Source organism: Aricia agestis, chromosome 21 (genome assembly GCF_905147365.1).
Source record: "Aricia agestis chromosome 21, ilAriAges1.1, whole genome shotgun sequence".
Classification (NCBI taxonomy): domain Eukaryota; kingdom Metazoa; phylum Arthropoda; class Insecta; order Lepidoptera; family Lycaenidae; genus Aricia; species Aricia agestis.
Genome location: NC_056426.1, coordinates 8031099 through 8319456, shown reverse-complemented (window position 1 = coordinate 8319456; position 288358 = coordinate 8031099). Strand labels below are relative to the sequence as shown.

The window sequence follows — 288358 nt, the reverse complement described above, 5'->3', positions numbered from 1 at the left end:
ATGCCCAAAACTGCAGTGACAGTGAAAAAACTAGTGTTAATAAGTGCTAACATAAGTGCTTAAATGTATACTAACAGTTATAAAAAGGTGATAATTTTTGTTTATTAGTTATTACTCATATTCAATTGATCGTGATTTTGAAATGTTAATTCAAATCACAAATTCTAACGTGTTCACACCATATGAGTATTCAAAATGTTTACTAAATGAGTATAATGCACAGACATAGATCATGATAGATACCGCATGTGTATGTACTTCGTGTGCCATATCGCGCTCCCAAACGACGAGCAATGCTCGTCTTTCGAAAGTCTGTTCTTTAGTCTGCTATCGGAATCGGTCGTTGAATCGGAATTTTAAAATGCCTAAATGCCTAAAAGTGCCGTATTGAGCTGTAAAAATTCAAATAGAAACGTTGGCCAAGATGATGGACACGTTTCTTATCATCGGTACGTCACAGTAGGTAGGAAACAAGTGACACGATCGTTTTTGTACAAATGGTCTCTCCATGCGGTATCTATCTTGATCTTTATCTGTGGTATAATGTTTCCGTCTGGTGCGTTAAAAATGGCTTCAAAAACAAAAAATTAATTGTCAAAAAAGAGTAGACACTTACCATGATTTAAATTATATAAAAGGTTTTTAATCTTATCTAATCAAGTAAAAAATGTATCAGGGTGATAATGTAAAGTGCACAAATGTTTATTTGTGAAAATACGAAGTGAAAAAACCATTCAATCGTGATTTTATTAAAAAAAAATTGTTCAGCGTCTACTCTTTCTTGACAGACAGTATAGCATATTTGTCATGTAACTCTTTTATTAGTAAAATGGGTGAAAGGATGAGTATAGTCTGTCAAAAAAGTAAAGAAATTAAAAAGTGGCAACATCGTAGTATCCCTTTCAAATCAATCTACAAACACACTTTTTAATTTCTTTATTTATTTGACAGACTATGATGGCTGCCATACACGCTACGGAGTATTGGAGAGGTCCACCTGTACAGGTATGCCTGCGCAGGTGTCAGTTGAATGAATTGATTTTCGATTTTACGCCGGTCGCCTGCGCAGGTCCAAAAAACTGCACTATCTATTCCCACACACATTCCGGTCTATCTGCTCAGGCGTACCTGCACAGGTGGACCTCTCCGGTAGACCGTAGCGTGTATGGCTTACAAAAATGATCATCCCAAGTCAAATTCATTTTTGCTCAAATCTGTTAAAGGACTATTTATTTAATTTACAAAAAGCGGAATGCCAAAATTTTTATACAAATAATCAGGCAAAATGGACACTCCATTCCAATTTCTGAAGAAATAAAAGACACTGAGATTACAATTTAAATTAATTTATTAAAACTTCCAAAAGATAATAATTAATATTCAATTAATTATTATTATTGACAAAGCTTTATAATACATATTACATTATATTCAGAATTATAAAATTAACAAAAAGATGCTGCTTATTTTTAGTTTTTTTATTCATAATAATAAAATAAACTTATTTGCATAAAATATTGTAAAAGAACTTCTCTAGTGACTTACCAAAATGCTAGTGATGTCATAATAATCAATATTATGTAAAAATGTGTAAATATGTTGTGATAATATCTATGGACGCTTTACACCACGTCAGTCTGGCTCTGTAGATCTACCATGAGTTTAAAACTATAGTATTTGTCGATACCGACTGCGTAAATATTTAGTATGGTGATTTTAGTTCCGCAAGTAACCGCTAGAGGCGCTGTAAGCCATACTAAAAATTTACGTAGTCGGTATCGAGTATCGACAAATACTATAGCTTTAAATTCATGGTAGAGCTACTGTGCTACCTATCTGAAGAAGTATTGAAAAAGTCAGTTTTATACAAAATCATGCATTATTATGCAATTATTTTTACTTTCTGGTGCCTAAAATAGTTTACTTGTATGTATGCTAAATACAGGGTGTAACAAAACTAAGTGATAATACTTTAGGGTGTGTATGTGTCCCTTATACATATAGAGTTCACTGTAACGCCTCCGTGGTCTAGTGGTTAAGAGGAGTCCACACCGCCGTTTTTCCATACAAACGCTGTCCCCTGTTTCCTCCCTGGATAATGCCGGTAGAGTTATGATTTTTTTCCTGAATATCTATGGCCGCTATTAGCATGTCCCTATGTTTTCTTTTTTTTTTCATATTTTTATTATTAAAAAAAATAAGAAGGTCCAAAAACCCAAAAAAATGCCAAGATTTTCCTCTGTGTTCAAACACCCAGAAAACAAAACTGGCTAAAATATACAAAAAAAAAAAACATAGGAACACAGCTCAAGCCTTGCTTTAATTCTTAATGAAAAAAGTACTTAAATCGGTTGAGTTTTGGAGAAGGAATCAGCGGACAACGAATCGAAGATTTTCTGTTCTTTTATTAGAACTTTTGTCGTATTGTTTCTATCGCGCTCTGCGGTGGGAGACTTGAGATTGGTGAGACAGCAATACATTTTCAAATACCTATTTTCAATTTCTCTCGCCCCTGGTGTATCCTCTTATGAGCGTGGCTCTCGACTCGGAGGTCGTGGGTTCGAATCCCCGCGTTGGAAACATGTTATTTCCAAGTTTGGTTAGGACAGTGCAGGCTGATCACCTGATTGTCTGACAAGTAAGATGATCCATGCGTCGGATGGGCATGTAAAAAGTCGGTCCTGCGCCTGATCTTTCGCCGGTCGTGTCGGTCTTCCGTCCAACTGGGTTATGAGAGTGAAGGAATAGAGAGTGCTCTTGTGTACTGCGCACACACTTGGGCACTATAAAATTACTCCTGCGTATCTGGCCTGGTTTCAATAAAACTGGCCACCGTCACCGAAATCGGTGTGGGGAGTATTATTATTAGAGTTCACTGTGAAAGTAGCAGCACCGTATGAGCAAGTTTTTTGTGATTTGTATGGGCAAGCGCCCGAGCTTCATGAATTTGCCCATACAAACCACAAAAAATACTCTTTTAGCGCTGCTACTTTCACAGTGAACTACTAAGGAACACATACACCATAAAGAAATACATCTTTGTTTTATTACACCCTGTATGTATTGCTTTTTCCATATCTTAATAGTGTTAATAATAAGTTGCTATGTTAAATACTCAACCAGTCATAATATAACAAATAATACTTTGCATTTATTGTAATTGTCTCTCTCTTTTTTACGTGCTTAGAAGAGAGAATGAAACAATTTTCTGCATAATATTGTCATCTCTTTTATGCGTATGTAGAAAAAAGGAGACATAGTCTAAATTCTCAAATGCTTTTTAATGTTTAGGCTGGCCACCCACGTTTTCCGTATTCGATTTCCTAATGTGGATAAGTGCCGGATAGCCTAAACACACTAGGCCGAAAATACGCGGCCGAAGTTCGGCATGATTACGCCTGCAAAGTATTTTAAATTACCGATGACACACCATGCCGAAATTACGTCGCGTTGTATTGTATGCGAAGCGTATTGCACTCTAAACACACTAAGCCGTAAGCTTAGTGTGTTTAGAGTTTATAATTATGTATGCGAAATGTTAAGGGGCTCTCAACTTGAGAAGCGATTGAGAATTTAGTTAATCTTTGAACAGTCAAGCTTATATTTAGTAGCTTTGTAGCACAATTAGTTTAGAAGTTATCTCAAATAGCTTAAAAGTGCATTTATTCAATTACTTATTGTAAATAATTTTGAAAATGTCGAATCTCTTTTCTGCTACTATTATGTAAGTTTCTTCCAACTTTGTTATAAATAGGTAAAATAGGCAATACTCAATCGGTCTTATTAAATGAAGATGAAACAAATGTAATGTATCCCTGTTGTTGTATCTGTCTTATATGTTGGTAAAGCCATTTGACAGAAAGAGACAGCCACAAGTTTCTAGTTAAATCTTCGTTTATTTATAAGAGTCAGTCGCAGTCTAAAAATTTAAATTGTTACTTTGATTTACTTAATGAAGTTTCTGTTATACATTTCCTCACTCAATCTGTTTATTAAATCAATGTTAAGTAGTCATTAAACGTTTCTTAGGCCAGTATAAATAGTCAGTACTCAAGATGCTTCTCGGTCTCAAGACACGGTTCAGGCTCTGTGATTGGTTTGCTGTCAAAATTTGGACCAATCATAGAGCCATCTTGAGACCGCGATGCATCTTGAGTACCGACTATTTATACCGGCCCTAGTACGGCCGTGAAAGTGTTAACAAAAATGTTATTTATTCCACTACGAGTATAGTTCTTCCGTTTTTAACCCAAAAATCAATTTGACAAAAAATATGGGTACAAAACGTGTTTTACGTTTATACAGGGTGCAATTAAACCTACCTTCCAAATTCTTTCCAGGGCTTAGGTGTCATTAAGAGAGTCCATTTAAAAAAAAAGATTGGGTGTTTTTTTTTTTAGATGGCATTTTTATCCCATTTAAAATCGTTGCAGAACGGTCACTTAGCGGCGGTGGGTATAAGCGGGGGTGACGGGCACGTCACGCGCGGACGACGTGTCGTGTCCATTCATGAATGAATGAATGAATGAAAACATTTATTTCAGACAATATGCCCATAGTGTTGTTAGTGTGTTAGTTACAAAATGATAATGACAATAATAAAATATAATAAATATGTTAGTGATGTTAGTAAAAAATTTACCCATAAAACTTAAATTACTCCTTTGACTATCCTTATCCAATGTTCTTGGATAGGGCAGTCAAATCTATCCGCAATGACTCTCAGAATGCTGTTGTTGGATTTTCGTAGACGCTGGAAAAGTGAGGCTGTTTTTTTGCGTATTACCGCTTTAAAACCGTCGGTTAATTATGTCGTTAACTGTGGTGTTTTTTAGGATGACTTTCGGAAGCTATTTCTCAACTTTTTAGTACTGAGTGATTATAAAAAAAATACGTGTATTTTATTTTTAACAAGGATCAATATATCAAAATTTGGTCGGAAGGTTTAATTGCACTCTGTATAAAAAATATTATGATCATTTAAAAGTCTGAAGCTTATATTATTTTGATTTCAATAATAGAAATACGAATTATTCTCAATTCAAGCAAAAATAATATGTTCATATTTGTGCGAGTTTACTGGGCCCAATTCTTATAACTGAAATTCTCATTTGCATTCTCGCACTCTTTTTAACGCTAACTTACTGACGAGTGAGAGAGAACATTCGAAGTATAAGAATTAGGCCTCTAAAGCCATACTAAAGATGTAACAGTTTTTGCATTTTCCCTGAGAATGAAATTTAAAAATGGCTGTGTCCTAAAGTTTCAACTTTTGTTAGTATAAAGTTGCAATATTCCATTCCATATTGTTGATTGCAACATAGTGCCTAAACCACTGATTTGACTCGAGTATATTCGTGATGTCATAGCTATTTTCTTGATTGTTTAAATTTTGATTTTAATATGCTCAATATGTTTTTTATTGATGCTCAAAAGTCAAGTCGAATTGTGCAATATAATGTCAGCCATTTTGTTTAGACAATTTTAGCAATTTGTAAATATTGACAAAACTGGAATTTTTTTCTTCTGTGTTTTTCACAGAGGTCAGTGGTGTTTTTAAGGTATGGATTGAGTTGACAAAATCCTTTATACAGTGAATATACTTTTATTGGCTGCCTTATTACCTGGCTAAAACAATGTGTTATTATTTTTATCTCTATCAACTTAACGTAGTGCTCGAATGAGCGTCTCGAAAATGTATATAGCCCGGCCACAGAATACGTAGAAATTCGGCCATTGGCTTGCTACTTGTCTCTTTTACTTGCTTGAATGTTTTGTATTCTCATTTGAAAGATAGCGTGTAAATGAGAGAAGAAAGCGATAGGTGAATGACCGAATTCCTACATTTTCTGTGACCGGACTATATACGTTATGTATATTGTATGTAAATATTTCTACTTAACCACAATATAGTTATGCCATTTTATTATAAGTTCAAATAGAATAAATGTGTAAAGGAGATGTCTTTTTGTTTTCCTTTGTGTGTGCCTTTGTGGCACTGTAGTTGTTATAGTTAGAACTTGGTTTTCGACTCGGAGGTCGTGGGTTCGATTCCTACATCGGAATGACTATAACACTGTTTACAAGTTTGGTTAGGACAATGCAGGCTGATCACCTGATTGTCTGACAAGTAAGATGATCCATGCGTCGGATGGGCATGTAAAAAGTCGGTCCTGCGCCTGATCTCTCGCCAGTCTAGTCATGTCGGTCATCGCGGTCCCACTGGGATACGAGTAAGGTTCTTTCTCGGGACTCAAAGTATCTCCAAAATTTTAAATAACTTCAGCAGTTTAGGCGTGAAAAGTAACATACAGACATACACATTTTCACTTTATTAGGATAAATTGTAGTATTATTCTGGATCAAGGTCACCTTAGATATTATTTCTTTACATTTTGATTACATTGTATTTAAACAGATTAAAAACAACACTAGATGGCGCTGCACACGTGAAAATTAAAATATTAATATTACATATTTACTTTTGTTTTATATCAACGGGTGAATTCATTATATTGTAGGATTTTTTATATCACGTCTAAAAACCGAGAAATGAGAATCGGATTTTTTTACGAAAAATTGTCGAAAAATACGTCGTGTGGAAAGGCCTTAAAATTGAAGAAAAATCTTTTTATCTGCATAGACAATGTTACCTAGCATATTTTGTCCGTGATGTGAAAACCTAAGATAAGACATGACCTAAAGTGTCCTTTGTTATACGAATTTGAACTGTTGGTACAGTGGAAGACTTGAAAATACCATATTGTGCTATGCCGAAGTATGGACTGTATGTATGGTATGGACTGAATGAACTGAACCGACATCATACTGATTACTGTGGTCTGTGGAGTGTGGAGTGAATCAAGTATGTCCGCGCCAGCTAGCGGGCGACTAGCAAGGTAAGCACAATTTTTAAATGACTGACACGGGTCTCAGCTGGCCGATTCTGTATCGTACATTTCTGAGTTAATCACTGAGTTAGTAACGAAACGGAGGAGTGAGCAACGGAAAGTCTCACTTTTGTATGCAAGTGAATACAAAAAGTGGCACTTTCCGTTACTCACTCCTCCGTTTCGTTACTAACTCAGTTATTAACTCACAAATGTACGATACAGAATCGGCCAGCTGTTTGTCGAATGTGAAAAAAGGGTGTAAGTATGTTTGGGTTCGTCAAAAACCAATCATGGGCGTACCGAGGGAGGGGGGGGGCATCTGCTCCCCCTGGATCATGTTGACGTCCCTACTAAGTATATTATCTAGTACTTTTATCTATAATAATCAAAAATTAAGAAAACGAATTTTTGCCGTTTGTTTGCAATACAATATTTTTACAACTAAAAATTATAAACTTTCTTTTTCTAATATTTTTACAACTAAAAAAATCTGATTTGCCCCCCACTGGCCAGTGGGGGGGGAACCTGGGTTATTTGCATACATTTTAGTAAAGTGAAAATTGTTATAATCATCTTTCAGATTAAAAAAGAAAACACCAATATAAATATTTAACCTTTTATTGATCAAAATTAAATAAAAATCACAAACTTGCAACTTGAATATAGAACAAAATAAACGTTATTGTAAAAAGCGCCATCTATCGCCACATTCACGAATTAGGAGTTATCAGTTTTTGCCGATAGGTGGCGCGAAGAGTCGTTATTTACCGCCGCGTTTAGCGGGAGTATGTGAGACCGTCGCAGCCACTCAGCTCGATCTCTACTTTCTTGGTCCGCTAGAGAGCGCTCCTCGCGTTCTTGAAGCTGAAATAGTAGTTGTTAATTACAGCGCCTTAAGAACTAGATCAAATTTCATCAAAATAAGCTCAGCTCTGCATGTGAGATCAACAAAATCCTCGCCAACGTCCACATTCAAAACATGGGATGGTGGGATTAATAAACTGTAACTGGAGAAAACCCAAATTTTCTAGCAGCACACACACACACACATAGAGAAAGAGAGAGAGACGTCAAACTTATAAGTTATAACAGCTTATAACAGTCCTCTTTTCGTTTAGTAGTGTGATACAAATTATTGCTTTAACTAGATAAAATTATAATTTATGACTTTATCTATACCAATATTAAAAAGTGAGTCTTCACACCCAAACCGCTGAAGCGATTTTGCTGAAAGGTATATAGATACTTTGAGTCCCGGGAAAGGACTTATAATACTTTTTATCCCGGAAAAATGTACGGTTACCGCCCGATAAACATATTTTGACGCAACGGACTTGCTGGCGTCATCTACGAACTTTATAACTTACTTCCAATAACTTCCCATAGTCATCCTCTCTTCTCTCTTTCTTTGTCAACGAGGTCTTCGTGCCCTCTTTGTCCAACACTATTTTCTTGGTCTGCTGCATCATCAGCGTCTTGGGAACCCTCATCTGGTATGGTGAGTCCACCTGGATGTAGTCTGGAGGGAAGGTGAAAACCATACGTAGAAGGTTGTACTGGTAATCAGTGCTGAATCTGAAATGATAATGTCCCTTTTTTTTAGGTATTTACAAATAAAATAATGGAGCTAAAGATACTGAACGGTTTGGTACAGAATATAATAAGGTACAAGCTACTTATAAAATAAATAATGAAAAATTTTAGGGTAAAAATCATGGAGAAGGTGAAAATGATAAAAATAAAGTGGGGATATTATGCGTGGTGGCCACAAAGGAAGATCTTCCGACCGATCGAGGTGTTATAATCGGTCAGGCCGGAGCCCACGTGATACATTTCAGCTGTCGTACCTATATTATATATTATGCCAACGCGCTCAGGAAACTTCGATAGCGCGATCCAGGAATGTTAGGTGAATTGTGGGTACCGCCACAAATTATTATCAGCATTCTATTGATACTACGAAGCTACAACTACATAATGTGGAGTACAACTACGGAGTACAACAAATACGATTAAAATAGTAGTAATAGAAAGGGTATAAAAATAAATATTGTAATTGTAAATTGGCAATATTATGTACACACTAATATAAATAATAGTATACGCCACAGATTATAAAAATGTTTTGTATGATAGATAGTTTACATTGTTATATTGATCTAGAAGTTGGATTGTGATCATAAATAAATCTGCATAATATTATGTCAATCCAACTTACAGATCATAAATGTAATGCGCTATATTCGTCAAATTAACCAAAGCGCATTCGAAATTCTCTGGTTCATCTTTAACTGTCTTCTCTTTTTCATTCTTATCTTCAACACCTTTACTACCATCACCTTGTCTACTTGGACTCCCATCTTTCTCATCTGGACTTTTACGTGGACTCTTATCTTTCTTAGGACTCTTACTATCTTTACTCGAGCTTCTATCTTTCTTACTCTTTTGAATTGGACTTTTATCTCGCTTCTCACTCTCTTCTTTGCCTTTTTTACTTTGATTCTTATCATTTTTACCCTTCTTACCCTTATCACTCTTCTTGGCTTGGAGTTTTCCAGTCTTTTTGACTACATCAGTGGTTTTAGCTTCATTATCTTCTTTATTACTCTGTTCTTGATTATATCTAGCCTTATATGTTATTCCTACCTCTTCTGGAGTAGGCAGATGATTGTTATGAGCTATAAACTTTGCAGCTACTGTTATGTTGTCCTAAAAACACGGACACAATAAGTTTTGCCAAATAGACCTATAATTTGTATTATTTATAGCTTTTATTCAAAGATTCAAAGACTTTATTAGCATCCATGTATAGTATACAATATACAAACTAGACTTTATTAGAGTTTCATATTATTTGTGCTGTCTTATTGGATAACTTTTAATTTAAGTATTATACCTATGTGCATTATTCGATAGCAACTTTCAAGCATTTATAACTATTTTTAGATAGTAATAGTACTTACCTAGTATCATCTAGTATTTATTTATGTAACCAATTCAATATTTATAAAACTTATTTTCTATCACCAATCTCAATTCCTTTTAACATTAACCGCTTACTTAACAAACGAATATTTCTAACCTTTCATCCACAGTTGAAAAGAAATATTCGTTTGTCACTTTATACCTGGAACCTGGTAATCATCCGGTGCCGGTCTGCGGCATCAAAGTGCTGGACTTCCTTCATCCACTCACAGAACCAAGACATTAGAACCGCCTGGGAACCTGCCTCAGGGCATACAAAAGAGAGCTTTTTAAAGATATGTGAAAGGCCTTTGGATAAGCTTTTAAAATTTCTTGAAAGCAAACGTTAAAATAAATAGATCAGATATTATGGACACAAATCACAACTAATATTATAAATGCGAAATTGTGTCTGTCGGTCTGTCTGTTAAATCTTCACTCTTTAACGGCTGAACCTGATTTGAATGAAATGTTATATGGATACATATTTTGGACCTTGGAAAAGGATGTTTTTACAGTTTTTAGGGTTCCGTACCCAAAGGGTAAAAACGGGACCCTATTACTAAGACTTCGTTGTCTGTCCGTCTGTCTGTCTGTCTGTCTGTCTGTCTGTCTGTCTCCAGGCTGTAACTCAAGAATCGCTATAGCTAGACTTCTGAAATTTTCACAGATTATGTTTATCTGTTGCCGCTATAACAACAAATACTAAAAATAAAATAAAATAAATATTTAAAGGGGGCTCCCATACATGAATCGTGTTTTTTTTTGGCCTTTTTACCTCGTAGGTAATCAATAATGGTAACAGCTAGGCACTTGAAATTTTAACAAAAAACTTAACTATATTGTTACTTTAATAATTAATAATAAAATTAAATAAAAGTAAATATTTAATTGGGCTCTCATACAAAAAACACAATTTTTTGTCTACTTTAGCTCTATACCGGTACGGAACCCTTAGTGCGCGAGTCCGACTCGCACTTGGCCGATTATTTTACAGTAACAAAGTTGCGACTGCGGGCAATATCATCAAACTTTTCTCTTTTCTTTGTCATCTTTAAATGTTTAGAAGAAAAATCTTACCTCTATCCATCTGATCCTTCTGTGCTCTTCTCAGAAGATTTGCTAGAGTATCCAGAAACCAGTATTCTGCTAAATTACTCTTGTATCTTCTACATCCTGTCAAGCTACCCAGAATATCTATAACTTCAACCAGTGGGGTTTGGACTACAATAGGTATAGATTCTGGATCAAAATTCGTCGGGAATTCTTCTGGTAAAACCTCTATCCTGTTCATCTCTTCTATACTTCTCTGCTGTTCTGGTATGAGTCTTCTGAGAGAAGCCGTCGGAAAGTCTGCTTCCATTTCTGGAATTTCTTCTGGAGTTGTTAAGCTTTCTGCTACGGATTCGTCTTTTTCTTTCTCTATTTCTTCCTTCTCTATGTTTGCTTCTGAGTGTTCTGAGTGTACTTCTATGATTTCTTCTGCTGTATTGTTAGATAACAATTAATTAAGGGTTAATTTTTAACATACTTAATATTATATACCAAACTGTACAACTCTGGAACGAATGGTCACCAGCAGTATTTATAGACCTATACGACCTGCAAACCTTCAAGAAGAGAGCGTATTCCCTCTTAAAAGGCCGGCAATGCACCTGCAGCTCTTCTGATGTTGCCAGTGTCCATGGGCGATGGAAGTTGCTTTCCATCAGGATTCAGGTGACCCGTTTGCTCGTTTACATCCTATGATATTTTATTCTATAAAACATCATTGTTTACACTCTTATTTTATTAAAAAATAATAATAATTTTGATCGGTTTAGTCGCACTTCTGACTTCACGCTTTAGCGTGAGAAGGTAACTATAATAGTATTAAGGTTAGAATAGGTAAGTATGTGTAGGAAAAATTCTACCACCGGTTTCAACATAACTTAAGACTTTAGAGAACCCCACTTACCAGCCCCCTCCTCCTCGCTGGTGACGGTAGAGGGGGGCGGAGGCCTGGTGCACTCCAGCCCCGCCGTCTCCAGCAGCCCTCGGAGCTGCCTCTCGTGCTCTACCTCCGACTTACGGGAGGACATCTTGAGGAAATGACCAGAAACTCGAAATTGTGCAAAAAATAGATAAGCACAGAAAACACAAAACTAGAATCTCGTTGCGATTCTCTGTTAACAATTATAACTTTTTTTGTTTGTCAGGAAGCATTTGAAAGATGATGATAAGTTTTATGTCAAATTAAGTATATTTTTTTATATTCGTAACTTTAAAGCAAGGATATTTTGATACTTGCCTAAAAAGCAACGGATTATTTTTCTTGCTCTCAAATTTATAACCATTAAATATCAATATTCAGTTTATCTAATAATCTTTATACGTGGGAGAGCCATGTTTCGGCACGAATAGGCCGGCTCGACCGGAGAAATGCCACGTTCTCACAGAAAACCGGCGTGAAACAGCGCTTGCGCTGTGTTTCGCCGAGTGAGTGAGTTTACCGGAGGCCCAATCCCCTACCCTATTCAATTCCCTACCCTCCCCTATTCCCTTCCCTTCCCATCCCTACCCTCCCGAATTACTCTATTCCCTCTTAAAAGGCCGGCAACGCGCCTGCAGCTCTTCTGATGCTGCGAGTGTCCATGGGCGACGAAAGTTGATTTCCATCAGGTGACCCGTTTGCTCGTTTGCCCCCTTATTTCATTAAAAAAAAAACGCCTTGACAAAAACCCTTAGCAACGACAAGTGACAACAACGCATGTATCTCCACAAATTTCGCATAACGAACACTCCGGCATGCATTATTCAGCCAAAACAAAACTATTAATTAAGAAAAAACAGCTTTGGGCCCACCGGAAGCAATTAAGGCCCCAAACTAGAAGGCTTTAGCCCCTCCGAAACTATCAGACACCCCAAATAGACAGCCCCAAACTAGACACCCTAGACTCCCTAAAGGGCCCCAAATTTCACCCCTAAGGTATGCATGTTGAATTCTGAAGATGTCTAGAAAGACTTTTAATTAAAAGGATCAATGCTAGTTTGAGACGCGTTTTGGGAGATTTCAGAACGCATTTATAGATGCTCGCAACTCCGTTATCGCGCGGGAACCATACATTTTTCCGGAATAAAAAGTATCTTATGTCCTGTCCCGGGACTCAAAGTATCCCCACACCAAATTTCAGCAAAATCGGTTCAGCGGTTTGGGCGTGAACTGGTAACAGACAGACATACACACTTTCGCATTTTTAATAGAAATTGAATTAAATTAAACTGTCATATCTATTACCTACATTTTGACATATTAAACTCTATACGTTTTTTTAAACTTTTCAATCAATTAATGTTGCGTAATTGTTAAATGTCCCTAAATGCAGCAATAAGTTAGGTAATTTGATTGTAAAGAAGATGCTATGTTTTCGTTGGAAAAAGCAGCTTTACATTGCAGAAAATACAATACTTTAGACTACTAAATACTTACTACTATAACTGTCGAAAATACTTATATTTTCTCCATAATAAGATAAAGTCAATTAATATTACTAGCTAATTAATTTTAAGAATTATCGTGTGTTGTATGTACTTTCTTTTTTACAAGCGGATTCACGCATAGGTAATCTATCTACAATATAGACTACAATATCTATGCCTTTCATCAAATTCGTTCTAGTAGTTCCGGTGTCTTTAATATTATGATGAAAAGAATTATACATATTTTCTCTTTATAGTAAACTAGATGACGCCCGCAACTCCGTTGCGCCAAAATTCGTTTATCGCGCGGGAACCGTACTTTTTTCCGGGACAAAAAGTATACTATGTCCTTTCCCAGGACTCAAAGTATGTCCATGCCAAATTTTAGCAAAATCGGTTCAGCGGTTTGGCCGTGAAGAGATAACAGACAGACAGACACACTTTCGCATTTATAATATTAGTATGGATTAGAATTTCTGTGCAAGCTTATCTTGGTTGTTAAATACTATATCTATTTAAATTATGATATTTTTAAACGTATTGTTATTATTGGTTGCAAATACGAAACTTGGCAGCGAAATGGTGAATCGAAAAGGTAAGATTTTATGACATTATAATTTATTACGTATGTAATATTATATTAAAGTTAAGATACTCTCAATTTCTTAAGCAGCCTTATTAAATTGATTCAAGTGTTATCTGGCTAGAAGGACCAAAAATGCCCACGTCGATTGTAGATAAATTGATGCCTAGAGAAAAAAAAAAATTCGAAAAATTGATGCCTAGACAGATGGGGGACCTAGTACGCGTCTCGTCTTGCAACTGCCTAGGAATAAATTTCCTCGATAATATATTAATTCCTCGAAATATATTAAATTACTATGACGACTGTATTTGGACTTTTTAAGAGCGTATCTTAATTAAAACACTCAACATGCTAGTGACTAAATTTAAGGCGATCCGGCTCGAAAGACCAAAAATGTATAGCAAAAGCTCTTTATAAAAATATGACGAAAACGAAAAACGAAAACAAAAAAACGAAAACGCCACCAATTTTAAGCGTGTGTTGAAGTTAAGACGCTCTCAACATGCTAAAAGTTTAATTTAAGTCGATCCGGCTAGAAGGACCGAAAAATGTCGAAATATTAGTATCTAGTTCATAAGACACCGCAGGGTGAGCCCGCCCCAGCTTTTTATAAGCAGAACATCGTTTACGCATATTTTGTGTGTGTGTTTGTGTGTGTGCGTTCACGGGCGCTAAGTGCGTGCGTGGCAAAAATGCGCCTCCGCGACTTGGTTAAATATCGGCCGCTTTTGACAACTGTGGAGTCGCGTTGCTCTATTTTTTTTGGTAGAATAAAAAATCGGTGTGCTTGGTAAAATTGTACGGTATCTACCATACAGCATAATAATTATTCATTATAATTATTATTATGCTGTATGGTATGAAATTAATATGCCATTGAATGTTATATTCAATGGTACCTACTCTGAATTGCACGAATCTTTTTCGTTGGGTCATGAATCATGATAAATCATAAAGTTAATATACTAGGTATATTAACTTTATATGATAAATATAACCACGATTGGCACGATTGTAGAATCCGGGAGTTGACAGTATGTTTTAAATTTTAAAATAATTATTAAATTTAATAGATTTATTGGTAAAAACTCTAAAACAATACAAATAGCGAAAAAATAATTATTGATTTATTTTATTTTACATTGAAAAAAATTGGATTTATTAACTGTAAGTCACATGATTAGAAACGCCAATCTGAAGCAGTGACGTCGTTCAGTGTCAAACAAAATAGACAGTTGTTAGGTTAAACACAATACTCACTTTTGCTCTGTCTACGCTTATTTTGTTTCATGAACGATGACGTCACACGTGATCACGTGACCATAATTTCGCGTTTTTGTGACATATTTTGAATTCAGTATTTAAAATAATTTTTACCTCATTCTAGGGCATAATAATGAATAAAATATTAATTTACAGGTATTATTGTAAACAACTGAAACGCTTAAAAAGTTTGTTTTTAAAAAGTTGTCAAAAGTTTTCACTTTTCGATAAAATATCATATTTAGCCACCAGAATGACGGTAGGGTGTTTTGTGTCGAATGTCGTGTCAAACAGACATATGACAGCTATATCGTGACATGTTGAAGCTATTACGTGGCATAATGACAGCTGTTTGACACGACAGCAGACCCTATTAGTTGGGGAGGGGAAGAGGGGATTTCGGGATAAGCTCGAGCGTGTCAGATTATGCTTGTATAGGCTTCCGACATGTGTCTAGTTATCATGGTATAGAAATCAGATTTCTCACTTGGTGGGTTAATTTTTTATATTTTTTTATATTGAAATGTCATCGGATCTGTCAGATTAAGATAGGGGATGTTAAGTATACCCCAAAGAAACTTTCATATACTGACGATTCAAAGGTTAGGTAAGCATGTAGGGACATCTACACTACTATTATAAAGAGGAAAGATTTGATTTTTTGTTTGTTTGTTTGTTTGTTTGAGTCGAATAGGCTCCGAAACTACTGGACCGATTTGAAAAATTCTTTTACCATTGGAATCCTGCATTATTTCTGCTGAACATAGGCTAATTTTTATTTTGGAAAAATATAAGGTTCCGTAAGATATTTGGGATTTTCGGACGCAAGGTTTAAAAAATCAACCAGAAAAGTTACTTATTTTGCGTACGCTGCCTAAACTATAAAAGATAGAGGCATAAAATGTTCTAAGTAATTATAGATCTTTTAAATATCTACAAAAAAGTCCGCGACACACTATACCTATCTATGTTGAGTGAGGCACAATAACCATTTTTTATTAAAAAATCTAGAATTTTTTTTGGACTATATTTAAATGCGTTTATTTAAATCATGCTATTGACCCTTATCAAAATAAATTATTTCATCACTAAGTACAGTTAATGTAGATAATATTTGGTCTTTGAATGATTAAAATTGGACGTTTGGTTTTAATGTTATGGCGAAATTAAAATATTACGATTTCTGCTGCACGTTGCGAATTGGGCGTCAAGACGCGATGCGCGGGTGTGCGTGCGGTAGGGGAGAGATTTAATTATCAGTGCCACAGACTCGCCCGGAGAGTCCACGTAAATATTACCTCGATCGTGGGAATGGCAGACACAATAGATTTTCAATAGTTATGCGACAGCCGGGTGCTGCTTTATTGATTTGATGTAGACTATCGTGCTTCATTATTATAATCCTAATTTCAAAAAAGCTTTAAAAGTTATGACTACGAAAGTAATATTTTTAGAACTTTTTAAAATAAGTTTTGAATGACTATTATTTTTGATTGCTATTATAATTAATTAATTTCTTTAACTATAAATCTCCAATAGCGGCAGCCGGCTGCCAGCATAACAATTGAAGATCTATTGTGTCTGCGATACCCACGATGCCGATGCACGATGGAAGTATTAATGCATATTTTTTAATCCACACTATTTCTGCTGAATATAGGCTATATTTAATGAGAGAAAAAAGGGAACCGTATTAAGTGTTAATAATTGTGTGAAAAATCTACCAAAATATTCCTTCTTGCTTATGCTTTATAAATTATAGACTATACTTACTTATCGCAAAGTGATGTACTATAGTCTTATAGTTCTGCAGGTAAGGATAAAATAATCAAACATAACACTTAAAATATAAAAATATAAAAAAAAATACAATAAAAATGTGTTATATGTACATAATAATTATAATATAGTAGTTGCAGGCTAAATAATGTAAACTATTTTTATGTTCTGCTTAACTTAAAGATTGACTACCTTTATTTAAAAAAAATAATTTAAAAACCAATGTCCACCCGTGCGAAGCCGGGCCGGGCCGCTAGTATTAAAATATAAAAGAATAAAGCTTCATATTTTCCTAACTAAGCTTCGCAGATATTTTATTTTGCACTAAACTAAATGATTTGTTGTCTAAAATATATTTATAATTAACCTAAATAAACAATTTTCTGGATATATTTTCTTTTTCAAAACTTTAAAATGGCTGCAGTTTCTGAACTCACCGCTAAAATAAAAACCTGCTAGATCTCCATGACGCTCGAGTGACTACAAAATCAAAACCTTCCCCTCCCCTACTATATAGCTACATAGCTACGTAGCTCTAACTGTTGGCGAATGAAAATGAAACCCTCATGGACGTAGAATTAACGTCGACCTTTTTTTTTTTTTTTTAAGGACGGGAAATGCTCCTACGCATTCCGCGGGGACGGGGAAATCCTGCCGCGGATATGTGGGGCTCAGAATTAACGTCGACCTAGCTATCATGATTTATGTAGCTCTCTACGAATTGTTGAGCAATCAGTAAGTCAATAATTTTTTTTTTAATCTTTTTATTTTACAGAGGCTTTTAACACTCAGTGTTAATAATAAAATTTTTAAAATGGTTTGTTCACGATCGCAATTGAATGTATTGGTTCATAATAATAATTAATATTTATATAAACTCTTTTAAATGAAATTTTATAACATTAATTCGTGGTTGGCACCATGAATGTTTTTAAAATCATTAAGGGTTAAATTAGATTATACTTTTTTACTGAATTTACACATAAAGTGATAATAATAATAATTTTATGATCGACATAAAGTTTATTTTATTAGATCTCTTGTTACTTGTACTTTTCTAGTAAATTCAATTTAGAGACTCTAATTTTGAGTTCGCTATCAACCGTCAACAACAGTCTTAGGTTGGGTTGCACTAACTAACTTTAACTGTAACTTTAACTTTAACTACAATGCAAAATGTCAAATCTTTGGTAAAAATTAAAAATGGACGCCATCAAGACGCCATATTTAACCATAACCATAGAGCTCGAAAAGGTTTTAAATGCAAGTGGCGAAATTAACGCTGTCATCATACAAAAACGTCATTTTTGACAGTTCTCCTTTACCAGCAGCGCCCCCGCCCACGTTCATTATTAACCTTGTTGGACCAGCTGTCATCTGTCAATTTCTCCGGTCAAAGTTAAGGTTAAAGTTAAAATTAAATTTAGCTTAACTATAACCATAACTTTAACTTTAACCACGCCTCTGGTGAAACCCAACCTTAGGCACCAAAAAAAAAATAGCAAAAAAAAATGTCGACTCCACGCCCCCCCTACTCCCAACTTCCCCAACTGACGAGGTGAATGAACTCACGAAATGCACACACACGGACAACACGTCGTACGTTGTGGTAGGTTAGTACTGTACAGTTAGTTACGAAATTCGGTAAGGGGATTTAAGAGTAGGGTTATAGATGTATATTTGTTATTTATTTTATTATTTAATATTTATATAAAAATATGTATTGGCAAACCCTCGTCGATCTATCTATCTCTACTGAGATCTCTGCCTACGAATAATAAAAACCAAGGAAACGTAACTCCCATACTATTACCGTTTTAAATTTGGTTCCTTTCGAACTGTCATGTGACGTCAGCCTAGTACCGCTCAAGGCCACCTAAGGCGCAGCGCAGACGACAGACTATCCGTGACGCACTTTTTAGTCCGTGGAATTAGAACCTATGCAATAATATTATGCAGTAAGTCAGTAACGCACACGACGCGCAGCGCAGACGTGTGCGTTACTGCATATAATTGCATAGGTTCTATTTCCACGGACTAATAAGTGCGTCACGGATAGTCTGTCGTCTGCGCTGCGCCTAAAGCCCTAAATATTGCAAATATATTGAAAATGTGTACCTAGGTTTTGACAAGTATTGTAGAACATATTTTTTTGACGGAGTTACTTTTCCTTAGTTTTAATTATTCGTAGATCTCTACATAATAATAACTCCCACACCGGTTTCGGTGACGGTGGCCGGTTTCATTGAAACCAGGCAAGTTCCGCAGGAGTAATTTTATAGTGCCCAAGTGTGTGCGCAGTACAGAAGATAATTCTTAATTCCTTTAGTTTCATAACCCAGTGGGACGGACGGCCGACACTACTGGCGAGAGATCAGGCGCAGGACTTTTTAGATGTCCATCGGAAGCATATGGATCATCTTACTTGTCAGACAATCAGGTGATCTAACCAAGATGCAGGCTGCATTGTCCTTACCAAACTTGGCAATAACATATTTCGACGAATCGAACCCACGACCTCCGAGTCTAGAGCCACGCTTTAAACCACGGATCTCTACATCTACAAGGCAAATCTATAGGTACTATTATTATAAAGCTGAAGGATTTTTGAACGCGTTCATCTCAAAAATCATGAACTACTTGATCAATTTTTAGTTTTTACGTTATTTGGTTAAAAGCGTTGGTCAAGCTGAAGCGAATTCGCGCGCTCTCCCGCGAATGCGTGCGCTTTTTTAAATTCTCAGAAGTTATGTGCGTTAATGCTTTAGAGTTAAGGCTGAATTTGTTATGTTCAGTTTGAATAATTCCTTTCGATATGCTTCGACTCTGCGCTAGTATAAATTGACCCATAGTGTAGACAATGTACGGTTCTCGTGGAATTCCTTATATAAGAGCTCATAAAGCTAACAAGTTCAACCCTTTTCTATTTAACTACGTAAAAGGTAAACAGATTTATATAAAAGTCTGATAGATCAACATTCAACGCATAGGCCAAATTCCTAGAGCTAGAAGTGCCTACATAATTTTATGGCAGTTATAAGCATCCACTAATATTATAAGAAAGGATTTTCCAAAATATTACAGCCTGCAAAGAGGCTCTGCTGGCTGTAATATTTTGTGGAATTAAAGTCCGTTCTTGATATTTTAATTTTATTTGTAACTAAACGTTCCGCGCGGCATATTTCACAGACAAATTAGTCCACAAAAAATAGCCTATGATCCTCAACGTGGTCTACTTCTTATGTGTGCCAAATAACATAAAAATTTGCTCCAGCAGTTCGTGAGATAAGCTCTTTCAAATAATTTCCCCCGTTTATTCTACATTTTCCTCTATTTCTTCGCTCCTAGTCCTAGCGTGATAAAATATAGCCTTGATTGCAACAAAAACAAAACCAAAAAATTATTTTTTGTATTAAAATTATCGATCACTATCCATACTTACTGATATGTATTATAAATGCGAGAGTGTGTTTATTACTTCTTCACGCCCAAACCGATGAACAGATTTTGCAGGCATGGACATACTTTAAGTTCCCGGGAAAGGACATTGGATACTTTTTATTCCGGAAAAATGTACGGTTCCCGCGCGATAAACGAATTTTGGCGCAACGGATTTGCTTGCATCATCTACTTAATTATTGTAACTTGGTTTCGTATAAAATAGTTATATCATTCGTGTATTATTCCAACTGTACACTATGCGTACTTAACCTTTTTGAAACACCCCCGAATTCGTCTTGTAGGGTCTGTTCAGCCCCAAATATAGGGTTACTTAAGGGTTTCAACTTCTAGTCTAGGTATGTTAAACCTTAATCTCTACCTAGAAATTTTTTTTGTAAGATTTTGAATCAAAATGTTGCCATGCAAACTACCATAAGTCATAAAATTGAATTTTATTAGTCTATTTTTTATCTTTTTTGCGTAAAATGATTAAAATACAATGCAATTAAAAATGAGTTAATATTAACTATCCAATTTATTATGTAAAAATAATAAATAAGGATATTCTCATATGCAAAGTTCGAAATACAAATTTTTATTCCTAAAATGGAGCCTAATTAAAAAAGCAACAACTTTTTAAAAAATCGATAGAGTCAAAGACATTTCGCTGCTAGAGCGGCGTGCATACAAAAACCTGTATATCCGTTGATTGTAATTTTTCTATGTATTGGATGAAGTTGAACGACCTGCACGGACAATTCATCATCGCAATAATGTGGGTAAGCGGGATAGGCCCCGGATGAGGGGAGCCCCAGCCCTTCGAGCCGACAGCGCTGCTGATCTAAGCCTTCAAATTGAGAAATTAAAAAAAAAAGAAATTTGAAATTGAAAAAATTAAAATTCGAAAGCCAAAAAAGAGTTTTTTTTGAAGTTATTTAGTTTATAAGTTCGTTTCATTGCAATATCAAAACATAAGGTATTTGTTATCGTCTGTCGCATGTCAAATGTGCCAAAGCCCAAAAGCACATTTGAAAAGAGATAGCATTAGTGTAGTTTTGGGAAAAAATACGGCAACGGCACAAAAAAAATGTGGTCCATTATGTAATTAGTTTAATATAAAAATGTTTCGCTTGCGATCTGTATATCCTGGGTATGCGTTTTAATCAAAATAAAAATTAATAAGTGTCTTATTGAATAAATTATAAAATCTTAAACATCATTCCTACTTAATTGAAAAATGAATTTCAAATAGCTTTTTATTAATTAATAAACTTTTCGTCTGTTAATGCTACGATAAAATTATCAAACGAGTTTTGTTTTAATTAGTTTCCAATCCGGTTCTTATCTGTATAAATTATTAATACTGAAAAAATATTTTCTTTAAATGTAACTTAGTTTTAGTTGAACAAGATTAAGTAGATGACGTATTTTCATAAAAATTTGGTTTGACATTATTAACTTATGACAATTCTTTTGATAAAAAATATTATAGCCTGTTACACCTTTTTTATAGATTTAGCTAGTATCCAAGTGTTGGATTCCAAATTAAAAAAAACCTTTTTTTAAGATACTTAAATGAAAAAATACGCATTTTCAGCCAGCGCTGCCTTGTCTATGAAGCGCTTTTCGCTGGTTTGTCAGAACTTACCCCTATATGGCCAAGCTATGAACCCTTTATACTAACAGTAACTATAGAAAACAATGCTGTATTTTTACCGCTAATCTAGGGGATAGTAGTTCAGGTCATCGACCTGAGACCTAGCCTAGGATACTTAGACATAATTAAAGCGGGCCCTAGGTTATATTAGTTGGGCAATTTTTATTGTTTCAAGACCATCCGGGCGGTCTTTTTTCTTTTTTCTTTTCAATAGACACAAAGGCTTTATGTGCATTATATTTACCATCTATACCCACTAATAGGACCTCATAACTGCTGAAATAGACAATTTAGAATTATCGAGGTTTAATTATTTTGTTATTAATTTAAATAAAAGAAAATTTCACATAATAATATTTTTTTTTCTAATAGCCAGTCAGTAGAAAGGAAAAAATAAATTAACTTAAAAACAAATAACCAAAACCTGCTTCAAAATGTCGTAAGTCAAAAATTTCAATTATTGGCCGCGAAAAAAAATATAATTAAAAATGTCGCCGAGTCAACGACCCGATTCGCCAATAAAAAGAGCGCACATCCCGTCGCCACCACCTGCCCCACAAAAACCTAGCCAGGCTAGAAGCTAGCTCTAGCCTGCTGTACCGGTTCGGTGATTTTATCGTGATCATTTTTAGATTTTATTATGATCTACGCTATGTCTATTCATTTCTTAGAGATTGGAATAGTTTTAGAACGGCGTTAGAAGTTATTTCTGAGTTAGAATATAAAATTTTGTGAGAGTGAGTAAATAATATTACCACAATAAAATACGTAGACTGTACTGCTTTAATGTATGCAAACTTTTTAAATATTTAACTAAAATTTTTGGTACGCTTCACTTAAATTTAATACCACTTTTATGTATATATTTGGATAATTCTTTGTATACATTATTTCTACCACATTTACTTTAAGTAAACTAAATTGTACCTATGTCCTTTAATACTTACGTAATATTATGACCTTAACAACCTCTAAAATACAATAATATTGTTTTATAATCAACCGAATACAAAAATCATTTTATATTCACGCTGATATATTTATTTTTCACATGCCATTATTATCAAAATATATATATTTTTAAATAAAATATGCATATTTATGTTATTAACATAATGAATTTTCAGTCAAAAAATTAAATCCTATTTAGCGTTTCATAATCATCTCAGTTAAGATTTTTAGCTCCTATTCTCCTTAGAATATAGACCTTTTCGTCCTTTGAGTGTAGAATTTTGTAACAAGTGTTACTATTGAAGTTATCCTATCTGTCTGTATGTACCTTATTTGCTATAATTTAATTCGTAACTCATTAGTGGACACTTGAAGCCTTCTTAGCATAAGATCATTAGTTTATAATTAATAATAATTATGTAGACTTAACAACTTTTTTACCGAAGAGCTAATCTGTAAGTCATAATAATAAAATGTTAAGTTTTTTTATAACAACGCTAAATTTCGAGCACCCATCCAATCCTTAATAAACGCTTCATCTTCACCCCATAATAGGCGTCTATTTCGGATTTGCATTTAGGGATCATAAACAGAATATTTTTGTCACCCACACAAAAACATTACGCGCACGCCAAAATTCATTGTGAAAATAATCGGTATTCATCACGCAAAATAAATAGCTAAAGTTAGAGAGGGACGAAGGTATTTTACGCTGTTTCGTTCGCCAAAATGCGGCCAATATAAGAATGACGCTTCTGAGGACATTGACCTTCAGGGTTCGCGCGGTTTCGTTTTTAACTTTTGAAATTCGAATTGTTTATGGCCTGTGGTCTCAGCTCTCAACTGCCATCCGAGCTCTTTCTTGCGAATATTCGTTTTAAACTTAAAAAGAAAAGTTTTGTGTTGTGCCTACTTATATTTTATTCATATTATCATTGTAAAATAAAAAATATAGTTATTAAAATATGCGAGTTAAAAACAAAAGTCCATAAAATGAAATAACATCTTTGGGAGCGTTTTCTACTACTATCTAAGTACTTCATTAAAACTTTTTAAATACTATATTTGATCCAAATTTTTTTATGTTAGATATTTCATATTGCATACATACTAGGTATTGTTTTGACATTTTTCGAGAACACACGCAAACTTCAACATTCACATGTCTATATGACAATAATTAGCATACTGACAATTCAGATTAAAATAGGTTCCTTAAAAATATATGATAAATATTTTTGATCCTTAACTTAAATTGCACTAAAAAAATCAAACGAAAATCTCAAAATAATTCTCGAAACCTACACGAAATCGGCCATCTTGTATTGCATTAAATGCAGATCTTCGGAATTAAAACTCATGTCGTCGACCGACGTCAAGGCCGAGTCGAATTTGCGCCCGCGCCGCTGCGCCGGGACGGTTGCACAGAAAAAGGGCTGAACTAAAAAATATACAAAAATATTTTTTTTTATACCAAAAAAAATATTGTCGGTTAAAATATGTGGCCCGTGCGAGTTACTTACGCAGGTAGCAGGTTGCTCTCGGCTCGTTCCGAAATTTAATATTAGATGTTCAGAACATGTTTTAAATTAATTCTGTAAAAAAACAAGATTTGATTATACAACTATTTTAAAATTCTAGAATCATTCTAGAATAGGGCAACAAATGACAATATCTATAATATAAAAATGAGTCGCTGAATGTGTTGCTAAGCGCAAAACTCGAGAACGGCTGAACGGATTGGATTAATTTTAGTCTTAAAATATTCGTAGAAGTCCAGGGAAGGTTTTTAGTGACACGAAGTTCACCAGGACAGCTAGTTAAAAATAATTTTGTACTAAATTATATATTTTTTTATTTACTTAGCTAAAATAAACAAACAAAATGCAAAAAGTAAATCGATGACGCTTTTAACGTAGTTACAATAAAACTTAAATAAAATTACAAAAAATATTTAGCACAACAGTTCTAATCTTTTTTTTTTTCTGGTTTACCTCACTTTTGCGGGCCGCAGCTGCGCGGGCGCATTCAAATGAATTTAAAGTGTGCATTCTGTGACGTGACGTAGACGTTAACTGACTGCGACTAAAGAGGGTTATGCTTTTATTTTGAAGTTAGGTTGAATAGGTAGCCTATCTAACAGATAGGTATTTATTTTATTCTGTGCTTGAAACGAAGTTTAGAGAGATTTAATGATTAATAACATTAATGAAGATTTTGACACAAGTACGTTTTCTGTCAAAATCTTAATTAAATTAAGTGCTTACTTGAAAGTTTAAACAAAAATTATTATTCTTTATGTTTTCCCATTGCGTCAAAATAAGGTTTAAGTAAGTATATTTTTCGAGTTATCTGTAGAATATGCTAAACTATTTTTGCTTTGAGTATGTTTTAGTAAGATTCATAACTCATACTCATACATACATAAAACACAGGTGCCATTTTTTATTAAAAAATAGGTTGAATTTTTATTCTCTAGTAGGTACTAATAATATTTTTATTTCTGATATCAATTTTAAAAGGTCACACAAAATGAACTGAAGTTTTTAACGGGACTGGCGATGTGCAAGTTTTAAGCCACGATTATGCTTAGCCGATACTTAGGACCATTTGATAAATCGATTTAGCTAGGAATCATTTTCAGAAAATGTCTTTTTATTCGTGTTTTATCGATAATCTATAAACTGAAAAATATGACTCTTCCTGACATCTATTGGCGAATAATAATACTATTTTGTTAGCAACTAATTGTTTTATAACACGAAGTAAATGAGTGTTTGCTATACCGAGCAAAGCTCGGTCATCCAGGTACTATAGTATAAAAGGTTATAAAAAATATAAAAACACATGAAAGGTTTTCGCAAGAAAATGATTCACTAGATATTTAGGCCTTGTGCTTCTAAACTTGCCATATTATATTCATTAAAGGGAATAAGCAGGTTACTAATATTGAATGTATATCCACGATTTTATGGTTTCTTACAATATATTATGATAAATAATACTATGTAAATACGTCTTAACTACTTATCTAGTCGTAGTTAAGATCTACATAGCGAGAAGTTTTTGCGCCAAGATATTTTGTTGTGTAATAATGTGTATATTGAACAATAAATAAAAAAATAGAAAATCGAATGAGTATAATCGAGCCTTACAAAAAACAAATGAGAGTGAAATTATAAGTGAATTTACCGGTCGGCCTTGTGAGTGCATTTCGGCGATGACACACAAACACACAAACACATACAGGAACACTTGTGCTGTGTAATCAAGAGTCTTTGTTGTGACTCAAAAACCTGAATTACACAGAATATAATTTATACGTATAAAAAAAAAACCACGTGGGAGAGCCATGCTTCGGCACGAATGGGCCGGCTCGACCGGAGAAATACTTACCACGTTCTTACAGAAAACCGGCGTGAAACAGCGCTTGCGCTGTGTTTCGCCGAGTCCTATTCCCTTCCCTACCCTCCCCTATAAACCTATTCCCTCTTAAAGGGCCGGTAACGCCCTTGCAGCTCCTCTGATGCTGCGAGTGTCCATGGGCGACGGAAGTTGCTTTCCAATTTCCATCAGGTGACCCGTTTGCTCGTTTGCCCCCTTATTTCATTAAAAAAATATATATATCCTTACTTCCATACTAATATTATAAATGGGAATGTCTGTCTGTCTGTTACCTCTTCACGCCCAAACCGCTGAACCGATTTTGCTGAAATTTGGCATGGAGATACTTTTAGTCCCGGGAAAGGACATAGGATACTTTTATACCGGAAAAATGTACGGTTCCCATGCGATAAACCAGTTTTGGCGTCATTTGTGTTGTGTGATTAAGACTCTTTGTTGTGTACGCAGGATCTTTGTTATCAGGGCGACCGAGGCGTACTCGTATATCCCATCAGCCCCCATAGACAAGTGGCAAAACGCTAACGCTAACGTTAACGCTAACGCTACAAAATGTATGGATTTGACATTAGTATTCGCTAGCGAAGCGATGACTTATGTCAAATCGCATACATTTTGTAGCGCTAGCGTTAGCGTTAGCGTTAGCGCTTTGCCACTTGTCTACAGGCCCTGAGCACTTTTGTGGTCACTTTACGGAAAAACTATCACGCCTATTGATTTGTGCTTTAACATAGTAAATAATTTTTATCTATATTATGTAGATATGTTATTATCGGTCAGTCAAGGTTTGGTTACTATTAAAATATTATTAAATAAACTGCCTTAGGTTGGGTTGCACCAGAGGCGTGGTTAAAGTTATGGTCAAAGTTATGGTTATAGTTAAAGCTAATTTAATTCCAACCTTAACTTTGCCCACAAAATTTGACAAAAGACGTTGCTAGTCCGACAAGGCTTTATAAGAACGTGGGCGGGGGCGCTGCTGGTAAAGGAGAACTGTCAAAAATGGCGTTTTTGTATGATGACAGCGTTAGTTCCCTTTTTTCGCCACGTGCATTTATAGCCTTATCGAGCTCTATGGTTATGGTTAAATATGGCGTCTTGATGGCGTCCATTTTTAACTTTAACCAAAGATCTGACATTTTGCATTGTAGTTAAAGTTAAATTTATAGTTAAAGTAACTTGGTGCAACCCACACTCGAAGATTGTTACCACGTAGAAAAACGACGCGAGCCCTCACAAAGCTCGGCTTTTAGCTAGTTTATATAATTATACGTGGGCGAGCCATGCTTCGGCACGAATGGGCCGGCTCGACCGGATAAATACCACGTTCTCACAGAAAACCGGCGTGAAACAGCGCTTGCACTGTGTTTCGCCGAGTCAGTGAGTTTACCGGAGGCCCAACCTCTACCCTATTCCCTTTCCTACCCTCCCCTATCGATTCCCTTCCCTACCCTCCCCTATTACCCTATTCCCTCTTAAAAGGCCGGCAACGCACATGCAGCTCTTCTGATGCTGCGAGTGTCCATGGGCGACGGAAGTTGCTTTCCATCAGGTGATCCGTTTGCTCGTTTGCCCCCTTATTTCATAAAAAAAAAATATTTTTTAGCAACAGATACTATACAACTATTGACAACACTCAAACGCTCACATCACTTTATGTCATCCAGCTTACACTGACCGCTGCAAAAAATAGTGTCAATGTACTGACAACACACGCACACACGCACACACACACACACACACGCACACACACACACACACACACAAACACACAAACACATACACACATACACACGCAAACGGGATCCGCGGAGCATCTTGAAGATAAGTTTTTTGCGAATGATTTTAAATGTAAAATTTTATTGCAACCCTTTCGGTGGGCGAGGAAGGTTAACGCACTTGTGGATTTTGTTGGGATCAAAAGTACCCATTAGTGTATATCACGTAATGACGTTGATATTTTGGTTTCTAAAATTCTGTGGCTCAGTGGTGAGCGCGTTGGTAGCTCAAGCCGGGGGTCGCGGGTTCGAATCCCGCCGACGGAACAAAAAGTTTTCAATGAGTTTGGATGTGTATTAAATATGTGTATGATATAATAAAAATCTTAAATATATGTATAGTATAAAAGTATTAAATATATTTCCGTTGTCTGGTACCTGTAACACAAGTCCTTTAAGTACTTAGCACGGGGCCAGACTGACGTGGTGTGAAGCGTCCATAGATATTATTAAAACTATCGAATTTACTGTATTAAATATTAAAAAAAATTAATACAACATTAAGTTCTCTTTATTGTTGTATTTTACAAGAATACCATATTTTTGTGTACCGAATTAAATTTAGGTTAGGTAGATGATAACATGATTAAATTTTTTTTTTATGAAATAAGGGGGCAAACGAGCAAACGGGTCACCTGATGGAAAGCAACTTCCGTCGCCCATGGACACTCGCAGCATCAGAAGAGCTGCAAGTGCGTTGCCGGCCTTTTAAGAGGGAATAGGGTAATAGGGGAGGGTAGGGAAGGGAAGGGAATAGTTGAGGGTAGGGTTTCACGCCGATTTTCTGTGAGAACGTGGTATTTATCCGGTCGAGCCAGCCCATTCGCGCCGAAGCATGGCTCTCCCACGTATAAAATAAAATAAGATTTTTTAATATTTATACACATTTTATTTTGTTTATCGTAAAAAAAAAACCTATAAGTAAGTTACTTAATAATGATATACCTACAGATTTTGAACCAATAATAATCATACTCCTAAAATTAAAAAAAAAGGTTAGTTTGTGTTTTAGTGATAAAAAAATATTTAGATTTAACCTCCACACTTTTGTGTTCTTTCATACAAAATTCAAGATCTTCAAGACATTTTTACTCTAATGGAATGTAAAAAAGTTAACCACGTGTAACTTGCCTTAGGTTAAAGTAATTTAAACTAATAACGCTGGGGTATTCTAGGCCCAGCGACGCTTGAGGGTTAATGAAGTTTTCTACCGGTCAGTTTATTTGAATATTGTTTTATTTAACAACATTATCGAATGCACCGTACCGTGGGTACTTAGTGCAATGCATTCGCCAGTTAGCAAAGTTGTATAATATCAAAAAGTATGGGATTTGACATAACGCATGGCTAAGTCCCATGGTGTTATGTCAAACTCATGGCTAATGGAACTGGCGAATGCATTTTTGACTTTGACTTGGGAGAGCCATGCTTCGGCACGAATGGGCCGGCTCGACCGGAGAAATACCACGTTCTCACAGAAAACGGCGTGAAACAGCGCTTGCGCTGTGTTTACCGTAGGCCCAATCTACACATTTCCCTTCCCTACCCTCCCCTATTCCCTCTTAAAAGGCCGGCAACGCACCTGCAGCTCTTCTGATTCAGCGTCCATGGGCGACAGAAGTTGCTTTCCATCAGGTGACCCGTTTGCTCGTTTGCCCCCTTATTTCATTAAAAAAATGCATTTTGACTAAGCTCAGTTTTGATAATATGATTTCGATGCGGTCTCGGTAAAACTATGAAATCTCATATTACGTTGGTTCATGACTACGAACTTACGTTTTTATAAGAATGCTTAGGAAACCAGTAATTATAATAACTAGCTAAACTTTCGATATGGTTTCTATATAATCTCGGTATACCAACAAAATATCATGAAATTTTGAAGCATCAAACGTTCTAATTGGTGGGAACTTCCTTCCTTTGACGCAGATAATAATATTTTGCTGTTTAATTATATATCCGAATTGGATCGACGTCATATTAATTACTGATCTGGATGAATCAGAGTACCAAAATCGGGTATTTTATTCCAAAAACTAGCTGTTCCGTGAACTTTGTATCACATTATTTCCTAAACTAATATAAACCTGCCCTGCCCCCTTAGACAAAGTGTCTTTCGTTAAAAACGATGACGTAGTTCGTTATCAAAATGCATGCGGTTTAACATAAGTCATCGCTAAATGACATTTCGCTTTCGAACACGAATGTCAAATGCCATACATTTTGATAACGAAATTCGTGATCGTTTTTAACGAAAGGGACTTTGGCTACAGCCCCTGCCCCCGAAGACAAGTGACAAAACGCTAACGCTAACGCTACAAAATGTATGGGATTTGAATTAGTATTCGCTAGCGAAGCGATGACTTATGTCAAATTGCATACATTTTGTAGCGTTAGCGTTAGCGCTTTGCCACTTGTCTACAGGCCCTGGACCTCAACGAATATTTCATGACTAAAATTAGGCAAATCGGTTTAGCCGTTCTCGAGTTTTTGCGAGACTTAAAGAAAAAAACATTTTTATTTTCATAGATTTTGTAAACAAATATACATAACATTTAGATGCATAGCAGATAACTATTTTAATTTAATTTTAACTGACAAAAATAACCAGGTTTTTGGACGATTTTTGACAACTTTTACAGTCTACATTTTTGCCTCTCCCAGGTAGGCATTTAGCCTATTCCTAGGTCTAAACAGGTGACTTAGACACCTGCTGCACCTGGTCGCCGTATATGGCGAACCGGTTGGTTCTGACTAATAGCAGTTTCCTCTATGTGATTTAGATGGGCTTTTAATTATGGCATTGAGGGGTTAAGTAAAAAGTCGCTTAGGCTTACACCAATTAACTGTTACGTTAAACCTTAAAATATTATCATGCCGTAAGCGCAGGGCACCCGTAAGAGCTACTGACGCCTGTGTGCAAAAAAAGGATTTTGGCGCCCCTTTAGGCAAATTTCTGGGTCGTTGGTTTGGGCGCCCCTAAAGATGGCGATTTGGCGCCCCTAGAGGATGGCACCCGTGTGCATTGCACACATTGCACATATGGCAGGGGCCCTGCGTATGCGTTAACTTACTAAATAATATATTATTATGACAATCGTGATAAAAACACGATATATACAGAGTGTAACAAAACTAAATGATAACTGATAACACTTTATGGTGTGTATCAGTCCCGTGTAAATGAGTTCTCTGTAAAAGTAGCAGCTAAAAACTAGTGACTCTGGGGCGCTTCTCCATACTAATCACATAAAAAAATTCAAGCAATTTCATTAAAATCGGTTATGACTTAAGCGGCTGAGTTTAAAAGCTAACATTTTTTTTTATGAAATAAAGGGGCAAACGAGCAAACGGGTCACCTGATGGGAAGCAACTTCCGTCGCCCATGGACACTCGCAGCATCAGAAGAGCTGCAGGTGCGTTGCCGGCCTTTTAAGAGGGAATAGGGTAATAGTCAAGGGTAGGGGATTGGGCCTCCGGTAAACTCACTCACTCGGCGAAACACAGCGCAAGCGCTGTTTCACGCCGGTTTTCTGTGAGAACGTGGTATTTCTCCGGTCGAGCCGGCCCATTCGTGCCGAAGCATGGCTCTCCCACGTATAAAATTGACATACATACTGATAGGAAGAAACAAGGACAGTCATACATTGCATTCGGAATGTTAATATTAATGGTAAGGAAGGATGAGAATGCATTTTACTATCACTAAAGAAATCCAAGCTCAGGCATAGTTAATTGTAAGATTACTCTAGCACTATAAAGAGGACTTAGGTCTTACTTAAGACCTAGACTTAGTATTTAAAGGCACTAAAGTGTTTAGACATTTGTTTACATTTAGAGAGATTTAGGTTTTATGTATCTAGACGTCTAGGAATTAAGAGAGATTATGAACAAAATTAAAGTATTTTCATCAAAATTCGTTCGGGAACTGTATGTTTTACGATGAAAAGTATCCTATGTTACTTGGTTTAGCGGTTTGGGTGTGAAGAGGTAACAGACCGACAGACAGACACCTTCGCATTTATAATATCAGTATGGATCACACCAAAATTCATCAAACATAGCGAGCGGATTAGCCGTGCCCGATTTGGCACGCACGGGCGCGGCGGCGCGGTGCGCTCGCTCGGAAAGCTGATCACAGAGATGAGCACTTTTGTCGCAGGCCTATCGAAACGCACACACGGCGGCACCACCGGGTGTTATGTCGTGTTAGTCTTCCTCAAAAAACAAATATTGTAGACTAAATGACGCCCGCAACTCCGTCGCGCTAAAACTCGTTTATCCTGAAAGAACCGTACATGTGTGTGTTTCCGGGACAAAAAGTATCCTATGTCCTTTCCCGGGGCTCAAAGTGCTCAAAGTATTTCCATGCCAAATTTAATCAAAATCGAGGTAAGTAACACAGACAGACAGACGTGGAAGAGCCATGCTTCGGCACGAATGGGCCGGCTCTACCGGAGAAATACCACGGGCTCACGGAAAACCGGCGCGCTTGCGCTGTGTTTCGCAGAGTGAGTGAGTTTACCGGGGACCCAATCTTTTCCCTTCCCTACCCTCCCCTATTACTCTATTTCCTCTTAAAAGGCCGGCAACGCACCTGCAGCTCTTCTGATGCTGCGAGTGTCCATGGGCGACGGAAGTTGCTTTCCACCAGGTGACCCATCTGCTCGTTTGCCCCCTTATTTCATAAAAAAGACACGACAAATTTGGTACGGAAATACTTTAAGTCCCGGCAAAGGACAGGGGATACTTTTTGTCCCGGTAGAATGTACGGTTCCCGCGCGATAAACTGGCGCAAAAGATTTGCGTCTTGAGTTATGATGATTGTTTTGAATTTAGATGATGGTGATGGAATAACAATTAAAAAAAAACTAGAAAAACAGGCTTTTTTACAAATTATTGCATTGTCCATAGAATGCTTTTCAAATTAATTAGACTACTGGCGAAAGCTGTTAAAAATCGTGGTTAAAGATTCCCTATACAGCCCAAGCTTATGAAAGCGTGTTTTAAACGCCGTATCTACTGTCTCAGAGATGATGACTCCGATGACTGATGATGTTGAACGTTGGTGATGAAAATGATAAGAATCTATTGAATATTCGGAACGGAAGGCGCTATCACTCAGATAATTCTGTATCTAGCCTGCAGGACTGGTTTTCATTTCTATAATCTATTACAAGTTTACAAAAATAAAACATGCCAGAAATATCTAAAATGCGAAAGATTAAATACACAGATTTTGCTCGAAGCTGCATCAATACGATTTAAATGCAATTTCGATATGGAGGGTAGATGGAGGAGAACTATCTTATATGGGAGATATTTGAAAAAGTGTCCAGCTGTACGCAGTAAACATAAATAACAGTTGAAAAATCCTCCAAGAGTGGCGCTAGCTGCAGCAAAGGGTATGGAATGAATGTAGCTGTTGGTGACAAAATATAAATTGAAGTTAGCGAAATAGCCGAGTCACACAATTACTGGGTTAATACCAATATATTTTGAAAAATATAACCTAAAAATAGCTAAAATAAAAGCTGCTAAATTATTTAAAATTTATCCTGTTGCTACTGTGTAGGGATTGCAATCCGGAAAACCGGATCCGGAAATTCGCCGGATCCGGTATCATTTTACGGTTACCGGATCCGGTCCCAATATACCGGATCCGGAGACCGGATCCGGTGCTAGTAATTGGTAGCAAACTGATATGGTCGTTGCATGAAAAAGGTGCTTCAAATACGTTACGCGTGGTGTTAAAGCTTTATCTTGTTTTTTATGATAATATTTTGCTGATAATAAAGCGAATTAGTACACTAGTGTCTTAATAGAAGCTGTAAGGGCTTTTCAGCCATAAGCAGCTTTATTAGAAGTAGTTTACCAGGTGACGCTTTGGTGGTCACACTTTGGTTGGTTCCTTATCTTCGCGTCGTGTCCCTCATTGCTGAGGGTCGTGATTCCCCTTTATGAGTTTAGAGGTGACCACATTACGCCATCTGTGACGATCCTTGGCAGAATGGAGGGCGTCATGAAGGCCGGTATCTAGCGTAGTGCGCAATTGGTCAGACCATCGTGATAGCGCTTCGGCCTCTTGAACGGCGACCGTCAACTTTGCCTGTAACCACAAGCTGTTCAAGGTTATGGCCATCCTTTCTTGCGATGTGACTAAAGAAATCAAAAACTCTTCGTAGGCATATCGACGACAGTCTTGTTTTTATCTTTAAATCACTAAGGATGGATGGAGATGTTGGTACGAAAGGTCCATGGTATTTGGGGCATTTTCCGCCAGCACCACATCTTGAAGGCGTCAATTTGATCGCGATCCGCTTTCTTAAGTTTAATTTTTGTCTTCCGTGAGATTTTACGATCTTTCAATATTCTTTGGAGTTGCGACATTGCATTCTTGGCCATACTTATACGTCTTCTGATCTCCTTTTCGCATTGGTTGGTTAGTTACTTTTAAATTGTAAGTAACAAATCGTTAATATAAATATCAACTCACTATTAACTACAGCTAAGTCTTAATTATTTTCTTGATGTCTATGATTCTTTGCATTGATTTGGGTCAGAACTAAATTTTGTATATATTTTATGATTTATTTTTATGAACAACCCACATATAAGTTAAATAATGACGCTTGAATAACTCAATTATTTTTAACTAATAGAGCGTTTTTGGCCTAGTGGGTAGACGTATGATTCGCACTCGAGAGGGTGCTGATTCGATCCCGGGTGGAGGCGTGAACTAATGAGACATTTTCATATCTCAAGTGCATAATACGGAGGCTCGTACGGAAACATCGTGAGGAAGCTCTCACATGGTTTAGTCCCAGACGTACTGATCTGCTCATTCCTCTGGACTAGGCCGACTATGTTGCGAGAAAGCCGTATATATGTTTGGGCAACTATACGTTTATTTGAAATCATGTTCGAATCACTACGGTACGAGTATATAAAAAGTGGTTACTTCACTTTGAAAAAAAAAACATGTCATCTACAACAGATGCAAATGCCTTGTTTTTGAACTAAAGTGTTAAAAAGTAGGATGATTTTTACTTTTTAGTTCAGTTTCACCAATCCGGTCGGATCCGGCCGGACCCGGCCGGATTGATGGGAATCCGGTCAAATCCGGTCCGGATTGAAAATGACGCCGGATTGCAATCCCTACTACTATGGCGCCACCCTAATTTAACGCATTTCAGCGGACACTTTTTACATACAGAGATGAACTATCTCTGTATGTAAATATGTAAATAAGATATTTTATAATTATTATAGTGGCTTGGCAATGAGCACTAGAGAAATAATCAGCGACTGATTGGATTTATTGGGTACCATCGGCCACATGCGTCGTTACATACTAAAAATTAAAAAACACTTTACGCTTGCCGTTTGTGAACATTATTACAAAATAAAGAAATCTATTGATAAATTCACTTAATGTTGATTTAAATTACAAAATAAGTTGAAGGCTTGGCTTGAATGTGATCTGAAAACTTTTTACGATAGATATTAGATATATTGCATGACTATGCAATATTTTGCTTGGCTCCTTTTTACATTTAATGTTTTGGTGGGATTTTTTTGTCGCAAATTGTCAAATAGCTGTTTATTTCTCCTTCACGCCTGAACCCCTGAACCGATTTTAATCTTATTAAGTATGAAGATGTAAGTAATTTTAAAATGATTTCAGTGCAATGAAGTGGCGGATGTCATATAGTTTGAATGTTGAAATCTAGCATGAGAGTAAGTGTCAAAAACCCGCACTCAACTAGGCCTTGAAGATAGGTATTGATGGTCATTAAGGGGGGTGCTAGTCAGGGGGGTGTCCCCCCCGGGCGCGACCGTTTACGACCACTATAAATACAGAGTGCCCGTAACGGACGCACCATTAGTGGAGCGCTACTAGTGGTTGTCGAACTAGAAAGGTGACATATTAAGTCCGTAATATTGGATGGCTTTGATTTTTTTAATGAAATAAGGGGGCAAACGAGCAAACGGGTCACCTATATATATAGATAGAAAGCAACTTCCGTTGCCACTCAACATCATAAGAGCTGTTGCCGGCCTTTAAAGAGGGAATAGGGGAGAGTAAGATAGGAGCGCAAGCATTGTTCCACGCCGGTTTTCTGTGAGCCCGTGGTATTTCTCCGGTCGAGCCGGCCCATTCGTGCCGAAGCATGGCTCTCCCACGTAATTTTTTTTATGATTAAGTACTTTTTTAATTAAGTTAATTAACATAATACTTAATATACGTTTTGTTTTTTATATTGAGAAGCGCATAAGCGTTCAAATAGGTCTGTGCTCAAAGGTTAGCTATGTCTGGAAAAAGTTTTATGGCTTTATGGTATAAGTTCACTTTTTAAAGAATTGGTTTAGGCACGTTTGCCAGTCAGCAAACTAATGAAAAATAGCGCTAACAATTGTTTGAAAAGCATTATCTGAGTAAAATAATTATAGTTTAAGTCACCATTGCTTTACCTAATCCATTGACAATGTTTAAAATTGTACATATTTTAATAAACAGAAAATTTACTAAAACACGAAAAACAACCCTTTTTCTGATGCACTCCTCCAGGAACAGTCGAAGAGAGCATTTTGGAGTTTAATTCGAGAACACATAGTAACGATCAGGTGGAGTAAAACTTGATGTAACTTCCACAAACCGAAATCGCATTACGTACAATTTGATAATGTATAATGTCGTGAAACATGACCTTAGGCAAAAATGAGCGCTGGTTCGCTGATGACCTTGGACCCAGTTTTATAAAAGATGTTAGTGTAAACACTATTATCTTTGAAACCATAAATGAGCCCGTCAAAATGAACAACTTTTTCTATGAGAACAATGCTGGGAACTCAAAAAAATCCGTCTTCATACCCATACAAATTGCCGACCCGGGCATCCGCATCCGCGGATGTGAGCCCCTTAAAATCCGCATCCGCATTCACATCCGCGGATGTGAATGCGGATGCGGATTTTAAGGGGCTCACATCCGCGGATGCGGATGCGGATGCGGATGTTTCGGATCCTATATAAAATATAAATATACTATACTAGCGGGCCCAACGGACGACGTCCCGTCATAAGATCATAACTCATATCTATGAAGTTTGAATTGTCAATAGCGTAATGACCAATAATTCTATACGGTGGTAAGGAATTCTTAATTTTCCTAACTATCCACGGTTTTTTTAAACCGCATTATGAATCTAAAACATTCCCAAACCTATTAAATCAAACACAAAAAAAAATCATCTGAATCGGCCTAGCCGTTTAGGAAGAGTTCAATTACAAAAGCGGATACTGAAGATTTTATACCTACATATAGATAAATGAAGAATTTATATATATATATATATATATATATATATATATATATATATATATATATATATATATATATATATATATATATATATATATTTAAATCGCCGAAGACTTGTTGCGTCTTTTCAAAGTCGAACCCTATGGCGTCTACCATTTCCAATGACTTTTTAATTGTTATTCGTGCGAATATAGTTACATTGCTGTCATGTGAATTCTATTGTCGACGAGAAATTTTGTTTACGTACGAAAATTAGATATTCAATTTGAAATAATTCTCGCTGGTTTTTTGCGTCCGTTCGCGATGGAAATCATGTGACACATTGTATATTTTTGTATTCGTTCCATGCATTTAATCGTTTTTCCTACATCCATTTAAATGTATGGATATATTGATACCGTATATTGTACTATATTAATTCCATGCATTCTACTAATTAAATGACTCCTTACTATATTTGAGATTATATCGGTACCGTATATTATTTTTGTATGTACGCCATAAACTGTTGAGTTTGTTGCTTCCTCCTAACCTTATATGTTATATCGATACATACATAGGTACCTATATAATAGATCCCAATAAATTCATTGCGTGATGTGGTCTCTGTCTACCCCAATGAGGGACAGGAGTGACGATATGTATGTATGAATAGAGAATCATCCCTCTTTATGAAGTCGATTAAAATGAAATACTTATTTCTATAACTTGGAGTACATAACAGACATTAAAAACAAGTTATATTACATAGATTAATTAAATTTTAAATTATAATTAGGTAAGTCCGCTAGGCTAACTAAAAAATGTTAAGGATAATTATGATAGATATGATGTGGGAGCATTTTATTTATGTGAGCGTGTTTCTTCTGAACTTAAGTATGAACACAAAACAAAACAATTGTTTCGGTAGTAGGTATTTTTAAGTTTTATTGTTTAAAATCAAGTAGGTACAATAATAAACCCATAGTCATAATAATCAAAGTGTCGGACAAATCAAATACACCGAAATAGGAACATAAAAGTAATTTAAGAAATTAACAATTTTAAGAACGACCAGTTGAGAGGCTAATTTACTGTGACATTGACTATAGTTAACTTGTGTATGTAAGCAATACTAGTTTTCAATCGTGGCTCTGCCCACGTGACAAGTTGATAAAATTTAACAAATTGAAATTCGTTATTAGCCGTTTAGGCGTTAAAAAAATAAAACAAAAATGCTTAGAAAAATATTAACCTGAAGAATCACATATCAGACATACCTATCAGTACAAAGTCTCAAAAAAAGGCCCTTTAGGCGTCGAAAAGAAAAATAAAAACGTTTAAAAAATTATTAACGTACCTATCAAAAATAAGATAAAACAGTCCAAAATCTCAAAAAATTACACAACTACACAAAAATTACACGACAATATATATACTTTGTTTGTAAATTTAAATTATGGTTATTATCTATAATAGTACCTATTATTTCTGTTTATTTGTTTTGTACAAAAAGAGGACGGTATTTGATTATAATACAAGTTCACAATAATAATAAATTTTTTCGTAAGTAGTTGGTTAAATCGCGCGCGTAAGCAAACACGACGCGACGTTGCGTTCTGTGCTGTGATAGTCATAGTCAATCATGGTTGTCGTGATTGATGTAGATCGTTTCGATCGTTTTTTGTATTGTTTATTGTATCTTCTTCTTCCTAGTCGTATCCTCATGGCTGAGGGACGTGACCACCAAAATTTGCTTTTTGGGATAGGGCTCTCCACTTGTCTCTATTTTTGGCCTGATGAAATGCCTCCTGGAACGTGCAGTCAGCAGCCTTGACAATCGCGTCTGTCCATCGTGTAGCCACTCTGCCTCTGCCTCTTTTCCCCTCTAATTGCCCAGCTAGTATGAGACTCTCAAGATTATTAGGCTCCCGGCGGGCCATGTGGCCAAAAAAGGCAAGTGATCGTTGTAAGACAAAGCGTGGACAGGCGGGTGGTAATTTTGAGTTGCTGAAGTATAGACGTGTTGGTTCGGTGTGCGGTCCAAGGGATGCCGAGCATTTTATGCCAGCACCACATTTCAAAAGCGTCAATCTTAGCTCGAGTACGTGCTTTTAGTGTCCATGTCTCGGAGGCATATAAAAATATTGAAAAGATTAGGGAACGCATTAGTGTTATTTTTGTGCTACGATAGATGTTCTTATTCTTCCATATCTTTTCTAAGCGCCCAACCGCAGATTTAGCCATCTGAGCCCGTCGGACAACCTCCCTATCGCAGTTACCATTGTTGCTAATCAACGATCCCAGGTAGACAAACTCCTCTACGGGTTGGAGATCTTGTAGTAAGGATGTCTTTTGTATTTGGTTCAGCTTATCGACGTACATCAGTTTGGTTTTATTGCGATTGATTTGGAGGCCATAGTCTCGACTAATCTTTTCGAGCCGCGCTAGAAGTTCAGCAAGTTTCACTTCGCAAGTACTTATAAGCGTGGTGTCGTCAGCGAACCTTAGGTTGTTGAGAAGGTATCCGTTAATTTTAATACCATCCTCCTAATCTTCCAACACTCGACGCATTATATATTCGCCTACGAGGTTGAACAGCTGTGGAGAGAGGATGCAACCCTGTCTGACACCACGCTCTGTAGCAAACGGCTCTGACAGATCATTGTCTAATCGCACCCTTGATCGACCTTCCAGATAGAGGTTTTGTACCAAAAATATGAGATGATCGGGGACGCCCAACTCTCTTATCACCTCCAGCATTTTGGACCAGACGATGCAGTCAAAGGCCTTAGCGTAATTCACAAAACAGAGTACTATTGGGACATTGAATTCCCCACTCTTTTCTATCAGCTGACGGATGTTTAGGATTTGTTCTCGGGTACCCCTGCCCTTTACGAATCCCGCCTGCTCTTTGGATATCTGTCTAGTTATATAGTGTGCCAATCTGTTGTTTATAACATGGAGAAGAATCTTACTGGCGTGTGAAATTAGTGAGATGGTCCGATAATTTCCACACTTTTTAGTCGACCCTTTCTTATGTAGTGGTATCACGAGAGATTCTGTCCAATCGTCTGGCCACTGTCCTGTTCTCCATACTTTAAGACATATTGAATGCATTACTCTGATTCCACACTTACCCAAGCTCTTAAGCACTTGTGCCTGTATACCATCTCCACCGCAAGCTTTTGTTTTTAGCTTATTTATAGCTGCTTCTACTTCATGGAGAACGATGTCGGGTTCTTTATCTGTAAAATCTAATCTAGTGTCAGGTTCATCAGCGTCATATTTGTACAGGTCTTGGCAGTAGTTCCTCCATCTTGTCATCACTTGGTTCTTGTCTAAAATCAGGTTACCCTTTTCATCTTCTATGTTCCAAGATTTTGATTTTCGTTCCCGTGTGAGAATTTTTACCTTTTGGAACATGTCTCTTGGATGTAGGGTATCAGAGTGTGTTTGTATATCTCTACATATAGAATTGATATATGCATTCTTGTCATGTCTACAGAGACGCTGTACTAGTGAGTCAAGTTCAGAGTATCGCTGTTGTTCTTCCTTTGAACGAATTCCTCCAGTCTTTAGAGCCTTTCTTTGTGCGATTGCCTCCCAAGTGGTCATCCACTCAGATCTAGGGTGTTTTACTTTCCGTCCATTTGTGATTGTTCTAGTTGTCTCTTCTAATGCGGCCTTAAGCTGATTCCATGATGTATTGGCTGAGTCAAATGGGCAATACGTTTCACTGTCCAGTCGAGTTTGTAGTGTGTCCTCAAAAGCTTTCGCTTCTTGTGTTAGAAGAATATTTTTGGATGGTGGAGGCTTTGAAACTACTTTGAGGCGGACTCTGTATTGAGCTATTAACAGCTGATGGTCGCTGCCACAATCTGCACCCGGAAAAGTCTTTGAGAGAGTTATGCACGACTTCCATCTGCTGCTGATTAATATGAAGTCAATCTGATTTTTATGACCTGTTGGCGATCGCCATGTCCATAAGCGTCTTGGATGTTGTTTATATGCCGTGTTAGTTACGAATAGTCCTTTTTCAATGCAAAACTCTAACAACATCTCACCTCGACTGTTGCGGGCTCCTAAGCCGTATTCCCCAATAACATTCCTTAGGTGTTGATCATTATCAGTGTGCCCTATCTTAGCATTAAAGTCTCCCAGGATGATAGTACATTCCTTCTTTGGTAACGCTTTGCAGATTAATTCTAGCTCGTGGTAAAATTCCTCCATCTCTTCTTCGGTGGCTGCAGTGGTCGGCGCATAGACCTGTACAAAGTTAATTGGGTGTGGATGGGCTGAAATTTTTAAGGATATAATTCTATTGTTGATGGTATTATACCCCAATACCTTGTCTCGTAGCCAGCTAGCAACTATGAAGCCCACACCACTAAAACTATTGTCTTGCCTGTCAGAGTAGATTACCATATTTCCTTCAGGTGTGATGTGGTATCCGTTATCTTTGACATGGGTCTCACTCAATCCTAGTATAGCCAGATTATAGCGCTCCATCTCCGCTTCAACAACTTCGATTTTTCCTGGCCTTAAAAGTCCACGGACATTCCAGGTTCCTATTGTTATTGCCCTTCCCTTGGGTGTTAGTTTGCTAGAGTAAGATGTTATGTTTCCAACTGCAGCCGGTAGCCAATTTCACACCAGTCGGCCCGGAACCAAGCTGGCGCCGAGCGTTAGTCGGGTCGCATGACATCATATTATCTCTGGTGGCGTTCTTAATCATGGTGGTTTTCTTGGGATTATAGTCGCGGTAGTTTCCCGTTGCTTTCCGCGCTAGACTTTTTGAGGGTATTTAGTCCTCAAGGCCACTACTGCCTAGGAGTCAGGTTATCATATCCGCCGCCTGAGACTCGGCGTTGTTACTCGTTTAGCACCACCGGGGGGACACGTGTAGGGTAGTAAAAGGTAATTCCTACGGACGCGAGTAACCACCGCCCCCGTTTATTGTATCAAGTTTGATTAATTTTAAACATTGATTTGATTTGTAATCTAATTTTAATTGCCTGAAATGTAAAATCAGCGATATGCGATCAGTAGTTGGGAAAGGGTCCGGTGGCTTTAACACAGGCTGTAACCTAGCTAAGCTGCCGGTTGCGATCTTAACATTCTAATATAAAAAACCATTGAAAATAAAATAATTTGCATGTTGTAATTGTCTAGATTAAGGTTTTTATGTTATCGAGCTGAATAAAAGTACATTATTATTATTATAAGTATGCCATCACAGTTACTATAAATCTTGTCAAGGGTGTCGATTTATGAATGAACAAAGTCAAGATTAAAAAAAAATCTCAGAACACTGTACAGTGTACAGCCTAGCCCATGACCCGGTAACCACTTGACGTTGAGTTCCGATGCACTTTGGGCTATTTTCTCATTACCGTGGCTTTCTAATAGCGAAAGAATTATTTAAATTGGTTCAGTAGTCTCGTAACTCGTAAGTTAAATAGTAATAAGCAAACGATTAAATATTTCGTCTCTACAATATTAGTAAGTATAGATATTTAAAAATACATTAGTCCCAACCCAATTCGCAGTCTAAACTCACTCACTGATGGGCTTTTGTTTAAAATATACAATAGGTAAGTACTTATCAAAGAAAATCATATACGTAGGTATGTAGGTAGGGACATAGTAGTTAATACAATCGATCCAAAATACTTTTAGACAGGTAAGTATATAAACAGTTCAACAACAAACAGGACACTGGACGTCAGGATAATGATCGTAAAAGCATATTTATTTGTAAATAAATATGCTGCACCAGAAAAATGAAGATTTATAAAGCGATTTTATGTTCTTTCGTTTCATAGGTAGAACAAAATTATTTGTAATAATATTGATATTATTCTTGGTCGTTGCACCACAATTAAAACATTTTTTTTGTATTACAAAATGGGTCGACGGCCAAGGCCATTTTATTTTGTCTTTAAAATAGTTTTTAAAATCACTTCTTTTAAAAAAAACGATCTACATCAATCACGACAACCATTGACACGACAATCTAACACTGAAAGAATTTTTCAAATCGGACCAGTAGTTCCTGAGATAAGCGCGTTCAAATAAGCCCTTTCAAATAATTTCCCTCCGTTTTTTCCACATTTTCCTCTATTTCTTCGCTTCTATTATTCTTAGCGTGATAAAATATTGCTTATAGCCTTCCTCGATAAATGGGCTATCTAACACTGAAAGAATTTTTCAAATCGGACTAGTAGTTCCTGAGATTAACGCGTTCAAACAAACAAACAACCTCTCCTGCTTTATAATATTGAAGTGTAGATAACATTTTTACTACTTTTCTTACTATTCTACTACTATTTTTCGAAAATGTGTCAAATAACTACCTAATTGTAATATCGACATTGCATCGATTCGATATATTTGTTCCTGTTTTCCTGAAATACAGTTACAGATTTAATCATTATTCTGAATGATCGTCATTATGTTTTTAGGGCTATTCAGGAAAAAGACGTTCAGGAAAATGAGGAATTCACTAAATTCGTTTATAATTAAGTATTGATATAAAGAAAATTATTAAGAACTTAGAAATGTTGCGGGCCTTTATAACTTGGTATAAAAAAAGTAGTGAAAAACAGACAAATGTTGGCACAGTCGAGAAATGTAAATGACGTCTTATTTGGAAATTTTTGTAGAACGTATTTCAAAGAGAGAGAGAGAGAGCATAAAACGAAGACCTCTATCCACACCAAAGCACTGCGATCAAATAAAGTGAGCCAGCAGATTTTATCGCAAAATAGGTTTCAACCCGTCACGTTGAGTATATCGGCAAGGCATTCAAAACAAACAATGCGCAGGACAATGACGCGAATTTTATGAACATTTTAAAAATATAATTTTTAGTTATTTAATGTAAGTTGATGTGTTATTTGTTGGTATCGGATTCTTCTCTTCTTTATCTTCAAATTAACATTAAATTTTTAATCCTTTCTAGCTCATTTTTTTTATAAATAATAAATTGTAAGCGGCAGTATCGAAACGACACGTAAAAATTTCATAATTTGGTACTTTTTTTTATAATAACTTTTGAAATATTAACTCTACTTTCAAATAGTTTTAGCAGCATTTTTGTAAGTTAATTAGACATTGAAATGTGTAATGTTACATTAAAGGCGTTGTGAACCCAACTTTGAAGACATGAATTTAGTCTCTCTCAAATATTCGCCCCACTACACAATATTTATACCACAAGCGTCATTACGTCCGCGCTGGCCAGCAAAAAATATAAACAAAAACATGCCCTTGCATGTCGCGTGCGAACTCCGCCCCCTCGCCTCTGTCACCCCCGCGTCTCCTCTGGGACGATGTCGTTTTGTGGGACGTAATTAAATCACACATTAGAATTGATAAAAACTTTATTATATACAGGAATCCACATTATCGGCGTGTTATACGTAAACAAAGTATCGAATATACGCCACCGATATACGGCGCACAGTAGCGACCTCCAAAATTCGCGCGCCAAATAGCGGAACTAAGAAATACGCCGAAAAGCACTCCGGTGACAAAACAACGTCCATGCCAATATTTCACCCAGCCATTGTACTAACCTTAACACTACTTCTGGCTGAATTTGAGAGATGGTCAATCTTGCGTCCGTATACAGGATGCAACAAGTCAGTCGGACGCAATATCATCGGTAAAAACCGCCATGTAGGACGCAATATCAACTCCGGGGTGGAAATATATATATATATATATATATATATATATATATATATATATATAGTGTACATGTTCCTTGTAGAGAGTTCACTGTGAAAGTAGCAGCGCTGAAAGACCAAATTTTTTTTACTTTTGTATGGGGAAACTCGTGACGCTCGGGCCCTTGCCCATACAAAAGTGAAAAAAAAGGTCTTTCAGCGCTGCTCCTTTTACAGTGAACTCTCTACAAGGAACACATACACACCCTAAAGTATTATCACTTATTTTTGTTACACACTGTATGTGATATTAATTTGTTTTATCACACTTTTGTGATAAGTATAGAAATAATTATTTGTAAATGAAATTAATTCCCCTATTTTTAACTTCACGATTTTTTTAAATTAATACTCGAAGTTAAAAAAGGAGCATTATCTATACTAATTATTATAAAGCGGAAGAGTTTGTTTGTTTGAACGCGCTAATCTCAGGAACTACTGGTCCGATTAAAAAAAAAACAGTGTTAGATAGCCCATTTATCAAGGAAGGCTATAGGCTATATTTTATCACGCTATTAATAGGAGCGAAGAAATATAGGAAAATGTGGAAATTACTTGAAAGAGCTTATTTTTACGCGCGTCACGGCGGTTACGACTTACGTAGAGGTTCGCAAATCAAATCCACCCCTTTTCTTTCTTGTCGCAACTTGTATGACATCCGCATCCGCATGAAAATCCGCATTGATTTAATGCGGATGCGGATGCAGATGCAGATGTCCAAATTTGCGCGGATGCTCCGCATTTGCAGATGCGGATGCGAATATTCGCAACATCCCTGGTATGAAGTGTTCTCATAGAAAAAGATGTTTATTTTGACGGGCTCATTAATTAATGGTTTCAAGGATAACGGTGTTTACACTAACACACTGTATGTTACCATTACATATATCCCGAGTTCCGACACTTAAACGACAATCGAATCATCTCGATCTTTGTAGAATTTGGTAGTCAACTATACTCTTAGAGCACGATCATGCGGTGATACAACTTTAACTAATCAGAGTGCTTAGTCAAGTTGAATTCGCTAGTTTCGATAATGAAGTTAGATTTATACGTGGGAGAGCCATGCTTCGGCACGAATGGGCCGGCTCGACCTTAGAAATACCACGTTCTCACAGAAAACCGGCGTGAAACAGCCCTTGCGCTGTGTTTCGCCGAGTGAGTGAGTTTACCGGAGGCCCAATCCCCTCCCCTATTCCCTTCCCTTCCCATCCCTACCCTTCCCAATTATCCTATTCTTTTTTTTTTTTTATGAAATAAGGGGGCAAACGAGCAAACGGGTCACCTGATGGTAAGCAACTTCCGTCGCCCATGGACACTCACAGCATCAGAAGAGCTGCAGGTGCATTGCCGGCCTTTTAAGAGGGAATAGGGTTATAGGGGAGGGTATTATATTCCCTCTTAAAAGGCCGGCAATGCACCTGCAGCTCTTCTGATGCTGTGAGTGTCCATGGGCGACGGAAGTTGCTTACCATCAGGTGACCCGTTTGCTCGTTTGCCCCCTTATTTCATAAAAAAAAAGATGTCAAAAATGTATGGGATTTGACATTAGTATTCGCTAGTGAAGCGATGACTTATGTCGAATAGCATACATTTTGTTAGCGTTTACAATAATCGCTTGACACTTGTCTACTAGGGCAGTACTTGGCTATAATTAGAAAGGGCTTAAAGTCAAGTTGCAAAAATGAGGGTAGAATATCAGCATATTCAAACAAAAGTTAGCCATCGATAGCCACAAATGTCAAAATAATCCCCCCCTCCACTGACGGAAACGCACGAAGTTGTCCGACGTCGGCCGACGTCCTTGATGGCCGGCGAAACCGTAGTTTATGAGTTAGATTGCTGGATGTGACTTAACCGACAAACCGAGAGGGTTATGCACAGAAATAAATCAAGATAGAACGGCGAAGCGCGTGCGTTGCTAAGGAATCGATCGTGTAAATTTTTGCTTTGCATTTAGTTAGAACAAATAACTTACCCGTGGAAAGAAATACCTCTTTTTGACCGATCCACTTTCGTACTTCTGTTTTTACAATTAGACACTGCACAATGAGGCGTTTTTGCACAACTGCTCCGGTGTTATCAAGTCGAGACGTGCGCGCTGACTCAATGAACGTTCAACAAATCTTGCTCACTTGTGCAAGATTGAAACACGCGTACTCCACCCGCTTAGCCGTTCTATCTTGATTTATTTCTGTGGGGTTGTGTGTTCAGGCTGTTACAAAACTTACTGCCGCACTCGGTGACGTAAATTAAGAGGATACACCAGGGGCTAGAGAAATGAAAAAAAAAAGTACGTGTAATATCTATAGCTGTCTCCCTTACCCCAAGCCTATACCGCAGAACGCGATAGAGACACCTGCAGAAAATCCAGAAAATCAACGATTCGTTGTCCCCTGATTCCTTCTCCAAAACTTAACCGATTTAAGTACTTTTTTCATTAAAGATTAAAAAAAGGCTTGAACTGTGTTCCTATGTTTTGCTTTTTTTTGTATAATCTAGCCAAATCTGTTTTCTGGACGTTTGAACACAGCGGAAAATCTGGCCATTTTTTTGGGTTTTTGAACGTTCATATGTTATTTAATAATTAAATTATGAAAAAAAAGAAAACATAGGGACATCGTATTAGTGGCCGTAGATATTCAGGAAAAAAATTATAACTCTACTAGCATTATCCAAGGAGGAAACAGGGGACAACGTTTGTATGGAAAAAGGGGCGGTGTGGACTCCTCTTAAATACTTAACTGTAATTAGAAGACCGACATGGCTTTAAATGAACGTGGCGAAAAAGGAACTAACGCCGCCATCATACATTTATGTACGATGGCGATTGGCGGCGTTATAAACCCCATTTTTGACATGTTTATGACAGTTCTCCTTTACCGGCAGCGCCCCCACCTACGTTCATTTCAAGCCTTGTCCTTTGAACCGATTGTGCTGAAAATCAGCATGGAGATACTTTGAATCCCGGGAAAGGACATAGGATACTTTTTATCCCGGAAAAACGTACGGTTCCCGCGCGATAAACAAATGGCGCAACAGAGATGCGGGCATCATCTAGTTACAATTAAGTCTATTCGCCTCTTGAGTGCGGTAGAACCGTGGTAATTCTTTAAGATGTGTTAAATGTGTCTCTTATGTAGATATAAGAGACACATTTAACACATCTTAAACTTCACGCTTGAAGAATTACTTTTTTTATGAAATAAGGGGGCAAACGAGCAAACGGGTCACCTGATGGAAAGCAACTTCCGTCGCCTATGGACACTCGTAGCATCAGAAGAGCTGCAGGTGCGTTGTCGGCCTTTTAAGAGGGAATAGGGTAATAGGGGAGGATAGGGATGGGAAGGGAAGGGAATTGGGGAGGGTAGGGAAGGGAATAGGGTAGGCCCAATGCCTCACTCTTCTCTCTCACTCGGTTTTCTGTGAGAACGTGGTATTTATCCGGTCGAGCCGGACCATTCGTGCCGAAGCATGGCTCTCCCACGTCTACTACGTTTTTGTTGGGGCATTTCTCAAAGAAAGTCAAAAGAAACTCATTCAGCGCTGCTACTTTCACAGTAAACTGTACACAGGGGACACACTTGCAAACCCTCAAGTAATACTTTATTTTACTACTACTTGTTTTCTCACAATATCCGTCATATATTTTTCTTGTGTGCCTCATTTTCTGGTTTAGGCTATACACATTAACGGAAGTTTTAACATTTTCCTTCACGACAACTTCCCGGTACATTTTGTGTTTCGCTTTTGTTAAATGTTCGTATGATTTCATTCCTTTTTTGAATTTGACATTTTGTAATGTCAATTCAAATAAATATCAGAATTTGTAACATTCGATTTTTAAACATTTATAAAAAAGTCTAAAACTAACTTAAAAAATTAGTAGGAAAACGAAATTTGTATGATCGACCCAAGTATGAAAAACAACTGAAAATACAAAAATTCTACAAAATACACTTATATGGTTTTCATTTCGTTGAACTTTATACGTGGGAGAACCATGCTTCGGCACGAATGGGCCGGCTCGACCGGAGAAATACCACGTTCTCGCAGAAAACCCGCGTGAAACAGCGCTTGCGCTGTGTTTCGCCGAGTGAGTGAGTTTACCGGAGGCCCAATTCCCTTCCCTACCCTCCCCTATTTCCTTCCCTTCCCTACCCTCCCCTATTACCCTATTCCCTCTTAAAAGGCCGGCAACGCACCTGCAGCTCTTTTGATGCTGCGTGTGTCCATGGGCGACGGAAGTTGCTTTCCATCATGTGACCCGTTTGCTCGTTTGCCCCCTTATTTCATAAAAAAAAACATAATATTGTCCTCAGTTTTTTTTTTTTCAGAATATGCATAGGTAGTAGTTATTTTAAATGTATTTTGTAGATGTAAAAACACACTTAAACAACTCGTTCTCTTAAGTATTTTGACTTTATTTACTTAACCTAATAAGGAAGTAAGATTTAATCGAAACCAGTCCAGCCAAGGATACATTTTGGTGTTGTTTTGGTTCACCTTTATCGAGTTCTCACGAAAAATATACTTGAACTTTAAAAGAGTTGTCTTTTTACGCATAGGTACTTGAAAATTGAATTTTCGAACCAATATTATAAATACGAATGTTTATCTGTATGTCTTCCGCTTTAAGCTGCAGAACCAATGAAAAGTATGGGGAGAAATGTATAGTAATTAAGAAATTTAAAAAAACCCCCGCCAAACAACTTTAAAAAGTAATGAAATAATATATTTTACTGACTTTAAGTTTAAATAATTCCTAAGTGTAAAGTGATATTTTAGTCCATAATTGTTGTCACGGTGTGTCGGGGGACCGCCAACAGTTTTGCATTTTTTATTATTTTGCATTTTGTATCGCCATGTCACTGATTGTCTCGATTCGATTCGCTGTGAACTGACCCTTAAACTATAATGTTATGTGAAATCAAACATCTACATTAGCGGTCCCCCGACACACCTTGACAACAATATATGGACTAAAATATCACTTTACACTTAGGAATTATTTAAACTTAAAGTCAGTAAAATATATTATTTCATTACTTTTTAAAGTTGTTTGGCGGGGTTTTTTTTTAAATTTCTTAATTTAATTTTATTTCATGCTTTTTAAACTTGTGTTGGTTATAGTGCAGACTGCAGAATAATTCCTATCAACAGGATCATATTATATCCCAATGAATACCATCTACGAATGTCCTTTTGGATGAGGCCGTCAATATGAGTCCAAACATGAAACCTCCACTTTGGGTTCATATGGAGCTCGGCTCCTATAGAATCCAGGTGATGCTGCAGCAGCAGCATGCAAAAATTTATTGGTTATCTACGTCTTACTAGTTGTCGCAATTCAAATGAGCCCAAACACGAAACCGTTGCTCTAAGTTGGAGAGGAGTTGGATATCCTATTGATTACCAGGTGATGCTGCAGCACCAGGTCAACTTACCATTAATATATAAATATTCATAAATGTCACAAACTAGACTGCAATAAAGCCCACCAAACGACTGCAAGTTGCTAATCGGCCCTTCACGAACCAGATGAACCGCTATTTTTCGGCACGGAGCAGGCTGATGATGATGAACTATAGCTAAGAACACTCTCAATGAAGTCAGCTTTCAAACAAAAAAAACTAGATCGAAATCGGTCCACCCGTTTGGATGCTACGATGCCACAGACAGACAGACAGACAGACAGACAGACCGACAGACAGACACGTCAAACTTATAACACCCCTCTTTTTTGTCGGGGTTAAAAATGAAGTTTTTACTAATTATTGCCTAAATTTCAAAAGTGTATAAAGATGGTTAGTTAGTGGGTTAGTATAGCAGGTTTCCAATATAAAGAAAAAGTTTCGTTTCTTTATTATTTTTATTAAAAAAACATTATGTCTCATCCAGTTCTCTATGCCCATGGTCTTCCTATGGATGTAAGCATATCAGCCGATAGTCTCATTTCCTACGTGTGTTTAAAATGGCGGTGAATATGAATAAACTTTATTTAAATGGCTTTTATAGAACAACATGTGACAAGCATCATAGGTATTGTTGATTGTATATTCATTAAAACGAAATAATGTCATCAAAATGAAATAAAACTTCTTTCGTTTGTAAAGGAAAGATCTAACATTTTGCGCGGGACTAGTTTTTCATACCAAATTGCATCAAAATTGGTGCAAGCAGCTCGGCCCTTTATCTACGGAGATTCCGTAATTTACCATATTTGGAGCCTTATAATCTCATAATTTGGAAGCTACAGAGTTAAAATAAAAATACACCAATAATCTTCAGTACATCAACATTACTTTCCCCGTTTTAAATTTTCTATTTTTGTTTAATATACCCATGATATTAGCTTCCAAAGTAATACCAATTTATTTAAATTGAAGCATACTTCCAGCAACTCCCTAGTATTTACAAATTACGTTTATTTGAAACACACGACAATAGATAGATAATTTCATTAACTACATATTCCCCGTTTTAATTTTTTCTTAGTTCAATTTTGAACTATAGTCCGTCAAGAAAGTGAAGAAATTAAAAAGTGGCAACATCGATGTTGCCACTTTTTAATTTCTGTAAGATAAGTAAAAAAATAGGATTTTTGTGCGATCTCGGTAACGCGTCAAATGTATGGTCAAGGTCGTTTGCTCGGGGGATGGCCTTAAGCTAAGGCAGACAGAAAGAAAGACTTTACCGTTTTCAATTTAGTATCAAAAATCAGGTATAAAATAAAGGTTTTGTTCTTGAGATAGAATGGTAGAGTTCCAACTTCCAAGCGCTATATCTAAAGTGTTATTTTTCTAGCAATTTATTAGTTGGATAAAAAAGTAAGAACTGTTCCTTTAAAAAAAGACTGGATAATTGTAACGTTTGAAAATTAAAAAAAGTATTTTCTTTAAAAAAACAAAATACTGGCTTAATATCACTTCTTAATGGTTTTGTGTTTAAAAAAAAATAAAATTCTATTTTTAAATTCTTGACATTAGAATGAACAACATGGTGGGAACTAATTACATTTCAAAGCTTGGGTTAAAAGCTCGAAATAAATTGACTTAGCGCGCTGGAAGCCCTAGAAGCACTAATTCTAGGCTAGAATCGAGATTAAGTACTAATGCTTTGAGTTTGAAAAATTATTGTTTATTTAAATTGCATTGCACAAAATTACATTTTTAAAGTTTATGTACAATAATAAGGGCCTGTTTCACTACTTCCAGTTAACTTGACAGATCAAGTTCAAGACAGATCAACTTTGTCAGTTTCTCCATACTTTATCTGTTAAGTTAAGTGGTGGATAGCCTATCCGGCACTTATCAGGAACTGGTGAAACAGGCCCTTGTATACATAATTAATAATTGACTAGATGACGCCTGCAACTCCGTTGCGCCAAAATTCATACATTTTTCGAGGATAAAAAGTATCCTATGTCCTTCCTGAGACTCGATGTATCTCCATACTTTTCAGCAAAATCGGTTTAGCAGTTTGGGCGTGAATATGTAACAAACAGACCGACACACTTTCGCATTTGTAATAATACGAGCTTTTGCCCGCGGCTTCGCTCGCGTTAAGAAGTGTTATTATATACAAACTTTCATCCCCTATTTCAACATCTTGGGGTTGGAATTTATCAAAATCCTTTCTTAGCGGATGCCTACGTCATAACATCTACCTGCATGCCAAATTTCAGCCCGATCCGTCCAGTGGTTTGGGCTGTGCTTTGATAGATCACTATGTCAATCAGTCAGTCACCTTTGAGTTTTTTTGTCTACTTTTGCTAAGTAAAAAAAAATATAAACAACGAATATTGTTAAGAGGATACAACAGGGGCTAGAGAAATGAAAAAAAAGTACGTGTAATATCTATAGCTGTCTCCCTTACCTCAAGCCTATACCGCAGAACGCGATAGAGACAACTGCAGAAAATCCAGAAAATCAACGATTTGTTGTCCCCTGATTCCTTCTCCAAAACTTAACTGATTTAAGTACTTTTTTCATTAAAGATTAAAAAAAGGCTTGAGCTGTGTTCCTATGTTTTGCTTTTTTTGTATAATCTAGCCAAATCTGTTTTCTGGACGTTTGAACACAGTGGAAAATCTGGCCATTTTTTTGGGTTTTTGAACGTTCATATCTTATTTAATAATTAAATTATGAAAAAAAAGAAAACATAGGGACATTGTATTAGTGGCCGTAGATATTCAGGAAAAAAATTATAACTCTACTAGCATTATCCAGGGAGGAAACAGGGGACAACGTTTGTATGGAAAAAAGGGCGGTGTGGAATCCTCTTAATAGAGATTTCAAAAAATTTTTTTGAAATCTCTATTAACAATATTATTAACTATTGTATATAGAATTAAAAAAAATAAATTACTTTTACATTATTATTTCTTTTAATATATTTTTCATCGGTCGAAAGTACCCAAATTTGAGGTTTTTCGAACCTTTAAAAATTCATATCTTTAAAAATATTAACTTTATCGTAAAAAGTCTTAGAACCTTTTTTATTGGTATTTCAATAAAGAATATAAAAAAAATTGTTCGGTTGAAAAATAACAATTCCTTGCAATTGTTTAAACAATGTTTGTTTAAACAATATGGCACCGGGTTGCACCCTTGCAACATGCATTTATATCATCAGGAGGGCAATTTGAAGAGGATCGCATAAAAAAATTGAGGTGGAATAGTTTTCGGTACTCAAGCGCCGACTCGTGCTAGTCTATGAAAGAGTCACTTTGGACTTCAATGTTTCTATGAGAAACGCCCCAACGTCATGAATTTGCTAATTAATTAAAAATAGTAACTCTATCAGCGCTGCTACTTTCACAGTGAACTCTTTACACACATACACCCTAAAATGACTTAAATGTAATTAAGTAATTCAAAATTTTGACATAAGCCCCATACATTATCTGTCAAAATCTAATCATAATTAAATGCATACTCAGAGAGATACTGGCGGTAAGTGGGACTTAGGATTTCGGTAGTTTTAGGTTCTAAATACAGGTCAATGATGAGTCTAGGTCATCTAGAACAAGTGGGCGACGCATTCCTGTGAGATTGGTCTGATCACTAGATGTGTCCATCTTAGTCTGAGTCTAGATTTAGCCTCCCACTACATCCTTTTTTCCTAATGTTTATAATTGGAAAATTTTAGGATCTAGGTAACCTGGTGCCTTACTCCAGAAACTGATATCGATTTCGATTTACGATTTCAACGGTTTTTTGACACTTTAGACATCTAAAATATGTCTAAAAAACCGGCCAAGTGCGAGTCGGACTCGCGCACCGAGGGTTCCGACAGCTTAAAGGTATTATAGACCTGAGTATTTGGTATGAATTTCAATTTAATACCTCTACGCGTTTATGAGGAAATGGGTAGTAAGTTTAAAATTATTAAAAAAAAATATATTATGTGATGTAACTAAATTTATGGTTTTCGTAATTTTCCTTTATCTATGCTATAAGACGTTGCTTCGTACCAAATTTCAAGATTCTGAGTTCACGGGAAGCACCCTGTAGGTTTTGATTCCCTTGCAAGTGTCGAAAATTTGCGGCATAAACGGCTGTATCTTTTGATTGCGTTGGCTTAGAAGTTTGATTTTTTCACAGCTTCAAGGGACAGTAGACCTGAGTAATTGATATAAATTTCAGCTTCATACCTCCACGCGTTCCAGAGAAAAAGGGTCTTGACAGACGGACCGGTTCCGTTTTTTCCTTTTGAGGTACGGAACCCTAAAAATGTCAAAAAACCGTTGAAATCGACAATCGAAATCGATATCAGTTTCGGGAGTAAGGCACCTGTAATGTAGTGTAGGCACAGCTATCTAGCTACCTACTAGATGACGAAAATTGCGCCAAAATGCGTTTATCGCGCGGGAACCGTACATTTTTCCGGGATAAAGTATCCTATGTCCTTCCCCCGGGAGCTCAAAGTATATCCGTACCAAATTTCAGCAAAATCGGTTCAGCGGTTTGGGCGTGAAGAGGTTAACGACAGACAGGCAGACAGTTACACGTTCGCATTTATAATATTAGTACCTAAGTAAAGTACTTAAGGTAAGGTAAGGTATAACGCCTCCGTGGTCCAGTGGTTCAGAGCATGGCTCTTGACTGGCGGGATGGTTAGGACGATGCAGGCTGATCACCTGATTGTCTGATAAGTAAGATGATCCATGCGTCGGATGGGCATGTAAAAAGTCGGTCCTGCGCTTGATCTCTCGCCAGTCGTGTCGGTCTTCAGACTCACTGGGTTATGAGAGTAAAGGAATAGAGGGGGCTCTTGTGTACTGCGCACACACTTGGGCAATATAACATTACTGCTGCGTAGCTGGCGTGGTTTCAATGAAACCACGCCAGCTGTAATAACTCCCACACCGGTTTCGGTGACGGTGAACGTCACCGAAACCGGTGTGGGAGTTATTACTTATTACTAGAGATCGCCCAATGGTCGAAATTCGACCTTAGTTTCAACGTCATTAGGACTACTACCTATATTTTGTAAAAATATTGATTTTATGATTTTTTTTTCTACTCTTGTCTCTAGGACTTATCTGATCTGAGACTGGCCGTTTAAGTATTGTCTAACGGCCATTCCCAATATTTGATCTATCTCTGGTTTTGCCCTACTAGAGATAGGAATAGCTCAGATTAGACATTAGAGACATATTTTATGTCAATTGTGAGCTATTCCTATCTCTAGTAGGGCAAAACCAGAGATAGATCAAATATTGGGAACGGCCGTTATAGTATCTTAGATTTAATAAAAACAAAAAACTATAATTCATTTTCAATTTGTCAACTTGTTGTCAACAGACTTCAACCATAAATAAAAGTATAATTCGTACGACAGTATATATTAAGTCTATGTTCGTATGTATAGGCTTGTCACTCAAAAATCTGTCATTTCTCATGTGTATGTGTTGTAGTGTGTGTAATGTTTTATTTGTTAAAAAAAATGTATGATAAAAGCATAATTTCAAAATAATATTAGCTCGATGCACTCCTTCACCATATAAACTATAACTGTGCAAAATTTCATTCACCTACGTTTCCCCATTTTTAGTAAAAAGGGTTACAAAGTTTTTCGTTCGCGTATTAATATTATGATGATGATTATTAAGTAGGTATGGATTTAGGTCTCTCAGAAAACTAGGGTAGGAATCATGCGTTGCTCACAATATTACCCCTATGTCATGTTATATACTAAGTATGTAGACATGTACTGCAGCCTAAACTACTGATGCGATTTCAATAAATTGTCCATATATTTCTATAACGGCCCGAGTGATGTAGAACATAATTTCTTTAGTCCGGTAATACTTTAAGGTGTGTAATCCTCTGTATAGAATTCTCTGAAAGTAGCAGCGTTGAAAAAGTTACTTTTTAGGGTTCCGTACCCAAAGGGTAAAAACGGGACCCTATTACTAAGACTTCGTTGTCTGTCCGTCTGTCCGTATGTCTGTCTGTCTGTCTCCAGGCTGTAAATCAAGAACGGTAATAGCTAGAGAGTTGAAATTTTCACAGATTGTGTATATCTGTTGCTGCTATAACAACAAATACTAAAAACAAAATAAAATTAATATATTTTAAGGGGGCTCCCATACAACGTGATTTTTTTTGGCCTTTTTGGCTCCATATCAAAAATGGCACTTGCATTTTTCCCAAAGTCCTTAGTTATATGTGTAATTTAATATTTAATTTTAATTCTAAAATAAAATAAAAAAATTAAGGAGGGCTCCCATACATAAAACACAATTGTTGGCCTAATTTTGATCTATAATGATACGGAGTGTGTGAGTCTGATTCGCACTTGGCCGATTATTTACTTTTGTATGAGCAAAATGATGCTAGGGCCCTTGTCCATACAAATCACAAAAAAAATGCTCTTTCAGCGCTACTACTTTCAGACATTTTTTTGTGCTGAAGGCAGGTTGCTGTAGCCCTGACGTCACTGCGACCCATGAGGATATATTGTGACTCCTTCGCACTAGAGTATCATCCCCAACCCAATACTGCTCATAAATTGAACGATATGGTTGGGGTTGGTGCCACGAATTACCTCTGTGAGTATTGGTGGCGACCAAAGTGCCTGTTTCTGCTCTGTAGTAGAGCAGGGGGCCTATTATGAGCTCTTAAATCCATTCACTTTACGTCCTTATACAGTCAGTATAAGGACGTAAAGAGAATGGATTTAAGAGCTCATGATAGAGGCCCAGGACGGTCAAGGAGAAGGTGACAGGTGTATAGTGTATCTCGTCCTCCTCCTCGCAGAATCCGCAAGTCATCGTTGAGACATACTACAGCTATCCTAAAGCATTATCACTGTTTTGTTACATCCTGTATATTACAATAATAGTTTATGAAACGTTTAAAACAATTTTTTTTATGAAATAAGGGGGCAAACGAGCAAACGGGTCACCTGATGGAAAGCAACTTCCGTCGCCCATGGACACTCGCAGCATCAGAAGAGCTGCTGGTGCGTTGCCGGCCTTTTAAGAGGGAATAGGGTAATAGGGGAGGGAAGGGAAGGGAATGGGGGAGGGTAGGGAAGGGAATAGGGTAGGGGATTGGGCCTCCGGTAAACTCACTCACTCGGCGAAACACAGCGCAAGCGCTGTTTCACGCCGGTTTTCTGTGAGAACGTGGTATTTCTCCGGTCGAGCCGGCCCATTCGTACCAAAGCATGGCTCTCTCACGTATAAATATTTATAGGTCTGCCAGAATCTGATGGCAAAAAGTGAGAAAATAAATTGACTCTAACAATACCGGGGTAATTGGAATTAAACATTTTGATCCTTTTTATCATATAGCGGCTGATTCTGATTATAAAAATTTATCCAATGATCAAGGATATTTTTTGAAAATCTGCTGTCAAAAATTGCCATCAGATTCTGGTAGACCTATAATTATTAAAAGAGTACGCAGTAAGCACTTTCGTATTAATTTTGCCACCTAGCTAGGACGCATCTGGCGATAATATAAAAAAAAACTAAAATTCACTCTGAAATTAGCGTCATTTTTTGCCTTTGGGATTGGAATTGCTTTTAACAGATTAAAAATAACCCCAAAAGGCAATTCTTCTCAGGCATTGGAGTGGTTAGACCACGTTTTAGATAGTAATAGCGGAATTAACACCGAAAAACCATGCGAAATGCCATGGGAATCAGTTAATAAGCTTAAAAGGGAGATGGTTTAAACTTTAAGCGATAGGAGAAAGAGGAAACTAGTCTTAATTCTTTATCATTTTGTGTATTGACTTGGATGTGCACAAGTCCGGTCAGGTCGGCCTGCGATCAGTCCGTTCTGATCGATCGGCCTCCCCGTATACGGGGGCATTAAAGGCCGTTTCGCGTTGGCCTGTTGATCGTTATCGATGTCAAACATGGAGATTGGTCATTGATACATGAATCGCATGACCATCGTATAGGGCTGTAGGGCAACATTCAGATGTGTTAAGTAAGTTTCAAATTGGTATTTAAGTTCAAGAAGTTTTAAAACAATTTCTGAAACTTATAATATATTATAGCCCGGCAAGGACGAAAATGCCTCCATTTAAAAACAAAGAACGTATTATATTATTTTAACAACTACGTACAACATGATATTTTATACATACTATTAAGAACAATCAGATGTGGGGCAATAACAGTATGCATTGCGTTGGACCATCTGCAAACTCAGTCCTCCCTCAAAAAATCGTTTACTTCGCCCGCTCTTAAAACCGCTACCTCTCATCGCTCGGGCCGGCCGAATTTATTACCTCTGGTTCGGCGGGAGCGAGGTGACAACATTTACCATTTACCGCTATCGGCACATACATACCCTTAATTGCCTTTTTAATTATTGTTTAATTATAATGATGCTTGCAACTTTGCACTGAAGTTGGTATATCGCGAGATTTTGTGGGTAAAAAACTACCCTGCGTTTTTCCCAGGGACTGGATTGTCACATCTAGAGGCTCTAGTGCCCTCTTCATATCGAAGTTCGGCGGTCAGCTGATTGAATTTCTTCCAGGGCTAATTTCTTTAAGGTTACGCCGCCACAATAGACATAAGGACCAGTAGTTCGACTGCAAAGAGACGGACAGGTTTCAATATCTGTCAAATTCGTCGGGTTTCACTAGGATTATAAGCGGAATGTGCCTCGCGCTGGCTGATATAATTTTTTTTTAAATATTTAAAATAAAGATTTCAAAATTGGATTCTGACAATTTTAATCGCATGTGCCAAAACACAAACAACAATACGACCAAAGAGGAACACGTTCAGTGAATATGTCATAGTTTTAAATTCGTAGGTAACAAGTTAACAACCCTAGCGACGATTTTCGTCATAATACGTCAAAATTAAAAATTTCAACATCAGTTCTAAGTCGACATACTCTATCATTCTGTCTACTCTGACGCCGCGTTAAAGTAAAAAACCGTGTTGGATATGTTTTAGATTGCTTGTTTTGCCGGCCCGGCCTCTCATAGAAATCAAGCAATGGAACAGCAAAAAAATGGAAAGGGCGTAGCGACAAAATGGTCGTTTTCGCGTAATTTAAAAACCATAAATACATTTCATATAAGCTATGGGCAAATTAAAGTGTATGCTTGAACCAATTTATGTACAATTTGTGGAAGCTTAAATCACTCTCCTCTGTTGGCAAAATAGGAATCCCTTTTTTTACAAATCTTTTTGATTGATTATTCTGTGTTATACAAGTTGACCAATCGTGTTATGCTAAGGTTAATTCAAAGACAAAGATATGATGAATACTGACAATGAACTTTAATTTCTTAGCTTTAATTATTATTGCTGAGAAATATCGGTATCGCTACAACCAAATTATCAAGGCGTCGCCTGGTCCATTATTTTATATCATCTGTAGCATCTATCCATGGTGTGAAGCGTCCATAGATATTATTATTATTATTATTATCTATCCATTTTCTTCTTGGTCTACCAGGTGGTAGCTATTTCCCGAAAATCTATCCTCTATGATCAACCGTACAAATAGGCTAAGTGCAGACCTATAATCAATATCATTGAACAAATGCATATTTCTAGTAGAACTGGGCCTAGGAAACCATATTTCACCCTTTATGATTTTATACTTTTTAATTTGTACTGACGAAAACGCTTTTGCTGTTAGTACTTTCGATTTAGATGTGACGTCATCACACTAGTAATTTAATTTTCAACAAGTTTCGTTGTGACCACATTAAATATGATATTACTTAGTATGGATTGTCTCTTTTTCTGGAGTTCCTTTTAGAATGTTTTCTAACATAAAGTCATTCGAATTTAATTTTGGCTCACTGTTAATGTAATTGGTCAGATGGCACTCAGACAGAGACGAACAACCCCGATTAGTTGTAAAAATTGTCCGACATGTACACTGTACACCAGCGAACACAAGAACCGCAGCATTTGTTACCGAAATTGTGAGACAACAAATTTAATGCTTGTGTCCGTGGAATCCTCTAGGATTTTTTTATGTAATAAGGGGGCAAACGAGCAAACGGGTCACCTGATGGAAGGCAACTTCCGTCGCCCATGGACACTCGCAGCATCTGAAGGAAGGAAGGGTAGGGAATAGAGTAATAGGGGAGGACAGGGAAGGGAAGGGAAGGGAATAGGGGAGGTAGAAAAGAGAATATGGTAGGGGATTGGGCCTCCGGTAAACTCACTCACTCGGCGAAACACAGCGCAAGCGCTGTTTCACGCCGGTTTTCTGTGAGAACGTGATATTTCTCCGGTCGAGCCGGCCCGTTTGTGCCGAAGCATGGCTCTCCCACGTATAAACGATACTAGCAGGTTAACAGAGAATAATAATACTATGTATGTATGTTCAATTAGTTTGAAAGATATTTAAATTAGAAAAAGGTTTTTTCAAGTGAAAATTCTTTATTTCATTTGGTTTAAAATATCTTAAAATAAATCTATAGGTAAGTACCACGATTACATATTATACTTCTTTCTGAAATATTTTTACATAGGTAATAATGAATTTAGATTTTAGACATACCTACCTACTGTATATACAGTTACAGACGTTATAATTATATATAATGTTTTATCTTTGTCAAGCGTTGGTAAGTTGTAACGAATTAGGCGAGGACAAGACATCGTCAACCTAAAAAAATATCTATAACCACACATAATAAGTATCTATACTAACATTTTTCAGCCTAAATGGTCAAAAAATTCTTATTTCACAAAGCGCGCTAGAATTTGATGTAACATAATATTTGAGGTCGTGTTTTCTTAGTTCTCACAGAGTCCCGTTATCTACGCGAGTATTATTTTTAGCCTCCAGTTAATTTCATCCGGTCGCGGGTTCAAATTCCGTGGGACCCGTTTCAGATTACAAAACGACAGTATTTTTATTCGTAGAAAAACTTATCGACTTCTATGTAGACACAATTTTAGTATTGCTCGGCAAAACTATAGGAGGCTGATGGAAAACAACTACCGTCGCACGTTGACACTTGCAACAAACAGAAGAGCTGCAGGTACGTTGGCGGCCTTACTCTTTCTTCTTGAAGGTTTACAGGTCTGTAAATAGGTACTGCTGGCGACAGTTCCAGAGTTTTACTGTGCGTGGGCCGTGGCAGAATAAAAAGATTGTGTGACGTAGGTAGGTAATATTAAGTAATAAATGTGGACTGCCGACAGTCCCATAATATAATCTGTGCGTTCTTTTTTTGTCTGCAAGTGTATCACTAATGTTATTACTTCCACTAAACAGCTGCTGAGATGATTAACGAATCCTTTTATTTCACCAACCTAAATACTGCTAAGTTTCATTTTGTTTGATAAAAATTAAAAACAAACATGTGCCATTGCTTTTCTTAGGCGGTTAATATGTGACATGTAAATTGGTAGCGTTATAGTTTTAGATGCCGACTTAAAATATATTTACATACTTATTTAATAATTGAAACTATGTTTCATACCAAGAATTGTAAAAATTTTGTAGAGTTCGAATTTCAAACTGCACATGACATTGTTTTTACAATAATGGGCATTGTCCAAAAAAAATCACATGTACTTTTTATATTTTTTTTCGTTAAAATAGAGTATTTTAAGAATATAAATTAAATAATTTTGAAATTCATTGGCTAGTTTTTTCTCAATAAATTTTTAAAGTTTCGCTCTGACGTCATCATCGGCCTCCAATCGACCTCTGCATATGTTTAAAATTTCCTTTCAATCTTATTTATAATGGCTGGTTCGTCAAATGCAAGTTCTCATTATGTGAAAGCTGATACGAGAAGCTTACCAAAAGTTGGAAACGTAACGTTGGTCGAATTTATTGCTAATTTAACGCCATTGAAGGTCAAACAAAGGTTAAACGTATTTGTTCAAAAATATAAGTAACTAATGGGTATTTTTTTCGTTTATGTACAGAAAAACGATCCCTGACCTTATTCCTCGAAATGTTTTTGTAATAAGCAAAACTAAAAAAAAATGGACAATCCCCATTACACGTGTATTTTACGTTAGCGGGCCCCTAGACGATGAATTTTATTGTGCAATATTATTGACTGTCTAGGGTTCATATTGAACATCACGCGCCTTCAAAGTTCAATCTAATTGTCAAATAAACTGTTCAATAAAATTAAAGCGTTAATTGCACAATACAATAATAAAATTATTAAATATTATTGATCGTCTAACGGCCCGCAGCGCTTAGTAGTAATAAACACTTTTGAATAACTTTCAATAAAAATGCGTACATGCTGATTCGAATTCACATGTTCTAATTTATTGCTAGTAAAATCTTATTTATACATAGAGGCAATAAAACTTCCACAAAGGAAATTCAAAAATCGAATCACATAGCCTATCCCTAACAAGAAAGACAATAAAAAAAACAAGAAGCCTTGGTTTCATGCTTATACGCCTTTGCATAAAAACTACTCACGTCCCCCAAACGCCGAATTCTAAATAAATTATTCAAGGCGAGTTCTTGACGCCTATTCAAATGCTAATACACACACACATGAACACATACGTATACACGATTGTGTGTGTCTAAGTCTTTTCGGCCACTCGCACGCATTCTAAATTTTCGTGATGTCCTATTGGTCGGTTTAGAAAAAAACTAGTTGTCATTCAACGCGATTAGATGTTTTAAAATGGTGGCGTTCCAAATTTAAAGTTTGTGGTTTGTTGTTACTTGTTGGTGTAGATTTGAATGTTTTAGATGATTATGATGAAATTTTGTAAATAATGACAATACTTTTATTGTAAACTAGCTGTCCCGGTGAACTTCGTGTCACTTAAAAACCTTCCCTGGACTTCTACGAATATTTTAAGACTAAAATTAGTTCAGCCGTTCTCGAGTTTTGCGCTTAGCAACACATTCAGCGACTCATTTTTATATTATAGATAAAACAAGAAGTTAAAGAGGTAATATTTTTGGAATGGGATTTGATGTTTTATAAAATAATAATTCTTTCTTTGTTTCATAAAGTTGAGTAAAAATAAATACAACTCAACGATGATGCTACAGGAAAAATCACAAAATCGCATTTTCGAGGACAACGCGTCCAATAAGCCAAAATTACTGAGCGAAACCGGTTTGAGACGGAGCTATATTTGCGTCTTGCTCACACAAATCTAAAATTATAAAAACAACCTTGTAAATTAAACACAAAAACGGAAAACGTATCTGATTATTTAAACCAGTCGTTTTGAATTTGTATTAACAATTGACATAGTTAATAAGTATTATTGGTATTATACACAATCTAACACACACACACACAATAGTCAATATTACACATGTGAGCGTCTAACGTCCCCTCTATTCCAAATTTGACGTTAGACGATTGGCCAATAGCACATAAGCGTTTTTGGAGGTTATTTAATAGTTCTAATGTCAATAGATGGACCAATAGGAGCACGGATTCAAAATACATGGGTCGTTTTGGTTTTTAACCGACTTCCAAAAAACGAGGAGGTTATATATAGGCTGTGGATTTTTTTTATTGTTTTTTTTTGTATGTTCGACCACTACTCCGCCGTTTGTGAACCGATTTTCAAAATTTTTGTTTTTTCTTCTTATTTTTGACCAATAAATAATAATCGATTAGCTTCAATGATGATCAATGTACTATTAAGTGTGTTTGCTATCTATTTAAATCTTTAATTGCGGCATGGTGATAATTACACCACAAGGTTATTTTTTCTATGTTTAATTGGTTTTACTAAGATTTAACGACAATAACTATATACCTACCATGAACAAGTAGTTTTTTTTTTCAACTTTTTATAAATCATCAATTTACTGCTTTTAAAAATATTTTGTGCTATCTAAAAAATTCATTGCGATGATAATAACAGCTCTACACGATTATTTTGGTACTATGAAAACAGATTTAACGGTAAATGTTTTTGCAAATTACCGATTATAAAAAAAAATCATTGTCAAACCTCCTTTGTGCCGAAAAAGTTATCGGAGGGGTTGGCACACGCACACATACGCGCGAAATTCGAATTCCGAACGCGTAGAAGAGTTCCGCGTGCGGGCGTTGACCCCACGTTTTGGCGGGCGCTGACGTCACGGCCTGCCTCAACATAACCTTGAAATTTGTCGGCCGCGTTTTAAAATTATCAAGCGAACGAAAATGATAAAGATAAAAGAATTGTTCCTTTTTCACGTAAAATGATTCAGTGTACATTCAACGTTAAGTAAGTACCTATATATATCTAATAAAAACAGTTTTAATATGGTTTTAATGTACTTACCTATTAAGAACTGTTCTTAATAAATATTGTATATCTATGTATTATAATATTATGTTTATTACTAAATCATAATAAGGCGCTCTCGCGGGAAGAGGGGTAAAAAATTTATAAAGTTGTTTTTTTTTGGTAGGAGACTGGACAGAGAATTGTCAAAAAAAAAGGTGTGTAGAATATTAAAAAAGTTTTCTTTGTTGCTTTTGCTATATTACGCACTTAGTTTAGATTCAGCTCAGTAAACTGTCGTCCTAAGAAATGACATTTTTGCGTCGCAAAATGTGCGGTTTACGCGATTAACGATTTCTTTCGAATAACGGGGATAATATGTCTGTCTGTAACTTCTTCACGCGTAATGTGCTGAACCGATTTTGATTAGGACAAACAACAGAGTTACTTTAAGTCCCAGGAAAGGACATTTTCATCTCATTTTTACATTTTCCACTTTCAATCTCATTGTTGTCCATTTTCCACATTTTAATCTTACCTCGCCTAAGCAGCTTCTAAATCTCTTAAGAACAACGCCTTTCATCAAAATTAGGTTAAGAAAGTACCAAAAAAACACAACACAAGGGCCCAATCGAATGTTCTCGAAAACTGTCACAGGCAAATAGGTAAAAAAGGGTTTCGTCAGTCCTTAGCCCTTTGTTACTCGATTTTGAGGCTTAACCTCTTGTGTTAGAGTCTAAAATGGAGTGTAGCACGGTACCCTACTTATATATATATGGACGAAATGTTGGAACTTGGGTCATTGACCGTCTGTCATATGAACAAATAAAAAGCTGCTTACTCATCGGCTATACCGGAGGAATTACAGGAGTGCCCGATGTATTAGTGTTGCATTGATTCTATATTGTTATCGGTTTTGATCTGAAGGTAACTCATTCAGCGCTGCTACTTTCACAGACCACAGTCAACGTGTATACAGGATGTAACAAAACATAGTGATAATACTTTAGGGTGTGTATGTGTCTCTTATATAGAGTTTACTGTAAAAGCAGCAGCGCCGAAAGAGCAAAATATATATTTTTTTAATTTTGTATGGGTCAGCGCCCCAGCGTCAGGATTTTTTCATACAAATGTTACAAAATTTTTTGTTCTCTCAGTGCTGCTTCCTTCACAGTAAACTCTATATAAGACACCCATACACACCCTAAAGAATTATCACTTAGTTTTTTTACACCCTGTATAAGGGACACGTCATAATTACTTACACACCCTAAATTATTATCACTTTGTATACTTACTTACACTCTTTGAGTAGGCGAGGCTATAGGCCACTTTTACCGCAAAATGTACAAATCCCATGGGATTTTTTGTACTTACCCAAAAATACAATATTATGTAAAAAATAGTTCTAAAATATTATGTATTTTTAAACAGAAACTTTAATTATTTTAAACAGCTCATCGCCAATTTAGCTCTACAAATAACTATAGCTGATAGCTTATCGTGAAGGAAAACTAAACAAAATCGTAAGCGTAGACTCACACCAGGTGCAAAAACGCAGCGTAGCATTGCTAAAACGACACCAGAGTTAGAAAATGAATATTACTAAATATAATATTACATTACACTCTTCAATTTACATCCATACTTATATAATAATGGGCATTGTCCAAAAAAAATCACATGTACTTTTTATATTTTTTTTCGTTAAAATAGGGTATTTTAAGAATATAAATTAAATAATTTTGAAATTCATTGGCTAGTTTTTTCTCAGTAAATTTTTAAAGTTTCGCTCTGACGTCATCATCGGCGGCCAATAATTGACCTCTGCAGTATGTTTTTTCCTTTCAATCTTATTTATAATGGCTGGTTCGTCAAATGCAAGTTCTCATTATGTGTAAGCTGATACGAGAAGCTTACCAAAAGTTCGAAACGTAATGTTGGTCGAATTTATTGCTAATTTAACGCCATTGAAGGTCGAACAAAGGTTAAACATATTTGTTTAAAAATATAAGTAACTAATGGGTATTTTTTTCGTTTATATACAGAAAAACGATCACTGACCTTATTCCTCGAAATGTTTTTGTAATGAGCAAAATTAAAAAAAAATGGACAATCCCCATTGCGCAATTGTGTATCTATAACCTATTTTACTACATAGGTTACATAATAATATAAGACTCACGCCTAAGCTGTTGAGCTGATTTTGATAAAATTTGGTATGTAGATACTTATATCCCGACGACATTTTCGATTGTGCAACGCAAAATAATATTATGATTGTTATGTAAAGAAGGTTCCATATATAATGCGCGCAGCGTCCAGTGTGCCTCCATCCTATGGTCCTGTGTCAATGGCCTAGTTGAGGAATATATTTTAGAATTAACTCAAAGCCTCGTCTGTCCCGCTGTTATTGGCTAGGTCAGTGCTACCAACGATAAGAAACCGCTACGGTTGGTTCTCGATTGCAAAAAACTCGAATTCAATTTCGAACTTACATCTGTGTGAGAATTTTATTAACTTATTGTTCAAGTAAGTATATAAGGACACGCTTCGGTCACTGATGGATGCATTTTGATCTATCTCTGTAATATTTAAAAAAATATTCACACAACACTTTAAGATTCAAAGATTCAAAGATTCAAAGTCTTTATTAGCATCCAAGTATAGTATACAATATACAAACTCAGCACCTTGTACAGGCGGTTGCTTATAAAATAGTACTTAACAAAATATATTTTGGATTGTAATTTGTTAACTACTTTTGTTTGATACGATGAAAAAGTCACAAAATAGTGAAATACTTAAGAGGTGAAATACATTCGATAAACAAAAGGTTAACTGGAAGAGATTGTTTATTAGCAATAAGTTCGCCTTTTGTGCATCATTATAAATTGTTGTTTTATGTATAAATGTTTTTACTTTGTATTTTTTTGGTGTGCAATAAAGTGTTTTTGTATTGTATTTGTATTGTATTGTTTGCTCTAAAATCATGGATGAATGAACCATATTATATGGTTAAAAACTGCGTTGATCTCATAAAAATAAACCACAATTCATTTCTTATTTACAACCGTACATTTGCCATGATAAAAATAATCGTATATCCTTGTGCGATACAAATAATAGGTACTAAATATAAGATTTTATGAAATTCAGTGGTTCAACAGGGAAAATCTAAAGTAGGTACAGATTTTCACTGTTATAATAAACTTTATGTTCATGACAGAATAATTTATTTAAAAAAGTTATATTTATCTCTTTACTAAACTCTAACAACACGAATACCTTGACTCGAAATCTCGATTCTAATAATTTCGACTTAGTCTAGCACCAGTAGTAAGGGCTATTGATAAAGTATACGTATTTTGTGGTTTGGCTTATCAAAATATTTGTTATTTTATTGTAAATAAACTTACCTAGTTCATAATCATCACCCCCCCCAACATCCCTTAAATTTCATGCCGTGTAGAATGTCAATGACCTCTGCAGTCTGCTGTTTCATTAAATTTGTTTTTTTTTTCGATTTTGCCTTTATTTTAACCCCGATCCATACAGACTAGTAACAGAACAAAGTTATGATACCTTAGGGTATGTATGTGTAGAGTGTAAGAACTAAGTACTGTAAAAGTAGCAGCACTGAAAGAGCATTTTTTTATGATTTGTATAGACGAGCGTGCGAGTGTTGTGATTTGTGAATTTCCCAAAAAAAAAGTTTTGAAAAGTTACTCTTTCAACGCTGCTACTTTCACAGTGAACTCTACAGGGGACTCATACACACCCTAAAGTATTACCACTTAGTTTGTTACATCGTAAAGAGTTCGCTGTAAAAGTAGCAGCGCTGAAACATTTACATTTGACTTCTATGCTTCCATGAGACATACCCCAATAAACTCAATACAATGATGAAAGAAAATCTTTGGACGCTTTTTTATTTATTTTGTACTAGTTGACGCCCGTTGCAAAAATTCGTAAATCGCGCGGGAACCATAAAGTTAATATACCTAGCGGAATAGAGAAACAAAGGCCTGAGCAAGAGAGATGTCACTATCAGTAACACTGCGTAAAAAGAGACGTGTGATACATGACAGCAGCACTCTTTTTTTGACGTCCAGTCGGCACGTGCCGCACATTAACAATTTAATCTCATAGAATTCATGTTCAATCATGCTTGTGTAAGTATATACGTACACATATTTTTACACACAGATGAAACCTTTTTTACGTGGGAGAGCCATGCTTCGGCACGAATGGGCCGGCTCGGCCGGAGAAATACCACGTTTACACAGAAAACCGGCGTGAAACAGCGCTTGCGCTGTGTTTCGCCGAGTGAGTGAGTTTACCGGAGGCCCAATCCCCTACCCTATTCCCTTCCCTACCCTCCCCTATTCCCTTCCCATCCCTACCCTCCCCTATTACCCTATTCCCTCTTAAAAGGTCGGCAACGCACCTGCAGCTCTTCTGATGCTGCGAGAGTCCATGGGCGACGGAAGTTGCTTTCCATCAGGTGACCCGTTTGCTCGTTTGCCCCCTAATTTCATAAAAAAAAAAAACAATTTCGGTTTCGTTTGTCAGCTCGAGATTGTTGCTCTATTCCGCCAGGTATATTAACTTTATGGCGGGGTACTACATGCGTGAAAGTTGGCCGTGAAGAGTAGCAGAAGAATAGTAGACAGACAGACACACGTTCATCATCTTCATCATAATATCAGCCTATACTCGTCCACTGCTGGACATAGGCCTCTCTCTATGAATCCGCATCCAACATGGACCCGCAACTAAACGGAGATTGTCATCCCACCTTTTTTTATGAAATAAGGGGGCAAACGAGCAAACGGGTGATGATGGAAAGCAACTTCCGTCGCCCATGGACACTCGCAGCATCAGAGGAGCTGCAGGTGTGTTGCCGGTCTTTTAAGAGGGAATAGGGTAGGGTAGGGAAGGGAAGGGAATAGGGTAGGGTAAAGAAGGGAAGGGAATAGGGGAGGGTAGGGAAGGGATTGGGCCTCCGGTCAACTCACTCACTCGGCGAAACACAGCGCAAGCGCTGTTTCACGCTGGTTTTCGGTTAGAACGTGGTATTTCTTCAGTCGAGCCGGCCCATTCGTGCCGATGGAGGTTTACCTACACTTTCGCATTTATAATATTAAGTATGTAATGTATTTCAAGGGTACAGTACATACATACACTCATAATATATGTACAAACACTAACCAAATAACGCGACAGACCAACAGACACATTTTGACATTGAGACGGGGTGAATGGCCGATAGCGAGATATGTTATCACTCTGCGAAATTGGTGAGTATATGGTTGGGCAATTGCTGCAAAATACCGGTTTACACATGGTGTAACAAAACTGACAATATTTTAGGGTGTGTACAGCGTATGTGATGTCTATATTATAGAGTTCACTGTGAAAGTAGCAGCCCTGAAAGACCATTTTTTTGTCATTATGGGTATTAGAGCCCGTGTCATGAATTTTTCCATACAAAGGTAAAAAAAGTTACTATTTCAGCGCCGCGCTAGTCCCCACTTTCACAGTGAACTCAATACACACCCTAAAGTATTATCACCTTGTTTTGTTACAACTTGTATAGTCAATACTTTCTCTGAATTTTCGTTGGCTTTCCTAGGTAACAGACATTATATTAACATAGTTTGCGGCTGGGGCGATTGCGGTACATCTATACATCTTTACATCTTTACTCTTTACATATAAATAAAATTGGAGTGTCTGTTTGTAATATTAAAATATACGTGGGAGAGCCATGCTTCGGCACGAATGGGTCGGCTCGACCGGAGAAATACCACGTTCTCACAGAAAACCGGCGTGAAACAGCGCTAGCGCTGTTTCACGCCGAGTGAGTGAGTTTACCGGAGGCCCAATCCCCTACCCTATTCCCTTCCCTACCCTCCCCAATTCCCTTCCCATCCCTACCCTCCCCTATTACCCTATTCCCACTTAAAAGGCCGGCAACGCACCTGCAGCTCTTCTGATGCTGCGAGTGTCCATGGGCGACGGAAGTTGCTTTCCATCAGGTGACCCGTTTGCTCGTTTGCCCCCTTATTTCATTAAAAAAAAACCTTTTGTTACTACATGCATATGAATATTTAGTCGGTACTTACAACAAAATAACAATTTTTAGAATTTTTGTCTGTCTGTTTGTTCCGGCTAATCTCCAAAATGGCTGGACCGATTTTGACGGGACTTTTGTTGGCAGATAGCTGATGTAATAAGGAGTAACTTATGCTACTTTTTAACCGACTTCCAAAAAGGAGGAGGACATATTTTTACTTTTTTATTTTTTACCTATGTATTTTACATTTTGTTGACGCGGACGAAGTCGCGGGTAACAACTAGTAAAATTCCAATTTTTTTTTTCCAATTTTGAAATCTTTATTTTAAATATTTAAAAATAAATTATATCAGCCAGCGCGAGGCACATTCCGTTCATAATCCTAGTGAAACCCGACGAATTTGACAGATATTGAAACCTGTCCGTCTCTTTGCAGTCGACCTACTGGTCGTTATGTCTATTGTGCCTATTCTCTTACCTATCTCATACTAAATATGTCATAAATCATAATACTACATACCAATAAATTATAAATTAAATCATGTCAAGATTACATAATATGTCAGATATCTAATAATAATTCACATAAAACAATTTTATTATAATACAAAGTCGCTTTTTTCCCTCATGTCCCTTTGTTCCCTTTAATCTTTAACGGCCGTTCCCAATATTTGATCTATCTCTGGTTTTGCCCTACTAGAGATAAGAATAGCTCACATTAGACATTAGAGACATATATTTTATGTCAATTGTGAGCTATTCCTATCTCTAGTAGGGCAAAACCAGAGATAGATCAAATATTGGGAACGGCCGTAAAACTACGCAACGGATTTTGATGATTCTTTCAGTGTTAGATAGCCCATTTATGTTATAGGCTATATTTTATCACGCTAAGACTAATAGGAGCGAAGAAATAGAGGAAAACGTGGAAGAAACGGGGAAAATTATTTGAAAGGGCTAACATGAACGCGCTAATCTCAGGAACTACTGGTAAGATTTAAAAAAATCTTTCAGTGTTAGATAGCCCATTTATTGAGGAAGGCTATAGGCTGTATTTAATTACGCTAAGACTAATAGGAGAATGTGGAAAAAACGAGCGAAACTATTTGAAAGGGCTTATCTCGCGAACTACTGGAGCAATTTTTATGTTATTTGGCACATTATAAGAAGTAGATCACGTGAAGGATCATAGGCTATCGATTGTAATAATTTTTTCAGTGGCTATATATTTTATACCCGTGCGACGCCGGGGCGGGTCGCTAGTAACATATAAATAATTATGGTTTCCAAATACATACTACTTGGTTTTCCTCGTGATTTAATTGAATAGCTTTTGGAAATAGTCATACTCAGAAATGATTAAACGTTCATAGTTATTTTACCTCAAGATTGATCTTTATTGTCAAAGTTATAAGGGTGGTGATACGTAAATATACTTACAAACCGCAAAGTCATGGTTAAAATTAGTTTAGTAGTGCCGTTTGGTTTTCGGCTTCGGCTGTTATCCTGTTCGACTTTTCAAGCCGAAGTTTCGCCGAAAGTTTTATTTTACTTAACCTAATAAGGAAGTAAGATTTAATCGAAATCAGTTCAGCCAAGTATACATTCGCGGGAACTATACCTATAGCAAACAATAATGATGGAATCGGTTTTTGGTTCACCAAATGAAGTTAAAATATACGTTTTCAAGTAAAGTCAGGCCATGATCCATAATATAGTCAATATAATCGTTCAATATTCCATTTACTTTATTTAAGTATTCTTTATTATGCACAAAGTTACAAAGACACATTTTAATTTTATAATATTGCATCGGCGTGAAATTTAGCTAAAAACGACATTCAATTAATCCGTTAATAATTTTCAATAAGAGATGTACGAAATGTCTTTGTTTTCAACAGCAATGTTGATTTAATTTTTCGTCCTTTAGCCCGGGCGCGCACTAGCGGCGGCCATCGAGATATATACCTTAGTAATTAGTATGAAACCGCCATAGACCACGCGCACCTGGCCGCAACACGACCAGCGGCCACGCCATACTTTCGTTGGCCACCGCGACCTGGGCGCTACGGCCTGGTCGCTAGTGCGCGCTCGGGCTTAATGTCAGTCAAAAGCTCTCATGAATAGATAAACTTAAGTCAAGAAACCTCTAACACCGAACATTATAATTTCAAGTAAGGGCTTCGGCATCGGCCAAATAACAGCCTTCGGTACAACACTAGTAATGAGTTAAGCACGTTGAATCACTGTTCATACCCGAATTTTTGATAGACACAGTCAAAACAGGAAAATCCTCACAAAATATTATACCTCTAATACCCCTGAAAATACCCGACAGTCATCATCATCATATCAGCCTATATTCGTCCACTGCTGGACATAGGCCTCTCTCAATGAACGCCAAGATGACCGATCTCCTGCTACTCGCATCCAACATGGACCCGCAACTAAACGGAGATCGTCGTCGCACCTATTCCCGACAGCATAGACAGTCATACTAATAGACATTTAGAATGATCACTATAGAAATTGCTTATTCGTGAAGTACCTAGAATTCTAGACTTTTTTTTTTAATGAAATAAGGGGGCAAACGAGCAAACGGGTCACCTGATGGAAAGCAACTTCCGTCGTCCATGGACACTCGCAGCATCAGAAGAGCTGCAGGTGCGTTGCCGGCCTTTTAAGAGGGAATAGGGTAATAGGGGAGGGTAGGGAAAGGAAGGGAAGGAAATATCGGAGGGTAGGGAAGGGAGGGGAATAGGGGAGGGTAGGGAAGGGAATAGGGTAGGGGATTGGGCCTCCGGTAAACTCACTCAAGCCGGTTTTCTGTGAGAACGTGGTATTTATCCGGCCGAGCCGGCCCATTCGTGCCGAAGCATGGCTCTCCCACGTATAAATAATTACGAGTATTATAAAAAACAAATCGGTCAAGTGCGAATTTTTGGGCTCGCGCAGGAAGGGTGCCGTATTGTTATCCAAGAGCAAAAATAGAGAAAAAATTGTGTTTTTTGTATGACCACGAGGTTTCCTTTACGGATTAACGAGGTTTTATACCCGATTTTTTTTACAAATAAAAAAAAATAGAAGCAAAAGTTTGAGCAAAACAGCTCCTTTTTGCGAATTTTTTTTTATTTCCGTTGTCTGGTACCCGTAACACGTCCTTCAGGAACTTACCTCGGGGCCAGACTGACGTAGTGTGAAGCGGCCATAGATATTATTATTATTATAAAAAAGTATGACTGTACTTTTTTTCGCAATAAAGGAGCTGATGTTCTTCCCCGTTGTCGAGTATCGACTCTATCTAGTTTATTATATTCTCTTTGGACTCTATATATACGAAAAACTACATAAAAATAGGTCTAATAGTTCGTAAGATTAACGCCATTAAACAATAATTAATATTATTAGTATCACCTAGCGATATTTTTTTAATTAGAGGGCAAACGAGCAAACGATCGGAAGTCATCAAATATTTTACCAGTAACTTTGTAAGTAATATAATATAGAATAATGTATAATAGCTCCCACACCGGTTTCGGTGACGGTGGCCGTTTTCATGGAAACCAGGCCAGCTACGCAGGAGTAATTTTTATAGTGCCCAAGCGTGTGCGCAGTACACAAGAGCACTCTCTATTCCTTTACTCTCATAACCCAGTGGGACGGCAGACCGACACGACTAGCGAGAGATCAGGCGCAGGACCGACTTTTTACATGCCCATCCGACGCATGGATCATCTTACTTGTCAGACAATCAGGTGATCAGCCTGCATTGTCCTAACCAAACTTGGAAATAACATGTTTCCAACGCGGGAATCGAACCCACGACCTCCGAGTCAAGAGCCGAGCTCTGAACCACTGGACCACGGAGGCGTCACTTATTTTATAATGTAATTGTACTTTGACAATAATAATAATTTGCATGCCTGAGATAGGCTAGAATAAGTTGCACCTCCTGTATTATTACATTTTTACGTGGGAGAGCCATGCTTCGGCACGAATGGGCCGGCTCGAACGGAGAAATACCACGTTCTCACAGGAAACCGGCGTGAAACAGCGCTTGCGCTGTGTTTCGCCGAGTGAGTGAGTTTACCGGAGGCCCAATCCCCTACCTATTCCCTTTCCTACCCTCCCCTATTCCCTTCCCTTCCCATCCCTACCCTCCCCTATTACCCTATTCCCTCTTAAAAGGCCGGCAACGCACTTGCAGCTCTTTTGATGCTGCGAGTGTCCATGGGCGACGTGAGTTGCTTTCCATCACGTGACACGTTTGCTCGTTTGCCCCCTTATTTCATTAAAAAAAATATATGATTTGTAACATCTTTTTACCTACTTGTTCTGCAAATAAATGATTTGGTTTGATTTGAAGTCACTACAGTCGCCCTTGAACACACAACATTAGAAGAGTTGCAAGAGCGTTGCAGGCCAGCTTTTAGGCTCTAACTGCTTAAAGGTAAAAGGTTTGCAGATAACCTAACCTAACCTAGCCTTCACCCTTTTTAGGGTTCTGCGCCCAAAGGGTAAAAACTGGACCCTATTAATAAGACTTCGATTTCTGTCCGTCTGTCTGTATGTCTCCAGGCTGTAACTCCAGAACGGTAACAGCTAGAGAGTTGAAATTTTCACAGATTATGTATATCTGTAATTGCCGCTATAACAAGATACTAAAACAAAATAAATTAAATATTTAATTTATTTTGTTTTCTATTATATTCTTCTGTCTCATACAACAAACGTGATTTTTCAATCATTTTTTGCTCGGTATCAATGATGACAACAGATTGATGGTACCTGAAATGTTCACAAAATACTTAGCTGTATTTATGCTTTAATAATAATTAATAATAACATTTAAATAAAATGAATAATTGAGCGTGGCTGCCATACAAAAATCACAATTTTTTACTATTTTTGCTCTACAGGGTGTAACAAAAATAAGTGATAATACTTTAGGGTGTGTACGTGTTCCTTGTAGAGAGTTCACTGTGAAAGTAGCAGCGCTGAAAGACCAAAAATTATTTTCACTTTTGTATGGGGAAACTCGTGACGCGCTGGCCCTTGCCCATACAAAAGTGAAAAAAAAATTCGTCTTTCAGAGCTGCTTGCACAGTGAACTCTCTACAAGGAACACGTACACACCCTAAAATATTATCACTTATTTTTGTTATATACTGTATAATGCTGTGGAACCCTTCGTGCGCGAATTCAACTACATAGCACTTGGTCGATTTTATTAACATCTGAAAATCGTTCAACTATGTTGGATCTTTAACCATGTCATTGGAAACATCAAAACAACTTATCATTTTCCTCGTTTACCAAAATTTTACTTCCAGGGACTTTACTTTGACAAATAAACAATTAGTATAACTATTCATGTATACTCTAATTAAAAAGTCTGTTTGTTTATATCGAAAATTCTCCGAAACTACTAGACAGATTTCGATGAAAATTCGCACAGATATAGAGTAGAATACTAGCAAGGATATAGGCTACCTTTTATTGAGGAAACATGTACGGTCCCCGTAGATTTCCCTACGCGCGCACGATGTCGCCGGAACTATTAGTAAACAATAATGATGGAATCGGTTAAGGAAATAATAGTTTAACACGTGTAAACAGTAAAATACTACGTACCTACTAAATATTATGTTGTTGTAGATTAACCGAAAATTCCTCATAAATAAGGACATTCAGATAAGAAAAGTATTAACGCTTAGGCATCCATTACACGATAGGTTTTGCTGTCAGTTTTACCACAGTCATGGCTGTAACTGATGGATAACCTACCGTGTAAGAGCGTGACAGACGGTTGCATGAAGTTGATTGGCGAAAATCTGGATATCTTGATTTTTGCTTCATGCAACCATCAGTCACGAATTTTGTGTGAGTGTTGTCACATCTGACAAAATAGGAAAAAAATTAGAAACGTATACCTTTGAAAGTATTGGCTGGCTTTGACTGACATAAAACTAAAGAGAATTGAGTGAACGTCTAATACTATTCGTCAGTCTATCAGTCATAATCAGTCAAACATAATTCATGATTGACGGAATTGACTGTCACTTGCATGAGCGTGTAATGGATACCCTAAGGTGGCTTTCTGATCAGTTTCAGCAAAATCGGTTCAGTGGTTTGGGCGTGTAGTGGTCACAGTCAGACACACTTTCGCATTTATAATATTAGTATGGAATGAGTTAACAATACTTGTAAAGCCAGACATATCTTATTGTTATCAAGGAGTAGCCAAATAAAAGGGGCAGCCTTCGGATTTTTCGGGGCCATTTTGACTGTCAAACCTTTTTTTCAAAGATTTCTGTCTGGAAAACGTGAGTTCTGAGTTCTGGTCTTTTGAGGAGGAACTCAACAGACAAAAATTGACATATTATCTACCATCCCCATTTTTATACCGCTAATAAAACCTTTACAGTTTACACCAAGTTCTACATCATACTAATTAACATCCATACTAATATTATAAATGCGAAAGTGAATCAGCTGTCTGTCTGTATGTCTGTCTGTCTGTCTGTTACCTCTTCACGCCCAAACCGCTGGACCGATTTTGCTGAAATTTGGTATGGAGATACTTAGTTTCCCGCAAAAGAACATAGGATACTTTTCATCTCGCAAAAATGCACGGTTCCCGCGCTATAAACGAACTTTGGCGCTACGTAGTTGCCGACGTCACCTAGTACGATATAAAGACTATAAGTGTCTAAACACACTATGCCGAATTTCCGCGGCGGAAGTTCGGCTTGATTCATAAAGTTAATATACCTAGCGGAATAGAGAGACAAACCTGAGCAAGAGAGATGTCACTATCAGTAACACTGCGTGGTAAAAAGAGACGTGTGATACATGACAGCAGCACTCTTTTTTTGACGTTCAGTCGGCACGTGCCGCACGTTGACAATTTAATCTCATAGAAATCATGTTCAATCATGCTTGTGTAAGTGTACACGTACATATATTTTTACACACAGATGAAACCAATTTCGGTTTCGTTTGACAGCTCGAGATTGTTGCTCTATTCTGCTAGGTATATTAACTTTATGGCTTGATTACGCCTCAGGCAATGTATTTTAAATTACCGATGACACATCATCCCGAAATTCCTGACGTAATCATGCCGAATTTCCGCCGCGGAAATTCGGCATAGTGTGTTTGGACACTAATATTATACAGATGCATGTACTTTAGTCAGTACGAAGAATTCGTATTAATAACTACAAAAACTTGACCTAGCCACCTGCGACAACAGTGTGCGAGCGAGACGGCACGCTGATAACGTGGGAGTGAGCGAGAGGGCTGGAACCATGACCTTAGTCAAATTTGCACAATTGGTCGGTCAGTGACTCGAGATAAGATTAAATTCGGCTGTATAATACTTTCGTTGTATGACGTTATACAGTAACTCTCTTACAAATAAATGTATCATGTTCTTCAGGTTATCCATACTTCCATACTAATATTATAAATGCGAAAGTCTGTCTGTCTGTAATCTCTTCACGTCCAAACATAGAGTTTAAGTCCCGGGAAAGGACGTAGGATACTTTTTATCCTGGACGGAGATGCGGGTGTCATAATGAATAATTATAGTTAAGTACAATAAATGCGAACCAAAGTTCAAAAATGACACTATGAAATGAAATACTCTCTAATACTCTTTTTAATCGCCGACAAAAAAGACCGGTGTTATATATGGTTACATATTGTATAGTAATCTAAAACGTCATTATAAATTCTACAAAAAGTTCATCCAAACTTCAAAAACCTACGTCCATGTCCATGTAAAGCATAGACTTAATATATACTGTCGTAGCATTATAGGGTAATGATGTAAAGTATACAATTGTATACAAGCTACACAGAGAATAGAGATATTTTGATTTGACAGTCAGTTTACAATACACAAAAAGTTGATGCAGAGTTCAAAAACCTCCGTATAAAAGACATACCAAAAATGACACAGCGAAAGTAAAACGCACAATACACTGACCTTACCCAACATAATGGACGTCGCCCAACGGGGTCGATGACATTGCATCGAGGCCAATGCATTTGGCAGGATTCGTAAAAAAAATATACTTTCACTGCGCGCGAATCGCGGTTCCAATTTTAAATGTGGAGCGAAATTGACGTTTTCAAAATGGTGTTCTTTTTTTATTCATTATTTTAGACTTTGATTTTAGATTTCATCGCACGTGTTTTGTCCTAAAACACACGTGTTTTTTAAACGGGTATATGTTTTGGTTCGAGTGAATTTTTGCAGACTTGTGTGATAATATGGCTAAATAAATAGAACTTACATTTACCATTCCATATTTTTATCCTTCTGATATTTTGGAAGTGATGATAATACATAGGTATTATATTTTTTTAGTGATTGTCACAAACATTGCGCGTATTTTTATCGTGGAGATAAAAAGGTTATTGGCATTTGTGTCGAACAGCTGATTTTAATTAATAACAAATGTAAGTAGCACAATGCAGTGCTTATGCATTATATTGTGAGTTAAAATAAACAGTCAATATAATATTACGCCTTCTTGTAAGAGTTGTAAGTGCTTATTTGTAGAGTTCGATACTCTACCTCAAAACAAATAAGTATGTACTTAATCTAAATAAAAATAAGTATTTTAATCAATTTTATGTATTATCTATTTATTTTTTTTAATTAATTTTTCTTTTCGAAATCCGTTTATTGCCTTAATGTACATTTTGCTGCAAAGAAAACAACTCTAAGTATGTCCTTTTCCGCGACTCAAAGTATCTCCCCTCAAAATCGGCGTTGCGGTTTACGTAAACCAGACAGATAGTCTGTTACATTATTAGTATAGATTTTACCGAATTTCGTAACCCATCTGAATACAAAGACAATTTATTCACAATATTCGGTTAAAGACAAAGTTGAAAGTTCAACGACTTGGACGAGTTTCAGTTGAAGACGATTTCTTTGACTGAATTATTTTAAAAATCCCAAAATTGCAGTTATTTTTAATCCGTTTATGAAAAAGCCAATTAAAGTGTTTTTTGCAGAATATTTATGTACTTTACAGTTTTTATAACACTGTAAAGCCTATACTGGGGATTAGATTGTAACGATTACATATTAGATTGATTATGACCCTAGGATATGTAATTCACATAGTCAGATTAAAGCTTTCAACTTTTAAGTTGTTCTAGAGTCTAGACTCTAGACGAAAATATCTATCTATATATTATATCTATATATATCTATATATATATATATATATATATATATATATATATATATATATATATATATATATATATATATATATATATATATACTTTTAAGTTATTCTAGAGTCTAGACTCTAGACGAAAATATCTATCTATATATTATATCTATATATACGTGTATATATATATATATATATATATATATATATATATATATATATATATATATATATATATATATATATATATATATATATATATATATATATATATATATATAGATAGATATTTTCGTCTAGAGTCTAGACTCTAGAACAACTTAAAAGTTGAAAGCTTTAATCTGACTATGTGAATTACATATCCTAGGGTCATAATCAATCTAATATGTAATCGTTAAAATCTAATCCCCAGTATAGGCTTTACAGTGTTATAAAAACTGTAAAGCACATAAATATTCTGCAAAAAACACATTTGAAAATCCATTTATATATATATATATATATAAATGGATTTTCAAATGTGTTAGTCGCGCTAATACTCGAAAACGGCTGGACGGATTGGGCTGATTTTGGTCTTAAAATATTCGTAGAAGTCCAGGGAAGGTTTTAAAGTGACACGAAGTTCACCGGGACAGCTAGTAGTAGCTAGATAGCGTAGATAGTTATATCATCATGCTTGAAAAATAAGCTGTGGTCCATTAAGCCGCATGAGCTATTTCCAAAATTAAGGGCCTGTTTCACCACTTCCTGATAAGGCTATCCACCACTTAACTTGACAGATGAAATATGGAGAATCTGTCAAAAAAGCTGTGAATAGCCTATTCGGCACTTTATCAGACAGTGGTGATACAGGCCCTTAATATGATTTCAAAATATATTTATTTAGTTGTATGTTTCGTCTCGTGGTTTTAACTTAAAACCTTTAAGTTTTAACTATCGCTGTACCCTAAATTTATCGGCTTTTGTCTTTTAAGCAGGCACGATCCGAAGGGGGGGGGGGGGGGGGCACAGGGGACAGGGGAAAATCTCAGGTCATTTAATATAGCCTCATCCAAATTGTGCAATATAAAATTAAGTTAATATACACAACAATTTAATAGTTTTCAGATAAGAATCGATTTTTATGTTAATGTATTGTTAATTATTGTTAGGTAGTAAATTCACTTGGCCTCATTATAATTTGCAGAATGGACAGAATTGTTAAGACCTAGATTTTAAGAATTGTCGACTATTATTATTACTATTTACTTAATAGTTTAAATATTAAGTAGTTAAAGTTAAATGAGAGCTAGGTCATTTTGTATTTGATACCTAAGTGCTAACCTATATTTTAGTGAGTACTAAAAGTAGATTATTTTTAGGTATTTAGGTTATCTACTAGTTAGATAGGCCACGTGGTCTTATGTAGTTTTCTTGTTTTTCGTGTTTGTAATGTTATTTTTTTAAACTTCAATAATATCCACAGTAAAAGTCTACGACATGATTCGGTTATAATTCTATGTGCTAAATGTATTATGTAGTAAGCTAAAATTGCCGTAGTAGTCTGATAGTATCGTAATACGTCAGCTGAACTTGTACACTGAGCTGTGAATGTCATCTAGTAGTAGTCATTCAGTGTAGGTGCAGTTCTGCGGCGGTGTGCACGATAACGCATTGCAACTCGTGTCCGCAATAAAAAAAAACAAAAAGTCAAATTTGGAAAAATTCCCGCGCGGCGCGAAAGAGACAGCCTACCCCCTCGGCCCTCGCGGCCGGTGCATAGTTCCGATGAAAAGTGGCATTCAGTGAATTAGTCGTGTTTACGCGTGCAGCTAGATTGTTTTGGTATTTTTTGTGGCGCCCTCTGTCCTATATACCGCTGTCAAAACAACGATGGAAGTGCGAGAAGAAAATTAAACTAGCGGTGTTTTTCCCAAGTTAACCTACGAGCTCAGTTGCGCGCGGACGGTCGCACGCGCCTCGCGCAGAACTTACACGAAACTCCGAATGGAACACCCACCGAATTCGAATTTTCAAAATCCGAACATGATTTGCTCAAGATTGTGATGTTAGTGCCTTACGTACAAACTGTGATGACATAGTGCAAATATTATAGTAGTGTCTGTGAACTATTGGAGAATACGGCTAGAACATTAGCGTGCTTATGGAAATTCCCTTCACAAGGTAAGTTTTTTAATTAAACAAAACATTACAAACGTTTAATTCGATGCCAATCTTAATCTATGAACTTGATGTTGCGCTGTGAAGTGTGAAGCACGTCGACGCATTCCTAGATGCGCTTGCAAATTCGCTTGCATTGACTAACTTCACTCGTCTCGCGTGTGAGCGAATATGAGTCTTATTGGATTTGTTTTTATTGTTTGTTAAATGAAATTGCTTTGGTGCTAGTTTTTTCGGTTGATGAACTATTATTTTCGTACCGAGCATAGCTGGTGTTGTTTGGTTAGTATCAATAACCTAAGCTTATCAATGCAGTATCTTATGTACTTTATAACCTAGACACGTACAAGTTGATACCTAATCTACCAATATTTCCTAGATCCGGTAGTACTTTGGTAAATAGAGATAAGGTCTATATTGCGTGGGACTTTTTTAATGATTTATTACTTTTTAGGAAAGCAAGAATTAGTCATATATAACACCCCTCTTTTTTGTCAGGGGTTAAAAATGCTGCAAGTTTTGCCACCGTTCCAATTCCACCTATTCAGATTCCAGTATCCACATTACCCTGATGAGAAGCGGAACCAGCTGACTTCCTCCTAGGAACCTACCTAACCTCCAAACCTGTTATGCCTGGTTTCTATGATATTTAAGCAAAAGTTGAACTTTTTACTAAAGGTACCTATCTCCTATACCTAGTGTCGAGAAGTTGTTGTATGTTGAAGTATACGTGGGAGAGCCATGCTTCGGCACCAATGGGCCGGCTTGACCGGAGAAATACCACGTTCTCACAGAAAACCGGCGTGAAACAGCGCTTACGCTGTGTTTCGCCGAGTGAGTGAGTCATGAAGCTCTATATTAGCTTCATGGAGTGAGTTTACCGGAGGCCCAATCCCCTACCCTATTCCCTGGGCAATTAGGTTTTTCATAAGCTAGGTGCTTATAAAGAATAAAAAATTCATAATTGTTAGTTGTAAAAATATTGTATTGCAAAGAAATGGCAAAAAATCGTTTTCTTAATTTTTATAGATAAAAGTACTTAGTAGGGACGTACACATGATCCAGAGGGGCGGCGCCCCCCCCCCCCCCCCCCCCCATTTTATATATAATATAATTTTTTGTTTCGTATGAATCATTCATTGTTACAGTTTAGTTATGACGTCTTAATTTATTATCACGTGAAAACAATACTTTTTTGTTCGACACAAGAGTTGTGATTACGAATGAAAATTGAACACCACTTCTTTAACCTGAAAACTGTCATAACTCATAAATTTGATGTAGACCTAAATTATTATAAATCATAGACTTATTTATATACTGTTATGTTATAAATAATATTAATAGATTCTATTTAAAAACAGAACAAATTTGAAAATTGAACACCACCTATAATAGCTGGTTTTCTCTTTACCTAAAAACTACACTTCTACGACGACGACGACGACGACGACGTCTACGTCACTTCACTGTCTAAAATATTCTTAGGAAAAAAAAATGTTGAAAATGTAACACCGTCAAATGACTCGCATTATTCTTAACTTAGGGCCTCTGTAATTGGATCTGTCTCCTGAGTCCTGATTTAAGTGTCGGATAGGCTACCTGTCAGTTAAGTTGTGGATAGCCTATCCGACACTCAGGAAGTGATGAATCCGGCCCTAAGTTAAGAATAATGCGAGCCATTTGCCCGGTGTTCCATTTTCAACATTTTGTTTTTTTTAGTTTTATCAACATTTTGTTTTTTTTAGTTTTATCAACATTTTGTTTTTTTCAGTTTTATCAACATTTTGTTTTTTTTTTCAGTTTTATCAGGAGACAGGAACTAGGAAATGGTGAAACAGGCCCTAAATATTGTAATTTATTTGCCTAACATCTATTTCTAAAAAAAAAAACAAAATGTCTAAATTGGAACGCTGTCAATGGCCAGTATCGATTGCTGTCCGAAATGCACCTAATCTAATATTAATGTACAGTTTGGTCGATCGATAATAATCACTTTGCACGGAACTTTTAGGCGATTGCATGACATAATTAATGTAAAAAACATTTCTGGCGGCCATCTTGGTTTTGACAAATCCGCGTTTTTGACTGGATGTATGTGCCATCTGGTTGAATCTGCTATTTGGTTGAATAACTAGCGAATTCGTTGAATAAAACTTTAATAATAACTGTAAAGTTTAAAGTCTAAAGTAAATACCAAATCGTTTCGTCTTTAACTATAAATGAATTGGTTTAATTCAATGAATTCGCTATTCCTTCAATCAAACAGCAGATAAAACCAGATGACTGTGTAAAAATATTTAATACTAGATGTCCCGCGCGGCTTCGCCCGCGTAAATTAGGAATTTTACGGAAACCGTACATTTTCCCATAAAAATAGCTCTTATGTCCCTACTCCCTTCACTTGGTCTACTCTATATATGTGCCAAATATTGCCATAAAAATTGCTCCAGTAGTTCGTAATTTCTAATATTTCCCCCGTTTTTCCCACATTTTCCTGAGTTTCTTCGGTCGTATTAGTCTTAGCCTATAGTCTTAGTTCTTACTCGATAAATGAGCTATCTAACACTGAAATAAGTTTTTAAATCGGATCTGTAGTTCCTCCGATTCCGTTCAAGCAAACATACTCTTCAGGTTTATAATATTAGGTAGGTATAGATTTTTTTAAATTATCGCTTGACAAACTCGAGTCTCGATCTAAAAGACTATGAAAAGTATTTACCAATAACATGGTATAATATGGTAGTGATGATGATGACGATGTTGATGATGAATGTAATTTGCATAGAAGCATATGCTTTCCGTTCTTAAAACAACGCCGAAACTCCCAAACTTGTATCTATAAAGAATCAGGAGTTCTCTCAGCACCTTCCGAACCACGGTATACCACGGTATAAGATTTTGAACCGAGGTATACTCGGTTCAAAATCTTACTTGTTGGTAGCATATGCTTAGAATACTTCTCACGAAACCGAAGTCACCACATATTTCCCTATAATTTTTGAGGAGTTCCCTCGTTTACTTATGGATCCTTCATCAGATCACCACTTTTGTGAATATAATACCGAATTGGGATGATACCCTATATTTATGATGATACCCAAAAGAAAAATTTTGAAAATCGGTTAACAAACGACGGAGTAATCGTTGAACATAAGAAAACGAACATAACACCTCCCCCATTTTGAAAGTCGGTTAAAATTGTAGCCTATGTGTTATTATGATGTTTAAGCTATATTATTGTAAAGTTTCATTAAAATCCGTTCAGTAGTTTTTGCGTGAAAGAGTAACAAACATCCATACATCTACATATACATCCATGCATCTATACATCTGTGGGATAATGCGTGGCGACGCTAAAGGAAGATCTTCCGACCGAGCGAGGTGTTATGCTCGGTCAGGCCGAAGCCCACGTGATACATTTCACCTGTCGTATATATACCGACGCGCTCAGAAAACTTCGATAGCGCGATGCAGGAATATTAGGCGATTTGTGGGTACCGCCACACATCCAAAATTTTTCTCACCTTTTAAACCTTCCCTAGACCTCCACGAATAATTCAAGACCAAGATAAGATAAATCCGTTCAGCCGTTCTCGAGTTTTAGCGAGACTAACGAACAGCAATTGATTTTTATATATATAGATAATATTATGTACAGTATACTGTATGATCAACATAGACAATGTTTCTTACGGCTGCACCCAGAGACTTTTAATATGTAATTAAAAAAAAACAATTATTTAATGAAGAGTTTGACAGATAACGTATACTTACGTCAAAATCTTATGTACTTTTAATTAATATTCATCTCTGAGTGCAGCAGTCAAAAGTACAGAAGAATTGAGAAAACACGTGACGTCTGCAAGTTTAATTAAAATCGGTTAAGTAGTGTTTGGGAAAGGCAATTTTTACGTCGTTGCTTTTATAAGTATATTAATGACTTATTCTTTCTATTAAAACTCCGAGCAAGGCCGCGCTAATGCCGCCATGTTATATCCCAAGATGGCGTCAATTTTTTGTCTATGCTGACGGCCAAGATGTTTTAGAACCAGTTCGTACTTAACCTTGTCATTAGGCGCGACTAGTCCGTCATTTTTGAATTTCGAACACTCCAACGTATGTCAGAATATCCACTTTGAATTCTCAACTCTATGAAACAGTAATAGAGTTGATTTTCCTTTAGGAGACATTCGTCTTTTAGGTGTATCAAGAAATTTCGTAGCCACATTCCTCTACAGTAGAAAATGATGATTCGATGAAAGTATATTATTTCGTTCGTGTAACACTTGAGAAAATATACTAAACCGGTTTTGTTAATAGCCTAAACAGTGAGACGAGACACTAAATTTAATATTATTACTAGAATACGTCCTAAAGGATTGTGACAAAATTCATTATCGTGCAGAGCCGTACATTTTTCCGCTAAAAACTATCCTATGGGCTATGTCCTCGTCCGTCTCTTACAGTATCTTCGGAGTCTTCACCAATTTCATCTAAATCGGCTTAATCGATTTCAAATTAAGTTTTGTGCCTCGATTCATTTGGGCTTTATCTAGGTATCGTAACAATTTTAATTACGCCATTGTCAAACATTTCGTGTGTTAACGCGACCTAAATCAGACATGCCGTGACAAACACCAATAGAATAAAAAAAAAAACACAAAATATGGCAACCCCGAAACAGAGTCCAAATTGTTTTTCCGTGAATACTTGTAATTCAGGCGGTTCTATTTTTAAAAAGCTTTTAGCGCTGAAACGCGAAGCATTTAAGTTAAAAAAATCGCTAATGAAGTATTAAATACGGCCGAAAATCGTCAGAAATAGTGACGCTCTCATAAGCCTTGAAATCTTTAAAAAGTCTGTCAAATTAATAATAATTGTTGGTTGTTGAGCATTATAATAATTATTACTGCATTCATAGCTTAATACGTAATTTTTTGTGGGTTGGTATACACATTTTTAACAGCGTCCAATGAAATGCAAAGCTATATGTGATTAAACTTCAGTTTATGCCTATATTATGTCAAAATCTTCAGTTTTATTCATCTCTGAGTGTCGCAGTTAGTATTTAAAATTGGATCCGAATCATAGACAAAAAATATCGGCCATCTTGTATTGATTCGAATACGGAACTAGTACGATCCCACAATTATTAATTATTATTGTCTTTTATTTTTAATTGCGAGGGAAAAACTAGTTTTAAAGTGCCCATACACGGGACAATTTGTCGTTTCGATCGATCGGCAGAAAATCGTCCAATCGATCTTTTGAACGTAAAATCGTTTGCGATATTGTTACACACGTACAATTTGTCGTGCGATTTTAACATCGAGGAGATAAATCGTCACGATAATAATTGTCCCGTGTATGGCCACCTTTACAGCTGTCATGCTTCTAGTGTTAGCTAGGTTTGACTTGAGCCGAAGTTTCGGCTTCGGCTTCGGCTTTCTGGAAGAAAAGTTGAAACGACCGAAACGATACCAAAAAAGTTTGCTCTTTCCAAATTTTATTGCCACACACAAATATATTTTTAGAAGTTGCTATTAGTAAAAAAAAAACGGTTTCTTAAGTATAGGTCTACCAGAATCTGATGGCAAAAAGTGAGAAAGTAAATCGACTATAGCAATACCGGGGTAATTGGAATAAAACATTTTGATCCTTTTTTTTTCCATAAAGCGGCTGATTCTGTGTGTGAAACATGCAATTAAATCAATTTATCCAATGATCAAGGATATTTTTTGAAAATCTGCCGTCAAAATTTGCCATCAGATTCTGGTAGACCTATAAGGTCCCATTGATTGAACCAGAAAACCCTGCGTTCTAAATTATACAACTGGCAGCCATTGCCTAAAAAACCGAATAAATTAGAATTAGTTTAAGTAAATAATAATATACAAAAGTGTTTCGTTTGTCCATCGATTAATCTGATTAGAAATGTAGAAATATTTCCCCATAGTGCGAAAAGAAAATCTGATTTTGTGCGTAGTTTTTTTTTTACTCTTATTTTCTTAAATTATTAAATTTAAGATGTTCGTAAATAATAAATCATTATAAACTGTTACAACCAATAAACATAGCAGACATTATGTAACGCTGTTGCAATATGACCCTTAGGCACAAGGACATTAAGTTCAATTCACAATAACAGTAACAAAATACTTGATATAAAATAAGTACCTAGATGTTGAACCAAGTTCCTCAAAATATTATTTTAAAATTGTTGTTTTTTCAATTTATTGTTTTTCAAGTTTAATTGGAAAAATATTATATTATTTAAATACTAAAAAACCTGAGTATATCATCTTTCTATTAGGAAATTATTTATTGTTATTTGTCATCAAAAATTGTCAATAAGAAAAAAATATATGAGTCAAATATGGAAATAACTTTAATTCTTCAAGCCCCATAAGAGCACCGGTGATCGCGACAACAATAGAATACAATAGCATTTCCTGGAAACTGTGATCGAAGTATGTAGTATATTATGACCATGATTGTTGGAGCCATCGTTTAAAATATATATTTTTCCCGAATTAATTATTACAAAGTAACACGTCTTTTGACAGTTTATAATATATAAAATCTAATCAATGCTTTTAGTTATAGCAGTAATAAACATTATCTTTTTTTGATATGACGTCGCATGTAACCCGTAGACATTTCGTAGGCCGTAGCAATGACGTAGCAGTGACGTAGCAATGACGTAGCAATGACGTAGCAGTGACGTAGCAATGACGTAGCAATGACGTAGCAGTGACGTAGCAGTTTCGTAGCAGTGACGTAGCAATGACGTAGCACACAAAAACATTAGAAGTTTTCTGAATGTAGCTTCTAATTTCAATGAAAATTGTGACATAATTATTTAAGCATAAGGTTTAAAAGAATTGTAAGAACAGCGATTATGTCAATTAAAAAAAAAATGCGCAAGAAATACACGCTGCGTTGCAGCGGCGCAGCCCCGCGCTATGCTGTCCCGGTACAGCTCGAAATTAGAACTCTTACAATGAAACGTATAATATATTCTATTATGTAGTGTATAAAGTTTAATTTTCTGTAAACTCAAACGAACTCAGGAAAAGGTTTTCAATGAAAAAAATAAAATAAAAATGTGTTTAGTTTTATGATTTTTGTATGCACGTGCCCACCTTCTTAATAAAAATATGACCACAGCAAATAGCTGTGCCCTTTTCCAACGTGCCAGATAGAGACAAGCATGCCAATTACTGGCCCCAGTTATTGGCGAGCTTGTCTTTTGTCAACCTTAGAATTAGCAAGGGGAAGGCTTATTAAAACTTTCACAGACATAAATAAGTTGTATCTATCTTTCAACATCGAGGCTCCTATATTTGTCACCGATCCACGAACTTGCGCGAAAATAGCCGAACGGTTCCATCATGGCGGCGCACGCGTCACGGTTTTGAGGTTAAGGTTTGGCCTCGCAAATGTCAGTTTGCGCGCCAACCGGCCCTATCGCGATGACATAACGGCGGTTTTCCCGCGCATTCTCTATGGCCGGCTCAAAATGGCGCGTTTGTCATTTTCTTGGGCTAAGGTGCTTGATCTTTACATTGAATTCTAGATATGCGATCGTGTTTTGTGTAGCTAGTACGAAAATGATCCTTAGGGCCTCGCCATAAATGTGTTGTTAAAGGCAAAGTAACTCGGAATGGTCCGTTCTCACGGATTCGTTTTCTATTAATGCACTTTTTTAAGTCATCAAGGTTTGAGTTTTAGAATGCGTTTTATATTTCTGTTATCGTTAGCGCTATCGGCGTAGGAATACTTCTTGCATTTACATTTACTTTTCACGTTGTTTTTGGACTCCAAAACTGAGACAATCTTAGAAAAGTCGTAGAGCTCTTCGTAGAGATATTTCTTTTTCACTCTTTGATGTGGAACAAAACTTTGCTAACGGTTTTACTATTACTACCATGTTTTTGTTGTGTTTTTGCAACTGTCTATATCGTGGTTGCGAACTTTGGGATGGGAATGGGGAAAAAAGAATGTTTAACTGACATCAGGACATGTGACCTTTTTTTTTTATTAAATAAGGGGGCAAACGAGCAAACGGGTCACCTGATGGAAAGCAACTTCCGTCGCCCATGGACACTCGCAGCATCAGAAGAGCTGCAGGTGCGTTGCCGTCCTTTTAAGAGGGAATAGGGTAATAGGGGAGGGTAGGGATTGGAAGGGAAGGGAATAGGGGAGGGTAGGGAAGGGAATAGGGTAGGGGATTGGGCCTCCGGTAAACTCACTCACTCGGCGAAACACAGCGCAGTCGCTGTTTCACGCCGGTTTTCTGTGAGAACGTGGTATTTCTCCGGTCGAGCCGGCCCATTCGTGCCGAAGCATGGCTCTCCCACGTATGACCTGACCAAAATTTCCTAAGACGGGGGGAGAGTAGTATGCGAACGCGGCGTAGGCGAGGAAAGTATCACCCTCTTTTTCTGCCCTTCGGCTGTTCGGCGAAAACATAATATGCCTTATCTGTCGTTTCGCCTTCACCTATGCCGTTACTCCCGGAGTGCAACGTCTCTCTTTTATCTTCCGTGGTTTATTATTTTTTACAATCGTCGACACAATATTCATTTCTGTACTTATAAAATATGTTTTCGTGTCGATCAACATCGAATCGTATTTTAAAACAATACTCACTTATCACTCGCGATTATAGCGATACTGGGGCGCTAAGATGGCGCTTTCAGCTTAAACGTGGAAGATTTTTTGAATATGGTGTCTTATTTTTTTTATTGACAAAAAATATTAGGCTCGGGCCTACTTATTATTCGTAGGCTCGGGCCCACGAATATTAAAAAATAAGGAAACGTACCACCCTTCAACCGTTTCGAATTAGGATCCTTTACGCACACTAAAATATGGCAATAGCAACGAAATCATATATTTACGAAATAAAGCCGTTGACATTAATTGTCACTTTTTTTTTTATGAAATAAGGGGGCAAACGAGCAAACGGGTCACCTGATGGAAAGCAACTTCCGTCGCCCATGGACACTCGCAGCATCAGAAGAGCTGCAGGTGCGTTGCCGGCCTTTGAAGAGGGAATAGGGTAATAGGGGAGGGTAGGGATGGGAAGGGAAGGGAATAGGGGAGGGTAGGAAAGGGAATATGGTAGGGGATTGGGCCTCCGGTAAACTCACTCACTCGGCGTGAAACAGCGCAAGCGCTGTTTCACGCCGGTTTTCTGTGAGAACGTGGTATTTCTCCGGTCGAGCCGGCCCATTCGTGCCGAAGCATGGCTCTCCCACGTATATTTACACAAAATTGTGTATTATTACATGCATAAAGTATGCATGTATTCGGGTCACATTTTGTAGACTCGTGGACAATTTTTTGACAATTACTCTTTCTTAGTTTTGACTTTTTTTTATTCGTAGGCTATGACGATTAGCTGCAATTTGTGTGTATAAAGAAATACATAAATAAATAAAAACATAACATAATACATAGCATAACTGAGAAATAAAAAGATTGTTCGATGAAAATATCATAATATTTTCGAATATCTATATCCATTCCAATTTTGAATCTGAAATTATTAAGGATTGCAACTTCAATTTCATGTTAACAATAACATGTTGGCAAGCTACATCTGAAGATATGCGTTGCGAATAATTTAAACTTCGTCCATCCTCATATTACCTCTTAAATTACCTTTATTTCAACGACATAAGGACTATGGATCGTATGTTAAACTTTAACATTGAGACACAAGGCTACAAGGATTTCCGCCTTCCGTCATCAAAATACGATGATTATTGATCAATTATATGATTCATTGTACTTCCAAAAATATGGCACAAAATGGCATGGTAAAAATGCTACACGGAAATATGCGCAAGATTGTTGCGTAAGTACTTAAAGTTAACATGTAGGAGGGGGCTCCTAGTGACACCCATGTTAACTTTAAAGGAGTGAGCACACTGAGACGGGCCGTGCCAGGGCTCAGCGTGCCAGGGCGCATCGCAAAAATCCGCCTCCATACAATTTGTATGGAAGCGATGCGCGTATCGCACACTGTGTCGGGGCGCAGCGGATTGTCGCTTCCGTACAAATTGTATGGAGGCGGATTTTTGCGATGAGCCCCGGCACGCTGAGCCCCGGCACGGCCCGTCTCAGTGTGCTCACTCCTTTAAAGTTAACATGGGTGTCGCTAGGAGGGGGCTCCTAGCGAAACCCATGTTAACTTAAAGTACTTCCGCAACAATCTTGCGCATATTTCCATGTAGCATTTTTACCATGCCATTTTGTGCCATATTTTTGGAAGTACAATGAATCATATAATTGATCAATAATCATCGTATTTTGATGACGGAAGGCGGAAATCCTTGTAGCTCTATACCACTAGACCACGCCTCCGTGGTCTAGTGGTATAGAGCGAGGCTCTTGACTCGGAGGTCGTGGGTTCGATTCCCGCGTTGGAAACATGTTATTTCCAAGTTTGGTTAGGACAATGCAGGCTGATCACCTGATTGTCTGACAAGTAAGATGATCCATGCGTCGGATGGGCATGTAAAAAGTCGGTCCTGCGCCTGATCTCTCGCCGGTCGTGTCGGTCTTCCGTCCCACTGGGTTATGAGAGTAAAGGAATAGAGAGTGCTCTTGTGTACTGCGCACACACTTGGGCACTATAAAATTACTCCTGCGTAGCTGGCCTGGTTGCAATGAAACCGGCCACCGTCACCGAAACCGGTGTGGGGGCTATTATTAGATTTATTAGTTAAGGGTTTTTTTAACGCACTTTTATTAGCTTGGACTGTATTCTATGAAATCTTTGAACAGTGCTGCCAGATTGGGGGAATCCCCCCAAATTTGGGGTTTTTTTAGGTGATGGGGGGAAATTGGGGGAACAATTTTTTGGGGGGGATTATTGGAGGAAAAAATATGGGAACAGACAGTGAAATCTAAGTAATAGGGTCCCGTTTTTACCCTTTGGTTACGACTCACGACTTAAAAATGATCAAGAAGCTCGCGAAGGTGCTGATTCTGTAAATATTGGACGCTATTGCAGAAATAGTATACATTCATCGTATCCATTTGTTAATTTCCCATTCATAATGATCAAAAAATTTTTTTCATAATTTGTGGAGGGATTTTTTTTGAAAACCCGAGTTTTGGGGGGATTTTGGGGAACACGTCTTGGAGAGAATAGAAACCGAGTTGGCCGTCTGGCAACACTGTCTTTGCACGTGATTTTTACCTATCTCCAGTAGTCTAATTAATTCGAAACTTTGCATACGTACTCAGAGCCAATGACAATGCAATAATTTGTTAAAATGTTTGAAAAAAAAATAATTAAAAAAGTGTTTTTTTTTTTAGTTTTTTTAACTACATAATATTACTTTAATAGATTTCATGTCTATATGATATTTTAAGCATTTGAGAGAGAATCTGCATATTTCCAGACTCCCTGCGCTTTTTCTGAAGCAAGAATAACTTTTAAATTAATATGAGTCTAAAAGATATTCAAACTGTTTTTAGGATAGGTTATACCGGAAAGACTGCAACATTTTTGGAAAGACTGCAACATTTTTGGAGAGACTGCAAAATACTTAGATAATTCTAGTTATACTACTGACCAAAAATTGGTTAATAATTGACATAGTTCTGAAACTGTGCTACGTAGCTATTTCCCAAAATCGACTTGCACGTTTGAACAAATTGTGTTTGCTCTGCTTAGTCATCACTCATCAATAAATATTGATATTATTAGCAACAATCTTCATACTAGACCGGTTACGTTCCATTAGAAAATAATATTACTTAAATTTGGTCGGAACTCGGGATAAGTCGAATCCATAGTTATATTATTACCCTTCTGTCTGTCTGTCTGTCTGTCTCTTTGTTACTTCTTCGTGTTCGAACCGCTGAGATCGAAAGAGACCTGAAAATGCTTTCTCTTCCACTTTTTTTGAGCACAATATATTCCATTTTTTTTTAATTTACTCATTCAAGTTAACAAACGGATTATTGGAACGAAGTTTCTTATCGCGCGTTCGGCGTAAAGAAGGCTGGACAGAACGATATTTCACCTCGTCACTTTTTATTAGTACCTGCGTCCTGCATGGTATTTCTGGGCGACAACTAGATGGCGTTTTTTTTGAGAATAAACAGTGACGCGTTGTTAGTATTCCTGGGCGTCAATAGATGGCGATTTTTAAATATTTTTTAAATGTTTAATATGTATACAGGTTTTTTGAACATAAGAAATAATTTCGTTCCATTCGGGTGTCCCTTGACACCTCTCAAGTTTTTTTTTTACATTCTGATTCTGATTATTTCCCTATACTAAAAACATATTATTAGCCTTTCTGCGCAATCGGTTTTAAAGTTATATTTTAAATGCAAAGTAAATTAATTCTTATCTGAAGGTCTCATCCGTCAGCCCTAAACAAACACTTTGTGGGCATGTTTCAAGTTATACAACTATTACTATTATTTAAATTAAGTCACGCTTAAGGACGATTAAGTCTAATGAAATAACTGTTCTCCATGCCCTAGATTTTCTGGATTTAGACAATACTTTAAAGGCTACGTGTATTATTTTGTTTGCATTCCGTTCGAATTGTATAAATATTTTTTTTTCTGATTCGCTTAGGTCTAGTTACACAGACATAGATCAATCTTGATCTATGTCTGTAGTTTAGGCACATTTACTCTGTCAAAAAAGTGAAGAAATTAAAAAGTGGCAACATCGTAGTGTCATCCCTTTTTTCTTAGATTGATTTGAAAGGGATGACACTACGATGTTGCCACTTTTTAACCGACTTCCAAAAAGGAGGAGGTTATATGTTCGGCTGTGGATATTTTTTTTATTTTTATTTCTGTATGTTCAACGATTACTCCGCCGTTTGTGATCCGATTTTCGAAATTTTTGTTTTTAATTTCTTCACTTTTTTGACAGACTATAAAAAGCATTAGATAGGTAGGCATTTTATTGGTTAATAAAGGCGGTGTCGGGAACAAGAGACTTGTAAAATTTTGGGACCTAAAATTGTTACTCGAAAGAATGTAATGGCTTAAAATTAATATTTATTACGCTTCTTTGATCTGATGACCTTTTGCTTTGATCTTCCGAAATTATACTTACTCATTATTTACTTATTTAATTTACAGGCCGACAATGCGACTTTTCTGGTTGTCCATGGACGATTCCTTTATATTTATAAAATTATAGGGATTATAAGATCTGAAAAAAATCTGACGGCTGCACTCAGAGATATTTAATGAAAGTTGAAACTTCAAATTAATGAAGAGTTTGACAGATAATATCACTCACTCAGGCTCACGGCCAAATCTTCATAAATTACAGTCAAGCAATTAATTTTCGTCACTGAGTGCGGCAGTCAGATAGCAATGATAATAATTGAACCAAAGTAATGATCATAAGCTTTGTCCACGGGTGCCTTTTTCTGTTCGTCAAGCCGTCTGTGCCTCTGACCGTATCCAAAAAACAAAAATGACAATGTTGGCGTTGCGTTTGTTGACGCATTCAATTATTGAATGCGCCTAAACGAAAGTTGAATGAAAGAATATGACGAAAATTGAAGACGAAAGCGCATAGTGTGGACATAGCTATAAGTCATCACAATTTAAACCGTTCTAATTGCCAAAGTATGTATGCTGACCGTTTGACACTTAGTTAATAGTAGCATAGCGCTTACTCGACTAACTAGCACGCACGCTTCTGAAGTAGCCGTACAAGATGCTAGGGCTGCCACTTAAAACTCTTTAAACTAAGATGAATTTAACTAGCTAAAAGCCGAGCTTTGTGAGGGCTCGCGTCGTCACACCTTGACTGACTGATGATAACACATCTACATATAATTAATAATAATTATTATGTTAAAGCACAAATCAACATGCGTGATATTTTTCCTTAAAGTGTATCTCTATACCCAGCAAAATCGGTTCAGCGGTTTGAGCGTGACTCTTCACGCTAACAGACAGACACACTTTTCCGCGTTTATAATATTAGTAAGTATGGATTTAAAGCTAAGATGATCTAACCTACGTGAAACTCAGACAAAATCTTTTAGTGTTAAAAAAAGTATAATGTTATAGTGTAAGTTACAGTGTTTCTGTCCAATTTAATCACAACACCACAGAAATACAAAATGACAGTATAAATTTAATTGTACAGAAGGTTTCAATTCATTTGGATAAATGTCAAACAAAGCTTCGTAAAATCGACCTTACCTGTAGGCCTACTACGAAACTGTTTTGAGACTCAAACTGTCGGACGAGAATGCCGCGTCCTGCTCTAACAACGTCATTTCACGTTTGTTAGAATAGGACGCAGCATTTTCGTCCAATTATTTGAGTCTCAAAACAGTTTCATGGTACAAGGCCAGATTGCAACACTGATTTTCAGATTTTTGCGACAATAATATGCTGGCTGGGCACGAATTCCTTAAAATGTATTGTTGTTTTGCTGGTAAAAATATGCTTGTTTTGTAATTTTTACAAAAAAGTTCATTTTTAACCCATTCTCAAGAAGGGGCAGGTTCTATGTTTAGCTGTGAAGATTTTTTATTTTATTTCTTAGTATTGTAAATTTCAGTGCCATTATCGTTTACGAAATTTTCTTCATAAATATAAATTGAGAAGACTGCTAAGTGATTAAGTTTTGTACAGATTTTTACTGTTTCTTACACATGTAATTAGAGCACCCGACGAAAGGACGTTAAACTATATAGTCTGTCAAGAAAGTGAAGAAATTAAAAAGTGGCAACATCGTACTGCAAGTGTCATCCCTTTTTTCTTAGATTGATTTGAAAGGGATGACACTAGGATGTTGCCACTTTTTAATTTCTTCACTTTCTTGATAGACTATACGTAGAATAAAAACTCTGCGTCGACAGCCCTACTTGCACTTACCTCGCGCGTTGAGATATTAATTTTACTATTGTTTACAAATTATAGCACGACCAAATATGTCATTTAGCTATTAACACGCTGAGTGCACAATAATTTGAAACTAATTTGTGACTATGATGATTTTAAATATGCATGTCCAAAAATCGTGGTCGAATTGTACTTCCTTGGGTAAAATTTTGAAATGTCTTAGTGAAGATTTTTGACAAATATAAATCCTTTGAATAAAGTCAATTATTCTGCCAATGTGTTCATTAAATAATTGACTGAATAAATAGAGACGAATAATTACATAACTGCAATCAAATGAAGATTTTGACATAAGCCCAATAACCTGCAGGCAAAATCTTCATATTTTGAGTAAGTACAGTTAAGTAATTTACATTCGCCTCTGAGTGTGGCAGTTAATGAAGATTTTTGACATAAATATTATAAATCCTTTGACATAAAACTCTGTCAATGTTTTTGTCAAATAATTAATTGACCGGGTATGGTCATTAAATTTATAACCTATATTTCGCTCTCCTTTTAAATACGGATTTTGCATTTAAAACTTTGTCTTCCAAAAAGTAGGGGGGCCTATTAATATTGCTTATACAATATACATATATACATAATTAAATATTTATACTATGTGACTTGACTTTGTCAAAGCCTGTAATGATATTATGTTAAAATGCTAGGGCATATTTTATCGACAAATTGGGTTTCATTTTTTCTTTAGCTTCAGGCGTTAGAAATGTCAGCCATTATGTATATTTTTATTTTTTTAAGGTTAAAGACATTTTATACTGCGTCACAGCCTGTTTGAATTTAAAAAAGTAAATCGTTTAGTCCGTCGAAAGAAGCCCCGTGCAACATGTACGTCTTCAGATTATAGAGTTAACAGTATTGACATATTTGCAGTTTACACGAGTACGGAGTACGCAAATTAGCAGTACCCTGTGCCTTAGCTACACTGAAAAAAAATGTTCTTTATTTAAAATGACATTTCTTTTTATTTATCACGATTAAGGTTTGGCAAAGGCTGTTAAGGTAATAACTGTAGTTGAAATTTCCGGTTTTTGAGGTTTTTTGACTGTTTCCTCTTTCTCTCTTAGAAGCAGAGCAAGCATACATTTTCACCGCGTGACAGAAAGAGCAATATTACTCTCTTCGTCATACGAAGTTTCAATAAGGCCACGTGTTGACATTTTTACCCATCCCAAAGAAGTGCACAACACTAAAGAAGTTTTCACGTCAACAATCAACCAAAGCGTCATTTTAGCGGCGCCATATTTGTGTTCTCAATTTAAAATCCGTTCGGGGAATACGAAAAGATAACAAAAATTTCCGCGCCAATTCCGCAGAAGGACACTCGAGCTATTGTTCGAAATTCGAATTGAGAACGCTTTCGGCATTCAATCAAATGTGTTCCAAAATTAAGTGTACTCCAAATTTAAAATGAAATAAAGCGGGAATATTTTTATTAATGACACGATAATTGAAAAGGCATTATTGATTAATGATGATTGTTGAATTTAAAATATATTATACAGCAGGCTGTAAGTTGTAACAAAAGTAACGTATTGTTAGCGGGCCTCTAGACGAGCAATTTTATTGCGTAATATCAAGTATTGTCCAATATTATTGACCGTCTAGGGTTGATATTAAACTCCTTACAATCTTATTGTCAAATAAATCGTTGAATAATATTGTTCAATGATATTGCACAATAAAATTGATCGTCTAACTTAGTACAATACTTGTAGGTCTGTCTGTCAAAACACTGTCAAAATCTTATTTCAGCCATTGTTAATAAGAAGCCTATAGTCTGGCATGAAATAATACCTGCCAGTCAACTCGCGGACAATACAACTCGACTAGCGGAAATTACTAGCCTATTTAAATCTGGACTAGATTTTAAATAGGTTTTAGGCTAGGTTATAAAATATTGTTTTACTCGACCACGGTGACGCTAAAAGAGAAATGATTATGACAGTCTATGTAAGTTGATTCATAGGTAGACGGCGGCGGACCTACGTAAATTGGTCGCGTTGTGTTAAACCCATCCGACAGATCACAGCTTAAAGGGGCTTTCCACACGACGTATTTTTTGCGCACTGAAACGCGCGTTTCTGATGCGCTCGTCTTCTGTGCGTTTTCATCTCGTTTTGGCAGATGTAAAGTTTAACGTGTCGGCTTCCTTCCGTTTGCTGAGCGTTCAACTTGCGTTTGTATCGATACAAACGCGCGTAAAAAACGTTGTGTGAAAGGGCCCTAACATTGAATTAATATAATCCGACCAAATGACGTTGGTCCGTCAACTGCCTAGTAATAAATTTCTTCGAAGAGTATAGGTACCTATGTACATTATGTGCCTTCGTAGCGACTTAAGTACTGGTTCGATTTTAAGCAATGACATTCTTAAGCTATTGCATAGCTTTTATCGCGGGTTTTGAGCGCGGCGACGGAATCAAGAAATTCCGTAAAGAAAAATACCTAACAGACGTCAGCATTAAAACGAAATTTGACTACCCCCGCGTTCCATTTAATGTTAAAAACGATCAAAACGCATTTTGAGTGTTTTGATCGTTTTAAAATCAAATGGAACGCGGGGTACATGTGAAATGCTCGAATGACATTGATGTGGGTGACGTGAAACAGCTGTCATTGAAGTGACATTTACTAAAATGGCGCTAATTCCGGTCCTGGCTTATCGCCAAAAAAGCCTAAAGCCCAATTAGCCAAAGATTTGGCGCGTTTACTGTCAAATTTGACACGCAAAATGGCGCTAAAATATAACTCGCTAAGGAATAAATCCCGGTTTGATCGCTCGGTGTAAACTTGAAAAGATATCCGCACAGTATAATATTACAATACAGTAGTGTGACCACGGAGCAAACAAGTGTGACTCAGTCCTTGAAAAATCAAAAACACGTACAGGTTTCACATAATGATGATACTGTTTGTTTTACTAAAGGCCCGTTTCACCACTTCCAGATCCTATCCACAACTTATCTGACAGGAAGTGCCGAAACAGGCCTGAGTACTCCTAATTATCTGAAATTTGCTGACCCGCTTTGCCCGCGTCAATTTTTACAGGATCTGTACCGACTATACCTATTCAAGAGTAACTAAGAAAAAATGATTTCGCTAAGATGTTATATAGGTATACCGAGGCTTACATTTTGTAGAACTGTTCTTGTCAAACTCGGGTCGGTCATACAATTTACGTTGTCCTAGACCCTAGTCACATATTAATGTGATATTAATGTGTTATGAGCGGTCATAAAATGGATAAGAGTTACTTTTCTATACTGAATTCTATTTAGTGGTCTGCTTTTTCTCTAAGTTTGCCAATCCCATCTGTATTAAGTCTACTGTATTATATTATACTGTGACATCCGGCTGAAGCGGAACACGGAGATACCAGCCAACCGAAACGATAGTGACGTATCTTTGACACTCCTTCTTCTTTTGAAATAGGCAGCTGAGGATTTTGCCATGGAATTTCGGAATGTTTCAGAAATGCTGTTTTATTCGTGTGCAAAGTGTTACATTGCGATAAATCTATCTATACGCATATAACGCATTCAGCATCCACCATCACCCAATGGTGATCCGGTGTATTTCGTATCAGTTCCCTCCTAATATAAACCTTCCTAGTGCGTCTAGCATGCGTTCAACGAGATATCTTACTCTCGAGTGTAGATGAAAACTACTCTTCTTACGGCCGTTCCCAATATTTGATCTATCTCTGGTTTTGACCTACTAGTGATAGGAATAGCTCACATTAGACATTAGAGATATATATTTTATGTCAATTGTGAGCTATTCTTATCTGTAGTAGGGTAAAACCAGAGATAGATCAAATATTGGGAACGGCCGTTATAACGCCAATATCTCGAAAATACTCGATAAAAATGTGTTGTCATGTTAGGGTTCGCTAATTTTGACGACAGATCTACACGAGAAAAAATGTATGTCATGTTATAGAGATCAATAGAGATGAAGAGACAAATCATCAAACATCGAGAAAACATGTAGACAAAATTTTCTCGTTGGCGCATACTAGGCGCACTGGACTTCCACGAATGTTTCAACACTCAAATTTTCCAAATCGGTTCAGCCGTTCTCGAGTTATAACGAAACTAACAAAATTTATAATTCATTTTTATTTATATACAGGCTGTAAAAAGAATAAGTGATAATACTTTAGGGTGTGTACGTGTTCCGTGTAGAGAGTTCACTGTGAAAGTAGCAGCGCTGAAAGACCAAAATTTTTTTTCACTTTTGTATGGGGAACCTCGTGACGCTCGGACCCCTGCCCATACAAAAGTGAAAAAAATTTTTCGTCTTTCAGAGCTGCTACTTTCACAGTGAACTTTCTACAAGGGACTCGTACACACCCTAAAGTATTATCACTTATTTTTGTTACACACTGTTGATAACAGGGCCTGTAGACAAGTGGCAAAGCGCTAACGCTAACGCTAACGCTAGCGCTACAAAATGTATGCGATTTGACATAAGTCATCGCTTCGCTAGCGAATACTAATGTCAAATCCATACATTTTGTAGCGCTAGCGCTAGCGTTAGCGTTAGCGTTTTGCCACTTGTCTACGGGGGCAGATATTTTAGTAATGGGCGCTAAAATTCGTGTTTTTTACACGTCACTACCACATAAGCACATTTTTAGCCAGCGGCTCGAAGGGCTAAATAGTTTCTCCCTTCGCAAAACTTGTGCAGCTAAAAATAGCCCTCCATTTCATGTAATTTGGGAGCACTATCCGTAATTACGACGTACTTCGAGTGTAATAATGATCACAGCATTTTGACAGACTTTTTCATGTGGAAAGTTTGTAAAAATTGGCCTTTTTTTGGGAAGAGTTTTGTGATGCTCATCTCTAAAATGCCAGTCTGAATTTTTTTTTTTTATCTATGGACGCTTCACAACATGTTAGTCTGGCCCCGTGCTAAGTACCTGAAGGACTTGTGTTACGGGTACCAGACAACGAAAATATATTTAATACTATACATAATACATATATTTAAGATTTTTATTATATTATATACATATTAATACACATCCATGACCCAGGAACTTTTGAAAAACTCTTTGTTCCGTCGGCGGGATTCGAACCCGCGACCCCCGGCTTGAGCTGCCACACACTCAAGTAATTGAGCCACAGTAACCTGTAAGTCCTTAAGGTACTTAGCACAGGGCCAGACTGACGTGGTGTGAAGCGTCCATAGATATTATTATTATAAAAAAATGTATTTTGTCCAACGCGAACTAATCAAACCTACAACCAAGTCGAGCTAAAACACTATAAAACCTTCAAACGCCCTAAAAAACTAATGGTATTCCAAAACCATTACACAAACATATCAACACAATAGCCTGGGTAGAATGGAAACATTTTTCGTGGAAAATTTTGATGGCATATGACGTCAGTGGACAATGAGTGTCGAACACTAGTTAGCCGAAATGGATAGGCTAGGAGCGGCGTGGAGTCGAATAGTGGTTGACTTTTTTTTCGATGTTCGATTGTGATGTAACTTATAATTATAATGAGGAACATTTTGTGTGCATTGAAAAGGCTCCGAAACTGGTGGTATTGTGATGAAATTGTTACAAGATATAGAGTAAACCAGGGGATAACTTTGTTCGCGGAAAAATCTATGATTACCACGGTTTTTAAGTGGGAGATACACAACTTCCAGTTTATTTACTGCGAAAATAATTTTGGAATCAAAAATACAAATTATTCATAAACGCGTAAATTATTGCGAAACATGCTTTAATAACAAAATAAAAACCGGCCAAGTGCGAGTCGGACTCGCGCACCGAGGGTTCCGACAGCTTAAAGGTATTATAGACCTGAGTATTTGGTATGAATTTCAATTTAATACCTCTACGCGTTTATGAGGAAATGGGTAGTAAGTTTAAAATTATTAAAAAAATATATATTATGTGATGTAACTAAAAATTTATGGTTTTCGTAATTTTTCCTTTATCTATGCTATAAGACGTTGCTTCGTACCAAATTTCAAGATTCTGAGTTCACGGGAAGCACCCTGTAGGTTTTGATTCCCTTGCAAGTGTCGAAAATTTGCGGCATAAACGGCTGTATCTTTTGATTGCGTTGGCTTAGAAGTTTGATTTTTTCACAGCTTCAAGGGACAGTAGACCTGAGTAATTGATATAAATTTCAGCTTCATACCTCCACGCGTTCCTGAGAAAAAGGGTCTTGACAGACGGACGGACGGACAGACGGACAACAAAGTGATCCTATAAGGGTTCCGTTTTTTCCTTTTGAGGTACGGAACCCTAAAAAGGAATAAGTTATAATTAATGTCAATTAGAGCAATGTGAAATGTTGCTACACCGTGACGTGCATTTTCACGTTACGTTGACGTAAATTTTTACGTCACGGCAACGTACCACGTTACCGCAACGTTCCACGTTGAGTCGTGACGTGGAGATGTGGACAGGCCGTTATTCAATAACATACCTACTTAATATTTTTTATGAAGACTAATATTTTTTGCTGTCGGTGTGTTCTGCATATTAAATAATGTCGAATCCAAACTAATATTAAATATTAATTATTATATTTTGAAAGTGTCACTCTGTTATCTCTTCTCGCTCAAACTGTTGAACTAATGGAGTTCAGCTATAAAGATCCTTTCAGGTTCGAAAAAGGACAGATTTTTTAAATACAAATGTGGAGGCTAACTAATCACTTTTTTTTTAAATAAACGCATAAAAATAAAATAAAATATTTTATACAACTCGTCGACTCAACGCCACTTCCTGGTCTGTACACTTTTAAGTAAATCACATTGGAGCTGAAAAGCGGGGAATTTAGGGGAACCACCGAGTTTGCGACAGCTCATCATCGTCAGCCCGCTCGTCGTATGACGTCAGAAGCACTGGCTAGTGGCTAGTATACCGGGTTATGTTTCGGAGCACACCCTACATAATACAGCGTGTGACAAATACCCTTGTAGAGAGTTCCTTATTAATGTAACATTGAAAGAAGTAAGCACTTTTGATTTTGATATTTCTGTGAGAAATGTCCAGTCGTCATGAATTTGTCTATACAAAAAATTAAAAAGTAAATCTACAATGTGAGTATGGGTCCCCTATATCTGTATAGAGTTCTATGTGATAGTAGCAAAAGGGGCAAACGAGCTAACGGGTCACCTGATGGAAAGCAACTTCCGTCGCCCATGGACACTCGCAGCATCAGAAGAGCTGCAGGTGCGTTGCCGGCCTTTTAAGGGGTAATAGGGTAGGGTAGGGAAGGGAATAGGGGAGGGTACGGAAGGGAATCGGAAGGAAATAGGGGAGGGTAGGGAAGGGAAAAGGGTAGGTAGGGCCTCCGGTAAACTCACTCACTCGGCGAAACACAGCGGAAGCGCTGTTTCACGCCGGTTTACTGTGAGGACGTGGTATTTCTCCGGTCGAGCCGGCTCATTCGTGCCGAAGCATGGCTCTCCCACGTCTAAAGAGTATTTTTTTCACCTTTGTATCGAAAACTTTATGACGCAGGGGGCCAGGGGCGCTTGCCCATACAAATCACCAAAAAAAAAAAACTCTTTCAGTGCTGCTACTTTTAAGTGAAACCTTTTTTAGGGACAAAATAAATACACACCCAAAAATATGATCACAAGTTGTTTTGTTACATCTCTGCATATATCCTCAATTAGTTTATTATCACTTTTTAATTTAATCAATCCACAGATTATAAAGTTGTAATTGAAAATATCCAGTCCATTCTAACATATAACCATAAAAATGAATTAAACAGGCACCAACAAGGTCGACGCAGCCTCGCTCTGGTTAGGCGGTGCATTTTGATTCTGCTTTACATATTGTCTATGCGCAGTTTATCCTTACTAATAAATGCAAAAGTTTCTATCTGTCTGTGTTTATTGACTCTAGAAATCCTTACTAATAATATTTTAATAGGACTATTTCCAATCAACAACCGGACCAATATGACCTGCAAACCTTCAAGAAGAGAGCGCGTTCCCTCCTAAAAGGCCGACAACAGCAGCTCTTCTGATGTTGCGAGTGTCCATGGGCGACGGTAGTTACTTTCCATCAGGTGACCCGTTTGCTCGTTTGCCCCTTATCTTATAAAAAAACCTTATGTAGGTAAACAAAGAGATGATGATGGTTAATGCTATTCAAATGAAAAGCGACCGTAACACGGTGCATTAGAATTTGAGATGCCAAACTGGTGCATCGAAAGGGGATCAAGGTTTATCAAAGGTCTAGAATAGTCCTTCGGATACGACCTACAGTGTTAAATAATAAGTTGATAGTTGATATAGCTTTTATCTACATAATATTATGAATACAAAAGTATGTCTATCTGTTACCTTACCTACGATGTACCTATTAAATAATGTTGATACTTTTATATAAAATACTAGCTGTCCCGGCAAATGTTGTTTTGCCATATGAAGTTTTCGCCCATAATATTAATTTATTGAAGTGACTAAATCAGGCATGGCATGGCAACCGTACGTCCATCGCTATCCCGTCGCACAAACAATGGTCGCCGTCAGTCTCGAGTTGTAATAATTTACTATTATTTATTCAACTAATGCACTTATCAATATAAAAAGTAGCCAGTAGCCGATTCTCAGACCCACTGAATATGCATATAAAATTTGGTTAAAATCAGTAAAGCCGTTTCGGAGGAGTACGGTCACTAACATTGTGACACGAGAATTTTTATATAAGAAGATAAGAAGAAGATTAAATCTTTTGTCTACTATACAAGGTGCTAAACAAGTGCTAATACTTTTTAGGCTATGTATCGGTCCGCTGTAAAGAATTCGCTGTGAAAGAAGCAGCGCTGAAAGTGTAACTTTCTATACTTTTGTGTGGATTAGAGAAGATAGAGATTGGATTTCTCCCACTCCTACCTTTCTTCTGATTAATGTCGTTGCGGGTCCCAAGACAGATTTAGCTTGTCCCTCGGGCATCCCTGAGATCATATCAAAGGGTTTTCGTGGTTGGTTGCCACTGATGATCCTGGCGACACAGGAGTTGCAGTGGTGGAAATGTGTGGTGGGCCATTTGTTCGATAAAAAAAAGATAGAGATTGATAGAGCGCTTGCCCCTACAAATCGCAAAAAAAAATCTCTTTCAGCGCTTATTTCACAGTGAACTCCATATAAGGAACACATACACACCCTAAAGTATTATTACAATATAGCTTTGTTACACCCTGTATTAATAAATAAGAATTTTAAATTCTATTAGTCTCGCTACAACTCAAGAACGGCTGAACCAATTGGGAGCATATATGCTACGTTTTGATAAAAAAGGTGTTGAAAAGAGATATGAAATTTTGTTTGAAATTATTTTAAAGATAGCTCAGTCAACCTGAAAGTGTCTAAACACAGTAGGCCGAAAATACGCGGCCAATATTACGTAATTTCGGCACGGTGTGTCATAAATTACATTTTGAAATACGTTGCAGGCGTAATCATGCCGAACTTCGGCCGCTTTTTTCCGGCCCAGTCTACGAATAATAAAAACTAAGGAATCGTAACTCCCATACTATTACCGTTTTAAATTTGGTTTCTTTTGATCTGTCATGTAACGTCAGCCTAGTACCGCTCAAGATCACTTAAATATTGCAAATGTATTGAAATGTGTACCTAAGGTACACTTTTTTGACAAGTATTGTAGAGCATGTTTTTTGTCGGAGTTACTTTTCCTTAGTTTTTATTATTCGTAGGGCCCAGTGTAGAAATTTTGTTTGAAAGTATTTTTAAAGATAGTCAACCTGAAAGTGTCTAAACACACTAGGCCGAAAATACGCGGCCAATGTCCGACATCATTACGCAAGCAATGCGCTACGCATACAATATAACGCGACGTAATTTCGGCATGGTGTTTGGTACTACTAATATATATTCTGTGATGGTGTGTCATCGGTAATTTAAAATACATTTCAGGCCGAACTTCGGCGGCGTTTTTCCGGCCTAGTGTGTTTGGACACAAAGACTCTTTAAAACTATTTTTAGCCCGGCCACACATTATCCGAAATGTCTGTTCAGAAAAATTCGGACGCTCGCCGGAACGCACCCTGTTCATATGTTTTGTTGTAGACCCCGCACACTATCAGAATTTCTTACGTGTGAGCGGGGCATGGCGTCCGAACTTTTCTGATCAGAAATTCGGATAATGTGCGGCCGGGCTTAAAGGTGTCAGGTGTATCATACATATTTCATACACCGTGTATGAAATACTGGACCTATTGTTCCTAGGCGAAATATGTGTCAAAACAACGTTCGCCGAGTCAGCTAGTAGATCAATTCTCATAATACAAAGCGTCGTATTAAGATAGATCATCATTTTCGTCCATTCTCACGGAGTTCCCATTATACGAAATATTTGAAACATTCCTTAGCTCATATAGCGCTGACAGCATACAATATTGTGTTACATCAGTGGTTCCCCAACTATTTTGACTTAAAGACCACTATTTATTGGCTAGATCCGGTGGACCCCCAAGCTACATTACTACCAATAACCAAATCTCCTAAAAAGTAAAGATAAGATCTTTTTTTGATAGTTAGTAAGAGTTAATATAATAGGCATGATGACTAATTTTTTTCTTATTGGTAATTGAAAGACCCTTAAAAATAGAAACATCGCTGAAAGAATTACTCTGATAGCTTAAAAATTCACCAAGATATGACAATTCAAACATCTCATAAAATAGACCTGCCCGAAACGCTCCATACAAAGAGCTACGAAAGACTGACGTCACTCTTTCGTAGTTTGTATGCATCGGGAGAAAACTTTGCTCGATAGGTATATTAAATATTGCGTTTATGAAAGTGGTTTCTTAACAAAAGTAGCTTTCAATTGCATAAGTTATCGAATGGTACACAAATATTAAGAAATTTAATTGAAAAAAAAATCGACTTGATTATCCAACTTTGAAGGCGCATAACAAAAAAATACAAATGCTATCGAACTGAAATTTTGGGAGCACTTATTTTTTACCGTGATTTCTTTATTTTATTAACAAAATTCGCTAATCTTTGATCGTGTCATCATCCCTATTATGCGTTTTTTTTAAGTGTCTAACGGTTGCAGAGACATTTAATGATGATTAAACTTCAATTTAATGAAGAGTTTGACAGTCATGTATGGGACTTATGTCAAAATCTTCATTTAATTCCAGTTATGTAATTAATATTCGTCTTTGAGGGCAGCAGTAAGCTTCATAACATTATAATAATATTAAGTTAAGATTAAGCTTAGATATCAGTAAGTATAGGTCTGTAGACAGTATTAATACTTATTGGGGTATCTGGTCGAGTCAAGCTAAAATTTTAGTCTCACTATAGAATTAAAATTAAATAAAATAGATTGTTGACCCCCTGAAGTCCCGTGTCCCGTGAACCCTTGGGGGTCCACCTGGACCACTTTGAGAATAACTGCGTTATATTCAAGTTAGATGTCATACAAAATATTCGAAACATAGAACAAAAGAACAGTGTGAAATAGTACTCTGGTATCCGAACTTTATGCTTCTACAACGGTTTCGGTGACGGTTTTTCAAATTCAAATTCAAATATCTTTATTTCAGACTACAGTGTTGTCCATTGTCTAATTTCTTATTTAATTATTTAATAATATTTGGGCACTTTTGGACTCGTACCTACATTTAGCACATAAAAAAATGTTCAATAAAAAGAGTTTAAAATACAAAACGTATGACGTCACATTATGGCGGACAGTGTTTTCGGCGCCTTAAATAAGGTATATTTTTCAATCAACATTTTTATGGGTTTCTACTGTGTAAAATATTAAAATATTAGTTTTTTTGTGGAAATGAATGATTAAGAAGCGATTAGCATGAAGAAAAAAATTAGGTCAAGTAGCCTATTATTTAAATTATAACCTATCAATACACAAAAAAATCTGCTGGTTAGGGTTCCGTAGTCAACGAGGCATTGTTGACTACTTGGCTTGAAATTTTTTTTCTGTCTAATTGGTAATCATTGATTTTTTTCACCTCCTACCAAATTTTAGTACAATCGGTTCAGCGGTTTGGGCGTGTAAGGGCAACAAATAGACAGACACTTTCGTATTTATAACGAGCTTTTGCCCGCGGCTTCGCTCGCGTTAAGAAGTATTATTATATACAAACTTTCATCCCCTATTTGAACCCCTTTGGGGTTGGAATTTATCAAAATCCTTTCTTAGCGGATGCCTACGTCATAACATCTACCTGCAGGCCAAATTTCAGCAAAATCCGTCCAGTGGTTTGGGCTGTGCGTTGATAGATCACTATGTCAATCAGTCAGTCTACTTTGAGTTTTATATATAATATAGATATTAGTATGGATTATGACTATCGTCGCGTTTCGTTTTTGTGTGATCTGACCATTTTATCAAGGTCTTATCAATGCACCCCAGATTTAAGAATGTGCATAAGGTGACTTGTCGGTCAAACAGTTTGTGACACACCGACCTACTTGTGTAATAGGGTTGTCAAAAATTCGTAAAAAATATTAGAAAAAAAAACATTTTTTTAACTTAGGGCAGCGCTACACCGGAATGGCAGCGGCGAGGCGAGCACTTTCAGTGTCACATGATTTTAAACTTTATCTTCATTATTGTAATACATAGTATCGCTTGAGAAGTCTACGGCCGCCCGTGGCCGCTCGTGGCCGGCGGCCGCGATTTATCAAGCGATACTATGTATTACAATAATGAAGGTCAAAATTTACACGTGGGTGAGCCATGCTTCGGCACGAATGGGACGGCTCGACCGGAGAAATACCACGTTCTCACAGAAAACCGGCGTGAGACACTCGCAGCATCAGGAAAGCTGCAGGTGCGTTGCCGGCCTTTTAAGAGGGAATAGGGTAATAGGAGAAGGTAGGGAAGGGAAGGGAATAAGGGAGGATAGCGAAGGGAATAGGGTAGGGGATTGGGCCTCCAGTCAACTCACTCACTCGGCAACACACAGCGCAAGCGCTGTTTCACGCCGGTTTTCTGTGAGTACGTGGTATTTCTCCGGTCGAGCCGGCCCGTTCGTGCCGAAGCATGGCTCTCCCACGTCTGAGACTTTTACAGTCTCAGCCTCTTTTACAGTGTAAGTCTATATTATAAGGGGCACATACACATTACACCACCTATGGTACTGTTTCACCACTTCCTGATAAGTGCTGGATAGGCTTTCCACCACTTAACTTGACTGAGTATGGAGAATCTGTCATATAAGTTGTGGATAGCCTATCCGGCACATTATCAGGAAGTGGTGAAAGCCCTAAGCATTATTTTGTTTTATAGATTCTGTGAGGAGGAGGATGAAACACCTATTCACCTTCTCCTCGACTGCCCTGCTCTACTACAGAGCAGGAACAGGCACCTTGGTCGCCACGAATACTCGTCCACAGAGGAAATTCGTGGCACCAACCCCAACCATATCGTTCAATTTATGAGCAGTATTGGGTCGCAGTGACGTCAGGGCTACAGCGACCTGCATTTAAAAAAAAAATGTTTTGTTCCTGTAAAAAAATCTGTTTTAATATTTTCTCGCCGTAGCCAGCCCTGGTTCAGGAAATTTAGCAACGCTGAATATATTCGGCATTATTATGCGTCTGGCACCTGTTTTGACACTCTCAATGTCACTGGGTCATATCTGGATCAATGATCAACCATAGATCTTACATGAAAGCTCAAGGATTTTTGTTATCAGTAATTTTTTACTAGTATATGCAACCTGAAGACTTTTTTTTTATGAAATAAGGGGGCAAATAGGTTACCTGATGGAAAGTAACTTCCGTCGCCCATGGACACTTGCAGCATCAAAAGAGCTGCAGGTGCGTTGCCGGCCTTTTAAGAGGGAATAGGGTAATAGGGGAGGGTAGGGAGGGAATAGGGTAGGGGATTGGGCCTCCGGTAAACTCACTCATTAGGCGAAATACAGCGCAAGCGCTGTTTCACGCCGGTTTTCTGTGACATCAAAAGAGCTGCAGATGCGTTTCTAGCCTTTTAAGAGGGAATACGCTCTATTCTTCAAGGTTTGTAGGTCTTATTGGTGCCTCAAATCGACAACGTGTAACTAAGACGTGTGTATGAGTCCCCCTGTTTGGAATTCACTGTGAAAGTAGCAGCGCTGAAAGGCAACTTTTTTAACTTTAGTATAGGCAAAGTCCCGACGCTAGGTCGCTTGCCAATACAAATCACAAAAAATGCTTTTTTAGCGCTGCCACTTTTACAGTGAACTCTTTACAAGGAACACATACACATTACACAGTACACACCCTAATGTATTATCATTTAGTTTTGATACACCCTGTAATTTCATTTAAATGCTAAAGTGGGTCTGCCTATTTATTTTGTTGTTAAAGCGATTGTGATGATATTTGGTATGGAGATACATTTTTCTGCCGGAAAACTTAGTACGCGATAAACGAATTGACGTACATACATAAACTGGTAAAGTCATTACCCCTTTATCCTCGCAGTCGGTTAAACGAGCTTACACACTCCTGATGTGTGATGGTGACGTGTTAGTAAGTTTGCAATGTGTAGAAGACATCACATAAGCCGAGACGCAACAGGTTACCAGTATCTATAGTCAGGACTTACGGCCGCACTCAAATTACAATGGACTAATTTGGGCTATCGGCGGCCACTGATGAAATAGTGTCAAATGAACGTGTATATTTAGGAACAACTTTTCTTTGGACGTGTTATTCCATTTAGTTTAGAAAATAATTAAATGCGAAATAATGTGATGGCATAGAACAAAATTGCTTAATAATTATTTATTATTTATGTTTACCTAAATGCTAATGCATCATTCTAAACTTCCAAATCAATCAATATAATAAAACCAGTTTGTGCTGCTGCGCACACGTTATGTAGTCTGGTATCTCGGTTGAGTTTGGTTAGGTTTGGGTTAGCGAATGCTCGCGGTGAAGGTGCATTCGCTTGTAGTGTAACGTTACACCTTTACAGCCAGTCCACACAGCGCGTTGCGTCGACGCAGCGCTGCCGTTTGACTTATTGCCTCACGGGCGCTGTGTCTTCGCAGCGTTATTACGAAGCATTCTTAACGTCAACACCCCCTCCCGCTTCGTCTCGGGGGCTGCTGTCCGTCATGTGTGCGTTGCGACGACGCAGCGTGCCGTGTGAACACCTTGGTTATTTATATGTAAAGCAACGCAACGGTTGCATCGACGCAACGCTGACGAATCTGCTAAATCGCCGATCAAAAAGTATGGAATTGACATAAGCGTTCGTTAATACGAGTATTATGACGTTCGACTCGTCTTATGTCAATTTCATACATTTTGATCGGCGATTCTATAAATAAGCGATAAAGAAAAGATCTTGGCTCACCCCACCCATAATAAAGCTGGGCCGCCATGAACAAAACTTATCAGTCTGACGGGCTGAATCCTGATGATGATAGTCCCGCACTACACATAGACGCATGCGATATTGGATTTGGTGCGGAGATGGAAACTTCCAGAGCGCGGGAAATGTGCCACCAAATACTGCACCGAATTGATGATAAAGTTTCATATTATTATGTATAGGTCTACCAGAATCTGCGGGGCTAAAATGGTCGCATTGAAGAATCATGATATGAATCATAATATGATTCATTTTTCTAAAATCGCAAAATGCAACTCTAATTGCAATTCATTTCTGTATTTTTGTACTGATTTGACATTTGTCAGTTTGACAGTTTTGACAATTAATTTGCTGAATTTATTGAGAGGAATTGCTAAATGTGACCATTTGAGCCCCGCAGATGGCAATTTTTGACAGTGCGATTTTCAAAAAATATCCTTGATCATTGGATTTTTTTTTATATTTGCATGTTTCACACACACAGAATAAGCCGCTAAACGAATAAAAAAGGATGAAAATGTTTTATTTCTATTACCCCAGCATTGCTAGAGTCAATTTATTTTCTCACTTTTTGCCATCAGATTCTGGTAGACCTATAGTATCCATACTAATATTATAAATGTGAAAGTGTCTATCTGTTACTTTTTCACGTCAAACCGCTGAAACGATTTTGCTGAAATTTGGTATTGAGATACTTTAAGTTCCGGGGAAAGACATAGAATATTTTTTATCCCGGAAATATGTTCGGTTCCCTAGCGATAAAGGAATTTTGGAGCTGCGGGCGACATCTAGTAACTGATAAAAAGTAGGTTTTGTGGTCTTTTGACTGAATGCACTGTAAATATAGCAGGCTGAAAATGGTTCAACTTCAACAGTACCCAAACTAAATATATGTTTAAGAGCCATGCTTCGGCACGAATGGGCCGGCTCGACCGGAAATACCACGTTCTCACAGAAAACCGGCGTGAAACAGCGCTTGCGCTGTGTTTCTCCGAGTGAGTGAGTTTACCGGAGGCCCAATCCCCTACCCTATTCCCTTCCCTACCCTCCCCTATTCCCTTCCTTTCCCTACCCTTCCCTATTCCCTTCCCTTCCCATCCCTACCCTCCCCTATTACCCTATTCCCTCTTAAAAGGCCGGCAACGCACCTGCAGCTCTCCTGATGCTGCGAGTGTCCATGAGCGATGCTTTCCATCAGGTGACCCGTTTGCTCGTTTGCGCCCTTATTTCATAAAAAATCTGTTGGTTGGGTAAATACGAACAGGCCAAACAACAGAGTCAATTACGTCATACATGAAAATAAGGATTTTATTTTCCTGAAAAAAAAAAATGTAACCTAAAGATAAAAAACGTTCAATCTATTTCATTGTGCGTAGCATATAAATGAAACTGATCTAAACGGAAAAAATGACAGCGAATGACAGCTGTGAAATTCAAAATTGGAACGCGATAGCCCAGCCAGTGTGTGCTCGCCATTAAAAAAAATAATGTCAACGGTTTAAAAAGCAAGTGACAGTTGCAAGGGGCCGATGTCCACTTAAGCCGCGTTCGACGATCTGTTTCACCCCCCTTTTCACCCCCTTTCGCCCCCTATCGATTGCGCGCCCACTGGGATGGGGTGCCTTAAAAATGACCGGCGAGACAAAGGTTTGACGAAATTTTTCATTATTGTTTATGTCTAGACATTTCGGGGTATACGTAACCTCGAAACTTTTCTGGGTTTTATTGAGTAAGGGTCGGTTCAGATTGCAACGTGACGAGGAAATGTGATGCATCTTTAAACTCGAGTATAATATATTAAGACACCATGGCAACGACCATCGCTATCCCGTCGAACAAACAATGGTCGCCGTCAGTCTCGAGTTGTAATAATTTACTATTCAACAAATGCACTTATCAATATAAAAACTACCCAGTAGCCGATTATCAGACCTACTGAATATGCATATAAAATTTGGTAAAAATTCAGTAAAGCCGTTTCGGAGGAGTACGGTGACTAACATTGTAACACGAGAATTTTATATAATATAAGAATATAGCTCTTTTTTTCAAGTCAGTTCCCATTATCCATTCACGTCAACGTCCCCGTTCTTTCTAAATTTTGAGAAATGTCGCTCAAATCTCTAACTATAATTATTATTATGCACAGTTTAGACACTATTTCACCACTTCCTGATAAGGATATCCACCAACTAACTTGACAGATCAAGTATGGAGAATCTGTCAAAAAAGTTGTGAATAGCCTATAAGGCACTTTATCAGAAAGTGGTGAAACAGGCCCTAAGTGTTTCGTCTGAATAAAGGCGTTTGCTACTGGTTTTATGCAAAGATATCAAAATATTTTAGCGTTATGTGTTCCTCATATAGAGTTTACTGTAAAAGTATCAGCGTTGACAGCACAATTTTTTGGTGTTTTGTATGTGCAAGATCCCCAGGCGTCATAGTGCATACAAAAGTTAAAAAAGTTACTCTTTCAGTGGTGCTACTTTTACAGCGAACCTATATGGGACACATACCCACCCTAACGTTACCACTATGTTTTGTTACCTTTATAGTTACCAACTTCATTACACTGCCAGTCGTTAGGGGTTGGCCATAAGTTGCGGTAGGTTTTATCGTACCCGCTCTGCCTTAAGCGAGGAATGGAGCATCATGGGGTTTTAGTGGGGTTAGGAGTCTCACATACCCCGGCCGATGTCCCTAATCCGCCGGGTATGCGTAAAAACTATTTTTTTTTTCTGGGGAAAAACTTGGGTTTGTGTTATACATAAATTGCGTAAATCGGATACTTTCTACTCATCCTTCTTCTGATTAATTGCTTTGCGGAGACCAAGACCACTTCAGCATGTCCCACAGGCTCCCTGAGATCATAGCAAAGGGTTTTCGTGGTTGGATACCGCTGTCGATCCTGGCGAAACAGCCCCCGCAGACAGGTGGCAAAACGCTAACGCTAACGATTTGACATTAGTATTAAGCGATGACTTATGTCAAATCGCATACATTTTGTAGCGCTAGCGTTAGCGTTAGCACAATAGATATAACTACCAGTAGTTCGACTGCAAAGAAACGGACAGGTTTCAATATCTGTCAAATTCGTCGGGTTTCACTAGGATTATGAACGGAATGTGCCTCGCGCTAACTGATATAATTTATTTTTAAATATTTAAAATAAATATTTCAAAATTGGATTCTGACAATTTTAATCACATGTGCCAAAACACAAACAACAATACGACCAAAGAGGAACACGTCCAGCGAATATGTCATAGTTTTAAATTCGTAGGTAACAAGTTAACAACCCTAGCGACGATTTTCGTCATAATACGTTAAATTTACAAATTTCAACATCAGTTCTAAGTCGGCATACTCTATCATTCTGTCTACTCTGGCGTTAGCGTTAGCGCTTTGCCACTTGTCTACAGGCCCAGGAGATACAGCGGTGAGAATGTCTGGCGGGTTTAAAAAAATGCGTAAGACATTTTTGACGATTTGCCCGTGTCCCCCTATGCCGTTGCTTATTTTGACACCAATTTTAGGCACTTAATGTAAGTAATAGGTATACCTTGAGACCTAATTCCATTGTAAGTCTGTCGCCGGTCGCAGTCGGAGCGGGATCGAACAAAATCAATACAACACAAGTGTTTTTAGCGGCGGCTGCGAGGCGCAACAGTTATACACGCCGACAGGAGGATGTGGATTCAGATTAGAAAGATACGATAATCCATACTTATGTTATAAATGCGAAAGTGTGTCTGTCTCAGTGGCGAAGAGTCCATATAACCCGATTCCCGTCGGCTTCCCTTTTGGAAAATCGAATCTATGGGCCAAATACATTTTTATCTAATAAATATTTTACATACTTAAAAATTTTTGAATTCACTAAACGCCTACAACATTTTATATGCAATAAATTTTTCTCTCACTTGAATATCTTGAAATTGTTTGAATTAATAATTAATCGCCTACAAATTTATATAGGTACTGCAACGTGCAGGCCATCTCCGATAGAAGCCGATAAATTAGCGGGTTATTTCTTCATACAACGATATTTCATAGTAAGCATATGTCCTTTTCATTCCTGTGAACTAATCGTCATGTTCTGTCTCGTTCTACCACGCGCCAATATACTCGAAAATAAGCCGATACTCGGCGAGTTATTACGGAGAAAGGTTAATTAGCAACGCACAAGTGCGAGCGAGAAAGATGAACTTCATGAAGTAAAATTGTTATGAGTCAAATGGCGGATGAGTGTTTGTAAACAACTTGTTTGTTTTGTGTTTAAATGTCGAATGTTATTTGTTTTAGCGTTAAGAAGAGTGCAGTGTCGCGAAATTAAAATTAATTTGTATTGTGATTTGTTAATTTTGACTCGTACAGCTGAGACTGTTGTCTGACAGATTACTTGCTGTCGAAGGAAACTTCGTTTTCCAAACTTAGTTTTGAATGATCGTATGTGCCGACTGCCGTCACGCATACAACTTATAATAACTCGCATTTTTCAAAGGCATCATTTTTTTTTTACAATTTATTGTGCACAAGAAACAATTACAATAAGACAATATACACAGTAAAATTACACAAAGGATCTGCTTATTTCTAATAGAAATCTCTTCCAGCAGCCCTACGGAGAGAGATAGGATTAAGACAGCAGATAGAACGTGCACTATGGATCATTATCAAACTTGAAACTCGAACATTGTTGAACATCAGTGCTGAGCGTAAATATTCACCCTTCGCCACTGGACTCTGTCTGTTACCTCTCTAAGTATATAATAGGCCAAACCGCTGAACGGATTTTGCTGAAACGTGGATGCAGATTAAAACGATGTCTGGAACAATATTTACTATCGTTCTAACCGCCATACTCAGAGACATTTAACTACAATTAACCTTCAATTTAATGAAGAGTTTGACAGAATATACTGTATGAGGCAAATTCATCATGAATTCATAACATTTAAGCTACGAATAATAAAAACTAAGGAAACGTAACTCCCATACTTCTTATTAAATTTGGTTCTCAAGGTTCTTTTCGCACACTAAAATAAAATGGCAAAGAAAAACTACATTAAAATTGACAAAATAAAGCCGTTGACAATGATTGTCACTTCTATAATCACCACAAAATTCTTGCATGTATTTGGGTATCTTTTTGCATAAAAAATGCATATTGTATTCGGGTCACATTTTGTAGAATCGGAACAAATTTTTTGACACAATTACTCTTCCTTAGTTTTTATTGTTCGTAGCATTTAGTAATAATTAAGGTTTGAGTGCTAAGTAAGCATAGTAAATTATAATTAAGACCTCTAAATAAAGAGTAAATAAATGATTTTTCGAATAAGTATTTGATTTTACATCTCACTCGATGTTACAGCGTGTACAAGGTGTACCTTGCCTTTGTCGGGCATATTGGAAACGTCACAATCGAAAGTGATCTTAACCTCATACGCCGAAGATCTAATAACATCATGTTACGCCGGTTCTTCTCGGCGGGGTAGTTCCCGAACCGGTGGTAGGCCTCATGTGGACACGACGTTCTAAAAGTGTTAACTTTTGTTAACCTATTTAGAAATAAATATTTTGATTTTGATTTTTAACCGCAATAATTCATCATCATCATCATTTCGCTGTCTGATAGAAAATTCAGGGGTTTTTCTAAATTTATACATCTTTAGCAGATACAAGGTCCTAAAAGACCAATAATAATAGATACTTAGCGTAAAGGGACGGTTGGCTAAAATTGGTGCATTTATGCTTTTGCTCAAGACATTCTTAATGCTGATTAGTTATAAAATTATTTAACATTCATTTAATATTATATTATTTTTTTGCCTTAACCGTCACTTGAGAATAATTTAAATAAATAACCTCCACACTCAGGATGTGAATAATTAAATGCATAGCAAAGACTAATTATTACATATTTGGTTAACTAACATACTACATTCCTTATGTAGCATTAGACTGGTAAATGGAGCACCTATTAAGTCTAAAAATTATTGTATAATATAAGCTACGAAGAAATATTCAAATCAAATCAAATCATTTAATTCAGGCATCAGAGACCCATATAACAAATACCTTAAATCTAACATACATATAATTATATAATAAATACCTTAAAACTAACATACATATTTTATATATACTTAAAAACTAACACTGTCACATTTTGCCGGCGACGTGACTCGCTTCGTTCCGGAGTCTCCCCCGGAACCTCCGATAGACTACATCCATCGGCCAGAACTCCGGCGCCTCGAAAGTCGACAGAAGATTCGTCGGTACTCTCACCACAAAGGAGCTAAAGTTAACCTTGTGGCGAGACTGCAGACGCTCGGCCCTCAGGCGCAGTGTCGTCTTCTATATAAAGAGTTATCTGACAAACTATATGACGTCCGCAAGTCCGTAACGTCAAAATCATCATCATCATAATATTAATACGCGAGCGAAAAACTTTGTAACCCATTTTACGAAACATGGGGAAACGTAGGTGCATGAAATTTCCGCACAGTTATAGTTTATATGGTGAAAGAGTGCGTCGAGCTAATATTATTTTGAAATTATGCTTTTATCATACATTTTTTAACAAATAAAACATTACACACACTACAACACACACTAGGGACAAGCCTATACATACGAATTGTACTCTTATGTTTATTGTTGAAGTCTGTTTTTTTTTTATTGAATCGTAAATAGTGATTAAACAATTATTACACGGCCAGTCTGTCATCATTTGACTTTATTAATCTGAGACTGTCGCAGGAGTTATGTCTAAAAAATAATAAAGTCAATTTTTTGACAATAGAATATCAATAGAAAAGCGTTGGAAACTTATATTTTTTTATCTGAGTTCGAATTCGACCATTGGGCAATCTCTAGTTTGTTTAGTTATGCACGATAGATTTTACCGAGAAAAATCCGTCAGATGGTTTTTCCACAAAAGTGAGTGATGTCGTTACTAGGCACACAAAAATTTTAGGGCTAGGCTATGAATCATATTATCTCATATCATATTATCTTATAGTATAATCAGCTATACTAACATATATACTAACATCATAAAATATGCAAAAGTGTGTCTTTGCGTCTGTTACCTCTTCACGCTTAAACCGCTGAACCGATTTTGCTGGGTACGGAGATTTTTTAAGTCCCTTTTTGCCTTTACGTAATTAGACCCTTGTTGAACCGCCAGCCTGGTACAAATGACCAAGAATTTTGTATCACCATCTCCCGGTCTAATACTTTTTATCCCGCAAAAACGTACGGTTCCCGTGTGATAAACGAATTTTAGAGACGGATAGGTGCCGGATAGGCTATCCACCACTTAACTTGGTTTAGTGGTTGGGGCGTAGAGGTAACGGAGTTGCAGACGTCATCTAGATATAATTTCGCATTAGTACTTCTCTGACACGGTGTTGATGTCAGCAGTCAGCTGTCACTTTAATAATGAGGTACAGACATTCAAGATCGATGGAACATATATTGGGTGGGAAGACACACCTGGACGCCAGCTGTTCTGAACGTCCTAATTCATACAATAATCGATAGGTTACTTTAGGATATCCTTTAGCGTCTAGAAAAATTGTCTTAAGAGGAACCTTTTAGATGCTGAAATAGACTGTAATAGACGATCAGTACGGTCGATTTTATATATGAAGACGTCAGTGGAAGAACCAGATAAGTAACAGTTTAAATTTTTTTCGTTTTTATGGTTTATGGCATAAATGTAGGGCCGGAAAAATGATCTGAAATAAAAAAAGTGGATTTTGTGGTTCTTTCCAAAGACTTCTATTTAAACTTTCACATACGTGTGTGTATCTTTCATGCTCAAACCACGGATTTAATTATGGCTAAAAGAGATTATTCACAAATTCACAAAGCAAAAATCACAGCCACCTCTGCGAAGTTAAAATCGAATATTTTCTCAACTAATTTATATTTTAGATATATTATTAGTCCTTCGTAGCAAATTTTAATGTAATAAAAATCAAAATGCAAAAATTTGGATCTGAATTCACCAAGAATTAGAAATGTAGAATTGGGCAGTCACTCGCTGCTTATTTTAAATTTTTCTATTTGTTTTGCTCGATAGTTTTACTCCGAATCGAAGGAAATGACATATTTGACATATTTAATTCCATCGAGCCGGCTCGAAGTGAGTCTTCGAGCTGTCAGTTTTGCGGTCCACGCGCTGGTTATAGCTCGATTTCGAGTAAAACTATCGAGCAAAACTGTATGTGAGTACTTAGCATATGATGCCACTGCAAACTTTAGACTTTTTAAAACCTTACCATAAAAATATTTTACAATACATTTCTTCGAGAAATAAAAACTGCATTTCTTTTAAATTAAGGGTTTAAATTCGCTTTTAAATTGAGCTTCGTTGCTTTAAAATTAATAAACAACTGTTACTTTCCCATCGAAATAAATTCGAAAGTTTTCAATAAGCTTCATAAATTCTTCAATAACCTTCTATATAAAGGTGTGGTTTAAAATAGTTTTAACTGACTTAAATTAGAAATAGTTAACTATTTCAATATTTAGGTTTCGTTTTTAACCGACTTCAAAAAATGGAGGTTATCAATTCGACCCGTATAGGTATATATAAGTAATATTTCCCGAACTTCCCAGATTTCGTATATTCCGTGTATTATTAACCGACTTCCAAAAAACGAGGAGGTTATGTATATGTATATATATATATATATATATATATATATATATATATATATATATATATATATATATATATATATATATATATATATATATACACAAGGTGTAACAAAAATAAGTGATAATACTTTAGAGTGAGTATGTGTTCCTTATAGAGAGTTTAGAGAGTTCACTGTGAAAGTAGCAGCGCTGAAAGACCAAATTTTTTTTTTCATTTTTGTATGGGGAAACTCGTGACGTTCGGGCGCTTGCCCATACAAAAGTGAAAAAAAAATTTGGTCTTTCAGCGCTGCTACTTTCACAGTGAACTCTCTATAAGGAACCAATACACACCCTAAAGTATTATCACTTATTTTTGTTACACTCTATATAAGTATATATATTTTTTTTTGTTATATCAGCGTCTGAACAAATGTGCCAAATTTCAAAAGTGTACATGCATTATGTATGTAGGTTCTCATGTTTGTGTTCGCATATCTACGGAACTACAAGTCTGATTTAAGTAATTCCTTTTTTCGTTGTACCTACTACAATGTAGATACTGTTTTACTTAGGAAATACTGCAAGTTTTATCAAAATCGGTTCAGTGGTTTTTGAGATAGGGCATTTTACTTCTAAGTAACTTACAATTTTGAAGTCGGTTTTATATTTTTAAAATAAAACTAGCTGTCCCGGCAAACGTTTCTTTGCCATATAAAGTATTTCGCCCGTATTATTTTATTGAAGTGACTAAACAAGTATGTCACCATGGCAACGTCCATCGCTATCCCGTCGCACATACAATGGTCGCCGTCAGTCTCGAGTTGTAATGATTTACTATTATTTATTCAACAAATGCGCTTATCAATATAAAAAGTACCCAGTAGCCGATTCTCAGACCCTCTGAATATGCATATAAAATTTGGTAAAAATCAGTAAAGCCGTTTCAGAGGAGTACGGTAACTAACATTGTGACACGAGAATTTTATATATTAGATTATTTACCAAATTAATGTCAAAAGTCTGTCATAACTCATACATGATACAGTACTGCCTACTGTAATTCTTGCATCAAATTATTCTATCGTCCTGAAGGTTGCAACGCAAATTGCTGCTTGTTAATAAACAAATATGGATTTAGGCCAATGAAAGGATAAGAGGCCGATCGGGATAAAGAGATCTATAGATCTAGATCTAAATATTATATTTCAGCAAAGTTCCATCGTTTTAAGACAATTCATATGTTTAGCCAAAAGACATGACCGAAATACAGTGGTTTCGACACTTTAGAGAACATCAAATAAATATTTCGTTTCAAACCACATACTTTTTACCGTATTTTTTTTTATGAAATAAGGGGGCAAACGAGCAAAAGGGTCACCTGATGGAAATCAACTTCCGTCGCCCATGGACACTCGCAGCATCAGAAGAGCTGCAAGTGCGTTGCCGGCCTTTTAAGAGGGAATAGGGTAATAGGGGAGGGTAGGGGAGAGAAGGGAAGGGAATAGGGGAGAGTAGGGAAGGGAATAGGGGGGAGTAGGGAAAGGAATAGGGTAGGGGATTGGGCTTCCGGTAAACTCACTCACTTGGCGAAACACAGCGCAAGCGCTGTTTCACGCCGGCTTTTTGTGATAACGTGGTATTTCTCCGGCCGAGCCGGCCCATTCGTGCTGAAGCATGGCTCTCCCACGTATATCTTATAAGAACATAATAAAACAGACGATGAGTACCTATCTACTATCTCTACTAGTTTTTTATGAATGTTTGACTGTCTATCTTTTCTCAAAATGATTTTAAATATGAAATTTGGTTAAAAAGTTGTTTGAAAATCGTTACAATGCCTAATAATAATTAAACTTAAAAAATGTACGAATCCCACACCAATTTCGGTCCAAATAGAGGCATGCAACAGTAATTTATGTAATATCGATTAAATAACAGAGATTTTTCTGAGATGAAAAGTATCCTGGTTTTTTCCCAGAACTATGAGTTCCGTTCTGGAAAAATATAGGTTGACTTGGTATGTCCATAATAATTTTCAGCAAAATCGGATCAGAGGTAAGAGCGTGAAGAGGTTACAGACAAACAGACAGACAGACAAGCTTTCGCATTTATAATATTAATATGGATCTTAAAAATCCACGTTTTACTTAAAATACAACGATACATTTTCCCCTGTGGCTGTACCCGAGGTACACCACCTGTGGTTCCGTAAATTTAGCGTATACCCCTCTCTTTCCCACTCACTACACACCCCTACCTCCCTCTCTTTCCACCATGTTTTCACAAATAAGTTGCATCCGAAAACAACATAGAAAACCTTCGGAGTTCCCACTCGAATTTTAACCTTAATTCTGTGGGGTAGAGTCGGGATTGTATTGGGTAAAAGTAGTCTGAAAACTCTTTGTTAGCCTCTGAAAGTTTCAGGGTAGGAATACACCGCCACGTCGCATTCTCCGATTGTAATATAAGTCGATTTAAAATAAATAGTGTTGTGCTTAGGTCTATCGATAAAAGTAGGAAGTTAACTATCCAACATGCCCGCTCATGATAGGCGATTAATCTTCTAACTACGAAAAACCGGCAACGCACCTGCAATTATTCCATTTAGACAAGTTCTACGCTGCTACTTTTACAGTGAACTCTATTTTGTTACACCCTGTACAGATGATTACGTCAGCAATGTCAAACGCATACAAACGCGACGGAATTTCGGCATGGTGTGTCATCGGTAATTTAAAATACATTGCAGGTGTAATTAAGCCGAACTTCGGCCTAGTGTGTTTAGACACTAACATAATATGATCACTTAGGTAGTTTTGTTACAAATCTACAAGGATCTTGTAACTTGTGGCACTTGGATGACAAGGTGATAAGGGCTTAAGGCGAGGATAAACCCCAATTTGTTATTCCGCGACTTCCGGTTTACCTAGTTCCAATATAATAACGAAGTTTTAAAAAATATGAGGTATAAAGCACAATATTTAAAATACCTTAAACCATAAACATTTTAATAAAACTTAATACTTTGGCTGTAATTAATTTACAAACTCACCTCCGATAAAAATCTATTTCATCGAAATATAAGTAATAACTAGGATAATTATATATTTTATTTGAATAAATTGTTAGTTAATCTATATTAAAAGTTCTTTAACCGAACAATTTTGTTTCTTAATGTTTATTTCCAAAGATATTTTAAAAAAAACATGAAAAATAGAGAAAATCCGCTTGAGTGACTTCAGTTTTATGCTAAGCTAAAATGAATATTATTGCGATGCGTATACGCTTGGTCTTTGGTTGTGTGCAAAGTTATAGTTTTGGATTGAGATTAATCCCCGCCTTAAGTGTTTTTTCAGCTTTTTTTCAAGTGACCATATCGTAGAATGTAGACTAAATTCTACGATATGGTGGCGTTCTGATTTTTAACCGACTTCCAAAAAGGAGGAGGTTATATGTTCGGCTGTGGATATTTTACTAAAAAAATCTTATAAGAACGTTAATTTGATGCCCCAAAAATCATATATCGCGGGGAGCCGTACATTTTTCCGGGATAAAATGTATGAACTTTCCAGGGACACACAGTATCTCCATATATCCAGCAAAATCGGTTCTGTGGTTAGACAGTGAAAAAGTAACAGACAGACAGACACGCTTTGGTACTTATAATATTAGTATGGATTCTAGCGATGCCTACATCAAATAAAGATATTATGTATTTCTTTATTCGTCGTATTTATTTATTTATTATTACATAACTGTGTAATTTGTAAAACAATCGTCACTTCCATCGACAAGGGAACAACACTAGGCAGTTAAGCGAGCACATTTATCCGTGGCAAGCCGAGCCTGGCTAATCCAGACTAGCGGCACAAATTCACATTGTCTCGCACTTGGCCTAAACCTGTTGCCGGTTAAGCGACGACACGCCGGCGGGCAACAGGATGGGTGACCGTGTAGTATCTATCAATTCGAATTGACAGTTGATATGTGGTTGATGGGCGACCGCAACACTAGCAACAGCTGTCAATGCAAATTGACAGTTGTTAGATGCAGGTTGATAATAATTGTTGCTATACTCCACTCGGGCTAACTTGTCGCTAGCGGTCGTTGACTCCCTGTCAAAAACTTGTCATTTTCCATATAAAACCACGATAAACAATATCTGACACTTCATTGTCAATCGCGGTTTATATGGAAAATGACAAGTTTTTGACAGGGAGTCAATGACCGCTAGCGACAAGTTAGCCCGAGTGGAGTATAGAAACGTGCATGATAGTTCTGATATTTGTTGATAGATGCTGTTTGTTGCTGGATGACTGATGAGCATGTCCTGAAAGTTATTGCTAGATAGAGATTTACTTCTAAAATCTGTGGTCTAGATACATAATATTGATGGTTGTTGCTAGTGGCTGATGTAGAGACTAGTGACACTATTTTTGTTAGTGTAACAGTCATTACATTACTTCTTACTATTGCAGTTGTGACTTGTACCAAGCTCTACCAAAGGACCACTAAAAGTACAAACAATTTGCACAAAAAATGTTCGTCAAAATTGTACTCAATCATAAATTTCATATGTAGTTTTCAAGATAATCAAAAGTATATCAATATAATATATAATCTACGAATAATAAAAACTAAGGAATCGTAACTCCCATACTATTACCGTTTTAAATTTGGTTCCTTTTGATCTGTCATGTAACGTCAGCCTAGTACCGCTCAAGGTCACCTAAATATTGCAAATGTATTGAAATGTGTACCTAAGGTACACTTTTTTGACAAGCATATTGGAGTATGTTTTTTGACGGAGTTACTTTTCCTTAGTTTTTATTATTCGTAGTAACTACTTAGTATTTATACTAAGTACTTAGTTACTACGAATAATTTTCTTGGTAGAGCTGATTCAAAGCATGTCGCATTTCTATAATTTTAACCTACAATATTTCATTTCTATTTTACTATAATTCTAAGTGAAATAATACTTGAAATTGCTATTGTCACATCACAAAAAACATTACATACATACTAAAACTATCATGTTCCATCAAACCTTCATTCTAAATTCAAACAATGATAAGGCCCGCAACAAAATGGCGCCTAAACTATCATAGATACGGCGACCTACAAACTAGGAAGAGTTTTGACATTGGGCGCGACCTTGCCGGCGAGCGCTGATTGGTCCAAAAAACAACATGGCGATGCGCCTACGCTGTTTCTAATTACCCGTTTGGCGTGTTTTTCTAACGTTTGTGTGCAATTTATAAATATTTAATGAATGCTAATGTACAGTCAATAAAATAAATTGATGTAATTTTATAAGATAAATTAAAATGATAAATATACGATAGACTTTAATTTTATAGATAACTAGCTGTTCCAGTGAACTTCGTGTCACTTTAAAACCTTCCCTGGACATCTACGAATATTCTAAAATTATCCCAATCCGTATAGCCGTTTTCGAGTTTTAGCGCGACTAACACATTTGAAAATGCATTTTTTATATATAAGAAGATAAGATCCAAATATATATTAAGCAGATACTTTTTAGATATCAACCTGTATTATCTATAAGTTACATAACTTTTCCTTTAAAAGTATTTTGTTGCTACAAACCTTGAAAATAAATTATGTTATTACTATAATTGTAAAGTTGGTATTGTTATAATTTGGCATGCAGGTAGATGTTATGACGTAGGCATCCGCTAAAAAAGGATTTTGATAAATTCCAACCCCAAGGGGTTCAAATAGGGGATGAAAGTTTGTATATAATAATACTTGTTACGCGAGCGAAGCCACGGGCAAAACCTCGTTTGTAATAATTATTGTAATAAGTAAGTATCAAAATATTATTTTTATTAATTTTAAGAATTATTCTAAAAAATCGCCTCACATTGTTGTATATGTCAAAGACTTTACAAGTCAGAGGAAGAGTTTGCAGAATATTTAGAAGAAAAGAAGTAAGAACGTAAGAACCATTTTAGTTGCTTTGTAAGGTAGAAATGTGGAGTATTCCTAATTGATTTTCATGGACACAGAAAGAGTAGACAGCCAAAATAAGAAGAGAGCGTATTCCCTCTTAAAAGGCCGGCAATGCACCTGCAGCTCTCCTGATGTTGCGAGTGTCCATGGGCGACGGTAGTTGCTTTCCGTCAGGTGACCCGTTTGCTCATTTGCACCCTTATTTCATTAAAAAAAACCTTGGCTACTTTGTGAGGAAATGTAGAGTTCCAGTGGATTTTTCTTTATATGTATGAAGTCAAACATTAACATGGCAGTAAAAATGCGAAAGAATAGGAATACTGACAGATTTCCTTAATCAATCTGCCACATTTTCTATTCTGCCGTAAAAAAATCCCCTGATTATGGTGGCCATGCTAAGCATACCTACTTGATAGTAGAAGTCAACAACATGATGTCATCAGCTGTTGCCATTTAGGCTGCGTTCCAGATGACGTTAATTTTGACCAAAACGCTCAAAACGTCCCCTTCTGCCGTTCCCTTTGGCGACCGGGGTCGTTTTGATCGCGGCTATGACACCACTCATGACGTCATCATTTTCGCTCAAAACGACCCTCGACGAAGATGGGTCAAAGTGGTCGTTCTAGTTTTTTTTTTAATTTTAACGTAACTATATCGCGAAAGCCATGTTCGGAAAGTTTTGATGAGAGAGTAGAGACAAAAAAACTTCATATTATTTCATTACTAAAAATATTTTATAGGTATTATAATATTAAATAATATTTAAGTAATAAAATATTTTGATTGGAAAAGAAATTGTTTTAAATGAAAGGTCAAAATATGATTTCTTATAAAATATAATAAATAAGTACTAATTTTCGTCTCTCCTGAGTCGTACCTGTTGACTTAGCATTACGCGGTACCGTATTGTTACTTAAAAACTTTATGTGTCAATAGTCAATATGCAAAGTATGTGGTTTGTTATTGAAAAGTTTAATTATGTATATTAAAATATGATTACTTATGTAAAAAAAAATTAATACTAAAAACGAAACAAATATATTATTATGTATTTTATTTGTAAAATAAAATATGTAACTATAAACAATTACCTACTTTTATTTACGACTTCAAAAAAAGGATCGTAATATCCAAGTTCTGTTCAATGTAATGTATGTATAAAAAAATATTATATTATGTTCTTTTTTTAAACTTTTCTCAAAACGATCCATAATCCGTTCCACTTGGGTTTGTATCACTGACGCTCACAAGCTAGTGGAACGGGAAAAACTACGGTCTTGAGCGTGACCGTTTCTAACGTCATCTGGAACGCGGGGTTAATGTTTAAAAAAAAAACACGTGCACATTACTCAATGCTATATTCGAAAAAAAACACATTTTGAAAGCCACATTCGAAAAACACACATTTTTGAAGTCACATCCGAAAAAAACATTCTTGAAGCCACATTCGAAAAAAGAACGCATTATCGACGCCGACTGTACTACCATATTTAGTATCAAAACAGCATTGTTTGATATAGCCTTTTTTGATCTTCCGTGTTCGTGTATGTGTGTGTAAGACGTGTATGTAAATAATATAATATGAACCAGTATTACATATTTAGTAGGTAACTGTTACGTCACGTCAAGGTTATTATATTAGTTACTCTAGGCTCCAGCTAGAAAGAGACAAATACACTGAAGACGTAGGTAAGTGAATGAAGCGGCTAACTAAAAATGTTTAAAATTGTTAGTTACCCACTTCATTCAGTTTATTCTGAAGCTTTTATAGTAAGTCAGCTACGTCACTACTCTTATATTACTCTACCCAAGTCAAGTAGTAGATCCTTAAAATAATAATTCTCAAGATCTATGTTTACGCATAACTGTTTAATATTATCATCAGTCACAAATATAGTCAAGTAGCACTTCCCTAGCATAAAATCTGTAGTCAGTCATGATCATGAGTCATGAGTCATGACTTCATCAAATCACAAATCTAGGTACTTGACTAAACTAGATTTGTGATCAAATAGCCTAGCACTAACAAAATAATCTTAAGTCGGTGACAGGAATAATAATTGATAATGTCATGATCAAATCGCAACCCTAGTCAAGTCGTGTAAAGCACATCCCTAGCACAACATCAGTCATGACTCATGACTAACGTCATCATAAAGTCACAACTCTAGTCATGTAAAGCACATCCCTAGCAAAATAATCCTCAGCGCTTTAGCTATTAATTCTTAATTGATAAGACATATAAAAAGAGCTCGAAATATTGATAAGGGGTGCGATAGGGTAGTATTGATCGGGGAGGAACCCCCCTAGTACATATAAAAAGCGTAACAAATTTTCGTCTTAAGAAAAGGAAAAGAAAAAATGTATACAGCCACCCTATCGCTTGGGGGTGCCTCCTAGGGGGTGGGGGGTGAATTTTTCTCGTGGTCCACCCCCCTAGCGTAAGATGTTACAAAGGATTCTTTGTTAGTGGAACGGTTAATTAGATTTTGGATATGCAATTTCGGCGGGAGATTCGAAAATGGAACAATAGTGGTTTTTGATTGATACTTTTTTTCAGACTATATTGTCTTCGGTTTCGGCGAAGAACAATGCTGTAGAGCCAAAAAACTCCCAAAAGAAAATCCTTTTGGGAGCTTTTGCGGTTTGATTTTTTTGACTACTTGTTATAGACTGAAAGAACTATGATTGCTTTTTATCGGAGATCTGAATTTTCCTTTAGTTTATTGATCAAACGTTTTTGGAGTTTTTATTTTTTATTTTACAGTTATACCCGTTTCAGAGATTGCGACAAGACTTCTAAAATATTATGCATCTATTATGACTTACGTTACTTACCTACCACAATCATTGGCTGGAATCAAGAAATAAATCTTCCACCAAAACAGCCCACAATCAGTAATCACAGACTGAAAAGTTTTTTTTATCTATGGTTCTAATTAGTATTTTCATAAAACAAAATGGCGCGTTATGCGTTACAAAACAGTTAATCTATATCTCGAACTGACACACACCCGTTTAAAATATTCGAGCTGACCGCACGATTCAATTTGCGAGAAAATGTTCTTCGCAGACGTACAAAATGAAAACATGGTGGGAAAAAAGTGGAGGGTGGAGGGTGGGAAGACGGCGGGATGATTAATTATTAGTTTGTGTGTGTTGGATAGTCTGTGTGCTAATTACGTATGTATTGGTATTGATAAAATCCTTTTTAGAATATTTAAAGATGGCTTCCTTTTGAGAACATTTTAAATTAGAAGTTCCATTTTTAAATAATGATAGATTCGAAAATTGAGGTAATAGTTTTTATGCCCAGGTTTTAGACAGAAGATTTTTATAAGCTTGAGACAAACATTTTGGTTTCTGAGGTTTTTTTTGAAGAATCTTATTTTTTCAATAGCGTATTGATTATTTAACTTTTGACGTGTGCTTTATTGAATAGCTTACTTTTTGACGTGTGCTAATCAAAAGTGCTAAGCATGTCATTAAAGAGCTCCTGTCAGAAACCCGACATTTTTAATATCAGTTCCATTTTCAAATTATGACAGATCTGTTGATATTCAAGTGACATTATACTTTTTTTAATTTTAAATGACTTGACAATCAACATTTGTAACGAAACTTCCAAACAGTACTTAACCAATAACAAAACAGTGGCAATAATCGAAAAGAAACAAAGGGAAAAGTTTGTATCGATGAAAATTTCTCAGTCTGAGGGCAAAGGACTAAGGGAGACCCAGACAGATGGTATAGCTATATCTAGACGTCTGGCCCGCTTACTCGGTAACCTACTGCAGTCACTTGCCAATTCTAACTTTACAGCCTACAGACTAAACAACTTTTTATTTGCGGCCAGCGTTTTCAACTGACAGTTTTTTTTTGTGGCCAGTATTCCGGCTATGACAATTGTTTTTTTTTTTTTTTTTAATGTAGAGTGTAAGTATATTAAATTTTCGTATGAAGGTTGATAATTTCTAATGCACGATATTAATTTTCTAATTTTTATTCGCATATTATTATATTAATTTTCGCTGTTACCAGCTTCATCAAAAATTTTTGTTCCTATTCTATGTGTGATCAGTCATCTCACATGTTTGCCATCGTCATCGTCACAATTGCTAGTTCCTCCTTCTTTAGTTAACTACAACTCAAATAATACTATTATAATCGTATATCGTAAGAATTAAAATGTAATTGTATAACGTGATATTTTTTAATTGGATATAAAAATGAACTACCCACATAAGTTATAGCCCGGCCGGCGTCCAGGGAATCTCTTAGCTCTAAAACTACCAATTTAACGTAAATTAAGAAACCAACGAAGAATAAATGTTCGCTTTACAAAAACTTGGCTACACCCATGCGAGCGATTTGGTAGAATACGTTTGGTATAAAGATTTGTGGGATAGTAATAATATGGCGTAGAAATCGCTAAACTATGATTTGATTAATATTTGACATTTTGATTATGTCCTAATGTAAAGGCCTCTCGCCACGTTGTCCTATGATGGATCAGTATTAGCCATTACAAACGTGTAGATCACTATGACAGATCTAATGATCATCTGGTCTGATGACAGACAACGTGGTGGTTGTATGAAAATGGACTGAGAGTGATATGGAATTATAAATTATTATAATTCCATATCACTCTCAGTCCATTTTCTGAGACTGAAAAATGGAACAATGGGTATGAATTTCCTATTATTGCATGGGAAATTCATACCCATTGTTCCATTTTTCAGTCTCAGAAAATGGACTGAGAGTGATATGGAATTATAATAATTTATAATTGTTACGATGTATCTTCAAGCTCGTCAAACATTAAGTGCTTTAAAATGCTCTAAAAGTGGAATTGCAAAAATTATATAAGATTATGTTTATATTATGAACTTGTTGTGTCATCGTTGTTAATTTATTACATTTAGATCAATCGTACCGAAACGAGGAACGCGTACGCTTCACATCAATTGAAACCATCAGGCGATTCGTCGCCCGTTCGCCCAGTACATTGGAAGGAGACATTAATAAGTCTGCGATAAGACAAGGGGGGTAAGGTAAGGGGGAGTTTTGTCTTTTTCACCGGCACCAATTTAAAATTTTATTCCCCGCTTGACCCGGGGGGTCTCATTATGACCAATTTCACTTTGGGGGTTAACCCCACTCGGGTTAGGGCTTCGGGAGGGGGTCGGACCCCCATTGTTCCAGTGATGGCTCATTTCTGTCGCTCATTCAGAGTTTTTGTTGAGTCTAGAACGATTGACCTTATTGTTGTTAAAATACTTCAAATGTCTTGAATGCGGATGGAATCTTGCTAGATTTCTATTCAAATTTTATTCTGTAAGCTTTGAAAAGTGTTGGTTTGTAAAATGTTAAAATCATCATGAATATTATCCAAAATCATTATATAGATGCGAAAGTGTGTCTGTCTGTCTATTTGTTCCCTGGAGAAGAAAACTAAATATATACTAGTTGATTGCGTTTAATTCGGCTTTATATTAAACCGAGCTGAAATGGTTACAATGCTGCCAATTTAAATATTATGATCTATACACTCGCATTAAAAAATACATATCTACTTAAACTTTTATTTACTTAGAGATGAAAATGATTACAAAGTTCTCTACAAAATTATCTTCTGACCATGAAGATAAGTATAACCTAAGATATAATAGATAACCTAAGAAAACCCAAAACCGGTCAAGTCATACCCAGGGCAATTTAAAGAGCGCTGTATTGATTCGGAGCATTCTTTCACACAGGCGCGGCGCACCCCCCATCCCCCTCCAGGGTGGGGATAAGATTTTTTCGGATCTTCGACGCGCGCGATAAAGACGCTAAGGATTTTCTCTACAATGGATAATTACATTTTAAATTGGGTTTCGAATTTCAAATTTGGAACCATAGAGAGTAGAGTCTTAAAATGACAGTCATGATATTCTGCATTTGAAAATTTGAAATTCGAATGGCTTTTTTCAGTTTTTTTTTTATTGAATTGAATTGAATATTGTTTTAAGGAAGTATGAGAAGTACGAATATATTGTGACGGTATTCTTATAGAGTTGTAATTGAAAATTTGAAATTAGAATGGCACTTTTTGTTATTTTATGGAATCAAATATTGCTTTGAATTAAGAATAAAAATATAAGGAAGAGCGAAGACTTCCTTTGTGTAATATTTAAGCATGGACTTTATTAAAGTAAGATAAAGGTAAAAATTGGCTTTGAAAGAAAGTAATCAAGTAACTAACACTAATATTATAGAAAGGCGAATGTTTGTGTTTTACTTATTCACGCAAAAACTGCTGAACGGATTTTGATATTTGGTATAGTAGTAATAAGCTCTGGATTAACACATAAGCTACCACTTATTCCAAAAAAGTAGTAATCTCGTGAATTACTGAAATAAATTGGTTTTACAGTATTTAATTCTTTCATCTTTATTTTACATCTGCACAAAATAAAAATCAAATAAAGAACACTCGATGTCCAGTTAAAAATACAGTTCGAATATTCAAAAATGGAACGATCAAAAACGAGTTCGAATAAAGAACGATTTAAATGGCCGATTAATTGAAAAATATACAGCACGTGGCGAAACTCCGAAACTATCAACAAAAACAAAAGCCGATAGCAACAGGTACGATAAACAGACTATTGTCGCTCCTGGCCGCCATTTTCCGAGTTTGTCTACGGTTTCTACGTATTTCTACTGAAAATTCGTGGATTAGGTTTAAATATCTGTTTGGTCTGGTTATACTCTGTGGTAGAAAAAAATAGTTTAAAACCCATCAGAATGAAATTCGATTCTGCGTTCTACAATATCACTTTTGCTAAGTAATTAGTATTACTAATTAGCAATAACACTTTACGGTATATTGCGTATAATAAATAAATAGTCTAGGGTTGTTTTTGCGTATTTCTACTAAACATTCGTGGACTAGGTTAGATCTTTATACCCTGTGGTAGAAAAGTAGAGTTTAAGAAACATCTTGAAGTGTACACCTCTACGATAAAATATTATAATATTAATTACTGATCATTAAAATAAAACAAGTTACATATTTTTTACTTACTTACAACGTGTACATGGCAAAAAAATCAAAAGTTTTGTATAAAATAACGTATGTTATGTCGTTCGAAAATAAAACAAGCATTCGCTAGCTTTCGGAACGCCAACAAAAATGGATTTTAATCTGTGCAAAAAAAAACAGTCCCACGTTTTCGAACGCAATTTATTCGGAAGAGATTCCGAATTCAAATACACCGGTAACGGGCAGATTATAAAAAGTTACAGATTTGAATTTTAAATATGGAACGCCACATTCAAATTTTATTCCGCTTTCGTAGTTTTCACTTCAGAATGTCACGTGTTTCGGCCTCATTGAAAATTCGCGATTAAAGTTAAATAGGATAAGTTTCTATGACTTTTTCAGCCTAAAACTTTAGAACTGTACATGTTTTTGTTGTTTTTACTATTGTCTTAACTGGGGTATACCCGTTGGCCTAAACATTTTGTCACCGAGAAATTCCCGTTTGAAGATTGAGCTAGCGTAAAAACCACAATATCTTAATTTTACATTTAAATGCACAGAAAACCGATGTGTCATCTGGAAACACATCAAAACATGAATCCATAGTTAACATCAATTGTAAATGCGAAAGTGTGTCTGTCTGTCAGTCTGTTGACCTCTTCACCCCCAAACCGCTGAACCGATTTTGCTAAAATTTTGTATGAGATATTTTGATTCGACCGCGAAAGGAATTAGCATTCTTTTTATTCTAGAAATTGTACGGTTCCCGTGCGATAAACGAATTTTGGCGCAACGGAGTTGCGGGCGTCATCTGGTTTGTTAATAATTGCTTCTTATATTAAAACTGGCATACAAAGGCGTATGTTTTAAAATGTATGGAGTCTGGTCCAAATTTCCACCACTAACGAGACCTATGTTTTAAAAAAGTTTATGAAGAAGTGTTTATAATCTGCGTGGCTCGTCATTAATACATAACTGTCAAGTAGTGGAAAATTCCGTCCAAATTAATTTTGCCTCTGATAAGACCTTATGGCGACATCATAAGGCTCATAATTGAAGCTCCGAGGCAACATCGAACCATAGACAAGTTCGGACCGCATGTATTTTAAACATCTTCACAACTTTGAGAATTTCACGCGAAACGTATTAAATTAAAGTTCAAAATTTCAATTTTCTGGCCAAACCAAACCCAAAGACGTATAATTATAGGGTACTAGATGACGCCCGCAACTCCGTTGCGCCAAAACTCGTTTATCGCGCGGGAACCGTACATTTTTTCGGGATAAAAATATCCTTTGTCCTTTCCCGGGACTCAAAGTATCTCCAAACCAAATTTCAGCAAAATCGGTTCAGCGGTTTGAGCGTGAAGAGGTAACAGACAGACAGACAGACACACTTTCGCATATTTTATAATATTAGTATGGATGACATTACGAGGCAAAAAGTGAATGGCCCTATGGCCTCTACTGTCAAAATGGCTCCATGTTTGGAGCCATTTTGACAGTAGAGTGTCCGGAAAATTTAGTTTCGTTTCGTATTTAGTTTTGAGATCTTTGCAGGCTACATAAAAAGTAGTCGATCATTTTTTATCTCACGTAGAATAATATCATAATCAAATACTTTACTTTTGTAAATCGGTTAAAAGTAATCAAAATTATACCACCGATATCAATTCAATAAGTAACTAGATGTCTAGAAACGAAATTGCCATAAGTTTTTCAAATTCAAATCCTAATACGAATGCAACAAGATTTAAATTACTTTGAAGTGAATTAGAGGACACGAAATTCGTCTGATTTCCTAATTTTACGGGAGTTTTTCAAATCTAAATCCTAATGCGCTTGTGGTTAGGTCCAAATTAGTTAAACAGAAGTCAAAGGCCGTTCTCTAATAATTTTCAGCTTTGTTTCAGTAGAGAGTAAAAGTTATAAACATCACTTATAACCTACTAATGTCCGATTTCGACGAGAGTTTATCAATTCAATAAGGCTTTTAATTGGCTAACGTCAAAACATTAACTAATCAACGCTGTTGATTAGAAAAACTTCTGTAAAAAAAACAGAAATCGGGCGTAGGCCCACCTAATGACTTATTTAGCTTTGATATAAGTACTTATTGTTTTTTAGAGCAATACCACACTTTAAAAAAATGTATTAAGAAAAAACGGTTTTTAAGATAATAACTCGTTTTCCATAATATTCATAATTTAAATATCCAATAAGACGCAATATTAACAATATGGCGTAACCGCTAATATAAGATGGCGACCGAAAAGCGTTCGGAACTAATTAAAAACATCAATTCCCTCCACGGCGGCCACCGAGAAATATTTCACACACACACACACACACACACAACACCCCCACACCCCACCCTGGGCTACCCTATATCATATGAATCTAATTACTATTTTTTTATACTGTGCTTCGCCAAGGGTTTGGCGGGAAATTTGACATTGTTTTTTTTTTAATTACGTACAGATCATCTTCATGTCATTTTTTGGGACACTGAACATGTAAGATGAGTTATAACATTTTTTAATTCCAAACCGTATAAGATTTGGAGGGAACATTGACATTGTTTTTTTAATCGGATCTGTCAGCATATAGATCATCGTCATTTGTCAATTTTTAGATTCCAAATATTGCAAAATCATCTCAACTCCAACTCGATTTGGGATGAGCTAATTTTCGAACCACAGACAAGAGTAGTCTACCCATCATAAAAATCCATAACGAAATATAAAAATATTCATTAAAGTTTAACGTACCCGGTTTTCCAGTTAACTAGTTTCAGCCGGGACTTATCCGGGAGGGAGAAGGTATCTTAAGAACGAGAGAGAGCTATCAATTGATCGGGGGGAAAGGGGCCAAATTTGACAGCGATTGAAATTGGCGGGAAATATTATTGGTTAGGGTTTTTTCGCGCGGAATTAGCATGCATTTGTTCGTATCGGAGGAGAATTTGCATTTGAGAATGCGATGAATAAATCAGATGCGTCCCCCCGATAAAAAACGAGTGACCACCCCACAGGGACATTATTTAATGCGATCGATTTTTTAATTCAACATTAGAACGCTTTGTCTTTTTCTGGCGCGTTCGAAATTTGAAATTATCTTTTTTAATTTGTTTTCGGACAGGGGTAACTTCGAAATTGAATAAAACTTATTTTTATTGAGCAAATCTTTTTAGGCGAAAGCGTAGGTATTCTGTCTGCAGGCTCGTAAAGTACAATGCCCTCGCAGTACTGACACCGAAACTCTCAATAGGGCAAAAGGTTAGCGATTCTATTATTAGACAATGACATATTTTCACGACCAACACAACTTTTAATAACATCTTTACGAATTGTAAATACATTCATATAAATAGCACGTTAAGGTTAGTTTTCACTAAGAAATTAGGCGGTACAAAAATAAGATTTTCAGCTAAAAGACTCCTTAAAATCTCAAAGAACGTTTTAATTACGCAAGACCGGCTAATACTAGCCTTTGACAAAAAAAGTGAAATATGTGAATATGTTCCTTTGTGCATCGTCTTGCCGGGTAAAGACGGTCTTAATAACAGAATCGGAACGCTCCGAGCGATTTTAAAATAAGAACATAACTGGCCGGGCGGGGTGGATTTCGGCCCCCCCGCCTTTATAAGTTTTTAAAAAAGGAATTTCGGTCGGTCATATTCTTAGCGGCCAGCTATTGTGTTGCTAGACGAAAAAATTGAAATGTCACTTTTGAGCTCCATTTAACGTTTTCTATAGTATTTAGCTTGTACTTTAATGTGTAAAATAATATTATGTATACTCTACTCGTACATCTAACACTCCTAATTACTACTTTAAATTAAAATCCACTTGAAAGTTCTTAATTCAAACCGACGAAAAATTTCGCGGTTTTATCTCCACACAACGGCTTCTTAAATGAAATAAGAAAATTATAGCTGGCCGCGGGCGCGGGTGGATTCGGGATTCGCACCCCTTCGAGTTTTAAAAATAAGAAAATTTTCGGTGGAGCGTGATATTTTTAAAATAAGAACCTCTTCGTGGCATATTCCGTGGAGAGAGATTTTAAAATAAGAATAGTTTCGCGATACCCCCACCGCCTCGTCTGGGGTACGGGTGGAGTTCTTGTATGCCAGTGACTTGACCGAAATTCGATTCCAATAACTTGCATGATGAAACGCATTCAAAGTAAGATGACTCCTATATTAGGTGGTATTTAAGTCGCATGTGATACTTTCTCTAATTTTTTGCCCCTTTTCGTGTTAATCATACAAACATTTATAATTCGGTACATGCCTGTTTGTTATTTGACAGGAGTTTTTATTATTCGATAGGGTTGCATTTAGGCGTTTGAGGTTAGCTAATCAAACGAGCTGAATAAACAAGCTTTCCTCAATAAAACTCATAAATAAAACATTACTCATACACATCCTTTGCCTACAAAACTTCACGTAAAAAAACAAAACGTCAAATCTGACGTTTTATTTTTTTAATTCCAGCGCGCGAGTTCGATGTAAGCGTATCGAAGACATAAGAATTCGGGGTTCAAAAAGATGGGGGAAAGATGGGGGAAGGGGGTTCTTGATGAGAGGAGGTTTTTCGTGGGGCGATGACCGGCGCATTCGATATCAGTAATTGGATCAAATTCCATTAGAATATAGCGCGAGCGCTTTAACTAGTTTATTGTGGATATATAGGGAAAATTGACATTAATTGTTTTTTTTAATTCCGTCTGTTAGTATAAAGGTCATCGTCATGTCATTTATTTTACTGGAGGTACCAAATATTGCAAGAAGAAAATGATATTATAACACATGTTATACGTGGGAGAGCCATGCTTCGGCACGAATGGGCTGGATCGACCGGAGAAATACCACGGGCTCACAGAAAACCGGCGTGAAATAGCGCTTGCGCTGTGTTTCACCGAGTGATTGAGACTATTCCCTTCCCTTCCCATCCCTACCCTCCCCTATTACCCTATTTCCTCTTCAAAGGCCGGCAACGCACCTGCAGCTCTTCTAATGCTGCGAGTGTGCATGGGCGACGGAAGTTGCTTTCCATCAGGTGACCCGTTTGCTCGTTTGCCCACTTATTTCATTAAAAATATGTGATAATAATTAATATGTAGCACGATCTTGCTTGACATGGTAATTATATGAGTGGGAGTTACTATTACTAAAATTATAATAATCATAATAATTACTAAAATTATAGCCTAGAATAAATACTATATTATGGATCATAAATCATAATGTATGTATGTGTGTCGTTATAGTAAATATCTTTAATAATATAATAATTATAATTAATAAATAATAATATCTACATTGGACGCTTCACACCACGTCAGTCTGGCCCCGTGCTAAGTACCTGAAGGACTTGTGTTACGAGTACCAGACAACGGATATATATTTAATACTTTTATACTATACATATATTTAAGATTTTTATTATATAATACATATATTTAATACACATCCAGACCCGGGAACATTGAAAACTTTCTGTTCCGTCGGCGGGATTCGAACGGTCGAACCCACGACCGCCGGCTTGAGCTGCCACACACTCAACCAATTGAGCCACAGAGGTCGTCAAGAGACTGCATTAGAAGCTAAAGAGACTGGATTTTCCATTTAGTTTGTTAGTGGATGAGCAAACTTAGTGCTCAGCATGGCAATAAATAGCTAATTATCAATTCAAAAAATTATAGTTATAGGTACTATTTTGAACTTAAACTGCTGTGCAATGAAGTCCATTTTTGATTGTGTTTATTTTTCGGTAATCAGATTGTCCACGACCACGACCTAAACTGTAAGACGCAATTATATCCATTATATTTTAAACTTCGTAAGGCGAAAGCCAGATCCTGCAACCAAACCAGCTCCACACGTAGCGACTCATCGTTCCTGTGGAGAAAGCTGGTAAGGTCGAGAGGGAAGTGTAGGCATGGGAAAACCTATACATCCTAAATTTTCTATCCCAGGCATGGTAGGAACTAAAAGGTGCCGTGCAAAAGTGGAGTTCGCCGCTGCTTTTAAGGGCAGCGCAACAAACACGGGAAATAACAGTACCAGCAAACAATGCTCTTTTGTGCATAAATTGCGGACGGTCTTGTCGATCGAGAATTGGACTCTATAGTCATCAAAAGAAGTGTCTGAAACAGAAGCTTGCAGTTTGCACCCATAATATGACCCCTACCTAAATCATCAGTAATTGATGAAGAGGCCAATGATGATGATGATGATGATTTTAAACTTATTATAAATTATATGAAATAAAGTTTATTTTGATTACGTATCGATGTCGATGATTAGATTGTCTAAAATGACACAATGATAGTCTATTCTAAACCTTAAATTCACGGAATAAAGTTTATTTTTAATTGCGCTCCTGATATTTTCGGCGGTTTGTCTACAAGCGCGGCGTGCTACGAATCGTCGTAGCAGCGCTACGGGTGCTACGAATCTTATAGCACTTTCTTTACCAAAAAAAAACATACACCGATTCTTTTTCTAAACAATTTCCAAACTTTTTTTTACGCTTCTTTTTTCTTTTTTTAACACGCTTTTATAATATAAGCTTGGGCTGTATGTATGTAACGGAATCTTTGAGCACGATTTTCACCTATCTCCAGTAAGACAATTACAATACAAAAATTTGTTAAAATTTTTGTATTAAAAAAAAAGTGTTTTTTCACCTTTTATTATTTATTAAGTTGTAAATAGATAACTTAATATGGATGGGTCTCAGAGACATATTTTAATGAATACCTCATATTATTTTTTATTTAATACATTAAATTTATTTAATACTCTACAGAGTTTGACAGATAAAGTATTAGAACTAGCTAGACGGTTGAAGATTCCACAAATTATGTATTTCTGTTGCCGGCACTAAAAACGAATAATAAAATTAATAAATCCCATACAAAAACACACGAAACCCTCCGTGCGTCCAACTCGTACTTAGCCGATTTAAGGGGGCGACTAACCCTAAAGTGTCGATTTTATAATTCATTTTTATACTTGAAAATATACCCCGGATTGTTTCATTTTCTAAAATTAGATACTACATTATATTTCCGAGAATTCGATCTGAGCAAAAACACGATATCTTAAAATTTTCTCGATAGAAAAAAATCACAAAGATGCATCTAATTTTCACGAATTTTTCATTTATTGCCATAACCGTGCATTGAACTAAGTTAATATTAACACATTGTATAAAATTCTATCATTGAGAGATCGACCTAGCGGATTTTTAAACTGTTATATATTTATCGAGTTATTGAGAAAAAACTAAATTGGCGATGAATCCGCGACATTCTTTTTCACCTGGCATATGAAAGACGGGCTTGAGTGTGAAGAGAGAAGGACGATGTTTGATTTTTGGGGTTAGTCGCCCTCTTCATATTTGTCTTATTGTTTAAGCAATTACCATTAATTGTCATCAACATCAGTATTTCTAAACAATATCTTAATACTAATAATTAGGTCAACAAGCTTCTGTACTTGGTGTAGATGTGGCATGTTCTGATGATGAATATATTCCAGGGTATGGAGTGCTCGTTCGCCCGCTGCCAGCAGGAGCGGCGTCACATCCGCCGCGAGCTGCAGACCTGGGCCAAGAACCTCGTCTACATCCTGGGTAAGTACAGCAGCTGCAACTATTGCAACTAGAGTGTCTCTTGTAGCAACTACAGCATCTAATATAGAGACAATACCATCTCCTACAGCGACTGTAGCAGCTACAACCATAGCAGCTATAGTGTCTCTTGTAGCAACTATATCATCTAATATAGAGAATATAGCATTTCCTACAGCGACTATACTAGCAGCTACAGCTAAAGTGTCTCTTGTAGCAACTACTACAACTATCTTTGTCAGCGACTACAGCACCTACAATATCTTCAACACCTACAGAAATATTGTCAGTGTCTTAAGCATTACTACCATAATTTCTGCCGCAAACTGTAGACCTGGGCCAAAAACTTCGTCTACATCCTGGGTGAGTACAGCATCTACAGCAACTGCAACTATTGCAGCTATAGTGTATCTTGTAGCAACTACATCATCTTTGTCAGCGACTACAGCACCTACAATATCTTCAACATCTACAGAATTGTCAGTGTCTTAAGCATTACTACCATAATTTCTGCCGCGACCTGCAAACCTAGGCCAAGAACCTCGTCTACATCCTGGGTGAGTACGGCATGTTCTGTATCTTCTATAGCAACGTACTGCATGTTTAACAGATGCTATTGTAGCTACAACAGCTACAATATCACCTGCAACATCTACAATAGCTACTATGGAAGCTATAGCAGCTAAAGCAACTCCCACGTCTACCATAAAATTTTGTGTAGCAACTAGAGCATCTTTGTAAGTAACTACAGCACACACAATTTCAACAAAATCCGCCGTGAGCTGCAGACCTGTGCCAAGAATCTCGTCTACATCCTGGGTGAGTACGAGTAGTAGATCATCTTCTATTCTAACTGCATCAGCTATTGTAGTTGCTACAGCAGTTATTGTAGTTGTAGTAGCTGCTGTAGTAGCTACATCAACTGTAATCTATTCTGTATCATCTATAGCAGTTACTAAATCTACAGCAAATTTTGTAGCAGCTACAACATCACTTGTAGCAATTACTGCATCTGCAGTATCTTCTATAACAACTACAGTACCCACAGCATCTTTGTTTGTAACTTTTCCATCTACAGTATCACCTGCAGCATCTACAACAGCTGTAGCAACTTATAGTATTGGATCCGACCGTAAAATCCTGCAGGAATCGTTTTTTTTCGATCAAATATATTTTAAAATAATCTTTAGAACGTATAGAATGGATTAATGTTGGGTTGCCTTGTCAAAAGTAGCTGCAAGTACCTCTAATTATGTTGAATGTTCATGAGATAATTGCATAATTTGCATGTATATTTTTTTTCAGTAAATTTTACATCATTTGAAAGAAAATGACGTGAGAAAATAAGGTATAAATGGTTGCCAGCTCTAAGTCGGCCGCAACCTAGGGTTGCCAGCCCGTAAACAGACATAGTTCTTCATCAAAATTGAAGCATCGATTTTTTTAATAATTTTGATACCAAATTAAAGTTTTATGCATCTTGTACATGAATATCCATGGTTGCCAGTTGCACGATAGCCGCAAACTGGGGTTGCCATCACTTTTGTATATGACAAATGTTCAGGCCTACAATTATTATGCCTGGCATTATTTGAGGACGTCGAGAACTCGCAAGATAGCTATTTTTATTTAACAGGCGTTTTTATTTTTATGTGTATTGTCCTGTCATTCCTCAATGTCATTCCTTCTTAATTCTCTTACTTTTCTATTGAATACACGCAAGTTTGTATTACGGGCTTTCATTTTGCTCAATAAGAGGTACTTGCGGCTACTTTTAACAAGGCAACCCAACATTAATCCATTCTATACGTTCTAAAGATTATTTTAAAATATATTTCATCGAAAAAAACGATTCATGCAGAATTTTACGGTCGGATCTTAGGATATTACGCACCTATAGAATCTCTTGTAGCAACTACATCAGCTATAGCATCTCCTTTACAACTTTAGCATCTACAGCAATGATATTCTATGTTACTAACGTAACTAGATTGGAAGTTTACGGTAGCAACGCGTTGCCACTTTCAAGATGCCTGCAGGCATATCTCACATACATAATGACATAACGAATATATGACTTGACATTGTCTTTTGAACAAAAAAGTGGTTACGCATTTCTGAGAATCTTTTGTAAGACATTGCTACTCTAGTATTTTAGAAACTCATTGATCTACAGTATCAACTGTAGCAATTACAGCATCTCAGTAACTACAGCACCTATAGATTATCTTGTAGCAACTACAGCACCAACAGATCGTAGCTAATAAATTATAAAAAATACTGAAGTTATTATAAATGAAAAGCAGGACTTAGAAAATTCACTAGTCTTTTATTTATAAGGATTCTTACAATTCCACGTCTTAGCGCACACCACCATTTTATGAACAGACCGGAAGGAAGAAGAAGTTAAATCTCATCGGATACACAACTTTGACATTTACAATAAGTGACACTTTTTTTTTTTAACTTTGCAGCAATCTTAATATTTATATTATGTATAAACATTGCCAACAACAAATACGGTACTGCACACGTGTTTACTTGATATGCTAGAGTATTAATTACAAAACGACCAACTGACGTCTAAATTCAGGTATACATATTTACGCTATTGGGAAAGTGTTTTTGGTAGACAGTAGACTATATCAAAACTAAAGCATCACTAAAATTTAATTGCAAAAAGCTAGGCTGCACCAAACTGTGGGAGCAAATATAAAACTTGGAGCACCCTCCAAAATGTAACTTGTGCAATATGAAGGATGTACCAAACTCCGAACAAACAGAACTTTGTTACATACGAAGGAATTTAGTTGCGTAATTAAGGATGCGTCCATTTTAATATTGAAATATGAAATATGTTATATTAACAATAATTTTAGTCGCAACTTTTATGGAGCAGCTGATATTCGTTTAAGGGGGCTACTGACCCAAAAAATCAAACATCGTCCTTCTCTCTTCACACTCACGCCCGTCTTTCATATGCCAGGTGAAAAAGGACGACGCGGATTCATCGCCAAATTAGTTTTTTGTCAATAACTCTATAAAAATACAATATTTTAAAAATCCGCTAGGTCGATTTCTCAATGATAGAATATTATACAATGTTTTAAAATATTAACTTTGGTCAATGCACGGTTATGGCAATAAATAAAAAATTCGTGAAAATTAAATGCATCTTTGTGATTTTTTTCTATCGAGAAAATTTTAAGATAATCTAATACTGAAAGAATCATCAAAATCCGTTGCGTAGTTTTAAATATTAAAGGGAACAAAGGGACATGCGGGAAAAAAGCGACTTTGTTTTATAATATGTATAGAATATAGATGTTCTAAAATCTAAGCTCAAACTAAATTATACTCTATGGTCAGTAACACAATTATGTGTTTTTCGTCGTCGCACATTGGACGCGTAATTCAGTTGCACGTAAACTAATAACGTGCAGTCTGCCCTTTAAGCGTCAATTATACAAAAATTTATCAAAGACCCCGTCTGCAAGTTGAATGGGGGTAAGGTAGACCTTATTTTGCAAGTATCTACATGAATAAAAAATGAATTAAATGTTTGTTAGCTTCGCTAAAATTCGATCGCTGCTCAACCGATTTGGCTAATTTCAGTCTTGAAATATTCTTTGAAGTCCAGGGAATATATTATATCAGGGTATAAATATAATTTGGATATTAGGAGGGAATAATTAGGAATTTTGATCTACAATTTTAGTAATTTGTCTCATATTTTGTTATACTTACCATAAGAAAATATGACACGATTACGAAAATTATTGTAAATCTATGATTCTTTATGATTCTATTAGAAACGCCCCAGCCCCAAAGTCAAGGCCATGAATTTGCTTATACTACAAAAAATACCAGGCCATTTAGCCAAGATTTTTTTGTTATCGCTTCGTTATAGAATCGCCGATCAAAATGTATCGATTCATCTTATGTCAACAGTCAATTCCATACATTTTGACCAGCGATTCTATAAAGAATCGATAAAGAAAAGATCTTGACTCCCCCCCCCCCTCATTTAAAAAAAAAAGTTTTGTGTGTGAAGAAAAGGTGACACCAAAGTTTTTTCGCTTATTCTCTATCTTTCTGTTTGGCTCTGAAATATGTACTATATGTTTAAACTGCTTATTTGTAAACCTGGCTACAAGTACAGACGTTCTTAATAAAAAAATTGACATTTCATGTGATAGAATTCATCTCATAGAATTCATGTTCAATCATGCTTGTGTAAGTGTGTACACATATTTTTCACACAGATGAAACCAATTTCGGTTTGGTTTGACAGCTCGAGATTGTTGCTCTATTCCGCTGGGTATAATAACTTTATAGTTTTTTCTCACAACTTTAAGGTAAGACTGTCAAAATTACATCTGTGGATAGCTGAGGACTAGACGCGTAACAAAGTCACATATAGCACACTATGTCTGTTGCATTTCAGATAAGGCCGTGCCCCTACCTCATGCTATGCCGCATGCAAATTTCAGCGCTATGTTTTTTTTTTTAACTTTTCGTATTTGACAGGTAAAGAATATGTTTAAAGTTTTTTTTTATTATCAGGATAGCTGTTACGTAGACTTTTATTAGGCGGTATCTATATTATAAGTGACTCTACAATAAAAAGCCAATGCTTTTTAAAGATTATCCAAAGATTATTGTAAAGGAATTAACCTCTACTTTCTAGTTTTATAATGATAGTTGCTCCTTTTCCAATTTATTTTCTATCTCATATAAATCTCACAGTTTTATATTTCTTTAATTTTATTTGAAATTTGGCTCATTTAAAGAGAAATGGTTACGATAGATGCATCGAACTTTCGGACCTGCTTTTCAGGATTGTCCTTCTATTCATAATCTTTTATTTCACTACATTATGATGGAAACTTATAGTTATAAGCAACTAGATGACGTCCGCAACTCCTTTGTGCTAAAATTCGTTTATCACGCGAGAACCGTACATTTTTCCGGAATAAAAAGTATCCTATGTCCTTTCCCGAGACCCAAAGTATCTACTATTATATTACTTAGTATAGATTTTCGTTTGCATTGTATATAATATTGTACTCATTCTAATTTTTTTGTCGTTATGGATTTAGTCGATCGGTATTCTACCGTCTGGTGCTCCTAATCCACTAAAATATTACGTAATTACGCGTCTCGGTGGTGTGTCGGCATGTCCGTCTGCGCGCAGGGCGCATGCGCGGTGTGAAACTCGACAAACAACCTGTTGCAACCGGGCCGCGGTGCACATGCACTTCCGACCTCCGCGATCATAGCCCAAAATATCACAAATAAAAAAAACAACGCGCCCCAAATTCAAAATTTCGAACTGTGAAAATCGACTGAAACCCGCGCTTCGAAATTCGAAATTTTTCAATTTTCTTGAGTGCGCCAAGTGTAAGACAGTGCAGTGCATCGATCTTAAATTAGATTATTAATTTAGTTTTTGGTAGTAATTTTAGATTTACGCGTAAAATAAAATGAAATGATTGGCTGAAAACTTTTTGTAAATAATTTAAATTGCTGGCTCGAAATTGCGGCAAGTTGGGAGAAGTTTTGGGCGCAACAAGTGGCTATGTCTGTTTCGGTATGTAACTTTGCATGGCTTTGGTGTCGCCGAATTTTGAATTTATTCCTTTGTTCCACGTTTAAATTTAAAATTTTCGTGACATTTTTTCGGCTTCAATTTTTTTTGAATTATTTTTAAGAAGGGTGGGGCTTTCTTTTGTTTTAGGCTTCTGGGATGCGCCATCTTAGATTGGCGACAAAAAAAGTGTCATGGCGTCTAGGTCTGTAAGACATTTTTGTTCTAACATTATACATACGTTGGTGCTACTTCGCAAGATCAACGCGAGCTTACTGCCACGGTAACACAATCGTTTCATGATTTATTTGCTGTTTATCATTTTAATTATTATTGTTTTATTAAAATAAACATTATTAATAGTGTATTTAATAATAATATTAATGAATAAACATTATTATTAAACTAGAAGAGAAGAAATTATACATCGAAAGAGAGGTGTGTAAAATCTGCGTAAATTAATAATTTCTGTAAATTATATGCGGTTTTTACTTACTTAACATTAATAACTAATAAAATATTTAAATAAAGACCGAATTTTTGACCAAAATTATTTAGAATTTCTTAATTTTGAGAATTATTTCCTGAAAATACTTTTCTTTCGTCTACGGGGTACGTCGTAGCATATGCTACACCTTTTATTTATACCAATATATTATTAAATAATACAATAAAGTGTCTGTCCGTCTTTCTATTACGTCCGTTACAAACCGCTGACCTAAATTGACTTCGTATGAAGATACTTTGTGTTTCTGGAATAGACCTATGATAGCGGAAAAAATTACAATAATCGCGATAATTTCGGCAACTTTTTTTTTTTTTATGAAAGAAGGGGGCAAACGAGCAAACGGGTCACCTGATGCAAAGCAACTTCCGTCGCCCATGGACACTCGCAGCATCAGAAGAGCTGCAGGTGTGTTGCCGGCCTTTTAAGAGGGAATAGGGGAGGGTAGGGATGGGAAGGGAAAGGAATAGGGGAGGATAGGAAAGGGAATTGGGCCTCCGGTAAACTCACTCACTCAGCGAAACACAGCGCAAGCGCTGTTTCACGCCGGTTTTCTGTGAGAACGTGGTATTTCTCCGGTCGAGCCGGCCCATTCGTGCCGAAGCATGGCTCTCCCACTATAGAATATTACAAAAATAGTCTATAGTGGACACAATCATCATATTTTTCGGTATCTAAAACATATTATTGTGTTTTAAATTCTCACATCAATAAGTCTAGCATTTACTTAATCAAATTTTTACTAAGCTACTTTTTAATGAGATAAATTTCTTGTAAAATCATTGAATATGCTACTCAGTATTTTGAATTTAGACTTTTTTCGTAAAGCCACAGTTTTTTTCTGCAAAATAACCACAGATTCTCTAATGTCTTCGTCACATGCCGTCGGTGGTAGAATGCCCTACAGACTTTCTGTAAAGATAAACTTGTACTAGTTGTAGTAGGTCAACTCTGCTAAATGATCTTACAATAATTCAGCTTCAATGTAGTCCCTATTCAGTCTCGGTATATTATCTGTAATAATTAATATTATAAAGCGGAAGAGTTTGTTTGTTTGTTTGTTTAAACGCGCAAATCTCAGGAACTACCGGTCTGATTTGAAAAATTCTTTCGGTGTTAGATATCCCATTTATCGAATAAGGCAATTAGGCTATATTTTATCACGCTAAGACTACTAGGAGCGAAGAAATAGAGGAAAATGTGGAAAAACGGGGGAAATTATTTGAAAGAGCTTATCTCACGAACTACTGGAGTAATTTTTCTGTTATTTGGCACAGATAAGAAGTAGACCTCGTGAAGGATCATAGGCTATTTTTTGTGGACTAGTTTGTGAGATATCTAGTTTACGCGGGCGAAGCCGCGCGGAACGTCTAGTAAAATATCATTTTTATGAAAAGCTTCCAAAAAAGCAGTAGTTTATTGAATATTATGGGAATTTTTTTCGAATTGAAAGTTCGTAAGGCGGAGGAAGAGTAGACGGTAACCGCGGCGTAGTGGGGGAAGTTATACCCTCCTCTTGTGCGAAAATGTATGCAGCCTAAAGCTGTTTCTTCTGTCGGCATTTCCAAAGTGCAAGTTTTTTTACTCAAGAAATTCCGAAACGAAAATAAACCTAACACCCCCCACTCCGACTTCGGTCGGTACGTTTCTTCAGTTCCGCAGACGGCACGGTGTTAATATGAGTGCGACTAGATGTATGCGAATTATAATAATTGCATAAGTTAATAAAAAATGCAATGCAATAGCTTCACCGCGGCCCTGAATGTCACACGTAGTTTTTTTCTGTCATAAGCCTTTTCTAATGATACCTGTTTAAGCTCAAATGTGACGTGTTTTACAGTATCCATACTAATAATATAAATTATCCATACTAACAATATAATATAAAGTGAAAGTGTGTCTGTCTGTCTCTCTTACCATACCTTCTCGTACCTTTTATCGCCCAAACCGCTGAACCGATTTTGCTGAAATTTGGTATCGAAATACTTTGAATCCCGAAAAGGATAAAGGATACTTTTATCTAGGAAAAATGTACGGTTCCTGCGTGAAATTTGTTACGGAAAACGAGTCGCGAGCGTTATCTATGTAGTACCAAAAAGACACACGCTCTAAAAACATTACCCTCCGGGCACAGTTGGTGAAATAGCATGTTTTAGTGTCATTTACATACTGACCGACATAGCTAAATAAATGGTGTACAGTCAAGAGAGTCCGTAAAATAATAGTCATTTCCTTAACACGGGAGAGCTATACTTCTGCACGAATGGGCTGGCCCGATCGGCAGGGTGATAAGTCTTGTGACAGTTAAGCAACAGGTGTTTGACAGCACATATTGCAAAGCAATTGCTGTCAGAAAATGTTACCATAAAGTTAATATACCTAGCGGAATAGAGAAACAAAGGCCTGAGCAAGCGAGATGTCACTATCAGTAACACTGCGTGGTAAAAAGAGACGTGTGATACATGACAGCAGCACTCTTTTTTGACGTCCAGTCGGCACGTGCCGCACGTTGACAATTTAATCTCATAGAAATCATGTTTAATCGTGCTTGTGTAAGTGTATAAGTACACATATTCTTACACACAAATGAAACCAATTTCGGTTTCGTTTGACAGCTCGAGATTGTTGCTCTATTCCGCTAGGTATATTAACTTTATGAATGTTACAATTTTTGACAGTACTTGCGATAACTTCTGTCAAAAGCTTGTTGCATAACTGTCGAAAGGTCGCCCTGTGGGTTTGTAGTGTCTCACAGAAAAACGATGTAAAACAAAAATAATTTTGTGTCGAATGAATATACTAGGCTTGAGAGAATGAAGAGTTACAAATATAACTTCTTTGGTGTTGCGTCTATCGACTGTCACTTACCACCAGGCTAAGCATGACAGCATAAGAAATGGAAAATAATAGACATACTGACTTAGTGACAAAATGGCGGATTTCTTTTGTCTGTCTGTCCCTTTGTCTATTCTTCCGTAGAATGAAACCATTTCTTTGGTGAGCATGCTGCTGCAGGTTGTATGTCAGCTCATTTCTTATTTATATCTAGATGACGCCCGCAACTCGGTTGCGCCACAATTCGTTTATGACCCAAAGTATCTTCATACCAAATTTTAGCAAAATCGGTTCAGCTGTTCGAGTGTGAAGAGGTAACAGACAGACACACACACTTTCGCATTTTATTTAGTAAGTATGGATATAAAAAAACGATTTGAAAAATTTTAATTTTGTAAGTAACATGATCAACTACGCTATAATATTGTGGCGGTACCCACAATTCGCCTAACAATCCTGCATCGCGCTATCGAAGTTTCGGAGAACGGCAAGATATATACAACGTCTGAAATGACGTCAGTGGGTTTCGGCCTGACCGAGCATGCTATCTCGCTCGATCGGAAGATCTTCCTTTTCAGCTGACATTAACAACGTTAAATTATCAAAACATGTAAAATATAAACAGCTTTCCCAATCATAGAGGCAACGTAGCTGCAGCTCTTCTGATGTTGCGAGTGTCCATGAACAGTAGTTGCTTTCTATCAGGTGACCCATTTGCTCGTTTGCCTCCTATTTTTATTTAAAAATGGTATTCAATCATGGCTTATATGTCTTAACAGTATAATAAACAATGTGTCCCGACACCGATGACCGAGCCTATAAGGTTATGATGTAGAGCATATTTTATCGACAAATTGGCTTTAGTTTTTTTTCTGTAACTCTTGGAAAAACATTTTCTCTGGCTCTAATAGTAATCTGACCAATACTTCATAAGAAAATCGTTAAAACTTCTAAACTATCTAACGTAGAGCATAGAAGACAGAAGTAAAGAAATTTATTTAAGATGAAGACCTCTTCTATCTTTTTAAAAAATAAAATAACAAGCAATTTAAAAATTACTTTTTATTTTGTCCTTAAAATTTAGTTTTTCTGTATTTAATTCCACAAAATTTATATCATATTGTCTGTAATCCGTAAGCATAGCCCACAAATTTAGCTATCAAACGAGACCTTTTTGATCTTTATAGGATATTAATTACATGAGAAGTATTGGTCAGGTTAGTGTGAAAGCCCGAAAAAAACTAAAATGGCTGCCATTTTTCAACCGTGAGAGAAAAATAAAATTTGTCGATAAAATATGCCATATGCGAAACCAGGCTATATACGGAGGAGTAATTTTATAGTGCCCAAGTGTGTGCGCAATACACAAGAGCACTTTCTATTCCTTTACTCTCATAACCCAGTGGGACGGAAGACCGACACGACCGGCGAGAGATCAGGCGCAGGACCGACTTCTTACATGCCCATCCGACGCATGGATCATCTTACTTGTCAGACAATCAGGTGATTGAAATAACATGTTTCCAACTCGGGAATCGATCCCACGGCCTCCGAGTCAAGAGCCAAGCTCTAAAGTACTGGACCACGACGCGAAGGCGTCAACAGGCGTCTTAACAGTACGAAACTCCCGACTCACCCTTGACCGGTTCCACAAATACACAGTGCCCCACAAATACAAAATGCCCCACAAAATACCCATCGCCCCATACATTCGGGGACAAACCGCCCGTGCTAACGCCCGCCATATATTTCTATTTCGAAAAAAGAATCGCTTTCCAATACCAACCGATTTTTGTCGAACGCTTTTTAAATAATTTTAAATATCGAATCGTTTTTATTCTGTGACAGTTTTTTCGACTGAAAGTTAAGTGATTTATAACTATAGGGATTTTAAGTTGTCAGAAATATTTTTGAGTTACAAAATGATAATATTTTTTTTGTTTATTAACTAAGGGCCTAATAAAGGTCTATGTTTCTATGCCACGTCATAAATTTATTTTCAGCGCTGCCACTTTTACAATGAACTCTATACAAAGGACATATACAGACCCTATAATATTATAACTTAATTTTGTTACACGTATAATCAAAAGTGTATGGGACTTAATGACATCACAAGTTCATTACATTTAGCAGTTTCCTAATCATTTTTCTTTAACTTTACTGTCAAAACCGTCGTAAGGAACTTGACTAAGGGCCAGTTTCACCACTTCCTGATAAGTGCCGGATAGGCTATTCACAACTTATCTGACAGATAGAGTATGGAGTATCTGTCAGATAAGTTGTGGATAGCTGATACCGTCCAAATATATCCAAGTTTACTGTTTTAAAAGTAATAATATTTTATCTACTTTGACTAAATGTTACTCCGTAAGGCAAAAAATACTCAAAATATTTTATTTGACAGTTCTGTAAAGACGTCCGCCGCACTGGGCGTGCGAGTGACAGCCGAAATACAAACACAGATTTAGGAAGGTTATATCAGGTTATGTCATAGACTAAGGAAAATATACGTTATAGCTGTTGTCCGCGACTTCATCCGCGTGGACTTTAGTTTATAGTCGTTCCCGTACATCGATTGAGTCGTTTACGCGCAAATCAGAAAAGTATATTGTGTGGAAACCGCACATTTTTCCGGGACAAAAAGCATTCTTTGTCCCGAGATTCAAATTAGTATGTCCATGCCAAATTTCATCAAAATAGATTAAATAGTGGCGAAAATCATAAAAATATACGTGGGAGAGCCATGCTTCGACACGAATGGGTCGGCTCGACCGGAGAAATACTACGTTCTCACAGAAAATCGGCGGCGCTAGCGCTGTTTCACGCCGAGTGAGTGAGTTTACCGGAGGCCCAATCCCCTACCCTATTCCCTTCCCTACCCTCCCCAATTCCCTTCCCATCCCTACCCTCCCCTATTACCCTATTCCCTCTTAAAAGGCCGGCAACGCACCTGCAGCTCTTCTGATGCTGCGAGTGTCCATGGGCGACGGAAGTTGCTTTCCATCAGGTGACCCGTTTGCTCGTTTGCCCCCTTATTTCATAAAAAAAAAAGTATATTGTGCAATGTTCACTAACCGTACACTTTTCCGTGACAAAATGTATCTTATGTTCTTTTTCGGGACTGAAAGTATCTCCATACCAAACAGCAAAATCGGTCCACCCGTTTACGCGTCATGTCGTGACCACGCGACATATGGAAAGAGATACTTTGAGTCCCGAAGACGAACATAGGATACATTTTGTTCCGGAAAAATGCACGGTTACTGCACAATATACTTTTGTGATTTTCGCGTAAACTATTCAATTGATTTTGATGAATTTTGGTATCGAGATACTTTGAGTCTCGGGAAAGGACAAGGGATACTGTTTGTCCCGGAAAATGTACGGTTCCTGCATAATAAACTTTTATGATTTTCGCTTTTTTAAACTATTTAATATATTTTGATGAACTTTGGCATGGAGATACTAATTTTAATCTATTGTTTTCTTAATTATACCAATTCGAATTAAATTATCATTGTTAAGATAGGCAACGTCTGTCGGGTCAGCTAGTAATATTATATATGAATTTAACGTTCGGTACCTTTGTCAGTCCCAATATGCCAGACAAAGCCTTGTTATATTGTGTTAATATTTTAAATGGTAAGGCTATCTGCCTTAGTCTAACTCAGAAACGAATATTAATTACTAAACTGTAATTACATTAAGGATTTGTCATAAGCCGTGACGTTTTTGACGTGGGAGAGCCATGCTTCGGCACGAATGGGCTGGCTCGGTCGGAGAAATACCACGGGCTCACAGAAAACCGGCGTAAAACAGCGCTTGCGCTGTGTTTCGCCGAGTGAGCGAGTTTACCGGAGGCCCCCCTACCCTATTTTCTTCCCTACCCTCTCCTATTCTCTTCCTTTCCCTACCCTCCCTTATTACCCTATTCCCTCTTAAAAGGCCGGCAACGCACCTGCAGCTTTTCTGACGCTGCGAGTGTCCATGGGCGACGGAAGTTGCTTTCCATCAGGTGACCCGTATGTTCGTTAGCCCCCTTATTTAATAAAAAAAAGCCCCATACATCTATCAAACTCTTTGTGGTTTTCTCTAAAAGGTTTTTCTATGAAATTTAAGAACCTAAAGTACTTAGGGCCTGTTTCACCACTTCCTGATAAGGCTATCCACCAATTAACTTGACAGATCAACTGTGGAGAACCTGTCAATAAGTTGTGAATAGACTATTCGGCACTTTATCAGGAAGTGGTGAAACAGGCCCTTATAGTTACAATTTAGTTAAGACTTAAGTTAGTTTATAATAATAGCTGTAAGTTTTCCGAAGAAATAGAAATAAATAAATAGATACTTTTCATGCCGGAAAAATGTACGATTCCCGCGCGATAAACTAGCCATCTAGTCAAAAATAGAACTCTACAAGTAGTCAGTTTTAAAATATAGAGACTAAAATCAGCATATTTCATGTGCAAAATGTAATATCGTGCCAAATTAGAACATGATTAATATGAGTCATACGCAAAACAAAATAATGTCAAAGTCTATCAATATTATTAGTCACAATTGAAGACATTAGCGGATGAAGTGGGTAAGTTATATTTTACAACATAAGAGCTATAATTATAGGTCTACCAGAATCTGATGGCAAACTTTGACGGCAGATTTTCAAAAAATGTCCTCGATCATTGGATAAATTTTTATATTTGCATGTTTCACACGCAGAATAAGCCGCTATAAAAAAGGATCAAAATGTTTTTTCCTATTACCCCGGCATTGCTAGAGTCGATTTACTTTCTCACTTCCATCAGATTCTGGTAGAACTATACTCAATTTCCCCCTTATAATTTGAACAATCCTGGTAACTTACCTAGTTCATCATCTAACATCTAACTCATATATCTATCTCGCTCATAGAATCCACATTTTTTTACATCAAATTATTTTCCCCGTCCTAAAACCTTCATTTATCCAAATATACGTCAGTTTTCAAATTGTAAGTTACCTACTTCATCCACTGACGACTTCAATTCACAAAGAAGTTTGTCAAATATTATTACGAAACAATTAGTGATATTAATAATTGTTATACCTCTATCATTAAAGCTATTAACTTGCTAACAAACAGTGGCCTTCGAATTGTCACGAAATATACCCATGATAGGAAAATAAGTACGAAAATGTTTTAAAAACACACACAGAAGCGATTATAACACTTATCGTCGTACAACTAACGTCGAATATACGTTGCAGCGCTCGGGAAATAATTTTTGATGATATTTGCATCATAGTTACAGCGCCATCTATTCGGGTTTCGACTAAATTTTTCACTGAACCATTTCTTACAAGAACTACGCACACATACGAGCGCCGCTACACAATCGAACGCACCCACACGCCAAGAAAAAAACGATAAAAACCGCACACACACATGCGAGGCGGGGGAGTCGGTGTTCTATTTTCGAACGGGGCGCGAATATTTGACAGATTATTTTTTTAATTTAAACTTTATCGATGCGAAGACATCGTCGAGTCGTCCGGATTACGAAGATAACTGAAACGGGCAAAGTACGTACGAACGCGGACTCACACAGACAAAAAGTGCATGGACGACGGTGCACCCCGCGCATGTGTGCTAGCTAGCGTAATTGATCCTTCTTGATGCTTAATGAAATACTGTATTAAAATGTTTCGACGTTATCCCTTTACAACGATACAAATTGATACTTCAGTGTACATTAATTAGGTATTGAGTACGAATTAATACTGAAATATTAAAAAAATGCGAAAAAAGCGTTTTAAAATATTTTAGAGCACAAAAATAATATGTTACACGCAAAATATTTTTAATACGAAACCACGGCGGAATCGTGCGTCGAAAATGCATATTTCGCGTCGTTTAGTACTATACAGTAACAAGTGAGCGCGGGCGGGAGACATTTTTGAATGTATGTTGTGTGCAGCTAGTATCAAGATTGCACGAGCGAGCGTTCTCGGTCGCAGTAAATACAAGGTAATGGGTAAGTACGCGGGCGTCTAGTACAGTGCGCGCCGTCGGTGCAGTCCCGCCTATGCACAATCCGTAGAGAGTCGCATTCCCCTCGCCAGTTCGCCACCCGACCACGACACGCGACCGCTAAAAAACCTCCAAAAAAAACAAAATTAAAAAAAAAGTATTTTGACAGACTCTATTTTTAAAAATTATATTTCGCGTAGTGGTTATATCGTGAATATTTTTGGGATTTAGTGAGTTTTTCCTCGTAGTGCTAATGTACACATATCAGAACGAAACTTAGGACCCGAACTATATTTTTTCTAAGATCGACCAAAGGAATATTTAGTGTGTGTGACCGGATATGTGTTTGTGTGACGGTGTCGCGAGTACCTCCGGTTGACTGGATGACGAGCTGACGTCTGTGCGTGGTTGAAAACTTTTTCGTTGTTTTTTTTTTATTTTACAAAAATTACCACCGAAGTGTCAAAGTGGAGCGAGGGGGAACAGTCCACCTCTGACGCATGTAAGTAAGGAAAACAATAACAAAGAAACTTAATTACTCATTTTCGATGCCCTTCTCGCTCCCTGCGCCTGTGTGTGTGAGCTCACGCACATTTTTTGTGTTTTTCTTTCCCCCACCACCGCGCCCCTCCTAACTCGTTAACATTATCTGTCCCACTCTTTTTTCTATGACGCCGCTAGTGTGCGTGTGTATGTGTGCGTTAATAAATTGCAACCTATATTTTGATTGAAGGCCAATGACGGCTCGTATACATTGCTAAAATTGTTTATCCTGTTGATAATATTCGACAAAATCACGTGAATTTTAGTCTAGACATTACTAATTAAAACCATAAACCGTTATCGAAAACTTGCACCGAAAACTTCAGCCGGGATAAAAAGAAATAAAAACCAGCAGTTCCTTTTTAAATTCAAATTAGGAATTAAATTCGAATGATCGAATATTGAAATCTCACGAAATTATGCAGTCGTCTTGTTTTTTTTATGTCTGATTTCTTTCGATGCTACGACCGGCGTAGACGTAGGCTAAAAAAGTCCGACGGAACTTTTTTCTCGGCGTTTTTCAATTAACTTATTAATTAAAAAGTAAACAATGCGCTCAAGATAGATTTCTTTGTAACTTTTATTTGTAAATTAAAGAAAATAAACAAGTTTACATGGAGTTCTAAATGTTATTGTACTAATGTAAAATTTGTACCAAAGTTTTGAGGATTAAATTGTGAAATATAATTGTTAGGGTTTTAATTATAATTTATCGAGACTTTTAGTGTTTATTGATAAGGAAATAATAATGTTTAAATACAGACTGATATATTAAGCATTAAAAAAGTTTACATGAATGTAGAGTCGAGTAATATAGAAAATAATGTAATGTTTCATTTGAATTGAAAATAAGCTTTTCGAAAATACCTTGACAGAGACGATAAGTATTGATAAAGTGTACAATTTGTCATCCTTGATGTTATTTTTGCTTCGAAATGAGGTCATGAGTGCATTCAGGAAGATAAAGAGCTTCAAAACGACTCCAAATTATAACACAAGCGATTCATTTAGGTAATCGACTTGTTTTAAGGTCTTCATTAATTTCAGTTAATTTTTGGGAGTATACAACATTAGTATCAATGAATATGGCATAATGAAAATATCTTTGCCTACTTCTATTTCGAATAAAAAACAAAAAGTTCTAAATTCGAAATGAAGTTGGCGCGAGTCCTTGCGCGCGCGCTCGGCCAAGGCGAACGCTTACACAACTGTCAATGTTACTACGACTGGTTAAGCCGCTATTAGACGCCGAAGGCTAGATCGTTTTTACGTCTATATCCTTAAGTATAGCGACATTTTGCGTCTATTTATGCCGCATTGAGGAATGCAAGGAATAATTGATGGTATAAGTTGATATTATGTAGCCATGTAGAGTTTGATGAATGTCTAAGGTGTTTTAGTCCATAAATATAAACATAAAGGCAAAATATGGTAAAATCTTCATATGGAGCTTAGGAAATACTATTCAATACGTACATAGAGCAATTGTAGAGTTGGGAGTTTAGCGCATGATAGAAAATTGGTTCATTGAATAAATTCATTTTAACATTTTTATGTCAGACTATTAGTTAATTAGTTTTACACTATATCAACAAGCTATATATTTTTATATCAAAATAAATAGCAATAGTAGAGATTTTGTAATATTTCAAGTATAACATACAAGTTACATCAAAAAACTAAGTTATTAACTCACAAGTCCTGATAAAAAATATAAAACAAACGGAAATTCCAACCGTTTTGTTCTAAATTCAAAATTCGCAGGCCGTTTTGTTCTAAATTCAAACTAGTTCGCGCCTAAACAAAGTTGAGGCCGGCGACAGGTGCTGGCCGCCAGATAAACAACTCCATCTAACTATTGACTGGTTTTGGATAAAAGTCTGGATAGTTTAACCATAGACAAGAAATATTAATACGAGCAATATTGTATAGAGTTGTATAACAATTGTAGAGACTAGAAACACGACATTTTTGTACTATCTGAAAATTTTATTTATAGGCAGATATAGAGAAAAAATAATCATAACAAGAAAGCACACATTAGATTTAACTATAAGATAATAATAATTGTAATAAGAAAAAGAGATAATTATGTTTTTGTACTAAGTATCAATAAATATAATAATTTATAAATACTATCAAAGAAATTAATTTTTAAGCAAACCTACGTCATTTGGTCCGAATAAAACCACAGTCGTTTCTGAAAAAATGATTTTATATAAAACTAGCGGTCCCGGCAAACGTTGTTTTGCCATAAAATGATTTTCCCTGTTTTCCTGCTTTTCTCTTGAAGTTTTTTCTGATTTTTTTTCTATAGACCTCGCGGATCCCGAGACCTTTCCAACGAATGCAAAACCGTGGAAATCGGTTCGTGCGTTCGGGAGTTATAGCGTCAGGAAGGAAAACCCGACTTATTTTTATATATTAATAATAATAATAATAATAATAATAAAACATTTATTCATGAACTATGGACATTACACCACACTACATTACCAGAAAAAAAAAATAAAAAAAAAACACAGAACAGTTAAAATGATGTTGACATGGCAATACAAAACAGTAGTCTAATATGAACTGTAACTAGCCTAACTAAGAATGAACAAAAAATAAAAATAAGAAAAGTAGCAAGTAACAAATATTTCAATTATAACTTAGCAAGCAAGAGTGTTATGGGAAGGTAGGAGGTGTAATGCTATGTATTAGATTCCTAAAGAAATCATAACTCTTTCAGACCACACTGATGTGAGTGATTCTAATTTTTCTTAACATTAGCGATTTTCTTTATTTTTTTCTTTATGTATAAAACCAAATTAAATGCCGAAAATGTAGCATAGAGCACTCTGGTTCTAATATTTTCAGGTATGACAAGTCAATAGGTACTAGTAGTCTATTTGTCTGGGCTTGACATAACTCGACATACTCTGACTCTACTTTCTCTGATAGTACTTTTTTTCAGATAGAGATGATGAATTATAAGCTCTCTCGATAGCTGGGTTTGTTATTTATGGAACTATGATACGGATATACATAAACACTCTTAAAACTTAAATATCAGCTTAAATAAATTTTGATATGTCTTGAATAAATGTTTAATAACAAAATTAATATGTACTGTAATAATTATAGTCGCACATTACTTATTAATGTGCCACATTTAATTTGGTACCCTTAAATAAAGTTTAAACTCAAAAATGTGTAGATAGAGAAATTTTATTGTTATCTTAAGACGTTCAAATTTTAAATATTACCTCTATTATTATTATTGAAGTTATACATAATATATCTTGTAAAGTAAAATAAATAATAGAGAAAACTATTTATAAAACAAAGTCGCTTTTTTTCCCTCATGTCCCTTTGTTCCCTTTAATCTTTAAAACTACTTAACGGATTTTGATGATTCTTTCAGTGTTATATAGCCCATTTATCGAGGAAGGCTATAGGCTATATTTTATCACGCTAAGACCAATTATAGGAGAATGTGGTAAAAACGGGGGAAATTATTTGAAAGGGCTTATCTCGCGAACTACTGGAGCAATTTTTATCTTATTTGGCACAGATAAGAAGTAGACCACGTGAAGGATCATAGGCTGTCGATTTTAATATTTTTTTCAGCGGCTATATATTTTATACCCGTGCGACGCCGGGGTGAGTCGCTAGTTAACTATAATATGTAAGTCAGCCATATTGTACTTATATTAACCTCTAGGTACTTATATTAGCTGTCAGAAAAACTTTTTTTTGTATTTTTTTATCTCTACACCCTACATATTATATTTAATCTAAAACTCTGTGATCAAATATTAAAGTCATAATATTATATATTTTTATCAAAACATTTAAATAGCATTATAGCCACCCATAATTAAAATATTAATATGATTTAAAGTACTTACTTTTAAATCACATTAAGTAATTATGTAAACACAGAATAATGAAGGAACTATAAAAGTTCCTGTCCAACAATCGGAATCAGGCTGCGGGAAGGGCCTTTCTTCAGCTAGGCCGAACTTATTCCAACGATCAACCATCACAAAGGCGATTACGTAAAATAACGGCGATTTAAAAACGAAATCAAAAGCAAAGGACATGAGACTGAGTGGAAAACATCTGCCCGCCACATCCCGTAAGGCTGAGTTCACAGCGAACGGGAACTCTTGCGACTGAAATCCATACTAATATTATAAATGCGGTTGACGTGGGAGAGCCATGCTTCGGCACGAATGGGCCGGCTCGACCGGAGAAATACCACGGGCTCACAGAAAACCGGCGTGAAACAGCGCTTGCTCTGTGTTTCGCCGAGTGAGTGAGTTTACCGGAGGCCCAATCCCCTACCCTGTTCCCTTCCCTTCCCATCCCTACCCTCCCCTATTACCCTATTCCCTCTTAAAAGGCCGGAAACGCACCTGCAGCTCTTCTGATGCTGCGAGTGTCCATGGGCGACGGTAGTTGCTTTCCATCAGGTGACCCGTTTGCTCGTTTGCCCCCCTTACTTCATAAAAAAAAGTGTGTCTGTCTGTTACCTGTTCACGCCCAAACCGCTGACTGATTTTGCTGAGATTTGGTATGGAGATACTTTGAATCCCGGGAAAGGACATAGGATACTTTTTATCCCGGAAAAATTAACGGTTACCGCGTGATAAACTAATTTTGACGTCATCAAGTATGTTATACTTAAGTAATATTTTTGACGGGGAATTTGACATAAGTTCTTAATTGTTTAGTGGACATTTTTTTTGGCATGGCAAAATGTTGCGCGATTCCTTAATAATTTAAACAACATACACCTGAAAACGCTAAAAAACTGTATAACCAATTTACACCCAAAGGCACAATTTTGGCATTGCATCCTTTTAAGTTTTTTTGGTAAATTATTTCATAAATTTTGTAACTGTTAAAAATCAACAACAAACATTATTTTGTACTATCTTTTGAAACATGAGAGTAATTTACTTTAAAATATATAATATAATAATATTTCAGTTGAATATTTTATCTAAGTTTTTTTATTAATTAAAACTACTTTTCATTTTCCTATTTTTTCAGACACTTTAAAGTAATACGCTTAGTAATTAAAAGATAAAAAACCTAGGGGATGTAAACTTTTTTTCATTTTATTTCTCTTCATTTATTCTTGATTAATTTTTTTATTGTTTTTTTCTTTTGTCTTCGTTATCTCAACACATTTGTTAACCCTTCCTTTATGTCAGTTATGCGATTACACTCTGTATTGTTCAAGGCATAACAGAGGCGACTTAAAGAAAAACAGTTAAGATATAAGTTGGGTACAAACTATGAGATACGCTTTTTTTTTTTTTTTTTCAAGTGCCAATGAAAGAAAAGAAGTCGTGAATGGATGATATTTTTTATTTTTCAAACTTTAGTAATTTTCAAATTTAGAATTGTTTAGTTTCGTCCATATATTTAGTTATTTTCAAATTAAGAACTGCGTTGTTTTGACAGCGTGTTTGTAGCTTAATATTTTTTTTATATAAAAAAAATATATATATATATATTATGTATGTATTATGAAGTTGTATGTAAGTGTAAATATAAATGAATAAACAAATACTATTTACCGACAACTGACAAGGTCATGTTCCATTCACTATAGTATTATTATAATATACGAGCATTTGCCCGCGGCTTCGCTCGCGTTAAGAAGTATTATTATATACAAAGTTTCATTCCCTATTTGAACCCCTTGGGCTTTGAATTTATTAAAATCCTTTCTTAGCGGATGCCTACGTCATAACATCTACCCGCATGCCAAACTTCAGCCCGATCCGTCCAGTGGTTTGGGCTGTGCGTTGATAGATCACTATGTCAATCAGTCAGTCAGTCACCTTTGAGTTTTATATAATATATAGATTAGAATATAAGAGTAATTTAGTCATGTTACACCAATAACTCTTTGTTTAAAATTTTGAATTTAGAATAATAAACGGTTTATATTTTAAATTTCGTTTCATCGAATCCGTGCTTGAATTTGGAAGAATTTTATAAGCTTTTCATTTGTTTTGTTCAATTATTTTGCGAAATGAATGTTCTAAGTTGTCGTTGGACTTCTCATACTTATTATTTTAACTACTGATGGCAAAAAACGTCGAACAAATTTTGAGGTTTTGATTAAAACTTTCAAAAAATGATTTGACATAATATATTATAATGAGAATACCATAATAATGCAGAAAGAAATTGGACAGAAGAAAACCCGCATTATTTTTTTATCTTTAATAGCAGAATCATTTCAACTTTTTATATAAAAAACAAAACAGTTTCAAACAAAAATGTTCATACATTAATCATTAAAGCATAATATGTAATGAGTAGGTAATAAAAATAAGGCCAATGTTCCGTTTGAGTGGTGACATAAGTATCCATTGAAATAACATAATTATACTGGTACGAACTATGATCATTATAGTTTCCACTTATAAATTTTCTATTTTCAAAAACAATACGATATATTACTGCAATATTTTCACTCTGGAGGCAGCACCAGCATAGAGTAAACAACAGCGGGGCTAAAAAATTTTTTTTTTTTATGAAATAAAGGGGCAAACGAGCAAATGGGTCACCTGATAGAAAGCAACTTCCGTCGCCCATGGACACTCGCAGCATCAGAAGAGCTGCAAGTACGTTGCCGGCCTTTTAAGAGGGAATAGGGTAATAGGAGAGGGTAGGGAAGGGAAGGGAATAGTTGAGGGTAGGGAAGGGAATAGGGTAGGGGTTAGGGGATTGGGCCTCCGGTAAACTCACTCACTAGGCGAAACACAGCGCAAGCGCTGTTTCACGCCGGTTTTCTGTGAGAACGTGGTATTTATCCGGTCGAGCCGGCCCATTCATGCCGAAGCATGGCTCTCCCACGTATATAATGGTCGCATTTAGCAATTCCTCTCAATCAATTCAGCAAATGAATTGTCAAAACTGTCAAAGTGACAAATGTCAAATCAGCACAATTTACTACAGATCGACGAGGCTTTTTATGAACGTGAGCGGGGGCGCTGCACGTAAAGGAGAACTGTCAAACTGTCAAAAATGACGTTTTTGTATGATGGCAGCGTTAGTTCCTTTTTTCGCCACGTTCATATAAAGCCTTGTCGATCTGTAGACATAAATTGGAAGCAGAGTGACCATTTTGCAATTTTAAGAAAATGAATCATATTATGACGATTCATATTATGATTCTTCAAAGCGACCATTTTAGCCCCGCAGGTTTGTTCGACATTTGACAACGTTTCTGTCAATATTCTGATATGACGTGTGCAACATGTCGGATTGTGGTCGGATTATTTACTGTATGTGCTAATAGCGCCCTCTGCATATTTGTGTAATATTCCCGATACTTATAGGTATGGTTTTTAAGTAATTTTACCTCTGGCATTATGACAAGCGAGAAAAATCTCCGGAAATAACTGTGGAGTTTAACAATTATTGTCAAAAGTAGCTTAATCTGTAAACATTAATGCATATGAACATACATTAAAAAATATAGACTTACTCGTTGACTTCAGATTTTCCATTGTGTTTGGATTTTTTAAATTTAAATTAAAATAAGAAAGAAAAAATAATTGCATTTGAAATCGAAAAAAACTTCTTACATTTTAGAACATCTTATAGAACGGGTACATAGCTTCTTTATACATCTTATCTTTTTGAGAAACATTCAGATGGAGCCTACAGTCATTATATATTGGGCATTACACCACCAACCAAATTGTATCTGGCGCCTTGCTTAATTGCATTATTATGTTTTGTTTATGGTTATTATTATTTTTTTCTCTTGCATTGTTGTTGTTTTTTTTTTTGTGTTTCTGATTGATATCATGTTAATTGTATTATGTGGTGCTTTTAAATTTAAATGTACAGAACTTTGTGTAATGTCCAGATTACTGAATAAACGGTTATTTATTTATTTATGATATAACATTATGATAAATTCCAAGTCCACAAAAATGCGACAAAAAATCTCCCAAATCCTGCGTCGATATATCGCATCCTTAGCACAATAAGAGCGTATTGACCACGGCCTCCAGACGAAAGTAATGAACAAAAAAACGCCACTTTCGCCCGCTCCCAAATTGTATGACCTCATTTTCGCGGGCTTTTTGTTTTTTTTTTTATTGTTTTTGTTTTCGGCGTGCATTGTGAATATGCAAATTTTATTAGCGATATTTTGTCAATCGGGTTTTTTATACTTTGATTTTTACTATAGTTGGGGAGGGGAAGAGGGGATTTCAGGAGTAGCTCGAGCGTGTCAGATTAAGATTGTATAGGCTTTCGACATGTGTCTAGTTATCATGGTATATAAATCAGATTTCTCACGTGGTGGGTGTTTTTTTTTTAAATGTTGAAATGTCGTCGAGTCTGTCAGATTAAGATGTTTAGTATTCTCCAAATAAGCTTCCATATAAAGCACTGACGATTCAAAGGTTAGGTAAGCCTGTAGGAACATTTTAAAATATAAAAAAATAAAGCTTCATATTTTCTTAACTAAGCTTCGCAGATATTTTATTTTGCTCTAAACTAAATGATTTAGTTCTTGTTGTCTAAAATATATTTATAATTTACCTAAATAAGCAATTTTCGGAATATATTTTCTTTTTCAAAACTTTAAAATGCGGTGGGTTCAGAAACAGCAGCTGTTTCTGAACCCACCGCTAAAATAAAAAAACGCTCTCATTATTTTTTTATCAGCTTCACCTAATGTACAAAACCTACTAGGTGTCCATGACGCTCGAGTGACTACAAAATTAGCACCTTCCCCTCCCCTACTAGGATGTAGCCTAAAACATAAATATTAGTTGCATTTGTAGTAATGAAAACAATTCCACCTAAACAATTTTACCGATTTGAATAAGTAAAGTGTCAATAGAACTGTACTTACTATTAGGCCGAATATCATTTCTTTCACCGTACAATTTTGAAATTTATATTGTTTGGACTAAAAGCTGAATTTTAAGGGTTTTTTTTTTAAATTGCGGACCTCTAAGCTTCTTTGGAAAAAGTCTGTTATTTTCAGAGTCAAATATAATAAATTTATTACGAATCATAAATTTTGCAATAAAAACTAGCCTTTTCCGGAACTCAACTGAACCTTAATTATTTGAGGACCTCTGTGGCGCAGTTGGTGGGCTGTTTGTAGCTCAAGCCAGGGGTCGCGGGTTCGAATCCCGCCGACGGAACAAAAAGTTTTCAAAATTCCTGGGTCATGGATGTGTATTAAATATGTGTATCATATAATAAAAATCCTAAATATATATTGTATAGTATAAAAGTATTAAATATATTTCCGTTGTCTGGTACCCGTAACATAAGTCCTTCAGGTACTTAGCACGGGGCCAGAGTGACCATACTGATATGGTGTGAAGCGTCCATAGATATTTCATAATAATAAGTAGAGAAGTGAATAGGTAACAAACAGACAGACACACTTTCGCATTGATAATATTAAGGGCCTGTTTCACCACTTCCTGATAAGTGCCGAATAGGCTATCCACCACTTGACAGATCAAGTATCGAGAATCTGTTAAAAAGTTGTGAATAGCCTATTCGGCACTTTATCAGAAAGTGGTGAAACAGGCCCTAAGTATGGATAATATTATGATAATTATATGATGGATACAGTTGTAACACTGCAGATATCGATATAAGATCCAGCTGTGAAGACCTAAGTCAAAGCTGAAAGCCCAGAAGGAATTAGTTACACACGCAGGTCCTAGGGGGCATCCTCTATTAGCTAGTCTAGATTCTAAGATATAACTTAGATTATTGGGTGTATAGATTATTGACTTACTACCCTTTCATTGCATAAAAAAATAATATATAATATAAAAATGAGTCGCTGAATGTGTTGCTAAGTGCAAAACTCGAGAACGGTTGGACCGATTTCGCTAATTCTTTTTTCAAAATATTCCTTGAAGTACGAGGATGGTAGTTACGGACTTACGGAGAGAAAAATTCTAAAAAAAAAATTAAAATTTCCTGAAAAAGTTTAAAAACAACACTTTTATATATAAAAATGGATTTTCAATTGTGTTAGTAACGCTAAAACTCGAAAACGGCTGAACGGATTGGGCTAATTTTAGTCTTAAAATATTCGTAGATGTCCAGGGAAGGTTTTAAAGTGACACGAAGTTCACCGGGACAACTAGTTCTGAATAAAAACTTAGAATTTGAAAATTTTGTGCGAGGATTTGGGTTTGATTTTATTGATTTGAGTTAGTATTTTTCTCGTGTGTGAAAAAGGCAAGCAGCAAAAGAATCATATTTAATTGTACTTAGTACTTATCTAAAATCTATGCAAAACTATAATAATTTCTTTAGACTCTAGTCAAGCTAAATCTTGTCAAGTTGTGAATTTATCAGCTCGACGAAAAAATGGGCTTGCTGTAATAAAAAATTGGCCAAGTGCGAGTTGGACTCGCGCACGAAGGGTTCCGTACCATATAGAGCAAAAATAGGCAAAAATTGTGTTTTTTATATGGGAGCCCCCGTTAATTTTAATTTTACTACTTAATATTAAATTATAAATAAATTGAGTATTTTGTGAACATTTCAAGTGCCTACCTGTTGCCATTATTGAGATCGATCATAAAAAGCAAAAAAAAATAACAATTGTTGTATGACAGCCTCCCTTAAATATTTAATTTATTTCGTTTTTAGTATTTGTTGCTATATCGACAACAGATATGTACACAACCTGTGAAAATTTCAGAAGTTTAGCTATAGCGGTTCTTGAGATACAGCCTGGAGACAGTCAGACGGACAGATATCAAAGTCTTATTACTTAATAGGGACCCGTTTTTACCCTTCGGGTACGGAACCCTAAAAACAACAATAGTGTTTTGCTAATATTATATCAACAACTTCCAAAAAACAAATATCATAATAATTAAAGACACTAGCCAGAAATCCTGAAAATATTGGAAGAATTTCGCAATGAAACTATGCAGTTTATAGTTACCATATTTTAAAACATACTTACATGTTACTGATAAGAAATTACTAATTAATATTATTGTTATAAAACCGATTACCGTATGCCGTCATACTAATATTTTTATTTGACACAAACAAACACGGAAATTGTTTTGTTTCTGAATATTTGTCGAATTACTTTTTAAATTTGTTATTGTTTTATATTGCATCTCATTTTTGTTATTGTTTATTTTGTTGTACGTACAATGCTAGAAACAATCTTTGAGAATTATTATGAAGATACTAAAATGCTACGTAATCATTAAATTTTTTATTTTTAATTAGCATTTTATATACTTATATTAAGCATTCCAACAAGGATCTTATAACATTGCCATCTTGTAAAGTGTCATGTAAAAAACGGCTGTTTCATGCTCATACTCTGCCAATGTCAATGAAGTAACCTTTTTGGTCGTAAATGACAATGTGATCTAAATACTGTAAAAAAATTGCAGGTATGCGTTCAAATTCAATTTTAATATCTAACTTAAACATATTCAGGACATGGCATCTAAACAAAGCAGGTTTATATCAAACCAGATTATCGAGTTGTAAATATACAGTAAAACTTTATAGATCTTTAAATTATCCGTAAAATATCAAAATTAATATTCCTATTTCGATCGAGCGGCGCGCACAGATTATAATCAAAATGGCGTCGTAGATCAGGTTATGGCGGGAAAAATTCCAGCAAGTAAAAAGTAGAGACGTGACAAAACCCGTTCCCGACGTAATTTGTGCCCATCTTTTGTCTATGATTTGTCTTGAGATTAAATAAAATGTTTGTGCTTACGCTGTTATAAGTATGACTAATTTTAGATACTTACTCTGTTTGCAGCCAGCAACGATGAAAATAAATTTAAAAGCCTCTTTTCTAAAGGTTTCGTAAAACAGGGAAGTTGTTTAGTTTTTCAGCTTGTTTAAAAAAATGAAGGTTATTTTGTTATGGCCTATGGGATGTTGTATTTGACATAACAAATTTGAAGCGTCATGAGTCATGACCCTTAGCCCTATGTCAAATACAGTTTTTTACAACTTCGTCGAATCGAATGAAAGTTGCCTAGCACAGTATCAGTCGTTACCATTTCATAGTGAAATCTAAGGCCTAAAACCTATCGCAAAACCGACAGTTATGTCCTACTTATTCCGATTTTATTATTCAATCTACGAATACTACCGGTTTGAGCATACGGTATGAGGTGAGATGCTCGCGCTGGCCCGTCCACGGTAATTCGACGTGTGAAAAGTCAAAGATACGTGCTGGCTTGAAAAAAACTAAACGTCAAAATCAAATACCGCCATATTCCATTTTCAAAAAATGTGAATGGGTGAATTCAAAACTTTAAAAAAAGAATTCGGCAGTCTTTGCATAATTTTGACTTTTTTTTTTAATATGCATTTTTTTTTAACAAATAAAAAAACATTTTAGTGATCCTTTGTAGAATTTTCATTAATTTTATTTATAGATACCAAAATCTGTCAAATTTTCCTGTTTTTAAGCTCATGAGTTACTCATTATCAAAATTTGTGTCTGTCCCAATAATAGCTGTACATTGTCATGATAATCGAATTGTAAAACATTGCTATATCTAGACAAAACCATCGACGCGAGATGTAAGTAAATATAGAAGTAAGATGAGAACGCCAATACTTTTTGCAATCTAAACCAGGTCCAGAGTTATCTTCCCGTAGTCCTTATGCCGTCAGCACAAGGTCCTGTCACAGGATCAGTGATAGAACCGTCTAAACGCGCCCTAAAGCTACCGAACTGGAATCCAGTTACCATACGTCAGATTATATCTACGTTACGTATATGTGTGCGGTAAAAAACAAAATAAATGCAGTCAACGACCGCTGTTGAGGCAGGGCAGGTTCGAGAGCGTCAGCGGTTTGACAGCTTTTGAGGCGCGTTCTCTTTTTGAATTGTGGGCGTTCTTTTTTTTTGATCGCGATCTTATGTGCCATAGATAATATTCGGTTCGCATTCCATATTAGAATTTATAGTCTGTCAAGAAAGTGAAGAAATTAAAAAGTGGTAACATCGTAGTGTCATCCCTTTCAAATCAATCTAAGAAAAAAGGGATGACACTACGAGGTTGCCACTTTTTAATTTCTTCACTTTTTTGACAGACTATAAAAAAGCTTAGAGACATCTACAGATGTTTGGTCGAATTTGACATTGTCACGTCTCAAAATATCAGCAAGTTAAAGTGCTTACAAGGCTTTAAAAGAAAGAAAAGCGCTGCTGGTGAAGGAGAACTGACAAAAACATGTCAAAAATGGCGTTTTTGTATGATGGCAGCGTTAGTTTTTTTGCCATGTTCATTTAAAGCCTTGTCGAGCTTTAGTTATCGTTTAACTAAATAAATGATAGCGTGGAAGTGACTGCACTTTATAAGATGGCGGTGTTAGTAGCAATTTTAACTATAGGTCTACCACTGTCTACCAGAAACTGATGGCAATTTTTGATAGCAGATTTTCAAAAAATATCCTTGATCATTGGATAAATTTTTATATTTGCATGTTTCACAAACAGAATAAGCCGCTAAAGGAATAAACTACGGAACCCTAAAAAGGATGAAAATGTTTTATTCCCTACGGGCTTTTGCCCGCGGCTTCGCTCGCGTTAAGAAGTATTATTATATACAAACTTTCATTCCCTATTTGAACCCCTTGGGGTTGGAATTTATCAAAATCCTTTCTTAGCGGATGCCTACGTCATAACATCTATCTGCATGCAAAATTTCAGCCCGATCCGTCCAGTGATTTTGGCTGTGCGTTGATAGATCACTATGTCAATCAGTCAGTCAGTCACCTTTGAGTTTTATATATATACGAGTAGATTATCCCGGCATTGCTAGAGTCAATTTTTTTTCTCACTTTTTGCCATCAGATTCTGGTAGACCTTGGGTAGACCTATACTAGCCAAAATGCAGACTTGTCAAGAGCTCTACATTTTAAGAATAAAATGTTAAGTTCAACATTGTTTTTGCGATTGGACTAAAAGTTTTAACGACAAAACAACAAAATGTCAATATAAACAACAATTTAAAACAATTAATAATGATTAATTAACAATAAACGTCCACATGATGGATGTGTATATTTTGTTCGTTAGATTTTATTTTTATCGGTTCAAGTACTTTTTGTATTATCATTCGTTTTTTGAACTCTCTTTTAACTATATCGGTTTATTTAACTTTAGTTTAGATAGTTATAAAATAAATGTTTTATTTACTTAGGTACTGCAAAAGTTTTAAACGCAACTTATCTATTATATTTTTTATCCATCTTTAATACAGCTTCGGTCAGGTTCGGATTAAAAAAAATAGCTAAATTGTGTTCTTAATTCTTATAGTATAATATGACCCTGTGAACTTCGTATCACTTTCCTTCAAATATAAACCTTTCCTGGACTTCCAAGATTTTTTCAAGATGTAGAAAATAGCCGATCCAGGCTTCCGTATGGGTATGAAGACGGCATTTTTTTTGAGTTCCCAGGTTCCCAGCATTGTTCTCATAGAAAAAGTTGTTCATTTTGACGGGCTCATTTGATGGTTTCAAGGATAACGGTGTTTACACTAACACACTGTATACTAGATGAGTTCCGCAACTCCGTTGTGCCAAAACTCGTTATCACGCGGGAACCGTGCATTTTTTCGAGATAAAAAGTGTCGTATGTCTTTCACGGGACTCAAAGTACCATGTCCAACAAAATCGGTTCAGTGGTTCGGGCGTGAAGAGGTAACAGACAGACAGACTTTCGCATTTATAATATGACCGTTGCATCCAAATTTCGTCATCGGCACAGCATAGTTTAAGCAAAATCGGGATAAGCGTAAAAAGTGAGTTTAAGAGCAGGGATCGATACCGAACCGACGCGATCGAGTCGCAAGACGGAGGATTCGAGAGCGGCGAATGTCGGATGCGGTATTAATATTCGGATATGGATTCGGATTAGGATGCGGAGTTTAAGAGCGGGATCGATACCGAACCGACGCGATCGAGTCGCAAGACGGAGGCTCCGAGAGCCGCGAATTTCGGAGGCGGTATTAATATTCGGATGCGGATGCGGTTGAGATTGCGGATACGGATTCCGATGCGGATGCGGAGTTTAAAAGCAGAATCGATACCGTACCGACGCGATCGAGTCGCAAGACGGAGCTCCGAGAGCTGCGAATATCGTATGGGGTATTTTGATTCGGATGCGGTATTATTATTACTCGGATGTGGTATTATTATTATTCGGTTGCAGATGCGCATGTGGATTTGGATGCCAAATAAAAAATATTTTTTGAAGAATAGAATTATGCAAGTTTTTGTCAATGTAAAAAGTAGAGATTGCTTGGTAAATTAACAAAACAGTTTAATATTTTTGGCAAAACAGTGGAGTAATGCTGTTTTGATTACATCAAGTAGGCTACTACAGATTTTGATGAAAAATATCTCAGATATAGAGTAAACTTCTAGAAAATACACGCATATTGTATGGCAGAAAATGCAGTGTCTTATTTATTTCGACGAATAAAAATAACTTTTTTTTTTTTTTTTTATTTATTTGTTACCCACCACAACACTAGCGTAAACTACTATATATATAGTAGTTTACGCTAGTGTTGTGTTATACTAAAGATAGTATTTTTATATTATGTATTTTTATATATATAATATAAAAATACTATCTTTAGTATAACTAAAGATAGTATTTTAAAAAGCTTTTATCATAACATGACACCCACTGCATACTTTAGACCAGTGTTTTCAACCTATGGGTCGCCAAGCTTCCAACCCCCCAGGGGGTCGCGAAGCTTCTTAAGGGGGTTGCCATAGGTCGAGAGAACCATAAAGATTAGAAATAAAAGGACAATTTTAACAAAAAGATTTATTATTAAACCTACAAATATGATAAAAAAGCAAAGGGTGGAGGGGAGGGTCACAAAATATTTTTACATCCTTGGTATGAAAAAATGTTTGTGTGTGTTGTCATGAAAAAGGTTGAAAAACACTGCTTTAGTGTTTTCAACATTATAAGTAGGTAGTAATGTAGGAGTAATATATCAATTGATATCTCTACTGTCTACATTTCTTTTTATTTGTAAGTGGTTCTTAATGAGATGGAAACGATAAACATCTTCACATAGCATCATTTTATACTTATAGCTATTATTAACCTCCTACTTACTAATAAAATATTTGCAAAAGATTATACAGGGTGTAACAAAAATAAGTGATAATACTTTAGGGTGTGTACGTGTTCCTTGTACAGAGTTCACTGTGAAAGTAGCAGCGCTGAAAGGCGAAAAAATTTTTTCACTTTTGTATGGGCAAGGGCCCGAGCGTCACGAGTTTCACCATACAAAAGTGAAAAAAAAAATTGATCTTTCAGCGCTGCTACTTTCACAGTGAAATCTCTACAAGGAACACGTACACACCCTAAAGTATTATCACTTATTTTTGTTACACCCTGTATAGATGTAGTTTTATTGTCCGTGTCTGAAATGTTAGTACTTAAAGTTAATTTAGTATCTAAATTTTCCTTTTTTTTATTAGGGTTCCGTACCCAAATGGTAAAAATCCGTTTTTACTAAAATTTCGATGTTTGTCTTTCCGTTAAATATATAAATATATAAATTAAATATTTAAGGGGGGCTCCCATACAACAAACGTGATTTTTTTACAGTCAGCTGTATTAAAACTTTAATAAATAATAATAAAATTTAAATAAAATATAATATTAAGGGGGCTCCCAATGTACTACAAACACATTTTTTCCTATTTTTGCTTTTTAATGGTACGGAACCATTCGTGCGTGAGTCCAACTCGCACTTGGCCGATTATTTAAGAAAATCAATCTTAGATACGTATCAATTATGTTGTTCATTTACACAATAATTGTCTTGATGGCAGATTTTCAAAAAATATCCTTGATCATTGGATAAATTTTATATTTGCATGTTTCACACGCAGAATAAGCCGCTATAAGAAAAAGAAGGATCAAAATGTTTTATTCCAATCACCCCGGTATTGCTAGAGTCAATTTATTTTCTCACTTTTTGCCATCAGATTCTGGTAGACCTAAAGTATGTCACGTCCATGTTTCGCGTGTCCGCGTCGGTCAAAGGTCCCGCGGGTGATGAACGTCACGCTGCAAACTTTCCCACTCCCACTCCCACGCCCGGTGGGACACGGGTGGGGATATTTTGGGACTTTGGGGGGAAGTATAAGAATGTAACAAAAGTGATATTAATACTTTAGGGTGTGTATGTGTAATGTACAGAATTCACTGTAAAAGCGTTGAAGTATTTCTTTATTAAGTAAAATAAAAACTGGGTTCCGTACCCAAAGGGTAAAAACGGAACCCTATTACTGAGACATCGTTATCTGTCCGCTATAGCTAGACTTCTGAAAATTTCAGAGATTGTATACCTATATCTGTTGCCGCTATAACAACAAATACTAAAAAGAAACCAAACAAATTTGATTTTCTCGGCCTTTTTCGCTCTAGATATATTATCGATAATGGCAAGAGGTAGGGCACTTGAATTTTTCACACATTCTTTTGTTATAATATGTGTTATGTAAGTACATTAATATTTAATAATAATATTAAAATAAAATAAAAAAGGGGGCTCCCAATTCCCATACATAAACACATTTTTTAGCCTATTTTTGCTCTGTATCGGTACGGAACCCTTTGTGCGCGAATCCGACTCGCACTTGGCTGATTTTAGTATTACTGTATTGTACTTTAAAGATCAAAATTACTTTGTATCGAACTATAAGTACTCATTTCTTTTTACATTAAAGAGAATAAATACTTAGGTTTTTTTTTTATGAAAGAAGGGGGCAAACGAGCAAACGGGTCACCTGATGGAAAGCAACTTTCGTCGCCCATGGACACTCGCAGCATCAGAAGAGCTGCAGGTGCGTTGCCGGCCTTTTAAGAGGGAATAGGGTAATAGGGGAGGCTAGGGATGGGAAGGGAAGGGAATAGGGGAGGATAGGGAAGGGAATTGGGCCTCCGGTAAACTCACTCACTCGGCGAAACACAGCGCAAGCGCTGTTTCACGCCGGTTTTCTGTGAGAACGTGGTATTTCTCAGGTCGAGCCGGCCCATTCGTGCCGAAGCATGGCTCTCCCACGTATAGGTTTCTTAATTCTTTGGATAGATGTTAGATTGTTTCAATTGTTTACATATTCAACATATTTGGCGCGAGTACCCAGCATCTTGGTATGAATGGAGACGAGATTTGGCAGCTGGCCAGCTTGCCTTGACCTGGGGTAAGCGCCGGGACGCGGATGCAACTATGGATGGGTGACCACGCGTTAAGCGATGTGAGTTGGTCGCGGTGGTGGATGGGTGACCACGTTAAGGGACGTGAGATTGTCGCGGTGGTGGATGGGTGACCATACGTTAAGCGACGTGAGTTGGTCGCGGTGGTAGATGGGTAACCATGTTAGGTTCTGTTATAGTTTAGTAGTGATGGTGGATGGATAATCATCTCAGACCCACCACGGGTTGAACATAATATTTAATAGATATTAATATGGTATTTTGTGGGGTACTTACTTATAAAGATCTTTGTTTTGCTCTTGTGTATATTACTATTATTAAATATAAAATATGAATATAAAATGCTTTGGAAGTCGGTTAAAAAAGTTAATGATTTGTTTGGTCTCATTTTAAAATATTAAAATAATATTATCTGGTTTATGCGTTCCATAAATACTACGAATAATAAAAACTAAGGAAAAGTAACTCCGTCAAAAAACATGCTCCACAATACTTGTCAAAAAAGTGTACCTTAGGGACACATTTCAATACATTTGCAATATTTAGGTGACCTTGAGCAGTACTAGGCTGACGTTACATGACAGATCGAAAGGAACCAAATTTAAAACGGTAATAGTATGGGAGTTACGATTATTTAGTTTTTATTATTCGTAGCATAAATAGGATTATTTTTAGCAATGTTGCTCCAACTAGTATTGCTTTAAATCTGGATTTATTATTAGCGATGAATATATTATTATATTATGTACATACTTATAGATACTAACATAATAAAATGTTTTATTTATAATATTAGCTATTTAAATTAAATTGTTTTTTACTAAATAGGATATGAAAATTAATATTTAGGTAAACACTACATACAAGTACAGTTTGCATAAATAAAAAATCCGATTTAAAAAAAGTTAAATAATAATTCCGTATTGATGCCAAAAGCAACCTTTGATTGGTAGAGTTTGGGCTGCAAAAAGTTGATCAAAAGCCCTCCTCGACTGGCCGGCACGCAAAAAAAACATTCCAAATTTAAAAACTACGAAATTAAAAATAAACTCGCACAAAGGCACAAAGCAACAAAGCGGAGCGCCGAAAAATCTAATGCCGCGATCCGAATCATCAAAAAAAATAAAACGTCATTGTCTACATCAAGTCAGCGGAATTGACAGGCCCCGCCCGCGCGCGCTATTGGAGGACCGCGTCGAAATTCGTACAAAAACCCCAACCTAGTTCCGCCTTCTAAAATGTTTTTAACGAACCAAAATGGCCGCGCAATTTGTTTATAGAACGATAGTTTCGCTTTGTTTCGTTAATATTGGAATTTTAATTTATCGATTCATTCCGTATTCAGGGCTTTAATCATTTTGTAAATTGAAACACTAGCGTCACTCTGGGTTAAAGTTAAACCTGGGTTAAATGTTACGTTATTTATCTCGCTCCCCTTATATTTTATGAAAGAAATGGCAATTCTAACAAAGGGTTAATTTAAATAGGCCCTTTAATAAGTATAGTACTAAATTAACCTTCTTCAGATTTTTTTCTTAAAATAAAATTGGATGGGTTAAATAGGTAGTTAAAACATCAATTCCAATTTCAAATATTCGAATTTGAATGTTCGATAGCACACATAAGTAGAACCAATCATGCTGTGAGCGTTATCACTAGATAAAGTGTTCCATGTTCAAAATGATATGAAACTTTTTATCTGGGCCCCGTTTTAGTGCGCACTTGAAATTTCCAATATGTACTTATTTCTAGCTACACAATCAGTAATATAAATATACCTAGATGATACCTACTCATGGCTAAAAAACTAGATTAAAAAACTATTCCTAAACTAGTCTGACTTTTCTTCTGTCATCAACTTTAAAACTACGTAAAATAATTGAAATAGAACCAATGTACACATTCATTTTTACACTCAGTGATAAGATAAAGTAATTTTAACATTCTTTTTATGTTAAAAAATACCGCTACTAAAATTTCTCTAAACATATTTTAATACATACCTAGTTTAGAAACCTTTTAAGTCTTATAAAACTTTTTCGAAAATGTATAATTTCCTTAAAGTTTTTAGGTGTTTCAAAGAATTTAAAAAAATCCACTTTGTTTCAATAGTCTTTAAACTTTTATTTTTATTTTTAAGTACTAATTTACTTAGATAATGTTTTTAAAATATTTATAATATTTTTTATGATAAAGCACGTAATTGTCTTGTTAATTGCAAAAAACATATCGGCGCAAATATTAAGAAATATTTTTTTATCTGACAAATTATGTGCTACGAAATACTGCATTGTTTCGCTACCTTTAGGTGATTTGAAATCACGTGTGTTTGGTCTAGCATGAAATTGGTCTACCCACGGATAGTTAATATATCTATACTTAATATTATAATTGGGAAGAGTTTGTTTGTTTGAACGCGCTAATCTCAGGAACTACTGGTGCGATTTGAAAAATTCTTTCAGTGTTAGATAGCCCATTTGTCGAGGAAGGCTACAGGCTATATTTTATTACGCTAATACTAATAGGAGCGAAGAAATAGAGGAAAGTGTGGAAAAAACGGGGGGAAATTATTTGAAAGGGCTTATTTGAACGCGCTAATTTCAGGAACTACTGGTTCGATTTGAAAAATTCTTTCAGTGTTAGATAGCCTATTTATCGAAAAAGGCTATATGCTATATTTTATCGCGCTAAGACTAATAGGAGCGTAGAAATAGAGGAAAGTGTGGAAAAAACGGGAGAAATTATTTGAAAGGTCTTATCTCACGAACTACTAGAGGAATTTTTCTGTTATTTGGCACAGATAAGAAGTAGACCACGTCAAGGATCATAGGCTATTTTTTGTGGACTAATTTGTCTGTGAAATATCTAATTTACGCGGGCGAAGCTGCGCGGAACGTTATATTTCGCGTGGTCACGACATCACGCGTAAACGGCTGGGTTCATTTTGCTGAAATTTGGTTTAAAGATACTTTGAGTCCCAAAAAAGGACAAGGATCACTAATCTTGTCCCGGAAAATGTACGGTTCCCGCACAATATACTTTTATGATTATCGCCTACACTATTCAATCTAGATTTTGATGAAATTTGGTATGGCAATACTTTCAGTCTCGGGAAAGGATAAGGGATACTTTTTATCCCGGAAAATATACGGTTCCCGCACTTTAAACTTTTTATGATTCTAAAAAAACTAAAGTCCACGCGGACGAAGTCGCGGGCAACAGCTAGTTTATAATATTTAGATGTTATGTGCCCATAAAACTTCTCATTAGATATTTCTTTTAAAAACGTAGAGCTTGCTACGACGATATTGTGTTTGCGAGACATTAAGCTTAAAAAGGTATTTGTAAAAATATCGCGCCATATTCACCAAATTGGGATTTAAAAAAAAAACAAAATTGCAAACTCGAAAAATGAAAAAAAAATATCTTTCATAATTTTGTAAGTATTTTTTTTAGTTTACTTTTTAAACCATATATTTTTCTTTTTTTTTTAATTACCACTTTTACAATTACCACGAAACTCCATTGTCTACTTATAAATTAAAAAATAAATCAAAATAAAAGGCGCGGCGCACACTGACGCTTTTATTTTGATTACGTCGCGGGCGCGGCGTATCAACGGATTTTACGACGGTCACTTTACTTGGATTTTATACACCCATGTACAAAATTAATTATATTCTTTACAAGCTGAACTAATAACATCATCTGGATAGAGTTTTTTTATGTGTCAGTAAAATGTTCAACTGTAAAACATCTTTTATAATTACTTTTTTTAATAGATGACTACTTGTCTAGCCTTATTTAAAAAGATTGGGTCATTTGTAGTTGATACTTTCAATGACCCAATCTTTCTGTCTGTCAGTCTGAAAATTTTCAACTACGAACCGATTTGATATACTTAAAATACGTAGGAGTCCCTGGAAAGGACATAGCATCTGATTTAAATTTTTCTTTCCGCGAACCCGCAATAAAAAAAAATGTTTACTTACTGGAAAAATTCGTATTGTTGCGGGATGCTGGATGCATCTAAATAATAAATATACAAAATACTAGCTGTCCCGGCAAACGTTTCTTTGCCATATAAAGCATTTCGCCCGTATTATTTTATTGAAGTGACTAAATAAGTATGTCAATATGGCAACGTCCATCGCTATCCCGTCGCACAAACAATGGTCGCCGTCAGTTTCGAGTTGTAATAATTTACTATTATTTATTCAACAAATGCACTTATCAATATTATTACTCAGACCCACTGAATATGCATATAAAATTTGGTCAAAATCAGTAGAGCCGTTTCGGAGGAGTACGCGGCCTAACATTGTGACACGAGAATTTTATATATAAGATTACGGAAGTTTTCATATTTTATCGGTTCATTTACTATACAGCTCCCAGACAGCGATGATTGATTGACAATAAATTGTTTTGTTCTCAACAAATACTTGCGTAAGTAACAATTAGGTAAGTTGTTTTGAAAACAGGAAAACCTTTTGCCTTCGTAATTATTGCTAATAACCTTTGTTTCACATCAATTATGCACATAAAATTGTGTCGATCGTTTGTTTGAGACTTGAGTGGATTTTTATTCAAATTTTATACGATAGATGTTAGTAAAAAAATAAACGATTTACGTTTTATACTTCCTCGGGCTCTTAGCTAGGATTATTTTATTTTAATATAACTTTTTCTAATCCATACTAATATTATAAATGCGAAAGCGTGTCTGTCTGTCTGTCTGTCTGTTACCTCTTCACCACCGGAATAGGTGGTACCATTAATAAAAGCGCCAATTTATATAAGCGCCGTTTCATATACAGCACCAATAATAATAATTTCTACGTTACCACCAATACTAACATTTTCCGATTGCAATCTTAATGTCCATGGTTGGTCCAAGTTTATGAAATCGTTACCTACTTTTTTTTTTAACATAATATGTTGCCAACTAAAAACAAAAATTTTGTTTCTAGAATGATATTGTACCATATTTTGTATCCTATCGGGTGTATTGCATACTTAAAATATGGGGCCACATATTTGAAGTGTTTTGATCTATCGTACCTCTGTTTTGTGGCCTCGGTGTGTATTATGGTAGCTAGTTTGGAGACTACGAGGGCATTAAAAAAAACTACCGAAATATGTACTATCAACGAAAAATTGCCAAAATATGCACTAACACCTAAAAAGTGCCATTATATGCATTTGCATATGCAAATGCATATAATCTGATGTCTAGTGATGACCCATGGTATAATTATGGTTGTGATGATGATGATTAATCAAATTGATATAGTAATCGTTGAACATACGAAAAAAAGATACATACAGCCGAACGTATTACCTCCTCCTTTTTGGAAGTCGATCAATAATGAATCCATATATCCCTTGGTCACGACATGACGCGTAAACGGCTGGACCGATTTCACTATTTCTTTTTTTGATGTGTTTGTTATTGTCCGGAGAACAATAATATTATGAATTATGATACAAAAAATTAAAAATTGAGCGGAAAATTAGACAATTTAAGAATTCTTATTTCTACTCTAACATTAGCATTTTGGACAATATAAATTTTTTAATGTAACATTACGACATTTGACATAGAATTGACAGAATGCATGCTGCAAATATCATCAAAGAGGATGTTAAAAAAACCGATCAAGTGCGTGTCGGACTCGCCCACGAAGGGTTCCGTACCGTTATAGAGCAAAAATAGGCCAAAAACGTACATAGATTGTTCTATTTGTAGGACAATGCTACTCTTAAATTATATATCTACTAGATGGGCCCGCAACTCCGTTGTGTCAAAATTCGTTTATCGCGCGGGAACCGTACATTTTTTTGGGATAAAAAGTATTATATGTCCTTTCCCGGGACTCAAAGTATCATCATCATCATATCAGCCTATAGTCGTCCACTGCTGGACATAGGCCTCTCTCAATGAACGCCAAGATGACCGATCTCCTCCTGATGGAATTTTGTATGGTTATACTCAAAGTGTATCATACAAAATTTCCGCAAAATCGGTGAAGCGATTTGGGCGTGAAGAGGTAACAGACAGACAGATAGACAGACAGACAGACATACTTTCGCTGTACAAAAAATCAGCTGGTTAGGGTTCCGTTTTAGGGTTTCGTGGCCAACCAAGTTTTGTTGATTACAGAATCCTAAAACGGAATTCTAACCAGCTTATCTTTTGTTCATTGATAGGTTAATTATAGTTAAATTATTTTCAAAAGTAACATTCTTATATATTGCGAGTGGTCCGACACGCACTTGGCCGGTTTTTTTAATGATACCAATTCGATTTAAATAATAATCATCGTTAAGACAGGACGTCTGTCAGGTCAGCTAGTTCGAAATAAAAATGTAAGAATTTGACATAAAGCTCCGCTACACACGTTACATTTGCGATTATTTGACGGTGAAAATAACTGTACAGCTTTCTGATCTTTTGCAAGATCCCTGCTCATCCACATACATATTTTGATATTTTAAAGATGGAGGTGTGTATAGTTATATAAGTTCCAGGTGGTTTTTCTGAAATAAGAAATAGCACACAATCTTTAAAAGGCTACTAACATTTTGTAATGTGTGTGTTATTAATGGCTCAAACAATAAGAAATATTATTTAAATAAGTATCATGTCATTTATAATTTCTATATCCTTAACATTAATTTATTTATAGCCTCAATATTCCTTTTATAAATCCTTCTGAGTTATGCGGTCAGCAAATATTATAATTTGTGTATTTTAACATTCAAAATGATTTATGATATTGAATGTACTGTAACTTCTTGGTGGAAATTCATGTTGGCCATTAAAAATATACAGTTTTCATGCATTTATTCCACTTTTATTAATTTATTTAATTACAATTATGTTTCACACGACTGGTTTCGAAAAAATCATCATCGGGTGTATTTTAAATTAAAAAAAAATTGGTGAATAAAAATAGGGTTGTCAGCAAAAATTTTCTACCATTTAGTACAATTTTCTACGAAAACAATTTTTTCTACCAAAAAACTTTACTTTATTACTTTATTACCTTCAAAATTATTGTTTATCCTCAATTTTAGCGTTAATTAGAATATCCTTGTTCATAATTATCACTTGCAGTCTGCTAACCTTCTATGGTTAGAGTAACCATTAATTGTTTACCTTTACAGCCAGTTTCATTGGTTAAATATTACCGAATCGTTAAATAATGCGGTTTAAATTGTACATACAATATAATACGTTAGCTGCTACGAATAATAAAAACCAAGGGAACGTTTACTCCATCAAAAAACATGTTCTACAATACTTGTCAAAAATGTGTACCTTAGGTACACATTTTCAATACATTTGCAATATTTAGGTGGCCTTCAGCGGTATCAGGCTGACGTTACATGACAGTTCGAAAGGAACCAAATTTAAAACGGTACTAGTATGGTAGTTACGTTTCCTTAGTTTTTATTATTCGTAGGTAAGCTCTATAATTTTCTGGATTTAATTATCTTAACGCAACTTCCAACCTTTAATTTCGCCTGATTTAAAATTTCTCTATTGTATTGTTTCCCAGGACTCAAAGTATTTCCATACCACATTTCATCAGAATCGGTATAGCGGTTTAAGCGTCAATATGTCGCATATAATAAGTATTAGCAAAGATATTCTTATTAATATAAGTAGTAGTTCGTATAGCTAAATATGTATAATTTATTATTATTTCGAAAATAATAGTTGGTCATACTACGACGCTTATTTTTATTATATTTTTTTTAATAAAGGTAAAAAGTCAAATCAAACAAAGTAACGTGCGATACTAAACTTTATACACACAAGACATTTTAAAGTCGGTACGATCACATTCGGACCGCACCCCGAGTCCACCTTTATTTGCGAGCCATGTTTGCAGTGTGCGCCGGCCTTTATCCTAATTGCCGCGCTTTTACATTCGAAATTCTATTTTTAAATTTTCCTTCTTTTTTCCTTTTTGTAAATTGCCAATAATTTTGTAATAATTAAGGATTATTATTTTAAGTGGCTGCTTTAAATAGTTTTATAGAGTTTTAAACAACGTTCTTTTTCATGTTTTTTTAAGGTCATCAATGTAATCTACTGACATTTTTAATGTGTGTGTGATGTTTTAAGTTTATTCTTTCGGCTTTTAGAGCCACCTGAGCCAGAGATTTTAAAAGCACTTATTTTTTTTCCATATTATCATATTTTATCATATACCTTTAACTTTTATCTAAATATTTTCACATATAATTTAATTACAAAATGAATACCTAATTACTTTTTCGTAATTTACTTTATAATAACAATAAAGGAAATAATATAATTATACTTGCAAGTTGCAGCCAAAACTTCTTGATTCTTATATACGGCTAACAGAGGGCGCTAGTATGAACATATTTTGGTCTCTTTTATTTTTTTACTTTCCATTTCTATTCTATAATACATGTTTGTTTACTTTAAAGATAGATAAAGGTTGGTAAGTATAATATTGATATCAAAATATGTTTATGTTCCAAAATCTATAATGTTCAATACTTACCTAAATTAATAAAAGAAAGTTTTCCCAAATGTAGAGTTGGTAACTAGAATTTTTACGGTGACTAATTATAAGACCGCAATAAAAATCATAAATTAATATTATTTATGCGATCATAGGAAGAATAATCCTAAGAATTTATTTCCATGTCATGTCATAATTTGTCATGACCATCATTACATGAAATAAAAAAAACAATTCAAATTCGAATTCAGAACAAACCGAAGCGTGTCCAAGTGGTGTCATTAATAAAAACAAGCGTCCACAATCGTAATGACAAAATTAAGAGCAAAACGCGTAACACGCACACGCACGCACTCACGCACACACTCACGCACACGCACACACGCCGCGCGAAGGACACGCCGCTGGGTCATTAACCCTGAGTTTTTTGCGAGTCGCTTACTGCTCCCGTAGTACATTGGCCGATGGACTTTTTTTGATATCCGAGCCGTGGTATAGGGATGTATTATAAAATATGTTTGTAGAGAGATATAATTAAAAAAAATGGTTTTATTAGCAGCTTACATATTTAGTCTTACCCAAGAAATGTGAAGAGCAACAATAACATGGATTTCATTGAAATCACAAATCACATTATTTCAAGTACATTTTTATGTAATTTCACATTGTATACTCTAATACATAGAGTTAAAAGCGCAAAGCATTTTCATCATAATCCTGTTCTGAATAATTCATCTTCCAACAACTAACTGTGAGGTTAATCCGTGTTCATGCATCTTAAAACGGAGGAACCACTTTTTACAAGCTGTGTACGAACTGGGAAATCAATTTATGTAAGTACTGAGTGTAATAGAGACAAGTCTTTAAGTGGAAAATACTTTAAATAATAAAATAAGGTCGTTCACTTCAGGTGGTTTATATTTGAAAAGTACGATATCTATGAGAGTTTTGAAGATATGGTGTTGAAAAATACGCCAAAAGATGCGTATTCACATGACATGTTAGTTATAAAAAGAATTATTCAAATAAATTAAAAACTAAGAAAGTTGTCGCCGAATTTGTGAAAAAAAGACACAGCGTTTTTGTATTTTTTATTTTGGCGCTCGATAATTTTGAAACAAAGGTTGATAATATTAAAAATGAGAAATACTTACACGGACAATTAAGTCAGCTACATTTTGAGCCTGCGCCATAAACGATGGTATTAAGAGATAGTCTAGTAACTTTTTGAAAAAAAAGTCTAATATTAGTATTTTATGTCAATGCATACAATTCCTGCCGTATCCCACCCCACCTACTGGTAGCTGACAAATAAAAGAAGAAAACGACCAATTCGAATCTTGTTTCAAATTACCTTGTCTAAGTAGTTACATAAAATAGAAGTTTAATAACGTCCTTTTAAATACTAAAAACTTACATCGTAAAATCTGTTTGTCTGAACTTTTTAATTACCGTATTTTTCTCGAATTATCCGATGCATAAAAACTTTTTTCTCAAATTAAAAAGTTCATGTGAATCTTACGTCGGCCCATTTAAGTTGAGAGAAGTTCCTGATTGCAGTTGTGGTCCACAACTCCACATAGCAATTAGAAATGAGCATGTAACTTTTGAACGATTTACGTATTAACTCCAATAGTTTGATAGTTCTTGTTTTATTTGTCCGATATTGCTATTCTAATTTTAGTTCTCAAATTAAATGCAAGGTTATGAACGCTCATTTCATCGAGTTGCCATCGACAAAAGTTTTTTTTCTTCTATTGTACAAAAGTATCTAATTAATGTTTCGAAATTTACACCCTTAGGTACGAATTTGTAAAAAGCAATTCATACATATTATGTTACAATAATTATACATGATAGAATCATTTCATTTCAAATTCAGAATACTAATTTGTTTTTAATACAGCGATTTAAATGCTAACCCACATGAAAATTCGTATCTAACGCATACGTTTCAAACTGACATTAAAAATAAATAACTTTTAACGATCTCTTTGAATTGAGCGCATAATTTTACTGACGATGATGTTAATGATCCTCAAATGAAAAGGCTTTTGGATTAATAAACGTATGAAACACACCCGAACACTTAAATTACGAAGACTTCAATGAGAGTAGTTGTATAAAACAATTACATTTTAAGGCTTTTATCCCGTATCTACTACTTGAAATATCGTCATAAGATGATTTAAAAATATTGTAAAATATACAAGACTACAAGACATCGTCCATCTTATCCATCAGTCCATTCAAATCACCACATAATATATTTCTAACCCTCATTAAAGATTAGTTTCATCCCCTTGCACATAAATAAATAAATGAAACCAATTCAATAAGACCCCATTATATTGTTCCGGACCTAGCCTAACATTCGTGCCACCCCAGTCCGACCTACCCCAAGCTAACGCACCTTAACGCTGTGTGCGTATCTTATACTTGTGTGCGTCCACCTTGAATTGAGATGTTCGATTCGTTTTTTTTGGCGGCCAGCATTTTGTATTCTAAATACGAATGTTGTTTTTTTTTTAATTTTGAAATAACAAAGACGTTAGAGGGCGGAGTTTTGGTATATGGTGGGAATGTTTTTTAGGTTTTTTATACCTTTACCGTTTTTTGCTTCTTTGCTTTGGGACGCTATAGTTCTTGTCAAATACATTGGGAACTAATGTAATAGTATTAGTTAATTTATTTATTGCCGTTTATACGTCTAGCTAAGTAAAAAATAATGTCTCCAGCTAAGTTTCGTTATCTGCAATTCGTTTTATGCCCTTAACCGTCTCAAGACATTCTTTGTGAGCGACCCATATAGCTGGCCCACATAAATACAAATCAATGTGTGTGTCTTCGCGCGGAATTCCAAGTTTGAAATTGGAATGAATGACGGCTGGGTCGCTGACCTACGCCAATCCTTTTTCGAACGTTTTATTATTTTAATTTAGACCGTTTGTTTTTTATTCTTATTGTGTAGTGGCATTGGTTTTGTTAAGTGTTCCGTCTTAAGTTTCGTTTTGTTGGGTTAGGTTAGGTTCAAAAACACATAATGGTTTGTAAATTCAAAAGGGCGTACCCTTTTGAATTTTAGGCTTTCAATGTTTTAAGTATGGTTGTCCTTATAGTTTTAGATGCCTTTGCAGATATGAACGATATGTTAAAATACAAGTGATCATAAAAATAGTGTAGAACATTAATAAACTGTTTTCTTTTTTTTTTTGGAAATTATATAAATTAATTATAGTGCTTATAACATTTACTAAAGCTTTATTTTCATTTAATCATCAAAACTGGCAACATTTTAGCTTCGAAAAAGTTCACAATTTTGGTAATGGCAATTTAATTTTTAAAATTGGAAGCCCCAAAAAGTTCCGGTTTGAAAAAATCAAGGGCCTTTTCGTAGGCGTGGTGGTGTGAGCGAGAGGGGAGATGTGCGTGGCACGCGTGCGAGGGGGACGGGGCGAGGGCGATGACCTCTAAAACAAATCGTTGGTAGAGGGTTCGGTTTTGGTATGGTCAGCAGTTATTGGCCATTTTCTTTTTTTTTTCTTTTTTTTTAAGATTGAAACAAATGATGTTTTCTTTTTGGTAATATGAAATTATTGCGTTGTGTGTTTTTTGTGACTTTTTAATTAAAATGGTTTCGTTGCAAGTGTACGGTCATCTTTATTTGACTTCTTCAAAGTTACCAATTGGGATTTGGGACACTTTCTTTAGATTAAATTATGAACCCAAAATATAAAAAAAATATATTATGTTACCGTTAGAATGCAGAATACGTTAACGAGCACATTACCTAGGTAATCTGCAGATTCCCTGATACCATCCGTTAAAGTGTGAAATTTTTAAGTAAAAAAAACTTATTTTTGCATTTTATCTAACTAAGTAGGTTTATTTATTTATTTATTTTTATAGACTTTTCTATTCTCTTCCTTCGTAAAAGTCCTAAAAACTTTGACTTAAGCTTCTCAACCTAAGACTGTAAAACAGTTGTTGTTTTGACTGGTTTTTTTCTAGTTTATACGATCTGTTATAATATTTTATTTGTGGAGTAACATTTTGCTTAAAATTTAACAATTTATTCCTTTGTTTATGTCCAAAAAATCATATTAAATTATTCTCTACAACTAAATACCATGTTTTATTCAAACAAGAATCTGTTTTATGTAATTTAATGAGAACTGAATAAACTTTTTGTACTTTAACTGACTCATCCAGATAATCTGCAGAATACCTTGTTAATCTGCAGTCTAACTGGCATACGCACATTAACGATAACATATTATACAGTAATCTCTGAGCAGGATTCGGGAGGCCTAATACCAGAGTAGACAGAATATTGTGCTAATACTCCCGAATCTGCTCAGGCACACATAGGAGAGCGTGATTTGAGATTACTTGAAGTAGCAAAACAATGCAGGTCTTAAGGCCCAGTAGTCCCTAAAATAAGCAGGTCGATGTCTGTCAGTACGAATATCGACGTAAAGGACATTAAAATAACATTCATATCAGCGCGCCTTGTACAGTGGCGGTTACGCGCTCGCCGCGTGCCTTGATGATAGAAAATAGGAGAAAACCCTTTTGTTTTTAGTATTACACAAATCAAAATTCAAATATATCAAATCATTTAGGTTAGGTTACGACAAATGTACTAAGTACATTTTATGTTTTTACTAGAAAGTGTGTAATTTAGCCATAAAATGATTTAATTATGAAAAACAGCGTTATATCTTTGAGATTTTTTTCTATCGAGCAGAATTTTTCAAATTGTGTATTGATATACCTTTGCGTATAGGAAATATTCTCAATTTTAAAACGGTACTTTTTTATACTTAAATAATGACATTTTCTACAAAAAACATTATTTAAAAAACTTATTTTACGTAGTTGCAACAACCACAGCGCATTAACCATAAAATTTATATACCTAGCGGAATAGAGAAACAAAGGCCTGAGCAAGCGAGATGTCACTATCAGTAACACTGCGTGGTAAAAAGAGACGTTTGATACATGACAGCAGAACTCTTTTTTTGACGTCCAGTCGGCACTTATCGGCACGTTGACAATTTAATCTCATAGAAATATGCTTGTGGAAGTGTATACGTACACATATTTTTAGACACAGCTGTAAACCAATTTCGGTTTAGTTTGACAGCTCGAGATAGTTGCTCTATTCCGCTAGGTATATTAACTTTATGGCATTAAGAATCCGGGTGCCATCGCAATTCTCATACAAACGTTTTCACGTGGGGGAGCCATGCTTCGGCACGAATGTGCCGGCTCGACCGGAGAAATACCACGGGCTCACAGAAAACCGGCGTGAAACAGCGCTTGCGCTGTGTTTCGCCGAGTGAGTGAGTTGACCGGAGGCCCAATCCCCTACACTATTCCTTTCCCTACCCTCTCTTATTCCCTTTCCTTCCCTTCCCTACCCTCCCCTACCCTATTACCCTATTTTCTCTTAAAAGGCCGGCAACGCACCTGAAGCTCTAAACGCTATGATTCTGATGCTGCGAGTGTCCATGGGCGACGGAAGTTGCCTTCCATCAGGTGACCCATTTGCTCGTTTGCCCCCTTATTTCATTAAAAAAACCTAATACCAAGATCATTTCCCATACGAGAATATTTACCATATTTGAGTTATTAATTATTCAGCTTAAGATAGTAATTACCTAGGTTCCTGTACAAAGATTCAGTGCAAAATATTTACATACCAAAAACATATGAACGATTACAATTTAGTATGTAAATATTGTAATCCTTCATATTTTTGGTATGTTAATATTTTGCAGTGAATCTTTGTACAGGAACCTAGGTAGTTACTATTTTAAGCTGAATAATAACTCAAATATGGTAAATATTCTCGTATGGTAAATGATCATGGTATTACGTTTGTATGAGAACTGCGATGGCACCCGGACTCTTAACTGTTACCAACTTATATCACTGATTACCTCTACTTTTCAATATATTATCGGATTTAAAAAAAATAATGAAAATAACTAACAATTTCATATTGTAAGGATCAGTAGGTAATCAGTTTATACTGAAAGGAGATCCAGCGCTGCATTCTGAAATTTCACTAATGAGCAGTATTTTCTTGCGTAACATTAGTTAGACAAGAAAACACTATAATAGGTACCTATCTATATTAATTATGATAAAGCTTTTAATTATGACTGAGCTTAAGAGTGTGTATACCTGCTAGACTTGAAACTTTTTAGGGTTCCGTACCCTAAGGGTAAAATCGCTACTTATAGCTAGACTTCTGAAATTTTCAGAGTATTTATTTATTTTGTATATCTGTTGCCGCTATAACTACAATTAATAAAAAAGAAACCAAATAAATAGTTAAGGAGGGCTCCCATACTTAATTATCTATTAATTTTATTTTTTTGCTCGAAATGCTCACAAAATACTCTGTTGTATTTATATATTAATAAATAATAATAAAATAAATAATTAAGGGGGGCTCCCATACAAAAAAACACATTTTTACCTATTTTTTGCTCTGTAATTTTTTTCTTTGTACGTGAAGTGTCTTTTCTAAAAGCACACCCTTTGGTTGTTAATGGCTAGATTTTTGGCTACTGGATAATTTTTGACATTCATTTAATTGAAAAAATAGTACCATTTAAGTACTGGCCTCTGCAATTCAGTTTCCACTAGTACAGGGGTCAGAACTCAGAGGCTTCTTTATGTACAACAGCTTTGGTTTAAATAAATATATTATTATACGAGCTTTTGCCCGCGGCTTCTCTCGCGTTATAGAAGTATTATTATATACAAACTTTCATCCCCTATTTGAACCCCTTGGGGTTGGAATTTATCAAAATCCTTTCTTAGCGGATGCCTACGTCATAACATCTACCTGCATGCCAAATTTCAGCCCGATCCGTCCAGTGGTTTGGGCTGTGCGATGATAGATCACTATGTCAATCAGTCAGTCAGTCACCTTTGAGTTTTATATAAGTACATATATAGATATAGATTACTATAGATTACTATTACGGATCATAAGACACAATCATGGAGAGTTTTAAATAATTAAAATTATTCTTCTTTATTTTTTATTTTCAAAAAATTATACAATAATAGGTTAATATGCTGTCCCTACATTATCTAGGCACCCTATTCCCTAGGCTTGCTAGACAGGGACCTAGGCGAAAAAGCTAGGGTGTAATGTTAATATAAATGTGTGTGTGTGTGTGTGTGTTTGCCCGAGGCAGTAGGGTCGTTATTGATTCTACTAATGATTGTACTTTTTAATAATAAAATTTCAAGAAAAAAAGATTTTTTTGTTTTTGTGCAGTCCAGTTTTTTTTTTGTATGAAAATAATCCTTAAGGCTTTGACATAAAGGCTATGTTAGAGCCGAAATAATCTGTAGTGTTACATTAGATGAGGTAGGCCGTCTAGGCATCGGCACGAATGAGAGAACATGGTCTCACAGAAACCTGGCAGGGGTTTTGTAACTTGCGACAGCAACGCAACAGACGTTTGACAGCAAAAATATTGTACAGTTTGACAAGGCTTTATTTGAACGTGGGTGACATTGACGGGAGCGCTGCTGGTAAAGGAGAACTGTCAAACACATGTCAAAAATGACGTTTTTCTATGATAGAAGCGTTTAGTTCCTTTTCTGGCCACGTTCATTTTGTATCGAACATTTTGATAGACAGCAGAATGCAGATGCCTGTTACATTGTTGTCGATCTTCCCAGACTGCCTAGCATACGCCAACGAGATATCTCACTCTCGAGATAATTAAAAACTACTCGTCTCATAATTTCGACATTATCTCGACAAAACTCTATAAAAATGTGTTATTTCGATGATAGATCTACGCGAGAAAAAAATGTTTGTCATGCTAGGGTCAATAGAGATGAAGAGACAAACCATCAAAGACCGAGAAAACATGTAAAGTGAGATATCTCGTTGGCGTATGCTAGGCAGGCAGGTTTCCGTTGAGTTTTGCCGATTGCAGCGACCGACTACTACACTTTTGTGGGAATGATTGCAACTTACGCTATCAGTGAGATCAGTGGAGACTGGAGCTACATATTATTATTAGGGCATATTACTATACATTACGAGTAGATGTTCAATCAGCCCGTTCACAGCTGAAAATAGGATCGCCTCCTTTTTTGGAAGTCGGTTAAAGAGAGCTTTTTATGAAATATGGGGGCAAACGGGTCACCTGATGGAAAGCAACTTCCGTCGCCCATGGACACTCGCAGCATCAGAAGAGCTGCAGGTGCGTTGCCGACCTTTTAAGAGGGAATAGGGTAATAGGGGAGGATAGGGAAGGAAATAGGAGAGGGTAAGGGATTGGGCCCCCGTTAAACTCACTCACTCGGCGAAACACAGCGCAAGCGCTGTTACACGCCGGTGTTCCTGTGAGCCCGTGGTATTTCTCCGGTCGAGCCGGCCCATTCGTGCCGAAGCATGGCTCTCCCACGTAAAAGCACGAGCTTACTAAAGAGTAAGATGGCCCATAATTACTCTAAACTCTAGTTTGAATAGGAGTAGTTAAATCGATGGTTATAAAAATAGCTAACCCTTACCCCCATCCCGCGCCTAGTGCCTTGCATTTAAATTACTGATTTACCCAGGTTACCTAGGTATTATACAATAGTATTTCGTATGAGCAACAATAGTATTTAACTAACGAAGACATATTATTATTTTGAAAAAAAAGGCAGGCGCACCTGCAACTCTTCTGATGTTGTCATTGTCCATGGGCGAAGCTTTCCATCAGGTAACCCGTTTACTTGTTTGCCACTAATAAAATAATAGTTCGAGTCCAATGAATGCCAAGATGTCAGATCCCCTACTACACCCTCACTAAAAGGAGACCAATCAATCAATCAAAATAATATTTATTTCTAAGTTTGTTATAATATTATGGTGTCATCAATTATTGTTTTTAACCGACTTCCAAAAACGAGGAGGTTACGTTCGGCTGTGGATATGTTTTTTTTATGTATTTATAGAAATAACTTCCTGCCTTTTAAGTTTAAGGGCATGGAAAATGTCAAATTATGAGTTTCATCAAGTGTTCACAAAAATTTTTACTCTTTCTGCGCTGCTACTTTCACAGTGAACTCAATATAATGGACACATACACGCCCTCAAGTATTATCAATTATATTGGTTTAGTTACATCCCGATGTTATTGTGCCGTTACTCGTTTCTATCGTATAAACCAGGGGTCACCAAATGGCGGCCCGCGGTCACACGGCACATTGTGTGCGGACCAAGCATGTTCTTCTTTAAAAATTTGTTTCAGTCTCGACACACTGATGAACTTGTAGCAACAAAAATTGTCACTTTTCTCATTGATACAAATAAACACCTTTGTTATTTTCGTAATTACATTTGTTTAATAAATATTTTTTCATTTTAATTCTTAAAACGGACCTCGAGCGAAACTAATTGGTGACCCCTGGTATAAAAAATAATTAACATCGATTGCAAAGGAAAAACAGATCAAACAGGATTGCATCGATTGTTAAAAATGAAGCCGAATATTTCCGATCCCGAATAACCCCTACCACACGTTTTGTCCCTTGGCCAACGTGAATAGGGCGCATAAAATTAATTACGATTTAAGACTAGCCATTTCTGTAATGAAAGTGTCTCAATCGATTGTGCTGAGACAAGAAAGTCACTTTGCAAAACAAAGGCGAAAAATCCTAAGAAAAAGTTCCAATTACGTTTGCCCCACCCGTTCTTCCCCCCAGGGTGGGGCCGTACTGGTAGCGGAAAGCGGGCGACTTTACTTTATATTAATCTAGATGTCACGACTCACGGCAAACTCTGTTTTGCCATATAAAGTATTTCGCCCATATTATTTTATTGAAGTGACTAAATAAGTATGGCACCATGGCAACGTCCATCGTTATCCCGTCGCACAAACAATGGTCGCCGTCAGTCTCGAGTTGTAATAATTTACTATTATTTATTCAACTAATGCACTTATCAATATAAAAAGTACCCAGTAGCCGATTCTCAGACCCACTGAATATGCATATAAAATTTGGTTAAAATCAGTAAAGCCGTTTCGGAGGAGTACGGTCACTAACATTATGATCGAGAATTTTATATTATGTTATACAGTATGTAACAAAAATAAGTGATAATACTTTAGGATGTGTATTTGTTCTTTGTAGAGAGTTCACTGTGAATTTTTTTTCACTTTTGTATGGGGAAACTCGTGACGCTCGGGCCCTTGTCCATACAAAAGTGAAAAAAAACGTCTTTCAGAGCTGCTACTTCCACAGTGAACTCTCTACAAGGAACAAGTACACACCCTAAAGTATTATCAATTATTTTTGTTACACACTGTAGAAGATATTTCTGAGGATTTTTGACTAACGCTTTTGAATAACTCGTGTCAAAACGTGTTTGATCAAAAATTTCTGTAAAAAATTCAGAAATAACTTTTATACTTTTATTCTTTACTGGCTGTTCTGAATTTCTGGTACGCGTTATTCTGTCGTTGCAAATATAATGGCGTTGGCAATTTTGCCTGGCAATTTCCATAGAATTTCATAACCGGGGAAGACTCCGGAATGAAGCGCGCGTCACGTCGCCGTTTCGTGATAAAGTGTAGTTATTAAGATTATAATTAATCTGTATGTTAGACATTAAGGTATATATTGTATGGGCCTACGTGCAGCCTGATGTAAATAAATAAATAAAAAATAAAAAAATATATCATAAGCTTCCCTTGACAGATTTTGAAACAAATTATCTAAATTGCCTAGTTAAGAATAGCCTAATTTAAGCTAGACATTATTGTTGCATTTTCTTAGTACATATTTAACGTATTATTAAGAGATGAGAATATAATAATTTGAAATATAATTTAGGGATGGAAAATATTTTTAAAAGAACCTACAATTATTGTTGTTTTTTTTTTTTTGGTTTAAAATAAAAGATGTTTTCTTTTTACAGGTAAGTAGCAGACAATGTGTGTTATGCAGCCCACAGATGGTAAAATGTAAATATTTTAAATATTTTACGTAAAAAAACTAGTAGCTTTACCAAGTTACCTTAAGAGTCCGGGTGCCATCGAAATTCTCATACAAACTAATACCATGATCATTTCCCATACGAGAATATTTACCATATTTGAGTTATTATTCAGCTTAAGATATTAATTACCTAGGTTCCTGTACAAAGATTCACTGCAAAATATTTACATACCAAAAATATAAACTATTACAATATTTACATACTAAATTGTAATCGTTCATATTTTTGGTATGTAAATAAGTATTTTGCAGTATGAAATACTTACCCAAAAAAAGATTAAAATGTAAGATACCAAAATCCCTAGCTAAAATATGAAGAATAGCGTTACGCGCTGGTTTTTATTCCTGACAAAAATGTACTTATATACTTATTTAATTATTTAATTCTTTAAAATTTTAAAATATATAATTTACAATTTAAATTATCAACATGGACGTTAATGGATAACATACTTAAACAAACATGAAACGTAATCATATTCATTGAAACGGGATTCGAATAAATGACGCGAAAAAATTAATTATTTAAACGTATCGTCCGCCATTTTGTATGCAAAACGTTCCTTTTTTAAAACGGGAATATACTAGAAGTTCATCAACACTAGAACCAGTTTTGCACCTGCCATGCGGCGATTAGAACGATGGCAAAAAATGTGCATGCGAAATACACGACTATTATTTCCATCATTTGAAATTTTCAAATAAGGGGTGGTAAATTCAACTATAGTCAAAACAATTTAAGGTGGCACCAGCGGTCATTAACCCAGAAGAGTTCTCTAGAAGATTTTCTAGACTAGAAAGTCTAGAAGCTATGTGAAAAATACTCGCACTGTTATCTTAAGAAAAAAATATATTATAAAGACACAGAATATAGATTCATCGGAAAAACTCATGGTAACTCTTAGTATGATAATCTTCAACTATATATTATGAGTTCCAAGTGATATACTTCATAGTGTTCATACTCAGTTCACATCGAGTATGCAAAATACGATATCGCCCTTAAAATAGACATCTATCAATCGCGGCTTGTATAGAAAATGATCAAATATGACAAGTTTTTTGACAGGGGGTCAATGACCGCAACGGACATATTTCGGCAATTTAAGAATAGTGTTTTGGGCACTTAATCTACTTAAGCGAAGGCGTTTAGAAGGTGGAAATATAATTATTGTAAGTGACGGTGTACTAGACTAAAGATTACATACTAGATCATTCAAATCGGTTCACGAAAGCGACTTTTCTGGTAGTTTACACAACAAAACATTGCAGTATGAAGTTATTGTTGAGCGAGTTTGATTTTAATGACACGTCTAAGTTACTAATTGTATAATTAATTATTATATAATAATATAATATTATGTATGTTTTGTTACATTGTAGTAGTAACATTTTGAAGGAAATGCTATGTAAATAAATAAACGTACGTAGTCAACGTAATGGTTTATAGGTAAAGGTCAGTTATTCAGGTGACGATAACTATCTACTCATCATCATGATAGTCTCAGCTTATTGCCTCCACTGCTGGAGCCTCTCCCAAGTTCCAATACATCACATAAATAATATGTCACAAGTATCTTTGGTCCATAACTTAGCTGTCAAAATTATTGCAAGATGACAAAAAGCCTAGGTATACAGAATGTAACAAAACTAAGTGATAATACTTAAGGGTGTGTATGTGTCCCCTATATAGAGTTCATTGAAATTAGCAGCGCTGAAAGAGTAACTTTTTTCACCTTTACATGGAAAAATTCATGACGCGGGGGCTTTATTGCTCATACTTATCACAAAAAAAATTTGCTCTTTCGGTGCTGCTGCTTAAAATGTGCAGTCACAACTTTTTATGTTAATTATTTTTTGGTAGTTTAATTGTTGAGATATGTGTGACTTTTTAAGGCTAAGGACTACACAAACGAAATCATGGCCGCACGAGTGGTCGAAATAAAAAAGAAAAAATGTCACATCTCCCGCCAACAGTCGCACCGCGCCCGCTCCCCAAAGAGTTTTATTGCAGTGTCCGTAAGAAGTAATTTCGAAGGTCCGACTTTTTAAGAAACTCCATTTTCGCCATTTTGTTTTTGCCGTAGGTGTTCGGAATTACTTTGGATGAAAATTTTAACAAGCTGAGCTTAGTGAACCGTTTCCGAATTGGATGGGATTCGCCGTGGTTTGAATTTAATGATGATAGTATTTATTAATTTCGTTCGAAATTGTACGGCTGAGTTTTTAGGGTTATCTGGGGCTGTATGAATTTACTTCAGAAATTTAGCGGCTCTTTGAAGCCCTTTTTGACGATTGATAAAAAGCAGTACAGTTTTTTTCTTAAAATATACTTTAGCAATTTACTGAAATAACTTTTTTAAAATATTTTCTGGATCGTTTCTACTAGTGCTTTATCACCAAAACACGATCAAAATACACTCTTAATAATATCATCTAAGTATATTATATCTTGACTATTATATTCGAGTTATAAATACCACTTAAGTCATGGTGTTTGACAGCTAAATTGCATTAAAACACTTTCATAACAAGTATTTCAAATGAAGTCAAAACGCTTCAAAACGCTAATGTCATTTTGACAGCTGATTCGCATCAAAACCATCCTTATACTCGATTGTAGATGTCATTTTGACAGCTATATCATCAAAACCATCCTTACAGTTCCACATTCGTAATTAAATTAAAACAATGGCGGGTAATTTGAAATATTGACGGGGATTACAACGTGCCACGTTAGCCGGCCAACGACCCTCCGTAGGGCTTCGCTTACGTAAAAACTTTTAAACAGATTTCAGATCACACTAAACCTGGAAGCCATGTTGAAATTTAAAACCATCGTCATCATCGACATAGATATCGACACAAACCTATAAAAAAGAAAGATGAAGGATATTTCCTTCTTCTTTAGGCTTGTGTCGAAACTGACTTTGCTGGCTTCTTAAAAATGAAAATGACACATCCATACTAATTATTATAAATGCGAAAGTGTGTCTGTCTGTTACTATTTCACGCCCAAACCGCTGAGCTGAGTATGGAGATACTTTGAGTCCCGGTAAAGGATACTTTTTAATTTACTGGTTTATATTTCGGAACACATCCTATGTTTTGATGGGCGTCCACCAATTACGCAAGATATTTATAGAGGAGACTTTAGTAGCCAAATATTACCGAATCAAATGTATTTGAAAGGGGTACTCAGAAAACTTACGTTTTTACAAGTTATTTTCAGTTTAAATACTAGTATGATTCAATAACCTTCTTGCGTCATTGCCTCATAATAGGGCCTTGCCTATGTACTGAGAAATATGTTACAGAGTAATTAAAATTATATTTACCTCATTAATTAACAAATTTAAACCTTGGAAGGTTATAGCCCTTTGATAACAGAAGGGAAAATTTGCAAATAAATAGCGATAATAATAATATGTAAAATAATTATATTTGTGCATTATTATCCCACTATATATTTTAGTGGGTTCGTTTTTTTCCTTTACCACTTGCACTTGTTAACTAGGCCCACTACCACTATACAGAGTTAAAATCACCGAGACCTTTATAACAACAACATTCTGAAAATAAAGATATTTGATTTAATTAAAAAAAACAATTCTATGTTATTATGTCTTGCAAGCCTTCTCAATTTTTTTTGCTTTCTCAACGCAACTTTCAAGGCATTATCAGAACTAAGATTTGGACTAGGTTCCGAAATAAATTTCAGTATAGCCAGTGCTCATACGTCATGTATCCGACGCCATTTTGTACAGGTGTACTACTGGTGAGACATGTATGACGTATTATACTGACATCTCAACAAAGCCATATTATACTTTAATTCGTATATTTGGCTGGCGTATATTTCAGAACCTGGTGTTCCACTGGTGATACAAGTATGACGTATTGATATCCTAACAAAGTTGTACACGCAATGCACTGGCGTATATTTCAGAACGAACCAACAGTAGCGTCGATGGCTTGACGTCAAGCCATCGACGCTATACTGTAGCGAGCACTGACCAGTGTACTGGGTTATTTTTCAGACCACACCCTATGGGGTCATCCGTAAAGCAATTTTACATGACACGTATGTCATGTAAAATTGCAAATTTGTGACATAACACTAGGAGGGGGGTGGGGGTCTCACAAATTTGACCACCTGTGACAAGGGGTAGGGGGGGTCTGAAAATCATGAAAATGGTGTGACGTACTTTATGGATGGTCCCTATGTTCTGGAATGTAGACCCATTTTACCAATTGCCAACTGCGAAAAGTTTTGACAGAACAGCCCATGACGCCACCACGTAAGGCTCACGTTAACGTTATCAGTGATAAGCTGATAAGGATGATAAGTCAAGTGCACCGCTGCATGTAGACCGAAATTGCATTATGTGCGGTGACAACGGGTTTAAAATTACTGAGACAGTCTCGGAAACAGTCACATCTTTTCAGTTCTTATCCAAGACAATAATGTTTATTGCGTCAATGTTATATTTAACTATTGACGTGAGATTTTATTTAGTACAACTTCCTTCTGAATTTTTATTATCTTGGGATGGAATAAAAAAACTGAGGTTTTTTGACAGGATTTTATCTTTTACTGGCGTTGTTGATTGGTTAGTTTTTAGACGCTAGCCAATCAATAGCAATAGTGAAAAGATAAAGACCGATTAAAAAACTCCGAAACTGGGCATTAGTGAGTGCGAAATTTTAAGTTTCTAACTGCAAGAGTTAGGACTGCGCTTTGATTTATTAGTCAATCAAATATTTTTCGTGGTATTTTTAAGGTTCTATCCTAAATATAGTCTGTCAAGAAAGTGAATAAATCAAAAAGTTGCAACATCGTAGTGTCATCTCTTTCAAATCAATCTAAGAAAAAAGGGATGACACTACGATGTTGCCACTTTACTTGCCACTTTGCTTTAATTTCTTCACTTTCTTGACGGACTTTAAGGCATTTCGCTTTAACAGGCATGAGAACTGTGCTGATTATTATTTTTTTGGTTTTAGAATATACCTTTTCTTTTTGCTACTTCTTTTAGTTTCAGTTAGTTTAATTGAACTTTCATTTAGTAATCATTTTTTATTACATTTAAAAAAACCTCAATTGATAGAAACTACGCCTTTTCAGGCCATTTTCCCCGGAGACTGTCCCACCAAAACTAGTAAATATTGGTTACTGTAGTGATAAGATATGGCGGCAGTAAACTTAATACTACCCGCAATTAACTTTTATTTGAACACTAAATGATGGAACTTATTGTTTAGCTAATTATTGTTTAAGGAATCAGAGCATGTTTTCAAGAAATGTTTGATCGACATCGTCGAAATCCATACCTTATCAGCATAAATATAAAATTCTCGTGTCACAATGTTAGGCCCCGTACTCCTCCGAAACGGCTTTACTGATTTTAACCTATATGCATATTCAGTGGGTCTGAGAATCGGCTACTGGGTACTTATTATATTGATACAAGCATTTGTTGAATAAATAATAGTAAATTATTACAACTAGAGACTGACGGCGACCCATACTTATTTGGTCACTTCAATAAAATAATACGGGCGAAATACAAAGAAACGTTTGCCGGGACAGCTAGAAATATACATAATATAATATTATAAATGCGAAAGTGCGTCTGTCACCTCTTCACGCGTAAACTGCTGAACCTATTTTGCTGAAATTTGGCATGGAGATACCTTGAGTGTTGAGTCCCAGGAAAGGACATAGGATAGTTTTTTCCCGAAAAATGTACGGTTCCGTCGATATCCAATTTTGGAGCAAATGAGTTGCGAGCGTCTTTTAATATTTAAATATAGTATAGAACTGTAACTCGATCCTTACATCTTACCGTTAAAATAGTCTAAGGCCGGTATAAATATTCAGTACTTAAGATGCGACCCGGTCTCAAGACGCAGTTCGGCTCTATGATTGGTCCAAATTTTGACAGCCAACCAATCACAGAGCCTAAACGCGTCTTGAGACCGAGATGCATCTTGAGTACTGACTATTTATACCAGCCTAAATCACTGTCATATTATTATGTTACACATCCTCGGTCCTCCTTCTCGCGTCATGTGAGGATTGCTGAGGGTCGTTATTCCCCTTTAGGAGTTTAGTGGTGACCACATTACGCCATCTGTGACCATCCTTGGCAGAATGGAGAGCATAATATTATACGAGCTTTTGCCCGCGGCTTCGCTCGCGTTAAGAAAGATTATTATATACAAACTTTCATCCCCTATTTTAACCCCTTGGAGTTGGAATTAATCAAAATCCTTTCTTAGCGAATACCTACATCATAACATCTACCTGCATGTCAAATTTCAGCCTGATCCGTCCAGTGGTTTGGGCTGTGCGTTGATAGATCACTATGTCAATCAGTCAGTCACCCTTGAGTTTTATATATATAGATGTAACACGTAGGGCAATGAAAATATTATGGTTTGAGTTCGAATGCAAACCTAGGTGTGCAATTTGCGGGACCGTTTCTTTTTAGCTTGCTTACTCTTCCGTAGAATTTTATACTCATAATTTGACATTAAATATCATGTCATTCACCATGTTATTTTTGCGTTGTTGACTGGTATTTGGTAAAAACTAACCTTTTAGGTGAAGCGAACGTGCTAGGGAATTAGGGTGAAGCCAAACGAGCGTGATTTCTGCCGCGTAAATATCTTTTCATACAAATCATGACTCACAAAATTACGCTCGTGTGAATCAAACAGGAGTTTTGTATGAAACTGAATGCAGCAGAATTTCTGCCAGCCGAAATTCTGCGACTCACAACTCACATATTACGCTCGTTTGGTTTCACCCTGAACTTAAAATAATAGAGAAGATTTCAAATTCGTAGTACATACCTAAGTGAATCGCACTGCGAAACGTGGCGGTAGCGGTCATCGACTCCCTGTCAAAAACTTGTCATTTGCTATATAAACCCATAAAGTTAATATACCTAGCGGAATAGAGCAACAATCTCGAGCTGTCAAACGAAACCGAAATTGGTTTCATCTGTGTGTAAAAATATGTGTACGTATACACTTACACAAGCTTGATTGAACATGATTTCTATGAGATTAAATTGTCAACGTGTGGCACGTGCCGACTGGACGTCAAAAAAAGAATGCTACTGTCATGTCTCACACGTCTCTTTTTACCACGCAGTGTTACTGATAGTGACATCTCTCTTGCTCAGGCCTTTGTTTCTCTATTCCGCTAGGTATATTAACTTTATGTATAAACCGCGATTGACAATGAAGTGTCAGATGTTGTCAATCGCGGCTTTGTATAGAAAATGACCAGTTTTTTATAGGGAGTCAATGACAGCTACCGCCATGTTTCGCCGAGTACAGTATAGAACCTTACCTTCAGCCCCAAACCCTCCTTTGACCACGCATTTTGCTTAGCCATGTCCTTAAGTATATTCCGCGTTAAATTCTAAATACTAGGGTGGTATATTTAAGACGTACTTAGATAATAAACGCGCGGCCTTTCCAGCACTTTTAGTGATTCTTTAATTTTAAGTATTTCTTGAGGCCATTCGATTTCTAGAATGTAAATAATTTGACTAGTGAAGTTCTATTTTTAACAGACTTCCAAAAAGGAGGAAGTTATAATATATTCGGCTGTAATTTTTTAACCTCCAACCAAAGTAGATGGGTGGGTCGGATACACGTGAGGGGGCGTTCATTAATTACGTAAGATGTTCTAGAGGCGAGGGAGTCAAGCTAATTTTTTTCAAATCTAACTTAGGTGGGGACGTAGCAAAATTTACGCAATTTTTTACAAGCAAGAAAACTGTGTAAAAATGCGTGAAAAAATATTTCTTAAGGGGGCGACTAACCCTAAAGTGTCGATTTTATAATTCATTTTTATACTTGAAAATAAGCTCCGAATTGTTTCATTTTCTAAAATTAGATACTACATTATATTTCCGAGAATTCGATCTGAGCAAAAACACGATATCTTAAATTTTTCTCGATAGAAAAAAATCACAAAGATGCATCTAATTTTCACGAATTTTTCATTTATTGCCATAACCGTGCATTGAACTAAGTTAATATTTTAACACATTGTATAAAATTCTATCATTGAGAGATCGACCTAGCGGATTTTTAAAACATTGTATATTTATCGAGTTATTGAGAAAAAACTAATTTAGCGTTGAATCCGCGTCGTTCTTTTTCACCTGGCATATGAAAAACGGGCGTGAGTGTAAAGAGAGAAGGACGATAATTGATTTTTGAGGTTAGTCGCCCTCTTAAGGCCAAATCTGGAGATCATTCAATAATCAACACGTTCACAGCCGAAACATCGGTAGATTTTGAACATCTCGCGTGATATTAAGGGAGTTGGGGAAAATCTTATGAAAACTCACCATAGGAGGGGTCAAAAAATCCTCAATTAAGCCTAACGTTGGGTTGCACTAACTAACTTTAACTATAACTGTAACTTTAACTACAATGCAAAATGTCAAATCTTTGGTTAAAGTTAAAAATGGACGCCATCAAGACGCCATATTTAACCATAACCATAGAGCTCGACAAGGTTTTAAATGCACGTGGCGAAAAAAGGAACTAACGCTGTCATCATACAAAAACGCCATTTTTGACAGTTCTCCTTTACCAGCAGAGCCCCGCCCATGTTCATTTATAACCTTGTTGGACCAAGCTGTCATCTGTCAATTTCTCCGGTCAAAGTTAAGGTTAAAGTTAATTTTAGCCTAACTATAACTATAACCATAACTTTAACCACGCCTCTGGTGTAACCCAACCTAAGAAGGGTGTTATACAGACAGACACACTTTCGCATTTATAATATTATTATGGATACTATCTGCCAGATAACAGCGAATGTAATATGTATGTATAAAATTGGTCATGATGTCGTTCTGTGTATGAAGTGGGTTAGGAGAGCAAGGTTACTGCAATTTGACACTACGTATGATTAGCTCGTCATCATCATTCATGACAACACCTGGGCCTTTAGACTTGCATTCAATAAATTCGCAAAGATAGAATAAAAACTGTATGGGATTTCAAACGCATCGCTAAGTTCAGCACCAATAAAAACTACCGAATGCATTTTGACTAAGGTCCTTAAGGCTTTTAAACTTGCATTCGAAAAACTCCACAGAGAAGCTAGAAATAAATATTCCACCTAAAACATTTCATGTAAAAATGTTGCCAAGACGAGAACACAATAATAGTTCGTTGTGTCAAAAAGTAGTGAGATCTCATGTACAGCCAAGTATGTAACCTTACATACTCATTACACCCCTAAATTTACATTTTACATTACAGCCCTAAATCTAAAAACCTTATTTTATAAAATACTCTAACACATTAGTTAAAATCGGTGGCCTGTCTATAATGGCACGGAACCCTCCGTGCGTGAGTCCGACTCACACTTGGCCGATTATTTATTTGTCACAAGAAGTATTCAATACTATTTTTAATTTTGTATAGCTAGTACGCTAGTGTATAGCTAGTATGCTAGTAGAAACGGTGGTATCTCATTCTAACACTCACTCTCTATATCATGGAGATGGGATAGGTTAGGTTGAGTTTAAATTTTTTTTTGTTGTTTTTGTACTAATACTATGTTACAATTTCAGCTTTCTAAGACTTCAGGAAGTACCTCAACAATAATTTTGATGATCGGTGAGTCAGTGACCAAATTGTGGGTTTTTGGACATCTATAAAATCTTAAATAGCCACCATATTCAAACTTTGCGCATTTTATTCTTATACTTTTGTCATTATAATATCTTAAAAATTTGAACTATCTGGCATTATCCAAACTAAAGTTACGAGGGTTCAAAAATGCAACGAAACGTTTCCAGAAAAGGTAAGTAGTAAGTACCCTTGCGTTTCGCTTAGCTCGTCTTGGCGGGGGCACTATCGTGCACCCAGATGTATTGGATTTGAATGGTGACATGACGCTTGCAATGTCTTAAAATTCTTAATTACTTCCTTGTCGATATTATCGAATTGGAGTTGACTAACGGCTGCACTCGGTTCTCCTATAATTATAACTAAAGTTTAATTTATTGAAGAGTTTGGCAAAAAAATCATAAAGTGTTTGTCTAAAATCTAACCGCCGTACTCAGAAACATTTAATTATGATTAACCTTCAAGTTAATGAAGAGTTTGACAGATAATGTATGGGGCTGATGACAAAATTTTGAATTAATTACGTTTAAGTAATTAATGTTCCACTCTGAGTGCGGCAGTTAATCTTTATTAAATTAATGAGTAATCATTACGGCTGTAAGTATCTTTTTCATCTGATTGTAAAACTATATACTGTTAGTATTTTAAGTAGTTGAAGTTACAGTATTAGAAGCCAGTGTTACTGGATTCCTGCTGTAGATCTCCAGTAGCTTGTAAACATGTTTCAAGCCAGTATCTGGTGCAAGCTACAAATATATATAAAATATATTTGTAGCTTGCACCACCAATAATAATTATATCCAAGTAATACTACTAATCTGCAGGTTTGGAGTGTAACCATATTATATTGTACAAATAGCAACATTTTTTTTATGAAATAAGGGGGCAAACGAGCAAAGGGGTTACCTGATGGAAAGCAACTTCCGTCGCCCATGGACACTCGCAGCATCAGAAGAGCTGCAAGTGCGTTGCCGGCCTTTTAAGAGGGAATAGGGTAATAGGGAAGGGAAGGGAATAGGGTAGGGGATTGGGCCTCCGGTAAACTCACTCACTCGGCGAAACACAGCGCAAGCGTTGTTTCACGCCGGTTTTCTGTGAGAACGTGGTATTTCACCGGCCGAGCCGGCCCATTCGTGCCGAAGCATGGCTCTCCCACGTATGAATGTATATTATAACTATGTCATTGGAATCTGTATGAATTAGTGGTCAACAGTTGAAGGGATATTTAATATAATAATATATAAAATATATTTGTAGCTTGCACCACCAATAATTATATCAAAGTAATACTAATAATAATATGGGCTTGGAGGTTTGGAGTGTAACATATTATTATGTACAGATAGCAACATATGGTTTATCATAACGCACGAAAAAGGATTTTAATGGCGGAATTTTGCGTAAATCGCGCATACACTTGTAGAACTCTACATATTATAGGCACTTAATTTTAAAGTGAAAGCATCTAGTGTTGTCCACTTTTGGATCAGTTAAGAATCGTAAATTCGCGTTTAGGACACGTGACTTGTTCAGAAATTTCAAATTTGTAAGATAAGAAGAAAAATCCTCTACTAAGCCGCGCCTCTACAGTTCGACAAGGCTTTATTTGAACGTGGCGGCCGGCGGGAAAAGGAACTAAACGCTTCTATCATAGAAAAACGTCATTTTTGACATGTGTTTGACAGTTCTCCTTTACCAGCAGCGCTCCTGTCAATGTCACCCACGTTCAAATAAAGCCTTGTCGAACTGTAGAGGCGCGGCCTACTGGAGGATTTTTTTTCTGGAAAAGTGTGCCCGCTCCTGCTTTTATCGTTTTCTTTTCAGCCGGCCCTCCCCGAAGTGCAACCAGTAGTTTTTCATTGAATGGTTGAAACGTATTCGAAGGTATAACAAAACATGTCAAACGTTAGTTTCCAATAGAAATGTTGCGAACTGGAGCGTGATGTCGTTTGGGAAAGTAAAACATTCAAATTGTGTCATATTTCAGTCACGTGTGTCAGTTCGTTGTGGCAAAACCTTAAAGATCTTTGACAGTTGATACTTTGAAAAAAAAAAACGATTTCAGACAGCCGAAAAATCATCTAGATATAAAATAATCCACGCAAAAGCAAACTTTAATAGACCTTGTATTACATTCAAATTGCATTCTTTGTACCTAGGTACATATAATTTTAAAACACATTTTGGCAAAACACTTCGTTTTCTAAATCCGTGTACGTTTAAAAAAAACATTCCATTTTTAGATATTCGATTTTCAACCTCAAATCGAAGCTAGCTCAAAGTGAACGTTAGACACTAACCTTTACCTAAACCGCTGTGCCCATTCTGAAGTCTAGGCCTTGGGGCCGCTTAGCAATGACCTACGAGACAAGTTTACTAGTCATTGCCGACCCACTACAGCTTCGCGCGCATTTTGTTTGTTTTTTATTCGACAGATTATAGCCAAAGTTTTGCGCATACAGCTTGTCTGACATTTTGCTTTTTTTATGCTACAGAATATAGATTTTTAAACTTAAATAAATTATGTAGAATGTTGTTTAGCTAACCTTGTGCTAGCGATAATTGTTATGTAGATACTTGTAGGAATTTTTGTCGATTTATACATACGTTTTCATAATTGCATTAGCCTTGCAGATAACACCAAATGGCGTAGTAGATAATATTAAATGATGCAATTATCTTAATCCTATATTCAGTTGAGTGTCGTTAGATACGTTATAGCAAGGTTATAAGATAAGAAACTTAATTGGAATGATCTGTCATTGATTCGAAAACAGGAAGAACGAACTTTGATTGGCAATTTGCTGAGTTAAATTTCGCTCCGGAGAAGAAGAAGGCGTAACTTTTTTTTCGAAATTTTTATGGCATACAGATTTGAAGTGTCCAAGTTTTACAAGGCTTCCCTGATTGAGTTGTTTTGTTCCGTGTTACATGAATAGCGTCACACGAGACAATGTATTGCGTTGGCGTCTACAGACAGTATTGACATCTTAATGTCTTGTCCTAGACCTGTTGAGTTCTCAGCTTCTGGTTTAATGTGCCGCTAAAGAATTTGCTTCTGAAACTTGTAATCTTTTATACTTACTTATATTTATAAATTACTAGCTGTCCCGGCAAACGTTTCTTTGCCATATAAAGTATTTCGCCTATTATTTTATTGAAGTGACTAAATAAGTATGTCACCATGGCAACGTCCATCGCTATCCCGTCGCACAAACAGTGATCGCCGTCAGTCTCGAGTTGCAATAATTTACTATTATTTGTTTAACAAATGCACTTATCAATATAAAAAGTACCCAGTAGCCGATTCTCAGACCCACTGAATATGCATATAAAATTTGGTTAAAATGAGTAAAGCCCTTTCGGAGGAGTACGCGGCCTAACATTGTGACACGAGAATTTTATATATAAGATTACACCACTAGATCAAGCCCTGAACTTCGTTGCGCCAAAATTTATCGCGCAGGAACTGTACATTTTTCGGAATAAAAAGTACTACTAAAATAAAGACTTACTTACGTACTTAAAAAGTATCTCCATACCTTCAGCAAAAACTGTTGAGCTGTTTGAGCGTGAAGAGGAAACAGACAGACTTACAGACAGACACACTTTCGAATGTATAATATTAGATATTTACAGCAACATTTTCAACTTTAAACAAAGAACATGGAACGCCGCAGATTCAAATTCAAATGGTGCTCATCAAAATTTTCGTCATCGCATCTTGACACCAAGGCTTGATCGCGCTGAAGTGCCCTCGTATTTCAGCAAGAGGCTGTGCTGAGTCTTCCACCTTGACTATTTTTAAGCTCTCCTAATTCTTCATCAAGTTTACGTAAGCTTTAAAATTGAGGTACAAAAGTCTGAAATAAATTTAATGTCAAAATGAAAAGCGCCAAAATCGTCTTCTTCTTTTTTTTCAATCCCCAAACATAGAGATGATCAACGGTAGGTATTTTTAAAAAGGAACGAAGTATGGTGTGTATGTTTATGCGTAAAAAACTGAATATAAAATTGATTTAAAAGTACAGAACGTTACAGTCGCTACATTTTCCGGGAAACCGTCGTTCCATATTTAAAACGCCGTCGAATTACGCACGCCATATTGTTTTTGTAACCAAACACACGGAAAGCTGTAAATCTATTGAAGCAATAAACTAAAATGCGATCATTTAACACGTTCATAAACTCAAACACGGTTCCCTGGCCCGGGAATCGAACCAGTGAGCCGTTACAAAAAGCTAATACAGCATACTAATTACTCGGGCCCCCCTGCTTAGTGAACTCGTTAGCCGCTAGATGCCGCTTTAATAATCCGTTTGCGGCGTCTTTCGCTAGATGGCGTTGATTAGACGCTTTGTTATTCGGCGAGGGTGGATGCGAACTGCGAAGGGTTTTAGTACTTTAGCTGTAGCTACGGGCCCTTTAACTGTTTTATCTATATCACTATTTCTATGATGATTGAATATTAGATATTCAATCATCATAGAAAGTGTATTATTTTTATTACAATCAAGTTAATAATTATGATTATTTTTTACGACTTCCAAAAATGAGGAGGTTCTTTATTTGGTTTTGATTTTCTCTTGAAGCTGATAGCTTGCCTGAATATTGTAAAACACAGCGTATTGAAACCAAGCTTGTTTATGGTTAATTTAATAAATTTCTGTAATCGTTTATTTGCCAACTAGGTATTTACGTTATGCCTAAAGATAACCATAAATTGGCTATTCAGCTAAAACGCCAATAGAAAAAGCTAAAAGCATAAAACTAAAATTTAGACATTGAATAGAGCTAGCCGGCTAGAGCTTATTCAAATATCGAATCAATTAATAAAATAGAAGCGCATAAAACTATATCGGTTCTCTCTAGCGTACGGCCAGGGTGTTGCTATCTCTTTTGCACGTTCGAAACGGTGGGCGGTTGTTTTTTCCGAGGTTAGATAACGTTCCCGCACAGCGCTGATGAGTTTTGGCGACTTCGTTTGTTGTTTTCGCGGTTAAAGTTACAATGCAATCTCGAGTTCAACCAACTTCAAAGAAGGAGTAGCTTATACCACCCGTATTTTTTGTCCACAATTATTTATATTCAGAAGTTAGCTGCCAAAATTATAACCCTTCCTTTTGGATTCGCTACGGTGGGGTAAAAAGGAGAAACAGATGTACAATCTAAATTCTAAAAATCTAGAGTCAGCAAAAAGCCTTTGGCAACTCGGCAACTTTGGCAACAAGTAGAGCCATTGCCCATTTATTTGCCCAGGCTTCTTGACCCGACATGCCATATCTATTATTACTTACTTCATTGTATATTATGATTTTTACTATTTCAAAATTGATGATTTAGTTTAATAATAATGAACAGAATCAACAATTTCATAATAATTTAAGAGAAACGTTCAACCGACCTTCACATGATTACAAGGATAGAATGACATATAAGTATAAAATATTGCGAGCCCAACTGAAATGGCGTCTAATGATTTATTCTACTTCCGTCACAACTTAATAATTCTGCTCAGCGAACGAACTAAGAGTGGTCGCAATAAATTTCATAGTTTAAGGAAATTCTATTGTAAAATCCTGTATTCTAGTCCAATAAGACCTTAGACGCGAGGTTGTTCCGCGGTACACGTGCAAATTAAAAAAAATGTTCTTTTTTTATGTTCCTAGTTAAGTTATCGTTGTGTCTTCATTTAACTGTTATGGTACGGTTAGCTTTAGAAAATTTGGTTCTATTTTTTTTTCGTTGAAGGTTAGAATTCTTGGGTGAAAACAGTAACTTGGTGCACCTTACACCTATTATTATGATTGTTTTAGGTCTAATAAATAAACATGTAAAATATTAATTCTAATTTCTATGAAACTTTTAGTCGCAAATGTAAATTAAATGTTATATAGAAAGTCGCAATGTTAAAAAAATATTGGCAAATATTTAGGCTTCGCATTACAAAAGTAGAAGGCGGAGAACGCGGCTTATTGCACGCGCACATCAGCTCATAATCTGCCTGATAAAATAGAGCTAGTATTAAATATATTGTCCCATAAACGTTTATTGTAGCTACAAAATGATAACAACTTTACATGGCCGTATATTACTTAACCCACTTCGCTAAAAGGGCATAGACAAAAATTTATAGTTTAAAATTTTAAACCTACAGTCTCTCAAAAAAGTGTAGACGCAGTACAAAATTTTCTAAACGTAATCACGCTCAAATGGTGGTATTTTGTCTTTGAAATACAAAGTCTATACCTACTCCTTCCTTTCTTTTTTTCCTTTAGCGGCTTATTATATTGTGTGTGAAACATGCAAATATAAAAATTTATCCAATGATCAAGGATATTTTTTGAAAATCTACCGTCAAAATTTGCCATCAGATTATGGCATATATATATACCTATAATAATTTTTCTATTCTTAAACCTGTTACAAGCTTCTTTCTGGGAAATTTCAACTCATTTTGTCTATGGTTACAGTTAACCTGCATTGACTTTATGCTTTTACCGGAAACGCATTTAAATAGGCGGTTACACGGGTTGACACAAATTTCTTTTCATTAAAAGAAACGGTAAATGTACTTTTAAAATCTTAATGCCATCTAAAATTTAAATAAAATTGGGTAAGTCGCGTAAGTTTTAAGAGTCGAGATGGTTTAGTTTATTTTAATTTTCTCAAATTTAAATTTACATTTCGAAATGTTTTTAGAATTATAGTGAGTGTGGCAAAGCACGCCACCTCGGCAAGTACGCCATATAGCTATAATTCCATACTGCTGATTGGAAATTTCCAATATAAAATACTTAAGTAATTTAAAATAAGACAAATTTTAAAATATCATCTGAGTACATAAAAAATGCAAGGTATTATAATATTAATATTTTCGATAGTCAAATCTATTTTCTATTTGCCTTGATTCAACAAGGTTGTCATAAAATTTTATTATCTAATGATGTAGGGCACTAAAACTCAATTTAACCTTAGTTTACATAACGTAATATGTAATTTCATATCACAATAGATATAATATACCTACATATTCGAATGACGAACCTTGTCACAGAGATACGATTACAATGTCAACTGAAACGGTGGCTTTGTGGAGACTTCTAAATGCCAGGGATAAATGTTATAAACATAGGTGTTATTCAGCCTGCCTAGCATACGCCAACGAGATATCTCACTCGCGAGATAATTAAAAACTACTCGTCTCATAATGTGAAAATCTCGACATTATCTCGAAAAAACTCTATAAAATGTTTTAGTTCGATGATAGATCTACGCGAGAAAAAATGTTTGTCATGCTAGGGTCAATAGAGATGAAGAGACAAACCATCAAACATCGAGAAAACATGTAGAGTGAGATAATATCTCGTTGGCGTATGCTAGGCAGACAGAAGACATCGAGTTAAAGTATATGTTAATAAGATTTTTTTACGTACTTAGACGATTTTTTGCGATTTTGTAAAGACGCTTTTAAAAATATATAAGCTAATGAGGTTTTAAGGACACAACTTTAAGAAGAATATTATGACTTTGATGTCAAGTATCCTACAATAATCCAGATATATTATCTAACTTAAAAATGGCTTAAGGCTTAAAATTTACGCCATTTTGATGCTTAATATTATCCTCCATTTTAAGTAATATTCAAATTTAGAACACAAAGACCGCGCTATTAGTATTATCGGAATCGTTTATCAAGTCACAGTTTGAACTTCGAATTTCGAATTCAAAAGTTTCGTTCCATTTGACGTTTGCTTTGTCCTTTTAATCTGTTTGGGTGTGACGTTGAATGATTTGAAGTGCGACCTAGATGCTAACGAGCGTGTTATCTGTCAAATGATTTATAGCGCGAAAAAAATGGCGCCTAATTGTTCAACATGCGACGCCTTATTAAATGTTTAACAAACTTTTATTAATTAAACTGTCAAAGTGGCACGTTAGGTTAAGCATTCATTTGGCGTTTTATGGATTTTTATATTCAACATATTTACATTCTATTAAGAGAAGAACATATCCCCCCGAATGAAAATTCTTTTTTGCAGCCGCAAAGGCTTTACTACTTTTTTTAAATCTTCTTTCAAAAATGATGACCTCAGTGCATCGCCAATGTCATAGTTATCTATATGTTTTGCTGTATGTGTCAATGTTAATAAAACAAATTCGCTGCCTCGTGCGTCGTGGTTTAGCTGTAACCTTGTATGGTCTGTAATGAACGGCATATTATGTCATAAGTACCGCCTAAACCGATGTTTACCGAAGTTACAGTCTGTCAAGAAAGAGTACGGTATGTAAATGCAGTACAACATTTTCTAAACGTAATCAGTAATCACGTTCAAAATGTGTTTTTTCCACAGAAAACGCTTACACACTTTAAATATTATTTATCTTGCACATTTTGTCTCGATTTAATAAGGTTTTCATATTTTTTATGTGATTTCAAAATTATGTATAGCGTCTACTTTTTTTGACAAGCTATACAAGTGAAGGCTTTGCAGATGTTACAAATGCATATTTTAATTAGATTTATTGGAGACACTTAAAATGTTAAACTTAATAGTCCAATGAAAATGCATCGTGAGCAAGGAAATAAATGTTGCATCTACCAGTATAATAAACGAAGGACATGAGATAAATAATATGGAACAATAAAAGTTAATAAATCATTCATGTAAAATCCTAAAACTCGCAATACGTCAACGGAAGAAAATTATGATCTTTGATCATGTCATCAAGATATAGGTTTTTTATTATTATCTATAAACAGATACAGAATATACTACTTAGTGATCAAACTAACCACATATTTCATAAAACCATACTAATAATATTATAAATGCGAAAGTGTGTCTGTCTGTCTGTTACTTGTTCACGCCCAAAGCGCTAAATCGATTTTACTGAAATTTGGTATTAAGATACTTTGAGTCCTTATGTATAGAAGATTTCTATTCTTTAAGCATGTCATCAAGAAACAGAATTGAAAAAGAAGATTTTTAGACAATATATCAGTGATTGAACTAACCACATGTTTCACAAATATTGGATAAGTATGGCCCTACGAGTTTTGTCAAGGTGAACGCTAACATGTTTAGCAAATGCCAGTGTGTGCATCGTATTACGTATTGTTTGTGCTGTATTGTTTCTGACTTTTAGAATTTGCATACATCCATATTCCATATACAGTTACCCCTTAATAATAAAAAGATCCTGATTATAGTTATACAATGCTTAGTCCTTGTCTGTCAAGCTTTTGTAATATATTAGAAAAGAACTTAATTGTATGGCTATAACATCTGTGTTTAGGTAGATCTCTTTTTGTTGAGAAACTTAAAGTAAAATAAAATAGTTATTGAAATTTGCCTAGCATAGAATGGAGAGAAACCGGAAATTTAGTATATTCGAAATTCAAAAACCTTTTCATCATCTTTGCAAACCATAGATAATATTATAATAAATTCAAAAAACGAACCATCAGTTGTACAAGCAGAAGTAACCGCTCCTAGAATTTCAAAAGTGTCTATTGTCTATGGCGTTAAGGCATAGACAATACCAGATATGCTCTAACAGTTGTGGGAACCCGTAAATATGTTAGCAGCTCAGTGGAAAGCTAACAGGTCTGGTATCAAATGCTCTAGGCCGCCATCCAGTGAGCAAGGTCATCGCTCGCGGTGACCACGCTGGCGAGGAATAGGAGACAATCCTAGCGACAAGTTTCATTATTAATAATGTTCTTGCTAACAATGAAACGCAGCTAATCGTTGCGCGAAAACCGTAAAATTTTCTGAAAGAAGCACTTCTATGTCCTTTCCCCGGAGAAGATATTATTATATTAGGTATATATATTAGCTACATACCTACCTATCTAAAATCGGTTTAAGCATGAAGATGTAAGAAACAAATTGACAAACATTTCCAAATATCCCGATTGCGTAAGTTTCGAGAAAGTAGATTAAATGAAAAAATTAATACACCATATCTTAAAAACATTAAAATTGTTAACATCTTCTGTGTTTTCCAGCTTATGTAATTTTATTTGCAGACTAATTATTAATACCTGACGTTATGCAGTAGCATAATAATTAATAATTAGTAATAATTATGCTCATCAATTATGTGTGTGTAATTTTATGTTAATAAATATTAAATAACTAAATCCCACATTAGGATTAATTGAATGGAAAATTAAAGTTTTAATATTAATGTACCGTAAGATCTATTTGTTTTATTATGTTCTGTTACGTAAATACTTTTTCTAACTTATGCTAAAACGTCTTAGGTTCTTCGTCATTCTGCTTAGCATGTATAATTTGTTGTTGCAGCCAAACAAAATAATTACATAGGTAATATCAAATATGTAGTATTATAAAAAAGCCACTTTCCGCTTCCTGTCCCAGTAATATAAAACTACGCAAAGGATTTTGATGCGATATTTTCAATAGATATAGTGTTCAAAGAGGGACGTTTATTTGTAAATATTACACAAGCATAATATACTTTAACTAATACCTATGGCAAAACATAGTTTTCCTATTCAGTTAGTAAAATAATAATAGACAATAATAGAATATCCTTAATAGTAAAACAGCGTGGTCACCCTGAATGCGCTCGCGCATATTCTAACCTAGAAACAAGCTGGATTTCGTGACATTCGCGGCGCGCGTGTGTGTGCGCCATTCATGCTTGTGTTAGTTACGCACACTGACGTGCACACGCTGAGTCATTTAAAACTCTATTTTAGTGACATAAAGTTGATTTTCCTTCGAGTGGTATTAATTTGTAATTTGTGTAGTTGACATTGGTTGGTTTTCGTATGATAAAATGGGCGTTACTCTACGCGTTTGTTTAAAATGATACTAGATGTAGACCAAGGTTAGTATGTTGTACCTTTTAGGCATATGACCCTGTGCCAGTGTTTGTGTTAGTGATTTTATGACCTCAACTGTTTTTAAGGTAAATATTGATTTTATTGGCTATTTCAGTCTAGTATTATATATATGTAAGTACTTTATATGTGGAAATAATAACATGTAATGCATGTCATTACATATTTGTATTATGTTTTAACTGGTAGAAACATTTCATAAAATTTTAGTTGCTAATTTTATTCTATGTGTATATAATATAAGTAAGCTAAAATACAAAAATATAAATAAGTTTTAATGAAATAAATTGTAGCAATGAAACGACCTTTAAGATCATACTCATGGATCAGAAACATCCGATATTCGTATCGATGGCTTTGTTATTGGTTATACGTTATTATTATCATAAGAATTTTATTTTTTTCGTTTTTTATACAATATGTCACACTAAAGCATAAAATATAATTATCAAACATCAATTTACGTAATAATAATAATGTTTTCATAATAATTGCAAAACAGTCTTTAATAGTCCTGTTTAGTCCCAAAATAATGTTCTTCCTAGAATTTTGGAGACTCTTTGAGTTTCTAGTAATAACTTAACTAAGCTACGTTTTTAATGTATAGGTCTGCCAGAATCTGATGGCAAAAAGTGAGAAAATAAATTGACTCTAGCAATACCGGGGTAATTGGAATAAAACATTTTGATCCTTCATTCATTTTCTTCTTTTCTTCTTCATTTTGATGATTCCTTATAGTGGCTTATTCTGTGTGTGAAACATGCAAATATAAAAATTTATCCAATGATCAAGGATATTTTTTGAAAATCTGCCATCAAAATTTGCCATCAGATTCTGGGAGACCTATAGTTATTTAAACATTTAGTAACAAATGCGCATCATAATTTTATGTTTTGACTATTTTTTACAGTGTGTCTAGGTTATCATAATAATTTATGTACTTGATAAGCGTACTTAGATACAAAATATTATCTTTACACTATGATAATAATACAGTACTTAAGTGTCTAATATAATATGATGTATAAACGTAACAATAAAAAACTTCCCAGTAAATTGGCGGTATATTCTGTAAATTGCATAACATTTTTCTAATCGCCCCGCCACTTGACCATGGTCCTTCCCCCCTATCTGGTCTTAGTCATTTTTGGACCAATCAGCGACCTCTGAGTCACTTGTTTGCGAGAATAAAACTAGGTTTTACCTCGTAATGTACCTACGGGAAGAATAACGCCGTTGTTATGTTCCATCAAAGTAAATATGCCGCCATTTTGTTTTGAGGTTTCAAAATTCCATAACATTATAAACGAATATTATGTGTTTCTCAAGCCTAAACCGATTTTTATTTTCAAAAGGAACATACGATAGTTTATATTACGAAAAATTTGCGATTCTTGCGTGTCGAACGCAAAAAATACGGCGCGAAATAATGTTTCGGGCAGTGTCTAGGCAATTCTGAATTATTATTTTATTATTAATATAATATTATAGTCAGACTGTAGACATCACACACGTGACATTTGGGAATTTTTGGGGCAAGGATCAAAATTTCTAAAATGTTTTTGATTCCCGTTTAACATGTTTTAAGGAAGACTTTTATGAAGCTTTTCATTAAGTTTTAGGCGTTTTACATCTAGTTTCCTTCCTATCTTCGGAAAAACGCACGCATGAAAAATCTAGGAACACTTTTGATGCGTGGAAAGCCTAGGATAAATTGTATAGCTTCTGAAATATTTTATGTACTAACTAGATCACGCCTGCAACTCCGTTGCGCCAAAATTCGATTATTGCGCGGGAATCGTACATTTTTTCGAGATAAAAAGTATCCTGTGTCCTTTCCCGGGACTCAAAGTATCTGCATACGAAATTTCAGCAAAATCGGTTCAGCGCCTTGGCCGTGAATAGGTGACAGACAGACCCACTTTCGCATATTTATAGTATGTGGTATTAAGTATGGAATATGGATATACTTATTATTATTATGTTAATGTCGCAACTCGCAGTCGACTGGTTAAAAAAGCCATTCAATCAAACATTTGACTGAGCAACGCCATTCAATCACACGGCTATACGTCGTTTAGCCGACTTGTTGACTGCAACGTTCAACACTACAGCTAGATGACGCTTAGCCAACTGGTTAAATGGTAAATTAACTAGGTTGACTATTAGTTTAGTGCTATTATTACACAAGCGTAATTATAACAAGCAGATCAATTATTTATTGTATTCTCACTCATTTTGAACACAATTGCAATTATAATTATATTTAAATTAGAATTGCAATTGTGTTATAATTTTGACTTTCACTCATAATATTATGTGCCCCCATAATTTCTGCCTCGTTAATAATACTTGTAACGTATATGTATTTACGAAAAATCTCTTAATACAACCACAAAACACCGGTTAGTTAACGCCATATTGTAAACAAAACGCACCTAGCGCCGCGGTGGTGAGCACTGAACTAATTCAATTAAACGGCGGCTTTTGAATCAGCTGTAGTTTTGAACGCTTTGAGCGACTTAAATATTCAATTAAAAAGCTAGACGTGTGATTGAATGGTGTTGTTCAGTCAAAGGGCTAGCTGTTTGATTGAACGGCTATTTAAACCAGTTGGCTGCGACATTAATATGAGTAGTATTGCCGCGACTCGCGCATCTATAATATATATACTAGCTATAATATCCTGGTCCATTAACAATGTAAAATGAAAACCAAACAGGTAATAGAATAACTTATGATTCTCTATGCCACAATGTCTATGGGACTTTCCATAAAAATCCAAACATGTTTCCATTGGCCAGTAATTTCTCTATTTAGGTAGAAAGCTAACCCCCGACCTCTATTATACTGAGTATTTATCATGAATAATCGAAAATAAATCTTTGTCAAGGATATTTATTGGGTATTTTGGTGTTTGGAAATTGGCAACATTAATTTCGAGATTCGAAATTCGAAAGCGACGGAATACAAATAATATTCTTGCGAATAAAAATGTTTACACAGTTTGTCTAAGCCAGCGGTTCTCAAACTTTTTTGGTGGCGGAAGTGGCGGAACCCTTTTAAGAAGGGACTTTTGACGGACCCCCAATTATGATCATGAGTCATAATATGACTCTCCAAAGCGACCATTTTAGCCCCGCATATATAGCAACGTCGATCAACCAAATACGACTCAACCGTATTTGCCTCATGCTTTATTCGTAGAAAAAAAACGAACTGTCTTGGTAGAGCTATACAGGGTGTAGTAAAAATAAGTGATAATACTTTAGGGTGTGTACGTGTTCCTTGTAGAGAGTTCACTATAAAAGTGGCAGCGCTGAAAGACCAAAAAAATTTTTCACTTTTGTATGGGGAAACTCGTGACGCTCGGGCCCTTGCCCATACAAAAGTGAAATTTTTTTTTCGTCTTTCAGAGCTGCTACTTTCACAGTTAACTCTCTACAAGGAACACGTACACACCTTAAAGTATTATCACTTATTTTTGTTACACCCTGTATACATACTAACGTAGTTATTTATATTTAGTAATATGTAGTAGAACTTAGTAAATGGCTCACCATACATGGGACCACCACTGCAACTCCTGTGTCGCCAGGATCATCAGTGGTAACCAACCACGAAAACCCTTTGATATGATCTCAGGGATGCCCGAGGGACATGCTAAATCTGTCTTGGGACCCGCAACGAAATTAATCAGAAGAAAGGTAGGAGGAGTATGAGAAATCTAATTTCCCTACCCGGGAACGAAATTAGTAGAACTTAGTAGCGAAAAGATGGCTTTTTGTTAGTGAGGTAGCATGATCTTCATCGTGGGTATCGCAGACACAATAGATTTTCAATTGTTATGCGGCAGCCGGCTGCCGCTTGGGTATTGACTATCTATTGATGGGTTAATTATGCAACTCTTTGAAGTATCTCTGCGGGGCTAAAATGGTCGCTTTGAAGAATCATGATATGAATCATAATAGGTATGATTAATTTTTCTAAAATCGCAAAATGCAACTCTGCTTACAATTCATTTCTGTATTTTTGTACTGATTTGACATTTGTCAGTTTGACAGTTTTGACAATTCATTTGCTGAATTGATTGAGAGGAATTGCTAAATGTGACGATTTTAGCCCCGCTGATATAAAATAGAGCAAACTACCCCTTTGTTCGCAGTCATCATATTTAGATGTTCATTGAAAATACTAAAATACTATAAATGCCAATCCTTACTTTCATACTCATTTTTTACATTTTTTCGGTGAGTGACATAATATTATGCTATATTATATTTTATACCCGTGCGAACCCGGGCGGGTCGCTAGTAATATTATAAATGCGAAAGTGTGTCCGTCTGTCTGTCTGTTACGTCTTCACGCCCAAACTGCTGAATAGATTTTGCTGTTTGGTATGGGGATACTTTGAGTGCCGGAAAATGTACAGTACCCACACGATAAAATAATAAATTTAGGCGGAACGGAGTTGCGGGCGTCATCTAGTAATATTATAACTTTCTCTTAATGAACTAGGGTGCCAATAATAATTGGGTGTTTTTTTGGTGCACAACTAGTCCATGATGCCGCTGAAATAGCGGCAAATGAACAATTAAAGCTGACAACACTAAGCGTGATCATCAATTATCCACTCAAGCCATCGACACTGGATTTAATGGCGGCCATTTGTCTCTGACCGATATTGTCTATGGACAGCTGAAAGATTGGAAGCCATATAGTTTCTAAAAGTTCTTTTAAGTTCCACTGATACGTGGATGTAATATAAAATATTATTTACATGCTGAAGATCTATCCTTAGCAAGTTTTATAATCATTAAAATGAAACTGTTATCATGTATAATATAGGTAACTCTCTCTCACTACTTGGAATACTTCCTACTCTAACTTTCTTTTGATTAATTTCGTTGCGAGACAGTTTTAGCATGTCCCTCGCGCTGCCTGAAATCATATGAAAAGGTTTTCTAGTTGCCTCTGTTAGGTTTACAGGAGTTGCAGTGATGGGATTGTGTGAGGGCCAATTTAAAAAAAAATCCCTTCCTAATTTGACACAGCGAAAACTTTACAAATTACAAAATCTTCAACAGACCTTGCTGTTTAAATATTTTTCTAGTAAGGGGGTGGATAAAGACGCAAGCTTTCTACAATGTAGCTATTAAATCTGAATTAACGGACAAAAACGTCAAAAAACATTTCGATTTTCCCGGATTCGTCGCGCGCAATTTGGCGGCCATTTTTCGCGGGGAATCCGCGCGCTCACGTCGTTAGTGTTGCCAACATGAAATCGAGATTATCTATGGTCCAGCTATTAAATTGCTATGTTGGCAATTATGTCGGTTATAAAGCAATTTCGCAGTGAAAGATCGTATTAGATTTTTGTCATTTTCTATTATTATAAAAAGTGGGATTCCATTCTGCGACTGCGCTTATTTTTGATGGATGCTTTTTTACCATTAGTCTGTTACTAAATAAAAATGTGTAACTTCTTCAAAATTAAATTAAAAATAATGCCTCCTACACCGCTTTCTTGTTTGCTGTTTGATTTTATAGTGCCCAAGTGTGTGTGTGCACAAGGGCACTCTCTCTTCCTTACACACGACAGGACTGCCACCTTTGGCAATGCTGCCTGATCCTTTCAGGGCAGGACTTTATACATGCCCATCCGGCATCCGATGCATGGATTATCTTACTTGTCAATCAGGTGATTATACAAATCACCAGATTAGCTTCTTCTGATATTTTTTTTATTTCAAGTATTTGTAAATCCATGACGCTTGCCCATCACAAAAAAATTATCTGTCAGAGCTACTTCTTTCAAAGCCCATTTAAGGGACACATTCACACCGTAAATTATTATCACTTAGTTTTGTTACATCCTGTATATCTATAGTCTAGACTCTAGACTTTAAGCTGTTTGTCAGTGAGGCGTAAACTATTTTAATATTATCACCGTATTGTCCAGCACTGACCGGGCTAGTTGACAACTATGTCGATTGAAATACTTGAATCTTTCAAAGCTTTTTGAAAGTCAATTAAAAACTATTTTGTGGGTGAGTTTTCTGAATAGGACAAGGAAAAAGAAGTTGAATTTAAAATGACGAGGAGCTTACAAATGTGAAAGTCCGAATTGTTAAGAAAAAAACCTTTAGAAGAAAAATTCTTTGAAGAAAAATCTTTTTTTGGCGGCGCTTTTAGATTGGTAAAAAATGTACCTAGTACCTACTCGCGTCAGAAAATGGGATCTGATGGAAAATTCGTAAGACGGAAGGCAAGTAGAGTCTCATAATCAAATGATATTCAAAACTAACTCTAATTTAATTTTCTAACATGTTGTTAAAATGACATAAGCCGTTGGTTTATATTAGCGTTTAAGCCTAACCAAAATATTTAACCAACTGTGCACCTGCGTTTATCCATTGTGGTTTTTCTAATCTAGACGTTGTAGTAAGTTTCCAAAACATAGTGACACATAAGCTAGAATTGCTCTACACAACTTATAACAAAAGTATGTATAATATAATAATAATATAATAATAAATTGTTTTTAGAAATGTCATCAATCATCATACACCAGTCACACACCAGTATAGAGAAAAATGTTTCAAAGACAAAACATTATTTTTGGGGATCTGTCAAAATTGTCATTTCTTAAAAGGGTACCGTCGCCAAAAAAGTTTGCGAAAAGATATTTTCCTGTCATAAAACAAGTGCGAATAAACCATTTACAGCGAAAGAGTGCTAGAAAAACTAATAATTTACAATAACGTTAACAAAATAAATAGCATTCTAAGTTTATCGACCATAAAGTTACGGTTCATTGATAAAAAATCGATAAAAACTATCGATAAAAACCATCGATACTGGCACATCCCTACCGAAAACGGTAGTCACGCGTCAGCGGTGATCGGCTAGTGCTGCGAACACTATCGATTGATTTATCGATACATTCGCTCTTAATCGTGTACCACACACGATTCGATTCTTTTTGCTCAAAACCTCATGAAATATTAATTTTTTCTTGATTGAAAAATACGTGTAAATTTTGTTTGTTTGTTTGAGTGGTTTTTTGTGTTTTTTGTTGTTTCAACGATACGAATTTAATGCTTTAGTTTTCAACGCTGGGAAATGTCGGCGTTCTTTGAAGTTTTTTTTTAATTCAGAACTTGTTAAAATCATTTCTAGTTATAATTTTTTATCTACTTTTGTATTGTACTAAGTCTACCTAATGTATTTCAATGCGGTAGGGTGTACTGTTTTATATAAAGAGTATGATTACTCATATACCAGCTACTTTATAATGCTACTATCGACGACGCTCGCAACTCCGTTGCGCCAAAATTCGTTTATCGCGCGAGAACCGTACATTTTTCCGGGATAAAATGTATGCTATGTCCTTTCCCGGGACTCAACGTATCTCCATACCAAATCTCAGCATAATCGGTTCAGCGGTTTGGGCGTAAGAGGTAACAGACAAAACATCAGAAACTGAGCATAAATTTACCAAACATTTTTAAATAATTCAAGTACTCGTTCTTTTTGACAGTGCAATATTTAAATTTGGAACGGGCCGCGGCTCGCGACATAAATAGAACGCACCTATCTTGCATCTCGCTTTTTACGCGCGTCCTGTTTTTTATCACGCATCTGTCCATTTGGCATATCGTTAATAGTGATGTACCATAGACCACGGTAGTATCGATAGAGAATTTAGTTTAGACAAGTTGTAAACTATCGATTTTTTTATCTTTGATTATATTTTAATTTAACGTAGAAGAGAAATTAGGTAAACTCCTAAGTCCGTATCTATGTAGGAACAGACATTTTTAGTATCATAAACACGTTTCTTTTGTATTTTCGAGTTAGGGCGAACACTTTTAATGACCTTTTTAACACTCAATGTTCAACCGAATATTATTGTTAAAAATTGTACATCGCGTGTCTCACAGCTATTCAAATTTAAATAAACGATCTCCATGATAACTTAGGTAATAAATTGATATAACCAACACATAAAATGTCACCAATCCGGTTTTTTATTCACATAAGCGTCAAAACCACAAGTTCCCATCTGCCGACCAATGAGGTAATGAAAACGTTACATTGTAACCGCGGGGCCCAACGCTGACCTTATAAGGTATAGGAGATGTATTAAAAATTAAAATAACAAATTGCGTGCAACGACCGGCCGATAGAGAAAAATTGCAGAAGACCCCGCGCGGCGGTTGCAAATTAGGTCGTAATGCGATAAATTTAAAGTGCCGTTTCGAATAAACATTAGCGTAGCAGATGTTGTTCGAAACGAAGATTAGGGGAACTAAGGCATAAAAAGCGGTCAGCCAATCGCGGGCCGCCCTCGTCCTCCGTCCCTTTCGCACGCACCGCTCTCCTCTTTCTAATGCTTATATTTTTTTGCCATCTTATTCTAATTCCTCATTCAAATGGCTCGCATCGAACGCGGGCATCGTAACCTTTCCGCCATTATAATTACTCAGTCATATATGGTTAGACATTTTATGTGAATTTCTCAAGAATATGCTTTTAAATGAACGATTAAATTATTTCGAATGAACAATCGATACTGGGTATAGATTATTCGTTGCGAGAATCGCATCGGCCCCTCAATTCTAGAGACAAATATTGTTATTGTCGGCCACGATGACAGAAATAATTGTTTTTTTATTGTGACATGAAAGGTCAAGAAAGAGACCGGTTGCATTCTAGTCACCACAGGTAAAAAATAACTAAATACTTCGATAATTCGTTCACCAACTTCACGTTACATAATGAAAGTATAATTACATTTTAATAATTAATCGGATTAACAAGCCTCCGAAAATTATTGCTAATATTGAAAGATGAAAAAGTAAACTCAGATATGTACATCAACATCAATATGAGATCCAGCTAAAATTATTCTCTATCTAAATTAAAATATTTACAAAGCCAAAACCTAAACAAAGTCTAAATACATGTCTTTGTCTGCAATATTGGAAACTAAGACAACTTTGAAATGTCCTTGTCACATGGCAAAAAAAAACCGACTGACAAAAAACTTGAAAAAAGAACCTGGCAATATAATAAAAAAATACAGCAATAATTTCACATCACTACAGCTGCTCACATTAAAAGTACCTAGCCTAATTAACAAAATTGCCCTGAGCTTTAATAATTACTTAGAATTTTGTGCTAAACTAAAGGTAATTGCCTAATTTACACAAAATTAGTATTCCACCGTATTACACACCAATTATGACGTATAATACCATAGACACAAAAACGTCTTCCATTTCTTTGCCGCCGCAAAACCTTTTGCATGTCAATCAACGTCAGTCTTCTTCTTCTTTTTATTTTCTCGTCGGCTGTGCATTTTTGCCATTATGCCATTGACCTACAAAATATTTTTAAATTTAATAGAACATATGTTAACGTAATTGTTTTATTGCTGCAATAATATTTAAGTGTTGGAATTATAGTTATATTTTTTTTATTTAAATAGCTCTGTAGAGGATTTCCGTTTATTTATTACTTGTAATCGTTTATTGTATTAAAAAAACTGAGAGTTTATATCATAAACAGTTCTTATAAAGTCTTGTTAAAGATTATGCTTACTTTTTTCATCATACGGCATACCTTATAATGCGTAGCGTAGTGACGAGATTTTATCGATAATATTATATCGATAAATATTTTTGACAGACTACAACAGCAACTGACATTGCTCATAGAATTAGCACGTTGAAGTGGAAGACAGCCATATTATCTGCAAAAAGAAGGAGCAGATAAGTGTTAGAGTAGAGATCTCCATTAGGCAAACTTCTGCAGCTCAATGGACCGACTTGAAGAAGGTCACAGTGGATGGATGAGGGCTGCCCGAGATAGAGATGGGCGCTCGTTAGGGTAGGCCTTCAGCAGTGGACAGCGATAACACTTTTTTTGAAATTTAAACACAGCCATTTTGACAAAAGTCATGATTTGAATTAATTTAAAAATGCCGTTAAAATCTCAACTGCTGTTCAGTTTATCGTCCTGAATTTCAGTTTCTGTTCTGTATTGAATGGCTTATTTAAATTAGTGTATATCTTGTGAAGTATTAACAAGAAGATACACTAAATTGACAGACTTACCAAATCTCCTGTTGAAAATTATATCTACATTACGTCACGTTGTGTCTCTAAGTTTAATCTATTTGCAACAATTAGGTTTCATCATAGCAGCTAGGTACGCTAGATATGCTAGACACGCGCGGAATCGCTGGGAATATAGCGAATCGGAGAAGGACCATACAAGGACACGTTTGTTTCCGTGTTGAATCACGCGGTGTGAGGCACAAGCTGAGGCGGATAGCCAAGGCAGAAATGCACTGAACAATTATTATGTTGTTGAGACGGGGGAGTCAAAGAACGCACTGGAGAAATATTGGCTATTCTTAGATTTATTTAATGTTTTTGATTATAGGTCTACCAGGTTTAAAAAAAATATCCTTGATCATTGGATATTTTTTATATTTGCATGTTTCACACACATAATAAGCCGCTAAAGGAATAAAAAAGGATGAAAATGTTTTATTCCTATTACCCCGGCATTGCTAAAGTCAATTTACTTTCTCACATTTTGCCATCAGATTCTGGTAGACATACCTACTTATAATTACTTAAAAAAAGTTTAAGAGAAAATGTACGTAGTTTGTGTCAAAATCTTCAGAAAATTAAAATTGAATAATTATTTTTTTGAGTGCGGCAGTTAGTAGTAGGTAATAGAAAATAGTTACAAGCGTACCAGCTAGTCTGGACAACGGTGTCGCAGGAGCGAGTAAAATGGAAGGCCTTGGAGACTTATCCCAGCAGTGATACAGCATAGGTTAAGAAAATAATTTTAAAAGATACATACTTCAAACAGAATTTCTTTATCATAAAAATATGTCATCTTTCCAAGAAATACCTCATCAAAATCGATTTATGTAAATAGATAAATGATCAGATCACATTGAGAAAGAAATATCCTTTTCGAAGGCAGTTAAAAATAGCTCAATACTTCATTGTCAGCCTACATTTTTAATATCAACCTCAGACTCTGTTCCAAATTAAGTAGCTCTCAGATCGCCAAGACTCACTGGGTGCGCCTGCACAGACTAATTGGACCGCATTGGCTCGAAGGTCGTCGTGATCCATCATACACCAATTAAACACCATAAATGTAGAAAAAACGCAATTGCGCAACAGATTAATTGTAACATGTAACGAAACTGGTAAATGGCGACCCTAATGTTTTTTGTGGTCGCACCGGTCTGAACGTTATAGTAAGTATGCCTGTAAATGTTATTGACGTGGGAGAGCCATGCTTCGGCACGAATGGGCCGGCTCAGCCGGAGAAATACCACGGGCTCACAGAAAACCGGCGTGAAACAGCTCTTGCGCTGTGTTTCGCCGAGTGAGTTATAGTCCCCCATTACCCAATTCCCTCTTAAAAGGCCGGCAACGCACCTGCAGCTCTTCTGATGCTGCGAGTGTCCATGAGCGACGGAAGTTGCTTTCCATCAGGTGACCCGTTTGCTCGTTTGCCCCCTTTATTTCATAAAAAATTTATTGAAAACTTACTTTTAAGTCTTAACCTTTTTTCAGAAAGAAGAGATTCAGCTAGATAGATGGCTATCCACTATCCAGCCAACGGCTTAGGCTATTTTGTTTTCCTATTCCTATCCTATGAATTATTGAAAATAAAAAACTTAGAACGCTCACAGCGAACAGACTTGGACGTTGACTTAATTGTCATATTCAATAATTTCATGTTACAAAGAGGTAACTTATAGGTCTACCAGAATCTGATGGCAATTTTTGACAGCAAATTGTTGACAGCAAAAAATTGCAAGTCATAAGCTACCGCTTATGTCTTGCACACGCGACCTATGAGTCAGTTGACCTTGCTTGATCACATTTGCCAATCAACAGTGTGATCGCTGCTTTGTTTTAGATATTTCATGTGAAACACACAAATGTAATATACTAATATTATAAATGCGAAAGTGTGTCTGTCTGTCTATCCATCTATCTGTTACCTCTTCACGCCCAAACCGCTGAGACGATTTTGGTGAAGGTATGGAGATACTTTGAGTCCCGGGAAAGGACATAGGATACTTTTTATCCCGGAAAAATGTACGGTTCCCGCGCGATAAACGAATTTTGGCGCAACGGAGTTGCGGGCGTCATCTAGTGGTTATAGAAACTAAAATAACGCCACGGACATACACACATACAGCGACAAACAGACACGTCAAACTCATAAATACCCACTTTTTAGTCAGCAGTTAAAAATGGATGGCTGGACTTGCGGCCTTGGAATTACGCCGAGTGCGTCTAGCATGCGTCCAACGAGATACTATCCCACTCAACACACGAGTGTAGTTTAAAACTACTCTTCTCATACTGTCAAAATCTCGACAAAATTTCATGTTAGTGTTCGCTAATTTTGACGACAGATCTACACGAGAAAAAATGTATGTCATGTTAGGGTCAATAGAGATGAAGAGACAAACCATCAAACATCGAAAAAACATGTAGACAAAATTTTATCGTTGGCGTATGCTAGGCGCACAGATGTGGCTTCAAGGAGTGAGCCCATTGAGACGGGCCGTGCCGGGGCTCAGCGTGCCGGGGCTCATCGCAAAAATCCGCCTCCATACAATTTGTATGGAAGCGGATGCGCGTATCACACACTGTGTCGGGGCGGCGATTTCCGTCATTGCGACAAGGCCCGGCAAGGCCCGACAAACCCGCTGCGCCACGGTAACAGTGTGACCACACTTCACATAGATTTCCACTTTTTGGTAGATTTGAGGTCAAATGAATGACGATTTAGTAGTCCAAAATGTTTTGTAAATTTTAATAGAAGATCGATATTATATAACAAATAATATAAAAAAATTAAAATGCATAATGAAGACAGTCCATATACACATTTTAGTTTTATTTTAGTTTAAACCATGTAGAATACATTGATTAATAAAGGTAGATTTTCGGTAGAATCTAAAACACGGTCTAGTAGATTTTAGTAGAATATAGCAACGTTTTTGATATATCGAGTCACGAGTGATTTAAGAGTGGTCACACTGGAGCTATCCAAAGTACTCAAAATCCGTCAATGCGATGCGGCCCGGCCCGGCAATAGTGTGCTAAAACGCATTTTGCGCTGCGCTGAGCCCCGATCCGCCCCGGCAAGCCCCGGCAAGCCCCGGCACACGCCGACAAAGTGAGCGCGAACCTTCACTCTGCATCCTCTATTTGTTGTATCACGGGGAGTGCTCTGAGGAATTGTTCGGAATACCTCCTGCAACATTTCGCCATCGTTCCACGCGAAAAATATACCATCCTCGTCACCTTGATGAGTGACAGTCTTCCACCGTGTGTTTTTCGCGTAACTTTCTGCCACGCACAAATCTGGAACGAACTGTCGCCAGCATTTCCGGGCCTTACGACCTGCAAGCCTTCGAGAAGCGTATGCCCTCTTAAAAGACCGGCAACGCACCTGCAGTTCTTCTGATGTTGCGAGTGTCCATGGGACACGGTACTCGTTTATCAGGTGACCGGGTTTGCTCGTTTGCCTCCTAATTTTTCGTTTTGAGTATGCAAACGTACGTCTTTGGAGTGTTGCTCAGCCATTTGATTGTATGGGCGTACCGTCAATGCACACTCTTCTGTAAAATCACTATTTTTCGTATCACCGGCTTCTGGGACAAACACCAGCGGCGGGGCTAAGATGGTCACATTTAGCAATTCCTCTCAATCAATTCAGCAAATGTATTGTCAAAACTGTCAAACTCACAAATGTCAAATTAGTACGAATTACCAGACATGAATTGCTAGCAGACTTGCATTTTGCGATTTAAAAAAAATCATATTATGATTCATAAAATGATTCTCCAAAGCGACCATTTTGGCCCCGCAGCTCCTCGCATACCTATGTATGTACTGTGCCGATTAATAATGTTATCTAGATTAAGATTGTTTGTGAGGAAAAATAAAGAATTATTATTATTATCACAGTAATACTATATAATAATAATAGCTCCCACACCGGTTTTCGGTGACGGTGGCTGGTTTCATTGAAACCAGGCCAGCTACGCAGGAGTAATTTTATAGTGCCCAAGTGTGTGCGCAGTACACAAGGGCACTCTCTATTCCTTTACTCTCATAACCCAGTGGGACCGAAGACCGAAACGACCGGCGAGTGACCAGGCGCAGGATCGACTTTTTACATGCCCATCCGACGCATGGATCATCTTACTTGTCAGACAATTAGATGATCAGCCTGCATTGTCCTAACCAAACTTGGAAATAACGTCATGTTTCCAACGCGGGAATCGAACCCACGACCTCCGAGTCAAGAGCCGCGCTCTATATAACACTATAGACAAAACTATAAGAGGCACATAACTTGACAAAATACAATTTTTACCGACTCGTTGGAAAGACTTCTCACAGAATAAACCTAAGCCCGTGTTTTTCGCGGTATTCGCGTAATAATAAGCCCGGGGTCACTCAAGCTTACTACTAATTACTAATGCCAATAACCTCTCTACTTAGAAACAGCTAACTTAGTAGTTAATGTACCAAAGTACTAGAAAATCGAGCACAGTAAAGAAGTCAAAAATTCGCGGTTTGCTAGGGTTTATGGGTATATGAGGAAGTGCAACCTCCGTGGTTTAGGGCGTGGCTCTTGATTCGGAGGTCCTGGGTTCGAATCCCACGTTGGAAACATGTTATGTCCAAGTTTGGTTAGGATGCAGGCTGATCACCTGATTGTCTGACAAGATGATCCATGCGTCGGATGGGCATCTAAAAGTCCTGCGCCTGATCTCTCGCCAGTCGTGTCGGTCGTCCGTCCCACTGGGCTATGAGAGTAAAGGAAGATGGAGTACTAATTTGTGCTGCGCACACATATGGGCACTATAAAATTACTCCTGCGTAACTGGCCTGGTTTCAACCGGCCACCGTCACCTATCTTGGTATTATCAGTCTCTTAAGTATACTTTTGATGATGGTTTCGAATCTATCTTCACGCCTTATCGAATACGCGACGAGTAATTAGAAGCCAACGTTTTTACACCATTCGTTATAAAAAGTGAATAATTGAAGTTACTTTGTAATAACGACTGATAATACTGCTATGATATCCAATTATACTATAATATGAATGCCTGTATGTCTATCTGTCTCTGTTACCTCTTCACGCCCAAACTGCTGAACCAATTTTGCTCAAATTTGGCATGGAGATACTTTGAGTCCCGGGAAAGGACATAGGATACTCTTTATCCCGGAGAAATGTAGGGTTCCCGCGCGATAAATGAATTTTAGCGCAACGGAGTTACGGCCGTCATCTACTTTATTGTAAAAAGTTAATAATTTGACTTACTTTGTAACACCTAACGACTGCTAATAATTATAATACTGCTTTATAATTATAATATTGCCCATGTATAATTATTGGATATAAATGAGTTTACAAGTTGAAACCAGTGGTAGGCATCGTTGACTTTCCATAAAGTGTTATTCCATAAGGTGACTGACTGACTGATTGACATAGTGATCTATCAACGCACAGCCTAAACCACTGGACCGATCGAGCTGAAATTTGGCATGCAGGTAGATGTTATGACGTAGGCACCCGCTAAGAAAGGATTTTGATAAATTCCAACCCCAAGGGGTTCAAATAGGGGATGAAACTTTGTATATAATAATACTTCTTAACGCGAGCGAAGCCGCGGGTAAAAGCTCGTTTATTATATTAAACTCAAAGGTGACTGACTGACTGATTGACATAGTGATCTATCAACGCACAGCCCAAACCACTGGACCGATCGAGCTGAAATTTGGCATGCAGGTAGATGTTATGACGTAGGCACCCGCTAAGAAAGGATTTTGATAAATTCCAACCCCAAGGGGTTCAAATAGGGGATGAAACTTTGTATATAATAATACTTCTTAACGCGAGCGAAGCCGCGGGCAAAAGCTCGTTTATTATATTAAACTCAAAGGTGACTGACTGACTGATTGACATAGTGATCTATCAACGCACAGCCCAAACCACTGGACCGATCGAGCTGAAATTTGGCATGCAGGTAGATGTTATGACGTAGGCATCCGCTAAGAAAGGATATTGATCAATTTCACCCCCAAAGGGTTCAAGTAGGGGATGAAAGTTTGTATAATATAATAATACTTCTTAACGCGAGCGAAGCCGCGGGCAAAAGCTCGTGAAATATATTTCACTTATTTCATTTTAATAACGGCGTTTGAATAAAAAAATCATAATATGCTGATAACAAAAATATAAGCCAGTGTCCTATAATGATAAAACATTTTTGGACACTGGCTAATATATTTTAGCTATGTCCCTGTCCACACCATGCGCTTTCGTCTTCGATTTTCGTCATCTTCTTTCATACAACTTTCGTTTTGGCGCATACAATAATTGAATGCGTCAACGAACGCAATGCCAACATTGTCATTATTTTTGTTTTTTTGGATACGGTCAAAGGGCATGCGTCGCGGGCATGCCTCACGTTCGCTGTTGACTACGCTTTAACGCATGCCCTTGACGAATGGAAAAAGGCACAGTGTGGACAAAGCTATTTTTTTTTATGAAATAAGGGGGCAAACGAGCAAACGGGTCACCTGATGGAAAGCAACTTCCGTCGCCCATGGACACTCGCAGCATCAGAAGAGCTGCAAGTGCGTTGCCCGCCTTTTAAGAGGGAATAGGGTAATAGGGGAGGGTAGGGATGGGAAGGGAAGGGAATAGGGGGTGGGTAGGGAAGGAAATAGGGTAGGGGATTGGGCCTCCGGTAAACTCACTCACTCGGCGAAACACAGCGCAAGCGCTGTTTCACGCCGGTTTTCTGTGAGAACGTGGTATTTCTCCGGTCGAGCCGGCCCATTCGTGCCGAAGCATGGCTCTCTCACGTAAAATTTACGGATTTTGTCGCAAAGCACTTCTGTTATTTACGTTTCGGGTGCTTTCCGGCCGTGGATGAGGCACAGAATACATATTAGTACAAGGCTGATAGATTTCTACATTGCTTAAATTATTTAAAACCTAAAAAATATGTTTATTACATATTTTTTCATTCGCATTTCGCGTAAACTTAAGAGGATACACCAGGGGCTAGAGAAATGAAAAAAAAGCACGTGTAATATCTATAGCTGTCTCCCTTACCTGATTCCTTCTCCAAAACTTAACCGATTTAAGTACTTTTTTCATTAAAGATTAAAAAAAGGCTTGAGCTGCGTTCCTATGTTTTGCTTTTTTTTGTATAATCTAGCCAAATCTGTTTTCTGGACGTTTGAACACAGCGGAAAATCTGGCCATTTTTTTGGGTTTTTGAACGTTCATATCTTATTTAATAATTAAATTATGAAAAAAAAGAAAACATAGGGACATCGTATTAGTGGTCGTAGATATTCAGGAAAAAAATTATACCTCTACTAGCATTATCCAGGGAGGAAACAGGGGACAACGTTTGTATGGAAAAAAGGGCGGTGTGGACTCCTCTTAACAAAAATATTTAGCTACGGAGTGCTACGAACCTCTACGTAGGCTCTACGCCGCACTCAGGGACGAATATTAATTACTTAAATGCTACGATTAATAAAAACTAAGGAAACGTAACTCCCATCATTAGCTTTGTCCACGCTGTGCCTTTTATGTTCATCAAGGGCATGTGTTATAGCGCAGTCAACATTGCACGTGAGGCATGCCCGCGACGCTATGACACTTTTCTTTCCAACGCGGGTGGATTTTGACGCATTCAATTATTGAATATGCCAAACGAAAGTTGAATAAAAAGATGATGACGAAAATTGAAGATGAAATTGCATAGTGTGGACATAGCTAATAGCTATGTCAACACTGTGCACTTTTATCTTCAATTTTCGTCATCAACTTTCATATTGGCGCATTCAATAATTACATGCGTCATAGGCCTGGAGATGGTGACACAAAATTCTTGGTCATTTGTACCAGGCTGGCGGTTCTACAGGGGTATAATTACGTAAAGGCAAATAGGAAAATGATGGGCATAGCGCTCGCACCGGCAGCCCAAACGCGTCGGATAAATAACGACTGTCGAACTATTTGTTCCACAAAAATGCTTGTATTTTTAGATAGTCGAAAAAAATAAGTAGGCGGTAGCGTAATGCCATACTTCTCGGGTGCGGCTTACAGCCCGCCGACGCGAATACATTAATTTTAATAAAAAAATTGAACCTTTTGTACCCGGCAAATTTTTGCATAGCTAATCATCGTCGAGTAGCCATTCACGAAAATCACCTTGCCATACTTTTCCGACAGGTCCCAATGGCCGCCATACCACTGCAAAGGTGTAAATTTTTTTTTCGCCAAATGATTTGTACCACCCTGAAACTTTTTTTACAGTTCCCTGTATGATCATAAATAGGAGTATGCGACAAGAACATTTTACTGGGTGGAATATGTGCGGCTTATTTGGTCATAAGAAATTTAAAAAAAAAAAGAAGAAAGCGAATATTTTGGATACGGTCAGAGCGCATGTGTCACGGGCATGCCTCACGTACGCTGTTGACTGCGCTATAACGCATGCCCTTGATGAACAAAGGCACAGTGTGGACATAGCTATTGCGAAAGTGTCTATTATTGCGATGGACATAGACGAATATTCGTTTTATTGGTCCATCATGATACACGTAAGGCATGTTTGCCTATTCGTGCTTTGCCTTTTCTATTTTTTAACCGATCTGCAGATGTTAGACACATGTGTGACAGGTGGTGCTAACTGCTAATGTCTTCATTTAGTTTGAATTTTAATTAATAAGTTATCTAAACGTGTATTACCTCAGTTGAAGTCACTGAACTTTGCACCTGTGACATATTTTTCTAACTGCAGTTATTTGTTATAGAAATATTTAAACTGCAAATAACATAATATAAGGTCATATTTTATGTTTGATTATATTGAAAATGTGAAAGTATTATTTCTTATTTTATTAATATTATTCTACTGTCTATTGTCTGTTCATAATCAAAACTTTAGCGTCCCAAAATTTTCGCGTCTTAAGTAGTCGCTTCTGCAGGCTCAGCATAACAACATTAAAAACGATAAAGAATCGACATACTGACAGATTTTAAAATTGCGGATTAAAAAAAAAATAACTGCAGCTCTTCTAATGTTGCGAGTGTCCATAGGTGACGGTAGTTGCTTTCCATCAGGTGACACGTTTGCCCCCTTTATTTTTATTAAAAAAAGAAACAGCTACTATGGTGACCGTACTAAGCCTACTATTATGTCTATTAACTCTTAAAACTAAATGTCAACTTGTCTCTTGCAGGTCTAGAACGCGTAGCCGAGGAGTTGATGGGTCGAACGAAATGGAAGTTATACCAGGACGGGCTGATGCCGAGGGCAGAGGACTCCAGCGACGACGACCCCACGCTACCCCCGCCAGGGCTCAAAATAAAGACCATAGAGCAGATAAACGCGCCAGACAACGAGAAGGGAGTGGAGGAGGAGAAGCGAGAGACGATCCTGGAGAGCCTCATCAAGAGGCCGGCGACGCAGCCGAAGGTGGAGGAGGAACCGGCAGACTGGAAGCCGGCGGACAGGTGCTACTTCTGCGTGGACGGTGCTGAGGAGCAGGCGGCTGGGGCTACGGTGAGTGGAGGAGAAAGTAGGTTTGGAGTAGTCGTGAAAAGGTTTGGAGTAGTTATGAGTAGGTTTCGAGTAGTCATGATTAGGCTTGGAGTAGTTATGAAAAGGTTTGGAGTTATTAAGTAGGTTTGGAATAGTCATGACTCATGAGTAGGCTTGGTATAGTTATAAGTAGGCGTGGAGTAGTCATGAGTAGGTTTGGAGTAGTTATGAGAAACGAGAGGTGATCCTGGAGAGCCTGATCAAGAGGCCGGCGACGCAGCTGAAGGTGGAGGAGGAACCGGCAGACAGGAAGCCGACGGACAGATGCTACTTCTACGTGGACGGTGCTGAGGAGCATGCGGCTGGGGCTACGGTGAGTGGAGGAGTAGTTATGAGTGGGTTTGGAGTAGTTGAGTAGGTTTGAAGCAGTTATGAGTAGGTTTGGAGCAATTATGAGTAAGTTTGGCGTAGTCTTAAGTAGGTTTGGTGCAGTCATGAGTAGGTTTGGAGTAGACATGAGTAGGTTTAGAGTAGTCATAAGTAGGTTCGGAGTGTTCATGAGTGAGTTTAGAGTAGTCGTGAGTAGGTTTGGAGGTAGTGGATAGGTTTGAAGTAGTGATGCGTAGTTTGCAGTAGTCATGAGTAGGTTTGGAGTAGTTAAGTGGAAAATGGATATGTTCAGATTCTTCAGAACTTCACACTAGTGATTTGGAGTACTTACTTATGGATAGTCAAGAGACAAAAGGTTTGGATTAATTTAAAATGGAATAAATGAAAAATGTATAAATTAGACATAAACAGTTCGTTTAGAATAGTAATAGTTAGGTTAAATAGGAGTAGAATAGATAGATAAAGCTCTTTATAAGTAGTTCGATTAAATTAACAAATTACAGAAAAATATGGGCAAATACCTTGTTCTTTGTCATTATATAACACGTATAAAGAAAAAAAGCGGACAATTAAGCAACTATAAGGAGGGTATAAGGTCATTATCATAATATTAATACGCGAACGAAAATCTTTGTAACCCTTTTTACGAAAAATGGGGAAACGTAGGTGCATAGAATTTTGCACAGTTATAGTTTATATGGTGAAGGAGTGCATCGAACTAATATTATTTTGAAATTATGCTTTTATCATACATTTTTTTAACAAACAAAAAATTACACACACTACAACACACACACATGAGAAATGACAGATTTTTGAGTGACAAGCCTATACATACGAATTATACTCTTTTATTTATGTTTGAAGTCTGTTGACAACAAATTGACAAATTGAAAATGGATTATAGTTTTTTTTATTGAATCTAAGATATTATTAGACAATGCTTACACGGCCAGTCTGAGATCAGCTAAGTACCAGAGACAAGAGTTGAAAAAAAAAAAGATAAAGTCAATATTTTTACAAAATATAGGTACGGTCGAATTTCGACCATTGGGCGATCTCTAGTCTTTAAAAATTGTGCCCAAACGCACCCTTATCAGTTATTAGCGTTAATACGAATATTTATAAGAATATTATTTTTGGCAATATAAGCCACTACAAGACTTTTTTGTTTGTTGGGTTAGCGCCATAAGCGATCTCATCCAGGGAACCCGTGGCATTGGATGTTTATGTAAAGAATAGGTTTGGTTATAGGATTGGGCCCAGGAACTATGGCGAGTGGAGTAAGATTGTGGATAGTGGATACTGGATAAGTTCTGAGAAGTAGTAATTTGGATTATTCATGAAAAGTATTGGAGTAACCGAAAGATCCCATTTGAAGTTTTTGGTAGTCAATGGCAGTCGAGATTAGTCTTAGTTTAGAGTAGATCACAGAAAACTGGCGTGAAACAGCGCTTTCGCTGTGTTTCGCCGAGTGAGTGAGTTTACCGGAGGCCCAATCCCCTACCCTATTCCCTTCCCTACCCTTCCCTATTCCCTTCCCTTCCCATCCCTATCCTTCCCTATTACCCTATTCCCTCTTAAAAGGCCGGCAACGCACCTGCAGCTCTTCTGATGCTGCGAGTGTCCATGGGCGACGGAAGTTGCTTTCCATCAGGTGACCCGTTTGCTCGTTTGCCCCCTTATTTCATAAAAAAAAAATACTGGATAAGTTCTGAGAAGTAGTTTTGGATTATTCATGAAAAGTATTGGAGTAGCTTCCCGTTATGACCTACGGGGCGGAAACCTGGCCTTTTACAGCAGGGCTAGCTCGTAAGTTTTCCGTCGCTCAGCGTGCTATGGAACGCACTATGCTCGGAGTTTCTTTGGCGGATAAGCTTCGAAATGAAACAATTCGTCAAAGAACTAAAGTCACCGACATAGTGCAGAGAATCAGTACGCTGAAGTGGAACTGGGCTGGTCACGTAGCTCGAAGAACGGACGATCGCTGGAGTAAACTTACTCTGGAATGGAGACCAAGGCTGGGAAATCGGGGTGTAGGTCGACCTCCAACTAGGTGGGACGACGATCTCCGCTTAGTTGCAGGCCCATGTTGGATGCGAGTAGCAGGAGATCGGTCATCTTGGCGTTCATTGAGAGAGGCCTATGTCCAGCAGTGGACGACTATAGGCTGATATGATGATTGGAGTAACCGAAAGAACCCATTTGAAGTTTTTGGTAGTCAATAGTATCGAGATTAGTCTTAGTTTAGAGTAGATAATCTTGCATAGTCGTTTGGAGTAGTCATAAGTAGGTTTGGAGTACTGGCAAATATATTTTGTAGTTGCATAAGTCATAGAGGTAATTTGGTTTAGTCAAAAAAACTTACCGAACTCCCAATTATTTCAGACTAGCTGTCCCGGTGAACTTCGTGTCACTTTAAAACCTTCCCTGGACTTCTACGAATATTTTAAGACTAAAATCAGCCCAATCCGTTTAGCCGTTTTCGAGTTTTAGCGTTACTAACACAATTGAAAATCCATTTTTATATATATAGATATAGATTTCATTAGTAGTCAAATAAAATAGACTAGAAGAGAAATTAGGATTTAGGAGGCAGGTGCTAAGGACAGTTAAGGTGAGTAGAATAGTCAACAATAGTATTACCTGCCCTTCGTTACTATTTCAAATCTTAGTTACGACTAAATAGTCTTTAAAGTTCTCTATACGTTGAGTCAGTCAAGTTAAAATTACGTGAACTCATACGTAATAATATTACTAATAATTAATCCTTCGATCGTGGATTCTTGGAAATCTATTGTTATTCTATTGTGTCTCGCTCGTCGGTGAGCTTATGGGGCTTGATGGGTTAAGGTGACGCCTTGATAATTTGGCTGTAGCGATATCGATTTTTCTCAGCAATGACTAAAGCTAAGAAATTGAAGTTCATTGTCAGTCTTCATCATGTCTTTGTCTTTGAATTACCCATAGCATAACACGATTGGTCAACTTTTATAGCACAGAATAATCAATCAAAAAGACCTCTGTAAAAAAGGGATTCCTATGTTGCCAACAGAGGAGAGTGATTTAAGCTTCCAAAATTTGTACATAGATTGTTTCAAGCATACACTTTAATTTGCCCATAGCTTATATGAAATGTATTTATGGTTTTTAAATTACGCGACAAAAACCATTTTGTCGCTACGCCCTTTCCATTTTTTGCTGTTCCATTGCTTGTTTTCTATGAGTATGTTGTTTCATATCGAACACGGTTTTTTACTTTAACGCGGCGTCACCTTAAAGTGACTTATGAAGTAAATAACTAAGTAACTTATTTAATCCATAAGTAATAAAATTTTAAATCAATTTTAACAAAGCGTAAACCATTATATTTAATAGCTTTGAATTATCAAACGTTACATCATGTTTTCCAGAAAATTCAATCTATACTAATATTATAAACGCGAAAGTATGTCTGTCTGTTTGTTACCTCTTAACGCCCAAACCACTAAATCGATTTTGATAAAATTTGGTATGGAGATACTTTGAGTCCCGGGAAAGGACATAGGATACTTTTAATCTCGGAAAAATGCACGGTTCCCGCGCGACAAACGAATTTTGTCGCAACGGAGTTACGGACGTCGTCTAATACTTAATAGTTTTGAATTACCAAACGTTACATCATTTCCAGAAAATTAAATTTTCCATAATTACGTAAGACCTAGGTTTTCTAGGCAGTTAGGTACGGATGCACCAGCTAAATTCCTAGATGACTCAAAAAGATGACCTCGGCCTTTAGAACAATGATTGTTAAGTCATCGTATTGTATAAATTGTGTATAATTAAATTTACATTTGCTAAACGCTAGCAAAAAATAATGATTGCCTTGTACTGCGCAATTGGCAAATTAAAAAAAAAACTCATTGAAAAAAGAAACAAAGCTTTAACGTTTTTTATACGAAGATATTTCCAAGATTTTTCAAATTCAAGAAATCTATACAGGGTGTAACAAAACTAAGTGATATTTCTTGTCCCCCTAACGTTGTCAGGGCTTGTTGTTATCTGTGATAATATTTTAGGATGTGTATGTGTTCCTTGTAGAGAGTTCACTATGAAAGTAGGCGCGTTGAAAGAACATTTTTTTTTGATTTGTATGGGCAAGCGTCCCAGCGTCACTAGTCACTACACTTCCCATACAAAAGTGAAAAAAATTGCTCTTTCAGCGCTGCTACTTTTACGATGAACTATATACACGGGACTCATGCACATTACACACCCTGAAGTATTACCACTTAGTTTTGTAACAACCTGTATATGAGAAAAAGTTACGACTTATTTGAAGTCAATAAATAAACATAAATAATTATATACATTTTCTGTCAAACTCTTCATTAAATTAAAGTTATCAAATGTCTCTGAGTATGACATTAAATTATTTCAAACTAATCTTATATAAGTACTAAGACATAGTTTTTCCCAGTCTTTTTGCCATACGTCCACTAGCTTTTGCCCGCGGCTTCGCTCGCGTTAAGAATTAATGATTAAACGAACTTACTTGTACGTGAAGTTCTATCATAATTATACGAAGTGTTTCGTCCGAAGAGATTAGTATCTAAATATTATTTTCTAAAACACAATGTAGTATCGCGTTAAGTGATACCACCTCGCACTATAGTTGAAAGCTGCTGTCAACACCACAGAAAAAAAAAAAAAACTTTATCCCCCACTCCAAACTCAACTTTCCCCAGATTGGAGGCCCGGCTTCATTTAGTTGAGATAAACGATTATTGTGATATTTCTTATACTCATGTAAGGGCTGTATTGGGTGGGTGGGTATCACTAATCTCTTCGGACGAAACACTTCGTATAATTATGATAGAACTTCACGTACAAGTAAGTTCGTTTAATCATTAATTATACTCGTGTTTCGTCCTCAAGATTAGTATCTAAATATTATTTTCTAAAACACAATGTAGATGTTTAGAGTAAGAAATATCACACACTGGTATTTATAAAAAACCTTTTATATGAGTACACAACTTAATTAAAATATTACAATCAGAAATAGAAAATTCTAAGAGCTAATTATAACAACTTCTTATACTTTAAGTTCAAATTAAAGTTAGATATTATAAATTTTATTTAATCAGTGAACACAAAGACTTAGCTAGAGCAATATTATGGTTCTCTACTATTGGTCTGTCATAGAATTTAGCGAAGGTAGTGGAATTGCCGCTCCATCCTGCAGTTTGCCTGATGGCATCGAGATTAACACCTAGCTTTTTTGCCATCGAGGTAGAAGCATGGCGAGTGCTATGTGATGAGAAGATAGATACGTCAATTCCACTATCTTTCAAAGTTGATTTTATCCAGCGGCTAATAGTTTGGCTGGAAACCGTTTTGTGAGGTTTGCGAATACTAATAAACAGTTCTTTTGACTTTCTCAGATCTTTTGTTTTCTCTATATAGACTTTAAGAGTGTCAGCTGGACAAATTTCGGGGTGTTCATCAAAAAACGGTAAATACAAAATCGGTTGCTTTGTACCTATTTTAGAAGACTTTATAAAATCACATATTTTTATAATTACTTGATTATTAGAAATCACAATTTCATCTACTTTTATTTTAGAGATAGTTTGTACTCTGTGGGCGGTTACTAGAGCAAGCAATGTGACACATTTTCTAGATAATTGGTCTAAGGATAAATTTTGATTAGGAAACCATGAAGCTAAATAATTAATCACCACACTAACGTCCCATGTATAATTGTAACGAGGCAATGGTGGTTTTAATTTATAAACACCTTTACAAAATCTAGAGACCCTATCGTCAGCTGATAAATTTTGGATAACTAATGACAAAGCGGACCGATAACTATTAATAGTTCCATACTGCCCCCCATCATTATAAACTTCCGTGAGGAATTTTAATATCACCGGGATAGACGGTTGGTAAACATCAACAGAGTTAATATGACAAAATGCATACCACTTTTTAAAACAAACGTCATATTGTTTGAGTGTATTTTCCGACAGGGAAGCTATCATTATCTCTATTGCGGATTGTGGGATACCTCTTTGCAGCATCGCCTTCCCGATAAAATTCCTGCAACCAGGGTAAGGTGGCTGTGTATGTTTCTGGAATTAGGTATAATAAAATTATTAGAATCTATTCTCACTAATTTTGATGTCAACAATTGTGTAAACATGGGGTACCAGGGCTGTGTAGGCCAATCCGGTACAACTATGATCCCTTTTGCCCTATCTGTAACAATTTTTCTCAATACTTTAAGAACCATTGCTACAGGGGGAAAGGCATAAAAATTTAGTTTAGACCAATCCAAGGTAAAGGCATCAATAGCAAAGGCGTCTGGATCTCTATGCCAAGAGACGAACTTACTACACTTTTTGTTAATTCGAGTAGCAAATAAATCAATTTGGGGAAAAAATGAAAGTGTGTTCACCAACGTTGTATAACTATCCACCGATAGTTCCCATTCTACATCTGGATGAATTCGTCTAGATTCTTTATCGGCTATAGTATTTTCACTCGATTTGATATAAGAAGCGAACACAAATATTTTACGGTTTTCACACCACTGCCATATGTCCTTGGCGACTCTAGAAAGGTGAGGGTATTGTATACCGCCCATACGGTTTATATAACTGACTGCTGTGATATTATCGATACGCATTAATACCTGACAGTTCCTGTACTCTTTAGCAAAAATTTTAAGGGAATAAAGTGCAGCCAAAAGTTCAAGATGATTAATATGTAGGTTTAGCTCTGTAGTAGACCACCGACCGTTAGCCGTTTGGCCCTCACAACACCCGCCCCACCCCGTTGTTGAGGCGTCAGAGAATATTTCCAGACGATATTGATCATCTTTGATTTTATGAGAAGAATGATCGATATTATTAATCCACCAATTTATGTCCGGCAATAATGAATTGGGCAGGTACATAACTTTGTCGTAATCTTCGTTATTTTTTAGATTAAGGTACTTACATCTTTCGAGTTCTTTGGTATATAACCAGCCATATTCTATTGCCGGACATGCAGAAACTAACAAACCTATAAGTTTAGCTAACGTCCTTATTTTAAAACGGCTTAATTTTTTATTTTAATAAGTTCAGATTTAATTCGTATTCTTTTCTCTAGTGGTAGACTTAAGGACCATTTACTGGTATCAATAATATAACCTAAGTACTTTACAGATGTTGATGGCTGTATCACACTTTTTTCGTTATTTATGATAAATCCTAAGTGTCTTAATAATTTTTGAGTAATATCTACATTTTTGACACATTCTTCATAAATACCCCCAATTAAAATTAAATCATCCAAGTACATAGAAGATAACAAACCGCACGATCGTAAGAATTTAACAACTGGTTTCATAATTTTGGTAAAAATATATGGAGCTGTACATAAGCCAAACGGTAAAACATTGAATTCATATAATTCATGACCAACAGAAAATCTACGATATTTTCGTGAATCGGGATGAATATTAATTAAAAAATAGGCATCTTTTAAATCGAGGGTAGCTAAATAACAATTTCTTGAGATTAATTTTAAAACTGTGCGGATATCCTCCAACTTAAAATGACGGGTATTTATAAAAGTGTTCAAATTCTTTAAATTTAAAATGAATCTCATTTTTCCATTAGGCTTAGGTATTAAAAAGACACGGGATACAAATTGTTCTTGACAAGGTTCACAACGAGAAATAGCACCTATTAACAGTAAACTATCAACGGCTTCTCGTAATTCTATTGAAGGCGAATTAAAAACTTGTACACTATTTTGATAAACTGGTTCGTTAAATTTGATTTGATATCCTTTAATGCAGGACAATACGGACCGATCAGATGTAATGAGCGTCCATTGCTTATAAAATCGAGCAAGTCTGCCCGCGTAACGTACCTCGTCTATTGGCGGCGGCTCTGTTTGGAGTGCCGCGAGAATGTTTGAGCAGCTTGCCTCGGAGGTGGAGCCCTCGGAGCGGCAGACTGTTGATGCTGCGGTGCTTGGCCCGTCGGCTGTCTGCGAGCCGAGGTCCCCGTCTTCCAGTTTAAATTATGCCTTGTCGGTGCAGGTTTTATCTGTTTTTGTTGTTCTGCCTTCAGGTTCGAACTAGACTTCGAAACTGCTTTAGCAGTTTTTAACGTTTCGGCTAAATTTTCGCCAAATAGATAACTGTCAATCTTTGTCAAATCTAGGTGGTCTTTTAAATTCTTTTTAACGAAGTTTAAGGCTAGATTTCGCCTAGCAGTCGATTGAGAATGCTGTATGTCGCATAATAAGCGACCCAGGTCCATTAAATCCCGCATTAAAGCGTTGTTATCGCACTTATTAATTAAGATATTGGACATTATAGATCCTAACGACGAAATAGCTGCCGCCATCTGGTTTTGTCTGTATTCGATGGCTTTGTCGCGTTTGACCACTGAATCAGATAGGGCTGCTTTAATTTCAGCATTAAGACGTGGCGCTGCAATGTTAGTGCAATTGCCTGGGACCTTATGTTTCTCAATTAGAAGTTTTCGGTTATTTTTGTCCAAACCGGAAGTACAAATGTGTGTAAATCTGGATGCAATTTCTTTATGTATTTCAGGCCCGTAGGTGACGGCCGTTGACGGGTCTTCACCTAAAATCTCGATTAACTCGTTTTGTGGCCTTTCATCATTTGAAGCAACGTTTTCGGTCACGGGAACAACATCCGTTGAAGTTCCCGGACAGGGCTGTTCCGGTACATCCGGAACAGCGTTTTCGATCGGAAAAGGGTTATTTATTTCCGCTGGTATATTGCCTTCCGTTTCTGGAATACAAGGAATAAAAATCTCTTGTATAATTCTACATCTATATAGCCCATGCGACTATTCTGATGCAAAATATTAATAACCGTTAACCCACTACATCTATATAGTCCTGATGACTATTCTGATGCAAGGAATTGGTTATAGCAATGATTTTTAAATTTTTATTTTTAAATGACTTACCGTTAAGATTTTCAGGTGCGATTCCAATTGAAGCTATCGATGAATTTGAAGAACTACTTGACGAACTGGAGCTGGATGTTGATCTTCTATTGTAATAGCGATCACGTTTTATTTCTTTTTCTAATTTTCTCAACTTTTTAACTATATAATCGAGACTATTATCATCACTTTGCCTTTTAGACATTTTTTATTATTTTATATTAAATTTTAATTTAATTTAAACGTGAAACCAAATGAGATGCGAAGTGGTTGAGCACTAAAATGCGAATGAAGCCGGGCCTCCAATCTGGGGAAAGTTGAGTTTGGAGTGGGGGATAAAGTTTTTTTTTTTTTTCTGTGGTGTTGACAGCAGCTTTCAACTATAGTGCGAGGTGGTATCACTTAACGCGATACTACATTGTGTTTTAGAAAATAATATTTAGATACTAATCTTGAGGACGAAACACGAGTATAAATATTATTATTAATTAGGTATCAAAGTCTCAGCCCGATCGGTTTAAAATTGACAAAGTTTCATACAAACTTTCATCCCCTATTTTATCCACTTGGGGGTAGAATTGATCAAAATCCTTTCTTAGCGAATGCCTACGTCATAACATCGACCTGCATGCCAAATTTCAGCCCGATCCGTCCAGTGGTTTGGGCTGTGCGTTGATAGATCACTATGTCAGTCAGTCAGTCACCTTGCAGTTACATATACATATATATTTAGATTTGGATAGGATAATATAATGAGAATGCTTAAAAAATCTTATAAAACGAAAATACATTACAAATTACATATATATAATGCAAGCGTTAATTGTTTAGCGATAGGAATTTTAAATTATTTTCAATTACTTAATTCAAATTCAAATTAATAATTGTTTGCGTGGCTTATTAAAAAACGGCCTTGCAAATTTTCTTATAACTAACTTTAGGAAGACATATTTTCCTCTGGTGTACCTGTTGTAGGAAATTGAAAATGTCTTCTCTAGTTAACACTGAAGTTATAGCGTAATAAATATTCATAAATTGACATTTAACATTCTCTAGATTCCCTAAGACCTAGGTCCAAGGTATTGAATTAATACTAAGATTATGTCTTAACTATAAGTGATATTATTAAGAGAAAATTTGTTTATGTGGAAAAGGATTTAAAATTATTAATCGGGTCTTGGTAAAATTTGGCAAGAATTACAAATAGAGCTCTTTTAACAAATATTAAAATTCTAGTTGCCATCCGTCATTAAATATAATTTTCTTTTTGAAATTGTCGGAAACGCTGGTTTTTGTATGAGAATGAAATTTAGTTATTGTACCGTGGGAAGTATTTCGTCGTAAATATACTTCTTTAGTGACACATTATTGTCTAATTCAATTGAAGATATAAAAAAGAAATGCATTTGGTAGAGTTCCGGTAGTTTCATTGGTATAGTTTTTAGGGTTCCGTACCCAAAGGGTAAAAACGGAACCCTATTACTAAACTTCGTTCGTTCGTCTGTCTGTTCTAGGGCTTCACACAAGACGAGTGTAAGCGAGAGTAATAATCTCGTCTCGGTCTCGTCAATCCTCAAAAAATTGAGTCTCGTTCAAGTCTCGGTCTCGTCTCGTTACCGGTTGTCTCGTCTCGTCTCGCTTAGTTGTAAATAATGATTTATTTCTATAATATAATAAAGACAATAAGGAATATTTTATGACTAGCGTATTTATATGATAAAATGCAGTTTGGATGGTTACCAGATTTTATATTTTGTAAAATATATTGTTTTTTAAGTAGACCCTTACTGATTTTTCGAATAAAAACCTCATTAAAAAAATTAACGAGACCCAAAACAATCTCTCGGGTTGCACAATGCACTGTATGTGGTCTCGGTATTGCCGATAATATTTTCTGTCGTCGTCTCGTAAAAGCGAGACGAGAAAAATCTCGCTCTCGGTTCTTGAGATACAGTCTGGAGACAGATAGACGGACAGACTAGGGCAGTCTGTCCGTCTGTCTGTCTCCAGACTGTATCTCAAGAACCGCTATAGCTAGACTGAGATTTTCACAGATTGTGTATATCTATTGCCGCTATAACAACAAACACTGAAAACAAAATAAAATTAATATTTCCCATACAACAAACGTGATTTTTTTCGGCATTCGGCTCTACGCAACTCTTACATTCTAACGAGTTTAGTTTTTAATTTGTATTCATATAGTTTTTTTATACATTTCTTCTTAAATTGTGATTTTTAAATGTGTCAAAAATGTTTAAATATAAAATTAGAATTAAAAATATTCACAGTTAATTTTTGTAAACATAAATAAATTATTTCAGTCGTGGTAAGTTAATAATAATTAATATTAAAATTATTTAAAAAATAATGAAGACTTGCTAGATAAATTAAATACTTCACTCATGATAATTTAAAAAATATTTTTATTGCTAACTATAGTAAATAATTTGCAAGGTATTATGTTTTTTACGCAATGTAGTAGGTAAACAGAATTCTATAATATGCAGAAGAATGTCATTGCAACACAAACAAAAGTCAGAAAAAAAAACAGGAATTGGCGCCATTTTTATGGAAAAAAAATATTTCACGTTAATAACAGGAAAGTAGGAGCCAATTGTGAAGGAAGAACACAGGCGCACGGAAATTGGAAACGTAGAGGATTTTTAATCTGTTTTTGTTTTAACATCCATTTGCGCGCCATATTATTATTAAAATGGCGGATATCGTTATTTTCGCGCCATTTATTATGGATTATGAAATACAACTATTAAATACTTCTTAGTAATGGATGATGCTCACTGTTTTTTTTTATATTTTACTGTAGTGTATTTAATAGAAATGGAAAAGTCCACAATATTTACGTGCGTATAACTTTTTCGTGTAGTGTAACTTTTTATGACATTTTTCTTCTCAACTGTCGAAACTGTCAATTGTCAAAAGTATTTTATTCGACAGCTCTTCAATAAAATACTTTGATCCGTCAAGAATATTTTTAAAAATTCTAATTCGAATTTGAACTTCCAGCCATCGATTTTGATTTTTCTTTTTTAATTTAAAGTTTTTGCTTTCTTCGCAATCAGTTTTGGTTTTAGTTTACGTTTAAAAAACCCCATTTGACATAAAAGTCTTCGTCCACCAAAATTGCAATTGAAAAAAAAATAACTCTCTTAAAAATAATACGCAAACAAAAACCTATGGAGTAAACTTTCGTTGTAAATTTTTAAAGCAATTTCATTCCGTTATGCACGTCATGATTAAATTTATAGAATATATTCACAGTATTTTAACAGCTCTCGAAGAATTTTCTGCAACTAATTATTAAACATGATTTGTGAAATAGCATATAATTAAGAATCTCTATAATTTCTGCGCTCATTCAAATATTAAAAACTCTCAACAAAGAACTGTCCTCATATAAAAATTGAAGTTGGAATGTCCTATTCATGATTTCAGCACGGCAAAATCGCCTTTGTTGTGTATCTCATTAAGTGCTCGAATGCTATGAAGTGCCCTAATAAATTGATGTACAAAATAAAATAATATTAATATTGTCAATGATTTGGCGTGTAAGGGCGGGCGCACACGATCACGCGCTATGCCGTGCACATATTTTAATGTCAAAATATATCGTAGTTTTTAATCTGAATTGCCTTTTGAATTATTGCGTTTTGTTTGTGGTGGTGAAATTAAAAAAAAATATTTATGGTCGAATTTTTTTAAGTGTACACTGCCGTGCGTTGGAGTGGAAAAAATGGCTGAATGTTTATGGTCTTTTAACTGCTTTTTAGCAAATTTATTATTTAATATTCGAATAAATAAATGGACTAATTCATTTAAAAATGTACTAGAGTCTAGACTCAAACAGATACTAATAAAAAAGAATAGAGAATGTCGGCAGATAATAGTTTATCTAACCGCGCTTTGTGCTACGTCCGTTTAATATTTATTTTACCAACATGCCCGCTTTTGTTCGGAGCTCTTTTGATTTTCAAGTTACCTCGTCATCGTCAACTTTTATAATTACAATTAACAAAGACCATTCATAGACCGTAGTAATTAATAAGAGTTGCGTCCGTATCGTTTCTAATCATTGTCTGCCCATAATTGCAGTATATTGTAAACCCTTTGGCCTACAATAGCAATTATGTACGTTGTCTAAACCATGCCTTAGAACGACCAGCTCCGCTGACCCCTCGGAGTCCCGGCTTTGCTCCGGGACGCGCGCGGCGGGCGCGGCGGGGGAGGTCATCGTACGCCGGTCGTACCATTAACCATAGTTTCAATTTACGAAACAATGCCTTATCCATTTGCTACGATTCCACGTCAAAGTAGAAAACTAGTATTTTGATTAATACGCGGGAAAGAGACAGGGTGCGTGCGGCGGCCGCGCGGGGGACAGTGGACCTTGTTATTCGAGGATTAAAGTTCAGAATCGCTGAACCGACCTTTTTGTGACTGAAATAGTGAGCGTGTAGGCGTAGAGCATGAAAAGTAGGCAGTGTTTGAACAGCGAGTGCCGCGGAGTGGCCATTATATAATTGTTTTTTGAGCACTCGCGCCGCGATTGTTTGCTTATGTAAGCTTGTAGCGTAATGGGTAATTTTTCTCTAATTATATTGTAATTAAAACGTTACTACGAATTATGTTTTCTTTCAAACTTTTACACGCTTCCAGCTTCGTCCGTATTGTTTAACGGGAAAACATTTCGCATTGTCTTTTTGTAATTTAATATCTACCATTCTACTACTAAACTGTCTTTTTTACCGATAAATATTTATATTCCAAAGCAACATTACAAATACTCAACAACACAAAACACTTTAAATCATCGAATAATTTGAAGCTACAGAAAATGATGCATCATAATATTAACATAACTGTCGTGGTTTTCTTCATTAAAAATAGGTCTTGCCATTCAACGTCAGAGGCCTGATTGATGTGCCATTACGTGCTTTCAAAGCTGCAATTGATTTTTATTACTTAACTATGTAGACTCGGTAATAATACGAGTCTGTGACGTCATGCGTGAAACGAATTCAACGTCGTTTGTACTTCTTTTTTAATTCGCCATCGATATTGTGGCTTTTGTTGTAAACAAATGTTTTCTAATAAGTTTAGAATAAATTATTTAAAAAAAATGTCAATATGCAAGATTTCAAATGGATTTTATTGTTCAGTATTTTTTTTCTAATAAGTTTAAAATAATAAAATAAATGTATCGGTATGCAGTTATGCGCATTCTAATAGTTTTTAGTCGTTTTGAAACCATAGCAATTAATAATAATAATAATATGTATGGACGCTTCACACCACGTCAGTCTGGCCCCGTGCTAAGTACCGACAACGGATATATATTTAATACTTTTATAGTACTTATACATATATTTAAGATTTTTGTTATATGATACACAATATATTTAATACACATCCATGACCCAGGAACTTTGAAAACTTTTTGTTCCGTCGGCGGGATTCGAACCCGCAACCCCCGGCTTGAGCTACCAACAGCCCACCAACTGAGCCACAGAGGTCGTCAAATTAATTTCAAGAATTGCGTTTATCTTATATTTATTTCATATCTATAAATTGAAAACTCATATTTTAATTGTGTTCATTGGCGGAATTAAAATAGCTCACTCACTATATAGGGGTATGAAGTAATGTTTGAAAATTATACGTTTATGTACAATTAATTGGAATCGTTCACGTTTTTCGCATTGCGATCCGTATAATAATTCAACGTAAATTCATTACGCGTAATTGTTATATCTGTTTCGTTTCGAATTAACGACAGAAGATAAAAATCTTAAGAAAAAAAATTAGAAGTCGACTCCGTTCGTTTCCTTAGCCGATCGGTTTAACAGCATAGGCCGGACAGAAAAGCCTATAGGGGCGGTCCGTGGAGGGTGGAAACCTCGGAAAATTCACGTGCAAGGCCCACCCCTTTGCCGAAGCACGTGTGGCCGAATACCCTCAGTGTGCGAGAGCCTTTACTAATCATTACCGCTCGTAAAAAATGCGCTTTTGACGTACGAATTCCATTTTCGAAACGCATTATCGCTTCGGCGGGAAATTTTTACATTTAAACAACGCTTTCGTGTCCAAGTGGCGGAAATGTAAATGAAAAGCAGCTGCTCTTTGGTCTGAGGGCTTTGTTTTTTTCTCAAGCGCAGAATGGAAGGGCACAGAAAATGAGGTGGTTTCATGGTTAGTCGAATTTATTGTTCTATATTCAAAAACATAACTCGGTAAAGCGGATGCGTTAACAAGTTATTGTAGTCTGGATATAAGCTTTTGGCTTTTGTTTTTTTTTTTTGTTACAATAACACAGTTTTGTTTACTGCTTGTTTGCTTAAACAACATAATATGTCATAATATGGTCATTGGTCAGCTAATAATATGAATAATAAAATTACAGAGGTATAATATTAACTGATCATGTCCATGCATGTAAATAGAAAAAAAAATCTTTTGACACTTTTTTCTAATTTTGTTAATGTAGAAATCATAGTATGCATAAGTCTTGTAGTAAAATATATTTAATCTTATGTTACTCACGGAAAACATTTATTATAACAGGTTTAAACATTTTGCTTCCGTGTTTCATAATTTATTAGCTTAAAACGACATTATAATATATGTTTATAAGTAGCAATTTATTTTGTCAGCTATGGTATTTAGCTATTAATAAATAAAAATTCGAACAGAAAAAAAACCTACTTTAGTAAGTAAGTCTCTAACGCACTCAGAGACAAATATTAATTACTTTTTACTGTAGTTAAGTGAAAATTTTGACATAATACATTAACTGTCAAATTCTTCATTAAATTGAAGTTTAATCATCATTATAATATTATGTCTCTGACTGCCGCACTCAGAGTGGAACATTAATTAGTTAAATGTAATTAATTCAAAATTTTGACATAAGCCCCATACATGATCTATCAAACTCTTCATTAAATTAAAGGTTAATCATAATTAAATGTCTGTGAATACGGCGGTGAGTGTAGCAAATTTTGTTTTATGAATTTAAAGAGAAAATAAAAATTTACAAATAATTTTCCAAAAAAAACGCAGCTTTAATAAAGTTGTAGTACCATTTTTATACTAGCAACTAATATTTTTTGTAGCCCAAAAGTAAGACATTAAAACTGCGATACGTCAAAACCCAGAAAAAATGCATAGTAAAATACATAAAAATATTTTAAATATTTTCAATCCACTATATTTAAAATAAATTAATAATTTAAAAACCCATCTAAACTTAAATCAACCTAAAGCAAATTGTGGAATATTTTAAAGGACAAATTGATTTTAATACAATTTTGTAGAGCTGTATAAAATAATTATTTAAAGTATCTCAATGACTTCAATTAAGATTCTGAATGTAAATTGCATCTATAATTGATGTAAATAATAATATTCTCTGATCCGGCTCAAAGGACCATGGAAATAAACAATAAAATAATTATTATAAACATATTAGTCTTTCAACCTCCAAAAAAGGTAGTCTAGTGAAGCCGTGTTAAAAAAATCAGCCAAGCGCGAGTCGGACTCGCGCACGAAGGGTTCCGTGCCATTATAGAGAAAAAATATGCGAACAGTTGTGTTTTGTATGGGCAATTAAATTTTAATTATATTTTAATTTTATTATTAATTATTAAAGTACACATAATATATAATTAAGGATTCTGTGAAAATTTCAACTGCTTGCTTGTTGTCATTATTGATATCGAGCAAAAAAGGTCAAAAAAATCATGTTTGTTGTATGGGAGCCCCCCTTAAACATTAATTTTATTTTGTTTTCAGTATTTGTTGTTATAGCGGCAACAGATATACATAATCTGTAAAAATTTCAAATGTCTAGCTATTACCGTTCTTGAGTTACAGCTTGGAGACAGACAGACAGATGGACAGACAACGAAGTCTTAGTAATAGGGTTCCGTTTTTACTTTAATTAGGCATAGTAGGTAGTGAAGGGTTCAGTTTATCTCAAAGGATTCAAAATAACCTTTGAGGCATAGGAACATGGGTAAAAGTTGAAAATTACCAAATCAATGTGGTATTATAATTTTACATCCTACTAGATGACGCCCAACACCGTTGACCATTGTACATACATTTTTCCGGTATATTTTATCTTATGTCCTTACCCAGGACTTAAAGTATCTTCATACTAAATTTCAAAAAAATCGGTTCATCGGTTTGGCCGGTTTGGGTGTAAAGTGACAGTAACAGACAGCACTTTCGCATATTTTAAAATATTAAGTATGGATTTTATTTAATAGCATTATACTAAGCTTTGTTTACACCTAGATCGAAATGAATTGAAACTCAATCGTGACTGTAGTGTGTGTTATCTAAAATGAAGAAATTAGTGAGTAAAAAAAAAAGGCTTTAGGACCGTAAAAATGATATGAAATCAAAAAGTGTGGACTCTGTGTATAGCCAGATAAGTTACCCCAATGTAGTAGGTAAGTTACAAGGTTTATTCAAATAAGAAGGGGAAAAATGACTGATTGGTCTTAAGTTATAAAATATTAGTTATCCACTTTATCCGCGTCAATCGTGACTGTGTATGTGTTAACTAAAATGTCAATGTTTATGTAATAGCATTTAGCACGAATCGCCGGGCCGGTTTGGCTCACCTTGGCTCCGCACTAATCGACCACCTTGAATAATAACTAGACACGTCATGTATGTTGGTCTAATAGAGGAAATATTGTCGGAGACTACGAAAAATTTTGAAAATTTCGCCGTATACCTATAGTATATAATTGAGGGATGTCTGTCAAAAAATTAGTGAAAAAGCTTTGACTAATCATAATTATGTTTATTTAACATTATATTTTTTAAAAATTCGCAGGGTTTCCATTGAATAAAACCACCAATTTCAGGAAAAATAAGTTTACCATGAAGAAACACAAGAAAATTATTTTACAACTCTATGATAAATAATACCGTCTAAAAATCATTAAGCCATTTCTAAAACCTAACTAAGGCCTAAGGCTTAAAAAACTCTCAGTTCCAAAATATAGTTTAATAAAAATTATTTGTATAAATTAGAAGAAGAAACGGTCCTAAAGGATAACCCAAATAACACCATAAATCTATTTTGAATCTAGGAGAATTTTAATTTTATTCAGACCTAAGATTCTCCTATTAAGATAGGAATTTAAAAGGTCAAGTTGTAAGACATTTAAACAATAGACGCGCGGCTTCCTGAGTAATGTCTCATGATTTACACAATCAAAGGCCTTGGCAGAATCCAAACTGATTAAATACTAGGAAACATAAATGGCAGCTGCAAAAAGTTGTTTTATCTATGAAAAGTCAAAAACATTAAAATATAAATTGCTATTGTTTTCTAAATTAGACAGCTGCAGGATGTAATTTTGTATTAAAGTCAAAAGCATTATGTAGATAACACGTCTAGCGTATGAAATGTGTTTAGATATCTGTATCGCAAGTTGAAAAAACTCTTTATGAGCAACAATTTAAATGTTATCTGAAGCTACAACAATTATAAATAGTCTCATTCGTTGCCCCTAACATGCGTCCAAATTACTAGTTTAGATAAACTAATTGCTGGCTGGAACTCACAATCAATGTCTTTGCCTCCATTTTTTTTTTCTAATTCGACGACAGCCCGCCAATTTGAACGCAGCTGCTCCCATTATTTGTAAAAAACTGGTTACACATAATTTACCGCTCGCCAAATGGTGGGGTCTACATTCTAATTCTAATCGGCCTCGACCAATGACGGTCGAGGACGAACCAAGATGGCCGCGTGGGAACCGGTTCGTTTGAATTTAGAATAGTATTTTTATTATGCGTTTAGACTTTGGAATATTTTTTTATTTATGCCAACGGTCACGAATTAGATGGGCGTTTTCCCCTATGTTTATGCGTTTAGCAAACAATGACTCTGTATTCTGTGTAACATTTTATTTTAATACTGACCAGTTTTTACTATTATAGATATATGACTATAATTTATTTTAAGTGTGTTTTAATGCGATTCTCGTTTTATGTTCTTTATTTAAATCTAAAATTGTATGCCTTAAACGCTTAGCAATTCTTTTTAATATTAAAAAATCGCTTCATACCCAAAAGGCAGATCTACGTTAGTTAGTCGTGCTATGTAAAGTCAGTATTAGTCCTTATCCGTCGGCTAGGAACGACATAACGCGGCGAAATTACGTAAGTCTGCCTTTGAATAAATTTCTCTTAGGATAGAATTGATAGAGTACCTACCACATTTTGTTAAGCTTATCTACTTATTTTTAACAGCAAGATCCTAAATGTTCTGCAGGTGTTTGTACCTAATATCACAGCTAATATTATGCGCACTTTAAATACTTAGTCTATATAATAATGGTAATAAGTATAACCTAATGCCTACATGCCCAAATAGGTCTGAATATTCTATAATTTTCCTTAATAGTCACATTTCTGAGTAATTTTTAATCACTAATGATGTAGGCAAAGAATTTATAGCCAATGCAGTGGAGGTTTTAATAAAAATGTTTTTTCCGGGTTTCTTTGGTTGCAATGGTTTTCCTTGTTTTGTAGGTAAAATCATTTATAATGTTAACTATTAAAGTTGTAACTAAAGGTTATTTAATTCGATATTATTGCCGTGTTTCAAACTTCTGAAAAATACTTTATTAATTGGATGCTTAAGTAAGTATTTATTTGTAAAATCATAAGCTATTAAAGCACATATTTTTGACGTTTCAAAATTAAAAGAAAGAAAATTATCCAATTTTAAAATCCTTCTTGAACATCGAATTGAGTATTGGGGGTTTTATTGTATTTCCTTCATTTAACGTCCTTTTAAACCTCTGCTAATGAATTGAACTAAAAAATTAAACGATAATGGCCGGTTCACAATATTCCAATCGCTGAATGTAAACGGGCAATGGAATGCAATTTTGCAAAAAAAAGCTCTGAATTGCAATAATTTAAACCGGCCATAAGTTTGGTATATTGGTTTGGATGAATAACGATGTAGTGAATTAAAATGTTCTTCTCAGAAAATATCATACCAATATCTAACGTGAACGTGAACGCTGTTTGATATAATCCGGACTGGATGTAATGTTGGATTAAAATTTTTACCTATATGCCTTAAAGGCAATAAGAACATACTACTGAGATAAAATAAGAACATACTGTAGAAAAGCTTTAGTTCATTATTCCTTCGCACTACTTATTATGTACCAATTTATTTAATTCTACCTTACTTTGAGGCTCAGGTCATTTTCATAATAATTATATATAAACAAAGATTTGATCACCCTTCATGCTCCTCATAAGTCGTCTAATTTTTGTGTTTCAGAATATCATAACTCACATGTATTTGGCGTTAAGGGCCGTCCACAGACCGACTGCAAGATGCGGTTGCCGCATGGCGATCTGCAATTTTCATACCAAATTGATATCCGCAATACACGGACCGCTCGAGCAGTTCTTGAGCGGTCGGTGCTTTCAACGCGATCTCTCTAGAGCAGTCGTTCCTTACTGCAACTTGCGGTCCGTCTATGGCCAGCCTAAGAGCCTCAAAAGTCATATGTATTTGGTGTTTAAGAGTCTCATAAGTCATGTTTTGGTGTATCAGTGTCTCAAAACTCTTGTTTTTGGTGTTCCAGAGTCCGGCTTCAGAATCGGACAGCAGTTCAGTGTCGGGCGCCAAGAGCCCGGCCGGCCATCCGCTACTACAGCACCTTCTGCAGCTGCAACTCCAGGGGCAGAATCCGCAGGCGATCGCACAGGTAAAAGAGATACCTGAATTTAGCATTCAGAATGTGAAATATGTTGTTGAGTAAATTAGGTAGTAGGCTTCTCACAGACTAACGGCAGTTTTCGACGGCAGCCGTAGACGCGTTGTTGGTAGCCGTTAACTTCCGTCGAAAAGTTCCGCTCGTCTGTAAGAAGCCTAACCCAACCTTATAACAATAAAGTTAGGGTGAGAAAAATAAAATGGCTATGGACTTCGTAGATTTCATTTTGATATTTGAATCTTGAAATTTCTCTTGTTTACGGAACCTAAAGAAGTTATTAGAGGCATAAACGTTTAGAGAAGAAAATGTCTAAGTTACATGTCAGGCATGCTTAATTCACCCTCATCTTAACCCGAATAATACCCATTTTCCTTTTTTAACGCAACATTCATACAGCTTCGATATAATTTGAATGCAGTCCTAGAATAATGAAACTACAAAACGGTATTCCCACAAAATAACAAAACGGTATTCGTTTGGACAAAATCAAAATATGTACTAACAATAATTTGATATTCAAAAGCTTCCGGACTGAGTTTAAGCTATGATAATGTTGTATTGATGCTCGTCAAGCCACAAATGTGCAAGCAGCTCCTCAATTGCCAGCCAAGCCACATTTGCCAAAGTCACAAATCTACAAGCAGTTCCTCAATTGCCAACTGCCATGCTACAAATGTACAAGCAGTTTTTCAATTGCCAAGCCACAAATGTCAAGATTGCACTAGTAGATTTTTTTTTTTTTTGTGTTTTATTTGTTTAATAAATTGTGATGTTTTTTAGTATTAATTTTCTTAGATGTTAAGATTTATGAATTAATAATCTTACTAATATTATAATATAGTATACAGTGTTACTTATAAAATAGTTGTATGTTACTATATTTTACTTGTTACTGTTCTTGTTATACATTTTTAAATTTACCTACTTAATTGAATTATTTTAAAATGTACCTAAGTACTTGGTTTAAAAATGTTTTTAGATTCTCGCCAGATTTGTTCTGGTTTTGATTTTGTTTTCTGGTAAATATTTTGTGTTGGTTTGATTTTTAATTTTGTTTTCTTGTATATAAACTATGTATGTAAAATGTATAACAATGTAATTATTGTTTTGTTTGCTTTATTTATTTTTTTTTTTTTTTGTTTGTACTGGATTTTGATAGTCTACTCTAACGTTTTTTTTTTTCTCTGGCACTGCTGGGTTAAGGTGATAGTTGCATTGATTTTTAAATAATATTAGATTAGATATTATTTTATTTAAATTTATATTTATTTGTATTATATTATATTTATTTATTTATACTAACTATTGCTATGGAACTTATACATGATGCCAGTTTTGAAGATTTTTACTCAGTTTCCTCGAGTGACAGCCATGATAGTTACTTAAGCGCGACATTTGTTCCACTTGATGAAGCTCTTGCCTCCAGCTTTGCGAATGTCCATAAAAACTTCAATGTAGTTCATATTAACGCTCAAAGCATACCGGCACATTTCTCGGATTTTCTTGCCTCCTTCACTGATCAAACTCACATTGATGCCATCCTTGTATCGGAGTCGTGGCTCAAGCCTTGCCTTCCGTCCGCTAGTTACTGCTTGCCTGGATATAAGTTACTCCGAAATGACCGTGTGGGTAGGGCCGGGGGCGGTGTTGCTATATACCTAAGGTCAGATCTAGCTCATACACTCGTTAGTTCGTCTGCTCAGCCGCCTGCATCCAACTCTCCAGAATATTTGTTCGTTGAGGTTCAATTAACAAATACAAATAAAGTTCTCCTTGGCGTATGCTATTGTCCTTCATCTCAAATGGATTACTTCTTAGCATTTGAGCAACTGCTAGAATCACACACCCCGAACTACCAGCATACTATTATTATGGGCGATTTTAATACCTGCATGGTTAAGGGCGACTCTAGATCTAGGAGACTCAACTTAGTTTTAGAAAGCTGTAACTTGCACTTGCTTCCGACGAACACCACACATATGTCCCCTGGTTGTACCCCCTCCTTACTGGACCTGATGATTGTGTCCTCCCCTAATCTTGTTCATAGGCATGGACAGTGTTCCGCTGATATTTTCTCCTATCATGATTTAATATATCTCTCTTATAGTGTGCGTCCTCCTAAAGTTAAGAGGAAGGTTCTAATGCAGCGGAATTTTGCAGCGCTAGACTTTGAGAACTTAAGGAATGACACGAAAAACATTGACTGGTCCTTGGTCCTTCATGCTGTCCACGTTGACGATAAATTGAATGCTTTTAACTCGCTTCTCACTAGCCTTTATGACAGACATGCTCCAGTAAGACCCGTCAAATTAAAGCATACTCCAGCGCCGTGGCTTTCTGAGGATATCAAATTGCTAATAAAGCAAAAGCATGCTGCAAAAACGAAATATAAAAACTCCAACAGTGAGGAGCACAGAGAGAAGTACGTCAAAATAAGAAATCGATGTAACAGACTGTGTAGAGACGCTCAGCGGCGTTACATTCACTCGTCTGTGGAGAATGGGGATCCTAGTCGAGTGTGGAGATTTCTGAGAACCCTGGGTGTCGGCAAAAGCACGGATAATAATTCCTGCACGTTAGACCCAAACACCCTTAATTGTCACTTTGCTGCTCCTTTAACTTCACTTAGCCCGCAATTAAAGTCTAAAACTATTGACAATCTAGAAAATTTACCCTCTCACGACTTTCCTTCATTTGTTCTAAATAGGTTCAATGAGGATGATGTCAGAAAATATGTTACATCCATCTCTTCTAATGCTGTTGGCGATGATGGTATTAGTCGAAAAATGATCATCCCCATTCTCGATATTATTTTGCCCATACTCGTTGATATTTTTAACCATGCTGTTGATACCTCAGTTTATCCTAGCGCGTGGAAAGATGCCAGCGTAATTGCATTACCTAAATCTGTTAGACCTAAGCTGATTTCAGACTACCGTCCAATTTCCATATTACCTTTTCTTTCTAAAGTGTTTGAACGGTTGGTCTGTCAGCAGCTTACTAATTACGTAATGCAAAATAATCTTTTAAGCGCTTTCCAGTCAGGTTTCCGACGTGGACACAGTACCACTACTGCGCTAATAAAAGTAACTGACGATATACGACTTGGCATGGATAACAAGTTACTTACAGTTCTAGCCTTATTTGACTTCAGCAGCGCATTTAACACTGTCGACCACGATGTATTGATTGGAACACTAAAGACATTAAATTTATCATCACCTGTAATCAATTTGTTCCGAAGTTACCTTGTGGGACGCCGACAGAGAGTAAAGCTGGGCAGCTCTTGTTCTGACTGGACTGATATCTCTGCCGGTGTTCCCCAGGGTGGTGTTTTGTCCCCCCTTTTATTCGCTCTTTTTATCAATAACATCACTAAAAATATTGTGTCGTCTTTCCATCTTTACGCTGACGACTTACAGATATATACTCAGTCGACATTAAATAACCTTCATGTTACCCTGAATACCTTAAATAGGGATATTGAAATTATTTCTAATTGGGCCTTGAGCCACGGTCTACTTATCAATCCAAACAAGACACAGTTAATAGTTATTGGTAGTCCTGGTATGGTATCTAGGATTGACTGGGGTAGCCTACCACCGGTGGTCGTTGATGGTACGATTGTACCATTCAGTCAGACGGTTAAGAGCCTTGGGGTTTTCCTCGATGAAACCTTGTCGTGGGGACAGCAAATTAAAGAACTTAGCAGGAAAGTATTTGCCACTTGGTACTCCATTTCTCGACTCCGTTATGTTCTTCCCATACCAACCAAAATAAAGATAGCAGAGTCTCTGTTTTTATCCACTCTCGATTATGCTGATACTTGTTCCGTCAACCTGACTGAGGATCAGCTCAACAAATTAGAGCGGCTACAAAATCTTGCCATACGATTTATTTTCGGTCTTTGAAAATTCGATCATGTATCCGAATACCGAAGGAAACTCAAGTGGCTACCGATTCGTCGTCGTCGCGATGCTCGCATTTTGTCACTTGTATTCTCCATCATACATGATCCGTATCTGCCATGTTACTTGAAGGATAACTTCTCTTTTCGGCAAGCAGATAAAGAGTTACGTTCTGCTTCAAATCACCTTTTAGACGTGCCTGTACAACATACAAAGTACTATAACTCTTCTTTTGCTGCTACGGGAATAAGGCTGTGGAATTCATTACCTACCCATATAAGAATGGCGACTACACTGTATCGGTTCAAAATGCTCGTAAAAGAATATTTTTTATCTATTAGTAATTCATGCAATAGTTAGAATTTAAAAATGATGATTAAATTGTAGTTTTAAGTTCCAACTTCTGAACTTCTTTTTATTTATGTCCTATTTTTTTTAATCACCTTTTTATATAATATTATAATGTATGTATGTATGTATGTATTTGTGTATGTATTATTAAAAAAAATATTAAATCCTTATCCAAGTAAATATTGCACATTCACCTAATATCAATAACATACTGTCCTTTGCCTGTGGTTGCCTGGAAGAAATTACTTATTAGTAATAAGGCCGCCATTGTGGTACACTGTAGTTATAAGTTGATAATTATTGTTGTGGTTTTTACTTCTTAGTGTGTGCGCAATAAAGAATATTTATTATTATTATTATTATTAAATGTCCAAGCAGTTCCTCAATTGCCAACTGCCAAGCCATAAATGTACAAGCAGTTCCTTAATTGCCAATTGCCAAGCCACAAATGTACAAGCAGTTCCTCAATTGGTTCCAGTTCCAACAGATGCTGGCGGCGCTCGCGGCGTTGGGGTCGGGGCTGGTGCCGCCGGCGCTGTCCCAGGCCTGGATGATGCAGCGACTGGCTGCCAGGCCGCAGGTCGACGGGTATGTTGCTTATAGTCGTTAAGAAAACATCTATACTTATTACTTTTGTACGGACAGTCAGACAGTCGGACTTACTTTCGCATTTAATAATTATTAGTAATTAAAGTATATAGGTACTAATAATTATTTATGTTAAATGTGAAAGTGTGTCTGTCTGTCTGACTGTCCGTCTGTCTGTCTGTTACCTCTTCACGCCCAACCTACCAAACCAAAAATCAAAAGAAGCTATGGATATACTTTGAGTCCCGGGAAAACACATAGGATACTTGTTATCCGGGAAAATTGTACGGTGTTAAGAGGAGTCCACACCGCCGTCTTTCCATACAAACGTTGTCCCCTGTTTCCTCCCTGGATAATGCCGGTAGAGTTATGATTTTTTTCCTTAATATCTATGGCCACTATTAGCATGTCCCTATGTTTTCTATTTTTTCATAATTTTATTATTAAAAAAGATAAGAACGTCCAAAAACCCAAAAAAATGGCCAGATTTTCCTCTGTGTTCAAACACCCAGAAAACAAAACTGGCTAAAATATACAAAAAAAGTAAAACATAGGAATTAAAGCTTGAGCTGTGTTCCTATTAGGAACACAGCTCAAGTTTTGCTTTAATTCTTAATGAAAAAAGTACTTAAATCGGTTAAGTTTTGGAGAAGGAATCAGCGGACAACGAATCGAAGATTTTCTGTTCTTTTATAAGAACTTTTGTCGTGTTGTCTCTATCGCGCTCTGCGGTGGGAGACTTGAGATTGGTGAGACAGTAATACATTTTCAAATACCTATTTTCAATTTCTCTCGCCCCTGGTGTATCCTCTTAACGAGTATTATAAATAATAATTATAAAAAATAAACGAATTTTGGCGCAACGGAGTTGCGGGCGAAAAATATGTAATGAAGCTTCGTTCCTTAAGAGGATACACCAGGGGCTAGAGAAATGAAAAAAAAGCACGTGTAATATCTATAGCTGTCTCCCTTACCTCAAGCCTATACCGCAGAACACGATAGAGACAACTGCAGAAAATCCAGAAAATCAACGATTCGTTGTCCCCTGATTCCTTCTCCAAAACTTAACCGATTTAAGTACTTTTTTCATTAAAGATTAAAAAAAGGCTTGAGCTGTGTTCCTATGTTTTGCTTTTTTTTGTATAATCTATCCAAATCTGTTTTCTGGACGTTTGAACACAGCGGAAACTCTGGCCATTTTTTTGGGTTTTAGAACGTTCATATCTTATTTAATAATTAAATTATGAAAAAGAAGAAAACATAGGGACATCGTATTAGTGGCCGTAGATATTCAGGAAAAAAATTATAACTCTACTAGCATTATCCAGGGAGGAAACAGGGGACAACGTTTGTATGGAAAAAAGGGCGGTGTGGACTCCTCTTAATCGATGCTATCCGTTTTCTATCAAACTACAAAATAGTATTCTCATAAAATTTTAATTCTTTGGCTTGATAAAGAACAAAGCTTCATCCAAAACAATAAATAAAGAAGTATATTTGAACCGTAACAATAACAATTATTATGTTAAGCAAAAAGGTCTAAGGTTCTATTAAAATCCAAGCCTATAATTAAAACTCATCAGTCATCAATATAAAGTACAGTACAATTTAACTTAATAATTTAACCATGACATAACCTAAACAGGTGTCTGTAAAGTTACTGGTTTATTACAATTTATCGATTACATTGAAATTGCAATGCCGTAAATAAACCGATTTTACAACATAATTTTAAATTATTATAATTCAGATATCAATAAAACATACAGTCAAATTTACGTTTTGTGATTTGGTAAATTGAAAAGTTAAATTTTTTATCAGTGAATATTGTTTTTGGCGTAAAAAAGTAATATACAAACGATTTACAGCTATACAAACCCGTTTAAAAGCAGATTTTACGATTTAAGTACATAACTAGCCAAAGCAAAGGACTTTTATATTGATGACATAACGACCAATTCCGAGGCGAAATAACTGAACGAACGGCTATTTAATATGAAATCAACTGCGATATCTCGACGCCATGTTATTTTTAACCCGTCTGGTTCAAACCCGTGTTTAAATCTCACGGCGGTTTCGCGGGAACCGGTCCCAGATGTAATGACATACCACCACGGTCCAGTTGACAAAATGCACGGTTGTTTTATCCATTTCCATCCGTCCATTTGAAATTATATTCTTATTCTGTCTGTTAGTTACCGTTTCAAAAATAAAGGTGAGCATTTTTAGTTTTATAGAAGTAAAACACTTGAAAGAAGGTTTGGTGTGACTATGGTCTTGACATAAAGAAGTCTAAAAGAACAGAGACAAGTAATGACAAATTTTGGTACTTTGTACCTGGTTTATACTAGGTATAGCAAATCCTATTATTGCATTCCTAGTATCTTTAAACAATAATCCAAGATGCCAATAATAAGTTGACTGCCAACGATTTAATACTTTGTCGTAGGTTATTTTAACAAATTTAACACTACGCATAATCTATATAATTTATGTATTTGGGCAGTGTTTAGGCCAATCTAAATACCAAATGACTGCCCATTGTCATTATGTAGGTCTATTGACAGTTTAGGAGTTTTAGGTCATACCGTTTTCACTTAGTAAGTTATTGTTCGATTCCGTAGGCCATTCAATATAATAGTTTAACTATATCTAATAAGGTCTCTCCATGTTAGCCTACAAGTGAATATGAAAATTAAATTGTGTTGCAATAGCACTAGGTAAAGATGAACAATACTTATCTAAGACATTACTATTAGTAAAAAAAAAATTGGTTCATTTACTATGTATGAATGTATCAGTAGCTGTAAGTTTTCCATGTATCTTAAAAAAATACCGATGAGTAGAGAGGCGTAATATTATCCATCTTTTGCCCATGATCGACGTCAATTGTGCATGCTATATATGTATATGGTCGCTGTTAAGCAAAATTTTTTGTTTTTAAATTTTGAATACAGTCTTGTTCTAAATCATCTAATTAGACATAACTATAGGTACATTCATAACTCAACACGTATTTTTTGTTGGTTAGTACACGAATGCTTTTACAGCATCCATATAGGCTTCGCAATCATGGTAGAAATAATATAATCATCCAACGTGGTATAATATGAAGAGGGTCTTTGTTAGTCTATACCAGGGGTCACCAAATGGCGGACCGCGGTCCGCATCCGGACCGCCGGCCCATTGTGTGCGGACCAAGCATTTTCGAAGATGAACTTCGTTAAAAATAAATTTCGTTCTCGACTTACTGATGAACATCTCCAGGATTTAATATCAATAGTTTGCACCAATTTTACTCTAAACATCAGAGACATAATAATTGACGACCTCTGTGGCTCAGTAGTGAGCGCGTTGGTAGCTCAAGCCGGGGGTCGCGGGTTCGAGTCCCGCCGACGGAACAAAAAGTTTTCAAAGTTCCTGGGTCATGGATGTGTATTAAATATGTGTATCATATAATAAAAATCTTAAATATATGTATAGTATAAAAGTATTAAATATATTTCCGTTGTCTGGTACCTGTAACACAAGTCCTTCAGGTACTTACCTCAGGGCCAGACTGACGTAGTGTGAAGCGTCCATAGATATTAAAAAATATATATATATATTAATTAGCTACAAAAATTTACACTTTTCTCATTGATAAGTAAATAACTTTGTAATTTCCGTAATTACCTTTGTTTTATAAATATTTTTCTATAAAATGTGCGGACCGCGAAGGTCATTTCATTTTTAAAATGGACCCCGAGCGAAACTAATTGGTGACCCCTGGTCTATACAATTAATAATGAAGAGGATAAGTTTGTTTGTATGGACTAGGTTCAGAAACTACAATATTGATGACATATCTATATTGTGTAAAGGACACCTATTGAGTAAAAATTTAATACATATAACTTTTAGTAGTATTAAGGTAGGACATAAGACGCCAAACATCCGTCGGCTATAACAGCTGGGAGTTATCAGACGCACGTGTGTATACAGATAGACACTGTTACTACTTACTATGTAGTTGACAATATTAGAAGCAGAGTAGTAGGTATAAGTCACATTTTAGGCAAAAAGTTTGATAGGCAAAATGGATTTTATACAAAAGTTTGAAAAGAAAAAATGTATATGGTATTATTTGGTCTTTCAATGTAGATGTAATAGAGAATAGAAATAACAGCAGCACTCATTTAATGATTACATAATTTCAATTTAACTAATTTTGACAAAATAATTTAGGTACCTGATGTCAAAACCTCCATTGAATAAAAGATGAGTAATTATAAAATGTTTCTGAAATAAATACTACATTTATATCAGAATCAATTATTGAAACATAGTGTCACGTGTATATTATGTAAAATAGATATTAAATGCAGATATTTTAGCGACGTTTCCCTCACCTACATACAACAAAGGGTTTCAAACGTCAGTTATACCACACAATGCGAACTCGGCCGAGTCCCGATACGGTTTCGGTCACAATTGAGTTGTGTTTGTTTTGGAGATGAATAAGCATGAGATTGCCTTGTTTTCTCAGTTTTTTTGGGTAAAGACTGCCGTGGCCCCTGATTCCAAATTTTTGAAATTATAGTTCGAAAAGCTAGTTTTTACCCAAATGCAAAAATACAGTAGGGACAAACTTTCCGAGAGGGTTGTATTAGTAGGTATTGCTCCTCAATTAAAAATCAATTTAAAGTAAAAAAAGTTACTAGTCTGTAAAAAAATTTAACCAGGAGTAGACAACAATGTTTGCTAACTGGATTGCAAATTATTTGTGACAATACATTCGTTATAATTTTCAAATAATAAGTAAAAGGCTCTATACCATTTGGGGAAAATATTAGTTTCGACCTGGATAATTAAGAGCAAAAGCCTCGTATCCAGCTTTTATTTCACAATTGTCACAATAAAAATGCTCACTGGCGGCAAAATCCTAACGAAGGCATCTGAGGAACAAAAGTGGGCGCAAAGACAAGTGCGTGGAATGAAGCTTTGAGCTGGCCGGCGGCACGTATGTGTTGTTATAGTAAAATAACTTGACGCCTCCATAATTTTGAGAATTTATCGCAGAAGTTCCAACATTATTTTCATTTTCTTTTTTCCTAATTGATTGTGGGAACCTTACTTTTTCAGGATAAAATCTTACGTTTCTTCCCAAGCCCTTAAAGCATCTCCATGTCAAATTTCATTTAAATTGATTCAGCGGTTAATGTGCGGCGTAAAGACGTAACAAAGCGATAGATTCTCCGTTTTAATTAATTTGATTTGAGTGTCAATAAAACTTATAGGCAACTATAATACTTACTACCAATTTAAATGTCGTGCATTAACCGCGCATAAAATATCTACGGTTTACGAATTACGATATGTAGGTTTCGGTGCAGATCTAGTTTTAGGTTTTTGTCAAAAATAAATTTATTTAATCACACAGACATATTTGGTAGATTTTTTGTTTACGCTAATATCAAAACGTAGTCTAGTTTTTTATCCCAATTCTAATGAACAGTGAATCCGTTATTGACGTATAAACAATCGTGTTCACGTACAAACAATGGTTGTAATTGTCTCCCATTAGAGGTTTTTATGTGGATGATTTAATTGATTGTTCCTTGAATCTGCAGTTCCGTTTGATTAGATTTGTGTGCGAAATCGAGTTTACTGGTGTGTATGGGGGCATGGAAATGCTCATCCTAAGATGAGCCTTATGACAGAGTTCTACATAACCTCTATAACAGGGGTTCCCAAACTGTGCGCCTCGGCGCCCTGTAGGCCTACTACGAAACCGTTTTGAGACTCAAACAATCGGACGAGAATGCTGCGCCCTGCTCTAACGACGTCATTTCACGTTTGTTACAATAAGAGGTGGCATTCTCGTCCGATTGTTTGAGTCTCAAAACAGTTTCATGGTACAAGCCCTGGTGCGCCTTGGAAAGAGGCGCCGTGAGTCGATCCTCCATCTTTATCCATACCAGAAATTATTATACAAAGCAGGCAGTTGATTAAATATTTGTTTATTATAATTTACTTGCTTAACCTAACTACATAATATAGTGTTTATTTATGTATATTTTTGTAATAGCTAGGTAGAGACCCTACTCTACCTACTCCGTGACAAAATATTGACTTGTAAGTGCGCCGAAGGCTGAAAAAGATTGGGAACCCCTGCTCTATAAGTATGTTTTCTTGAAGAGATTCGTTAAATCTTTTAGCATTTGTAATCCAGACATATTTCTGGTAAGATGTAAAGTTCATAGGATTCTTACCCCTTTCTAACCGACTTCCAACTAGGAGGAGGCTATATGTTCGGCTGCAGATATTTTTTCTCTTTTTTTTTAGAATTTAGACATGTAGATGTAGAGATCTTATAACTTTTTACGCTGTGCGTCATATTATGATACCATTTGCATGGCATAAAGAATTTCTGTTTTCGTACATTTTCTTGTCATAAAAACTATTTTATGTCCTTTTCTAGGATCTTAAAGTATCTGAGTTCTGACATACCAAATTTTATTAAAATTCGTTCAACACTTTAAGCTTAAAGGGGTAGCAAGACACTTTCTTATTGATGACTCCAAATGTCTCCGTCATTTTCCAACATTAACGCACATAAAAAAGTAATCCTTCATATTTGATGTACAGTTCGACAAGGCTTTATTTGAACGCGGCGAGAAAATGAACCAAACGCTTCTATCATACAAAAACGTCATTTTTGACATGTGTTTGACAGTACTCCTTTACCCGCAGCGCTCCCGTCAATGTTACCCACGTTCAAATAAAGTCTTGTCGAACTACTGTCATTAAAGCAGCCCCGGTCTTAGCACTACCAACGCCCTGGGTGAGATTTCTTCGGCGCCCAGAGTGCTGGTAGTGCTAAAAAAATTGGCGCCTTTTTGTTTGCCTTCAACGTCCTTTTTTATCTGGCGCCCTGGGCGGTCGCCCTCTCCTAATGCCGCTACTGCATTGAATGCATTTTTGCATAGAATTTAAATCATGAATAAAAAAACTAATGAAACAAAAAAGAATACAGGCAGAAAACCCATAGACATCTCTAATGTAGATAAAAATATACTGTACTAGCTAAAAGCCGAGCTTTGTGAGGTGGTGAGGGCTCGCGTCGTCACACCTTGACTGAATGATGATAACACATCTACATATAAATAAAAATTACTATATTAAAGCACAAATCGATATGCGTGATAGTTTTTCCGTAAAGTGTAGTGATTAATCCACTGCTTTGTCCCCCAGCCGAGTGCCAGAAGGCGGTGAGAAGGTGTCTGCCCCCAGCTCGTCGCCCAGCGCGGAGCAGCCGCTGGACCTCAGCGCCAGGTCCACCTCCTCCACCAGCGGTACGCCGCCTCCCGATGGGAAGGACACCTCCAGGTGAGAATAACAACTTCTTAGAAACGTTTGCTGCTATTTTAATCTAACATTAAGCTCGACCTCCTCCACCTGATGGGAAGGACAGGCTCCAGGTAAATCATACAGCAACTTGGTAGATATTAGTATACCATTATAAAGGCATATTAAGTCAGACATGACTTGGTAGCATTAATAATAATAATAATGACTTCCACACCGGTTTCGGTGACGGTGGCCAGTTTCATTGAAACCAGGCCAGTTACGCAGGAGTAATTTTATAGTGCCCAAGTGTGTACGCAGTACACAAGAGCACTCTCTGTTCCTTTTACTCTCATAACCTAGTGGGACGGACGACCGACACGACTGGCGAGAAATCAGGCGCAGGACCGACTTTTTACATGCCCATCCGACGCATGGATCATCTTACTTGTCAGACAATCAGGTGATCAGCCTACATTGTCCTAACCAAACTTGGAAATAACATGTTTCCAACGCGGGAATCGAACCCACGACCTCCGAGTCAAGAGCCACGCTCTTACCACTCGACCACGGAGGCATTAGTTGGTAGCATTATTAAGCATTTTTAAAGCTGGTCAAAAAAGTCAATTTTGGTTTACGTTAATTTTTGGCATTGAATAACATTTTGTAGTTTTATGAATTATCATCAGACTCTGAGGCCGAACCACGAAACCGTTTTGACACTCAAACAATCGTACGAGAATGCCATAGTAATCAAGATGTATTTTGTAATCGTCCATCATGGTTTGAGGAACAGAGCCCAACTAGTAACCCTAGATAGTAGATAGCTTATAGACAATCCCAAACATGATAACATTATCAGTTGTTACCTGTCTAAAATTTCTTAAAAAATATAGTGCAATTGCTGTCAAACTCTCGTCGCTTAACCGTCGCTAGATCAAGATCAGTTTATCACCCTACCGAATAGTTCTTTTTTTTTTTTTATGAAATAAGGGGGCAAACGAGCTAACGGGTCACCTGATGGAAAGCAACTTCCGTCGCACATGGACACTTGCAGCATCAGAAGAGCTGCAAGTGCGTTGCCGGCCTTTTAAGGGGTAATAGGGGAGGGTAGGGAAGGGAATAGGGGAGGGTACAGAAGGGAATAGGGGAGGGTACGGAAGGAAATAGGGGAGGATAGGGAAGGGAAAAGGGTAGGAGATTGGGCCTCCGGTAAACTCACTCACTCGGCGAAACACCGCAAGCGCTGTTTCACGCCGGTTTTCTGTGAGAACGTGGTATTTCTCCGGTCGAGCCGGCCCATTCGTGCCGAAGCATGGCTCTCCCACGTCTTACCTCTATAGGGGTCATAAACAGGAAAACTTGCAGCTCTTCTAATATAATGAAAGTGTTGCTGTTTTAGTTTTTACTGCATTTTTTTTCGAAATTACTTTGTGTTTTAGGAACGGCATAAAAACATTAAAACAGCAATAGATTTGTTTAACACTAAGTGGTACCACGTAATTATACTAGCCCCGTGACAATACTTGACACCTGACGTGTCAGCTAATGGATTGGACGCCGACCTTCGGTATCTGGGGTGACCATCTGAAATATGTGTTTGTGGTGCAACGTGCAATTCTATTAAAGGTTTCGGTATGAATTTTTGACCGGAGGTACGTTTAAAATCCATTTGGGTGGAATATCATCGGTATATAACAATATTTCATCTATTTTATAGATCACTGATTTCTAACCAGTCCACGGACCATTAGTGGTCCATAGCAGCCAAAATGTTGCCCACAAATTATTTGTAATTTAAAATTTTGTCTATTAAATTAATTAATCTAGGGATGTTCTTCTTAAGAATTACTCAAGTCTATTATAATCTAGGAAAACCCTCTCATAGATCAATAGACAAAAAATCTTGTTGGAGAAATGTTACTTTTTTGACGCGGACGAAGCAACGGGAAAACCACTAACTACATAGCATTTAAATTTGTATCATTATCGCGTTACCGAGTTACTAAGCTTTGTTCATCATACTACTATTATAAAGAGCAAGGTTTGTGAGTGTGTACATATTTAAGAAAAAGATCTTATTTCTATGAAAAATTCAATCAACATTTATTTGCGCGCGCGGGTAACACCGCGGAGCACGGGTAGTATTTAAATAAAAATTGACTGAAACATGGTGTTTCTATTCATATCATACGAAGACGTAGTCTACAGGGTGTAACAAAAGAAAGTGATAAATGATAATACTTAGTAGGGTGTGTATAATTGTATATACATATACTAATATTATAAATGTGAAAGTGTGTCTGTCTATCTATCTGTCTGTTTGTTACCTCTTCACGCTTAAACCGCTGAACCGATTTTGCTAAAATTTGGTATGGAGATATTTTGAGTCCCGGGAAAGGACAAAGGATACTTTTTAGGGCAGGAAATAGGATAAAACGAATGGGCGCCTCGGAGTTCCACTCTCTCCACTCCACTGCACTAGTAATTAATATATTTTTAACAGGTTTGCTCTAGAATAGTATAACCACATCACACTCTATACACCAGGAATCAATGTTGTTTACCCCAGAAACGGGATCAGCTTACATTTTAATGGGTGCAACGATACCTATTGTTCAGCCATAAGTCAATAGGAAGTTATGTGGTGGCTGTGGACCATAGCGAATGGCCTTCCTATATGCTTTTTGATATCGGTAATAGAAAAGCCTTTAAAGGTTTTACATCTACAACTTAATTTAACAAAACAAAGTTATAATAAGTACTTTAAATTAGGGTGTTTATGTGTCCCTACTCCCTTGTATAGGGTTGAAAGAAGCAGCGCTGAAAAATACATTTTTGTGATTTGTATTCAGGGCTGGATCTACCATATGGCTATTTGGGCTTAAGCCCAGGTCTCCATGAGTTCAAGGGCCTCCGCCCCCAAGCTAAGTCAAGTCAAAAATAGACGATAATGCTAAAGAATTCATAATTTTATTAAATTTTTGTTCGTATCCCTGAGAATCCTACGATCAAGGTTTATTATACAATTTAGATGTTGGTACTACGAACTCACAGTTAAAATGTTGTAGCCCTAAGTAGTTTTAGCCCAGGGCCTCATAAGCTCACGGTCCGGCCCTGTTTGTATGGCAAAGCTCTCCAGCATCATGAATTTGCCCATTAAGCTAAAAAAAAGTCACTCCTTCATCTGTTACTTTCAAAATGAACAGTGAACTCTATAAGGGACATATACACATCCGAAAGTATTATATTATCGCTTTGTGTTGTTACAACCTGTAGATATCCTCAAATTAGCTTAAATGTAAGAACATCCTAAATAGTAAAATTACCCCTTTTTCAAGTAGGTAAATGTATGCACAGACAACGCACAGATTATACACAGTCGTATTTGGTTATTGCACAAAACTGTGCAAATATTTCGGTGTCAAAGAACTCACTATCTGGATGTTATTGACCTAGGCCATGACGAATTGCAAAAGAAATCGCCAGTTTATCGCACTGACAGCACTGTGTGGATAATTGACGCCATATTGGACGTTTAAAAATAGAACGTTGGCTTTTTATTTATTTTTGTAATTGGCAAAGGCTTGTTGACAATGATAAATTTGGAATTATTAAAAAAAATAAAGAATAGGTCTGTAGATAAATCAAGATGAAACTTAAATTTTTTAAAGTTCTCATTAGATTGTTAAATATTACCTTTTTAGTTAAAATATTAATTTTAATGAAAGCTCGCTAGGTCATAAGTTGAGTTTTCATTACATTTGGATGATTAAAAATTTAAGCTGCAGAAACATTTTATAATTTTAAGAAATTAGGTACCTTAATAATAAATTACCTAAAACTTAGTAACTTAATACTATTACTATCTACTACAACATTTACTAAGTACAAACTTTCCTATCTCAACAAGCAACAACATGAGAACAACTTACACTTTTTAGGTTATTCCAAATTCGAAATTCAAATAGAGAACTTCATAACTGGCATTAAAGAATATATTCAAAGACGCTCTGTATGCACAATATCAAATCGATAGTGGAATAAATTCATTCCCTGCCCAATGTGGGTCGCCCAAATAAAAGTGCAGATAGACGGAGCATCGACCTTGCTTCCTCTCGACCGCACACGCGAAATCACCCCCTCCCACCCGCCAATAAAGTCCAAATTCCCAAGTCAACGACCACGAAAAAAAGCAAGACTCAAGATGAAACTGAAGACGTTGTCCCGCGTATTGTGAATTCAATCTTATCGCGAATTAATAGAGTTTAAATTTCGCAGAACGTGACGTAACGAAGGGAAGATAAAGGCGCGTTCACGTTATCTTTGCGCAAATATTTCGCTATCGTTTTGAAATATTCAGAATGGACGTTGACTGTTGTGAATCATGTGTCAATAACGAATTCATATTTCGCAATGTAGATACAAGTTTAAGTAGAAATGTCAATGTTATCAAAAGAATTATTTTATGACGAAGAAAATAAATAGCCATATTTTAGATCTAGCACTTCTGTAAATTGTTTAACAATATTATGATAAATTTTAATCGCTAATTATATTAAAATATATTTTTAATCTATTTAATAATCGTTTAAGATTACAAAAGGGTAACTAACCAAAACCCTGTCTTAGCTTTTTTTAGATATTTTTTTGACCTGTCACCTAACATTATGGTTTTACAGCATACATGAGATTAAATGCACTTATTTTTAAAAAGAAGAATAATGCATCACATAATATCAGGTTACACTATATTCTACTATCCCTATTCAGTATTCATCACCATTAGAATTTCTTTTATTCTGTACAGTGTACGTTCATAATGTTTAAGAAATGCCCCGTTTTAGTCGTAATATGCTATTCTTTTTTGACCAGCATGTTACTTGATAACCTCTAATCTTTGCATCTATATAGTGACTTTAGACTTCAGGGACTACTTTGACCTTTTGTTTCGTTTCTAAGAAGAATAGAGTAAGAACTCTATCTGATATTTTGGCTAAATAAAGTTTAAACATTGACATCTGGCTTGATAAAAAAAAATCTGAATTCTTCTAATCTTTAAATCCAGGAGAGTCCCCAACAATGAGTATAGTAGGGATTGATAATAAAGTTCTCGAATGTGTTGTTACAGATTAAAACGTGCGATGGTGGAGGGTAGGGGGGGACGCGCGTACACCGAGGACGAGCTGAACGCGGCGCTGCGCGACATCCAGTCCGGGCGGCTCGGCACCCGCCGCGCCGCCGTCGTGTACGGCATCCCGCGCTCCACGCTCCGCAACAAGGTCAACAAGTTCGGCCTGGCCGACGCCGCGCCCGACTCTGACCCCGACTCCGACCCCGACAAGCCCGACTCCCCCCAGTCCGTCATCCTCAAGATCCCCACCTTCCCCCCGCCCGACGACACCCCCTCCCCCGCGGGGCCCGGCGCCGCGCCCGTCACCCCCCTCACGCCGCTCGTCCGGCCGCCCCCGCTCAGCGCGCCCTCGCCGCTGCTCCTGCCCTCGTCGGTCTTCGCCGACCCGCCCGCCAACCAGCACCTCTTCACCTCGCTCAGCGACGTCATCGCCAAGAGCATCAGCCAGAAGTTCCAGCAGCCGCTCGACCGGCCGCCGCAGCCGGACCTCCCGTTCGGGCGCGCGCCGGACCGCCACGTGTCCGTCATCAAGACGCCGCCGGACGCTCAGCGGGGCTACCCCGCGCCGAGCAACTCCAAGGGCCCCGCGAACAACGGGCAGCCCGCGACGGGCGGCAAGGGCACGCGGCCCAAGCGCGGCAAGTACCGCAACTACGACCGCGACAGCCTCGTGGAGGCCGTGAAGGCGGTGCAGCGCGGCGAGATGTCCGTGCACCGCGCCGGCTCCTACTACGGCGTGCCGCACTCCACGCTCGAGTACAAGGTCAAGGAGCGCCACCTCATGCGGCCGCGGAAGCGCGAGCCGAAGCCGCAGCCGGACGTCAAGCCGCAGCCGCCGAAGCCGCCGCCGAAGCCGCCGACGAAGCCGTTCGCGAACGGCCTCAACGGGCCCGAGTACCCCGCGAGCTACCCGTTCTGGACGGGGACGGGGTTCGCGCCGCCGCCTGCGCCCGACCTGTACGCCTCGCACATGATGCGCCGCCTGCGCGAGGAGGCGCCGCCGCCCGCCAACGGCTCCTTCCTGGAGGGCATCATCCGGTCGAGTCTGGAGCGGGGGGGTGCGGCGCTGCGCCTGTCCCCGCCGGGCGCGGTACGGCGGCGCGCGGACGGCGGCGCGGACCCGCCCGCGCGCCGCCCGCGCCTCGAGGACCACGCGCTCGCCGCCGACCTGCGCGAGACCGTGCAGCGGCTGCGCGCCGACAAGCTGCGCCCGCGCAACGGCACGCCTACCCCGCCGCCCGAGCCCGACGCCTAGCGCTCCGCCCCGCCCGCCTCGTAGCTTCCTGACACCCCCGCCTCACCCCGCGCCACCCCGCGTCGCGTCTCACCAAATATCACAGTAGTTACCTAGAGTCACAACCGATCGCGAGCACGGCTTTACCGGTGCGATATCACAACTAGATGTAGAGCCGGGCCCGGCGGCGACGCGCGCGGCGGGCCGGGCGGCGGGCCGCGAGTCGGGCCTGCGGCGGGCCGCGCGCGGGCGCCGGCGGGCCCCCCCTCCCGGAAAGACCTCAAATTTTGACCTCGTTTTTAGTGAACGACAACCAAAAGTTAATGTTATGAAATCGACTATTTTAAATAATTATTAAGTAAATAAAAAACGATGTAACAAATTAATTATAATTGTAGCTACGAGTGTAAATGTTATCGATTTTTAAGTGAGTAATCGCAGATTTTGTGCGGTGTTTTTATAATTAGATAGGTAATATATTGAATGAAATGACTAGCTGCGGCGGGATCGGCGCCGCCGTCTCTCTCCCTCGTCGCGGGCGAGGGGCGGTGCGAGTGAGACAGGCGTATTTCCGTTGGCTTCGCGAAGGCGATCGGACTCGTGTGCAATTATTATTTTGTAAAAAATAGTAATTTAAAATGTGTAATGTGGATTTCCATTTACTAAATGTGATATTTAGGTATTACGAGTGCGGTTTGTGTGTACACTCGGCCGCACGGCCGGGGCGGCCCGGCGGGCCCCGGCCCCCCGGCCGGCAGGCCTCCGGGCCCCCCGAGGCCCACCAGCCCGCCGGCCCCCCGGCGCAGAGTCTACACTACGTACATACATCTAGTGAACTTATATATTTTATGTACCTACTTATTGTATCTTAAGAAGATATATTATTTTTCATGGTCCAAGTTTTAAATGTTTTATCGACTATACAAAAATATAATCATTATTATATTCTCGTCGACTAAAAATTAGCCCAAAAATTCTCAAAAAAAATCGATATCTTCACGTTAAGTCGTCTTTTGGTGTTCAATCGGACGTATGAGAGTTCGAATTAATGTATACGCTCCCAAATTTAGGTAAATTCGATTATAAATTGATACGATTATTGTAAGATAAGTGTACTCGTGAGCCTCAAGAAATTAAGAAATCTTTGTATGTAACTAAAAATATACATATATTATTATACAAGTTAAAAGAATATTGTCATACATTTTCCGAGCGTCGACATCTCGCCTGTGACCGGAGCTTTACTTTATGATATATCACCAGCGACGAACTTTATAACAAAATAGTACCTCTATAATATCGATACATATCCGCTGAGATGTCGATCGCAGCCTCTAAACAAACTACAAAAAAAAAACAAAAATTTTTATATTCGATAACCTTAGTCGATAGCATTTTTTTTCTTTCGCCATAATTTTCTACGTCTTTTTAGATTCTCGAAAATTCTATCGTAATTGTTATGTGCATTTATAGTAAAAGACATTTATAGATAATAAAAGACGTCGGCTTGAGCCCACCAGACCGCATTTCAAATTTATTCCAAAAAAAAGTGAAATTTGAAATCCGAACATTTTTTTTAATACGTACACGTATCGTGAGTTGTTGATAGCTTAAAAGTTATTTTGTGTAAGTTTGTACAGACAAATTATAGGATGGGACATTTTGCAAAGAACTTAGGTAATATACATTCCGACTAGAATGTTACTAGATTTTTTTTGATTTAATATAAATATTTTCGCATTGGGAACAAAACGATTATGTTGTTTAATCTTATTTTGTAATGTTAGTTAATTTTAAGCGCGCTTTATTTTAGTGACCCTATTATATTATATTGAGATGTTATTGTGTAGTTGTTTTGCGAAGAGTCCGGGGTTCGAACCCGGGCCGAGAGAGACGCGACTGATAGCTGTATCATGTATGCCGCGCGCGACGCGCCGGTCGGTACAAAACGCCGCCTTACTTGTTCAGTGATCTCCGAAGGATCAGAGTCCCGATTTTGCTTCAATCCAGCATTAATCCGGCTTCGATATGGTTGTGATCCAGGTTAAGGCTGGCCGCATACATAAATTGTCCATGTTCCATTTCCGATTTGGAATTCCGTGAGGCTAGCGCAAACGTTCGTTTTTCTGCGCGAACGCGCTGCCTTGCACTTGAAACGTAAATGTAATTCGTGGCGTTCGGAAAAAAGTGAACATGTTCGTCAGTAATTGTATTTTCTACTAATTCCATGTATTCGGATTTTAATATGGAAAACGAATACGGAAAACGTGTGTATGCGAGCAGCCCTAAACAACAAAAATGACAAACGTCAAACGCGTTTGCACCTAAACCTTTGAAGTTTGTTTGACGTTACATTTCGATTGGATCGGGAATCGAAGTCGCATTAATGTCGGATTATGGCAGAATCGGGACGCAGCTTTTCCCCTTTTTTTATACTACATTTATATTTGAAATCGTTTTTATATCTGTTGAGGAATCGACCCCGGTTGTTTTAATCTTCGCTTCAGAGATCGCTGGTTTATAGTGAATCGTTTTTATTGTATATTGTTCGATAATTTTCCACATAGTTTTAAGAATATTTTAGTTGGTACGTTAGCGTAATTTCGATCAATAGGTAGGCGATAGTGATTCTTTCATATTTTGTTAATTTTTTTCGTATTTAGGGGTTAGGTTACTCTTAAACGTCCTCGGCTGGTCGACAAATCGGAGGGATCGTTGCATTTTGAGATTCCCGTGACGTCATTTAAGTGCAATCTAATTTCCGAACGGAACCATTGCTCGGAAAAAACGTGCAGTGGTATCGTTTTTTTTTTAACTTTAAAAGACATTGCCAGATCTTATTTCTAAGTTCGACATGTTTGCTCGTGCGATTGTACTCCGTTTTCGAGAGACGGGCGAAGTCGCCGACTAGCTCGAATCTGAGAGCGGCCTTATGTTACTTTAAGCTTTACCTTTCCTTCTGTATGTATTTCTAGATTAATTTCTAAAGAACTATATTTGTACTTTGTAACGATCTTTTTAAATTTAGAATAACGTGGAACGGAACGGGCACGTGGGGTTGCCACGGTAAAAAATATGTACAACACAAAGCATTTAATTTTAGACATATTAAATATAATGTTATCTTTATCGCAGCGAGGGAGGGTATCGGAGACGGTCGTTTATTTATTGATATGGTTACATCACATGGTAGAATCCGTTGCTAGGATTGAATTTGGACGTAATAGGACCCGAAGGACCATTACTGTAAGAAAAAAATAGCTCATGTTTTTTTTTGATAATATATAATCAGAAGGAGCTTAAGAGATCAAATTATAATATTGTTATTTAATTGAGTACAAGTATTATTGAAATATTATTATTTTTTCAATATACACTACTCGCCTCTTTAATTTTTGTTATTTTGTTCCTTTAGTTTTTATAATTGTTTAGTTTTCTTCGCAGATAAAGAAATCGCGTCTATTTAGCGACTCAATATTTATATTATAGATATTATACACATCCTCAATTTATACGATTCATTCCACAGAGTTCGGCATCGGAAACGAATTGGCACAATCGTATTCAATCTAGTCAAATTTGTAAATTAAAAAGTTAAGACTATTCGACTGACATTCGACTTTGACGTCCAAAATGGCCGCCTGGCGGCGTAAAAAGATTTGAAATTGTGGAATTGTACGTTTGTAAGATGTTTCTTACCTAATCTAGGACTATATCTTGCATAGCATCATTTGAAGGTGATCATTTTTTCATATTATGTAAACTATCTATAAGATCTTTATGCGTTATGTTAAATATAATGACTGTGTCTGGTAAGGCAGGTGTGAGAATGTGCAAGGATATTTAAAACCTGTATACAATAAATTTCTTTCATTTGTTGATGTTTTTTGTTTTATTTACCACCTAAAATTATTGCCACGAACAAATTGCCCGGTTGTGAAAATAATTGAGGCTCGGCTGAATTTTTACTGACTTTTTTATGACGTAAGACCACGGTGAAATACAATCTGATACTTACGTTTTTAAAAAAAATATATGTGGAAACACCGGTATAAATACAACAGTCAAAGTTGTTAGTACATATTCACTCCTACCCTCCTATAACATGAGTAGAGAAATATTACAACATTTTTATTAAAGGCTTTAAAGTGCTTTGACTTTTGCAATAAACTTTGGAATTGGCACACGAAATAAAAGTAGCGTTAGTGACCTACAGGCACTAGAAAGTAGAATGTGGAGAGTAATTTCTAGTCTCACTGCAATCGAATTGGAAATTTTAACTTTTATAACAATATTAGAAAAAAGGCACCATTGTAAAAGTTTAACAAAACAGGTATACTTACGTAAGTCTTCCTTTGGACGCTTTTTTAGCATAAAAAACTAATTTGACCGACTTTTTTTATTGTGCAAAGAAGCTACAGAAAATATGACCCAAAACCGCCGCGACAGCAAACATACGTCGTAATAATTGGTATGCCGAAAGGCATTATTAAATTTGACCCCGAGACCCAATTCCAATTTTAAATATGACAGCTCTCCGCCATGTGCAGTTTGAAAACGACAACAGAAAAACTAACAAAAGTAAACCACAAAATTGCATATTTCGTGTTTATTTAACGAGTCCGGTAAATGAGGCTGGCGGCCAACGCCACTTGGCACCAAGGCCAAAAAAAACAAAAACGTCAGTGCATTGCCGCCAAAAATAAAACAAAAAGCGGGAAGCCAGTTTTGGTATTTTCGTCGAGAGTGAAAACGGACCATTCACGAACGAGTTCGAATTTCGATTTTGGAATAAGACATCATCATCGTTTGTGTGCAACTTACAAGTCTACTACAAGATCATATTTGGATCACATAATGAAACGCTTAATAGCACATACTTATTATTAACATTAGTAAAGTAAGGTATGGCTAACTATGTTTTTGGTAATATTATCATGATCTACCTCAAAATTAGGATACAAGTGCCTACAAACCGAATATTGCGACTACGCATTACATCAATTTTACTTCCTAAATATTACTTAATTTTTCCTTTAATTATTTTATAGCGGATATTAAAGAAGCCTAATTTTATGTAGGTACCCCTAACCCCGCGGTCTACGGTCTACCTTCACATGCTTTTTTGTTTACATTGCCAACTTCTTTCAGTAAACAAAGTAAATGCATAGTTTTCAATTCTAACTTCAATTTATTTCATACTGCGGTTTTTAGGGTTCCGTACCCAAAGGGTAAAAACGGGACCCTATTACTGAGACTTCGATGTCTGTCCGTCTGTCTCCAGACTGTAACTCAAGAACGGTAATAGCTAGAGAGTTGAAATTTTAACAGATTATACCGCAATTATATTTCTATTGCCGCTATAACAACAAATACTAAAAACAAAATAAATTAAATATTTAAGGGGGGCTCCCATTTCCCATTTTTTCAAACATTTTTTTGCTCGGTATCAATTATTATGACAACAGGTAGACACTTGTAATGGACAAATTACTTAGCTGTAAGTATATTAATTTATACTTTGATAATTAATAATAAAATTTAAATAATATTAGTACTAATTAATTAAGGCTCCCATACAAAAACACTATTTTTGCTCTTTAATGGTACGGAGCCCTTCGTGCGCGAGTCCAACTCGCACTTGGCAGTTTTTTTTTTAGTTTTTACTTTTTGTGCCTCAATGCCAAATCAGAATGGATTTGGACAATATGTCATACAGGGTTTAATATAACAAAGTGAAAACTTTAGAGTTATGGGTGTATATTGTGAGTCCCTTCACTCCCTTATATAGAGGTAACTGTGAAAATAGCAGCGCTAAAAAATAATTTTTATTTTGTATAAAAAAAAATTAAAATACCTACTCTTTCAGTGTAGCTACTTTTACAATGATCTGTATACAGGTGTAACAAAAATAAGTGATAATACTTTAGGGTGTGTACGTGTTCCTTGTAGAGAGTTCACTGTGAAAGTAGCCGCGCTGAAAGACCAAATTTTTTTTTCACTTTTGTATGGGGAAACTCGTGACGCTCGTGGCCCTTGCCCATAGAAAAGTGAAAAAAAATAATTCGTCTTTCAGAGCTGCTACTTTTACAGTGAAGTCTCTACAAGGAACACGTACACACCCTAAAGTATTATCACTTGTTACACACTGTATACTAGCTGTCCCGGCAAACGCTGTTTTGCCATAAAATGATTTTCCCTGTTTTCCTGCTTTTCTCTTGAAGTTTTTTCTGATTTTATTTCTATATCCTTACGGAGCCCGAGACCTTTCCAACGAATGCAAAACCGTGGAAATAGGTTCGTGCGTTCTGGAGTTATAGCGTCAGGAAGGAAAACCCGACTTATTTTTATATATTAGATAAGTTATGTATTAAAAATTGAGCATCGCTTAAAAATAAACTAAATAAATGACCCATAAAGTCCTCATAAGGACGAAAATCTCTTCCGTGAACTGATTGTCAATAATTTGCCAACTTTTGGCCGCCGTATGCCACGGCCGGTCATGCGACGAAACTCTGCCTTGACCAGTAGGTACTTAAGTTCAAGATAGGGCTGACACTTATTTTAATGTTACATGAATAAAATATAATAATTAGTAAGTAATTACTAATAATTATAGTCCGTGCAATCCACGAAGACGCACCTCACCACTTTTTGGGTGAGCATCTTTCCCTTTGACCGTGACGCATTTTCTTAATAATTGGTCTAAATTTATTGTAGTGTGCGCGTGCACTCATAGGTAATTAGTGTGTACTGATAACACTCAAACATTGCGAAAGCTTGCACACGTCAAATACCAATGAGTTTCTAAAATACTAGAGTAGCAATGTCTTACAAAAGATTCTCAGAAATGCGTAACCACTTTTTTGTTCAAAAGACAATGTCAAGTCATATATTCGTTATGTCATTATGTATGTGAGATATGCCTGCAGGCATCTTCGAAGTGGCAACGCGTTGCTACCGTAAACTTCCAATCTAGTTACGTTAGTAACATAGAATATCATTGTCAAATACTATCACGGAGCTAATAATCTATATTAGCTCCGTGTATACTATAAACGATTAGGAGGAGTGGGGCGCGTCTTCTTGGATTGCACGGACTATACCGTACCTCTAGGCCCTATGATCTAATTCGATAAAACCACCTAATTTTGTCGAAACCGGTGGCGTAAAATAATAACTTTGTAATAAATCAAATATTATAATAACGTGGAATAAGTGCAAGAAAAGTGTACTTATTTAATTAATAATTAATAATTATTTAAAGACAAGAGATTAAAGTTACTGCTTCACTCAGAGATGAACATTAAATTACTTAACTGTAATTAAGGGTGGGTTGCACCAACTTACTTTAACTATATATTTTTTTATGAAATAAGGGGGCAAACGAGCAAACGGGTCACCTGATGGAAAGCAACTACCGTCGCCCATGAACACTCGCAGCATCAGAAGAGCTGCAGGTGCGTCGCCGGCCTTTTAAGAGGGAATAGGATAATAGGGGTGGGTAGGGGTGGGAAGGGAAGGGAATAGGGGAGGGTAAGGAAGGGAATAGGGTAGGGAATTGGGCCTCCGGTAAACTCACTCACTCGGCGAAACACAGCGCAAGCGCTGTTTCACGCCGGTTTTCTGTGAGAACGTGGTATTTCTCCGGTCGAGCCGGCCCATTCGTGCCGAAGCATGGCTCTCCCACGTATAACTTTAACTATAAATAATAAAATGTCAAATGAACTGTCAAATTCCTAGTAAAAGTCCATAATGAACGCCATACTGTTCGACAAGGCTTTATATGAACGTGGCTAGAAAAGGAACTAAACGCTTCTATCATACAAAAACTTCATTTTTAACATATGTTTGACAGCCCTTTACCAGCAGCGCTCCCATCAATGTCACCCACGTTCATTTAAAGCCTTGTCGAGCTGTATTTGACGATAACTTTAACCTTAACTATAACTACGCCTCTGGTGCAAGTTGCAACCCAACCTAAATAAAGATTTTGACATAAACTTCTGATAAACCCGGCGTACATTATCTGTCAAACTCCTCATTAAATTGATGTTCAATATTATAAGGGCCTGTTTCACCACTTCCTGATAAGGGAGATTGCATACGACTCGATCACACAAAAAGTCTGTCGTCTGCGATCTCCCTACGGCTATCCACCACTTAACTTGACAGATAGAGTATGGAGAATCTGTCAAAAAGGGCCTAGCTGGTACCTTATCAGGAAGTGGTGAAACAGGCCATTAATCACTAAATGTCTCTCTGCCTCATTTAGATTTTAGAGACGAACATTATTTACTTAAATGTAATTAAATGTAAATTTTGACATAAGCTCCATACGTCATTATATTCTGTCAAACTCTTCATTAAATTGAAGGTTAAAGTCTGAGTGCGGCAGACGGCAGTCTACAAATGACAAGAATCCCGCCGGATTTGCCTGAGCCCAAGATATTTCATATTCAGACATCTTGATCTAAAACATCTTATGCCAAGCAAGAATCGTGACGGTACCTACATATTTAGCAGTATTCAAACAGTAAAACTTATATCATTATTACGCGTAGGTACATTTGAATTTGAGAACATTACAAAAATATTGTCACCTGCACTTAAAAATTACTAAAGGCTTTATTATAATTAACATGAAGATTAACTAAAATGGTCTCCTAACCCTAAACATGTACACAGTACGCCTGCAGCTCACAATTCACAAAACACGTTTAAGTTATTTTTTCTTTTTTTGTTGCCAGCCCTAATTTCGTTCACGCCTATGCGCGCGCGCAGACGAATGCAGTCGAAAATGTCCGAACCATGACCTTACCCAGGAGTGCGCCTGTGTGTGTACCCGTGTATGTGTGCGTGAGTGTAAGTGTGTGAGTGCAATTCGGGCACTTGAACTTGTTTTGTTTTTTATTTGTAATTTGTCAAAGATTATGTAACGTGAAGAAAATTTATTTGGAAGTTTTGTGGTGCTAGTTGGGACCGACTGCTTATGTAGTTTGGTAAAAATATTATACATATAGGTCGATAGGTGCCACTCTTCTGAGTTCTGGGTAAATTATAGCTGATCTGATTACTGATAGCACCGAAAAATAAAGCTTATTAATGTCAACGATTTTTTCATACAGGCCAAAATATGTTTTGAATTTAAAAAAATACTAATACCTACATACTAATATAATATTATACAGTGTGTAACAAAAATAAGTGATAATACTTTAGGGTGTGTACGTGTTCCATGTAGAGAGTTCACTGTGAAAGTAGCAGCGCTGAAAGACGATTTTTTTTTCACGAGCGTCACGTCGATATTCCCCATACAAAAGTGAAAAAAAAAATTGGTCTTTCAGCGCTGCTACTTCCACAGTGAACTCTCTACAAAGAACACGTACACACGTATAGGTACCTACTTCGCAGAAAAGTGGGGAATTTAAGCAAAGCCCAAAACCCAAAATATGAGACTTGAGAGGTTTGGGTTTGGTCCTCCGTGAGTAATTTGTATTCTGTGGTTTGGTCCGAATTTAACATTGAACCAAAAAGTTCCTCTTTTCGGCGCATTAATCATTGCATTTCGTATACTTTCGTCGGCGCAGCGGTTGCACATTGTGTTATGCACTTTGGGCAATGCACTCTGCTCATGACCTTGGCCACGCAGCTGTGTACAAATTCGGCGAGGCGGACATCTTGTTCGAAATTTAAATCACGTAATTTTTTAATTTCGCAACCTAGAGATAAAGATTTTGCCAGTCATTTTTGTCTTGATTAAGTGTGCCTATTTCGTACATGGCCTAGGGCTGAAAAAAGTAATTTCAGTGCACAAAACTTAGCACAAAGCAACCTAAAATAAAACTAAGCCAGACAAAACAATTCGGGCTACATTAGGACTAAAAAACCTCTGGTTTTTGTTTTAGTAAAAACAATTGTTTTAAGAAAACGAAACATTATGTAAATTAGGCCTTTTGTCTCAAAAAAACATTTTCTTGTTCCCATTTTTTTGCTAAAGCTTTTTTCAAATTAACATTTTGCCCGTTGTTTCTCTTTTTAAGTTATTAAAAATTGTAATAACTCTTCAAATTGGAAATATAAAGTGCGCTGTGAGACTGAAACCAAGAAAAAAATAATTGAAATTTGAAACATTGAAAATGAAATGATTTTCCTGAGTGGTTAATTTTTAGTTACGTTTCCTAATTCATAAAAATTGTGATATTTTAACGTAACTAAGCGGTTAAATTCCACTGATTAACGAAAGAGTGTTTCTGCCATGTTCGTTTAATAAGTTTTTTTTTAAATAAAATAAGGGGGCAAACGAGCAAACGGGTCACCTGATGGAAGGCGACGGTAGGACACTCGCAACTTGTAACAAACGTTTTATCTTATCTTATATCTTTAAACGAGCAATAATTCAAAAAAACATCCACAGCCGAACATATAACTTCTTCGTTTTTTGGAAGTCGGTTAAAAAGTATCGTATGTCGTTTCCCGGGAGTCGGGACACAAAGTAGGTATTTCCATACCAATTACCAAATTAAGCAAAAGTTTGGGCGTGAAGAGGTAACAGACAGACACACTATCACATTTAAAATATTACTATGGAAGTAGTATCAATGGATTAATTATCCATGCTTACTTAATATTATATATGCGAAAGTGTGTCTGTCTGTCTGTCTGTCTGTTACCTCTTCACGCCGAAACCGCTGAACGATCACGTAGCTATCTTGCGAGAGGCGAGAGCAATGCGATAGCAATTATTGGCGATAATTGCTCCAAAATCGCAATTTCGTGTCACGTATCAGCCAAGACAATACGATTGTAATGTATCACTATGTAACATGACACCATTGTTTGTGAACTGATAAGGTAGCCGATTTTGCTGAAATTCTGTATACAGTGTGTAACAAAAATAAGTGATAATACTTTAGGGTGTGTACGTATTCCTTGTAGAGAGTTCACTGTGAAAGTAGCAGCTCTGAAAGATGAATTTTTTTTCACTTTTGTATGGACAGAGGCCAGAGCGTCACGAGTTTCCCCATACAAAAGTGAAAAAAAATTTTGGTCTTTCAGCGCTGCTACTTTCACAGTGAACCCTCTACAAGGAACACGTACACACCCTAAAGTATTATCACTTGTTTTTGTTACACCCTGTAGAGATATTTTGAGACACGGAAACTGACATAGGCTACTTTTTATCCCGGAAAATGTGCGGTTCCCGCGATGCAATTTTGGCGCAACGGAGTTGCGGGCGTCATCTAGTTTATAAACATCATCATCAGCTTTCAGCAACTTCAAGAATCAAGATTCAATACTAATTGGTAGAACATTGTCGATGAGAAAATGTACGGTCTATACTGTACATAACAATGAGGGGGCTAAAACATAATTTGATCTCAAAGTGGGCAGTAGACAAAATAAGTTTGGGAACCACTGCTCTATAGTTTGTCACCTAAGCAGAGTTTAACAAATTACAAACTAACTGATAATACTTTACGGTGTGTATGTGTTCCTTGTGAAAGTAGCAGAGCTGATAAAGTAACTTTATATTAACTTTTTTATGGGAAAATCCATGACGCAGGGGCGCTTGCTAAAAAAACGCTATTTCAGTGCTACTACTTTCACAGTGAACTTAATACAGGGGACTGATACACACCCTTAAGCAGGGATTCCGAATCTTTTTCAGTCTCTCCGCTTTTCAGACGTTTATGAAATTCAAAACGGACATCAATTCGGGGAGAGGCGAATAATTTTTAAACCAACTTCCAAAAAACCGGCCAAGTGCGAGTTGGACTCGCACATGAAGGGTTCCGCAGAAGCAATAAGGTTATTTTTTATGAAATTAAAAGGTTTTATTTTTCAGTTGATTTAATGAAAGTTAAATTAAGGTTTACCATTTATGACGTATAAAAAAAACTACTTGTTAGATCTCGTTCAAACCAATTTTCGTTGGTAGTTTTTATAGTAATGTACCATCGAGGAAGTTGATTCCTATGCAATTGACAGACCAACGTTATTTGGTCGAGTCAATTCAATGTTAATTGTGATCTGTCAGCTGGGTTGAAGTACCCCAACCAAACTACTTAGGTCCCCGATTTGTTCTCTGATAGTACATCACATATTTTTTAAAGACCTATCATGCCCTTACTCTAGATTCTAGAAGTTAGAGGGGAGGGGACACACATTTTACCACTTTGGAAGAGTCGACTCTCTCTCAAACTATTCAGGTTAGAAAAAATGATGTTAGAAACCTCAATATGATTTTTGAAGACCTATCCATAGATACCCCACACGCATAGGTTAGATAAAAAAATTTGTCTCAGTTGTACGGGTAGGTATATTTTTCCTGTCGATTCTTACGGATAATTCAATTTTTTATACACTCAATCCTAACGGGATTGAGTGTATAAAAAATTGTTCCTGTAGCTTCAATTAAAAAAAAACGCAACAGACATCTCAGTTTAAAGTTAAGGTTCAAGTTAAAGCTAAAGGACGCCATATTTAACTATAACCATAACTTTAACCACGCCTCTGGTGCAAGTTGCAACCCAACCGTCATTCACCATGAAGATTTTGTATCTTGATTCTTGAACTTCAGACTTGAATCTCAGAGTCAAAGGCTCTACTATTTCAGAGTTTTTGCTGCCAAAGTTTAAGAAATGGCCCTCTATTGGTGAAAAGTAGTACTAAAGCAAATTCAACTCGAATAGTTACTAATAAAATCCGAAAGATGGCACAAGAATGTACAAGAAGTTAAAAAATTATCCCAGTTTTTTTCAATTATTTTATCGTTTATATATATCAAATTATATTAGTTATAACTGAATATCAAGTTATTTCTGTATTTGGGTGACAGACAAATATACACAGATCATGCATGTACTTCGTTATCTGTAAAAGTCAAACATCAATATAGAGGCAACACCCAACTGTCAATTTTAGTGATACCAGGTGTTTAGTGTTTCCCTCGAGATATGGGAAAATTACTACCAACTGGAGCTTTACACCTAAAAAGCTCTTGAACCTAAAATCCGCGGCTTTGTAAACAAGCTACATTGTAAAGAATAGATTGAATTACAAATTACACTTGTGTAATAATTCAATTTGTCGTTGAATATAAACATCGTATTAATGTTATTTCAAAAAAACAAAATATATTTTGGTTATAAGATATAACTAAATTTGACGATTTGACGTTTTGACGATG

General features: G+C 36.3%; 2 protein-coding genes across 3 annotated transcripts; one reads left to right on the top strand and one right to left on the bottom strand.

Annotated features, from left to right (window-relative positions):
- Nucleotides 1-7597: 7597 nt before the first annotated feature.
- On the bottom strand, nucleotides 7598-12006 carry LOC121737887. The gene is made up of 6 exons (XM_042129620.1): nucleotides 11815-12006; nucleotides 10938-11342; nucleotides 10021-10118; nucleotides 9112-9602; nucleotides 8261-8468; nucleotides 7598-7757 (listed from the first exon to the last, which is right to left on the bottom strand). Exons 1-6 carry the CDS (start codon nucleotides 11936-11938, stop codon nucleotides 7611-7613), a joined length of 1473 nt encoding a protein of 490 aa, XP_041985554.1. The 5' UTR covers nucleotides 11939-12006; the 3' UTR covers nucleotides 7598-7610.
- A 69800-nt stretch (nucleotides 12007-81806) lies between these two features.
- LOC121737528 (mushroom body large-type Kenyon cell-specific protein 1) lies at nucleotides 81807-275385 on the top strand. 2 transcript variants are annotated; one of them, XM_042129183.1, is made up of 7 exons: nucleotides 81807-82343; nucleotides 141872-141965; nucleotides 235179-235501; nucleotides 256491-256613; nucleotides 261369-261469; nucleotides 268706-268840; nucleotides 273930-275385. In XM_042129183.1, the coding sequence occupies exons 2-7, from the start codon at nucleotides 141875-141877 to the stop codon at nucleotides 275185-275187; spliced, it is 2031 nt and encodes a 676-aa protein (XP_041985117.1). In that variant the 5' UTR covers nucleotides 81807-82343; nucleotides 141872-141874; the 3' UTR covers nucleotides 275188-275385. The 2 variants fall into 2 exon arrangements, with proteins under 2 accessions (XP_041985117.1, XP_041985116.1); XM_042129182.1 differs by having other exon boundaries at nucleotides 261360-261469.
- Nucleotides 275386-288358: the final 12973 nt, after the last annotated feature.

Coding starts and splice junctions, on each gene's coding strand:
- LOC121737887 (XM_042129620.1), bottom strand. CDS start 11,938: ATGTCCTCCCGTAAGTCGGAGGTAGAGCACGAGAGGCAGCTCCGAGGG. Junction 11,343..11,814: donor CAGCGAGGAGGAGGGGGCTG/GTAAGTGGGGTT, acceptor CTAACAATACAG/CAGAAGAAATCATAGAAGTA. Junction 7,758..8,260: donor ACTATGGGAAGTTATTGGAA/GTAAGTTATAAA, acceptor CTACTATTTCAG/CTTCAAGAACGCGAGGAGCG.
- LOC121737528 (XM_042129182.1), top strand. CDS start 141,875: ATGGAGTGCTCGTTCGCCCGCTGCCAGCAGGAGCGGCGTCACATCCGC. Junction 141,966..235,178: donor GAACCTCGTCTACATCCTGG/GTAAGTACAGCA, acceptor TGTCTCTTGCAG/GTCTAGAACGCGTAGCCGAG. Junction 235,502..256,490: donor AGCAGGCGGCTGGGGCTACG/GTGAGTGGAGGA, acceptor TTGGTGTTCCAG/AGTCCGGCTTCAGAATCGGA.